This window comes from Eretmochelys imbricata, chromosome 3 (assembly GCF_965152235.1).
Source record: "Eretmochelys imbricata isolate rEreImb1 chromosome 3, rEreImb1.hap1, whole genome shotgun sequence".
NCBI classification, from domain to species: domain Eukaryota; kingdom Metazoa; phylum Chordata; order Testudines; family Cheloniidae; genus Eretmochelys; species Eretmochelys imbricata.
In genome coordinates, this window is record NC_135574.1 from 16409187 (window position 1) to 16697544 (window position 288358).

Genomic DNA, 288358 nt, shown 5'->3' on the forward strand with positions numbered 1-288358 from the left:
GAACCTGGAGCACGCCCAGTAGATCAAGGGGTTAACAATGTAGGGTTAACTCTTCCCCGTCCAGTGTGGGGCAAGTGAACCCCATCACAGTAACCTTAAATTGGATGATTGGTGGCCTCTAATGGGAATATGAATAATCTTTGGAACTGAAAGCCTGGCTGCTCATGCCTGATCTTACTGCCTATGTGTTTTGTCCTCTGTCTCCGCTCTTCCACCTGCCTTTTCAGATGTTCCATCCTCCATAACTGTCTTTTGATGTTACTGATGCTCATTCTTCATTAACACTTAGTACATATACAGAAGTTTTCATCTTTTAAGACTTTCCAACTATTAATTAATGACTTCTCACAACACCCCTGGGAGGTGAGGAATAAAATAGTATTGTCCCCATTTTACAAAGCAAAGAAGTTAAGTGATTTGTCCAAGACCACACAACAAGTCAGTCATAGAGTTGGGATTAGAACTCAGGAGCTCTTGGGTCCCACTCCCATGCTCAGACCAATGTCTAAAGCACTGAAAAGTGGCACTTCAGCTTTGACAAACCTTCACAATGGACAGACTGGAAGCAGCATTTTGCAAGTTCTCAAATTGCTACAAATCTCCATAAGGAAACTGAAGATCTACAGGTATGCTCTTTATTTATGCTCTGCCTGCTTCCCCATGGCATATCTTAAGTCCTTTGACTTTACCAAATAGAGTCACAGAGGACTGGAAAAGTTCTGGCTATATTTGTAACATACTTTTTACCTCAGAGGAATGTCATTTATGAAAGCATGTTTTCCACCAGAGAATTCAAAGATGAGGGGGAAATGTGGAATATCTTATAAGAGCTCTGCATGCATTGGCTGAAAACTGACTTGGGAAGCACAAAACATGAAAATATCAGACAGGCTGGTTATTGGATTAATAGATAAAAATCTTTCACAGCAGCTACAATTAAAAACAGACTTAACCCCACACAGCTATTCAAATAGCAAAGCAATCTGAGCTGGCAAGACAGCAAAACCAAGAGCAACCTGCCCAACTTGAAAAACAAGAAACTAATTAATTTAGAAGCTGTTTACAGATTTATAAGTACTACAAGTCATTACTAGAAGACCCCTGCATCAAGGAGAGAGAAATCCCAGGTTAAGAGGGACAAATTTCAGTCAAACACCAAAGCCTTTAAGTCTAAATGCACAAGATGTGGAAAAAACTCATAGCCCATCAGATGTAAGTTTCATCAAATGCGCAAGGTGTAATAAAGGCATAAAAGTATGGACGTTTTGCAGTTGCTTGCTACACCAAAATGGGGAGTTGACTTATTAGACAATCAAGAGCCATTGTTTCTGGGATCTATCATGTGTGATGACAGAGCCTGCCTGGAGAGTGAAACTGACTATTAATGGAAAGACTGTGGACTTTAAAATTGACTCAAGAGCAGAGATCAGCCCTCTCAGAAGGGACTTACAATTATCTTCAACCCCTCCCAGACCCAAAGACATCTGACATAGCTCTGACTAGCTCCAGAGGTGCTCTGAGCCAGTTCACCACAGTAACAACTTATACTCTGAATGCAAAGCTTTTGTCTTTGTATGTGATCAAAGGACACAAGCTTTGCATGGCAGCTGTGATGGGCCTAGTGAGAAAGGTGGACGAACCCTATGGCTCAAAATAGGTGGTCAGCTAGCACAGGGTCTGTTGGGCCTACCTGTTATCCAGCAGCACCAACAATGTTCACAGCCTTGTATAGAATGCAGACAAGAACTATTGTTTTTCTCTGTGGGAATTGCTGAGCACCCCAAGTTCCACTGATTGTCACTGGGTGCAAAGATACAGTGTGATAAATGCCAAGAAATGGGGGCTATCCTCCTCAGACCAGGCTCTGAGACTTTGTATCGCAGCTGCTCTCTTTGGTTTGTCTCAGCTGTATAGAGAAGGGAGGCATTCCATAGAGGTTTTTTGCAGGTGGTGAATTAGCAATACTAGACTTAATCTAGGGACATATTGAACCCAAGAATACATACCTCCTCCTGTTGGGCTAGCTCCCATCAATACCAATGGCATGTAACTTTACTACATTTCTAGACACTGAAGTATATTCACACCTAGCTAAGGTACTTCTATGGCCCCCACCCCTGTAGTATCTGAGCGCCTCTAAATGTTCTAGGTATTTATCGTCCACACCCCCTGGAGATAGGAAAGTGCTACTATCCCCATTTTACAGATGGGGAACTGAGGCACAAACTACTGATTTGTAAAGGTGTTCAGGCATTGATCCACTTGGCATTGCAAGGCCAATGATTTAGATGGCTAAATCCCACTTTTAAAAGTCTATGAGATTAGACTCCCAAATGCCTAAATTGCTTTTGAAAATGGGATTTAGCTATCTAAATCACTTAGGCCTTGCAACTCACCTAAACACCTTTTCAAATCGGGGTCTAACTGACTTGCTCAGGGTCACACAGGGGAGTGGTAAATAATGAATAGGACAGGTCACTGGCACAGTGTGATCTGGATCACTTGGTAAGATGGGCCCAAGCCAAGAATGTCCATTTAATGCAGCTAAATGTAAGGATCTACCTCTAGGAACAAAGAACGTAGGCCATACTTACACAATGGGGGATGCTATCCTGTGAAGTAGTGACTGAAAAAAAAATTGGAGATTATAGTGGATAACCAGCTGAAATGTGAGCTCCCAGTGCAGTACTCTGGCCAAAAGGGCTAAAGTGATCCTTCGATGCATAAATGGGAATCTTGGAGTAGAGAGGTGTTATTACCCCTATATTTGGCACTAGGGTGACTGCTGCTGAAATCCTGTGTCCAGTTCTGCTGTCCAACTCAAGAAGGATGTTGATAAATTGGAGAGAGTTCGGAGAAGAGTCAAGACACTAATTAGAAAACCTGCCTTACAGTCACTGAACTCTTTGAGTCCAACTCTTTAGCTTAACAAAGAGAAGGTTAACTGGTGACTTGATCCTATAAGTACCTACATGGGGACCAAATATTTGATGGGCTCTGCATTCTAATAGAGAAAGCATGACATGATCCAGTGGCTAGATGCTGAAACTAGAAAAATTCAGACTGGAACTAAAGTGTAAAGTTTTAACAATGACCAATTTTAATTGGAACAATTTACGAGTGGTCATGGTGGATTCTCCATCACTAACCATTTTTAAATCAAGATTGAATGTTTCTTCTAAAGGATATGCTCTATGAATTATTTTGGGGAAGTTCTCCGGCCTATGTTAGACAGGAGGTCAGACTAGCTGATTGTAATGGCTCCTTCTGGCTTTGGAATCTATGGATCTTGTAGTCGGGCTTGGTTAGCAGTGTGCAGCACTGTGCACCTGGCAATATCACTGACACATTGGTTCCTCTGTTGCTGAGTGATGGGATACTTGTCTTGTTCTCCTTATCCAACACATGCACAGAAGGGCTGTCATTGGCACGCCTCCAATGCCATCCCTAACTCTCCTAACCATAGAGATGCTCCTGCCTTGGTTTTTGTGCTCCACAGGAGCCTGTGCAAACCTTCACACACACACACACGCTGATTTGTTCTACCTGGATTTGAAGCACCTTAATTGTGGTTTGAGGTTGCCTGGGCTACCACTAGCAGTGTCACTGCATGAAGATGGACAGATGCTTTGCTGCTGTGACAGAAGCAGCTCCATGGACTACCGGGCTCCATGTACCAGAGCTTAGTCAATAGCCTTGCATAGCATACCGCACGTCAGCTCGGACAATGAATGAGCCAGGTCAAAGAACTAATTGTCATGGTATACTAGCAGTGAATGTAACCGTACATGACCATAGACCAGTATGATCATGGCTTTGAGTCTGTGATGGAGGTAAAGCCTTCACTGAACTTTTAACTATATGGATTTCAGCTTCCAGGGGACAGTGTATTCTGGTTACCAGGACAAAGAGGTATGTCAAGGTTTTGGGGCAAAGGCTGTGGTTTTCTAGGTCTCTTCTGAAGCACTTAGTACTCTTCAGGTGCTGATAAAGACCGGGTAATGAGAATTGTGGAGTGGTCCAGGCGACTTCATAAGCAAGGTTAAAGCTAGTCTAGCATTTGAAGTCCAAATTTCAACCCCACCTAGCTTCCCCAGAGGAGACCAATTCTCCTGAAATTTCACAATCTGCATGTCATCCCTGACTAGAACTCTTAGGAAGACACCTTTGCACCACCCCCTCCACACCCACTATCCTGGGGCTGGATCCAGTGTGGTCACTGGCATAACTGGAGCTCTGAGTCTGCTCTAACTTTCATCCAGCAATTTACTGGGTCAAGGGGCCATTCCAGTAATGTCCTGGATTACTGAGGCATAATAGCACTGTAGCTAAACTCCTTTCCCCTGGGAGCACACCTTAGGCTGGGGAGTGGAAGGAGGGGACAGCAGTGGCTACAGTGGCTCTAGGACACTTGAGGATCCCCTTAGGCAGAAGAAATCTTCCAGAGGCTTTACAGTGGCTTTGCCCCCCAAAGCTCTCTCAGGGTGTGGGTACGCATCTGCTACGTACAGAAAGCAGCAGGGTGTTCTTAAAACTGGGCACAGCAGGCCTGATTCTGATCATCCACAGCACCTGGACTCCATTGACTTCAGTGGAGCTCCTTCTGGCTTAACACAGTCAGATGAATCAGGCAAGTCTAAAAGTAACAAAGGTGGTTGTTTGGCATCAAAGAGAGTTCTTAATTGGGCTTTTTAAAGGCTGTGGTTCAGAACCAAGCTGAGTGAATCACTCCTAATGAGTCATGAGTTTCGAGAAATATCCAGGAGCAAATTGTAGTATCCTCAAATTTATTAATAACAAAAATCCCCTCCAAGAAAATCAAACCACTTCCATTATTGGTTTTTCACCTGGGCCTGCCAGGAGCACCTGTGGCCCGATTGAGATTTGGGCTCCATTGTGCTGGGCACTGTACAAATATAGTGTAGTAGACAGAGCCTGACCCAGATCTGATACTAAACAGACACTGAATATGGGAAGAGCAGCCCCACCAGCAGAATGTTATACCAATAAAATACAAACCAGCAGGATCTTAATAAAGGGAATAAGGCAAAATGACAGATCTGTTGTGAATACAGAGAATCATAGTAAGCAGTTAGTTATAGCTATAACATTGCATTCAATTTCATATTTATTCACACACTCATTCATACTCACACACACTGGTTCTCCAAGGTTGTTATCATAGTTACCAGCCTTAGAGTTGCTCGTGTCAAGCCACTGGCCAGGTGGCCTGGACATGAGGAGGGAGCAGGGCCTTGTCAGATGCTCATCTGATGCTCCTGGAAGTTGGTTTGCAGAATCAGACCCCAAAGTTCTCACTTTCTAGAGTCCATTTTTATAGGCATTTCTTCCTACGCCAGTCTATGGGAATTGCTTCATCATGCTGTTGCTAATCAATCAGCAGATAGCACATTCCTGACGGCTCCGTGCTGCCAGATGTTATCTTGTTCTTCGGTTCTCCCATTCTTGAGGCTATTGGGTGGATTCCAGTCTGCCCTCCGGGAGTCCTCTGGTTGTTTCCACTTGACGTCGTCTTCGGCTGATCAACACTGGATTCTTAGGCTGGCACCTCCCTGATCATTCATTTATTATTCACACCAAACATCTATCCATCCACATACATCCTCTATCTCTATTTTAATCACAATTGTTAACAAAGCGAGATGAATACAACAAAAGGGCGGGGAATCTCTGTGTGCTGTTTCTGTTGTTACAAAGTTATTTTACCCTTGGATTTCCACTGCCACCACCAAACTTTATGTGGGTTTACTGGGAAATGTAGTTTGGACACATCTCTTCCCCCCAGAATCCTCCCAACCCTTGCACCCCACTTCCTGGAGAAGGTTTGGTAAAAATCCTCACCAATTTGCATAGGTGACCGCAGACCCAAACCCTTGGATCTTAGGGCAATGAAAAAGCATTCAGTTTCCTTACAAGAAGACTTTTAATAGAAGTAAAAGGAATCACCTCTGTAAAATCAGGGTGGTAGATAATTAGGGTAATTATCTTACATGGTAATTAGATTCAAAACATAGAGAATCCCTCTAGGCAAAACCTTAAGTTACAAAAAAGACACACAGACAGGAATATTCATTCTATTCAGCACAGCTATTTTCTCAGCCATTTAAAGAAATCATAATCTAACACATACCTAGCTAGACTACCTAGGGAAGTTTTAACCTGAGCTGGTAAAAGTGAGCTTAGGAGGTTTTCATGCAGGTCCCCACATCTGTACCCTAGAGTTCAGAGTGAGGAAGGAACCTTGACATGCATCTGATGAAGTGAGCTGTAGCTCACAAAAGCTTATGCTCAAATAAATTGGTTTGTCGCTAAGGTGCCACAAGTACGCCTTTTCTTTTTGCGAATACAGACTAACACCGCTGCTACTCTGAAATCTCTCTGAGTAGTTGTTACAAAGTATTGCTTTGAGAACAGACTCTGTTTTAGGATGTACTAACACAATTAGCAGCTTGCAAGTTTCACACAGAGGGAGAGAAACAGTAAAAATAAAAGACCAAGAAACCTCTTAGTTTAAATTCCAGGGTATTACTAATTATGAGGACTCAAACTCATTTGTGATTTTAATACAGAACTTCTTTAATATGATCAACATAACACGTGATGGCAACAAACGGCAGGTTAGTGCCATGGGGGGATGGGGGTGCAGTGGATGGATTTTCGTTTTTATCAGGTGAGGTTTAGTGAGGAGGGGATTAGCTGAAGGGAGAGGGGGATAAAGAGGGGAAGGGGTGAGGGGCTGGGGCAACAAAGGTTGGTGGAGTGAAGATGAGGTGAAGAGAGTGTGAGGAAGCAGCTGAGAGTGAGTAGGAGCAAATAGCTAATCAGCACAGGGGGGAGTGGCTGGAGTGAAAGCGGCTTGACTTACTGGTGTCTGATAATCCCTGCTTAAACTGCTCCTGCTGGCTTAGTGCTCTAGTGGGCTTTTCCCTTCTTTCCCCAAGGCCACACCTCTGGGGGAGCACCAGCTGCTGCAGGTGGGAGGCTGCCAGAACCATGGCTGGGCCCAGGAGCCCCTCCTAAAGAGTCAAAACAAAGCGTGGGAGAATGTAAAATGGACATGATCCTGCTTCCTGACAGGGAAAGTGAGGTGCAGAGATTGGAAGCAATGTACCCAGGTCTCACACCGCCTACATCAGAGGCAAGAACCAAACACAGATCTCCTGAAGCACAGGCTATTTCCTTAACTTCTGTAACCTACTTTCCAGCCCCCAGCAGCAGTGAAGAAAATTCTAAAAGCCAGCTAGCACTCCAGGGTGTATTTTCACAGCAGTCCCCCCAACTCTCAGGGGTGCAGCTACACCGCCCAAGCTGGGCATAGGCTAACCAACCCACGCTAGCTTGAATCCAGGTAGAGGGGGCAACACTAGCAGTGAAGACAGAGCAGCATGGTCTGGCAAGCTGAGTATGTACCCTGGGTCGGTGCTGAGCTTGTACTACCGTGCTGAAGCCCACGCTGGGCTGCCTTCACTGCTATTGTTACCTGCACTAGTCCGGTCAGGAAGGTAAGCATTTACTATGTAGATATACCCTAGGTCCTGACCCTGCAAATGGAACTGTGTGGGCAGAACCACGCACCTCCCATTGAAGTCCCCGGAGCTCTATGTGGATGCGGGGTCTGCCAATCCCAGAGCTGATTACAGGATCAAGACCCTAGTCTGAAGGCTGTGCAAATAGCAAACCTCTTTAGAACAGCGGTTCTCAAACTTTGGCAAGCCGAGGACCCTTGTTTTGATTAAAAATATTTTGCTGACCCCCAAGCCCTTTGGCTCAGCCCCAGGCCCTTCCCCCAAGGCCCCACCTCTGCCCCACCTCTTTCTGCTCCTCTTCCTCGCTTCTTTCCACCCCATCCCTGCTCCTCCCCGTCCCTCCCAGCACTGGCTGTACGCCACTGAACAGCTGTTTTGCGGCATGGGGAGGGAGGGGGTGGAGTTGATCAGTGAGGCCAGCGGACCAACTGGAGTACCCTGGCAGACCCCAGTTTGAAAAACACTGCTTTAGAGTCAATTCTATGTGTAACAATTTTCTGTGCCTCTTCTGGTCATCGACTCAAACTAAAAGCCTCAAGAGATGTTAGCAAAAGCCACCGATTACCCTCAGCAGAGTGCAGCTCTTCTGAATTCTAAGAGGGAAAAAAATTATCCCGAGTGGTGAGAAATTTTAAGGCACTGTACAATAATCAAAAGAAAAACAATCTCACGGACTGAATCTGCATTTAGACATTGGAAAAAGTTGGATTCCCTTGTGCACTGACTGGATGTTATCATGTAGATCAATGGTTTTCAGCCTGTGTTCCGCTTGTGGCCCAATCAGCACACAGCTGCAGGCCATGTGACATCCCCAGGGCCATACAGATAGTGTGTGTGTGTGTGTGTATATATATATATTGTGTGGATGCGGCCAACATAACACATAGAGAGCTGGCTATGCAGACTGCAATGATACATAGGTTGATGAACCTTTGGTGAAGGTAATGAACAGCTTACTTTGTTTAAAAACCAAAATAGCCCTGTCCCAGATTTTCCTGGTGTTATATAAAGCCTGCTGCAAATGGCTCGGCATGGAAATACTGCACATTCTCCACAAGGCACCAAGTCTCCCATGCCTGCAGATTTACATACTCACATGCCTTTTAAAGTGATGTGTGTCCCCAACCTCGAGGCATTAGCTATAAAATGTCAAATAGCATTTTTCAAAAATGCAACATGATCACAAGAGAGAAAATATTAAATGTCAACAAAAGGCTTATGCCAAATATGGAGATGGGGAAGCACAGCAGATTGGCTTTTCTCGAAAGGCTCCTAATGGCAGTCTTGGAAAAGGGCTGATAAAACATTCTGTTCTGAGTCTTATTTTTCTGCTGCTGTATATTAGATGGCAGCTGGTAAGTTAACCTCTTCAGGGCCTGATGATACACAACAGACTTAGATGAGGTATTTAAACTGTCTGTTGCAGAATCTAGCCCTGGAGGCAAAGTGTGTGTAGGGGGGGGTGGGGGGAGTAGAGGATAAGGATTGCGTCAAGAAGGGTGTAGTTATCATGATATATGGCATCACAGATTAAGCAAATGTATTAAAGAAAACAGTTATAATTACAGACAAACAACCACTCTTCCATTCAGCTTGAGTTCCAGCCCTTTCTGCGGCTCAAGGGTTTAGCAGGGCTGCCCCCTGGCAAAGAACTCTGTAGGTCACACACAGACAGCTAGTAGCCGAATATCATATTACAAGTAACTTGTTACAGTAGGTAGGTTTCAGAGTAGCAGCCGTGTTAGTCTGTATCCGCAAAAAGAAAAGGAGTACTAGTGGCACCTTAGAGACTAACCAATTTATTGGAGCATAAGCTTTCGTGAGCTACAGCTCACTTCATTGGATGGTGTTTTTCCTAATGTGTGTTGGAAAAACCCGTTGTTTTTCAGCCTCATGGATGTAGCTGAGAGATTTTGTGACGTACAAGGGAGGCAATTTTTATTTTATTGGCTGTGCAGCCCTGAACAAGATGCTCAGCAAATTCAGCATGTGCCACTCAGAATATAAAATGTTAAACTCCCACCCTCTTTAAATTAAATGCATTGACTCGATGCAAGAGTGGGGGAGGGAGAGTGAAAGTCACTGTGCAGTACTGACAACCTTGAGTGTTCAGAAATCAAGGATCAGTCTCCTCATCCCCCCGAATCATGAGATTCTTAAAGGTTACTGAATTCTGGGTTCTCTTTATTTGCCGTCTGATGTTTGAGACCAGAGTGGAGTTGATTCACATTTTCAAACTTGTCTTTGTAATCATGAGGGCTGTAAACATCCTTTATAAAAAAAAGAAAAAGAAACCAAGATTCTCCCCTAACACATGACTCCATGAGCTGGGGCTCAAGAAAAAACATCAAATGGCACAAGACTCATGATAAAACTGGCCACACTGAACATTAAGGGCAAATATGCCTGTGGGCACAGAGTTCTTGCAAGAGCTTTGAGAGAAGGGAAGGGATAATAAAGGGGCTTGCTTGGAGATTTAAATGAGTCCTCTCTTTAATCAAAAACAAAAAACAAACCCCACAATTTAAATGAAACTGTCTGGATGAAGCAATCTGAGTTCCTGACAACAAGTAGTCAATGAGAAGCCAATGCTGCTTTTTGCAAGATGGGGGAAATGAGCCCCAGCCTAGTGAATGCATCTGATGAAGTGAGCTGTAGCTCACAAAAGCTTATGCTCAAATAAATTTGTTAGTCTCTAAGGTGTTACAAGTCCTCCTGTTCTTTTTGCCAGCCTAGTGGGTGGTTTTCTATTGTGTAATGAAATTGAGAACAATGCAGCTACGTACATGAGTCATTTCCATGTTTATTTTGCTCCTACGGCTATGACGATGTTCCACAGTACAAACACTTAGAAGTGAGCGCAATCCCACTGAAGCCCAAACCGAGTTCAGGGTCCCATTGTGCTTGACGTTGTATGTCAATAGAGTAATGGGCAGTCTTGCCCAAACAGACAAGACGAAGGAAGATCTATAGTTCCTGCTGTGCAGCCGGGGAGCACAGGCACAGGGGCCTAGGTTTTCAGAAGGGATTAGTGATTTGAGGTGCCTCGGCTTTTCAGGGCCATGCTTTAGACACTGTTAAGAGTCTGCTTTTCAGAGGGTGAGTGCTCAGCTTTTTTTTTTTTTTTTAAAACTGGGCCCTTTTTAAGGCAACTCAAATTGGGCAAAAAAATTTCAGTGCCTAGGATTTCTAGTTACTTCTGAAAATCTAGGGCAGAGAGATTAAGGGACAAATTTTCATAGGCATCTAAAGATGCAGCTTGAGATGTCTAGCGACACAAATAGAGACTTAATGGGATTTTCAAAAGCTCCTGAACAGGTTAGGCATGTGTGAGATTTTGAGGATCACCCAAACTAGCAAGGGGGTTCTGTCACCACCTGGCTTGTAACTTTGGGTGCTTAAATACTATGCTGCTTATGGTTCAGAGCTCTGACACCAGTAGCCAGCCTACAAACAATGTCTCACCCACCTACCTTCTCCTTTCAGGGTGACCAACAGCCCTTCTGGTCCCAAATCTTCCCAAACTCATCTGAGTTTTTAACTACCAGACACTCAGACTTTTCCTGTCTGATTAGTCACCCCTGAAAGAATGAAACGTGCCCCCAATTATCAGTGCACTTTGCCACACACAGTCCACACAGTTTGCAAACAGAGACATGACTGGGTTAAAAATAAACAAAAGATTTATTTGATAGAAAAATCACAGATTCATAGATGAAGTCATAAGGAAGAGCAAACACATACAAGCTACACAGAAAATCTCCTTCTCTAACACAAGTTACCTATTCCCTCTGAACAGTTTCCCAGCATGCCCTCTGTCCTAGAGAGGATCCAGCATCTCAGGGACAGCACCTCCCTTAGATGCTGACCCTCAGTTTCTGGATAGCCAGCACTTCTATCTCCTTCCCTTTTAACGGGGGTGAGGGGGGGGTTGCAGTTTTTTCCTCTTTCTTTCAGACTACAGAAATTCATGATTACACAGAGCAGGGGAAACTCCCTCCTGCCTTAGTTCTCCAAGTTTCCTTTTCAGTTTCAGTGTCTTTCCATTAACTTTAATGGTCCACCATCGTCTTTCCCTGGGTTGTTTGATGCTAGGGGCTTGGAGTTAGGTTTGTGAAAACCACGAGCCTGGGAGGTACCCTCTGTTATAGACTGGGATGTAGGTGGTCTGGCCTAGTAATCGGAGCAAGAGTCAGGCCTAGTGGACAGGACAGACATCCAGGTTGGGGAATGAAGCAGAGGATCAGCACAAGAGTCCTCTGCCAGTTACCAGAGCCAGGGGTCAAGTCAGAGTAAGAGTCAGGAATTGAAGCTAAGGGTCAGCACCGAATTCAGATACCACATGCCAGAGCCAAGGGTCAAGTCAGAGTCAGAAGTTGGAGGTCAGGGTCGGAGCCAGGATTGGTAATTGATGATGGAAATGAGGCCAGGGCAGGAACTGGAGGAGAAGCAAGGATCAAGCACAGAGGGAACAGGAGTGAAGGCGGGGGATGGGGGAGTGATGCAGGAGCCGGGGCAGAGCAGGAATTGGGAACAGGGTTGGTGCAGGAAGCAGCACAAGCAGGGCCCAGTGCAGCCACAACTGGAAATCACCTTAGTGCTCAGACAACTTCCTGTGCCTCCTTCTGGCTTAAATAGCGTGGTTAGACCAATTGGTGGAGCTGGACGATCCTCCAACCAGGGCTCCCGTGAGTGGTGCCTTGGCTGAGGCTGGAGTCCTACTAGCTTCTTGGCCCACTAGGTTTTAGCAGACAGTGGGTTGAGGCCAGGATGCAGTGGCTGTTTGAGAACTCCTAGGCCTGGGTCCAAGACCTCGGACATTACACCCTTCCTGCCGGCTTGCTTCCCCGCACTGCTGGGAGGTGATGGTATTCTTGCACTACAGTTAGAATTACAAGGTTCTACATCTACCTACATTCATAACCTGTATACATATCTCCTAATGACTATCGAGTTCAGAACATTACATGTCTTCATAGAAGATGTTACTGGCTGTATATTTCTACATAATAACAAATGTATACAACCAGTCAATTCAATTGCTTATGCTTTGGTGTTCCGACCCCATTTTCCCCATGGTATGTCTGGACGCTGACTGTCACCGCACTAGGGACCTGCCTGAAAAAAAAAAAATATCGCACAAGAGGCCTGAATCTTTAGGCACCTAAATGCCTTTGAAATTCTGTCCCTAAGTGACTTGCCAAATGCACATAAGAAGTCTATGGTGGAGTTGGGCACTGAACCCCCTGCTGCTGATTTCAGTGCTACTGACTTAACCACAAGAGCATCCTCAGAGCACATTTGCAGGACTGGTGCATTTGCCATTTCTTGTTGTTTTACCTGGAGATTTGGTATTTTTTTGAAAGCTCCAGCTTCTGCAGGCAGGTGATTACATGAGAATCTCAGTTTTCATTTTAAAACAAATGTTTTTATCCTCATGGATGCATAGAAAAGCTTGTAACCCCCAAAGACTCAAAAACCAGAAGGCAAATGAAAACATCTCCAAAGTTATTTGCCTTAAAAATTGTAAGATTTATTTTCAATCTCATAAATCTGAGAAACCTGACTCATGATTCTTGAATGTTTGGAATTAGCTACTAGAACTGGTCAGAAAAAAATTTGAAGGAACTATTTTTTGCTGGAAAAAAAAATGCAGTTCCCTCAATCTAAATGCTTCACAAAATCATTGTACGCAGTGTTGATGTAGCTGTGTCAGTCCCAGGATATTAGAGAGACCAGTTGGCTGAGGTAATCTCTTGGTGAGAGAGGACAAGCTTTCGAGCTTACATAGAGCTCTTCTAGACCTGAAGAAAAGCTCTGTGTAAGCCTAAAAGCTCGTCTCTCTCACCAACAGAAATTGGTTCAATAAAAGAAATTACCTCACCCACATGGTATCTCACGAAATGGTGTTAGTTTTGTCAGAATTTTGTTTCAGAGAAAAAACGGCAATTAAAAGTTCTGACAATGTTGAAAAACCCATTTTGACATTTTTGGAACTAAAGATTTCAGGTTTTCATTTAAAAATTTTGCATGATCTATTCTAATATAAAATTTTAAAAGGTCAACATCAAAATATTTTGATTGTTCCAAAACAAGATCAGAATTTTCTCTGAGCATTTTGAAACTTTTGAATGAAGCCCAATTTTGAAATCCTTTGTACAATTACGTTTCTGTCCTCCACACAGCTCTAGTGGCTACACTTTGGCAAAGGACGGTTTTTGTTGGACAAGATGGCCTAGTCAACCAGCTTACAGCCATTTTCTGCACTACCAATTCCACTACTCCTAGCTTTCTCTAGAGCGCACCTGTCTGAGTACTGGCTGGGCCTAACCCTTTTAGCTTGGAGTGTTACTGTGAATACAGCTTGTGGTGCCATGGCTGAGTTAACACTGATAGCAGAAATAAAGACAAAACATAGTAACCCTGTTCTTAAAAAAAAAAAAAAAAAAAAAAAAAAAAGGGGGGGGGTGGGGGTGAAGAAGATCGCAGTTCCCTGTGGGGAAGGGAGTGGCAGAGGAAAGCTTTTAAAATAAAGGTGTCTGATACAGATGGATTGTTGAACTATGCTAGACTCACCCAGAGGTGCACACAGTGCCACTCTCTTAATACAACATGCAGAAAGGTTGAAGTATGATCATAATGGCTCATGACACAAAGGATGTCCCATGGCAGAGAGCAGACATCTGATCTCCTTTCCAGCATTGGTTTTGGAGAAATCTAATGTAAAAAAAAAAAAAATAAAGAATTCTGCTAAGCTGGAACAGAATTGCTTCCTATTGTCTCGGCAATAGTTTATTAGAAATCTATGCAGTGGAGTTGGTGACATTTATACTATCTTCCCTTGTTTGTTCAATGTTATTCGAAAGGTGCTTTGTGACTCTGGCTTCAGTCTACACTTTTGGTCTGCAACTTCCACATGTGTTAAATTTATTTAAATACTTTGGTGCACCTATACTCTGATGAGGGATGTATGGGGTGCTGATACCTCGTGGTGGATAAGGTTTCTGAGTGTAGAGCTATGTGTTTCCTCTTTGCATATTAATGGATGAGGGAAATAGTTAATCGCTCAATGATTGTAATTTACAGAGATTCAGCTTCATTCTGGGGAGACCTCAGTTCTATGGCAAGTTACCATACAGCGCAACCTCTGGGTGCTAGAACAGAGCCCGAGAGAGGCTGGGAGCTCTTGCAGACACCGCTGGATCCAGGGACCAAAGGTAGAGTAAAAGCACTAGATACCTGAAGGGAAGAGGAATTACATGTTAAAGACAGTGCAAAGTCTCTGTCCTTTAGTTCAGGAGAGCAGCTGAGCTAAGCAGCTGTCTAAACCCTGGAGTGAGGGGGAATTACAGGTTAAAGACTGTGTGAAACCTCCAGGATAGAGCAGGGCCTTATTTTTTCAAGTTGGAAGTAATATGGGGGAGCCTGAAGAAAAGGCATTTCACAGGCCCTAAGGCTCCACATCCGCCCTTCTGGAGCTGGGATGGGGGGAGGAGAAGGAAGCAAGAAGGCCTAGTGGCAGCCATGCCATCTTTTGCCAGAAGGGGGTGCTCTGGGACAGGAAGATTTGTGAGAGTTTGCACCTCCCGTAGTTAAATAAATAACGTAAGTGCTCATTGTTTAGGACTAGATGTGGTGTTATTTAGGAGCCATGCTGAGCAACACCACCCCAGAGGGGCTCCACAAGGGACTGTGGTTCAGACAGGTACTATCCTTCCCAAGCTCCTCCGAATGTAAGGAGTTGGCGGGAGAGGACATTGTGGCAGGAGGGGCTAGAAATTGAAAGGCTAAGAAATCCCTGGGATGCAAAGAAGGAGTAGTCCCCACAGTCCCCTACGTGCCGACACTGCAACTAGCCCTGCTGTGGGGCATGCAAGAAGGGGAAGGCTCCTTGTGACCTCCTCTGTGCCATGCAGGTGAGCTGGGGAGAACCTGGACCCTAACAAGTTTGCTCCTTGGTGTTAAAGGGAAGTCAATGCAGACAGTGTCATTCCAACCAGTCTCTCTAATCTGAAATCCTTCTTAATGAATGCTAGGTCCAGGGAGCCAAGTGAATGTGTTTTTTGCCAACTATGCCCTCCTTCTGGGACCAACACCTTATGTTCTTAAATTCCATCCATTTTGGGAGCTCTTACAAAAGACTGTATAACCTGGGATGAGAACCTAACCTGCCTTTTTGCACGAGCCCCCATGCTGTACGTGATGAGCGTGCAGAGATCTCCAAGCATCATTCTAATCCCGGCTGCAATCACATGGAGATAAAATGGAGTCCTTTTTGGCACAAATCCTTCTGCAGAAGGAGACTGTACATCAAGTTTTACTGAAAGCGTTTTTCAAATATTTATACATATGAAAAGGTGTCCCAGATCTTTTTAATATCAGAAAGGTGAGTCTGGCAGCTATTCCACAACACAACCTCTTGTTGTAGGGATTTAAAAGACATGGTGACTATTTTGAATCACCCCGGGTAGAAATATTCCATACAAGTTGTCAATTCCCATCCAAATACTTTCGTTAATGAGGTGGCTGGGAATGTGCCTGTTGGTTTCGAGCACACGCCCTGTCATGTGCTCGGTAAAAAAGGGTTCATTTCAAACGTGTTCGTTCTGCATGCCCTTGGTGTGTAATTATTAGATCTGTCTGAATATGGAAAATATTTTACGAGGACTAGTGAGTAAAGCCCATGAATTTGCTTCGGCCTTCCTCATGAATCATGCTCCCCGGGTGTTCACTTTCTGCCAGTTTTTAAGTGATCAAGTTTTACTGGCAGAAACTTTCACAGAAAGGGGATTTCAAAGCAGCATGAGCATACGTTCCGAGAAACCTACTCTTACAATTAAACACACAAATGTTTGCACTAGAAGTGCTTGTGTTACAACCCCCACTACTAGTGGCAGCATAGTGCAAATCCTTTAGCACTGAAGAATGTGCCTGGCCTCTACCATTTGAGCCATCAGTGGACGCCAGAGGAATACTCACGAAGCAACAGACGCTACAAGTGTGTGACACTTGCATTCTCTTTGCTAGTGATGTTTTGGCCGAGAGCACCCTGTGACTCATTCAGTGGGGTTTAAAAAAGTGTCAAACATATTTTGAATAATTTCAAAAGACAAATTAATCTAAGGAAAGCTTGTGGGCATTCAAGAGGCTGAAAACAAGGCTAAATGTTTGGTAAGCTATTTTTGCAAATTATTTTCTCAGCTCAAGTAATTCTTGAACATCTGACTTCAGCTATGTTGGCAAACTAAATATGTATGCATACCTGCCAACCTCTGCTACAAAACACAGGAGATTTAAGTGTGCCTAATTCAGAATGGGTTTAATCTGAGCACCAATTAGTTCTACTCCTCTCCTCTCACTGCACACACAGAGCTCCCCCTAATTAATTCTGTCCCCCAACACAGCTCCTAATTAATTGTATTACTCTGCACAATTAATTCTGCCAAGGTACCTAATTACTGGGTGTATATGTGTACGTGGAGGGGGGAATCAATTCTGCTCCTTGGCAGCCAAAAATCAGTCTTGATCCCTACAATTAATTCTGCTCAAAACCACACCCCTCTTCAGGGTCTGTGGTAGGGGCAGAAGGAGAAAAAGGCCTGTTCCCCCTCTTCATAGCCATGTGGGAGCGGGAGGGCAACAACAATGGGGCCTTCTTCAGTTCCCTCCCCTTGGATATGGATACGGTTGCCAACTTTCTAATTGCAGAAAAATGAACATTTGCCCCGCCCCTTCTCTCATGCCCCACCCCTTTTCACTCCATCCCCCTCCCTCCGTTGCTCGCTCTCCCCCACCCTTGCTCACTTGCTCATTTCTACTGGGCAGGGCGTTGGGGTTCAGGAGGGGGTGAGAGCTCTGGCTGGGGGTGTGGGCTCCAGGGTGGGGCTGAGGGGTTTGGAGTATGGGAGGGGGCTCCTGGCTGGGGCAGGGGGGTTGGGTGCGGGAGTGGGTGAGGGCTCTGGCTGGGGGGGTACGGGCTCTGGGGTGGAGCTGGGGATGAGGGGTTTGGGGTGGCAGGAGGGGGCTCGGGGGTGGGGCCAAGGGGTTTGGGGTGTGGAAGGGGGCTCCAGGGTGGGGCTGGGGATGGAGGTGTGTGTGTGGTAGGGTTTTTTTAAACAACTAACAAAATCATCCAAAGCACAGGACTTGGTGGTGATGGACTTCAACTACCCAGACATATACTGGGAAAATAACATAGCAAGGCACAGATTATCCAACAAGTTCTTGGAATGTATTGGAGATCATTTTTTATTTCAGAAGGTGGAGAAAGCTACTAGGGGAGAGGCTGTTCTAGATTTGATTTTGACAAATAGAGAGGAACTGGAACACTGGTGCAAAGTGGAAGGCAGCTTGGGTGAAAGAAAGAAAAGGAGTTTCCACTGAATGCATCCGATGAAGTCAGCTGTAGCTCACGAAAGCTTATGCTCAAATAAATTTGTTAGTCTCTAAGGTGCCACAAGTACTCCTTTTCTTTTTGCCAATACAGACTAACACGGCTGCTACTCTGAAACCTGAAATGTCAGAGTTCATGATTCTAAGGAATGGTAGGAGGGAGAACAGCAAAATAAAACAATGGATTTCAAGAAGGCAGACCTTAGCAAACTCAGGGAGTTGTTAGGCAAGATCCCATGGGAAGCAAGTCTTAAGGGGAAAAACAATTGAAGACAGTTGACAGTTTTTCAAAGAGACCTTATTAATGGCACAAGAGCAAACTATCGCACTGCGTAGGAAAGAATGGAAGTATGGCACCCTGGCTTAACCAAGAGATCTTCAATGATCTAAAAATCAAGAGTCCTACAAAAAGTGGAAACTAGGTCAAATTACAAAGTGTGAATATAAACAAATAACACAGGTACTTAGGGACAAAATGAGAAAGGCCAAGGCACAAAATGAGATCAAACTAGCTAGAGACATGAAGGATACCAAGAAAACATTCTACAAATATATTAGAAGCAAGAGGAAGACCAAGGACAGGGTAGCCCCATGACTCACTGAGGGGTGTGTGTGTGTGGGATAACAGAAAATGTGGAAATGGCAGAAGGGTTTAATGACTTCTTGGTGAAAACCAAAACAAAAGCTTGGTGGTGATTGGACTTTAATGGTGAATGTCAGTGAAAATGAGGTAGGATCGGAGGCTAAAATAGGAAAAGAACAAGTTAAAAATTACTTAGACAAGTTAGATGTCTTCAAGTCACCAGGGCCTGGTGAAATGCATCCTAGAATACTCAAGGACTGCGGAGATATGTGATCCAAAATAAGCATGTCCACGCATGGACTTGTCCTGAAATAATGAAGGTTCTGAATTCAAACTGACTTCGTTATTTTGGTGAAAGATTTTGTGCAGGCCAGCTCTGAGATTTACTGGAAAGTCCTGAAAAGCCAGAAGTCTGCCCTGTGCTTCAGGAAAAGTGTGCCGCTGAGATGCAGGGAAGGGGAGTGTAAATAGGAGTTGTACATAATTTGTCATGACATCCAATTTACAAAAATGGCACTTGAGTAGGTAGACATGAGGATTATACAGAGTTCAAACTGTAGTTTCTCTTTCAAAGAATCAGTACTAGTCAGTCAAAGACCAAAACTATTAGATGCTCTAATTGTTGTATTTATCGTACTGGTGCTAGCCAGCAAGTCTTTCAAAAATTATGGATTGATTCCATACTGACCCATTCTTATCAGGGATGAGTCTCATACTGACCGTGCTCACTTGCTGAGCTCAAGGCAGAGAGCAGGTGGAAGACAATAATCACAGACCAATTAAAGAGAGGGACGATTACTGCGAGTTTGCTCCTACTTTTGTGATGGCTGCCATTTTAGTTGCTATTGGAGACTGAATCTAGCTACAAGCATGAACCACTACAGCTTGAGGTAAAGGCCCAGCTAGAACAGAATTGCATCCTCCATGTGACAGGGATGTAGCATTATGTAATCCCGATCCCTGCCGGGGGTGGGACTAGCAAATCAAGATCAGTCTCTTATCAGCAGTCCTGTGTGTGGCACACCGGTCATAGGCAGTCAGCAGGGGAAGGGTTGGTGACTGGAAGGAGTGAGGTGGCTATGGGTCTTTCTGCTGAATCATCCCTAGCTCAGCCCTGCTGAGTGTCTGTGTGTTCAGTATTCATGGATGCTGCTGATTCTGTCAGGATAAATAGCATTGGTTCTCCCAGCTGCAATCACATACGGGGGGAGAGGGGGGTAGCAGCAGGCACAAGAACCATAATCAGGGAACTAAAAACAATGGCTGTTTGGAAATTAGCATTGAAAGCTGCAGGTCACTTCTTGACTCTGAGGAAATGCACGGATTTATTCCCATTTAGTGAAGTACCAGTGGGAGTGGTTTGGGAAAGAACTAAAAATTAAATATCAGGCTGGATTTCTTTTAAACCTGAAAGGAGGAAGTGGCTAAGCCCCACTGTTTTACAGCTGGGAGAAATGATTTGTAGCTAAAAACAATTCAAAGGGAAAGGAATGTAAGAATCAGCCTTATTTACCTCTGGGCCACTAGGAGGTGATAGAGTGCCAGAAACAGACTCGCTAAGGGACAGAATCAGCAAAGTTCCCCATAGAAACTGTTTCAGGGTTTGTTAACAAACCAGATTTTTTTTTAACAGGAGACTCTGACGTTCATAAGCTTTCACTTTCTTTAACTCTTCCCACCTATTTTGGAATCCGTGTTGTGTGTCCCAAGAAAAATGAGACATTTACTATTCTTTAGACCAATCATCAATAGCACACTTACAAACAATTCCATTTGACTGTAGTTGAACGAAAACATATTTCTCCTTATCAAGACTGCCTCCCTATTCTTTTTGTATAAAGAAAAATATTTTATGAACAATGCAAGAAAAATCCTACTTTCCTGTGAGTAGTCAGATCTGTAATATCAAACTTTGATTTTTAATTGATGGACTCCTATTAACTAGTCTCTTCCTAGAATAAAGGGCTTCTGGAGCCAAACATTCCCAAGAAGAGATTTAAAAAAAAAGAAACACACAGCCAAACACTCAGCCTTCAGCCTTGTGCCAAAGTGCTCTAGTTTGCTTGGCTCCTGGATCTGTACCAAGAAATGAGACGATGACTCAAAAATAAGACATTGTAACCTTTCCAGAGGACTAGAGATTTCACAAGGAAAGAATAGGTCACACAGGAGCTGAGGAACCAACGTTTCTTTAAGAAAGCATTCTGAAATGAGAGAGAGAAGTGTGATAGCGTAGGCTGAAGAGAGTGATTTACTCATGTGTAAGGAGATCAGAGAGTAGGACATGGGCAGTCAGGTTTAATAGAGCCGGCGTCAGCATCGGAGTCAAAGTCCGGAATAGGAGCCAAGTTACCTGGAGCAAGGCAGGGCAGGGTCCAAGGCACAGACTAATGCTTTGAGCAGCCACTGAACTGCTGCTGGACTTCAGAGTGGGTCTGCTGACTCTTCCAATCAATCAGGCAGCCTACTAAGACCAGCTGCGCTCATTAGGTTGCCCAGAGACTAGCTCTGTTGCAAGCCCTGCTTCCAGACAAAATATTACCTGGTCAGGTGCAGACCTGGGAACCAGGAGTCTCTACATTCTAAACCGAGAACTAACGCTGACTTCCTGTGTGATCCTGGGCAAGCCCCTTTACCTCACTGACTCAGTTTTCCCCTTCTGTAAAATGGGAATAATGAAAATTTACCTGCCTCACTGGAGTGTTGTGAGAATTGGTCAGTGTTTGGAAAAGGCGTTGACTATAAAAAGAGGTAAGGATGAGAGTTAGTGGTGGGTAAGTATCAAATGGTGTAGACTTTGATTTTATAGTTCACATAGGCAACCAAACTTTGGGATGCTTAGTTGACCTCTTTAGTCTTTGTTCTTGATCTTAACATCTTCTGGGAACAGGTTCCCTCTCTGCTTCAGGTCAGGCTGCAGATGGTATGAGAACAGATTTTCTTACTGTATTTCAGGGCGCTCAATTTGGCCCCAGGAGGAAGCCAGAAGTACAGAGGGGAGTGAACAGAAGTGAAAGATAATGAACAAGAAAAACAGAATTCACAAAATATTTCAGAACTTTCAAAACCACTGTTTCCAGGCTAGTTCTAGCAGTGGGCGGAGGGGTGTGTGTGAGGGAAAGTTCTGGTTTGCCCAGCCTTAATTAAACTGATTGTTTCATCAGAACATTGGATTTGAAATCACCAGGCAAAATGCTGTGGGTGGCCAAAATGTTGTGCACTGAGTAATGTTCCTGGAACTGAAGTACACATTTTTATCATAAGCAATTAATCTGGACCCTTGATGTTTCTTTGAACTAAGTCATCACTGAATCACACTGTGCCAACTGCTCCTTTTTTACTGTGATTTCCCCGCTGCCTCCCTAGGAACAATGGACTTTGCTGGAGCCCTGATTAGGCCCAATTTCAGAAAGCCCTTAATTTGTGGCACTGCTGTGGGAGAGCAAGATGTTTCTGAGCCCCTGAGTGAAATCTTTGAAATCAGTGTGTGTCGGAGGGATGTTACAAAATTCTGTAATATACTGTTTGTGTGTGTGCACCACTGCCACATAGAATCAAAACTTCTCAACTATGTGACAGAGGCTCTACGTTGCTAAACACTAAAGGGGATTCTCCTTTGGCTTAAGTATGTGTTTTTGTAGGATGTTCTAAGTTTTGTCTCTGTACGGTAGCTGACCCTTTAAGAGGAAACTAGCTCCTAGCCCTGCCCCCCCCGGCATGATCAATCCAACTAATGCCAACTAGGGATTAGGTAATAGTAGAAAGATCACCTGGTCCTCATAAAACAGTAAATGGAGCTGCAGGCAGGTGTTCTTGGGTCCGGGGGAGGAACCCAGTTTTTATAAAAAGAAAAGGAGTACTTGTGGCACCTTAGAGACTAACCAATTTATTTGAGCATCAGCTTTCGTGAGCTACAGCTCACTTCATCGGATGCATAAAGCAGAAAATACAGTGAGGAGATTTATATACACACTGACCATGAAAAAATGGGTGTTTCAATAAAGCTTATGCTCAAATAAATAAATTGGTTAGTCTCTAAGGTGCCACAAGTATTCCTTTTCTTTTTGCGAATACAGACTAACATGGCTGCTACTCTGAAACCAGTTTTTATGTGACTCTCCACAGCTGCATGGCCTGCGGAGAGCAGGTTTTGAAAAAGAAAGGAGAAAAGAGACTTGCCTTGACTCAACTCCACTCCCAGGAATGTGGTCGGGGGGGGGCGTAATCCTCTAGGGAATAGATAAGTCTTTGCAGAAGACCCTGGGTTGTGGGGAAGGGAGATGACTGATGTACGGAACTGGTTTTATTTTGAAGAAATAAAACTGAAGCCCTGAAAAAGGGGGATTGGAATCCTAGGGGTGGAGAGTGTTCTATGGGGCAGGAGGCTGGTGAGTTAGCCCCCTGGTTTACAGTTCCACTCTTGCCCCAGGAAGAGACTGATATACAGAATAGTGATAGCCCTGGAGGTGTAGGTGCTGACTGGTTGGTTAAAATATTAGTGCTGTCCTTTTGCTCCTTGCACATGACTTGAAGACTTGTTCTACAAAATCTTTTGTCTACACCAACTACAGTAGCTTCCTTTGCTGGACGTAGACATGGTAGAAATCAACATGTTGTCCCTCTAACAGTGAGCTACTGTGTTTTCTCCCTGCAAGCAAAATGAGACCAGGGTCACCATAATCCACAACTAATGCTTGCAGGTCATGAGTTCTGATTGTTAAAATTCCTCTCAGACACCGTTCAACAGCTTCCTTCCTATGTACGGAAGTTCCTTGTTAACTATTAGAGGTGGTACAAAGCACGGATAACCATACCATGTTATTTCTACTGCATATCTTCTTGTGAGCCCTCCACTATTTTATAGTAGCCTGTGGAAAAATATTCATTTCTTTTTTAGATGCCTTCCACTAGGAAGGAAGCTGTCTGTGGTTAAGGGTCTGGACTGCGAGTTAGACAATCTGGGATCCTTGCCACAGACTTCCTGTGTGTTACTTGCCCTGGCTCAATCTTGTTGTGTCTCAGTTCCTTGTTTGTGAAGTGGGGATAATGCTTCCTTTCTGCATAGATGGTACTGCTCTGTAAGAGACAAGGACCCTGTCAAGGATAATGCAATGTAAAGGCTAAGTTGGGCCATGACAAACACCTCATAGAAGCCCAGGGGATTGTATGAGGTGGCACTTTGGGCTCTGTCTTTAAGCTTCTTATTAGCTGACAGGACACTTGTCCGGTGCTCTGGATGTGGGGTGTGTTTTTAATTGTGAACATAAAGGCAGTGCCAGCTCGTGTGTGTCCCTGAGGATCCAAGGCAATTGGAGTTGGCTGTGGCCCGTTGGTGTATCACAAGAATAGCATTCTAAAGAGGGGATGTACAGCGGATTTATGATTTGTTTGCGTTTCTTCTGCCTGTTTCTTCCTGCTCTGTTTTTAGTGCAAAGGTCATCAGAATTATGTTGACAACAGTTGAAGTAAAGGGAAGCTGTGGTCAGCCATGGCACTGCTAGATACTACTATCCAGGGTTATGCCTGAGTAGCCCTAATGTAGCACTGCCCTCCCCCCACATCCCGTCCTCTAGTGCAGGGACATTGTGCCATTTGGCTCATCAAGGGGCTTTGAATCCATTAGTGCTAAAAGCTTGAACTTCTAGGACTTGAGATAAAGTAATAACTGCTTGAAATCAATGGGAGTTAGGAGCCTAAATACCTTTGAGGATCTGGGCCAGTGCATCTTAGAGCTATAGGGAAGCAAAGCCACTCCACTGCCCCTTAAGACAATGGAGCATTCCCTTTGAAGAGAGCTTGGGGTGGAGGGTAGAACAATGTCCTTCCCTCCATCTTGCCCTTCTTGAGCCAGTTCCTGTGCCCAAGAGAATGAAGGCATTGGAGTTGGTCAGGAAACAATTGTTTTTTCCCCCCAAGAAGAGTTTTTTGTTTTTTGACAAAACCCTGTTCTGATGAAATTTTCCACTGAAAAAAAATTCAACCAGCTCTAGCAGGGATTACATACAAGACTGACCCCTGTGTGGGATGGCGCAAGGCGCAGGAACCAATCAGACTAACCCTAATCATGCTCATTGAGGACCCAGTCCTGGATCTGTTGAAGTCAATAGAAGTCTTCTACTTGACTTCAGTGGGACCAGGATTTGGCTGAGTGCCTGTCATATCTGTGTCCAGAGCCCATGGAGATGGGTGTAGTAGATTCCAAGGCCAGAAGGGACCATTGTGATCATCTAGTCTGACATCCTGTGTCACACAGACCATAGAACTTCCCCAGAATAATTTCCCTTGACCTAGAGCCTACATGTTAAATAAAGATTGAATCTTGATTTAAAACTAGCCAGTGCTGGAGAATCCACCATGACCCTCGGTAAACTGTCCAAGTGATTTGCTACAGTATAAGAACCTGAACAGAACAGCCTGACAGAACCATGTCTTTACTCCTATATGTACTGCAACAGACTTCATACATTTATGGTGGAGTGAGCTGGGTTTGAAGTCTGGCTTGTGCATTCAGTAACATTATACTCTAAAGTATGATTACAGAAGATCTGTTAGCAATGGGAGCGGGGGAGAACAACCTGATCCGAGGCTCAGTTTGCAGTGTTGGTAGGAGAAAACATAGATCAGCCTTTGGGGCCATATCTTGCTTGCTCTGTTCACATCAGTCTGATCTGCCTCTGGCAGGATATGGCTGTGGAGCTGTGCATTGAGCAGACTTGTTCAATTTTGGACTGACTTGCCTGTTTTGCAGCCTCCAGGCCTGCTTCTGCCCTGCCTTGAACCGTGTGCAGACACACCTGTACAAATCAGGTGTAATGTACCACCAAATTAGAATTCTGTACTCACATTGGCAGGGACACTTTACACTCTTCGCAGATGGGAATGGCCACTCAAAGGGCAAGGCAGGAGCAAATCAGACCATCTGTGTTGAAGGCCTGGCTGAAGACACAGGAGATGGTTATGAGTTGCAGATCCTAGCAGCACCGAGGGAGCAGACAGCTAGTGTCTTAATGTAACCCACACACTTCCTGGGTGTGGTGTTCTGTCCCATTTAGTGGCACTGAGGCTACTTAGAGAAAGAGATTAATGAGTCTGCTCTACAGCCTTCGATGAGAGCCAGTTGGCTTTTAGCTTACGTGGCAGAGGCTCATGCTTTAAGCTCCAGAGGCGCCAGGTTCAATCCTGCCCACCGACAACTGGGGTCTGTCAGTGTTATGTTAGCACATGAATGCTTTATTTGTGGCATGTCATGGGGCTCATCACTCACCGCTGGGCTGACACCTCTTCTTGATCACTCTGTGGATTAGCTCAAGGCTAACATCCCCCATCCAGTTTGCACACTCACTCTGTCTCTGCATCCGCCTACAGCCGCCCTCAGAGCCTCCTCTTCATGGCTCAACCCTCCAGCCATGTCACCATCAGTGTTCCCTCCTTCCTGGGGCATTCATATCATAGTCCAATAATCATCCCTTCCCCTGTGGCAAATAGGGGTGACCCAGCCCACCCACTACTCCAGGTCCCAACCCAGGGATCCTGTGGATGGTAGCCTCATACTGCTTGCCACTTTTCCCTGGGCCTCTTCCCTGCAGTTTCTGCACTTACTTTGCCCTTGCCTCAGGCCCTTCAAGCATGGCATGGCATGGCACCCCTTCCCGGGAACCCAGCCTTCACTCTATGAGCACTCTATGACCCTGTTCTGCCCTGCAGCTCCTTTTATCTGAGCCTGCCAGGCCCGGATTGGTTGCTCCCTGCAACTCCTCCCTGATTGGCTGTGCCTCCACTGCTCCCTCTGAGGTTAACCCTTTCTACACTTGTGTAGGGCAGACACCTCATTACATGTTACAAGAGCAAGAAATACCTTCCCCTCTCCTCTACCTTCCATAAAGGGCAACTTGGGAAAGCAGAGGTTGGAGGGGCAGGGAACCAGAAACAGCTGACCTGAACTGCCGTGTCTACAGAGCCCACGGAGTATCTTCCTCTGTTCTCGCAGTTTCTGTGGTGTTATGATCTCGAGCCGTGTTCCCCAAACGTTGGGTCCCAACCCACCAGTGGGTGGCAGGAAAGTTCTAGGTGGGCCACCATGTCCAGATTAACCCATCACGGGCCTAGGCCTCGGCAAACATACACTTCTCCCAGCCCTCTGTGGAGGGGAAGCCCTGGAGAAGGGGGGTTGTTGGAGACCAAGCCTGCCCTGCACTCACTCCACAGCAGTGGAGGGGTATCCAGCCAAACCCAAGTGTCACTGTGACTCCATGTGTGAGGTTGCAACACCCAGAGCAGGGAGGTAGGCCCAGACCCATCATGGGACAGGAGCCGCTGCTGCGGGGTGGGAGCAGGGCCAGCTCACTCTGCAGCCTTTCCCTGCCCCTGGGCCTCCCCTGCACACCAGGCTGGTGTTAGGGATGCTGGGCTGGGGCGGAGACCGTACACGTGTAAGGCTGGGTCACCTTAGTAGCACTTCCCAGAGATTGCAGCTCAGGGCTTGGAGCCAGGATCTCTAGCGAGGATCTGAACCTCCTTTTGCTACTGCATCACTCTGTGCCGTGGACACTTAGCTCACTATTGTTTCCTCATCTGCACAACAGGGGGTTGCCAATACCTGCCTCACCAGGTGGTTATGAGGGTTCCCGAAGGCATTTTGAATGTTTTTTTTCTAGCTGTGATCTATTGGCTGTATACGTATTTACATTTGCTATAAATAAGCAAAATGCTAATTTTTTTTTATTTTATTTTTATTTTTGAAATAAAGTGGGATTTGACCCAGGAGGGTCCTGTGATGGAATACAGCAGTCCTCCAGCACCAGGCAGGGTCAGTCAGCAGACCAAAGCAAGGAGACCAGCAACCACTAGCTCTAGCAGCCATAACTATCTTTCTCTTTTTATACTGGCCATGCTTGGCCCCTGGAGCATTAATAGACTGCAGCTGTTTTGTGTGTCTTTTAACCCATGCCTCCCCACACAGAGGCCGGGCTGGGAACCTTGTTCTCTCTCATGACCCACTCGTTCCATGGACAGGTCCTGTTCACCATCACCATCTCTTTCATCAAAAAATCAAACCCTCATGGCCCATCTCTAAAACACTGGCTTTCCCATGACATCTCAAAATCAGCAGAGAAACAGCAGAGCCTTTTGTTGGAAATTTAACTCACGATATGTTCCTGCTTTCAGATGGACGCGGCAAATTACAGTGTTGATGAATGCTGAGTATGTAGGTTTAATTATTAAGCTGTCTAAGAGGAAGCAGACACCCACCTGTTCTTGAAGTATGATTACGGAGCATGACTTTCTCAGCCCTTGTCTACCTGCTTTAAAGAGACAGCTGCATTTCTTTTCCTTTAATGAGAAGGTGCTGTAATAACAGCTTGGAAATATTTCCATCTCTTGAAATTAATTATTTACTTTTAAGGCTAAGCTGTTTATTCTCCAAGTACAAACACTTTCAGATCAAGGTACCAGGTTTCTGGTGTCACTATTTTAAATTATGATTTGTTGTGCATTTATGTTGGTGCATCTGATGCACAAGAACTGATGTGATCATGAATGAATAGAGGAGAGGATACTTCAGAATACCAGCATCTGGAGCTCACCTCAATGCCATTGGTCTAAATCCAGCCTGCATTGGTAGTGCCCAAAGTTATGCCCAAAGTTATGTCTGCCCAAAGTGCCCAAAGTTCCCAAAGTTATGTCTGTTTCACTATATGTAGTGACTTATGTCATCAAAGCACTGTGCAAACTAGGGCCATATCCTACTTGCTGTTCGTTTGTGAAGAGAAGCGCTGTCCCTAGGGTATGGCAAATCGGGGTGATCACCCTGGGCCCTGCGCTTTGGGGGCCCCCGCACTTTGTGAGGAGTCAGGCGGGGAGGTGTAGCAGGCGGGGGGAGGGGAGGGCAAAGATCCCCCCTACCAACCTCCCCCTCCTTGAGTGGGTCCTGCCTGCTGGCAGGCCCTGCCAATCAGTGCCTCCCCCGCCCTCCTAGCACCTACCACGGATCAACTGTTTCGCTGCATCTGGAGGGGTTGGGGGAGAGAGGAGCAAGGGCACAGCATACTTGGAGGAGGGGGAGGAACTGGGTGGAGAAGACGTGGGGGTGGGGTGGGAAAAGGTGGGGCCTTGGGAAAGGGGTGAAGTGGGGGCAGGGTCCAGGCTGAGCCGGGGTAAGCACCCCCCCAGCAGATCAATGTCCCAGGCCCCACATCCCGTTAGGGCTGGCCCTGGTGAGGAGCTAAATAACTTGCACTGCCTGGCTTCATAACTGCAGCTGTTCTTTCAGCGGAAGCTGCTATTGCCCATATACTCCCAGCAGGTGCGTCAGGCCAGTGCTGTAGAGTAGCGCTCAAGGAAAGCAACTCCTCTTTGAACATGAGAGAGCAGGGACTTTCCAAACTGAGCCAAAGTAAGCTCAAAATTTTTTCAAGCTGTAGCTAAACTCATTTTTGTTCCCTCCCCTTGGTATATTCAAGTTCTTCCTCTGGCGACCAAGGTGGGTGGGTGTGTCTGACTTCCTCGTTGGCTTCACTTGAAATGATACCGTCGGCTTTCAGGGCTTTGTCTGATTGTGCCTTATGCTAACAGAGACACAAGGTGGGTGAGGTAATATCTTTTATTGGTCCGACTTCTGTTGGTGAGAGAGGCAAGCTTTTGAGCTTATACCCAGGTCACCTATTGCTTTTTGCTTATGTAGCACCATTGGCATATGGGGCATTTTGCAGACAAATAAAGATAATCAGGTGACTGTCCTTAAACAATAAGCTCCTAGGAATGAAGAGTCGGTTCTGGCACCATCAAAGTCAGTGGGAGTTTTGTGATTGATTTCAACAGGAGCACGATCAAGCTCATAAAAAAGGGAGAGAGGACATCAGAAAAGAGGGTTGGGAAGGGAAGAGCATCACCTGAGGTTGGGAGTTTGTTAGTTGCATAACATGTTCCTGGAGCTAGTTCCCACTCTCTACACACTGTTTCATTTCCCTGGAGATCATTTTCCTTTGGTCTGTTCCTAAATCCAGACAAATTGTCACTAGGGCTGACAAATTATTAAAAAAAAAATTGCAATTAATCGTGAGATTAAAAAATAGTCACGATTAGTAGCAGTTTTAATCGCAGTGTTAAACAATAGTAGAATACCAATTTACATTTATTATAAATATTTTTGGATGTTTTTTCTACACTTTCAAATATTGATTTCAATAACAAAATGAACAGTACTCCCTTTATATTATAATTTTTATTACAAATACTTGCACTGTAAAAATGATAAAAGAAATAGTATTTTTTCAATAGTATAGAAATAGTATTTTCACCTCATGCAAGTACTGTAGTGCAATCTCTTTATCATGAAAGTGCAGCTTACAAATGTTGAGGGTTTTTTTTGTTTTTTTTACAAAACTGCACTAAAAAACAAAACTTGAAACTTTAGAGCCTATAAATCAAAGCATGAAGGGGAATATGAATATGTGCCAGATATGCTACACAAATACCTTGCAACACCGGCTACAACAGTGCCATGTGAACACCTATTCTCACTTTCCGGGAACATTGTAAATAAGAAGCAGGCAGCATTATCTCCTGCAAATGTAAACAAACTTGTTTTTCTTAGCGATTGGCTGAACAAAAAGTAGGACTGGGCGGGAGGGATAGCTCAGTGGTTTGAGCATTGGCCTGTTTAAACCCAGGGTTGTGAGTTTAATCCTTGAGGGGGCCATTTAGGGATCTGGGGCAAAAATTGGGGATTGGTCCTGCTTTGAGCAGGGGGTTGGACTAGATGACCTCCTGAGGTCCCTTCCAACCCTGATATTCTATGACTTGTATGAAGTGAATTGAAAAACACAATTTCTTTTGTTTATCTTTTTTACAGAGCAAATATTTGTAATAAAAAAATAAAGTGAGCACTGTCCACTTTGTATTCTGTGTTGTAATTGAAATCAATATGTTTGAAAATATAGAAAAACATCCAAAATATTTATTATAAATTTAAATAGGTATTTTATTATTGTTTAACAGTGTGATTAAAACTGTGATTAATCATGACTATTTATTAAATCTAGTTAATTTGTTTTGTGTTAATCACATGTATTAACTGCAATTAATTGACAGTCCTAATTTGCACACTTAAACCTAGTCGAGGTCATCACAACTATGTTACTCAGGGGTATGAAAAATCCATACCACTGAGCAGTGTGGTTAAGCTAAGTCCCTTTGTAGACAGCACTAGGTTGACAGAAGAATTCTTCCATTGACCTAACCTCTTAGGGAGGTGTATCCCGTACACTGGTGGGAGAATCCCTCACATTAGTGTCTACTCTGAAATACTACAGCAGTGCAGCTTTGTTGCTGTATTGTTTAAATGTAAACAACCCCTTAGGGCCTGATCCAATTCCCACTGAAATCAACGGAAGTCTTTCTACTCACTATTCTGGGAGTTGGATAGGGCTTCTCCTCTGTTAATCTGGTTTAGCTTCCTGCTGAGACCTCGAATCAGAATTTATAGTAAATTGGGTATAAAATCTGGGCATGCAAACTGGAGAATCTAAGAACTAAGCACGTTCTAATGCACACTTAGCTTCTTTAGAAGGCTGGTGGGCTAGAGTCACTGGTATGGTTCAGCCGTGTTGGCTCGTTTGGTGATGTACGGCTGCTTTGCACCATCAAGGTGGTGCGAAACAGCCAGAGTATGCCGGTGACTTCGGCTAGATATCACCAGAAGGGAAAATTGCCTCTTTTCCAGTTCCTAAACAAATTAGCGGTCTGGAGAGCTAGTAACAAACCTGACAACTCACAACTGCCCACATGTACTATCTCCTGGATCCAAACTATCCTGAATCATGAGATTAGCTCTTTGGTTTTCCTTGAGCACACAGGTAGCAGACAAAAGTCTTCTAACTTGTAAAACAAAGGTTTCTGAAGTGATGGGCGGTTTGTGAATGACTTCCTTGTGACACTGAAAGGGAGATATTGACATGGATATGTGTATTAGGTAATTTGCAGGAAGCGCTCTTGGCAGCGCTTCTATTTTGTCTTTTGGACAATTTCTATAAATGTCAGTTCTAGGGGGGAAAAAAACCCCTGGGTGCACAAAAGCAGCTTTGTCAGCATAGCAGATGTACTGTATGGAAGGCAAGTAATGTGTTAAAGTTCAGGAGCAAAATGCATCCCCCGGACAAGGTTTTATGTTTTGTAGCAGGATGCGGGGGTGTATCCTCTTCCTGCATCTTCCTTGTCCCCCAATCTTACAGGGCTAAACTCCAATCCCTTCCCAGAATTTGCCTTGTTGGGTTCCCTCTTGTTTGATCATTCTCCTTTTTAATATCCTGAGCTAATTAAAAGCCTTTATCTTGGACTCGCTGGGGTGAAGTTCACCCTTATGCCCCATGCACTCCTTAGATTTAAGATCTTTGAGGTAGGGCCTGTCATTTTGTTGTTGTTTTGTACAGCACCTAGTGCAATGGGGCGCTGATTGGGACCCCTACATACTACCACAATACAAATAAAGGCTTAAGTGGTGAATAGAACTTGTGCTGATCTGCATGGGATGAGTTAGAAAAGATATGAGTAAGGGGTGGGGGTATGACAGAGGTCTATAAAATCATGATTGGTGTGGAGAAAGTGAATAGAGACATAACATACGTCTCGTAACACAAGAACCAGGGGTCACCTGGTTAAATTAGTAGGCAGCAAGTTTAAAACAAACATAGGGAAGTACTTCTTCACACAACACACAGTCAGCCTGTGGAACTCATTGCCAGGGGATTTTGTGAAGGCCAAAACTATAACTGGGTTCAAAAAAGAACTAGATAAGTTTATGGGGGATAGGTCCATCAATGGCTATTACCCAAGATTGTCATGGACACAACTACATGCTCTGGGCGTTCCTAAGCCTCTGACTGCCAGAAAATGTGATAGGCGATGGATCACTCAAAACTGCTCTGTTTTTATTCCTCTGAAGCATCTAGCCCCAGCCAGTGTGTTGGAAGATGGACCATTGGTCTGATCCAGTATGGCCATTCTTATGTTCCTAGCACTTTCACCCTGAATGCTTGTAGTCATTTCCCAGGGTAGGCCTTTGGCTTGTCTGGTTTGTGCTTCCTGGCTGCTTCTGCACCTAATTTGTTGTCTACTCTTCCTGGCCTCAAACTCCTGGCTTCATTCCAGACTCTTCTTGGAACTCCATCCTGCTCCAAGCCCTCCAAGATTCCCTCCCTGCCCTCCTTCAAACTCCTCCTTAAACCCTACTTCAATCTCTGTGTAAAAGGGTGGCTTACTCCTTAAGGGCCTGAGGCTGGGGCCAGTGAGTATAGTATGGATGAGGTGATTCCATTATAGGAGCATCAGGAAGCTGCAGAGAGTAGAAAAGACTCCTGCAGGGAAGACCCTGGCACCAGGGGAGTTTGGAACTTAGAGCCAGAAGGCTGAGTTCCAGCCAGATAAAGTCAGAGAGTGGTGGTTGAATTGGGACCCAGCTCTGGGAAGGAGAGCTGGAGACTCCGTACCTAAGGGAAAGAGACACTGAACTGGGGTTGGTGCCTAGAGCACTAGACAATGTAAGGACTAAATACATTGGACTCCAGGTGGGGAGTGGTTTTTAAATCCCCTTTGGACTGGGGGTGTGGAAGCCCCTTGAGGGTAAACTGAGGAATGTTGCCCAGGCTACGAGGGGTCACATGAAATGGCTGGCCCCAGTGATGTCATCTTACCACCTTGTTCAGACTGTGATCTTGTGAATCAGCTGTCTGAAATCGAATATAAGGGCAAGATTTTAAAAAATGTGTAGTGATTTTTGAGCATCCTGTAGGTTTTCTTTAGCAAGGGCTAAAGAGGTTCGGAGGGTGTTTTGTAGGTTGGTTACAAAGTCCAGAATGTTAGTTCCTGGAGAAGGTGTTAGCCCCTCCCATTGCTTTTTCACCAACTGTAATGGCCCTTTACCTCATGGCCATATACAAGTTCAAATGGTGAAAACCCTAAACTGGGATGTGGTACAGCTCTGTAGGCAAAGAGCAACTGCTGCAACACTAGGTCCCAATCATTGGAGTGCTCATTTACAAATTTACGTATCATGGTCCCCAAAGTCCCATTACATTTCTCCACCAGGCCATTTGTTTGATGGTAAGGGGTGGCAACCAAGTGATTCACCCCATGAGCTTCCCAAAGGCTTTCCATAGTTCCTGCCAGGAAATTAGTTCCTGCATCTGTGAGGATGTCGGAGGGCCAACCTACCCTGGCAAAAATGTCTGCTAGTGCCTGGCACACACTTTTAGCTCTGGTGTTGCTTAGAGCAACTGCTTCCAGCCATCGGGTGGCAAAATCCATGAAAGTCAGTATGTACTTCTTTCCTCTGGGTGTCCTTTTTGGAAAAGGACCCAGAATATCCACAGCTACTTGCTGAAATGGAACCTCAAGGATGGGGAGTGGCTGGAGAGGGGCTTTGACCTGGTCTTGGGGTTTTCCCACTCTTTGGCACACCTCACAAGACCAGACATAGGTAGAAACATCCTTGCCCATTCCCTCCCAGTGGTATGACCTCCCCAAACGGTCTTTGGTCCTGTTCACCCCAGCATGGCCACTAGGATGATTGTGGACTAAGCTCAAGAGCTTGACCCGGTACTTAGTTGGAACTACCAACTGTCTCTGAGGATGCCAGTCTTCCTGGTGTCCACCAGAAAGAGTTTCTTTGTAGAAAAGTCCTCTTTCTACAACAAACCTGGATCGATTAGAAGAGCTGAGAGGTGGTGGGTTGCTCTGTGCTACAGTCCAAGCTCTCTGGAGGCTTTCATCTGCTTCCTGTTCAGTCTGGAACTGTTCCCTTGATGCTGGAGACATCAGTTCCTCATTGGATTGTGGACCTATGCTTGGTCCCTCTGGAAGCAATGTAGGGGATGGGGCTGTTTCCATTGACTGTGAACCGCTCTCCACTGGTGCACTATGTTGGATTTCAGGCTCCGGCTGAACCTCTTGTGTAGGGCTATCGGCCGGTTCAGGTTCGGTGGGGCCCTCTGGTGTTGGGATTGCAAGTACTGGATTCAGTGCTGGTAATGGGTCTGGTGCTGGTTGTTCCACCGGTTCCCGTTCTGGGCCTGGCTCTGTCTGGGTCTCTGTGACTGGATTCACTACTGCTGTTGCAGACATTGGCCTGGGGTCCGGGTCCATCACCTCTGACCGGGTCCTGATAGAAGTTTCCAGAACAGAGCTAGGCATGATGGTTTGCTTAGCCTGGCTGCAGGTGACCATTCCCACTCTCTTGGCTAGCTTCACATGACTGGCCAAGTCTTCCCCCAACAGTGAAACAGTGGAATGCGTTACCTAGGGAGGTGGTAGAATCTCCTTCCTTAGAAGTTTTTAAGGTCAGGCTTGACAAAGCCCTGGCTGGGATGATTTAATTGGGGATTGGTCCTGCTTTGAGCAGGGGGTTGGACTAGATGACCTCCTGAGGTCCCTTCCAACCTTCCTCCCTTCCTGATATTCTATGATTCTATGAACAGCATGGGGATGGGATAATCATCATATACTGCAAAAGTTCACGTTCCTGACCAGGCAACTTGGCTGTAGGCAAACTGAAAAAGTTGGACTTGAAGGGTTGAATCATCACTTGGATCTCTGGGTCGATTAAATTTGGGTCCACTAAGGAAGCATGGATAGCTGACACTTGTGCTCCAGAGTCCCTCCACACGGTGACAACCGTCCTGCCCACACTCACAGTTTCCCTCTGCTCTGAGCGTATCTGGGAGGTATCTGGGCCCTCTAGTGTGATTCTGGTGCAATGAACTGTAATCTGTTGGGGTTCTTGGGGCAGTTGGCCTTCACATGCCCCGGCTCATTACATTTAAAACATCGTCCAGCTGACGGGTCACTGGGGTGAGGTGGGTTGCTGGAGAAAGGTGTGGCAGGACGATAAGGTGTCTGGAGTATTCTTTGGTGTGTAGTTGGGGCCTTGGGCTGCCCCCAGTAGTAGGGGGTGGTCTGAGGGTGTCCCTTCTGGTATCTGCTCCAACTGCTCTCTCCTCCCTCCATCCATTTTGTTCCAGCTTGCCCCACCTCTCTAGCAGTCTGGGACTGCTCATATCGATCAGCATAAGAAGCAAGACTTTCTGCTGAGTCCATTTCCTTATCCCATAAACACTGTTATTTCCTCCTTGGACATATTCAGGAATTGCTCCTGAGCTATCAAATCACACATTCCGTCAAAGCTAGTGACACCCCTTCCTTGGACCCATTTATCTAACAGATCCTTCATTTGGTTTGGATAAGCCACATTACTTAGTCCAGGCCCTCTCTTAAGGGTTCGAAATTTTACTCTGTACGTTTCAGATGTAATTTGAAATTGCTTTAAAACCAAATCCTTGAACCTATTATAGTCAGAAGCCTCATCAATAGGCATCTTATTGAATATGTCCAGAGCTCTTCCAGTCAATTTTGCGACCAATGTGGTCATCTTGTGAGCTTCAGGAATTTTATGGAGAGTGCAGTCTCTCAAAGGTGAGAAAATATTCAGCAATATAACTGGATTCATCATACTGTGGACATAGTCACTCCCATTTGTGGATTGTTAGGGAAGGATGGTTAGGGTTATCCAGTAGATTCCGCTCAGCCCTTACCTTCTCCAACTCCAGTTCATGCTTCCTCTCTTTTTTCCTTTGCCTCCATAGCTCTCCTGTGGGTAGCCTCTTGGTTTTTTTCTGCCTCTTTCACTGCCTCCAGTTCTCTCCTGTAGGCAGGTAAAAAAACCCAAACAACCCACCTCTTCAGGTCTGTGAAGACTTGTGAATTTCCCTGCAGGAGGTTAACTACCCTGCCTTTAGGTAGAGAAAACTCCAGCTCACAAAAGACAATTCCCTTTTGTCTCTGCTCTGGCCCCAAAGCAGAGACAAAAAAACCTCTAACTGCTTTCAGCTTACAACCTGCTTTCCAGCAGCCCAAAAGAAAAAAAAATGTCCTTTTAAAATCTGTGCTTCTGGTTCAAAAAAATCTCGAAATGATTTCAAGTTAATCCCACTGCTCTGCCACCATATCAAGGTTCCTTCCCCACTCTGAACTCTAGGGTACAGATGTGGGGACCTGCATGAAAACCCCCCTAAGCTTATTTTTACCAACTTAGGTTAAAACTTCCCCAAGGTACAAACAATTTTACCTTTTGTCCCTGGACCTTATTGCTGCCACCACCAAGTGTCTAACAAAAATAACAGGGAAAGAGCCCACTGGGAAACGTCTTCCCCCCCCCCCAAAAAAAAATCCCCCCAAGCCCTACACCCCCTTTCCTGGGGAAGATTTGATTAAAATCCTCACCAATTTGCATAGGTGAACACAGACCCAAACCCTTGGATCTTAAGAACGATGAAAAAGCAATCAGGTTCTTAAAAGAAGAATTTTAATTGAAGAAAAAGTCAAAGAATCACCTCTGTAAAATCAGAATGGTAAATACCTTACAGGGTAATCTGATTCAAAACATAGAGAATCCCTCTAGGCAAAACCTTAAGTTACAAAAAGACACAAAAACAGGAATATATATTCCATTAGCCATTTAAACAAAACAGAATCTAACGCATATCTAACTAGATTAGTTATTAACTCTTTACAGGAGTTCTGACCTGCATTCGTGCTCTGGTTCTGGCAAAAGCAAGACACAGACAGAGAGAACCCTTTGTTCCCCCCAGCTTTGAAAGTGTCTTGTCTCCTCATTGGTCATTTTGGTCAGGTGCCAGCGAGGTTGTCTTAGCTTCTTAACCCTTTACAGGTGAGAGGGTTTTTCCTCTGGCCAGGAGGGATTTAAAGGTGTTTACCCTTCCCTTTATATTTATGACAACCTCCATTTCCAGAGGGCCCATCTGAGACACTTTAAGGAGGCCAGATTTTCAGGAAGTGCTGACTACGAACCCACTGAAAGTCAGGGCCTTTAAAGAGTCTCAAGTTGGACAGCTTAAAAATGGAGGCACCCACATTTATTTGTAATTTTGAAAATGTAGGTTCCTCAGGGCAGGGACTTCAGTGGGTATTTACTGCATTCATGGGTGGTGTGTGAACCCTCCTTCAGTGAGGCTAGTTCCCAGCCCTACCCCTTCCACTTGACGCCCCACCCCTACCCCACCACCCCCTCACCTACTGGAGCCCTGAACCCCCCACCGCAGCTGGAGGAGGCCCAGCTGAACCGTACTGAGCCCTGACCCACCCGCCCCAGCTGCTTGGAGGCCTGGGCCGCTGGCCAGCCCAAGCCCTGGCCCAGCCACCCAGAGCCACAGGCTGCCGGCCAGCCCAAGCCAGCCTGAGCCCCAGGCTGCCAAGCTCCAGCCCAGCTGCCCCAAGCCCCAGGCTGCCAGCCAGCCCGAGCCCCAGGCCACCGGCCAGCCCAAGCACTGGCCCGCCTGCCCCAGCCGCCCCGGGCCGCCAGCCAGCTCGAGCCCCAGCCACCCTGGGCTGCCAGCCACGCCAACCACCCAAGCCCCAGGCTGCCAGTAGGCCTTAGCCCCTTCTGGCTTCAGGAGCGAGAAAGACTGAAGGCGGGAAGAGGAGCAGCATGGGCAGGACCACCGAGGAACAGCAGGATGCAGGAACGGGGCCTCGGGGCGGAGCACAGGCGTGGCTGTTCGGGGAAGCTTAGCCTCCCCGGCCTATTATACCCACCATCCAGGACTGCATCAAGTATGTGTCCAGTGTTCCATAAATAAATTATAGAAACTAGCCAAAGGAGATCCCCCCCCAAGGCTCCAGTACAGATTTTGGGGATCCACAACACAAGACTCCTTTACAAAAGTGCCTTTCATATAAACTGGTGCTCCACAGGGCGTCACAGAATGGAATCCTATAGTTACAAAGTGGAAATAAAAATGACTTTAACAGCGGGAGAGAGAAACTAAACAGTACAGGCTAAAGGAGACAAAGAGACATGAAACTAGATGGAGCAGCTGAGGCGGAGAGATATATTAAATCAGGAGCTGCAGCATGGAAAAAGCTTGGACTAACAGTGGTGAGAAAGAGGAAGGGACAGAGGAGCATTCAGTTCTAGTCTGAAAAATGACTTCCTGGGTCTCAATGTTTATTGTCTCTTATTACCACATTGAATACATTCAGCTTGCTAGGGAGAAGCTGTTTGCTTTTCTTTTTTCTAACTGCTAGCCTGGACTCAGAGTCAAGCTGGGTTCTGTCCATCTCATGCATTACCATGTCTAATAGAAGTTGTATCTGTCCAATCCCAGAGTGCTCAACCAATGTTTTTAGTGATGGACGTGACTCCCATTCTCTTTGTAGGGTTGCACAGGTGTAACTGACTGAAACTTAGTAAACAGGTCTGTTGATGAGGCATAAGAAGGAACAGAATCCAGCTCTCTCTCTCTTAGCTGGTGACTGCAGGACTAAGGACAGTGAAGAGGAGTAAAATGTTATTTATTAAAATGAGCAGATATGACCTAATACACACAGAGAAGCTCTCCTGCGGAAGGCACTGCCATGTACACAAGCTCTTTAAATGGAAATGTAACTAGGTTTCTAGAAAACATAGGCACCGACTCTGTGAGTGCTCCAGGGCTGGAGCACCCACAGAAAGAAATTAATGGGTGCTTAGCACCCACCAGCAACCAGCTCCCCAGTGTCTGTGCCTCCTGAAATGTATGTACGGATAATATTTAAGGAGTTATGTATCTGTACTGAATAAAATGTTCTTAAGGATTTGGGATTAAAACAGGTCACCAGGGAGGTGACATATCTCAAGAATGTTCCTTTCAGGCAGATGAGAACAGATACTTCTCTCCCTGGCTGATTATACATGTATTGTCCACCTTGCACTGTATGCGTATTTGCCTACTGAACCTGGTGCTAATCAAGAGATTGTAAAATCGATGAGAGGAAAGCCACAGTCAGAAACAATTGGCAGGGGGTGTCTGGTTCTGAAGAAGGACAAAGGATTGATGTGATATATGTATCTAGAGGTTTCCAGAGACACCCTGGATCCTTCACTGAGGAGACAAGCTGACAGCATGGTTTGTCCTATGAAAGAGGGGTCACAGCCAGCCTGGCTGTACAGCACTGGTGAGCAATACTTTATTAGACTAGAGTGTAAGTCTAGGCTCTAGAATGTGTGTTATGTCTTTATTTTATATGTAACTCTTTGTTTCCCATACTTCTACTTGCTATTACTTTAAATCTCAGTGCTTTGTTAAAAATTCTTGATTTCACTATAAACATGTCTAAGTGCTGTGAGTTAAGTGGAGTGGTGATCTAAGGTGTAACAGGTAAGCTGGGCTGTACTGCTCCTTTGGGAGCAGCAAATGTGTGAACACTGCGAAAGCCCAGTGGAACAGGGGCTGGATACTCCAGGGAGATGCTGGGAGGTTGGAATGTGCCTATGGCTAACCTGCAGAATCACAGCATCACAGGGCCTGCGTAGACCTAGAGGGGAGTGCTTGTGTAGCTAGGAGCTGCTGAAGTTCGGGAGCTGACTCATGGCAAGCACAGGTTTCAGAGTAACAGCCGTGTTAGTCTGTATTCGCAAAAAGAAAAGGAGTACTTGTGGCACCTTAGAGACTAACCAATTTATTTTAGCATGAGCTTTCGTGGCAAGCACAGGCTTCCTTATGCTAAGGGCAGGGGGAGTGAGGTGCCTCCCACCCTGGGTACCTCTGGGAAGCATCACAGTGACAGTAGTCAATGGAGTTAGGGGATTGCCTTTGGTAACCCAGACCAATGTCACGTGATTGGGGCCAGAAAATAGAGATCAGCCTGTACCAGAATTCTTGTGTGCACTCACTGCTCTGTCTTCGGAGCCCATGTTGCCTTTTCTGTCGGAAAAAGGAAAGCGCACATTCTTCTGGCAGACTTGTGTGCCACAATAAACTTTCTGAAGAGACTCTCTTCTACTGACACTGCTACATCAGTCCAGCCGTCCATCTCTAAGGCACCATTTACATGAGACGGAGGCTTTGCACGGGCACGCATGCAAAACCCCTTAGTCGGCCTTAGAACCTGCAGCGCTTGCTTGGCATGGGAGCATGAGCTTTTGCTGTACCAGTCAGCTGCAACACCGGAGAGCAGGCCCCGCTGAACCAGGCCACTCCGCAATAGCTTATATAAAACGTGGATGGGAAGCGACAAGCAATGCAGCCGCACCAGTTCAGCGGGTTCTCCTAAGTCCATGCAAAGTGCAGTCCTGGGCCTAGAGCCGTCCCTTGGGTATGGTGCATCAGAGCCATTGCCCTGGGCCCCGGGCTTTGGGGGGCCCCAGGGGCGGGCAGGTGAGGCAGGTGGGCAAGTGGGGTGAGGAGGCAAACTGGGAGGTGAGCGGGGGAGGTGAGGACAAGCCCCCCTACCAGAACCTCTCCCTCCCCCCAGGGCCTCCTGCGCCGATCAGCGCCCGCCTACCACGGATTAGATGTTTTTGTGGCCTCAGGAGGCCCTGGGGGGAGGGCAGTTGCGCGAGGGGGCAGTGCGCTCGAGGGAGGGGCGGAACTGGGTGGGGAAGAGGCAGGGTGGGGGTGGGGCCTTGGGAGAAGGGGTGGAGTGGGGGCGGGCCCTGGGCGGAGCCAGGGGGAGCACCCTCCCAGCGGAGTAGAAACTCAGTGCCTATGTCCTGGGCCCTGCACCCTCCCAGGGACGGCCCTGCCTGGGCCCCAGAATGCACGCTGCCTTGGTCATGATTATAAGGCATATGGGGTGAGGACAGTTCTGTGGAAAAATAGTTTTGTAGTGTGGCTGCCCTGAACCCAGGGGTGAGACTGAGCAGGTGTAGGGCTAGACACCGGACTAGTGCATCTCTAGTAGAGCTATCAGTTTAAATGTTCATTCATTTAAAAAAAAGAAAAGAAGAGCCAGATTGGATACATCTACGCAGCCCGCAGAAGTGAGCCTCCCAGCCCAGGGCAACAGACTGGGGCTCATGCTAACACACTAAAACTAGCTCTCTTGACGTTGTGGCTCGGGCTCTGAAACCTAGAGAGGGGGATGGGTGGGCTTCAGACCCCGAGCTCCAGCCTAAGCCACAACTTCAAAGCACTGTCTGTTCAGTTCTTTTTAGAGCACTAGCACAAGCCCTAGCTGTTGACCTGGGCTGGGCAGCTCGCTGTCCTGGGCTGTGTGGACATACCCATTGTGGTCTGCTTTAGGTTTCCCTGTATTGCAGGTCCTAGCTGCCTCCCTGGGGCCCTCTCCCTCTCCAAGGAAGTGAGAAGAGGGTGGGCAGGCAGGTTTGGGGAGTAGATGGAACCTTGGCTCTGCTCCACCCACAGCAGCAAGGGAAGTAATAATGATACCTAATTCTCCACTGAGCTTTTCCTCAGTAGGTCCCAAAGTGCAGTACAGTGGAGGTCAGTATCATTATCCCTATTTTGCAGATGGGAAAACTGAGGCACAGAGGTGAAGTGAAATGCTCACCTGGCAGAACCTAGGTATCCTGAGTCCTAGGCCAGTGCTCTAGTCACTAGGCCATACTGCATTTGGACTGGTGCAGATTACTTCCTTCTTCTACCCCCCTAGAGGAATCCAGGACCAAACTGTGACTCTGAGACATAGTCTTGTCCTTGCCTTTGCTCAGGGTTTGTGGCAAATCCACAATCTAGCCCTAAGTTACTAGCTCTTATGGTTGTGATTTTTTTTTTTAATGTATTGCATTCATGATAAACAAAAAGCAGCAGTTACATGGGAATCAGAGAGTAGCAAATATTAGATCTGATAACTGGAACAAAGTGAAAACCATGTTACAGTAGAGGTACTTGGTATTCAGGAATACTTACTCTTTGCCTTTCCACATTAACAATTAACAGACTGAAATATCCCTCACATCCATTAAATCTTCATTATAAATCTAAATATCAAATATAATAATTTCTTAGAACAAAGTGTATGGAACATAATTCAGGTATTTCTAGAGTCTAGTATTGATTTGTTTTTTTAATAAAGTCCCAGGATATTTATATTCATTCCCCATAGTTTATAAATCTGTCCTTTACTATTGCTGATCTGATATGGAGATTTCACTGGGAAAAGGTAGGTTCGGAGTTCATGTGGCCATATCTGAAATGCAGACTTTGTAGGAACAAAAAGAAAAGGAGTACTTGTGGCACCTTAGAGACTAACCAATTTATCTGAGCATAAGCCTTTCGTGAGCTACAGCTCACTTCATCGGATGCATCGAATTTACAGTCAGTAAATTAAGGATAAATTCTTTGCCCCACATGGACATTTGTGTTCTGTACTTGAGATCTAGCCCCACAAATCAGTTCCTAGAAGGCTTAATAAAAGGTTAAATACTGAATCAGCTGCCAACTAGGAACAGAAGAAGTGGTAGGGTAGTACTTAAAGCAGGCATATGTAATGGCTGTTGCATAATGTATGAATGGGTGTGATTGATAATCATATTTACAGCATTTTAAATGAAGATCTGGAGTCACTTTGTTAAAAGCTGGTGGAAAGTATCTGTGTAGCAGAGAGGACTGTGTCTGTCTGTATGTTTTACAGATAGAAGTTTCAGATTAGTCATTCATCATCCTTAATTGAAATGTTAAGGGCTCAAGTCCTGTGTCTACAACTCCAGGTATGCACTTGTGTTTGTTTCTCGGTGAAGAAGCTGTACAATAGAGATAGACCCTGAGTATTTCTTTCCCCAGCTATTGAACTTCTCCTTAAGCCATTGTGTCTGGTAAGAGTCTCATCTGTGGGAACAGGGAAAAATCCTAAGAAACGTTAGATGCACAGGCACCGGCTTCCAATTTTCCCTGGGGGTGCTCAACTCCTGCTTAGCCCCAGGCCCTGTCCCCATTCCACCCCTTCCCCCAAGCCTCCACTTCTGCCCTGCCTCTTCCCGCCTCTGCTCTGCCCCTAGCCCCGCCCCCATTCCATCCCTTTCCCCAAAGCCCCACCCATCTCTTCCCAACCCCTCCCTGAGCGTGCCCCATCCCCACTCCTCCACCCTCCCTCCCAGTGCCTCCTGTATGCCGTGGAACAGCTGATCCACGACAGGCAGGAGCCGCTGAGCGGGGAGGGATAGGAGTTGATAGGTGGGGCTGCCAGCAGCCAGAAGGCCCTGAGAGCTGGGGAAGTGGGAGGGAGGGGAGCTTGGCTTCCAGTGGGTGCTAAGCACCCACTAATTTTTTTCCCATGGGTGCTCTAGCCCTGGAGCACCTAGTAAGTCAGCGCCTATGGTTAGATGAAATCTAATTCTGAACTGTCCTAAAATCAGTGTTAATGCTGGTTGCAAAGATGATTTCCCACCATCTGAAGCACTGCGTCTACAAACAGGATGGAAAAATAGCTCTAAAGAGCAAATGCTGGCCCCTTCTTCACTGAAATGGAAGGCCCCAACCATTGCAGAACTGCTGTAGTTCCATTGCACAGGGGTGGAAGGGGCAATATCACAAGAAGGCCTTGGGAGGTGCAGTGAGGGCCAGATACCTCCCCGTTCCCACACAGGAGTCCCAGCTACTGGGGACATCCTGGACTGCCGTATCTGTTTATCGTTTTTAGATTTAAGCTCACACGCTCTGACAAAGGGCACCTATCCATATGCTCCAGGTGCCCTAGACATAATTTTAGACCTACAGCAAAAAGAACCCAGCAGTAGAACTAAAGTGCAACAATGATAACCCAGGCCCAGCAAACAAAAAGCAGCAGTAATGGCAATGGAGGCAAGGGCGATGCAGCCCTTCCACACCAAAAGGAGGATTCTTTTTTTTTCCTTTAGCCTCTCTTAGATCTCCTTCCCACAGCACAGGTGAGCCCTGCTCCCATAAGCACTTGCACATACACTTAACTTCTCTGCTGTGAGTAGGCCCATTGAAATCTGTGACTGTAGTAATGTTAAGCACAGGTGGGGCCCATCTGAGCTTCTGTGGCTTGTAAAAAAGTGATCTGTCCCCTTTATGGGGTACTGGGGCCTGGGGGAAGCCAACCCCTGTTCCATCACGTGGCCCCTTTAAGGAAACAGGTGTTCAAGAGAGCAGCAGATAAACTGGGGAATGGGGGTGGGGTTGGGTGTCAAGGGTTAATCCCATACCGTATCTCCAGAACAAGACAAAACCCTGCTGTCAGGTGAGTTCCAGGAGGAGAAAGAGGGAAGAGGGTCTGGATTGGAGAACTGCAGGGGAACACTTGAGTCAGAAGGGAGCATCCCTGGGATAGGAACCAGAAGGGAAACTAGTGAGCTGGGGAAGCCTGCCTGAAACACAGCCCAGCCCCAGGAAGGAGGGCTGTGGGGCCTTTGAATCGAAGGGAAGTCGTTATGAGTCTAGGGATCAGGGCAAGAGCAGACCTGGGGGAGAGTCGCTGCAGTGGGACTGGCAGAGCTCCCTGGCTTGGAGGGAACTAAAGCTTTGGAACAAGGATGAATTGGAAGCTCAAGAGGGAAGAATTTGGGGCAGATGGGCCAAAAAAGATTGTATTTCACCAAGACATAATAAATAAGGCCTCAGGAAGGGGAATGTTAATTCATGTGCTCCGGGCGGTGAATAAGTTACTGGGAGAACCAGGTGAGAACTGAGGGCAGGGTGCTAGTATGTTGCACTGTACCATAATGGCTATTCTCTGGCACAGCACCCTGGCACGTGGCTCAACATCTGATAGTAAGAGAGCTTCCCTCATTTCATCTCAGTGAGTCGCTGACTCTGAAGCCTAATGATGACAGTTGCGTATATACTGTTTACTGTTTCTCTCCTGATTATTTTAATCAGAAACACCTGGCTGTTCCAGGATTGTGAGCAGATTGCTGGATCTGCACTCCCCAAATCTGAGGCAGAGATTGAGTAGGGTACCATAACTCCACTCCCTTCCTCCTCCCAAGTCTCCCCTGGCCAAACCACTGAAAGGACAGAAGGTGCAGCCATCCATTTAATACCATCAATGTCCCTGCAATGATGTTCTTGCTCAGACATATCCTAGGGTATTCCCCCGCCCCCCCTATAGTGATCAAGAAAACCCAGAGTAATCTCTCCTGTCCACAGGAATGACTGGAAATGTGAACTGAAAGGCATGTTGACTTGCTAAAATGTGAGTTCAGAATCCTGTGCTGCTTTTGTAGCAATGTGGACACCTTAAGCAGAGGAGAGCTATATTTTCTCCTTTAGGTTGTTAGAGATGCTGTTAGCTGTTGAAGGGGAAATAGGGCCACAAAACTCAATTCTTTATAATTAAATGACTTAGAAACTGATTTTCTGCCATTTTGGCTGTAAAATGTTGTTTTGGGGTAAATGGGCCTCACTCAGTTTTTGGCAGGGACAGGAATAGCCCTGCTCTGTATAACAGGGGAGGGTGGAGCAGCAGCTTTCTATAGGAAAGCTGATGAGCCTTGTTAGCAGCAGCAGGAAGCGGATGCCCTGAGGGGTCGGACACAAGCCTGCAGGATTGTAGGTAGGAAATCTGTGCTGGTGGAATGTGTGTTTGCTCTCCCACACTGCACGACAGCTAAAACAAGCCAGTGATGCATTACTAATGCTTTAACCAGGGGCTTCCACAAAATAAACCCCACTTTAGTTCTATACCCAGTATAACAGGTCCTCTGCAGAGAGGAGGACAATTCATTTGTATTAACATTTGAAGTGGTTTTATATTTACTAGGGCTGGTCACATTTTTCTGAATTTTTATTTTAATGAAAAATGACTTTTTTTCCCCAAAAAGTTCCCATTTTTTTTGCCCCACACAATAGTTCTATTGCAGTCGTGTCCAGTGGCTCCAACCCAGCCCAGGGAACCATTGGAGAAATGCTTTTTCCTAATCCTAACCAAGGAAGCAAGAAATTGCTGCACCTCCCTGGAAATGTTTGTACATCATTGCTGAATATATTGCAAGCACAGTACAGTGTGCACTTCGTGTGGTTTGAGGTGAGGAATGGGATGACCACCTCACAGCTGGGAAAAGAAGGAACGTATCCTCCCCCAGGATTTTTTAAAAATTCCTGACACTGGATCAAATCCCATCCATTCTAAAGGCCAAAAAAAAAGCGTGCTTCAAAAGTGCTATTATAAGGCCAAGGAATGAGTCACCTCTGATAGGGATGGCTGAGTGGTATCGAGAGAGGATTACTGCATCAAGGAAAAAGAATAGGGGGACTTGTGGCACCTTAGAGACAAACACATTTATTTGAGCATAAGCTTTCGTGAGCTACAGCTCACTTCATCAGGTGCATGCAGTGGAAAATACAGTGGGGAGATTTTATATACACAGAGAACATGAAACAATGGGTGTTGCCATACACACTGTAACGAGAGTGATCAGGTAAGGTGAGCTATTACCAGCAGGAGAGAAAAAAAACCTTTTGTAGTGATAATCAAGGTGGGCCATTTCCAGCAGTTGACAAGAACGTGTGAGGAACAATGGGGATGGTGGGGGGGAATAAACATGGAGAAATAGTTTTACATTATGTAATGACCCATCCACTCCCAGTCTTTATTCAAGCCTAAGTTAATGGTGTCCAGTTTGCAAATTAATTCCAATTCAGCAGTTTCTCCTTCGAGTCTGTTTTTGAAGTTCTTTTGTTGTAATATTGTGACTTTTAGGTCTGTAATCAAGTGACCAGGGAGATTGAAGTGTTCGCCAACTGGTTTTTGAATGTTATAGTTTTTGACGTCTGATTTTTATTCTTTTACGTAGAGACCGTCCGGTTTGGCCAATGTACCTGGCAGAGGGGCATTGCTGGCACATGATGGCATATATCACATTGGTAGATGTTCAGGTGAACGAGCCTCTACCGGACAGTCTCTATGTAAAAGAATATATAAATATATATATTCTTCTCTCCTGCTGGTAGTAGCTCACCTTACCTGATCATTCTCATTACAGTCTGTATGGTAACACCTATTGTTTTTTGTTCTCTGTGTATATAAAATCTCCCCACTGTATTTTCCATTGCATGCATCCGATGAAGTGAACTGTAACTCATGAAAGCTTATGCTCAAATAAATTTGTTAGTCTCTAAGGTGCCACAAGTACCCCTTTTCTTTTTGCGGATACAAACTAACACGGCTGTTACTCTGAAATCCATCAAGGAAATTACTTCACCTTTCAGGTATGGAATGAAAAGTAGAAAGCATGAAGCAATAGCCTGGCATGTTTGCATTCCTTTGTTCTGACATCAGAAATAAAGATCATTGTATTAATGGAAATGTACAGCTCAGGTATGGTTGATTTGGTTTTTTTAACTCAATAAAGCAAAACTTAAAACACACAAACACATTCCTAGGGCTCCCAGGAGATGCTTCCAGTACATCGTTGAGGCAAGTGTTCTGTCAGTATATTCTGGAGCTTAAGACATAGGGCTGCCTTTTTTGTTTGTTTGTGTGTTGGCACTTCTCGTTAAAAATGAACTGTACATTCTTCATGGAGCACAGCCAAAATATTCAGAGTCTCGTTTGTGAGCTGCCCCTGCTCTGTCCAGCCTTTAAAAAATTATAAATTAACAATTTGTTATAAGTAATCTACCCATACATTCTCTTACTGGCCTGGAACTGTAGTGTCTTTTCTGCTCTGGAAAGTGACTGTGAAAATAAGAGAAGGGGTTTCTAAATCTGTTGTGTCTCTCGGGGCAGGTCTACACGACAGCCTAAGTTGATATAACTCATGTCGCTCAGGGGTGTGAAAAAGCCCTGCCCCAAGCAATGCATGTTTCGTGCTGTCCACGCCAGTGCTATGTCAGCAGAAGACACTCTCTCACTGACAGCTTCCACTTCTCGCCCAGCTGGAGTAATTACGCTGATGGGAGAGCGCACTCCCACCAATGCAGCATTGTCATGTACACTTGCCCTCAGCGATCCTCAGCTCTTGTATGTTCAGTTTGTAAGTAAAACCAGGGCTTTTCTTAGGCCATGTTACACTAGCACTTATGTTGGCAATCTTTTTTGTCACTTAGGGGTATGCAAAAAACACCCCCTGAGCGACATACGTTTTGCCAGCTTATGGGCTGTGCACAATGCTATGTTGGTGGGAGATGCTCGCCTGCTGATTATAGCTACTAGGGCTCGTTGAGCTGGTTTGATTATGTGGACAGGAGATCTCTCTCCAGTTGGCATAATGCGCTCTTACAATGGCACAACTGTACTGGTACAGCTGTGCCGCTGTAAACTTGTAAGTGTAGACACAGGCACCAGCTTCTAATTTTCCCCAGGGCTGCTCAACCCCCGTCCCCGCCCACACTCCACCCCGTCCTCCAAGCCCCCACCCCTCCCCTGCCTCTTCCTTCCTGTACTCCATCCCCTGCCACTGCTCGTGCTTCACGCCTGCCTCTACTCCACCCCCTCCCCCTGCTTCTTCCCGCCTTGCCTCTTTCCACACCCCCCCCCCGAGCATGCCCTGTCCCCACTCCTTCCCCTCCTCCCAGCTCCTCCTGCACACCGCAGAACACCTGTTCCACGGCATGCAGGAAGTGCTGGGAGGGAGGAGTTCATTGACAGGACCACTGATGGGCGGAAGGCGCTGAGGGGAGGGAGGGGAGCTTAGCTGCCAGTGGGTGCTAAGCACCTGCTAATATTTTTCCATGGGTGTTCCAGCCTATGAATGCAGGGATGACCATTAGGGCTATGTCTTCAAACTCAGCTTGGGAGCTGTAAATCAGGCTGGGTTCTATATGACTTGGGCATGACCACCTGCTGGCCAAATGCGACTCTCCACTCTCAGCTGTGTAACCCCATTAACCTCACTGTGCCCTCATTCACACCTATGTCACCCCATATTATTCCCAAATGATGCCTCCAGTTTCATCTCGGTAGCTGTAGTGCATTTAGTGGGGTTGCACAGGTTAGCAGATGGAGCATAGTTTGAAGACAGGTACCCCATTCACTTGGAACTTAGACCATGTTTCTGTTAGACAAATTTGCATCGGTGTAGCAATACTGATGCTGTTTTGCTGATGCAAACCCCTAATATAGATGAGCTGTATGGATATACAGCAGGGTTTGCCCTGGTGATGCTTTCTTCAGTAAGCTGCTTCTCCCCAAAGCTGATTCCCTCTTGGAGCATGCTGTGCTACCGTAAAACAATAACAGCTTCTCAGTTACTTCTACAGCTGCAAACCGAAAAGAAAGAGGACCACAGCTATTGATCACTTCAGGTGCCTGATGAAATCACGAGCACCTCTGAAGATGGGATTTCTTTGTGCTAAATATTTATATCAGGAAATCCCCGACTATCCCTGCCAAAGGGGTTAATGCAGCCAAAAGAAGGGAGTGGATGCTGCTTACTAGATATGGAATGTTTCAGAGTAACAGCCGTGTTAGTCTGTATTTGCAAAAAGAAAAGGAGGACTTGTGGCACCTTAGAGACTAACCAATTTATTTGAGCATAAGCTTTCGTGAGTTACAGCTCACTTCATCGGATGCATACTGTGGATCTTCTGTACTTTCCACAGTATGCATCCGATGAAGTGAGCTGTAGCTCACGAAAGCTTATGCTCAAATAAATTGGTTAGTCTCTAAGGTGCCACAAGTACCCCTTTTCTTTTTAGATATGGAATGTGTATCTAAATGAAAACCATAGCTTGTTTTTTCCTTTTCTCTTTCTTTTAGGTTTAAGTTAATCCATTGCAGTGATTTTGCACAGCAAACAAACTGAGCTTTGTTTTTAGATTTAATAAAATATTTTTGAATTTGCATATTTGGTCATACAGTTTATGCATACCTGTGCATATGCAATATTTGTATCCGCATCAATAGAGCCAATTAGAGGAGATACTATTTCTCTACAATTTATAGCTTTGTATTAATTAGTAACAATAGGTCATGGTCCAGGTACCCAACATATTACAACCAAAGAGCTGTCATGAGGACTAATAGTTAGTCCTGCCATGAGTGCAGGGGACTGGACGAGATGACCTCTCAAAGTCCCTTCCAGTTCTGTGAGTCTATGGTTGAGGTGGATTTGAGGATGAACTCTCACTCCCCAGAAAATGTCTTATGAGTAGGGCCTTACCAAATTCAGTCTATTTTGGTCAATTTCAGGATCATAGGATTTTAAAAATAGTAAATTTCATGCTTTCAGGTGTTCAAATTTCACAATATTGTAACTGTGGGGGTCCTGACATAAAAGGGACCTGTGTGTGTGTGTGTGGGGGGGGGGGTCGCAAGGTTATTGTAGGGGGATTGCAGTATTGCCACCCTTACTTCTGTGCTGCTGCCTTCAGAGCTGGGACTTCAGCCAGCAGCCACCACTCTCTGGCTGCCCAGCTCTGAAGTGGTAAGTATTGCCACCCTTACTTCTGCGCTGCTGTTGGCAGGGCACTGCTTGCAGAGCTGGGCGCCCGGCCAACAGCTGCTTCTCCCTGGCCACCCAGCTCTGAAGGCAGCGCAGAAGTAAGGGCAGCAATACTGCAATCCGCCTATAATAACCTTGCATCACCCCACCACAACCCTTTTTTGGGTTGGGACCCCCAGTTTGAGAAACACTGGTCTCCCCCATGAAATCTGTATGGTAGGGTAAAAGTACACAAAAGACCAGATTTTACGGGAGAGACCAGATTTCCGTGATGCATTTTTCACAGCCATGAATTTGGTAGGGCCCTCCTTATGAGGCCAGTGTAATATATATAAACTCCTATCACGTGCTGGCCGCCTCTCCCCACAGCTCCCATTGGCCAGGAACAGCAAACCATGGCTACTGGGAGCTGCAGGTGGCCATGCCTGTGAACAGTCGATGTAAACAAAATGTCTTGTGGCCCGCCAGCGGATTACGTGCCGAAGGTTGCTGACCCGCTGAGCTTTAAGGATGAGGTTCTACAGAGGCTGGACAATGACCACACCAAGCACAATGATACCAACAAAATTTTGGGGAAAATATCCAGACATACTACAGAAAGTCATCAGCTGTCTGTGGCCAAAGGAAAGGAGGGAAATATCATGGCAAGGGAACATCGTGGTTGTCCAACCATGTGCAGGAGGCAGTAAAGAAGAACGAAAGGTTGAAGCAATAGCAGAAAGTAAGAGTGGAGGAAAGTTTTGAGGAATACAAGTGGCTAAAGAAAACAGCAAGAAGAGTAGTTGTGGAAGGTACGGGGCTGGAATTAAAGCCTTATACACAAGACTAATAATAAAGGAAGGAGGGGAAAGGAATATATAGATTAGTCAAGATTAAGCAAAGAAGCACAGAGGACTTGGATGCTGTGACATGTGTCAAAGATGAAAAAGGAAGAGTACTGGGGAACGACGATGTAATCGTTAGGAGGTGGCAGTGTTTTTATGAGAACTACTCATTGAAGAGGGTGGGAAGAAACCACTGAGGGAAGTATGCCCAAGTAACAACCTTACAAGGCCCGTCACCATGGTGGAGACTCTGCCAGGGCCAAAGATGATGAAATGTGAGAAGGCAGTGGGACTGGATGGTGCACCAGCTGAAGCATTTAAAGAATGAGGCCGTAAGGGAGTGGTGGTGATTAACTTTTCAGCTTAATTCTTTGTGCTAGAAAAATGCCTCACAAGTGAAGGAAGAGCACATTGGTCCCTATCTCCAAGTGTAAAGGAGATATGTAAGAATGTAGTAATTACTGACTGGGATGGAATACATCCCTGTATTCACACCCTAAACACTATTCTAATAATCTTTGTACAAGGCATGCCTCGTACGGTATCATCTGAAAACCTCATAATTTGCTGGTCAGTATTGTCCTGACAAAATGTGCGGCAACACTACACGTGAAGTTATAAGATTCCCCTGTATGATGTTAAGCCTGCATGTTCAAAATGCCCCTAGCACCAAACTGGTAAAACAGGTCTGTCTAGAACAAAGAAGTGTTTGTTTGCCTTAATTTTGATTTAAGTAGTAAACAGAGTCATCAAGCAGGAAGGGAAAATAAAGGAGGCTCAAATAGGTGGAAAAAACCCCACCAGGAACATCCTTCCACACAGACTCTGTCTCCCAGTTTCCAGCTGGGAATGTTTTTCAAGAGGGGGATTTGAAATTATAAAAAGGGCAAACACCCCAAGGCAGCCCCCCCCCCCCATTGCATTCTCCTCACCTGAGAAGACAAAAGAAAACAGCTATTAGATGTTGGGGGAGGGGTCTGGACCTGAAGAGTCAATCAGTAACTTGCTGGAAGCGTATGATGAGAAATTTTGCTTGAACCTAATATAGTTTGTTAGGCACTAGTAAGCCTTTTCTTTTTCTTGTAACCATTTCTGACTTTATGCCTCATTATTTGTGCTCACTTAAAATCTCTCTCTTTGTAGTTAATAAACTTGTTTCACTGTTGTGTCTAATCCAGTGTGTTTAAATTGAAGTGTCTGGGTAACTCTATTTAAAATAATAAGCTGGTATATTATTCCCTTAAAGGAATAACCAATTTACTGTATTTGTACCATCCAGAAGAGGACTGGACCAGTACAGGATATACATTTCTGGAGGAAAATCCAGGACTGGGGGTGTGTTGGTGTCACCCTGCAGTATAACCCAAGCGTGGTGAGAGCCAGGGTGTAACTGGCAGGCTGCAACTACACACAGACACTCAGGGTGTGGCTGGCATGCTGGAAGGCCTTTTGTGAGCTGCCCATGTGGGAGCTACTTCAGCAAGGCATTGTAAGGCACCCAAGGCTGCAGGGCAGGAGTGACACAGCCTCCACCGGTCTGAATTGTACCCTGGTGCATCGCACTGACCTATCACACTAATGAGTCACACATTGAAATGGCTGGAAAGAACCACAGAGGAAAGACTTCAGAAGCAAGCTGGAGTATGAAGTAAGTGAGGACCAATTTGGGTTTATGCCAGAAAGTTCAACAAAGTTTGCAGCCTGAATGTTAGAGGAGAAGTACAAAGAGAAACACAAGGGATTGACCTTAATGTTTGTGTATTTAGAGAAGGCTTACGACAGAGTTCCTAGAGAATTGTTTTGGTGGTGTCTGTGCTCACACAAACTGCCGGAGACATATGTTGAGACTACTATGGACATGTACCACGGTAGCACAACAGTAGCGAGAAGCAGCTGCGGCTACAGTGACTCATTCACTGGGAGGGAGGTCTACAGCAAGGATCAGCCTTAAACCCGTTCCTATTTGTGATTCTAAGGGACACCTTGATGCAAGAGAACGGGGGAGAGGCTCCACAGAGCCTGCTTTTCACCAGTGGCATTATGTTGTGCCATGAGGATAAATATGAACTGGAAAGGGACCTACAACTATGGAGGGCTGTATCAGAAGGAAATGGCTTACAAATCAGCCAACAAAAGACAGAGTACATGTGATGCTTTGCTAAGAGGGACAACAGGAAGCCAATATAACGACATGGTATAAACAGTTGCAAAGGCTTTTACTTTAAATACCTTGGGTCAGTGTTGAGTCATGATGAGAATGTGGATGATCGAAGCCGCATGAACAGCACTGTTGGGAATGAGGGCCTTCAGCTACACCTGCCGAGTCGCCAGGTACCGAGTGAGCACAGCTGGGCCACAGCAGAGCACTTGATTGACTATGGCAGTCAGGTGGCTTGCTTTTAAGCCCAGTGGCTGCAAAAGATCAATAGCTGCTCAATGTACATGCTTGTGAATTCTTTGCCTACCTGTGCTTAACTTGCTCCAAGCCCTTCTCCAGCCTAGACTGCACTGCTCTAGCCTGGACTCTGCTCTGCATCAAGCCTTGTTCCAGTCCTGTCCCAGCCTTAGCCCTGGTTTGGGACCAGCACTGCTCCTGCCTTTTTTGACTCCAAGGAATCCCGTTCTGATTCCTGCCTCTGACTCTGCCTTGGCCCTGGGCTCTGGCATTTGGATTCCAACTCCAGTTCTGCTTCCTGCACTGACCACTAGAAATGACTGTCTATTACCTGGTCTCCTGACAGTTTGAGTAGCCCAGCTAAAAGTAAGGGATCATTCAGGGGAATAGGGGTCCTGCTCCATTGAAATGTGTCCCAACAAAACCAATGTCTCCCTGTTGGAGATAGTGGGTGCTGTACAGCAGTGGCTCTTAACATTTACAGACTACTGTGCCCCTTTCAGGAACCTGCTGTCCCAACCCCAACTCCCTGTGAAACAAAGATTGCACTGCTGGATATATTTGGTGGTAAATGCAGCAAATTTCACAGGATCTTAAACCAGTGTTGGCTTCTGTTTCTACTATGATCCCAAGCCTTCCTCACCAGTCAAGTCCAAGCAGGATTTATCATCAGCCTGCTGACCAAGCAGACCTTGGCCTGGGCTTCCCTGCTCCTGGAGAAATCTAGCCTGCTCCTAGAGAAATCTAGCCCGCTCCTGGGCCAACTGGAGAACTTTGAGCAAGACATGGAAGTAATATTCAATGATCCAAACCACACACACACACACCAGAGGCTGCCCTCCAAGCATCATGGCAGGATCGGCGATTGGTTGGCAAGTACTCTGGATAATTTCAGTGCCTAGTGGAATGAGTCCATTTATGGTTCAGATTCTGTAAGGAGGTAAAGACAAGCTGGCATGGGTGAAGTCCTCACCTGGCCTAAATGATTTCATCAAATTATACATCAAGATTGTTGTCAATCTGATGAAGCACTGCTCGGTCTCCCACACCCCACCAGTCACCCTGACTCCAGCTCTTCTATTTTCAGTTTTCCCACTACCAAAATGAGTCCATGCAGATCGACCAAGCTTGGCCCTGCCTCTCAGTCACAGAGAAACAGCAGCATCAAATGGCAGGTTTATGGCTGCAATGAGGGCAACCTGGACACTTTGCCTCAGGCTATCCTGGGAAGGCCCAACCTGCACCCTACAGGAAATGCCAAATTCTAGCCCTGATGGAGGAGTCTGGGACTGGATTGATGGCCTTCCCCTTTCTCCATCCAGAAGTAAAGAAATCAGCTGGGGACATGAATTTTGCATGCACGTAGTGGCACTGAATTCCCCCAGGAGTTACTGATGGACAAAAAGAGTGGATTAACCAGTCCTTGAGCAACATCTTCACTGTTTCACGAACTACCATTAAGATGATTGACTGACTTTCCCTCCTTCACCATGGGGAATTTATATATAATAATGCCACCCATGCCATAACCTCTCAAAGCACCTTTTTCTTCAACTCTGGATTTCACCCAGACATTCTTCAGGGATCTCTGGTACGCATTGTCCTATGTTTGACTGCCAAGTACATCTATAAGTCAAGGAACACCTAGCATCTGCCAAAGAGGCATACAAACATCATGCCTGTTAGGCCCACCAAAACACCCTGATTTTGCCATGCGGGGAAAAGGTTTGTCTCTCCACCTAGAAACTTAGGGCAACTTACCCATCACCTAAGTTAGACCAACAGTATCTAGGCTCATTTAGGGTTCTGGAATGATCAACCCAGTGGCAGTCAAGTTGCAATTACCTAAATCCCTTGGGATTTACCCCATGTTCCACGCCTCCCTCACTGAAAATCCATTCCCATCCTGCTCCACTCTGCTGCCCCTGCCTATCACTGTCCACGGACAGGTAAAATACTTGGGTCAGGAGATCCTGGACTCACAACAGGTTAGAGGAGTGGTTCCCAAACTTTAACAGCCCGCAAACCCCTTTTACTAAATTGTGAAATCTCGTGAACCCCCTCCTAAAAATGAATATTTCCAGGGATATAAGTTTAAATTTCCTCCGCATTCCACACTCCGTGAGGCTCTTGCTGCTGGACCCCATTGACCGCCCCGGTCAACTGAGCTCCACTGAGCTCGGGCTGCAGGTCCCGCTGACCGCCGGGGCTCAGGCTGCCAGCCCCAACTGCCCTGCTCTGCTCTCCCTGGGGCTTGGGCTGCCAGCCCTGCGAGGAGCACTGTGGTTCGGGCTGCCAGCTCCCCCGCTGATGGGCCAGGGCTCAGGATGCCAGCCCCAACTGCCCTGCCCTGCTCTCACTGGGGCTTGGGCTGTCTGCCCTGCAACCGGGTCCCACCTGCTGCCTGCAATGCCTTCGGTCCTCTGGCCACCATTAGTGAATTTTTTCTGGCGAACCCCCTGTAATGTTCTGTGAACCCCCAGGGGTTCACGAACCCCAGTTTGGGAACCACTGGGTTTGAGGGACTCTCCAGTACTTTGTAGACTGGGAAGCTTAAGGGCCCTGATAAATGATCCTGGGAACCAGTGGAAAATATCCGTGCCCCAGATCTGCTGTGAGATTTTCTCCACCTCTACCCTGAGAAACCAGGCCCCAGGGCATCTTGGAGGCACCCTCAAAGCGGATGGGGACTGTCAGGAAGGAGGGCCCGCAGCTGCACGTGCCCAGCAACCAGGCACCCAAGGAGTGCAGCTGGGCTGCAGCAGAACCACCTGATCGGCTATGCCAGGCAGGTATCTTGATCTTAAGCCAAGTTGCTGCAGAGGATCAGCAGCTGTTCAATGCACAAGGCTGTGGATTCTCTGCCATAGGCGCCGCCTCTGTGAGTGCTCCGGGGCTGGAGCACCCATCGGGGAAAAAATGGTGGGTGCTCAGCATATCAGCACCATATCAGCACCTCCCCTTCCCCAGAGCCGCCCGCCAGCTGGCGGGCCCTGCCAATCAGCGCCTCCCCTTCCCTCCTACCACCTACCAGTAGCCTGCTGCGCATCAGCTGTTTCGTGGCATCAGGAGGTGCTGGGGGGGAGGAGCAAGGGCATAGCACACTCGGGGGAGGGGGCAGAACTGGGCAGGGGCGGGAAGAGGTGGGGCGGAGCAGGGATGGGAAGAAGCAGGGTGGGGGTGGGGCACTGGGGGAAGGGGTGGAGTGGGGTTGGGACCTGGGTGGAGCTGAGGGCGAGCACCCCCTGGCAGGTGCCGAGTTTCTAATCAATGCCCTCTGCCTCCCTGTGCTCCTCTCACTCCAAGCTCTGTTCCTGCCTTGCTTCTGCACTGCTCCAGCCTAAACCCGGCCCTGCATCCGGCCTTGTTCCAGTCCTGTCCCAGCCTTGCTCCTGCCTTGGAACCAGCCCTGCTTCTGCCTTCCCTGACTCCCGTAATCCCATTGTGACCTTCAGCCTTGGTTCCTGGCTCTGACTCTGTCCTTATCCTTGGGTCTGGCATTCAGACTCTGACTTCAGTTTTGACCTTCAGCTCCGATCCCTGGCTCTGACTCTGCCTTGGCTCTGGCATTCAGGTTCTGACTTCTGCTCTGACCACTGGGCCTGACTGCCTACAATGGAGGGACTTGATGGGAACTCTCTGAGATAAGAATATGCCAAATAAACTAAAGAGCAAAGTGTACAAGATTCTGATTAGGTCAGCCATGACGTACAGGTTGGAATGCTGGCCAATGAGGAAGAGAGAACTACTTTACGTTGTTGAAAGGTAGACCCCATCATAGAAAAACAAAGGGATTATCGACTGAGATGATTTAGTTGGGGAGTGGTCCTGCTTTGAGCAGGGGGTTGGACTAGATGACCTCCTGAGGTTCCCTTCCAACCCTGATATTCTATGATTCTATGACTGGGTCATGTGAGATGACGAGCTATAGGGAAGTAGTAAATCGTGAAGAGGACAGCTCACTGATACAGAGCAATCAGGATTGCTTGGTAAACTGGTCTCAAGCAAACAATATGTGTTTTAATATCACTAAATGTAAATGTATACATGTAGGAACAAAGAATGCAGGCCATACTTACACGAGAGGGGACTCCATGCTGGGAAGAAGTGACTTGTAAAAAGATTTGGGGGTCACAGTGGATAATCAGCTGAACGTGAGCTTCCAGTGCAATGCTGTGGCCAAAAGGGCTAATGCAATCCTTGGATGCATAAACAGAGGAATCACAAGTAGGAGAGAGAGATTATTTTACCTCTGAATTTGGCACTGGTGCGACTGCGGCTGGACTACTGTATCCATTTCTGGTGTCCATAATTCAAGAAGGATGTTAATTGATGCAAGAGGGTTCAGAGAAGAGTCATTAGAATGATTAAAAGATTAGAAAACATGCCTTACAGTGACAGACTCAAGGAGCTCAATCTATTTAGCTTAACAAAGAGGTTAAGGGGTAACTTGAGTACAGTCTGTAAGCACCTACATGGGGAACAAATATTTAATAATGGGCTCTTCCATTTAGTAGAGAAAAGTATAACACAAGCCGATGGCTGGAAGTTGAAGCTAGACAAATTCAGCCTGAAAATAAGGTGTAAATTTTGAACAAGAGGAGTAATTAACCATTGGAACAATTTCCCAAGGGTCATGATGGATTCTCTATCACTGACAATTTTTATATCAAGATCGGCTGTTGTTCTAAAAGATCTGCTCTAGTGATTATTCTAGGGAAGTTCTCTAGCCTGTGTTGTACAGTATATGATCACAATGGTCCCTTCTGACCTTGGAATCTATGGGGGATATGTTGGCCAGAAAATACAAGTAGTCGCTGGACAAAGACCATGAGGAAGACCTAGAAAAAGGTGGTTTGAAACATTGAAGGAGGATATGAAGATGTCAGCTTGGTATCAGCTTGGAAGATCCACTTGACAAAAAACACTCACAAACAAAGAACAACAGCTGCTGATTCTGATTAATGGGATAAGGTAAAGAAGCAGCAACAGCAGTCTGGGTAAATGAACCAAACTCTGCAAAGGGACCTTAAGGGTTTAAAAAAAAAAAAAAAAAAGGAATAGCTAACAGTGGGGTGACTAGCTTTACAACTTATCATTAATGAAGGCCTCATGACTGATATGTAATTAATTCATTGCCTGTTTTTAGCTTGAATTTCAGGTAACCCTTTTGTACCTTTCTTTTAAGATCCCATAATGTCAGTTACAGATACTCCTATTTCAATTAACAGGTGGGCAAAGAAACTGACATTTCTGAGTCTTCATTTAGAATTTTAATAGTACTTTTTAAATCTTAAAAACACTTCACCAACACTAATTATAAACTCTTATTGAGGGAAAGTATCATCCCCCTAATATAGTTGGGGAAACTTTACCAGAGCAAATAAGTGACATTAGAACTCAAGAGTTCCTGTGCTCAGCTATTTGGCCATATTTCAGTTTTCATTCAGACAATCACATCCAGGAAGATTCAAGACAATATTTTGTAATGTGCATTTGTGTAATTTGGTCGATATGAGCTACTACTAGATCAGAAAATTAAAGCATTTGCCTGGCTTTAACTATATCCCATCATATCAGTATCCTTCCAGAAAAAGAAAGTGTTATTACAGGTAGGGTTGCTAACACCACCTATAATTAAGTTTGCCTAATACTCACCCTCATAAGACCCTGTTTTCAGTCATTTGGCAAAGGTATAAACTTCAACCATTTGGGCTGAAATTTTCCAGGCCAGGTGCCTGCCTCAGGTTGAAGGTTTCTGGAAAATTTCAGCCAAAATGGGTCAGCTCCAAGAACCTGGCTGGGGAAAAATATGTTGTTTTTGCCAATGTTAAAAAAAAAAAAATTCTGGTGACTCTTTCTTTGAAAAGCTCTAGCTCCCCAATATGTTGGAGCAGTTATTTGAAATTTGGGGGTGGTTTTTGTGACAGACAGGTGCTTTTTGCCATCTGTCCAAATTTGGCCAAGTTATAAGCCTTTGAAAAATTACATTTTGCATATACTCAGTGGAGATTTTTCAGATTTTAGTAACTAAATTCCCCAGAAATTCTGTCTGCACTGGCTGGGACTGAGAACAATTTTCCTGTAAGCTCTGCTTTGGGATGTTGCAGGCTTGTGCTAGGTCTGGTTGCTTGAAGTGACAGCAGGGAGTTTCTCTCTCCTGTGTTCTCACTGACCCCCTTGGGGGCCCAGCTATGAAGGACGAAGCTGCCTGATTTGAATGCAGAAGGGACAAGAGCCAAACCTACAGGGGGTACGCAGGGGCCATAGATTGGGAGTGGGAGCCTGAGGAGGGGAGCAGAAACTGGGCCTGGAGGCTGGCAGGGAGAGAAAAAGTGGGATTGGCTGGGCAAGAAGGCTGGGAGCTGGGAAGGGAAGTGGGATAGAAGGATTAGAAGCCAGTAGGTGGGCAGGGCGACTGAGATCAGACGAGGAGCCAGGAAGGGCTGTGATGGGTAGGTTCTAGGAAGCTGGGACTGAGAAAGAGTGGGATTGGGAGAAGAAGGGGAGACAGATTTGATAGAGCTGGGTGTGTGGGGAGAACTAGAAGGGCTGGGAAAATAGATTGAGACAAAGAGTTTGGTGGAGAAGGATACTGAGATTAGAAGAGGAGCCAGAGGGAGGAAAATGGACTAGGACCCGTGGGGATGGAAAACATGAGCGGGTGGTGGGGTGACATTGGCCAGGGATGGAGGTGAGAGACAGACTGGATGAAGAGCTGGGAAGGAAAGAACTGGAAATGGGACTGGCTGGACAAGTCGATGCGGAGTCAAGGGCGGAGACTGGGACAGGGATTCTGTAGGGTAACATTAGAACTTGTGGGGCAAGGAGACTGAAACTAGGTGAGTAGCCTGAGGAGTGGAGACTGGGACTGGCTAGATGAGGAAAACGGGACTGGGAGGAGGAACTAGAGGTGAGGAAGTGACAGGACTGGGACAGGGACACGTTAGAGGGGACAACGCAGAAGGGGACATGCCAGGGAGAAAGTTTGTTCCCAGTAGACACACTCCCCTCCAAAGCCATGAATTAAACCCAATATCTAAGTTTCTTCATTCCTTGGCTGTCAGAAAATGTTTGTGAAACCCACTGGCAAAGTGTCCCACCTTATAACTTTTTGCCCAGTGGTCAGAGCGCCTCTCTGCCAGTGGTGCAGTCTCCCACCTCTCAGGAGAGTTTGCTAACCACTAAGTTATGGGGTAGTCTGATGTGGGCCTTCCTCAGTCTCTCCTGTTGAAGCTGTTGAGCACTGGATTAATAATAGAAGAGTGGTTGGAACAGAGGGACTGGACCCAGGACCTCCCACCTTGATGCCCTAATCATTGGGCCACACAGTCACTCTATCTCTATCCCAATGACTGTTCCACTGTTGATAAATATTTAAACAGTCATGTGCATGGCATAGTGTTTTCTGGAAATCAAATGTATTCTCTTCTTCGAACTGAGCTGCTTCTAAACAGACCAGCAGAGGGAGTCAATCCTTTTCTCAGTCTAAATAGAGATGTTTTTTGAGTGATGTGTCCTGAAACACAGACCTGTCTTTTTCAATAATGCAACATTGCCTAGTAGAAACTGTTACTGAAAATTAAAGGTCAGCATTACGGTCAAGGCTACTTAACTCCTTGGTGGTGGGGGCTGGAGAACAGTCTGTTTCTGGCAGTAGCTATGCTAAAGATTAAGCAGAAACTCATTTTTTTTCTGATTGCTAAAAGAATAAAAGATTGATCTGGGCTGGTGACCCTTGGCGGAACCCAGTTGGTTAAAGAGCTATGTACAGTTATTACAACCTATGAATCATTCTTGATAGTGCCTGAAAACATGATGGCTTTAATCCCAGTGATGTGGTTTTATTTGGAAAAACTTCAATTCTTGTATTTCTGTGTATTTTAACAAGTTTGAAATGCTCCAGATTCAAGATTCATAAATTATGAAGCAATGGAGTCATTTCAAGATGACTATAGTGGGAAAAGCGATCAAGTTCCATATTTAGACTGAGATTAGTGTGAAAAGATTCTGTCAATGTTCCTGCTTTTCTGTGGGATGGGAAAAGGGTTGTCTTTAGTGATGACAGTTTGTATCATTCTCAGATTGGTCAATTTATAACATAATATAATCTGTTCTTGAGTCATGGTCTTCCATTGTAACATCTTATAATAAAATAATAGCAATACTTACTCATATATGTAACATTTGATATTTTCATACCTGCCAACATCTGCTGCCAACATCTTCCGGGCCAATGGGAGCTGCGGGAAGTGGTGTGGGCTGCAGGCATGGGCTCGCCGCCGCTTCCCGCAGCTCCTATTGGCCGGGAATGACGAACTGGGGCCACTGGGAGCTGCGGGTGGCTGTGAAAATGTAAACAAACTGTCTGGCAGCCCGCCAGTGGATTACCCTGATGGGCAGCATGCGGTCTGCTGGCTGCAAGTTGCCCACCACTGTTCTAGGGTGTGCCTCCATAGATGGTGCAGGCCAGGGGAAGGGAGGGAAGAGGTGCCTTTATGCCATTTTAGGGATTTTGGGCTACTCTGGAGGTGGAAAGGATCCCCAGCAGAGGTGATGCATGGAGAGGGCATGTGCGGTCACGTGCCCCCCCCACATTTGCTGCTTGGCTTGTATTGAGCATGCTCACATGGATATGCTCACACCCACTATCAGCAGGTATGGGTCATCTCTGGTCCCCAGTGTAAATCAGAGCAGAGCTAGGGGTTCTCTAGTTTACAGTAACTTCTTAATGCCTGTCTGGGGGTTTGTAGTGGGGTGGCTGCCCCACTCCTGCAGAAAAGGGGTTAAAAGCAGCCCTGGAGAGGGCTGCATCAAGGAAAGGGATTAAGAACAGCTGGGGGAAGCTGACTGCTGTTACTGACCACAGCTGTGGCCAGCTCAATCAGGGCCCAGCTGGCCTTTATAAGAGGGCTGTGAGCCAGGAGCAGAAGAGGAGTCTCACTCTGGCCTTTGAGTGGGATGGGCCAGCTGCCTGAGAGTGAGATACCTGAAGCAGAGCAGTGCTGGGGAAAAGGGTAAGAGGAGTTGGGGAGCTCTGGCCTGGTAACCCCCAAGGCTGCAGGCCTTGGTGAAGGCCTACAAAGGTACTGGGGCTGCAGAGGGGCAGCCTAGGAATAGGCAGAGGTAGCTTGTCCTAACCCCTTGCTAATGATGAGGGGCCATTACGCTGCAGTCTGCCCCAGTGAGCAGGGGTTAGATGATGACTGGCAGTAGCCCCTGAGGCAAGGTGGGTTTAGAGGGTTGGGGGTTCCCCTGGGAGAGGAGACCCAGAGTGTGGGTTACTGCTGGGGGCAGAACCCTGAGCTAAAGAGGCACTGGGGTCCGGGAGGGACCCGGGGGCTAGTGGCAGGTGAGACACCAGCCTGCAGAGGACGCTCTGGGCTAGAAAGAGCTAATTTCTGAGATGACCAGCAGAAGGTGCCACACCAGTGAGTCATCGCCTTGCTACAGGGTTGCTATGCAGCCCAGAGTAGCTCAGAATCTCTGTAGCAGTATGTGTCATGGAGACACCACCTCCCATCCTCGACACAACTCCTCTCATCCCTACCCCCTGTGTTGGGGCTAAGGAACATTTGAATTGCCATACTGAAACTGGATCATTGAGTATGTGTCATCCAGTTCAGTGTCTTGTCCCTGACCATGGCCAACACCAGAGGCTTCAGAGTGACGTGTACGAAACCCCACATTATGCAATTCTTGGACAATTTGGTCTCCATGAAGGTCTTGTCCCAGTCCCTAATAATTAGAGATTGCCGCATATTCCTTCCAAAACTCTTCATAGCGTTAACTATTATAATTCTGGACACTGTTGTCTTCCATATAAACATCCAATCCCTTTTTGAATTTTTGCTGGCTTGCAAGGGGCCTACAGAGGGCTATTTATAATGCCAAACGCTGTACCTGAATCATGGGAATTCTCCTCCAGCCTCTTGTGGCACAGTTCTAGACCCACTACACCAGCATATAGGGGACAAAATCTACCCCAAAATGTTGCCCCAGGAGATAAAAAATGTTATGCTGAATGGCTAGGCAGCAGTTCCGCAGAAAAGGACCTAGGGGTGACAGTGGACGAGAAGCTGGATATGAGTCAACAGTGTGCCCTTATTGCCAAGAAGGCCAATGGCATTTTGGGATGTATAAGTAGGGGAATAGCCAGCAGATCGAGGGACGTGATCATTCCCCTCTATTTGACATTGGTGAGGCCTCATCTGGAGTACTGTGTCCAGTTTTGGGCCCCACACTACAAGAAGGATGTGGAAAAATTGGAGAGAGTCCAGCGAAGGGCAACAAAAATTATTAGGGGTCTGGAACACATGACTTATAAGGAGAGGCTGAGGGAACTGGGATTGTTTAGTCTGCAGAAGAGAAGAATGAGGGGGGATTTGATAGCTGCTTTCAACTACCTGAGAGGTGGTTCCAAAGAGAATGGTTCTAGACTGTCCTCAGTGGTAGAAGAGGACAGGACAAGGAGTAATGGTCTCAAGTTGCAGTGGGGGAGGTTTATGTTGGATATTAGGAAAAACTTTTTCACTAGGAGGGTGGTGAAACACTGGAATGCGTTACCTAGGGAGTTGGTGGAATCTCCTTCCTTAGAAGTTTTTAAGGTCAGGCTTGACAAAGCCCTGGCTGGGATGATTTAATTGGGGATTGGTCCTGCTTTGAGCAGGGGGTTGGACTAGATGACCTCCTGAGGTCCCTTCCAACCCTGATATTCTATGATAGGGCAGATGTCTACTTACACCCATGCTTCAGACTTCACCTTTTATACTTATGACTCAATATCTGCTTATAACCAAAGCAGAAAAAAATGACTTCTGGAAATTGTCGACATTTTCACCAGGCTAATTTTGTCCTGAGCCTGGCTAAAATGGCTCATTTTGAATCATGTGTGAAAGGACGTCTGCAGTAGGGAAGTCCGTGTGCTGTTTAATTTCAAAGGATCCTGCTGCCTCATATTCCCTAAAATGCATCAAAACTACATTGGATTTACTTGTCCTCCTCGCCTCTAAGTCACTATCTTTTTTTAAACCTGTTTAAATTAACAAGAAATTTGAAAACTCTTTCACTGTCTTTTGATTTCCCACAAAAACTAAAGGGTGGCAGCCCCACCCTGTTTTTATTTTCCTTAAAAATGCATCTTATTTAAAATATTAACAATAAAATCACCAAAAAAAGGGGTTACAGCTGAGATTAGTGGAGGTGCTTGAGCCAGACTGCTTTCATCATACAAGATAGGTGACTGCTGACGGGGTTATTGGAATGCATTCCCCTTCTTAGTCAGCAAACTCTTCTCTCTAGAAATGGGCTTAAGGGTTCAGATATGGATCCCAACCCTCAAGCCAATCAGATCACAATCCAGTAGTTCTTTCCCTAGAAGAGCATGAATTTCTAGGCAACCAGCTTCAGCAGTGACTTGCTTTAAGATCTGTGCAGGCTAGATCCCCAATGCAAGGGATAATTCCCCTCAATTAGTTCAAAGTAACTCAAACCTATTGCAAGGTCCATCTTTTCAGGAGTGTCGCTGAAGCAACAAATATTGATGGGTGATATATAGAGGAAGTGGGGAATGTGATGGTTTTTTTTATATGCTTTCTGGCCTGGTTTATTTAGTACTGAAACAGAGTGTTCAGATGTATGCCTCTTGTCATTTTATAAATCTAAATATATAAACCAAATTAATTCCTGGTGAAATTTACTTTATTGGAGTTACATCAGAGATATACCCCAATGATTTGCTTTGCTGCTCATTGTGAGGTAAGCTAGTGCCTACATGCTACTTTTCCATTGGCAGTTATAGGATTATGGTTGCTCCATTGTTTTGCTTTGGGATTCTTGGGCCTGGTCTACACTACAGAGTTACAGGACTCAGAGTAGCAGCCGTGTTAGGCCACATCTACACTACCCACCGGATCGTGATCGTTCTACCAGGGATCGACTTATCGCATCTAGTGTAGATGCGATAAATTGATCCCCGATCGCTCTGCTGTCGACTCTGGAACTCCACCAGGGCGAGAGGCGGAAGCGGAGTCAACAGGGGAGCGGCAGCCATTGATCCCGCGCTGCGAGGACGTGAAGTAAGTGATTCTAAGGTGATCTAAGATGCGTCGATTTCAGCTACGCTATTTTCATAGCTGAAGTTGCGTATCTTAGATCAATCCCCCCCTAGTGTAGACCAGGCCTTAGTCTGTATCTGCAAAAAGAAAAGGAGGACTTGTGGCACCTTAGAGACTAACAAATTTATTTGAGCATAAGCCTTCGTGAGCTGCAGCATCCGATGAAGTGAGCTGTAGCTCAAGAAAGCTTATGCTCAAATAAATTTGTTAGTCTCTAAGGTGCCACAAGTCCTCCTCTTCTTACTACAGAGTTAGGTCGATGTCGCCTTAACTCTGTAAGCTTCTACACTAAAATATAGCTCTCACTGATGTAATTCACCCACTACACCAACTTAATAACTCCACCTTCCTGCGAGGCGTAGCACTTAGGTCGATGTAGTTAGGTCAATGCAGTGTCAGTGTAGACACTGCATTGTTTACATCGACTCTTGCTGCCTTTCAGAAGCCAACCCACAATGCCCCACACTGACAGTTAAATCAGTGCAAGTGCTCCTGGTGAGGAGACGCACACCACCCACACAAAGAGCACAGTGTGAACGTACAATAGTGATTTTAACTACTGCATGACTGTATGTCAACGTAACATTGGTCAACTTAATTTTGTAGTGTAGACTTGCCTTTGGATTTGGTCACACACAAAAGGGCAGAAAATCCACTGAAAGAGAGAATAGGTGTGGAAACTCATGCATCAGTTCTTAAGGAAGGGAACAACCTTGCATTGCTGAAAGTGAATGTGGAGAATGCAGATAGGCATGGAGTTACTAGAGCCAAATGTTTGTTATTGCAGAAGCTGAGAGTATTTGTTCAACTTCAGTCCATTTCCAGACTTCGTATCTGGACTCCCAGAAGATCCCCTTCTAATCAAGTTTTTAGGTCCAGATCATGTTACCTCAGAATAATTGGAGTAGATGCAGGAAATTGCTTGGTGAAAATTCTATGTCTACTGTTACGCAGGAGGTCAGAAGAGATTATCATAAAATTCTCTTCTAGCCTTAAAATCTATGAAAGGGATGATTTTTTCCAAAGAAATATCACGGGGTTAGATGTAACAGCAATCTAGTAGTAAGCCTCCCACCACCTCATACTGCCACATGGGGGGTCAGGGTTTGAAAATCACCGGTGTGTATCTCCCATGTTGTACGTATGCAGGGGATCTCCAGTGTGTGTGTATATGTGGGGGGAAGAAGAAAAGGAGGACTTGTGGCACCTTAGAGACTAACCAATTTATTTGAGCATAAGCTTTCTTGAGCTACAGCTCACTTAAAGTCTGCTGCAGTTTCCACGGTATGCATCCGATGAAGTGAGCTGTAGCTCACGAAAGCTCATGCTCAAATAAATTGGTTAGTCTCTAAGGTGCCACAAGTCCTCCTTTTCTTTTTGCGAATACAGACTAACACGGCTGTTACTCTGAAACGTTCATCGGATGCTGTAGCTCACGAAAGTTTATGCTCAGATAAATTGGTTAGTCTCTAAGGTGCCACAAGTACTCCTTTTTCTTTTTGTGAATACAGACTAACACGGCTGCTACTCTGAAATATGTGGGGGGAGAATTTCTTGTGTGAGTGTGTGTGGTGGAGGGGAGAGAGGAGAAGAATTTCTTTTGTATGTGTATGGCTCTACCTGTGTGTAGGGAGAATTTATCTATCTCTGTGTGTGTATCTTTCCTGAGTGTATGTGTGTGATTTCTCCCTGTGTGAGTGTGTGTATGTATCTCCCCTGAGTGTGAAGATTGTGTGTGTGGGAATTTCTCCCTGTGTGTGAATGTATCTCCCGGGTGTGGGGGGAGGAAATTTCTTCCTGTGTGAGTGTGGATCTCGCGGGGGGGGTGGGTGAAGGGGGAGGTGGGGTTTCTCCCGTGTGGGTGTATGTGCCCTGTGTGGGTACGTGGGGGGAACGTCTCTCCCCTGTGTGTGTGTGTGGGGGGGGGTTGGGTATTCTTCCCTCCCCAGGGCGGGAGTGAGAAGATCCTGGGGGGAGGCAGTGCCATGTGGGGGAAGGGCAGACACTCCGGCGAGAGGCGGCTCCCGACCCCGCTCTCGGCCCGGGCCGGGGCGGGACTCACGTCACGGCACCTGGCAACAGCGGGCAGAACCCAGCGCGGAGCAGGGCGGCGGGCGGGCGGGCGCCGAGCTCTCGCGGGATGTGGCGCCCCCTCCACCCCACCCCACCCCAGCCCAGCCGGGAGCTCGAGCTGCCGCGGCCGCTGCCGGAGCGGGTCTCGCCCAGGGGAGTCTGCGGCGGCGGCTGCCTCGGGGCCTCGCCGGCTTGTAGCAGCTGCTCCGCCCCCGCGGCCGGCCGGATGGAGCCGCCGTGCCCGGCCTGAGCGCGGCAGCGGGAGGAGGAGCGGCTGGCGGCGGCAGGAGAGGGAGCGGTTCCCCCGGCCCGGGCGGGCACGCACAGCATGGGTAAGGCGGGACGGGGGGGGCGCCGCCGCGCAGGGGCTGCCCGGGACCCGGAGCCGGGCACGGGCTAAGGCAGGAGAGCCCCCTGGGGGAAGCCGGCCGCCTCCCTACGCCCCCAACCCAAACTCCCACCTGCTGGGGCACCCTAGGCAGGGGGCTAGCCGGTCACCCCATACCTCCCCCCCCATGCCCTCGGCAGGGGGCCGGTGGCCTCCTACTCCCCCAACCGTACTACCCCCCCTCGGGGGGGGGGCTGCCCTAGGGGGGGGCTGGCCAACTGCCCCCTTCCCCCACTCTCTCTCTCCTGGCCTACCCAGGGAGCTTTGGGGGACCATTCCCTGCCCCCCCCCCATCCATGGCTACTCCTAGCTGGGACTGGGTACTTGTTCTTTCTCCTTACAGCGGGGGTAGAGGCAGTGGACCTATGGCATGTCTACACTTAATGTTGCATCGGCAGATCCCTAGTGCTTTAAATGAAGGCGCTCTAAGCCAGGTGCAGTCAATAGGTGGACTGCGGGCCAAATCTGGATGCTTTTGGACTGTGAAATATTTTTATTTGCTTACTACTATCATCATCATTACTATTTTTTATTTCCTCTGGAGTCTGGACCTTGACTATACCTTGACCAAGTAATTTGGTAGCGGAAGAGTGTAAATATAGAAGAGATAGTAACACAAGAGATGTTTTGGTGCTTCTGAGATCTTTTCCCACTGATGATTACTTTCCTTTAGAAGATACCTTAGGAAAAGAGCACCTGACCGATGATTAGACTTGTAGCCCTGCAGTTGTACTTTACTGCTGGGTTGCTGTCTTGAAGAACAAGCTGGGGATGATGATTGTTTTATCTCTTCTGCAGTCTGCTCATATTTGACAATAAATGTTAAATATTAATTGGCTTGGAAGGAAGTTACAGGGAATTGGTATGCCTTCAATCTTAGCCATTCACTTGCTTAATGTTATACTTGATTTGATATATTCAGTTATTGTTTTCAACCTCCTCCCAGTCATGTTTTTGCATATTCTGACTTAAAAAGAATCTCTTTTTGCATAAAAGAGCTTGAAGGGAAAGTTTGCTTTGTAGACCTGCTGAATTTTGCTGCTTCTAGGGAGAGCACCAGAAGTTACCTCATTTTTTAAGAGCTAAAGATCCAATAATGGTAAAGAAGCAAGAATAGCTCCAGACTGGTGCTATGAAGAAGTTGAGGACTCTGATGTACTAGAGAAATCCCATACTCTGAGATAAATGGTACAATAATTCAGGAAGAACAACTAAAGCTGCAAATGTGTAATTTTCATGAGGAGGGGTGCTAGTTGGTGTTGGGTAGAAAAAGTTGGTGGCTGTACTTGGAAGAGAACTTGGCCATTCATGTGACAGAAAGAGATGGCTGATTTATTACTACATAACAAATATGACAGATAAAGCAGTAACTGGAGGAAGTAGGCTAAGCTTTGTAAAGGCTAAATGCAGTTCAGATTAATTTTAAGAATCATTTGTTCACTTTGGTTTTAACCCTATGTTCACTGATTTTTCTTGTGTGATGGTAACTTATTGTGCAAATGTGAACAGCTGAAAGTGTTTACTGTGTATGGTTGTTTCATAATACCCTGGTTCAGATTTGTATTTGTAAGAATGGGTGGTGGCCAGTTTTCTAAACTTGATAGCATTGGGAAGTATATATTTGTGGTTGGTTTAAGTAGAGCAAATGGTAAAGATAACAGCTCTGTGAAGGGAACACTATAAAAGTGTCAAGTATCGGGGGTAGCCGTGTTAGTCTGTATCCACAAAAACAACAAGAAGTCCGGTGAAACCAGACTCCTTGTTGTTATTATAAAAGTGGTTATTCTGAGTGTGGTGACAGAATGTGTAGGCAAATCCTTCTCTTAAACGCCTCTTTCTATGAATCCTTTTTTTGTCTTTCTGCTCACCAGTTAGTTATCTTTCCACATGTTCCATTACTTGCTCTGTCTTAAGTTGCTAAACGGTACATCCTTTGGGGAAGAGACTCTTGCTTTGTGTTTTATAAAGCAGGTTGTGCATTTATGGTGCTATATGTAAATGCTTAAATTTTTGACCAGAAGTGTTTGTGTTCTTAAGTGGAAGCATATACTGGATTTTGGACAGGTTGTTTTCCACAAAAGACAGTGGGCCTTAAAGGAAGGAAACACCCATACATTTAAGCTACACATTTTGCATTGAAATTAGACAGTTTTGATATGTTCACACTCACATTTGTTTTGTATTCCTTATGCCTATGGAAACAAATTATATTCCACTAATTTATTTTGTAATTTCATACTGCAACTGTTTTTTATATCTCTAAAGTTATTCACTATTCAGCCTGTTTTAAAAGCTGCTTCCTAAATTAAGTCCTGTTTTTCTAGTTTCAAGGCTGATGTAGTCACTCTTGTGCATACTTCTCTGCTTTGTCATTTGTGTCACTTATTACTTATTCTTACCTGCTTCTGAGGTGATGCTGAAATCATGAGCATTGTTGGAGACTGAGTCAGTAGTATAAATGGGCCATTGCTATGATTTATTATTTTATTTTAAAATGCTACCAAAACTTTCTGAATTTATAAATAGTATAATTTCCATTTCATATATGAAGGTTTATATACAGTAAGTGTAAATCATAGAAATATCACTACTGGATAGGAAAAACAACATAAAGCCTTTAGAAGTTTTAGTTCTGGTTTTCTGGCTAAATTCACTGATTAATTTATAGCATTGTCTACTTACATTTTCTTCACGTATTTGGGTACAGTTTTCTTTTTCGGAATCACTGCAGTCAACTGTCATATTTCACCCCAAAAATAGCTTGTGTCTTAATTTGTATATTTAAGTACAGTAGCTACCTTTGGGGTGGAACACAGCAGCTGTTACAACACAACAGTCTTTCACATGCATTTGTTTATATGTAAATATAGTTAGATTGCCAGGAACAGCTATGTAAATAAATGATTGTATGGTAGTAGTAGTTAGAAGTCCAAGTCATGATTAAGGCCCTACTGTGTGAGGGGCTATACAAAGGTATATGAAGACATGGTCTTACTTTAAAGAACTTTCAGCCAAAGAATACAAGTGACATATAAAAGGAGAAGGAGAAGATAAAGTGTGTGTGTGTGTGTGAGAGATTTTATGTACACCCCTTCCCCCACCCAGATTTTCAAAAATACTTGACATGTTGGCTTAACTGTCCACCATTGAAGTCAATTAAAGTTTTACTATTGACTTCAATGGGAGCACAGTTAGGACGACGCCAGGGAGCACTCTGAAAATTTCCCATTAAATATTTTCATATAGCATATATGTAATTTTTACTCACCATAAAGCACTATGGTTGAAAGGTACTATGATATATAAGTGTAAAAATATCTAACGAGCAATGTTTTTGGTACTTGTTATATACTCCTGGCCTTCTTGTTACTTCATTGTTTGATTTTTATATAAACTGGTTCTAATTTGATTAAATGACTCAGAAGACTTAGTATTTCCTAATTTCTGTAATATTTCTTTAGAACATCCGTTCTTTATTTTGGAACCTTCTTTAATGCTTTTGTTTGAAACAGTACTGATTATTACTCTGGATACATTATTGTTACATATAATGCATTAATGGTAATATAGTTGTTTTCCTGTAACCTCGGACAATACATGCAAAATTACTATTTGGATATTAATTGTTATACTTCAACTTGAAAAAAGGGCATGTTTCTATACCGACAGATTGCAATTAAGAATGATTTATTACAGATGTACTTTGTGTGCAGGTTCATCAGATCAAACAACCATAGAGAATAAGGTAACTCCCCTTGGCCTTTGTCACTTTTATAGCACACACAAAAATATTAGGCATGCTATTAGGCATGCTCTGTGAATTCCTAAATTTTGTTACTAACAATCTTTTTTCACCAAGGTCAAGCTTCATACATCAGATTCTGAGTAAAATCTTATCAGATGTTCTCTGTGAAATGGACCAAGCTAGATCATTTTACTTTACTTATACTCAGCTTTGATTTTTCTAAAATTATTAGTGAGAATTCAATCAAAGCATTACTGAAAAGTTACTACTTCTTGCTTATCTATTAATCAACTGAATGCAGCCAGTTCTTTGAGGAAATTTTTTTTTATTGAGTATTCTTTGCTAACTATACACTGAGTTTTAGTTTCGTTTTGCTTGCACTAAACCCCCGGAACAAATGAAAAAGTAGTGGCCCATCTACGCTATGGCTCCCAGTTATACTAATGTTGGAGTGCTATACAGTGAAACCTGCCAAGAAAGACCACTTACAGGAGTTAGCAAAAGTGGTCACTTGTGAGAGGTCGTCTCTCTTCAGAGCTTGGCTGCCTTCAGAGCTGGGTGCCCTTCCAGCAGCTGCCTCTCTCCAGCTGTCCAGTTCTGAAGGCAGAGCAGAGAGCTGCAGCTGCTGGCTGGGTGCCCAGCTTTGAAGGCAACGCTGCTGCCAGCAGCAAGGCAGAAGTAAGAAAGATTGGTTTCTCCTACAGGTTTGTTTTTTGGATGGGAGTAAGAAAATATGGTCACAAATGACAGGTGGTCACTTTTCAGAGTTTCTTCTTAGTTAAATTATTGGAGAAAAACATTCTGTGGCCTCTGCAAGTAGTTGCTTATGGCAGATGGTGTCTTTTCAGAGGTGGTCACTAAGGCAGGTTTTACTGTACCTGGTTGGAAATGGTGAGCAACATTTTTCTGTTGTAGACAAGACTCTAGAATGGATAGATATATTGCAAAGGGTCTCTTTGGAGAATGGGATATGGGGTCTCAATGGAAACTCTAATATGATACTGTTGGGGAGCTAAGTCATTGTGAGGGAGGGATGGATGAATGAAAGACTATTTAGGTTTGGGCCAAAGGAGGGTAGATGAAGGTTAGAAGGTAGGTGGTTGGGGATCTGACTTGGCAGTACCGTGAGGCGGAGGAACTGAACCCATTAAGCTCAGAGGAGAGAGTGGCTATATTGTCATTTGTGCTTTTTTTTAAAAAAAAATCTTCCTCCACAGTAAGGCCCTGTAAGTTGGGGTTAGACCAGAGGGGGCAAACTATGAGTTAGAGGCTGCATCTGGCCAGCAGGACCCTTCCCTCTGGCCCCTGGGCTCCTGCCAGAGAGCGGGGTCAGGACAGGCTTGCGGAGGAGCCAGCCCAACTCCCCGGCAGTGTGGTGAGCGGGGCGGAGGCTAGCCCCTGGCCTATCCTCTTCAGCTTGGCTGCAGCTCCAGCTGGGCAGCACAGTTATAGCGCTGCCAGACCTGGCGCTCCAGGGTGGCGTGGTCAGGGTGAGTTCGGGGCGGGGGAGGGGACGAGAAGCAGGGGTGGTTGCGGGGTGGGGGGGCGGTCAAAGGGCCTGGGCCCTGCTGTCGGGGACAGGGGCAGAGCAAGCCAGGGCCCCCCTCCACCTCCAGCATGCCTGTCCCCTGTCCCCAGCAGCCAAGCCCAGACAGGGAGCGAGCCCTGCATGACTGCTAGGGAGAGCAGCCAAACGAGCAGGGGAAACACACAGGGAAAGCACTGAGCCCCCTTTCTGCCACCCCACAGGTAATGTGGGGTGGGGAGAGCAGGGATGGTTGGATACGGGGTGGGGGGAGGCTCGTGGGGGATGGCCAGGGGGTGGGGAGCAGGGGAGATTGGATAGGGGTGGGAGTCCTGGGGGTGGTGAGCAGGGGGGATTGGATAGGGAATGGGTGTCCTGGGGGGATAGTCGGGGGCAGAGAGCAGGAGTGTTTGGATAGGATTCAGGAGTCCCAGGGGGCAGTTGGGGTGGAGAGCAGGGGGGGTTGAATGGGGGTAGGGGCCAGGCCATGCCTTGCTGTTTTGCGAGGCATAGCTTCCCTCAGCCTTCCCTTCCTGGCCCTACGTACAATTTCTGTACCCGATGTGGCCCTAGGGCCAAAAAGTTTGCCCATCCCTGGGTTAGACTCATGTCTGCCTGTCCTGCAGGGAACAGAAAAATGGAATAGAGCAGGAGTATGGGATTGTGTACCTAAGGTATGTTCTTTAAATCTCTCTGTATTTAAGCCCTGGTCTACACTAGGACTTTAGGTCGAATTTAGCAGCATTAAATCGATGTAAACCTGCACACGTCCACACGATGAAGCCCTTTATTTTGACTTAAAGGGCTCTTAAAATCGATTTCCTTACTCCACCCCTGACAAGTGGATTAGCGCTTAAATCGGCCTTGCAGGCTCGAATTTGGGGTACTGTGGACACAATTCGACGGTATTGGCCTCCGGGAGCTATCCCAGAGTGCTCCATTGTGACCGCTCTGGACAGCACTCTCAACTCAGATGCACTGGCCAGGTAGACAGGAAAAGAACCGCGAACTTTTGAATCTCATTTCCTGTTTGGCCAGCGTGGCAAGCTGCAGGTGACCATGCAGAGCTCATCAGCAGAGGTGACCATGATGGAGTCCCAGAATCACAAAAGAGCTCCAGCATGGACCGAACGGGAGGGATCTGATCGCTGTTTGGGGAAAGGAATCCGTGCTATCAGAACTCCATTCCAGTTTTCGAAATGCCAAAACCTTTGTCAAAATCTCCCAGGGCATGAAGGACAGAGGCCATAACAGGGACGCGAAGCAGTGCCGTGTGAAACTGAAGGCGCTGAGGCAAGCCTACCAGAAAACCAGAGAGGCGAACAGCCGCTCCGGGTCAGAGCCCCAAACATGCCGCTTCTATGATGAGCTGCATGCCATTTTAGGGGGTTCAGCCACCACTACCCCAGCCATGTTTGACTCCTTCAATGGAGATGGAGGCAACACGGAAGCAGGTTTTGGGGACGAAGAAGATGATGATGAGGTTGTAGATAGCTCACAGCAAGCAAGCAGAGAAACCGGTTTTCCCGACAGCCAGGAACTGTTTCTCACCCTGGACCTGGAGCCAGTCCCCCCCGAACCCACCCAAGGCTGCCTCCTGGACCCAGCAGGCAGAGAAGGGACCTCCGGTGAGTGTACCTTTTAAAATATTATACATGGTTTAAAAGCAAGCATGTGAAAGGATTACTTTGCCCTGGCATTTGCGGTTCTCCTGGATGTACTCCCGAAGCCTTTGCAAAAGGTTTCTGGGGAGGGCAGCCTTATTGCGTCCTTCATGGTAGGACACTTTACCACTCCAGGCCAGTAACACGTACTCGGGAATCATTGTACAACAAAGCATTGCAGCGTATGTTTGCCGGCGTTCAAACAACATCCGTTCTTTATCTCTCTGTGTTATCCTCAGGAGAGTGAGATATAATTCATGGTCACCTGGTTGAAATAGAGTGCTTTTCTTCAGGGGACACTCAGAGGAGCCCATTCCTGCTGGGCTGTTTGCCTGTGGCTAAACAGAAATGTTCCCCGCTGTTAGCCACAGGGAGGGGGGAAGGTTGAGGGGGTAGCCACGCGGTGGGGGGAGGCAAAATGCGACCTTGTAATGAAAGCACATGTGCTATGTATGTAATGTTAACAGCAAGGTTTACCCTGAAAGAGCGTAGCCACTGTTTTATAAAATGTCTTTTTAAATACCGCTGTCTCTTTTTTTTTCTCCACCAGCTGCATGTGTTTCAATGATCACAGGATCTTCTCCTTCCCAGAGGCTAGTGAAGCTTAGAAAGAAAAAAAAAAAATGCACTCGCGATGAAATGTTCTCCGAGCTCATGCTGTCCTCCCACACTGACAGAGCACAGACGAATGCGTGGAGGCAAATAATGTCAGAGCGCAGGAAAGCACAAAATGACCGAGAGGAGAGGTGGCAGGCTGAAGAGAGTAAGTGACGGGCTGAAGCTCAAATGTGGCGGCAGCGTGATGAGAGGAGGCAGGATTCAATGCTGAGGCTGCTGGAGGACCAAACCAGTATGCTCCAGTGTATGGTTGAGCTGCAGCAAGGGCAGCTGGAGCACAGACTGCCACTACAGCCCCTGTGTAACCAACCGCCCTCCTCCCCAAGTTCCATAGTCTCCACACCCAGACGCCCAAGAAAGCGGTGGGGGGGCCTCCGGCCAACCAGCCACTCCACCACAGAGGATTGCCCGAAAAAAAGAAGGCTGTCATTCAATAAATTTTAAAGTTGTAAACTTTTAAAGTGCTGTGTGGCATTTTCCTTCCCTCCTCCACCACCCCTCCTGGGCTACCTTGGTAGTCATCCCCCTATTTGTGTGATGAATGAATAAAGAATGCATGAATATGAAGCAGCAATGACTTTATTGCCTCTGCAAGCGGTGATTGAAGGGAGGAGGGGAGGGTGGTTAGCATACAGGGAAGTAGAGTGAACCAAGGGGCGGGGGGTTTCATCAAGGAGAAACCAACAGAACTTTCACACCGTAGCCCGGCCAGTCATGAAACTGGTTTTCAAAGCTTCTCTGATGTGTACCGCGCCCTCCTGTGCTCTTCTAACCTCCCTGGTGTCTGGCTGCGCGTAACCAGCAGGCAGGCGATTTGCCTCAACCTCCCACCCCGCCATAAACGTCTCCCCCTTACTCTCACAGATATTATGGAGCACACAGCAAGCAGTAATAACAGTGGGAATATTGGTTTCGCTGAGGTCTAAGCGAGTCAGTGAACTGCGCCAGCGCGCCTTTAAACGTCCAAATGCACATTCTACCACCATTCTGCACTTGCTCAGCCTGTAGTTGAACAGCTCCTGACTACTGTCCAGGCTGCCTGTGTGCGGCTTCATGAGCCATGGCATTAAGGGGTAGGCTGGGTCCCCAAGGATACATATAGGCATTTCAACATCCCCAACAGTTATTTTCTGGTCTGGGAATAAAGTCCCTTCCTGCAGCTTTTGAAACAGACCAGAGTTCCTGAAGATGCGAGCGTCATGTACCTTTCCTGGCCATCCCACGTTGATGTTGGTGAAACGTCCCTTGTGATCCACCAGAGCTTGCAGCACTATTGAAAAGTACCCCTTGTGGTTTATGTACTCGGCAGCTTGGTGCTCCGGTGCCAAGATAGGGATATGGGTTCTGTCTATGGCCCCACCACAGTTAGGGAATCCCATTGCAGCAAAGCCATCCACTATGACCTGCACATTTCCCAGGGTCACTACCCTTGATGTCAGCAGATCTTTGATTGCATGGGCTACTTGCATCACAGCAGCCCCAACAGTAGATTTGCCCACTCCAAATTGATTCCCAACTGACCGGTAGCTGTCTGGCGTTGCAAGTTTCCACAGGGCTATCGCTACTCGCTTCTCAACTGTGAGGGCTGCTCTCATCTTGGTTTCATGTGCTTCAGGGCAGGGGAAAGCAAGTCACAAAGTTCCATGAAAGTGCCCTTACGCATCGAAAGTTTCGCAGCCACTGGGAATCGTCCCAGACCCGCAACACTATGCGGTCCCACCAGTCTGTGCTTGTTTCCCGAGCCCAGAATCGGCGTTCCACAGCATGAACCTGCCCCATTAGCACCATGATGCATGCATTGGCAGGGCCCATGCTTTCAGAGAAATCTGTGTCCATGTCCTGATCACTCACGTGACCGCGCTGACGTCGCCTCCTCGCCCGGTATCGCTTTGCCAGGTTCTGGTGCTGCATATACTGCTGGATAATGCGTGTGGTGCTTAATGTGCTCCTAATTGCCAAAGTGAGCTGAGCGGCCTCCATGCTTGCCTTGGTATGGCGTCCGCACAGAAAAAAGGCGCGGAACAATTGTCTGCCGTTGCTCTGACGCAGGGAGGGGCGACTGACGATACGGCTTACAGGGTTGGCTTCAGGGAGTTAAAATCAACAAAGGGGGTGTCTTTACATCAAGGAGTATTTCGGGCAGGAGTTCACGGAGGGTTTCAATAAGAAATGGTGCACCTAAGTTGTTATTCTTATTGGAACAAGGAGGTTAGCTTGTCCTCTGATTGATACATGGCTAGATTTACCTCGCTGCACCTTCTCTGTGAGTGACTGCAGTGTGACCTAGAGGAATGAGTCCCCTAGACGGGGGAGGGGGGGAAGCAAATGAATACAAAACAAATATGATCTATTTCTTGTTTTGATCCACTCCATCTATCTTTTACATCTTTGGCTGGCAGCAGACGGTGCAGAAGGACTGCATGCCATCCACATCTCATGGCTGCTCGGCAGAAGATGGTACAGTACGACTGCTAGCAATCCGTATCGCCTGCCTGCTCACCATAAGACAGTTCAATAGGACTGACTGCAGGACTAAAGAGAATGACCTGGTCAAGTCACTCCAAATTTAGTCCCTGCGCCCATGTCTGCCCAGGCGCTCCCAGCCGATGTGGCCAGGAGCACCTTGGACATGACGATGACGGCTACCAGTCATATTGTACCGTCTGCTGCCACAAGGCAAGGGGTTGCTGCTGCTGCTGTGTAGCAATGCAGTACCGCATCTGCCAGCACCCAGGAGACATAGGGTGACGGTTACCTGAGCGGGCTCCATGCTTGCCGTGGTATGGCGTCTGCAGAGGTAACTCAGGAAAAAAGGCGCGAAACGATTGTCTGCCCTTGCTTTCACGGAGGGAGGGAGGGAAGGGGGGCCTGACGATATGTACCCAGAACCACCCGAGACAATGTTTTAACCACATCAGGCATTGGGATCTCAACCCAGAATTCCAATGGGCAGCGGAGACTGCGGGAACTGTGGGATACCTATCCACAGTGCAATGCTCCGGAAGTCGACTCTAGCCTCGGTACTGTGGAAGCACTCCGCTGAGTCAATGCACTTAGAACATTTTCTGTGGGGGGACACACACTCGAATATATAAAACCGACTTCTATAAATTCGACCTTTTCTGTAGTGTAGACATACCCTAAGATAGGAAGTATCTGATGGGACATAACTGTCAGATATTTTGCATGCTTAAGTAATGCTTAATGTTGCTCTAAAGGAGTAAAAGACATCGAGACAGATCTGTAAGCGCTTTTGTGATCTGTGTAAGATATGAGATTACACAAAGGCAAATCCGTGAAGCAATTATGCACACTTTAATTATTTGGTAGTATAGTTCAATGTGAAAGCACTATCTAAAGATTTATACCCTATGTGGTGGTAACAGTTGAAATAATTCCAGGAATGAATACTTAGAAAAACACTTCAACAAACAACTCCACTTTGTCAAGCTGTTAAAGCGACACCTATCAATTTGATAATCACACATTTATCTGGAAACTTTATCTGCTGTAGATACAAGTAACACGTAAGGTTATTTTTCTCAATTTTTTCAGTCTCTGAATTTGATAGTGCTTTGTGTGTAATCAGTTTCTCCCTTTTAAACAGAGCTGTTCGTCAAATGGGAACTTTTATGAGTTTTCTTTTAAAAATAGTTTTTTTGACATTTTGACAAAAAAAAACAAACAAACCTAAAACACAAACAAATGTGGTGTTTCAGTTTTTCCCTCTTTCCATTTTTGCTAGTGAAAACCAAAACACTGGTTTTGAAAAAAGGTTCCTTTTTTTGTCAAAAAATTTGAATGAAAACTTGGACCAGCCCTACTTGTAAACATCAACAGCGAAACAGACAAACCCTTAAATAGTTAAAAGGGATTTCAAAAATAGTAGTTACAAAGAATTAAAATTGTCTCCTCACATAAGTTAGTACCTCACTATAAAGGTTACTCATGTAGATGTTCTGGCAGATGAAATTTAGGGGGGAGGTTTTGGTGAGGAGTTGAATATTCTGGGAGGGTCCACAGTAGGAAAATGGCATGTGGTGTGTTCATGTGTGTTAACAGGTGGAGGTAAACACTAACAAACTGCCTTATCCACACTAGCATTTTACCATGTGTTAGCATGTTAGCTAACCCATGGTAAATATGTACTTTTTCCTTCTGAAAATGAGACCTAAACGTATGCTTTTCCTTCTACTCTATTCTTCCCCACTTCTAAAAACAAAACAAAACTCAAGCTTCTGACAGGTTTTTGTTTGTGATGTAATTGTTCTGATGCTATTATATAAATTTCCCCCTAAACCATTCTGCTTTCCAGAAAACTATCACTTGCTATGTTAAATAAAAGTCTTGACATTGGTTCTAATTTTCCTCCCATAATATTTCTTGAGTAGCTAGAATGTCTATTTTCCCTACCTCAGTATGAACAAATATTTTTGGTTTAGATTGCAGATGGTCACTCTAGTTGCACAGAATTGACTTTCTCTAAATAAATGCACTGTTTATGAGGTGCTATGTTTTCAGGAAGTTTGAAGACAGAAAAATAAACAGACGTCAAAAGGGTTTTGAAGCTTTTTGGTCAGTATGGTTTTTGAATTGTCTGAATGACTTCACTTTCCAGTACTTCGAGTCTCTGACCTTTCTTGATGTGAAAATACTTCCAGATTTGTTCAGAGGAGACCAAAAGACTTCATTTTGTGGTTAACTGAAGTATGCTAGAGATAAAGCACTATAATACATATGGGGTCATGTAGGGTATTAAACATTTATTGAATAAAATGAACTCATTACGTGAACCACAAAGACTTTAGGCTAAGGTTACTTTAATGAAAAAAAGAAAAGGAGTACTTGTGGCACCTTAGGCGAATACAGACTAACACGGCTGTTACTCTGAAACCTGTTACTTTAATGAACGCTCATTTGAAATTTTGACTAAACTTCAGGTTTTGAAGCAAGCTTTTATAGAGCCATAAAATGGGTAGACATGTGAGGCTTTCTGCTGGAATTCAAGGTGGAGAAAGTCTCTAAAATTTAAAATCAGTCTCTCTGCAACCCAGGTGTGATAGTTTGTTCAAGCACAGGTGACCTGAGTGTGAAACTGACTAGCTTAGTGCCATTGTCTGTGCTATTTAAAAGATGAAGTGAACAAATAGCATAAATAATGAAAAACTGATGATATGATTAATGAACATTTTGAATATCTGTGGTGGTGTTTGTAACCTGGGGAAGAAGTTTGGATCTTGAGTCTGAATCCTGATCTTTCAACCAGATCTCCTCTACTGGGCACCAGGAGGGGAACATGGGGGACTGCCCACATGGATTCAGTTGCAGGATCGGGACCTTACTTTGTAAAAATGGGTCAATATAATTTGTAAATAAGTGTCTACTGTGTTTCTTGAGGTTATTTTATTTGATAAACCTAAGTATTTTGTTTCTAAATAATTATTTTTAACTTGGTGTCCCATTAACAGTGACAAAGCATTGTGACCATGGCACTATTTCTTGCTGGAAATAAAGCGTGTTTTCTTTCCATAGGCATGTTAAGTGCTGTTAGTAAATGATGTTTAATATTTAAGAAACACTGAACAGTCTCCTTCTCTCCCTCTCCTGATGACAATCTCTCATCTGCCACGGACAGACTTTTGTCACTTGATCTTAATGGTACTTTGTGTGACAAATATTGCAACCCCATTGTCTTTGGGCAAATATTGTATTAGGTTTAGGTATCACTGTGGGCCAGGGGTTATATGCAACAAATGAGGGGAGGGAGTTTACCACCAGTCTCCTAGGAATCAAAAGCAGTGGGGGATGATTAAGGTGAGACACTTAAGTTGTAAACGCCTCCAGAGGCAACACCCCCTGGGGAAATATGGATATACTGGTTCAAGCTGGATTTTTCCAGAGACCAACAGAAAAAGAAAAGGTTTTTGATATAACAGTCTGGGTCCATATTGACTCAGGATGGGGCGTTTTTCTGATCCAGCAAACAAACATGACCTTCTGTCCAAGAGCAGGGCCCCATAAAGCTGATGGTAACCTCTGGTATGTTTTTAATATGCATATAGGAACTCCTATTGTTTGTATATGCTTTCTCTGTAATGCTTTTGCCCTAAGAATAAATATGCTTCCTTAATAGCTGGGTGGTAATTTGTAAGTACTGGCAACACACTGTTTATAGCCCTTGGAGAGAAAGCAGTGCACAGGCAGTGTGTTTTGGTCGGGATTTTGAAGTGTAAGGGTCCCTGCCCAGAGAAAGATGACTGCTGGAAATCTGAGATCTGACTGGGCTCCCCTGGAGAGGACCATGTGGGGGGGGATACAGGTGCAATTACTCCATACTTGTGGTGATACTTTTATTTTTAGCAAGGCAATCATTTAACTAATTTTCCTGGAAATTTGGTTGATGCAAGCTTTAAGAAAGAGTCCAAGTCTCCAGTACTTCTCTTCTAGGAAAGGAAACTATGAAATGAGCCAATTGCCTGTTTTTTAATTTACAGGTTTTTTTTGTAACTGTATATGGGAGTCTGAGTGAACATAAAGGAACTAAAATCAGGTCTGGATGGTTATGGCTTCATCAGGAACGCATCCGTTTACCACAAAGCATGTATAGTTTTTTTCCCTCTATATACTATTTGCAATGCTGGTAGCACACTTTGCCTGAATTTGTCAGGAAATCTTTTGAGAACTGTGCAAGTCAAACCATGCAATGTAAGGTGTTTTTGTGGGAGTTGAGGTGAGAAATCCTCATCTACACTGGTCAGGGAAAGTGGTAAACTACATGAGTTTGTCTATAAAGAAAAGATGCATTGGTTTAACAAAAGGTGTGATTTTAAAAACAATAAACCTAATTTAGTTAAACACGTGTAAAAGGCTGTGTGGACATGCTAACATCAGCGTAAATGTGGCTTATTTTGGTTTAGCTTAAGCTATGCTTTAACTTCTCATCAATGTCTTTATCTTCCTTAATTTTAACCTTGGTGATCCCATGGATTGATTATTTTGGAGACTTCTTGCTTCTGACATACTCAATCTCTTTTTTTATACCGTTAGGTATTTGTTCTCTGAAATTTATTTTAGCAATTCTAATTTCTTTTACATTTTGCCTACTGTGATTTATGTTCCTGTTTATTGGCTTCACTAGGGTTAATTTTCAGATTCTGAAGGATCTCTGTTTGACTCAGATTACATTGCCATTTAGTTACATTGATGTCTTCCTGGTTCTTTTTTTGTTGAGTAGTATGAGATTCTGTTGTTTTTCTTTTCAGAGTAGCAGCCGTGTTAGTCTGTATTCGCAAAAAGAAAAGGAGGACTTGTGGCACCTTAGAGACTAACCAATTTATTTGAGCATAAGCTTTCGTGAGCTACAAGCCACATCTAAAGCTGCCACTTCCTGTTCTTTAGCCTTTATGGCCTTCCTGACTAGCTGCCTCATCTTACTGAAATCTCCCTTTCTAAAGTTTGTCACTGTCACTTTTTGGTACCTTACCTCTTTTGGTTTGTTGTCTTATTTTGTTGTAGTTCAAATAGATTCCTTACCAATTTAAGCTAAATAGAAATAAACCTGTTTTAAACTGACTATTCAGGCTACCATTTGCTCCAGTCAAATTAAATGATCTAATGGCCCCTTCTGTCCTTAAACTCTGTGATTGCTACACTCAGTTTTTGCACTGATTGATTTTAAAATAGAAAAACTGATTTAGTGGAATCAGCACAATCCCCAGGATATACGCAGTTATACTGATAGAAAGGTTGTATTGATTTAACTAAATCAGTTTTTTACTGATTTTAGTTAAATTGGCACAACTTTCTTATGTACACAAAGTTGTAAAGTGGAAAGGGCCTTATGAAGCTTTGTTGCACTTATCCTCAATTCCCTTCTCTCTACTAGTAGTAATAGGAATGCTTGTTAGTTTTAACTTCAAATTTGATGCAACAAAATTTAATTCAGGATTTACTTAAACCATTCTGGATTAATGCCTTTACCAAAATAAAAATAATAAATATATACTTAATGTCCAGAGGCCTTGTTTAAGGTCAACTTAACTGCAGGTAAGAAATGAGAGAATACCAGATGTTTTGTTTATAGTTGGGCCACAGTCTTGGAAAGGGATCTGTGTAGGTGGAATCTTGTGCCTGTGTGGAATCCCAGTGAATTTGGTGGGCTCTACCAGGACACAAACACCAGTCCTTCATCAGCGAACAATAGCCACCTTACGCTTTTTTTTTTCTTTAAATGTTGCACTCCAAATTTTAAATTTGGCTGAAGTTATTATCTCTGTTCACAACTGAGAAGCATTTAAAAAAAAAAATCTGAATGCCTATTAGTGTTTTGTCGATTTATGTAGAACACATCTACTTGTATGTCTGTCATCTCTCACAGGTTTATTGATCCACTGCCTGCCTCTTGGTTTCTCTGTCCAGAAATGTTGGTATTTCCCATATTAGTGAAATACTATGAGTTAGTAAATGTTCTTTTCAAATGGATGAGCTTGTATATAGTAGGTTTCAGAGTAGCAGCTGTATTAGTCTGTATTCGCAAAAAGAAAAGGAGTACTATTGGCACCTTAGAGACTAACCCACTAGTACTCCTTTTCTTCTTGTATATAGTAGATATGGGTAAGACTGCCGTCCTTTCTTAGGATATGGGAATGGAATGAGTGAGAGTAGGTGAAGACCCTGATCCTGAAAAGACTTATGCACTGTGAGTAGTATAACTGAAGTCAGTGGAACTTCTTGCTGTGCATGAAGTTAAGGGTGTGTCTAACAGTATGTCTACACTGCAGTTAGATACCCGCGGATGGCCTGTGTCAGCTGACTTAGGTTCACAGCGCTCGAGCTAGGGGCTGTTTAATTGCGGTGTAGACGTTCTGGCTGGTGCTGGAGCTCTGGCACCCTCCCACCTCATAGGGTTCTAGAGCCCATGATTCAACCCTATCCTGAATGTCTACACCGCAGTTAAACGGCTTTGTAGAACGAGCCCGAGTCAGCTTGTGTGGGTCAGCTGCTGGTTTTTAATTGCAGTATAGACATACCTTAAGTCTTCATGAGACTCCCTGTATTTCCTTGTAGACTTGGCTCTATGTCCTGCAGTACATATAATTAGTGCTGTTAGCTGTGCAGGAAAACAGAGCTTCTTGGAAGCTTCCTGTTTGAATGAAAACTCACATGGATTAAAATTAGCCATTTTTTCCTCCTTCAGAAATAAACTTCTGTTAGTAAAATCAGTTTTTGCTTTATTCAGAAATTGATTTAAAGAGATTTAAACTTTTTTCTTGAATTGATCATTCTTGTGATTTCTTATCCAAATAAGTAAAATGATGCTTTGGGCAGGTGCCAGCACACAAGTAAAATTTAACTATTAATGAAAATTGCCTGTGAGGCAAAAAACAAGCATTGAAAAATTTACCATACTGAATTCAAATATTAATGTATTGGTCCAGGACTTGTTTTATAAAATACTGGAATAAAGCCCATCTAGACAGGAAAACAGGTGATAATTTTAAGGTTCTTCAGCTTGTGAAATATCAGGGCTAAAATTATATGCCTATACCACTGAAAAAAGTGGGATTTGTAGCTTTTCTTTTATATAACAAATGCATTTGTGGCAGACTACAGTGTTAGAAAACCATGTTTATTGAAAATTAAGGTTGTGTCAAGGCACATCTCAGGCACTCAAACACCTTAAGTATGGAAATAAGAATTTAAGGGGAAGACTTGTGAATCTCTTCCACCTTCATATTGCCTGCAGCACAGTTGATAACATACTTCAACATGCCATAAGACTTTAATTTAATGCATTCCAATAGATAGACAAAAGCAGTACATACCTCACTTCATCAACCCTGTACTTAATACAAAACCTTAACAGGGGCCTCATATGCTTTCGTACCAATAGATCAGTGCATCTGACTGTCACACATTCCGTGCATTTGGGAAGTTATTTTTCCTTAACGCTGCTGAGATCACTGGTGTTTTGAAACATTACTGCTGCACCATAATATTGGATGTTTGAAAAACAAACCAGTATTCTGTTTACTGTCTTTTTTCATTAAGTACACTAGAATTGATAGTCTAATGTACCTAGTACTGTTCTGTTCAATCTGTATTGAACAGATAATACAGGTCAGACTAGAATCAATAACTCAGATATAATTTTTTTTTAATATCTACTGTCTGAAGTTGGTGAACTGGAAAACTATGCTTTCTGTTCTCTAAAAGCTGCTTCCAATTTCAGTTTACACACTTCATAAAGTAATTTTTTCATATAACTTCAGTGATTTGCAAAATATTGGCAGGCCATCTTCATGTCAGAACTGGTTGGTGTGTGAGAGAGTAATAAGAATGTTGTGAATAAAGTCCAATATCTCATGACCAAATAGCTTGTATGCATCTCATGAAACAATTATAACATATAATGTTGAAAATATTGTGGTGGTTTTAAAATCTTGAGTTAGACTGCTGAGAATCACAGTTCTTCTGCATTGTAGGTATTGTAACACTGTACAGTCAGTTAACAGCTGATCGATTATTAGTAATGTTTATTAAGGTAGTTCCTACGACCAGCTGAGAAGGGGCCCATTGTGCTAGGCATTGTACAAATACAGAGAATAGATAATTCCTGCCCCGAGAGACTGCAATCTAAATAAACTAAACAGATATAGCATAGGAGAAAGGGATGTAACACACAAGCAGAGTGAGCAGTGTGGTGGTGGCAAACATTGTTAGTTCCGTTATTTTTCTTATATATTTTTGGATTGTTTTTGTTAGGCAGGGATAAGCTAAACAAAGACAGGACGGGAAGTGAGAGAGCAGGGGAGGAAGAAGGGCTAAGAAAGTGTGAGGTTGAGGTGAAGAGGTTGAGATTGGAGCAAACAGCCAATCAGCATTGTTTAGAGAATGTCTATTCAAGACTTTAAAAATATCAGTGTTATAGATGTAGGTATAGATTGCATTTCTCTAAAGAGTAGTAGTTCTTCAAATAGATCAGTGCTGTTCTGCATAACTTCAAAAAACAGAGATTAGAGACAGTCACATTTGTTTAACCAGCACATTTTAATAAACATATTTTTGAAAAAAACTCACTCATATAGAACTGTTGGTTCTTTACAGTACTTGTTGGTTCTTCTGATCAGTAATTTCACTAACGTTTTGTTGTGTTCTTAATGTCAGTAACGTTAATTCTACAACACAGACAAGGTGTAAGATATGAGCAAGAAGGAAAGAAACCATTGAGAGGACATGGATCTGAGCAAGAAGGAAAGAAACCATGGAGAGTGACATGGTTTGATCTGTTTCTTATCTTTCAGTGGTTTAGCCCATCTGATGGTAATGCTGGTTTTGGCAGGGTCTTTTCTGTAAGGGTATATCTACACTACGAAATTAGGTCGAATTTATAGAAGTCAGTTTTGTAGAAAGCAGTTTTATACAGTTGATTGTGTGTGTCCCCACACAAGTGCTCTAAGTGCATGTAGTCGGCGGAGTGTGTCCACAGTACCGAGGCAATCGTCGACTTCCGGAGCGTTGCACTGTGGGTGGCTATCCCACAGTTCCTGCAGTCTCCGCCACCCATTTGAATTCTGGGTAGAAATCCCAGTGCCTGATGGGGCTAAAACATTGTCGCAGGTGGTTCTGGGTACATATCGTCAGGCCCCCGTTCCCTCCCTCCCTCCGTGAAAGCAAGGGCAGACAATCGTTTTGTGCCTTTTTTCTTGAGTTACCTGTGCAGATGCTATACCACGGCAAGCATGGAGCTCGTTCAGCTAACCGTCACCGTATGTCTCCTGGGTGCTGTCAGACGTGGTACTGCATTGCTAAACAGCAGCAGTTAATTGCCTTTTGGCAGCAGACAGTGCAGTATGACTGGTAGCCGTCATCGACGTAGTCCTGGGTGCTCTTTTAATCGGGCGCCTGGGCAAACATGGGAGTGACTCAGCCAGGTCATTTCCCTTTTAAGTTTAGTCTCTTGACGATTCAGTCCTATCGGCGGTGCACTGTCTTTTAACCTGTAGCCAACAGAAGATGATGGCTAGTCGTCATACTGCACTGTCTTCTGCCTAGCACCCGGGTGTTGACGATGGCTAGTGGTCGTACTGCACAGTCTGCTGCCAGCAAGATGTATAAAGATAGATGAAGTGGCTCAAAACAAGAAATAGACCAGTTTCGTTTTGTATTCATTTTCTCCTCCCTCCCACCTTCCCTCTGTGAAATCAACGGCCTGCTAAACCCAGTTTTGAGTTCTATCCTTGAGGTTTTGAGTTCTATCCTTGAGGGGGCCATTCCATTTCTCTCAAAGCCACCCCCTTTGTTAATTTTAATTCGCTGTAAGCCAACCCTGTAAGCCATGTCGTCAGTCGCCCCTCCCTCTGTCAGGGCAATGGCGGACAATCGTTCCGCGCCTTTTTTCTGTGCAGACGCCATACCACGGCAAGCATGGAGCCCGCTCAGATCACTTTGGCAATTAGGAGCACATTAAACACCATGCGCATTATCCAGCAGTATATGCAGCACCGGAACCTGGCAAAGCGATACCGGGTGAGTAGGCGACGTCAACGCAGTAACATGAGTGATGAGGACACGGACACAGACTTCTCTCAAAGCACGGGCCCTGGCAATGTGGGCATCATGGTGCTAATGGGGCAGCTTCATGTGGTGCAATGCCAATTATGGGCTTGGGAAACAAGCACAGACTGGTGGGACCGCATAGTGTTGCAGGTCTAGGACAATTCCCAGTGGTTGCGAAACATTCGCATGCGTAAGGGCACTTTCATGGAACTTTAACTTGCTTTCCCCTGCCCTGAGGCGCAATAATACCAAGATGAGAGCAGCCCTCACAGTTGAGAAGTGAGTGGCAATAGCCTTGTGGAAGCTTGCAACGCCAGACAGCTACCGGTCAGTCGGGAATCAATTTGGAGTGGGCAAATCTACTGTGGGAGCTGCTGTGATGGAAGTAGCCCACACAATCAAAGATCTGCTGATATCAAGGGTAGTGACCCTGGGAAATGTGCAGGTCATAGTGGATGGCTTTGCTGCAATGGGATTCCCTAACTGTGGTGGGGCCATAGACAGAACCCATATCCCTATCTTGGCACCGGAGCACCAAGCCGCCGAGTACATAAACCGCAAGGGGTACTTTTCAATAGTGCTGCAAGCTCTGGTGGATCACAAGGGACGTTTCACCGACATCAAAGTGGAATGGCCGAGAAAGGTACATGACGCTCGCATCTTCAGGAACTCTGGTCTGTTTCAAAAGCTGCAAGAAGGGACTTTATTCCCAGACCAGAAAATAACTGTTGGGGACGTTGAAATGCCTATATGTATCCTTGGGGACCCAGCCTACCTCTTAATGCCATGGCTTGTGAAGCCGTACACAGGCAGCCTGGACAGTAGTCAGGAGCTGTTTAACTACAGGCTGAGCAAGTGCAGAATGGTGGTAGAATGTGCATTTGGACATTTAAAAGCGCGCTGGCGCAGTTTACTGACTCGGTTAGACCTCAGCGAAACCAATATTCCCACGGTTATTACTGCTTGCTGTGTGCTCCATAATATCTGTGAGAGTAAGGGGGAGATGTTTATGGCAGGGTGGGAGGTTGAGGCAAATCGCCTGGCTGCTGGTTTCGCACAGCCAGACACCAGGGCGGTTAGAAGAGCACAGGAGGGCGCGGTGCGCATCAGAGAAGCTTTGAAAACCAGTCTCATGACTGGACAGGCTATGGTGTGAAAGTTCTGTTTGTTTCTCCATGATGAAACCCCCCGCCCCTTGGTTCACTCTACTTCCCTGTAAGCTAACCACCCTCCCCTCCTCCCTTCGATCACCGCTTGCAGAGGAAATAAAGTCATTGTTGCTTCACATTCATGCATTCTTTATTCATTCATCACACAAATAGGGGGATAACTACCAAGGTAGCCCAGGAGGGGTGGTGGAGGAGAGAAGCACCAGGAGGGGTGGTGGAGGAGGGAAGGACAAGGCCACACAGCACTTTAAAAGTTTAAAACTTTAAAACTTATTGAATGCCAGCCTTCTGTTGCTTGGGCAATCCTCTGGGGTGGGGTGGCCGGAGGCCCCCCCACCTCATTCTTGGGCATCTGAGTGAGGAGGCTGTGGAACTTGGGAAGAGGGCGGTTGGTTACACAGGGGCTGTAGCGGCAGTCTGTGCTCCTGCTGCCTTTCCTGCAGCTCAACCATACGCTGGAGCATATTGGTTTGATCCTCCAGCAGCCTCAGCATTGAATCCTGCCTCCTCTCACCATGCTGCTGCCACATTTGAGCTTCAGCCCTCTCTTCAGCCCGCCACCTCTCCTCCCGGTCATATTGTGCTTTCCTTCACTCTGACATTGTCTGCCTCCACGCATTCATCTGTGCTATGTCAGTGTGGGAGGACACCATGAGCTCAGAGAACATTTAGTCACGAGTGCATTTTTTTCGCCTTCTAATTTTCACTAGCCTCTGGGAAGGAGAAGATCCTGTGATCATTGAAACACATGCGGCTGGTGGAGAAAAAAAAAGAGGCAGTGGCATTTAAAAACACACATTTTCTAGAACAATGGCTACACTCTTTCACGGTAAACCATGCTGTTAACATTACATACGCAGCACATGTGCTTTCGTTCCAAGGTCGCATTTTGCCTCCCCCCACCACGTGGCTAGCTAACACGGGGCTGTTTCATTTCTGTTCAGCCACAGGCAAACAGCCCAGCAAGAACGGGCACCTCTGAATGTCCCCTTAAGAAAAGCACCCTATTTCAACCAGGTGACCATGAATGATATTACTCTCCTGAGGATAACACAGAGAGCTAAAGAATGGATGTTGTTTGAATGCCAGCAAACATACACTGCAATGCTTTGTTCTACAATGATTCCCGAGTACGTGCTACTGGCCTGGTGTGGTATAGTGTCCTACCATGGTGGGTGGAATAAGGCTGCCCTCCCCAGAAACCTTTTTCAAAGGCTTTGGGAGTACATCCAGGAGAACCGCGAATGCCAGGGCAAAGTAATCCTTTCACATGCTTGCTTTTAAACCATGTATAGTATTTTAAAAGGTACACTCACCGGAGGTCCCTTCTCCGCCTGGCGGGTCCGGGAGGCAGCCTTGCGTGGGTCCGGGGGGGACTGCCTCTGGGTCCGGGGGGTACTGCCTCCAGGTCCAGGGTGAGAAACAGTTCCTGGCTGTCGAGAAAACCGGTTTCTCCGCTTGCTTGCTGTGAGCTATCTACAACTTCTTCATCATCATCTTCCTCGTCCCCAAAACCTGCTTCTGTGTTGCCTCCATTTCCATTGAAGGAGTCAAACAACATGGCTGGGGTAGTGGTGGCTGAACCCCTAAATTGGCATGCAGCTCATCATAGAAGCGGCATGTTTGGAGCTCTGACCCAGAGCGGCCGTTTGCTTCTCTGGTTTTCTGGTAGGCTTGCCTCATCTCCTTCAATTTCACGTAGCATTGCTTCGCGTCCCTGTTATGGCCTCTGTCCTTCATGCCCTGGGAGATTTTGACAAATGTTTTGGCATTTTGAAAACTGGAACGGAGTTCTGATAGCACGGATTCCTCTCCCCATACAGCGATCAGATCCCGTACCTCCCGTTCGGTCCATGCTGGAGCTCTTCTGTGATTCTGGGACTCCATCATGGTCAACTCTGCTGATGAGCTCTGCATGGTCACCTCTGCTGATGAACTCTGGCCAGCGTGGCAAGCTGCAGGTGACCATGCGAACAGGAAATTGAAATTCAAAAGTTTGCGGGCCTTTTGCTGTCTACCTGGTCAGTGCATCTGAGTTGAGAGTGCTGTCCAGAGTGGTCACAATAGAGCACTCTGCGATAGCTCCCGGAGGCCAATACTGTCTAATTGCATCCACAGTACCCCAAATTCGACCCAGCAAGGCCGATTTAAGCGCTAATCCACTTGTCAGAGGTAGATTAAGGAAATCGATTTTTAAGAGCCCTTTAAGTTGAGAAAAAGGGCTTCATCGTGTGAACGGGTGCAGGTTTACATCGATTTAACGCTGCTAAATTCGACCTAAACTCCTAGTGTAGACCAGGGCTAAGTCTATGCACAGTTTGCCTTATAACTATTGCTGTACCAATACATTATGGGTCTCCCATAGCATCTCACTCACAGTGTCTAGCACTGATCTTTAGGGTAGAGACTTTGAGTAACTTCCAAATATGAGGCATTACATTGTGTGACAGTGCACTGAGCCTTGGTGGCTGCAGTGGTTTTGATTTCCCATTCACTAAGAGAAGACTTCTATAAAGTTCATAGACTTATGCAGACTTAACTCAGCAGATACTTCCAGGTGGTTTGTGAGATGACTACTATGAAGGGGGAGAAGATGTTTTGTATTGTAAGCTCAAAGTGGCCTAAGCAGTGTCGTCTTGCATTGGTTTTAGCTTAATGGTCTTACATTTCATTTCATTTACATTTCACCTGTGCTTGCTTTCAGGTGAGTTAATGACATTCAGATACCACCAAGGTAGGTGCCTTAGCAATACCTGAGAGAGACTAATCCCTTGTTGGCCTCACGCCAAATGTGCACATGTTAATCATGTTTCAATGCAAGATAAAGTGAGGGATAAATGAACATTTCTTCCTTTTGAAGAGTGCATCCAAACATTTAAATATTTAAAAAAATCCTTAGCTATACAACATCTCTAATTGACTGAAGAATAATTAGAAATTCCGAAGAAAATGCAAGGCTACATGTGCATAAGCTAGCTGCTCTATTGCATTTTGTGCAGAAAACTCCTGCATAACTTCATCACAAGAATCAAATGGGTATCTATAAATGAGGGTGAGGGCAGAATCTCTTATGAAAATATAGGATTTTTGTATGAGAGGTCTGAAAAACATGAGCAGTACTATCCCAGTTTACAGCATTATCAGTGTAGCATTATAGGGAAAGAGAGTAAGGACTGGCGTACATTATAAAGTTAGTTTGGCTTATGTATGTTGTTCAGGGCTGTGAAAAGTTTCATGTCTTGTGCAGTGTAATTAAGCCGACCTAAGCCACAGTGTAGACACTGTTAGGTTGATGGAAGAATTCTTCCATCAAATTAGCTACAGCCTCTTGGAGATGTGGATTTACAACAATGATGGAAGAACATCACTTTAAATAAGACTGTTACAAAAGATGGTGAGTGAGGTGCTCTCAGTAGAGGCCAAGAATAGCACTATAACTGGTCTGCAATTTCCAAGGAGCAAAGAGAACATGCTAAACTTCCCACCAAGGTGATGTCCTTGGACCCCAGTGGGTGTGGCCCACTAATCTTTGGTATTTTCTGTAGTTAGTAGATTTGTTAAACTTTGAGTCCTGAACTTTTTTTTAAATGTAGTTCTTAGTAATTGTATAATTGTATATTGCATAGTCTCATGTCTGAACTCATGACATGAAATCTTATTCTAATACGAAAGGGGGCAGAGTCAAAAGGACTCGTATCAACTTCACAATCTTGGCCACAACTACAAGAAGCGCCTATCTTGTGGCATCCAAGTCTGTATTTATGTGCCTAAATAACTGGCCTGATTTTTGGAAGTTCTGGCATCTAGCATAAAGCTGAAATAATAGAAGCAGGAATGAAACCCAGGTCTCTTGTAGAGCATAATCTACCACTTGATCATTAGGCAGAACGTTTTAGAAACTATGAGATATAGTCCCACCACTATTACCAGAGAATCAATAAGCCTAGGACATTTCTCGGAACAGGCTGATTGACTGTGGCCTTGCGAGCGCTTATTCCTAGTGCTATGATTAACTTTAGCATAAATAGATAACTTCACAATTGAATAGTGCCAATAAATTCAGATGTGTAAGTGTTTGTAGGAGTGGGGCCCATACCATTTTGAGACTACCAGGAAGCACTTTCATATCTGATTTGTTTTGGTTTTGTGCCATTGACTTAATTTTTATAAGCCATCACACAGGTAACAAACTGAAAAGTGAAACAGGGTGAGCGTGGAATGGAAAGTGTGAGGAACAGTCTACCCTGCCTAAAAAACATATGCACTACTGTAGGTATATAAACTTGGTATATACAATAGTTAGTGGTGCCCTCAGTTGAATATGAAGTCTTTTAGAAACACTTCCCCTATTAATGATTGCACAATCAAATAAATATACTTTGGGATCTTTCAAAGGTCAACAGCTTAGGAACGTTCAGAGCATTGCATGATTTTTGTTTCTGGAAATGGAAGGAACACTTTTCCCTCGCTCAAAATGAAATGAATTTATGAAAATTTAAAAACATCAACACCAGATTTTTGTAAACAAGGCAAAAATACTAGTTGTCATTCTGAATTAGGTATGTGCCAAATTTTGGATCTTCTATCAAAGAAGTTGTTTTCAGAGGGTGGAAGAAGCTTTCCAGATGCTTTTTAACAGGAAAGAACTTTTAATTCACATTTGTATAACTCCTGGGTTCCTACTCTGGGGATCATGATCACCCTCTTGGTCACTATGGCTAGATGGGGGGGACCCTGAAACATTTTTTGGTTCTAATATTGGGTCATGATATGGAAAAGGTGAGAACCAATGGGGTGTAACTCAAACAGCCACATAGATTTTATAAGACTTTCTAAAAATATTCACTTCTGATTAAGACTAAGCAAGAGAAATTTCAGCTTCAAAGGTATTTTTGGGGAGTTTATAAGTAACTTAAAATGCGGTGAAAGCTCTTTTTATCTGGCATGTTGAGGGAATGGGGGGCGCTGGTAAGTGAAGAATTCTGGTTAACTAAGAGGGAGGGAGTTTAGGTGTGGGAGAGGGCTCAGGGCAGGAGGTTGGGACATGAGAGCGGTTTTGGGGTGCCAGATCTAGGGGGCTCTCACCTCGGGTGGATCCTCACAAGCATTGACCTGTCCCTGCTGTTACCAGGCAGAGGTGTGGCTAGGCGGCTCTGCGCGCTGCGCCTGCCCCACCCTGAGCATGGGTTCTGCAGTTTCCATTGGCCGGTAACCATAAATGTTGACTTTTTTTATTATTCTCCAAAGTTTTTTGGCATTGTTCCATTTAAGCAATTTTGAGAGTCATCTAGAAGGCTTTCAGACAGACAAATAAAATGTAGAGGAGGTATGAGGCTCTCTACACTACAGTATCTGAGCCGGTGTTTGAGCAGATATGGCCACCTTTTGTTAACGCAACTTGCAATCCTATGGAACCCTTGGTATTCTTGGCTTTCTTTTGATATAAAACCAGTAAGTTTTCCACCTTCATTTGATAGAATTTGTGATATTTTCTCACACATTTGACCCTCCCCATAGTTACCAGTTCCTCTCTCAACTCCAAGTGTGTCTTGCATTGAGCTCTACTTCGGACTCCAACTGAAGAAACTGCACAGTACCGCTTTCAACTTAGCAGAATTTCTCACATGCAGTATCTGATCTCTGTTCTCCTGAGTGTGCACTGGCTGCTGGATAGCTTTGAGTGCAATTCAAGTTTTGGTTGAGATCTACAAAACATTTTCTGGGTTATATTTTGGCTGCTGTTGGAGAGCAGCTGAGGCTCACAATTTAGAAGACTCTCCAGTGAGGAATGCTCAGCTAGAATTCTCTTCCCCCTGCTGGTTTGGTAGTGAGAGTTCGACCTTCAGAGTATGCTGTAAGGCACATCTGTATAGTTAGGGTTTCTCTGAGGGTCTGGTTTAAGGAATGGTTAGCTTTTGGGAGATGGTCCTGTAGTTCTTATTGCTAACTTTTTTGTTTTTAGTGTGTTTACAAGTGTATATGCTCCAACAGAACACACAAGGTGCATTTGACAAAATTGAGAGCAAGTCATAGGATGGAAAGAACCATCTATCTCTTGTTTTATCTCTGGAAGGCTGCTCAGAAACATTTCACAAACTTCTGTGATGCCTTTAATTTCTCTCCCAATCTGCTTGCTCGTCGTCCTGAAGCCAACTTGAAAATTTGCTATTTGAGTTAGCTACTGCAATAAAAATTTTCAGGGAGTTCTTTGCTTCATGTTGTTTAGCCAGTTTTAAATCATGGGGAAAGGCATATGTTTTGGTTTTGTTTTAATGTAGGCAGTTTGATGTATATGATATATTATGACAGGTTTCAGAGTAACAGCCGTGTTAGTCTGTATTCGCAAAAAGAAATGGAGTACTTGTGGCACCTTAGAGACTAACCAATTTATTAGAGCATGAGCTTTCGTGAGCTACAGCTCACTTCATCAGATGCATACTGATGAAGTGAGCTGTAGCTCACGAAAGCTCATGCTCTAATAAATTGGTTAGTCTCTAAGGTGCCACAAGTACTCCATTTCTTTTTATGATATATTATTGTTCAGTCTCCTCCGTTTACTTGCTCATCTCCAAATTCCCCAGCACCTTTACTTAGACATGTTGTCTTCCTAAAATTTCATTGTAACTCAAGTCATTTATTGGGTAGGTCATTGATACATTCCTGGTGACCTAAAAAGTGCCAGGCAAAATCCAGGGTGGATTTCAGATGGACCAGCTTTATAGCAACTGAATTCAAGATTCCTTGGTTTGAATTGTCTAGCTAGTAATCCCCTATACTTGTTTTTATTTTCCCTTTTTAGGCAGGCTGTCACTGAAAGAGGAAATGCTGGCACAAACAGAAAATGCCTGCGGTAGGGTGGGTGTTGGTCTATCAGGCAGAGCAGAGGAAGAATGGCAGACATCCAAAAAAGCAGAACTTCGTTCTTGTCTTATCACTAAGTCAGCGAATAGAGTTGGCCAGGGATCATGTCATCTTAGAACTGACTCTTAGGATCCTTGTGGCTGAGCAATGGAAAGTTGTTCTTGAGAAAAATGTCCAGTGTTTAACATTAAATTGCCACAAACTTGGCCAGCTACTGTACAACTGCATGTCACATGTGAATGTAAAATAAGATGCTTGAGAAATTTCAGTGAATGCTTTAATGGAATCACTTACGTCCCGTATCAGAACCACAATGTGTCCAAACACTGAAAGAGAACATGTTGGTGCTAGTGAGTTAGAAAACATACTCCAGCTCCCTTATAAAAATGTATAAAACGTTTAAAATTAGACTACATAAAATAATGAAAAAAGGGCATTGTTCTTAAAATAACTGTAGCCGAGTTACATAATTTACATACCTCATGTAATATAAAATGTTACGCTTTAGAGAACCCCACAATAACAATTACCTTAGATTCTAACACCCCCACCCCCACTTTTTGGAGGTAACATCAATGTAAGCATATTGCATATCAAAGTATTTAATCAAAAGGGGAAGTTGGCAGTAGTCAGGCTTCTACTTCATAACCTTGCATAGTAAAAGACATAAAATAGTAGCCATTGTCATGGGTAAGAGTTGAGGTTGAAAAGTAAAGTAGTAGTTAGTTTGTGCCTTTATTTTAAAATGTTTTGGATCAGGGTGGTTTTCAGGAAGGTAGTAAATAGAATCTACGGAGTTATTCATGTAATAGTTATCAAAGACAAAGTAGAACTCCCTGTGTGTGTGTGTGTGTGTGTATATATATAGGGTGCTACTTTGTCTTTGATAACTATTACAACAAGCCATAACGTACATTCAGTGACCTAATGAGGTGAATGATTGACTGTGCTACAGGTGAATGTGCTGTTCCTTCTGTCTCAATATACTGTTTGCTTTGATTTAAAGGGACATTAGTTTGAAAATCTGTTTTGTTTTAAAATTTTCTATTTGACATACAAGAAAGGAATGGGCTTGGAAGACCCACCTAGGCTACGTCTACCTTAGAGAATTTACAGGGGCACAGCTGTACTGATGCAGCTGCGGTGCTGTAAGATCCCTTGTGTAACCACTCTAATTATGTTGACGGGAGAGCTCTATCCCATTGCCATAAACCGCTGCCAATGAGTAACGGTAGCTACGCTGGCGGGAGAAGCTCTCCTGCCAACATAGCACTGTGCAGGCTATCACTTATGTTGGCAAAACTTATGTTTCTCAGGGGTGTGAACCCCCCCCTCCCCCGAGCGACATAAGTTTTGCCGACATGAGTGGTAGTGTAGATGTGGCCCTAGTGTTGACTGGAGCCACCTATCAGGCACTGTGCACTTGTGTTAAGGTTAGGGGGAGTAGAAAGGCAATCATAAACTCTGCCTCTTGTTCCTCAGCCTTGTTGTAGATACTTATTCCCTCTCTCCAGAAGAGCTTAGTCGCCACGTGCATAATAAATCTGATTGATTTGCATTTACACCAATGTAAAATTGGAATTAGGCTTAACCTGACCCTTCAACAAGGGTAAGGACTATCTTGTGGTATATGTGGTTAGGATGTGGACTTCCCTGTCAGCTGCAGAATGATAACGTCTATTTTGTAGCCCATGTAACAATTGTTGGATGGTAACCACTTTAGATAACTGCCAGGTTTGAACAGCTGATCAAGGGTATTGCTCCCTTAAGTTGTCTAGTGATGAGTGCTGATCATTCCTTTTTTGTCTTATTGGGATGGCAGCAAAATGCCATCCAGTAGGAGACCCTTCTCTCAACTGTCTGATATCCATAGCCGAAATTGTAATTATTCATTTGTGCTATTCTCATTATGTGTTCTGTCAAAAACATTCCCATTGGAGTTTAGCTATTTTTTTGTTTCTTTGCATTATCTTTTTATCTTAAGGAACAATCCTAGTAGCTATACTTTTCTTCACAGTAGGCAAGTGATATAGGCTATATTTTAAAAGCCAAAGGTGGGATAAATTATTATTAAATAATACAATCTCCGAAATGTTAAGGAGTTTATATTGACAGCTCAGTTATTCAGTAAATAGAGTATCTTACTGACAACATTTAATGCCAGAATATCCCTCCAAGAAGAATTACTTATCAGTCTGACAAGCCCTGCTACATAGGCATTTGTAAGGTTTTCTCTTTTCATTTTGGTTACAAACACTGCTTGGTAACATGCAGCTCAGAGTAGTTGAAATGTTCTTAATGTTACATGTAATCAGTTAATCTGGATTGTGCTACAGGTCAGCAACAGTGAATAGGGTAGTAAAATATATCAAACCAATATGGTCCTCCACTGGTTGCCAAATTTAAATACCTCTTTGCTGCTTAATTTCTCAATAGCCTTGAACCACATTCCTTATTTAAAAGAACATTTCTGACACCCACCCATTCAGCAAACTGATCTAGACTATATGTGCGCTTGGAACATAAGTGTTGATCATAATATGGCAAACCTATTTCTAAAGCATCTGGTTCACAGAATAATGGAACAGAGAAGGGCCCAGCAGGCCACATTATCGCAGAATGGGGGTTGTGGGTGTCAGAACAGGAGCTCTGGGTGTCAGGACCAGCCCCTGAATGCTGAAGCAGCAGGGCAGTGGTGAGATCTAGCTAGCTCCTTAATCAGCTGAATAGTTTCAGAGAGGGCCTAGTTTCTGAAAACCTTCAGGTAAGGTTCACTCATATTCAAGAGCTAAAACATCTTATTTTTGATGGGCGACACTTATTTTCACTTTCCTATAATAACTAAATGTTTCAGCAGAATTTATTAAATAGCTTAGTAGGAGCTTTGTGAAAGTACTAAAATAAATAATATAAAATCATCACTGCAGGGATACTCAAAAGTCCTTTAAAGCAGTCATGCAAAGGGCTTTTTTAAAATCTGGGTTTGTGCTCTTTTTGTTGGCTGCTATATGAAAGGCTAGAAGGGTTAAAAATCAATATTAAAACAATGCTCAGAAATATCAGGAACATCAAGTCATGTCGTCTTGAACTTTTTTTTGGAGGTGGTGTCAGATGTATGTTGGTTGTGAGCATTTTAATTGACAAGATAGGACTGTTGAAAATTCAGCACAGATCTTCTTCTGACCTACAGCTTGATCATCCTGAGAAGCTGTCCAGGAGCCAGATCAGGTTTTCTGCACGAGTTTGGCCCTTGCAGGAGTCAGAGCAGGCTGGAGGCTACTCTAACTTATTCCAGTGAAGGATTGGCATGGTGTAGCAGAGCTCCTCTGTGGCATGCCCACTACATCAGGAGTGGTGGGGTAGCTGGTTGAGGAGCTATCTGTCAGCTTTATGACAGAGGGGAGTTCACCTCTGTTAGCACTTTACAGCCATAATCCATCTCCTTTGCACTAGCCCCTTTGATGAATTGGCTGCTAAAGACTTGATGTTTTAAAGGGATTAATAATGATGATAAATGGAGGACTTTTCGTCAGGCCATCAGGTAGAATTTAGCTAGCCCAGTTTTGGCTGAAAATCTTATTGGTTTGGCTTTGGCAAAATACGTTGCTCTGTCCATTTTAGAGGGTTTGTGTTTACTTTGCCCAACTAACCAGTATATCTGTTTTCCTTGTGTGAAGTCTTGGCAGAAGGGTCAAAGAGTACATTGCCATGGAATTTTTTTCTTAAACTTTCTCAGCAGTGCTGACAAAGGTGGGAGAGTCTCTCATTCTACTGGTTTCAGAGTAGTAGCCATGTTAGTCTGTATTTGCAAAAGGAAAAGGAGTACTTGTGGCACCTTAGAGACTAACCAATTTATTTGAGCATAAGCTTTCGTTAGCTACAGCTCACTTCATCAAATGCATCCAATGAACTGAGCTGTAGCTCACGAAAGCTTATGCTCAAATAAATTGGTTAGTCTCTAAGGTGCCACAAGTACTCCTTCTCATTCTACTGAATGCTATGGCTAAAATTTTCAAACTTGAATGTTTAAATCTAGGCACCTAAATAAAAGTGGACTGATTTTTTTTTTGTTTCAAAAATGGTGAGTACCTCCTGCTCACACCCAATACCTCAGTTCTGTTTATGTACACATAATTAGGTATTTAGATGCACAGTTTTGAGCTGTAAATCCAAAAACTTTGGTATTTATTTGTGGCCTTTTGTCTGCGCAGACTGAGGTGGGTGAGTGGGAAGTCTAGACACTTTCCCTCAAGGTCAAAGTTGTCTCACAGCTTGTTTTTGGTTTTGGCAAACTCACCTAAATGGTGTAAAAGAAATGACGCATTTCTGGCACAAATCCATAGGAAACTTCTCCGAAGGATAGCAGTGTGGCTTTCAAAATTGTTAGATATTGGTTGTGTATTGAAATGATTACCTGCTTCGAATTCTTAAACGATGGCTTTGTCTACACTACACAGCTTTTAGCGACACAGCTGTGTTGTCACAGCCCTGCCGGTAAAAGTTACGCAGTGTAGCTGCTGTTTGTTGGGTCTCCTGCTGACAAAAAACTTCCACCTACAACGAGCGGCGTTTGCGTTGACAAAGCGCTGTTCACACTGGCACCTGTCAAGGCAAAACTTGTGTCTTTCGGGTGGGGCAGGGTGGAAACACCTGTGAAAGACAAAAGTTTTGTCGTTCAGTTGCCAGTGTAGACAAAGCCTAAGGAAAGTCTGAGGGGTCGGGAATTTGGATAACGGAACCAAAGTGATATGGGGATCTTGTTGTATGCTTGCTAGCTTTCCATGTTTGTTCAACTGGGAGATTCATCCTTATTGTAGTATGTGATGGTGTGATTGCTACCAAAAAGATTTTTAAAAAATGTATGGGGACAGGGAGGGCCAAAGCTTGAGTCAGGGGCATGTTACTATGATGATAATCATAGTTCATTTTGGTGAAATGAACCGATTTTGTTTTTTTTAACGAGAATTCAAGGTATTAAAAAGTGCTTAAATTTTTATGTTTAAAGAGTCCACCTGCATCTGGTTCTTGAATTGTTAGATGTAGTTGTGAAGGAAGATCATTCTGTGCTCTGTGGTGTATTCCTGACACCAGTGTGTAATTCTGTTTTTAACTAGGTTTTCTGTGATTTAACCTACAGGCAGGAAAGGGTAAACTCTACAATCACTAATGGGTGTAGAAGCACTTCTGCTAGCAGTATTTTTAGGTAGGAATTATGAACTCATCGTAGAAGAAATTCCAGGTACTGGTATCTAGGTGGCGCACACATACATTTTCCTATCATTGTTAATCAGTTAAAGATACACTGATGGAAGAAGATCCCAGTGTGAAGCCACAGATTAGGCGTGGAGAGGATGAAATGGAAAGTTTATGGTTCTTTACAGTTCCACCATCTCAATTTATTAATCTGTCTCTCTCTCCCTCACCCCCACTCCCTTTCTGCATGTGTATCTTGAACTGTGGAGGACACTGAGGCTGGAGTGGGTGATGTTACACCCCATATTCTTCATAGAAATATGGTTATGATACAAATATGGCATAACTAAGATATACTTTATGCAAGGTGACTCATGTAAGATATTGTTGGAAAGGTTATGATTTATTGAATGTGATTATCCAGTTTGTATGCATGTATCATTTCTGTATCTGAAGTTAGGAATATTGACTATGTAACAATTACACCTGTGTGTACACTTGGGAAAACGCCCATCAGACAGTAAGCAATCATCCTGAATGAAGCATTTAAGGAGGACAGCAGAACTCTGAAGATACTAATCTCATACTTTTCTGAGGAGTTTCCTGGGATGCTACTCTGATACCACAAGGTCAGGTGATGATGTCACCTGATGCAAAATACTGCCTTGGACCCTGCCAGTACTTTTCCTCTGTAGAGGGATGGGGATCTATCAAAGGCTTCCTGCCTTAGGTAAATCCCTTTTAAGGCTGGGGAGGGGGTTAATCTGGACTCTCCTCCATTGCCTATCCAAGAAGAAAGACTGCTGAAAGTACCTGAGGGGAAAGGCAGGAGTGAGTCCAGACTGAGACAGGGGTCCAGACTGTAAGAAGAGATAACTGGAACTGTAAGCTACAGAAATTCTGCATCCTGCCTAATTCAAGATCTTGGGTGAGAAATTACATTTTTCAGAGTAACAGCCGTGTTAGTCTGTATTCGCAAAAAGAAAAGGAGTACTTGTGGCACCTTAGAGACTAACCAATTTATTTGAGCATGAGCTTTCGTGAGCTACAGCTCACTTCATCAGATGCATACCGTGGAAACTGCAGCAGACTTTATATATACACAGAGAATAAATAATAATGTGTATATATAAAGTCTGCTGCAGTTTCCACGGTATGCATCTGATGAAGTGAGCTGTAGCTCACGAAAGCTCATGCTCAAATAAATTGGTTAGTCTCTAAGGTGCCACAAGTACTCCTTTTCTTTTTGAAATTACATTTTGTAACCTGTTTCTTTAGTGAATCAAGCTTAGTTTGCGTGTTTTGTTTTATTTGCTTAGTAATCTGCTTTGTTCTCTTTGCTATCCCCTATATTCACTTAAAATCTGTCTTTTGTAATTAATAAACATTTCTTTTTTATAACATAACCCTGTTTGTGCAATCCATATCTTTGGGGTGGGGGAGGAAGGGGAGAGGTAAGAAGCTGTGCATATCTCTCTTCACATTGAGGGACAGGGTGAATTTTTATGAGCTTGCGCTGTGCAGATTTTTCTATACAGCGCAAGACAATATACCTTTTGGGTCTGCGTTCCAAGGGAGGTGGGCACCCAAGTACTGGAGCAAATCCCTTAAGCTGAATCTTCCCAGAGCTGATCTCAGTGTCCGTGTCTTTCTGCAGCTGGGTGTGGCCCTGCCTTTGTGTGTGCTAGAGGAGGTTTAAGAGACTGGCTCAGCAAGACAGGGTAAAGGGGGCCCAGGCAGGCTCAGTGGTATCCCAGTACATCAGGTGTCCCCTTACAGTTGGACAACCTGTCACAGTGGTATAAACACTCTGCTTGGCAATGGAAAGGCTGTCTTAATGGACATGAGTGAATGAGGTGGTGATTTGTGTAGTTTAACGGAATCATCAGATATAAAACAGAATTTCTAGGCAAAAAATAATAGCCTGTTTATTACCAAACAAGATACAAGTTGGCTCTATGCAATTCTCATTGTTTTTGTGCAACAGATGTATGCAGATATATTGCCAGGGTTCCCATGACTAAACTTTGCTGTGTCCAAGTTAAATCTGTTTTCTCCATGCACATTATGCAAACTTTAAACTTAATAGTGTGTGTTTTGTTTTTGGTGCAAATCTGTGATTAACATTTCTTGAACCAAACTTTCAAAGAAGTGTCAATTTTGCAAATAGAACTGTACATGCACTGTTATTTTCAGACACATAATAAAATCTATGTGCATAGGAGGCAATTGAACATTCATATGAGTGTGTACAAAATCAGATGTACAACGTTTGAAGTGAGGTTCTGAAAAACTGGCTCCTTGTTTACTTAAAAAAAAATAGGTCAAAAGAACTCTTTATTGTGAGGTCCCTCTTATGTATAAAACACTTAATGCAGTACATACAATTAGACATTTAATATTTCCACATGTCTGAGTTAAGCATTGACTCTTTCTTTTCTTCCTTCTCTCAGTTGACTATATCGTGGAGTATGACTATGATGCCATACATGATGATGAGTTAACAATTCGAGTTGGAGAAATCATCAGAAATGTGAAAAAACTAGAAGAGGAAGGATGGTTAGAAGGGGAGCTAAATGGAAAAAGGGGCATGTTCCCTGACAATTTTGTTAAGGTAAGTGACTTGTGTTAATTTCAGTCTATTGCTACCATCACATTGCTGCTCATTTATTATTTAAATAATATATTAATTGAAATTGCATAGCATTTACATTGGTATCAAGATAAATTTTTGTGGACATTTTACGTGGATTTTTTTACTGATCTAATTCTTCAGTGTTTTTTAAAAATGCTTTTCATGTTTCAGAATAAAGTTAAAAGTAATAATGGTGCTGTCTATTCACTTTCACTTCAGCAATTTTACATCTGTATATTTCTTTTTCCAATTGTGCCCATTTTCTGTTGTTTGTACTTGGAGCATTGCTGTGACAATGTAATTAAATAAAACATAAATATATTACTGTGAAATTTTTTAAAAAGAAGCTTTACTTTTATTTTTAGCCTTGAGGGGAAAAGAGGAATGCCTAATTTTAGCCTGAGTCACAAATGGTTTTTGCTTGCTTCTTACAAAGTACTTTGTACCTCCAGTGTCAAACACTCAACTGTTCCAATATGGTACATTACATCACTTATATTCCATGTAGTGGTCTTGATCTTTAATGTATGTTGGTTCCTAATGCACTTTTGAAATTTGAAGATTGCCTAATCTGCTAGCTGTTTACTTGCCTGGTTCAGATCAGAGCATTCCTTGCTGAGAAGTGACACTTCATGTTGTGCTTTCTGATTTTTGACTGTCTCTGTAGGATTCTTTGGTTTAATCTTTCCAGTTTTAGAAATTATGATAAGAGAGTTTAGACAAGATTCTTTTCTTACTGTCTTGTGAAGTATAATTTATATTTAGTTTCTTTAAAAAACAGAACTCGGTGCAGACTTGTAATATGCCGATCACTATGTTTTGGTGTCTTAAAATTTAACAGGAAACTAGTCTAGTGTTTAAGTTCATTAAATATCTTAAACTTTGGTAAATTTTTCTATTTTGATTTGTTGTTGAAATAGCAAAATGATTGGCAATTCCACACTTTATGCTGAGAGGAATTTTCAAAATATTCCTCTTGAGATAATCTAGTTATTTAGTAGTGGTCTTTTATTTTTTTTCCTCCTGTTTTTTTTTTTATTGAGAGATAAAGGAAAATGCAAAAAACTACAACAAACACAATGAGCTGCTATAATTCCAGTTTGCAATATCACTTTGGCCCAACATATTTTCTGTAAGTACAGATGGATACCTTACAGAGATTTGTTTTTATTATATAATACAATTCTTTGAATTTACAGCACTTAGTAAACATTAGTGAGTTTTTTTATTCCTTCCTATAGAGGTGGTGTGAAACTATTACAATCGTTATATATATGAGGTATCTGAGTGACTTCTCTAATGACATACAGGAAGACAGTGGCAGAGATAGGAATAGAAACCAGGTGTCTGACTGGTCTTGTGGCTAAACCACAATACCATCTTTCTTACTAACTGCAAAGCAGAGGTGACTAGGGTTGGTTTGGGTCTATGGTTACATCAACAGATTCATTTTTTTTACTACTTTGTGTGTGTGTATGTGTGGTTTGGCTTTAAATAGGTGTTTTCATTTGGTTTGTGGATGGAGTTTTTGTTCCGAATATGTTCACTGTACCTCTGTGATGAAACATTTGATATGGCTGCTTTAGGACACTGAATAATCTCTCAGCTGGATTTTGTTGGACTAGAAACAGATTTTTGAAATCAAATTAGTATTTGTCTGCTTAGTTCTATATATTTATGTATATAACTTCATGCTGGTGCCTGTGTAGATAGAATTAGTGTTCTGAATTAGGAATGGGCTTCAGTGATACGGTTTCACTGTTTGGAGACCTTGGGTATTTGACAAAGTGGGAGGGAAGTTGATGGAGGAATTCCTTCCAACCCAGTTTACTGTTTTTAGGTGGTGTATGGAGATATTTTGCCTGAGTGTTATAGATAGATAAATGCTCAGTTTCTCGGGCAATCAGTAAGGCTGCTTTCATGAATTCTTCCATTTATTCACAGAGTGTATTGGCACAGGCTACACAAACTTCACTATTCTGTGTCTCCCCTGGAGGGGACTATTTCTCCATAATGATTAGAAGGGGAATTTTAGTCTTCGTGGCCCATACACCCCTTCGTCTCCTTGTGGAGGTTACCAACAAAGGTACTGCCTCACAAAGTGGGATGGCCCTTTAAGGGAGCTGGCCTTAGTCCAAATTGTGACTAATTTGCTACATCCCATGTGATGGATAATGGGTTTGAGGCTAAAGAAGAGGTGATAGACTATAGGTCATCTGGTCATCAGATAAGAAAGCCAGCCAACAGTTCAGTTTGTTAGTGAGACCTGCAGGGAGCAGGAAGGCACCTGCAAGAGACCCAGACTCAAACCTATGGTCAGAGAAAAGGACTGTCCGTATACCAAGTAGGTAGAAGACCTAAAGGTGCCTGTTGTGTGGGCAGGGGTGGCGACCTTATGAGGAAGAGACTTAGGCCAGGTCTACACTACAGGGTTAAGTCAACCTAAGTTATACAACTCCAGCTAGGTGAATAATGTAGTTGGAGTTGACGTAGCTTAGGTCGACTTATTGCGGTATCTACACCACGCTGGGTCAACGGGAGAAACTCTCCTCTGGACTTACCTTATGCCTCTCGTTCTGGTGAAGTACCGGAGTTGACTGGCGAGCAATCTGTGATCGATTTAGCGGGTCTTCACTAGATCTACTAAATCGACCCCTGGTGGATCAATCACTGCAGAGTCGATTCATGGTAAATGTAGACATGCCCTTTGTAGGGGCTAGGTAAGAGGACCTGGCTTAGCTGTGTAGATTTGTATTGGATTGTTTAGATTTTGAACAATAAACCTATCCTTGAAGAAAGAGTAAATTCTGCTGTTTTGGGAGCTTTATTTGATGCTTTATATGGACCACTTATGATTTTTTCAGTGCATATACGTTGGATGGAGCCAGTCATATAACTCACTGTACAGGTATTGTATAGTAACTCTGCCATTACTGACCTAGGATGGATTAGGATTTGAAGACAAGAGCTGTATATAACCCCCTCACCCAATCGCTTGCCCTTGTTGTATAAGATGTTCTAATATACAGTAACGAGAGGCTGTCGAGCTTTGTAAAGAAGCTCTGATAAAACCAGACAGCTTTTCAGTACATTTTCAAATGCTTACTGCTTTTAGACAAATTATACATAATTTACCAAAAACCCTCATCTGCATCAAAACATCTGGAAAAAGATGGGGGGAAAAATTGGTCCAGACTTGCTGGCTGTTACCAATTTTGTCAGTGTACTTGTCTGTCCCTTATTAATCATGTCAAATAGGGAAATAATCCTCTTGCCTGGAAGCCAAGGACAATTCACAGCTGCTGCCAGGCTTCTTGCCTGCCTGAAGGACAATCAAAATGTCAATCAGAGGATTATGGTGTATAGCTCCTTGATGTGTTGGATGCCCCAGATCCTGGTTGTATCAGCATCACAGCTGAAACAGATCATGTGTTTTCCTTCTGTGGTCTGTTATGAGATAGGAGGGGCACAAATGTGTCGCTAAATCTACCATAGCCCAAATTCTTTCTAACTAATTACAGCTTTTCGTCAAAGCTTAAACAAGTGGCCTGAAAAAGTGATATTGGGACTTGTTCAGTATCTATGAAAATCATTTAACTGATTTCGGTGCCCAACTTTGTGCACCTGTGTTTGGAAAATATTGCTTGGTGCAAATAAACGTAATTACTATTTTTGGTCTTTGTCAAAGAGCGGTATTTTTATAGTTTTTAAGTGGGTTTAATCTTATTTAGGGTCATTTAGAACCCCAAAGGAATTCTGGTAAACTAATCTGGTTAGTCTAGTGGGGAGTAGCATTTGGATTGTTAATATTTTTGTGGGGTATTTAAACTCATTAATCTCACAGAATACTAGGTTTGTGTGAGATCTAGACTAATAGATGGCTCTCTGCTATTAAAGCTGTAGTAAAGAGAGCACAGGTTAGCTGACACATCCTATTTGCAGAGTTATAAGATCAGTGACAGTATTGCACAAACAAGGAAGTGAAAAATTATGTTAATTTCAAATGTCAATGCATACAGAGAAAAAAAATGTTGAAAGTGTATTTCATGGATGGTACAGTGATGATGACACGGAGAGTGCCCTTGCATATGCTGTCGGCAATTATGAAAGGATCTCTGTTGCTCCTAGCACAGTCACAGTTTTCCTCTTGCACCTGCACAATACTTATATATGCAGGTAAACATCCTGAAGAAGGGCAGAAGTCCAGGTGAGCTCAGTGATGCCTGGCCACTAGAGTGCCAGCTGGTAATAGTCACTCCCTGCAGGTTTGACTCCTGTTTTGGCCACACTTCCCTGACACTGCGTGCTTGTGTTGCTGGGTTGTTTCCATGTAATAACATTATTTTGTGTATGAGGAAGAGAGCACAGGATCATCAGCTGACCCTGTTGGGGGAAGCTGGGCTGCCTACGGAGCCTGCATAGTGTAATAAGATAGTAAATCTGTGTGCCAGTGTTGCATGCAGTACCACCATAAAAAACAGATACAGGCAAAAATGTTTGTCTGACGAAAAAGGGCAATTTGATCCAGGAAACACATTTTGGAGCTTGTGAGGTATTGCAAATGCTGGGTGTTAAAAAGAGAACTGAAATAATGTGGGAATCTTAGTGATCTTAGAACTAAAGAAGAGTATGGGTGGCTGAATAATGTGTTGCTATCCAGTACACAAGTTTACTTAAACACGATAGGTAGGAGTTACTAAACGTTTTAGCTGTAGATTTTAAAAGAAATCTTTTGTTTCTCATTCATTATGGAGTAGTGATGTATTCCACAAAGTGCAGTGAAAGTGATCTTCAGGTACACTTCACCTCCTTTTGTCTTTAATCACATGTAATAAGGTGCAGCTCCATAATTCTTTAAATATCCTACAAAGGGTTTATATACGGCTTGTTGACACAGGCTGCACTTTTGTTTGTGTATGATATTGCGTAATTCCTTTAGAGGCACATGGCTTTCCAACTTCAAAAAATGTTAGGAACCTCTTATTTGGACATTCTTAAGCAGTATATTGTTACTTGGTTTTGTTTTTCCTGACCATTGGGTCTACTGTTTACTCCAGACATGCCTTTTTTTCATGATAGTTATTTAAAATTGAGAACTCTCTAAATTCCTTTGAGACACTCAACTTGAACTCTGATAGGTTTTGTATGTTCTGTTTTTAAATCAAATAATAAATGTACCCCTGTCCATTTTTTTGGTTTTAGAATCATATTTTCCTATTTAAAAACACCTAGTTGTGTTGTGGAAGACCTACCTACGCACCCATGGAAACGTATTGTACAGGGACAGAAGTGACACCATGCATTTAACAATATGGTACATGCAGAAAATGGGGGGGGGGGAGGATTTGGGGGGATCTTTATTCTCCAGTTTCTTTCAGGTGTTACTTATAACAATAGTAGGTTAAAAATTTGACAAATTATTTATATATAATATTTTATTTTATTTGGGGTTCCTTCCAGAATCTGGAAATTCCTGAGATTTGATTAGTTTATTGTGCACTTGTCTGGTCAAGCAGCAAGAATATTATTTTTCAAAAAATCTTTTGACTATAGAAAGAGTTGCCCAATACTTAAAATATAGCAAAGCAAAAGAGCCTCAGATTTTACTTATATTAATCTCTGAATTAAATGATTGCTAATTTTCATATGTTAGTAGTAGAACTAGTTTGATCATTTGCTCAAGGCAGTCGTCTGAGGGAGGAGCAACAGATGGATTTATTAGCAGTTTCTGTGAGTTAAGGTAGACAAGTTTATTGAACAGATGGAGGCGATACTTTGGCTATATAAACATACTACCTTTTTGAGTGTATCTCTGGTATGTGCCATTTCGCTCTAGTAGCTCACTCTGGAGGACAAATCTGCAGCAGAACTATGTTGGAGAAGAGAAATTTTTTTTTCCTGCACAGGTGCATGCAGCTGCCTTTACAAACTTAGAACTGAGCCAGGAACCTTTTCAGGTTAATACATGAACTTTGCTCGGTACAGCATTTTTCTTCCTGCCTCAAAACAAAAAAACAAACATTGGGTGTGTTCAAGCAAATATGCCTTTGGAAACGGTAAACTCATTTATTTCTTTATCTCAGTGCTCTTGGAATGAAATATTTAAAAACTTTCACATTAGGGAGTGTCAGGAGTGATTAACTATGTAGTTGTGTTTCAGAGTAGCAGCCGTGTTAGTCTGTATCCGCAAAAAGAAAAGGAGTACTTGTGGCACCTTGGAGACTAACCAATTTATTTGAGCATAAGTCTCTAAGGTGCCACAAGTACTCCTTTTCTTTTTATGTAGTTGTGGAGTCATTCCAGCTTAAACATTTGGTTTAATTCACTTAGCAGTCAAAACACTGTTCTCAGTGTAGTCCTAGGAAGTGTTTTTGTGTTAGATATCTGGGGCTCTGGGATGTTTGTTCTAAAAAATATTTGTTAGGTTTCTTTGTATTTTATTTTGCATTGGGTTAATTCACTTTCTTTGCAATATATTTGCACACTTAAGAATTATACTGAACTGCGATATCTGTCTGAAGGATATTTATTGATATTTCTAGAGACATGGTAACATTTCTTCCCTCATTTTGTGATCTGGAAGTTTACTAGCATTTTCCTTTGTTTAAAATAAGTGTCTTGGTGAGACAAAGCTGTATTTTGTGGCATTTTAACTAAACCTTCATTGATGGTATCTTATTAAATATGACGAAGAACATGCTGTTAGTGAGTACAAAGAAGAAGTCTTAGCTGAGAAGTGTTTTCAAATGTAATGTCTCCTCCGTAAATCTCTTCTTTAAAAATAGAAAATTGAATTTACCCAGGGCTTGAAACAGGAAGTCTGGGATCAAGAGGACTTTTTATGAACATGCTGGACCAGAGATACTGTATTCTGTTAATGTTAAATACTAGAGCAAACACTTTTTAAAAAATAAGGTGCCTTCTCGGCCTGGTATAAAAATTTCTTATTTTTATATTCCTATTTGCTACAAAGATTTTTAATATATCCAGTAGCAAAAAGAATCCCCAGAGGAATTCCCTAATTATTTTATTAAAAATCTATCTTGGGACACAGAGGAATTTACAGTAAAGGAGCTTTCTTCAGTGACCAGAGGAACACAGGAATCTTATAATTCCAATTGGAATTTTTCATGATGACATCTGTATGACTGCACACATGGAGAGTATGTGTCTAACTGATTTTTTTTCATGGTTTAAGGTGTGAAGGGACATTAGATCGTCTATTCTGACCTCCTGTATGTCATAGGTAGGGCCCTTTGTTTTCGGTTTTTATTTATTTTTTCCCGGGAATTTATCGGTGTTTATTACCACAACAAAACAGGTGAAAATCAGTGCAATTGATTAAACTTAATTATTTTTCTGGGTAAATATTAGGGTTTATTTTGGTGGAAGGAAAGAGGGGGAAAAGTATTCAGTAGATCAGTGTTTTGAATTCCGTTCATCAGTGTGGTTTGCTGCAGAACTAAAACAGAACTCAAAACACAATTCCACTTCTGAGTTTAAGAAAACCATACATCTCAAATCCCCAAATAAAACTTTTCATTTGAATAAACAATTTACTGTTGTAGACTTAAAACTTTTAGTTTATAAATATTTACATTTAATAATCGAGCCACACTATTTGCATCATGTAAACTCAACTTCATCCTTTTCTCCTTTTTTTATTTTTTTAAAACTTTCGAATACTTCCTTGTGTTCTGAAATATATTCTGAGACAAATATTTGTTTTCTTCCCATTTTAATGTGTCACATATTTGAACAAATTGAAATGTGTATGTGGTGGGTGTGAGATTCATCAGTACGTTCAGATTCGCACGCACTTCAGAGCTTGCATGCGTGCCTGTTTGTTGTGTGTATCTTCTAGACTTATACATAGCCTTAATGCAAGAGGCATCTTTGCATATACACACAGACTAACGTATTATCGTACTACATATATCCTGCAATGTACTGTATTTTCCTAATAAAACAAGTTTTTTTAATATGTTTGATACAAAAGGGGGGTGAAAATCAGAAAAAAACTGAATTAATACTTTTTGTAAAACATGGGAATTTTCCTGTAAAAATTGGTTTGAACTGACAACAAAGGGGCTTAATCATAGACCATTGATTTTCTGCGAGATATATTGAGCCTAAAGACTTTAGTTAGTCCAAAACTGCTTGCTTTTCTTTTTTTCCACCTAGTTCACAACTTACGGCATTTTGCTCTTACCTAGGGAATTTATATGGCCCCCATCATCATAGTATCTGAGTGCCTCATAATCTTTAATTTATTTAGCCTCACAACCCCCCTTTTTTGAAATAGGGATATACTGTTATCCCTGTTTGTACAAATGAAGAACTGGGGCACAGAGAGGTAAAGTGACTTGCTCAGTGTCACATAGGAAGTCTGAGGCTGAGCATTGTTTATTAAGTGACAGAGTTTAAGGTCAAACTTCTAGTTTAAGGTCGTCAGGAAATTCTCATAAGTGGAACAAAGGCAATTAATTGAATTCTAGAAATGATAATTTTGCTACATGGCTATGTGTGTGTTTTGTAGGCTGCTCTTTGCAGATGTACTTAAGATTTGCATCAGACCAGCCTTAACCTATCAAACACGATTGGTGGGCTTGGACTGAGTTCTCTTCTCTTCTTGTCTTAAAGCACTGGAGGCTCGTGCTGGCTCTTTCACTGAGGGGAAAATCGGATGTAAATGCTGGAAAAACTTGTCTGTACCAATCTGTATAGATTGGTGGATAGATGGTGGGCTGTGTTCTGAATTTAGAAGTTTCCATGGGGAAGAGAAAGGAATCTACCGTATATACTCGTTCATTAGCCCATTTGTTTATCAGCTGACCCTGCCCCCCAATATGGATTGGTAAAAATGGCAAAAACTGTGTGACCCTTTCATAAGCCGACCCTATGTTTCAGGGGTTGGCAAACTTTGACTTCCAGCCCATCAGGGTAAGCTGCTGGCGGGCCGGGACGTTTTGTTTACCTGGAGCGTCTGCAGGCATGGAGCCCCTCAGCTCCTTGTGGCCGTGGTTTGCTGTTCCAAGCCAATGGGAACTGCGGGAAGTGGTGCAGGTCGAGGGATGTCAAAACAGAGGTTGCCTGCTTGTGTGGTATTGGTGGCTGAAGATCAGTCGCAAGTCCAGATGCCCACGTTTCCCCTTCCTCTGAAGCCACCAGAGTTTTTCTGCCTGGAGACGCTGCCTCAGGAGCAGATCCTATCTATGGCTCAGCTAGCAGCCTTGTCATCGTCACTGAACGAGGTGGTGCTTCCATCCAAAGGACTTCAAGGCATACCAGGACCTTTTACTCCCTATTGCCATGTGTCTTGGTATTCAAGTGGAGTTTCTCCAGGAGAATACCCATAAACTCATTGACATTCTCCAGCCCTCTGTCCCTGGGAGGGTGCCCTTCCACTTAACAATGTGCTTCTCAAGCCTGTGAGAGCTGTTTGGGGTATGCTGGCCTTGGTACCGCCGGTAGTCTGACACTTCGAGAAGCACTATTTTGTGCCTGTTGAGGGATATGAGGCCACCTGGCCCCGAACTCCCTGGTGGTCATGGCGGTGAATGACAGAGTCTGGAAGGGCTGGTTCAAATCCACCCTCAAGGAGAGAGTGACTAAGCACCCGGACCTTTTAGGCAGAAAGATAAATACCACCTCTTCACTACTGCTGAGGATCGCGAACCAGCAAGCTTTGCTGGCCAAGTATGACTTTCTTAATTAGTCGGTTATAACCAGATTTGAAGAACAATTGCTTGGGGCTTCTTATGAGGCATTTCGAGCATTTTTATGAGGGCTGCTTGGTGGCCAAAATGTCTCTGCAGCCTGCCCTTGATATTGCTGACACTTGGGTCAGGGCAATGGCCTTGGCAATTACTATGCGGAAGGCTTCCTGGCTCCAAAACTTGCGACTCTCTCTGGATGTCCAGCAAGCTATTGGGGAGTTGCCTTTTGAGTCCATTTTCAGACAAGATTGATGAAACCCTGCATTCCTTTTAAGGATTTGAGAGCTACTTTAAGGTCTTTGGGGGTGGTATATACTATGACATTATGGGACACAGCATCCTTTTCTGCAGCCCTTCCATCGAGACAGTGAGACTACCCCAGAAAGAGGGACAAGTCTTTTAAGAGGAAGCATTCTGGTTCAGGGCCTGGCTGGTCTGTGTGCCCTCCCTCAGTGCCAGCTAAACACCCATTTTCACTGTTTGGTCTAGAGCACTGTTCCCGTTATTCTTCCTCCCTCATTGTCCCCCCGTTAGTTTGGGGACAGGCTGGCCCGCTTTTACAGTGCCTGGGTCTCGATGACCTCTGATAGCTGAGTCCTAGGCAGTGTCAGATGACACGACGCCATCCAGTTACTCTCTATGCCCCCTCACCACCCTTTTCCTATTTTTCTTCAGGGACCCCTCTCACAAGACACTGCCCTTTGAGTAGGTCAGCTCTCTACTAGTGTTGCGAGTGGTGGAGGAAGTTCCATGAGAACACCAGGGTCATGAGTTCTACTCCCAGTATTTCCTGGTACCAAAATCCAAGGGTGGGATGAGGCCCATCCTGCTGATTCAACAAATTAATCAAATATGTGAGGTTCCACATGGTCACTCTGTCCTCCCTGCGTTGTCTCAGAATGACTGGTTCACTGCTTTGGACCTTCAAAACTCATACTTTTGTGTGGTCATTTGACCAAGTCACAGGAAGATTCTTTGCTTCATGGTAGGAGACTGCCACTTTCAATAAATTGTTCTCCTGTTTGGCTTCTCTTCTGCTCCCCAAGTCTTCACCAAATGCATGGTGGTGGTCATGGCATACCTCAGGTGGAAGGGAATCCATATCTTCCCCTACCTCAATGACTAACTGCTGAAGGGCAGGTCCAGAGAGGAGGTGCTCAGCTATGTTGACACCACACTGTTTACGCAACTGTTTGGGATTAATTCTAAACACTGTGAAATCAATCTTAGCTCCCAGTCAACATATAGAGTTTACTGGGGCCCTCTTAGATTCCACGAGGTCAATGGCATTTCTGCTGAGTGATCACTTCCAGGTAATTTGACAGCTGTCTCAGTCTGCAGTCAGAACTGTCCATGACAGTCCACGTATGTCTGAGCCTGTTGGGCCACATGGCTGCTTGCAGGTTACGTCTTTGTCGTCTTCAAATGTGGCTCAGGACAGTTTACCACTCTGCATTGCATTCTCTGGAGGGGTTTGTTTTCCTTCCTCCATCAGTTCTGGAGTCCTTGCACTAGTGAGAGTCCCCATGCAATGTGTGCCAAGGGGTCCACTGTGCTTGGTCCTCTCCAGACAAGTCATTGGTTACCAACATATTCCTTATGGGTTCGGGGGTGCATCTGGACTCGTTGAGGGGGTAGGGCTTCTGGTCGGAACAGGAGGCCTTGCTCTACGTCATTGTGCTGGTTCTTTGGGCCATCCACAACGTATGTTGTGCCTTCTGGGACCATATCAGGCATTCAGTAGTTCACATCGTCACCAACAATACCACTGTGATGTACTATGCGAAAAAAGAGTAGGGAGCCCACTCCAAATCACTTTGCCTGGAGGCAGTCAACCTGTGGCAGTTCTGCATCTAAAAAGACATCACCCTGATAGCTACCACTTAGCGAGGGTGAAGAACCGCCTTGCATATCATCTCAGCAGGTTTTTCTCCCTGAGCCACAAATGGTCCTTGAGGGTGGAGGTCTTTCGGATGGTTTTTGCAGTGTGGGTTATCCCCATGATTGACTTCTTCATGGTGAGTGAAAACAGGAAGTTTTATCTATTCTGCTCTTGGAAGGGGCTAGTCTGGGCTCCTTCTCTGATGCTTTCCACTGCAGATGGCAGTCGATTCTTCTGTACACATTTCCTCATGTCCCAGTCATTGCCAAGCTCAGGGCGGATTGAGCCAACATGGCTGAGACAGTGCTGGTTCTTGGACCTCCTCACTCTGTCAGTTTACCCTCCTATGCTGCTTCGTCTCCTTCCTTACCTCCTCACACAGGACTGGGGCTGGATCCTGCATCCAGTGATACATCCCTGCACCTTACGGTGTGGCTGCTGCATGGGTGAACAAGGGGAAAGTGCTGCTCGGAGGCTGTCCAACAGGTCCTACTTAACGGTAGGAAGCCTTCCACTAAAATATCGTACTTGGTTAAATGGAAGAGGTTTTCCGTGTGGTCTTTGTTCTGTGGGGCCCATCTGGTGGAGACTTCCATCCAGGACATATTGGAGTATCTGCTGTACCTTCAGGGAGCAGGTTTAGCAGTCAGTTCTCTGAGAGTGCACTTGGCAGCAATATTAGCGCTTCATCCACTTATCCAAGGAAAATCAGTTTTCTCCAATACTACAGTGATGAGATTTTTTGAAAGGACTTTTCTGCCCACATCCTCCAGTCCAAGAGCTGGTTTTCTTGTGGGACCTGAACATGGTTGTAGCAGCTCTAATGGGGCCTCTGTTTGAGCCCCTGGCTTACTGTCCGCTGCCGCTACTGTCTCGGAAAACAGCATTCTTGATAGCCATTATCTCTGGCAGGAGGGTGGGTGAGTTGCAGACCCTGACGGTGGAGCCTCCTCACATGTAGTCGTTCGGAGACAAGGTGATGCTCTGGCCACACCAGAAGTGTGTATCCAAGGTAATCTCTCAACTTCATTTAAACCAGGAGGTGTTTTTTCCTGTATTTTTCCCCAAGCTGCATTCCTCCCCAGAGGAGCAATGTCTCCACGTGTTAGACGTTAGATGCTGTCTAGCTTTGTATCTGGACAGGACTGAACAGTTCCATGCTTCGCCTCATCTGTTTGTATTATATGTGAACTGCATGAAGGGACAAGTGGTCTCTGCGCAGACCATCTCCAGATCAATAACGTCTTGTATCAAGACTACATATGAGATAGTGTCGGCTATGCCTCCTTAGCAGATACAGGCACGTTCAACGAGAAGACAGGCAATGTCACTAGCATTCCTCAATGACGTTTCCATATTGGACGTTTTGTAGGATGGTCACATGGTTGTCCATATATACACTTACGGACCATTATGCTATCACTGCTTCTTCCAGAGTGGATGGTAATGTCAGAAGAGAAGTACTGTGTTCCTTACTCAGATAGAGTACAAGCCCTGCCTCTGGATGTGGGTACAGCTCACTAGTCACCTACTTCGAATAGATGCAGACATGTATTCCAAGAAGAAGAAACAGTTACTTGCTGTAACTGGTTTTTCAAGATGTGATGCAGATATATATTCCACGAGCCACCTTTGTCCCCTTTGCATCAGAGTCCTCCCCTGAACTTTTGGTGGGAGGGAACTGAAGGGTGTTGGAGCAGTGACACCTCATATATCCAGGGGAGGGTCTTCAAATACAATGAGCAAGTGCTGCCCATCTACAGCACACACCTACTTTGGAATACAGTAAGTAACCATTTCTTTCATCTTGTCCCAATTTCATCTTTTAAGGTATGCAGGCTCTATATGTATTGATTGTCCTTTCTGTTTTTTCTTAGCATGAGGCTAGTGCCACCACATCTAATTAGCTATTTATGCATTTTATACTGTGTTCATCATTATAGTATGTGAACTCCTTACATTCAGGTGACTTTTTTATAAAGCCTAAACCTAGTCTAGTTTTCTCTCTCTACCTTGAGGCAGACGTGATTTTTTAATGTCTCCTCCTCATTCCTACTCCCCATCCCACTTAATTTTTTATTTTATTTGTTGTGGTGGTGGGAAAGCTGAAATAGAAGTGAGTTTTACTCTGTGATCTGAAAGTGATCACTATTGCTTGAGCCAACTGCTAAGAAAGAAAACTCCTGTTTCTCTGTGTCATTTCACTCTAGAGGTTGACCGTTTCATGTTTCCTTGCATTTCGGAGGGCCAAAAGAAGCGTGCTGTCTTGCTGGCACACCACTCTATTGAAGGTTCGTTATCCCTAGCCTGATTCTTGCTTGCATATTTATACCTGCCTCTGGAAATTTCCACTACATGCATCCGACGAAGTGGGTATTCACCCATGAAAGCTTATGCTCCAATGCGTCTGTTAGTCTATAAGGTGCCACAGGACTCTTTGCCGCTTTTACAGATCCAGACTAATACGGCTACCCCTCTGATGCTTGACACCATGCAAGGCACTGCATTTAGCCGTATGGAGTGGAAATCCATCAACCTCATGAAGCAACTTGCACAGATACAGACCGATATCATCTTCCTTTCCAAATGCAAACGGATGGACATCATACCAAACGGACTGAAGGTGAAAAATCCATTCCTATCTACATACTACACAGACCACAGTGAGAGATTATGGCATACACTATCAAAGAAACTGAGGAACTACCTGATCAGCATCCTATACAGCAAACAGAAAAACATCAAAAAAGAGCTCTCCAACCTGGAGACTCTCATAAATAACCAATCTTCCATACAAACGGACTTTACTAAAATAATACAGGAGATCTACATTACACACTTCACCTCTCTACAAAGGAAAAACGACTGTAAGCTGTCTAAAATCCTACCTGCCACATGGGGCCACAACAGTGGTACCCCAACTCACCCAGCAATATCCTCAATCTATCCAGCTACACACTCAGCCCAGCAGAAGAGTCTGTTCTATCTCGGGGACTCTTTCTGCCCCGCCACCCCCCAAACATGATACAGTTCTTCAGTGATCTGGAAGCCTACTTTTGCTGTCTCCGACTCAAAGAATACCTGCAAGATAACACTGAAGAGCACACTGATACCCTCCCACCAATAGCACAAGAAGAACAACTCCACATGGGCTCCTTCTGAGGGTCAAAACGACAGTCTGGACCTATATATAGAATGCTTCCGCCGATGTGCACAGGCAGAAATTGTGGAAAAACAGCATCGCTTGCCTCATAACCTAAGTTGTGCAGCACACAATGCCATCCATAGCCTCAGAAACAACCCTGACATTATGATCAAAGAGGCTGATAAACGAGGTGGTGGTGTCATCATGAACGGGTCTGACTACCAAAAGGAGGCTGCCGGACAATTCTCCAATACCAAATTCTACAGGCCACTTTCCTCAGATCTCACTGAGGAATACTCGAAGAAACTGCACCATCTACTCAGGATACTCCCTACACTAACACAGGAACAAATCAACATACCCTTAGAGTCCCGACCGGGGTTATTCTGTCTACTACCGAAGATCCACAAAGCCGGAAACCCTGGACGCCCCATCATCTCGGGCATTGGCACTCTCACTGGAGGATTGTCCAGATATGTGGACTCCCTACTCAGGCCCTATGCCAATAGCACTCCCAGCTATCTCTGTGACACCACTGATTTCCTGAGAACACTACAATGCATTGGTGATCTTCCAGAAAACGCAATCCTAGCCATGATGGATGTAGAGGCTCTCTACACAAACATCCCACACACAGATGGAATACAAGCTGTTAGGAACAGTATCCCTGATGATGTCACAGCACAACTGGTTGCTGAGCTCTGTAACTTTATCCTCACGCACAGTTATTTCAAAATTGGTGACAATATATACCTCCAGACCAGTGGCACCGCTATGGGCACCCGCATGGCCCCACAATATGCCAACATTTTTATGGCTGACATGGAACAACCTTCCTCAGCTCTCGTCCACTCATGCCCCTTCTCTACCTATGTTACATTGATGACCTCTTCATCATCTGGACCCATGGGAAGGAAACCCTGGAAGAATTCCACCATGATTGCAACAGCTTTCACGCCACCATCAACCTCAGCATGGACTAAAATACACAGGAGGTCCACTTCCTAGACACCAAGGTGCAAATAAGTGACGGTCACGTTAACACCACCCTGTATGGAAAACCCACCAACCGCTATGACTACCTTCATGCCTCCCAGCTTCCACCCTGGACACACCACACGATCCATTGTCTACAGCCGAGCGCTGAGGTACAACTGCATTTGCTCCAACCCCTCAGACAGAGACCAACACCTACAAGATCTTCACCAAGCATTCTCAAAACTACCCATGAGGGGAAATAAGGAAACAGATCAACAGAGCCAGATGTGTACCCAGAAGCCACCTGCTGCAAGACCAGCCCAAGAAGGAAACCAACAGAACTCCACTGGCCATCACATACAGTCCTCAGCTAAAACCTCTCCAACGCATCATCAGTCATCTACAACCCATCCTGGACAACAGTCCCTCACTTTTTCACAGGCCTTGGGAGGCAGGCCAGTCCTTGCCCACAGACAACCTGCCAACCTGAAGCATATTCTCACCAGCAACTACACACTGCACCATAGTAACTCTAACTCAGGAACCAATCCATACAACAAACCTCGAAGCCAACTCTGCCCACATACCTATATCAGCGACACCATCACAGGACCTAACCGAATCAGTCACACCATCACTGGTTCATTCACCTGCATGTCCTCCAATGCAATATACGCCATCATGTGCCAGCAATGCCCCCCTGCTGTGTACGTCGGCCAAACTGGACAGTCCCTACGTAAAAGGATAAATGGACACAAATCAGATATTAGGAATGATAATATACAAAAACCTGTAGGAGAACACTTCAACCTCGCTGGACACACAATAGCAGATTTAAAAGTAGCTATCCTGCAGCAAAAAAACTTCAGGACCAGACTTCAAAGAGAAACTGCTGAGCTTCAGTTCATTTGCAAATTTGACATATCAGCTCAGGATTAAACAAAGACCGTGAATGACTAGCCAATTACAAAAGCAGTTTCTCCTTCCTTGGATTTCACACCTCAGTTGCTAGAAGAGGGCCTCATCCTCGCTGATTGAACTCACCTTCTTATCCCTAGCCTGATTCTTGCTTGCATATTTATACCTGCGTCTGGAAATTTCCACTACATGCATCCGACGAAGTGGGTATTCACCCACAAAAGCTTATGCTCCAATACGTCTGTTAGTCTATAAGGTGCCACAGGACTCTTTGCCGCTTTTACAGATCCAAACTAACACAGCTACCCCTCTGAATCTTCAGTTGTAATCAGTCATTGACACTAAATGCACGCTGCACTGTCACAAGCCACCGTGATATTTCATGACTTGCAGCGGATGAAGGAGAAGGGAAGTTAGCTAGATGTATTAGTGGTACAAGTCTGCAACATGTAGAGTTGTATAGGAGGCAAAGTTTGTTTGCTTCCACCATAGTACTTGCAAAATTCTGGCCAGTGGAACTGTTACAGGGAATGAACAACATTGTTGAGTAAGGTTGTTGACGTCTGATGATGGTTAATGTTTCTCGCTGTCAAGAACTGTGACGGTGCACTCACCTCTCATGAGCACCTCCTTTCAGGCAGGTGCAGTCCTGCACACGCTTTCGGTTCTGGTGCCCCATGTAGGTTCAGCTCTCTGGCTAAGTCTCAGTTTTTAAAATGGATAACCAAACCCCTTTTGGGGTACTCAAGTCCAAAACAAACACAAACAAAAGTCTTCCAATTCCCTGGCTCAGACTGGACACAGACTCTCCTTTCTGAGGGTGCCTTCTCTCTTCAGCCCCTCGTGGGCTCCTTTAAATCCAGCCTTCTGCTTAGGTTTCTAAAAGAAACTTATCCTCTTCCCAGGGCTTAGTAAAGAGTGCCTCTGGAACTGTCGGTTTATCCTCATCAGGGCCTTCAGCTCTGTCTCTAGGACCTTTTAAATCTAGCCCCTCTTCTTGGTCTTTTAAACTAGCCATGTTACCTTTCCGGGGCTTAGGGCACTCCAGCACTGGCTGCTGGGAGGACCCAGGCCTTCCCACGGCTCCAGGTCCCAACCCAGGGACCCTACATACAGCAACCTTTCTAGAGGACCCCTTCACTTCTCCTTTCCTGGGGCAGAATGTGGTAGGGGCCTTAAAGGTCCTGGTGCATCCTATCACAGGAATTGTGACCATAGAAGAGGCCCCTTTGAGTGGGATTTTGAAGGACTGCTCCTGCCAGAGTCTTAAGAGTTGGAGTGATCTCTGGTAAACTTATGAGCATGGTAGGTTCTTTTTATCATTTTTAGTATGTCTTCTCTGTAGTGCTTTTATCTTGAGAATAAAATAGGCTTGCATAAAAAGAGCTTCATGGTATCTATAACTTGGCACAGTCACACCGTTAACTGTCTCTGAAGAGAAAGCAAGCAGGTTGTGGCAGAGCTCTGACCTTGTCCCTGTGGGTCCCGCGCTTCCATGCGGTTTATGGTAGCTACAGAAGCTCACTGCAACCCTCCATGTAGCCCTTCTCTCTCTAGGGCCAGGGATACAGTCTGCTGAGCCCTTTTCATCATAAGCCAGCAATGGAGGTTGATGAGAGAGTTCCCACAGTCTCTGTTGCTCCTACGGCCTCATACCAAAACAGTTTAGCCTCCTGTCCTGACAGGGGCCTGTTTTCCCCTTCCAGGAGGTGTTTCTGTAGTGGTGGGTTGGGGGGAACTCGGGACTGCCCTTTACTCCGGGTTCCGGCCCAGGGACCCTAATGGTAGTAGCTGTTGGCAGCCAACCTTTTACTGCCAGAGTTGCTACATTTCCCTGGGCCACTACCCCACAGCTCTCCTGTTTCTCCCTTCTTCATCCTTGCCTTAGGGCTCCCTTACCAATGACTTGAGGGTGTCTTCATTAACCAGCCCTTCAGCCGCACTTCCTCTCCTCTGGCTCCTCTCTGCCTGACTGGTGTGAGCCCTTTTATATTATCAGAGGGGGCCTTAGAGTCAAGTGGTCACATTAGCTTAATGGCCTCACCTGACTCTTTGCGGGTTAATTGAAGTCAGGTGTTCTCGTTAGCCTGAAGTAGCCCCTGCTCTGGTCAGTCAGGGAACAGAAAACTGTTAATCCAGTGGCCAGTATATCTGCCTTCTACTACTCTGTTGTACCCAACTGGCCTGGGTCTATTACAAGGTATATTGTGAAGCTTGTGTCTGTTGGGAGTGACGCAGGGTAGTCAGGGAACTGTGCAGCCTGGAAATAGCCCAGTCAGAAGGGAGAGAGATGTGGGTCTCCACCCAAGTAAGGCAATGATCCAGGAGTTGGCAACTTGTGAGAAGGTGCCTTTGCTGGACGACTGAGGGAGATACAGGTGCAGTTCCCCTGAAGTGTGGCAATATCTGATTTGGGTGACTCTATCCTGGTAAGCAGTGACTATGAAAAAGATTTGGGAGTCGTGGTGGATAATTAACTGAACATGAGCTCCCAGTGTGACACTGTGGCTAAAAAGCTGATGTGATCCAGGGATGCATAAACAGGGGAACTCAAGTAGGAGTAGAGAGGTTAGTTTACCTCTGAATTTGGCACTGGTGCGACCGCTGCTAGAAAGCTGTGTCGAGTTCTGGTGCGAATTCAGGTGCCTTGTATTCAAGAAATGTGTTTGATAAATTGGAAGAGGTTCAGAGAAGAGCCATGAGAGCGATTAAAGGATTGGCCATACAGTGATACTCAAAAAGCACAATCTAGTTAGAAGATTTAAGGAGTGACTTTTTACAGTCTATAAGTATCTACATGGGGAACAAATATTTAATAATGAGCTCTTCTGTCTAGCAGAGAAAGGTATAAGAGTAGCTGGAAGTTGAAGCTGGATAAATTCAGACTGGAAATAAGGCATACATTTTTAACAGAGTAATTAACTATTGGAGCAGTTTACCAAGGATCATGGTGTATTCTCCACAGACAATTTTTAAATCAAGATTGGATGTTTTTCTAAAGGAGATGCTCTAGGGATTATTTTGGCTAAACTCTGTGGTCTCTGTTATACGAGAAGTTGGACTAGATGTTCACAATGGTCCCTTGCGTTGGAATCTATGATGTTGCTTAACTCTGACATGACTTTCTGTTGCACAAACTAGGTAGCATGAAACTGGAACATGATCAGCTAAATGGGAATTGATACTCCTTTAACTAGTCACTTAAAAACCTCTTGTTCTTTTGTCCTGCCTTATCTCACTTTTTAATTCTGATTGTGCATGATTGTACAACTTCTACAAGCACTATTAAAAAAAAGTAGTAACTCTTGCTATTATGTTATAAAATGAGTACACTGCACCAGTTGTCTCTTCTTGTTAGTCAATTAATGTAAGCTAAGAAATAGGACAGCATCTTGGTCGTAGGTGGCGGAATGGTTGGCTGGGTGTGTGCAGAAAAATATTCCTTAATTTTGGCGTATTCTCTGTGGCCCTTCATAAACTTACACTATATAATTGACACACTTGATACACCAAACAGATCAATCTTTCCAGTTATATTTATAAAATGTTACTCTGCTCCCTCAACATGTCACCTAGTTGGAATTTATAGAATCCTGTGGGAGTGTACCCTGAAACTCCATCCTTTCAAAACTTCACATAGGCTCAACATATACGTCCAACATCATAGCTGGGGAGAAGATCAAAAGTAAGACTGGGTGGGAGGTATAATTCAGGTTGGGGTGATAATGACTGATGGATTACATGGCATAGGGGGACTGGCTAGTTCCGTTAACTACTGCTCTCCAGACTTCGCAAGATATTTTTTGAATATGTAAATTTTTTGAGGGGGAGGAAGTAAACTGAACTCTGCTGAAACATTTTCCATCTTACCTTTTGTTTTTAAAAAAAATTGCTTGCTTGAATGTTAGTCTGATAACGTGAACTGCCATAGGTAGAAATTAAAGACTTTTTCTTTGCAATTGCAAAGCTGGGGTAAATCAGTTCTAGCCCTGACAGATTTTTAGATATAATCTACCTTTAAAATCAGTCTGATAAGCATCTTATTTTTTCCTTTAGTTTCAACCTAATCTTAACTACTTTATTGAATGGTAAATAGCCAGTAATTTTAAGGCACCTTTTGGTTAATCTCTCTGGCTGTTTTTAAAGCAGGGGCAGGATTCCTAAAAATGTGGGTTTTTTTGCGGGGGGGAGGAGGAGAGAAGTGGTTTGTTTACATTTTCCATTTAGCTCTTAAGACCTGATTCAGTAAATCACTTTAGCCACATACCTAAATGCTTGTCTAAGGGTATGTCTACACTTAAAATGTAGTGACACAGCTATGCTGATGTGAGGGGTTCTCCTGTTGGTGTAGGTAATTCTCCTCCCCAAGAGTCGGTAGCTAGGTCAGTGGAAGAATTCTTCCATCCACCTAGCACTGTTTACACTTCGGGTTAGATTGGCATAGCTACGGTTCTTGGGAGTGTGGATTTTTCATACCCCTGAGGGATGTAGACCTAAGGATCTTAATCTCAAAAACTAGCAAAGCATGAGTGATGGGCTCCTAAAATCTGTGGGAAAGATTTATTAAGGTGCTTAATCATTACAAGCTTACAGGCCTTTAAGCTTTTTCAGGCACTGATGTGGGATCTAGTGATTAGAGACCCTTGCTTAACTTTCTTGCACCTGGTGCACAGGAATCCAGTTTTTTAAAATTAAAATGTGCAGGCATTTTGTAGCTGAATGTTTGATTCTCCACACACACTCATGCCTTCTTATGAATATATTCTTTCAACCCAGAGATGAACCTTCATAATTTGGGAAAGGAAGATGTTCTCTTCACTCTCTTCTCTCTGCTCTCTTGGGTTGGGAAACCAGAGTACAAGTAGGCCAGAGTCGTCATCTTCACCTTGACTGGAGTATTGTTGTGTAATTTATATGCAGATCAATGCAAGCTGGTGTCAGCTAGAAGTCTTGGACCTCTTGATTTTTTTTTTCCTTTTGTTTTCTGACTGTTTAATGAACTGAGTAAATTTTACCACAAGGCACACTGAAGTTAGAAAATATACAGCTGTTAGAGTAGATTTGACAAAATCTAATGATCCTTGTGTTTGTGGCGCTCTGTAGTGGGTCATTTAAGCACTGCTCAGTATAATTAGCAAACTACTGGTTTTTTTTTTTTTTTTTAAACTTGGCCATAAATTAGGTCAAAACTTGACTCATAAGGTATATATTTAATTTTTGAAACTGCTCAGAAGTTGAATATCTTGCTCCAACAAGGGTAAGCTGTAAGGGTCTCTTCACTCCATGGCGTTCAGGGGTCTGCAGTCAAGCTCCCCCTTCAGATGCCCTCACCTTCCTTTTCAGTGCTTCCATCCATATCTTAATGAATAACTTAGGACCTAGCTTGAGGGTGTGCTGGCCCCTTATGTAACATCTCCCAGCATGAACTGTTTCAAGTTTTGAGTGAAAGAATTTTGCAGAATGAAAGGCGGAGATGGAAACTTACTTAGAGAAAAAGAGTATCTATTTTCTGGATTTATCATGAACTGTACAAATACAGAGAAACTTGCTTTGAGAAGCAGGTGTGAAAGTAGAATGAATCATATTGAAATTATAATTCATTAAAGAAATGCTGCTTGAAAGGTTTGTTGAAATATAGTTGTCAGGAAGAGAAACATTAAGGAGTGTGAGACAATGGGTCCTCAAACTAATTAATTTAGAGCTCCTACTGAGCTAAGAGATTGGTAAACGTTAGTATGCAAATAAGATATGTATGTATATTTGTCAGTTTCTGCTTCCTTTTATCTCTTATGTTAAATTGGCTTTGGCTTATCTGTATAAATAAGTTAGCTTGAGCTTTTGCAGGGGGCTCACATATATCTGGGTGCATTGGCAAAGCGCTTTGCTAATAAACAGAGTGGTCTGACAAATTCAGTGAGTCTTGAATCTGACTTTGACAATTTGGAGGTCCCACCGAGATGGCAACAGTCTTCACTGGGGTCGTGTGACTCCTGACGGTTCTTAGGATGGCCGTGGCAAGCCGGCACCTGGGCATTTGGCCCGAGCGGTCCTCCGCCAGAACAGAAGGGTGCATGACCACAGTGAAGTCTACGCAATCGAACCTGTTGGTTCCCACTCTGTTCTGGTAGGGATCCCGGGATCTGACATCAGGAATCTGGTCAGGTAATTATTTCTGTGTTTTGTCCAGTCTGAGGACTGTCTTGTCTCTGTGTCTATCCATCCTCCCTGTGGTGTGTTTGAGTCTGGGCGCCGTCTCCGTCCGGGGATCGGCAGACCAAAGGGTTCCTGTCCCCACGGTCTGAGTGAGTGAAATCTGCACAATCGCAGCCGCACCGCGCATTGGGTAAAACCCTTGGTGTGAAAGCAAGGGTGATTGAGGCAGTAGCCTGTGGGCTCCTTTTGTGTGTTGCACCGGGCATCGCTCTGACGAACCCGACTTTCCTTCTTGTGTGATTGGTGTGTAAAGTCCTCCTGTATGGGTAACCAGACGTCTAAGTCGGGACAGTTCCCTAAAGGAACACCGGCTCATTTTATGTATTTTAGGAAGGGTCCGGACTCCTGTAAATTTCTGGAAAAATGGTCTAGGATAACTCAGGAGAATCTCAAAATTCAGTGGCCACTGTTAGGATCTTGGGACAAAGACTGAGTAGACGTCTTAAAAGACAAACTCAGCCAACCTAAAACTAAATTGGCAAAAGGAGAGGTTGATTGTTTCATGCAGTGGTGGGAAGAGGCAAATCACAGGTGGACAGAATCAAAACTTGCCTCTCTCAAAGATTCAAATGATAAGTTAAAAGCTTTATTAGAAGCCTCCTCTCCCGCTGCCAGACCGAGCGCTCCCCTTTATCCCGTTCTCTGAGAAAACCAGGATCGATCCCATCCCCCTTCATACTCCCATCTCATTGTGGGAAAGGACAAAGAAAACCCTTTGTTAAATTCTGGGGATGATGATGAGGAAGATGCATTAATTGGCCTGGCGTCCTTGCATTGGATCAATAGGCGGTCACAACAACTCCCCAGGGGTCTCCAGTTCAGACCAGTCCGGATCATCCAATACCGCCCAGGCCCACTCCTCCAGTACCACTCAGACCCGTAAAGAAAACCCCCCCATTCCCCCGAAACCCTCCAGTCTGCCTGACTCCTCTGTTTTTCCCCATACATACGAAGATAGCCTGGACACTGATTGGGCCCAACACTTACGCTCTGGCTCTAAACCTATCCAGGCTCCCCTCTGAATCCTACATACTGGGGGCCAACAAGAGGGTCCCACTTGGAGCTATAAACCCTGGACTCATACAGAGCTCCTTTCAATTGTAAAAGGCTTTCCAAAGCACCTGGAAAATCCTACCACATTTGCAGAGGAATTTTTGTTAGTGTGCAACACCTATGAACCCTCTGAGGCAGACCTCCTGCAGCTGTGCAAGCTACTTGTAACCCCCAGCGAGCATGGAAAATGGCTCACAGCAGCCAATTGGCCCATCAGTGAGCGCCATTCAACTTTACCAGACACCGGTCCTGACGCTGAATACCGGAAAAAGTGTAAAGACCGAGCTAAAAACCTACATGAGGCCATCCCTCGAGTATGGACTCCAAAAACAAACTGGACAGCCATACGTTGCTGTAAACAGCGACAGGGAGAAAGTCCGGGTGACTATCACACCCGACTGACTGGTGTTTTTCTGCAACATTCTGGTATACGGCAACCGGGTGAAAATGGGAAGGGCGCCCTGGCTCATGCGTTTGTTAATGGCTTCCTACCTGCTGTTGGCAGTGTGCTAAAGCAAATAGGTGTTGGGTGGGAAACTGAAACCATGGATAAATTGCAATCAGTGGCAGAACACTGCCATCTCACTCTAAAGGGCAAGGAGGAACAATCTTCCCAAAAGTTAATGGCCCTGCAAATACAGCATTATTCAGGGCAAGGTAAACAGTACCCGGGAGGGGGACGTGGTCACGGGAGGGGCCGTGGAACTGGATTTTCGGGTTTTGGGGGTGTTTGTAATTACTGTAAACAACCCGGATATTGGAAAAACGAGTGTCCGTGCCGGCCTAATACCTCTGTAAACAACCAGCTAGACCCCCTGTCGGCACAGCCCGACAGTCCCCAGACTTACTTTGTCCCACAGCAATGACAGAACACCAGGGAACCTCAGGAAATTTTAGCTCCTTGACTACCTCTCACTCCCACGGGTGAATGTGTTTTGACTATTAATGATCTTTCTGTCCCTTTCCTTGTTGATACGGGAGCTTCGCTCTCTGCAGTTCATACTGCTGACCTGCCTGAGGTTCCCCACTCCGAAAAAAACCATATCCGCTGTGGGCATTAGGGGAGTCCCAACCCCTTATCCCCTTTCAAAACCTCTACCAGTTCAGGTTGGTCCCCTTTCCGCGGACCATGCATTCCTCCTCTCTGATTCCACTCTGGTGAACCTTTTGGGTTGGGACCTGTTATGTAAACTTGGCTGTACCATCTACCGTTCCCCGAATGGTGTCTACTTACAAATCCCCCAGTCCTCTCTGAGTGATTCTGTAGCCTCCCTGCTGTCTGAAAGTCCCCTTTCCACTCTGGTCCCCTGCTGCCCATTGGACCCGTCCCTTGAACATCTAATTTCACAGGTCCCATCCTCTCTGTGGCCAACTCACCCGTCTGAAGTGGGCCATTTACATACTGACCCCGTCTGCATTATTATTGATTCCTCCAAACCTCTGCCTCGCCTGTCTCAATACCCTTTAAACCCCGAAGCAGAGGCTGGAATTGCTCCAGTCATGACCGCCCTGCGGGAACAAGGCATTATTATCCCCTGCTCCAGCCACTGTAACACCCCTATCCTCCCAGTTCGAAAAGCTGATGGTAAATCGTGGCGGTTTGTTCAGGATCTTCGGGCCATTAACCTCATTGTCATACCTGCCTTTCCCGTTGTCCCTAACCCAGCAACGATTCTGGCTTCTATCCCACCAGATGCAACTCATTTTACTGTTGTTGATTTGTGCTCTGCTTTCTTTTCTGTCCCGGTTCACCCTGACTCCCAGTTCCTGTTTGTCTTTTCTTACAAGGGGCAACAGTACACATGGACCACACTGCCCCAGGGTTATACTGAAAGCCCGTCATATTTTTCCCAAGCATTAGCCCGAGACCTTGCTGACCTTGTTTTCCTGTCCAGGTCCACACTAGTCCAATATGTAGATGATCTACTCCTCTGTTCCCCTTCATTGTCTGACTCTTTTTAGTGCTCCTTACTGCCCTAGCAAATAAGGGTCACAAAGCTTCTTGCTCTAAACTACAACTCTGTCAAGCTTCTGTCACATACCTTGGCTTTCTCTTCTCCCAGGGTTCCTGTGCACTTTCTCCCTCCTGCGTCCAAGCTATCCTTAGCTTTCCCTGACCCCGCTCCCCACGCCTGGTCCGGAAGTTTTTAGTCATGGCTGGATTTTGCAGACAGTGGATTCCCCGATATGCCTCCCTTACAAAACCTCTCCAGGAACTCACTCAATTCTCTGTGCCTGACCCCATGCCGTGGCCCTCTGAGGCCAATTCTGCCTTTGTTTCCCTCAAACAGGGTTTGGCTTCTGCCCCTGCCTTAGGGCTGCCTGACTATTCTAAGCCTTTTACCCTTTCCTGCCACGAACAATCTGGGTGTGCACTTGGAGTTCTTACTCAGATGCACGGAGAAAAGAACCGCCCAGTGGCTTATTTCTCTGCCACTTTAGACCCTGTTGCCCAAGGCTTACCCCCCTGCCTGCGTGCTGTGGCTGCTGCAGCACGCCTAGTCGAAATGTCTGATTCCCTTGTTCTCCGCTCTCCTCTTACCCTCCTGGTCCCTCACTCTGTAGAAACACTCCTGCTACAACGTAACACAGGCCACCTCTCTTCTGCCCGCCTTACCAGGTATGAACTTTTACTACTATCAGCTTCATATATTACCATAAAGCGTTGTTCTCAGTTAAACCCTGCCACTCTCCTTCCTTTGTCTAATGACGGTGATCCCCACGACTGCCTTGCAACTGTCTCTGCTGTCACCGTCCTGTGCTCTGACCTTTCTGATGTCCCTCTCCCTAACTCTGACCTTGTTTTATTTACTGATAGTTCCTGTTTTTGAGACAACCAAGGTATTCTCCTTGCAGGATACGCTGTAGTTTCACTCTCTGAAACCCTGGAAGCTGCGTCTTTACCTTCTGTAACCTCAGCACAAGTCGCTGAATTAGTTGCCCTCACCCGTGCCTGCTTTTTGGCGGAGGGACGCTCCGCCACCATTTACACTGACTCCCGCTACGCTTTTGTGGTTGTACATGACTTTGTTACCCTCTGGCAAACTCGGGGTTTCCTTACCTCTGCCGGTACCCCTATTAAAAATGGGCCCTACATCGCTGCCCTAGCTATTGTTAAGTGCCCTGGCCACTCAATGGCGGATACTGATGTTGCTAAGGGTAATGCATTTGCTGACGCCTCTGCTAAACATGCTGCTGCCATAGAACCTTCCCCAGATGCGTTTCTAAGTTCCCTTTCTGTTTCTGTACCGCTGCTGTCCCTCACTGACCTCACCCTGCTCCAAGACTCTGCCCCAGAAACCGAGAGAGAATCCTGGGTTGCCCAAGGTTGCTCTCTACATCCTGATTCTCTTTGGCGCTCGCCTACTGGCGCCTTTGTAGCCCCCTTTTCACTCTACCCGTCTCTGGCCACCTTGCTACATGGTGTTTCGCATGTCGGAAAGGAGGAGATGGTCTCTGCTGTAACTAAGACAGGATGGTGGGCCCCCCATTTTAGCTCTTTTGCAGCCCGCCACTGTGCAGCCTGTACCATTTGCCAAAGCCATAATATTGGTAAACCTGTAAAAGTGGCCCAGGGGTTCTGGGGCCTGCCTCAAGCACCATTCTTGCATTGGGAACTTGATTTTGTACAAATGCCTAAGTGTCAACAATATGAATTTATATTGGTTATGGTATGTTTATTCTCTGGTTGGATTGAAGCCTTTCCTTGTCGCAAGGCTGACTCACTGTTGCCAAATGTTTGTTAAATCATATTATGTCTGCCAAGGGAATTCCTGCTACTCTGTCCAGTGATCGGGGTACACATTTTACTGGACAACTTTTTCAACACCTGGACCGTATATTGCATATCAAACACCTGTTGCACTGTCCCTACCACCCACAGAGTGCAGGTGCAGTTGAAAGACGAAATGGTGTACTTAAGAATAAGCTTGCTAAAATTTGTGACTCTATAGGATTAAGCTGGCCAGTAGTCCTACCATTAGCCCTTCTGGACATGAGATCCACTCTATCCCAAAGGCATAAATTAAGTTCCTTTTGAAAGTGTTATGGGACGCCCTATGTGAGCTATGACTACCATTACTCCCGTTCCAGATTTGAACTTGACTCACAGTGCTCTCCTTCAGTATTTCAAGGGACTAATGCAAGCTGTAAGTCATTTCCATTCACAAGTTCGAGCCGCCTGGCCCACGGAACCCACCTCCGATGCTTGCCACAACCTCGAGCCAGGTGATTGCGTCTACGTACTGCGCCATCATCGAAAGCACGCCTTGGAGCCCCGGTGGAAGGGTCCTCATCAGGTACTGCTTACTACACAGACGGCTGTTAAACTATCTGGCGTTGCAGCGTGGATACATGCTTCACAGTGTAAGAAGGCACCATCCCCAGAGAACCAATCATCACCTCAGGACAATGCAGAGTCAATTTTGACTCCAGAAGAAGACATAGAGGAACAGTCTGCAATACCTTACAATCTACGCTCTTGTAAGGGTTGCCAGAAGCAGACGACGAACAAAAAAAAGCAGTAGCGAGCCTAGCGCCTACTGCCTGGTGGGCGTAAAACCGTGACTGCGGTTCCCTCAGTTGAGGTTGTCAGAACCAGAAGAGCCTTGCCTCCAACATGCGCCTCTGCCTGTTCCTCGGCTGCTGGTATCTTACGGTCTGGGGAGACCACGATGACAATTCTTTTATCCAGCAGCAGGTGTGGGTATTAATATTTCTAATTGCTGGGTCTGCAGCCACATACCAGCCCATCCTCAAACTGGTGTTCCTGTCCTGGCTATCCCACTCAAGTCCCCAGACCTCACTGGAGGGCCTTGTCTGTTTAACAAAATATGGAACAGCAATGACACTTGGGAAGTGCTGGGAATAAATGCATCTAAATGGATAAGTGTGGTGGAGGGAAAGGGTCATTGGTGTTGGGTGTGTAATGGGACAGGGCTGGATCTGGGGAAAAGCCGTTGTCTTCAGCATATTGTGGCCAATGGTGTATGGGATTATTCAAACAAAACTAAAAAGTAGCGGGCCGGGTATGGAGATATGAATTTTTTCTCAACCTGAGAAAACAGAGAAATCAATCTCATGTTCCCCCTACAGTGAAAACAATACAATCTTTCAATGTCATGCAAATAACACCACTCCTCGTAAGGAGAATTACCCTGTACCCTTTTGGGGATACTACTTCTCCTTTGCAAACGCCTATATGACAAATGGGTGCAACCGACTCTTCCTGGCCTAAATAGGCCGTCACTGGCTGTGTGGGACCAGAGCTTATACCGCACTACCAGCTAATGGGTCAGGAATCTGTTATCCCACCCGACTCTTCCCACAATTCCGAGTGCCAGGAACCTTCCCTCAAGAACGCCTCCGCAATTTCAGGCGAAAAAGAAGGAACTTAACAGATGCCCAATGGTATATAAATAACATAAGCCTCTTAACCTGGGAAGAGGCCATTGGCGGTTCCTTCATACCATTACAGGGAGTAATACACCATGCAAAAAGGCTCCTAAGGTTACAAGCAGTAGTTGAAATAATGGCAAATGAAACCGGAGAAAGTTGAAGAGCCCTGGCCAAAGAAACAGGGGCAATCCGACAGATGGCCCTCCAAAACCGTCAGGCATTGGACATAGTGCTGGCAGCAAAAAGAGGGACTTGTGCTCTCATTGGAAAACACTGCTGTGTGTATATACCAGACAACACCAATGAGGTAATAGATCGTGCTATCCCCTTAGAACAAATCGCATATCTTCCCCACCAAGAACCAAGTTCTTTATGGAAGTGGCGAAAGGTATGTCTACACTACGAAATTAGGTCGAATTTATAGAAGTCGGTTTTTTAGAAATCGGTTTAGAAATAAACAAATAAATAAATTTGCAAACTCCCCTCCTCCCCGCCCCCCATCTAGGGGACTCATTCCTCTAGGTCACACTGCAGTCACTCACAGAGAAGGTGCAGCGGGGTAAATCTAGCCATGTATCAGTCAGAGGCCAGACTAACCTCCTTGTTCCAATAAGAACAATAACTTAGGTGCACCATTTCTTATTGGAACCCTCCTTGAAGTCCTGCCTGAAATACTCCTTGATGTAAAGCCACCCCCTTTGTTGATTTTAGCTCCCTGTAAGCCAACCCTGTAAGCCGTGTCATCAGTCGCCCCTCCCTGCGTCAGAGCAACGGCAAACAATCGTGCATCTGAGTTGAGAGTGCTGTCCAGAGCAGTCACAATGGAGCACTCTGGGATAGCTCCCAGAGGCCAATACCGTCAAATTGTGTCCACAGTACCCCAAATTCGACCCAGCAAGGCCGATTTAAGCGCTAATCCACTTGTCAGGGGTGGAGTAAGGAAATTGATTTTAAGAGCCCTTTAAGTCGAAATAAAAGGCTTCATCGTGTGGACAGGTGCAGGTTTACATCCATTTAACGCTGCTAAATTCGACCTAAAGTCCTAGTGTAGACCAGGGCTTAGTAACCTTTTCAATTTCTCTGGCATAGGAAACTGGTTGGTTCAGGGAGCCCTAACTCTCCTGTTTGGAATCCTAATAATTTGTGTATGTTTTCAGTTACTTTCCTGTTGTATCCAAAATTGTGTCAGGCATGCTACACAGATAGCTGCCCCAAACCAGAGTGCTAATTTGATGATTTTAAATATCACTGATGAACAAAGAGATAAAGAACGATTGATATGTGGAACCCAGTAATTGTTGGTCATTGCGTAGCTTGACCAAAAGGAGGGATTGTGAAAGTAGAATGAATCATATTGAAATTATAATTCATTAAAGAAATGCTGCTTGAAAGGTTTGTTGAAATATAGTTGTCAAGAAGAGAAACATTAAGGCGTGTGAGACAATGGGTCCTCAAACTAATTAACTTAGAGCTCCTACTGAGCTAGGAGATTGGTAAACGTTAGTATGCAAATAAGATATGTATGTATATTTGTCAGTTTCTGCTTCCTTTTATCTCCTATGTTAAATTGGCTTTGGCTTATCTGTATAAATAAGTTAGCTTGAGCTTTTGCAGGGGGCTCACATTTATCTGGGTGCATTGGCAAAGCGCTTTGCTAATAAACAGAGTGGTCTGACAAATTCAGTGAGTCTTGAATCTGACTTTGACACAGGTTTAATACTGGTTTCAGAGTAACAGCCGTGTTAGTCTGTATTCGCAAAAAGAAAAGGAGTACTTGTGGCACCTTAGAGACTAACCAATTTATTTGAGCATAAGCTTTCGTGAGCTACAGCTCACTTCATCGGATGCATACTGTGGAAAGTGTAGAAGATCTTATTATATACACACAAAGCATGAAAAAATACCTACTCCCACCCCACTCTCCTGCTGGTAATAGCTTATCCAAAGTGACCACTCTCCTTACGATGTGTATGATAATCAAGGTGGGCCATTTCCAGCACAAATCCAGGTTTTCTCACCACCCCCCCCCACACACAAACTCACTCTCCTGCTGGTAATAGCTTATCCAAAGTGACCACTCTCCTTACATTGTGTATGATAATCAAGGTGGGCCATTTTCAGCACAAATCCAGGGTTTAACAAGAATGTCTGGGGGGGGAGGGGGGGGGAGGCGAGGAAAAAACAAGGGGAAATAGGCTACCTTGCATAATAACTAAGCCACTCCCAGTCTCTATTCAAGCCTAAGTTAATTGTATCCAATTTGCAAATGAATTCCAATTCAACAGTTTCTCGCTGGAGTCTGGATTTGAAGTTTTTTTGTTGTAAAATAGCGACTTTCATGATAGAGATCTTGTAGGTGTCTGTCTCTGTCTGAGGGGTTGGAGCAAATGCAGTTGTATCGCAGAGCTTGGCTGTAGACAATGGATCGTGTGGTGTGGTCAGGGTGAAAGCTGGAGGCATGTAAGTAGGAATAGCGGTCAGTAGGTTTCCGGTATAGGGTGGTGTTTATGTGACCATCGTTTATTAGCACTGTAGTGTCCAGGAAGTGGATCTCGTGTGTGGACTGGACCAGGCTGAGGTTGATGGTGGGATGGAAATTGTTGAAATCATGGTGGAATTCCTCAAGGGCTTCTTTTCCATGGGTCCAGATGATGAAGATGTCATCAATATAGTGCAAGTAGAGTAGGGGCGTTAGGGGACGAGAGCTGAGGAAGCATTGTTCTAAATCAGCCATAAAAATGTTGGCGTACTGTGGGGCCATGCGGGTACCCATAGCAGTGCCGCTGATCTGATACTGAGGTTTAATACTGAGGCCCCCATTTTCTGCCCAGGAGACATTAAGATTGTCCACCCATAGATTGTTTGCTTATCAGTGCTATACTATTGCTGGTTTTTTTTTGGTGGGGAAGGAGGCACTAAAACATGTGACAAACAGGATTTAGTTATTGAATTGGTAGAATCATTCAGCTGGACTTCCTGGATATGACTGTATTTTATGCTGCTTGAGAACTGTAATCAATCTTTAATCTTGATCTGCTCTCTGTTGGACATCAGGGGTGAGGGATGTTCCTTTACACTGTTTTCAGTGGACTTCTTAGACATGCAGTTAGAACTTTCTTTGTGTAAAATACCAAGAAACAATTCTTCTTTGAAATTTGGGTTTGCCTGGTTCTGTTTTTGTGATTGTGCTTTTTGCTTTTATTGTATAGAGTTGTAGTTACGTTGTTGACAGTTGGAATAGAAATTGACAAATGTTGCTACTAATTCTCTCTATAATACTGTGTGTATATTTGTGTGTCTGTAAATAAATAAGGTGTGTGTACAAATCATTGAGTATATTATAGAGCTATTGTTACTAATAAATTTGTTTTAAAGAAGATTTATATATTGTTTATAAAAATTTGGAGCCAGAACCGTAGCTTGCAGAGGAAAGGAGTGGAAGGTCACTCCTAAGCTGAGAACTTTTATGCCAAGATGCAGTCTATAGTGACCTTGTGCAGCCATGTTATAAAGGCATAAAATCTGTGTTACTAATGGAAATGCTGACACAGTCCTTAATGTCAGCCATAATATAGATTTGTAAATTTCTAGCTATGAAAAATGTTGTACTCTGTATTCCTGTTTACTGGCAGATGTTGATGCTTCAATTCACAACAAGCCAAGTAGCTCTGAGGCCTAGAAATGTGTCATAATGCAATCAAGGTGGTTATAGGACTTGATTTTTTTTTTTTTAGACATGTGCATTGAATTCCATGAAACTTCAGTTCCTGCAGGGAGGTAATGTGGTGTGACGTTGGTCATAGTCAGGTCCAGACATGTTCAAAAGTGGGGCTTCAGTCTCCTTTGCAGCTTGGAAGCTGAAATCCGGCTTGCATGCAGTTGAAGGGCAAGTGTCCTCTGCACCTTTGAAATACAAATCGTGTCTAAAATTGCACAGTATGAAGGGTAACCATTCCAATTATACACAATTAATAAAATCAGTGACAACTAAAATTATATAAGTTGCTTTAAAAGGTCCTCTTTGGCTTTTTTTTTAAATGTGTATTAAATTAATATAAGTAAACTTAAGGCTTCAAAGGGTTCTAAATGCTGGAACTTATGAGTCACTTGTGGCCATGCCAAGCCACCTGTTTTGTCAGTCACTTTGGTGTTACAGCTTTGATAGAGGAACTTTATTAAAATGAGTAAAATACTACCCCAAATTCAGAGATTTCTGATACGGCATGGTTTGGAAATTACAGTTCTTCTGTTAAGACTACTTTTCATTCCTACAGTATCAGATTCTGCACAGATGTTCAGAAATGGCATGTATGCTGGAAACAGAGAGGTTCTAGTGATAAAGGTGGGATGGGCAAACTTTTTGGCCCTCGGGCCATATCTGGCTAGGGAAATTGCATGTGGGGCCATGAATGTAGGGCTGGGGCGGGGGTGTGGAAGGGGGTGCGGTGTGCAGGAAGGGGCTGGGTGCAGGACACTTGGAGCACCTCCAAGCTGTCTTCCAGCACATAAGGGAGGCAGGATTAACCATTAAGGCCAAAAAGTGTCAAATAGGCCTAAACAGGGTAACGTACCTTGGACACCAGGTGGGTCAAGGTACCTACAGGCTAAGGTAAATGCTATCCAAATTTGGCCTGTCCCTCAATCAAAGAAGCAGGTCCAATCCTTCTTGGGCTTGGCTGGGTATTAACAACGATTTGTACCACACTACAGCCAAATTGCCACCCTACTGACAGACCTGACCAGGAAAAAAACGCCAAATGCCATTCAGTGGACTGAGAAGTGTCAAAAAGCCTTTAACCAGCTTAAGGCAGCCCTTATGTCTGACCCTGTACTGAGCGCCCCAGATGTCAACCAGCCATTCATCATAACCACAGATGCATCCGAGCGTGGTGTGGGAGCAGTGTTAATGCAGGAAGGACCAGATCAACAATTCCATTCTGTCGAGTTTCTCAGCGCAGAACTTTCTGAGACGGAAAGCCACTGGTCAGTCTCAGAAAAAGAATGTTACGCCATTGTGTATGCTCTGGAGAAGCTGTGCCCATATATTTGGGGACGGCGGTTCCATCTGCAGACTGACCACGCTGCACTGAAGTGGTTTCACGCAGTCAGAGACTAACAAACAACTTCTTCTGTGGAGTTTAGCTCTTCAAGACTTCAATTTTGAAATACAACGCATTTCAGGAGCCTCTAACAAAGTGGCTGATGCACTCTCCTGGGAAGGTTTCCCAGAATCAGCTGGGTAAAAATGTTCCTGCATTCTAAGTTGTTGTAGTCCTTGAAATGTAAAAAGTACTGTATAGTTCTTCATGTAATTATTATTAAAATTAGAGGTGCATGTATCTTATTAACTCTGTTTCCTAAACCTCCAGGAAGAAATCCCAGCCGGTGTGGATTCGACCTGAACCAGGCTGGCCAGCACCATCTGTGATTTGGGGGGCATGTGATAAATGAACGGGGGGGGGGGGGGGGAGGGTAGCTCCCTTTTATGGACCCAGCCAACCAGTTAGCTGTAAAATCCTTCTTTCTAGCTGTTCTCTACTTGCTTTAGCTGTAAAGGGTTAAAAAGTCCACTAGGTAAAGAAAAGAAAGTGGGCACCTGACCAAAAGAGCCAATAGGAAGGCTAAAACTTTTTAAAATTGGGAAATAAACTTTCCCTTTGTCGGTTGTTCTCTCTGGGCTGCGGGGACACAGAGCAGCCATGCTATAAGCAGGAATGCTGTGTAAGGTTTGAACCAGGTATGAAAAATTATTTTCCATACCTAGGAGGAGTCATTGGGCTAGGGAATGTTTAGTTAGACACAATCAGGTTTATTTTTTATTTTGGTTTGTGGATCTCCTCTGTGCTAATCCCAGATGCTTTTGTTTGCTTGTAACCTTTAAGCTGAACCCCCAAGAAAGCTATTTTGGGTGCTTGATTTTTTGGAATTGCTCTTTTAAAATCTAGAGGAACTTTATTTAAAAGAATAAAATACTACCCCAAATTCAGAGATTTCTGATTCTGATATGGCCTGGTTTGGAAATTACAGTTCTTCTGTTAAGACTACTTTTCATTCCTAGAGTATCAGATTCTGCACAGAAGTTCAGAAATTGCATGTATGCTGGAAACAGAGAGGTTCTAGTGATAAAGGTGGGGATATTTGAGATATTTTCTTTCTTTTTGTTTTTTAATAAAATTTACCTTTTTTAAGAACAGGATTGGATTTTTGTTGTCCTAAGATGTTTGTGCATATGCTGTTTGATTAGCTGGGAGCAACAGCTAATTTCCTTTTTCTTCTTTCTCAGCTCTTTCCCCGGGGAGGGGAGGAGGTTTAAAGGACTTGAGGGTACCCCACAGGGAGGAATTCCCAAGTGCTTCTTCCTGGGTCCAAGGGTGGTGGTGTGTGTGTGTGTTTTTTTTTCTCTTTTTGTTTTTTTGCATTTGGGTGGTGGCAGCGTTTACCAAGCCAAGGTCAGAGAAAAGTTGTAACCTTGGGAGTTTAGTACAAGCCTGGAGTGGCAAGTATTATTTTTTAGAATCCTTGCGGGCCCCCACTTTCTGCACTTGGAGTCACAGAGTGAGGATTCAGCCTTGACAGTAGCTACTGCTGAATAGGCAGGCAGGCAGGCAAACAGGAGGGTTCACAGAATAGGGCAGGGAGCTTTTACCCACAAAAACAATGATGAGCATTGATTTCAGTTTGATTTTTGTGAATAACGCTTCCAACAGGAAGTGAAGAGAGTCTCCTTGATGTGAAAGCCGTGTCCTTTTCATATTATCCCTGGAGAGCCTCAGTGTCTCTCCATCTGAGTAGCTCTGCTGGATTTTCATGACATGGAAGTCTGCATATATTTCCAGCTGGATCTGTGTGTAATGTGTTTAGTGAAATAATATTTCAATATATAAACAAGACTCATGCCCCCATTTAAGGATTCAACTGATATCACTTAGTAAATAAGTGTGCATTGCTTCAACTATTTTTCTGTTATTTTAAGTACTACATCTAATTCTACAGCACTGGTTGCTGAATTCAGTAGTGGAGGTGATAACCATTCAGTGACCATTCAGTGCTGATGTTACATGCAAGAGTTTCTCTTTATATTTTCTAGTAGCTTGTCAGGAACTACTGAGCATGTAATAAACTTTCAGGGTGCATATTTACTTTATTCAAAGTAGTAATTCTTTTTACAGATGAAAGCACTATAGTGTTTAAGTGATCTGATTCACTGGATTAATTGCTGAAAAAATTGAGTCTCTTCTGTCAAAAAATGTTAGTTCTTATTTATAGAGCTCTCTTGTGCCATCAGATTAGGCCTATGGCTTCACTGCAGGGCTGTTTCCAAATTAGATCTTAAACATTTTATATCGGGTAGGAACTAGTCAATCTAAATGTTCAGAGAATCTATGCAGAAACATGCTTATATTAGCTCATCTTCTCTTTCCTCCTGTTTATTTTATACGTTGCATCTTGTCATTAACCAAGACTTTAAGTTCTTTGGGGCAGAGACTTTCTCTCTTATTGAATGGTTTATAAAATACCCTGCATCATGGGTCCATGATTGAGGACTATAGGAACTGCTATAATATAAATGGTAAAAAGAATAGGTGATACTGAAAATATTTTAAAAATCTTCTTCTTCACAATTTACATTGAAATACTGACAAAGCACAAATATGTTGTAATGCAGCTTTTATATTGATTTTCCCAGATTTCAGTGCATGCAGTTGTTTTTGTATAGAGATTGGAGTAGTTGACCAGAATTCAGGACACCTGATTTCTTTTCCTGCTTCTGGACTCTCTGGGTACCTCAGTTTACCTATCTGTTAATTCCATACAACATCTAACTTACAAGGGTGTAGGGAGGATTCATGTTAAAAGTATCTTGAGATGCTTGGATGACAGATGATGTATAACTGGAAAGTGTTTTCTCCGTTACACCATGGAAAACGAGTACTTGAGTCTACAATAGACTAGGGAATGTCTCAGAAGGAATCCTATGATCTTTCAGCTAACTTAAATTACCCCTCAGTTTTGTAAATCTGTTCTGCCTTCTCTTTTTTTTTTTTACCAGGAAGTTAAGAAGGACCCTGAACCTAAGGATGATGGTTTGCCAATCAAGAGTGAGAGGCATGGAACTGTAGCAAGCCTTGTGCAGCGCATGAGCACCTACGGTCTTCCAGCAGGAGGATTTCAACCCCATCCTCAATCCAAAAGCTTCAAAAAGAGTATGTAGCTCCCCCTTTCCTTGCATTATATAAGGTACCTAAGATCAATGGCTTATAATACTTGTTTTCTCACCACTTTTACTCAGTGTTGCTTGAATTTTTTTTTTTTTAGGGCCTATGGAGACCTGGGCGATGGGTGGGGCACTCCACTGCAGTCACTGTAGGTTTATATCTGAGCAGAACTTGGCCCTCTGACTTCATTGTGGTTCCATGGATGTAGCTGTGCTATATTGAGGACTGTATCAGAACTGCAAACTATCACTTTAAGAGTCGGGTGGTGGGAGGAGGAGGAGGGGAGTGACAGGTTTCATGGTCCTGCTCACCAGCTAGAGGGCTCTGTAGGGAAGGCGTACCCTAGTCAAATTCTGCCTGCAGATATGTGCAAAACGTTTATATTGCATTCTGTAGAAGCCCTGTGCACTCGCATCTGAGAGCAGAGTTTGGCCCACTGTAAAATGCAGAAGATACAGAATGTGTTGTTCACCATAAAATTCCACCGAAGAAAGGACTTTGCTGTTCTGCCATTTTGCAGTTCTCTGGGTGAAGCTCTGAGTGCAGCAACATAATACCTGGAGTGCAGGGTGGTTCACTGGCATTGTCGGGTGGTGGTCATCCTGCATCTTTTAGGCCATTTTGAACACTGAACACTATGATCTCTTATCTGCAGAAGGAGGCAGGAGAAATCAGCCAAATTTGTGATGTCATCTCCTTTGTTAGAGGGTCAGTTCTGTCTGAGCAATCAAAAATTCATTTTCCTATCTCGAGTAAAGGAAACATGTCTGTTCAGTGGAGCTCTTAGCTCAATTTTCTTTTAATATTTTATGTACCTTGTCCTGCGTTGAGTGGTACTAAAAATCATGTTTATGGCATTGTGAGTTTGCATAGTGCTGTACAAACAGTTATGTTCCCAGTTATGTTCCCTTCCCTAAAGAATTTATAATCTAAGATAGAAGAGACAAATGCAAGACACTCGTTAGCAGTTAAGTTAGGGGAGGGTGCAAGTATTAGACGTCAGATATGATTAATATCTGCTTTCCTGGTCCATTGAGCATCTGTTCCAAGAACACTTTGGAAAGCAAGGTTAAAACTGCTTTCAGTAGAACCCTAATGCATTTCTAGATCTGTACAACCTTGAGATGGTTCCAGAGGCTTGACTCTCACCATAATGAAGGGAGAGTGCCTTACAAAGGGTGAGACATTTATGAGAGATAATTTAGATCAGAAGGAAATGTTTATAGCCGTTTCCATAGTAGCCAGCATAGAGCCTGTTGCTCTTGACCAGACTCCAAAATCCTTGCTGGAAGTGCTGTTGTATCCTGGAAATCTTTTTAGAGAAGCTCTGTCTCACATCCTGAAGTCTCTGAGAATTCCAGGCTCCTGCTGATACTTAAGAAATGTTTCTAGGGTCATTTCTTTTGAGAATCCAAGGTTTTCTGACAGGATAGCAGATTGTCACTCTCTGGTTCATTCAGATTTCTTCTGTTTGGTAAAATTGCTAAATCCTGCATCTTCTCAACTGACATCTCTTTGAAGACTCATTGAAGAGTGTTCTCTCTCTCAAGAAGTCTAAGGAGGCCTTTTTCTGATAGTAAAGGAGACCACAGGGTTCTCTGTGGTACAGATGTGACTTCATCTTGTGACTTCATATCCCTTGGGTTGTAGACACTGTCTCCTGTGTTAATTAACTCAAGCCTAGTAGTATTATATGGCAAAACTCCTTTCTCCTTTCACTCTAGCATGCATTCTATCAAATTGCAAGTAATCCCAAAAACTAATTTGTGGGCAGAACACTTAATCTCAGTCTGTTTCCCCCCTGATTTTGGAGAATTTTTCAGATGGTTTAATATGAGGTGTCATTCGAAGTAGTTTTGGAACAAATTGAAAAACTCAACAGTAATAAGTCACCAGGGCCAGTTGGTATTCACCCAAGGGTTCTGAAGGAACTCAAATATGAAATTGCAGAACTACTAACTGTAGTCTGTACCCTATCATTTAAATCAACTTCTGTACCAAATGACTGGAGGATAACTAATGTGACGCCAACTTTTATAAGGGGCTCCAGAGATGATCCCGGCAATTACAGGCCAGTAAGCCCGACTTCAGTACCAGGCAAATTGGTTGAAACTATAGTAAAGAGCAAAGTTGTCAGACACATAGATGAACATCATTTGTTGGGACATTACATTGTTTTTGTAAAGAGAAATCATGCCTCACCAATCTACTGGAATTCTTTGAGGGGGTCAACAAGCATGTGGACAAGAGGGAATCTAGTGGGTATAGTGTACTTAGATTTTCAGAGAGCCTTTGACAAGGTCCCTCTCCAAAGGCTCTTACTCAAAGTAAACTGTCATGGGATAAGAGGGAAGGTCCTTTCATGGATTGGTCACTGGTTAAAAGATAGGAAACAAAGGGTAGGAATAAATGGTCAGTTCTCAGAATGGAGAGAGGTAAATAGTTCTGTCCTTCAGGGGTCTGTACTGGGACAAGTCCTGTTCAACATATTCATAAATGATCTGGAAAAAGGGGTAAGCAGTGAGGTAGCAACATTTTCAGATGATTCAAAACTATGCAGTCTGCTTGGGACTTAACTATCTTGAGAAGAGCTACAAAAGCATCTCATAAAACTGGGTGACGGGCCAACAAAATGGCAGATAAAATTCAGTGTTGATAAATGCCAAGTAATGCACATTGAAAAACATAATCCCAACTGTACATATAAAATGATGGGGTCTAAATTAGCAGTTACCACTCAAGAAAGAGATCTTGGAGTCATTGTGGATAGTTCTCTGAAAACATCCACTCAGTGTGCAGCGGCAGTCAAAAAAGTGAACAGAATGTTGGGAATCATTAAGAAAGTGGTAGGCCCACATCTTGACTACTGTATGCAGATGTGGTCGCCCCATCTCAAAAAAGGTATATTGGAAAAGGTTCAGAAAAGGGCAACAAAAATGAGCAGGGGTATGGAACGGCTGCCATATGAGGAAAGATTAATAAGACTGGAACTTTTCAGCTTGGAAAAGAGACGACTAAGGGGCGATATGATAGAGGTCTATAAAATCATGACTGGGGTGGAGAAAGTAAATAAGGAAGTGTTGTTTACTCCTTCTCATAACACAAGAACTGGTGGTCACCAAATGAAATTAATAGGCAGCAGGTTTAAAACAGGCAAAAGGAAGTATTTTTTTCACACAATGCGCAGTCAACCTGTGGAACTCCTTACTAGAGAATGTTGTGAAGGCCAAGACTACAACAGAGTTCAAAAAAGAACTAGGTAAGTTCATGGAGGATAGGTTCATCAATGTCTTTTGGCCAGGATGGGTAGGAATGGTGTCCCTAACCTCTATTTGCCAGAAGCTGGGAATGGGTGACAGAGTGGATCACTTGATTACCTTTTCTTTCATTCTCTCTGGGGCACCTGGCATTGGCCACTGTCAGAAGGCAGAATACTGGGCTAGGTGGATCATTGGTCTGACCCAGTATGGCCATTTTTATGTTCTTATATTTTGTAGTTTTCAAGGCCTCTAGTAGCTTCCACAGATGCTGGGCCTGAAAGAGACAAAAATGTTAGGTTTATTTTCCACGTTGACTCTTTGACCTCTGTAAGAATTTATCTTCACTTTCTCATCAACCTATCCCATTGCAGGTTTTTGTTTGTGTCTTCTGGGCACAGATGCTGGAGGTTCAGGGCCCTCCTTTTTTGCCTTAACACAACTCTCAAAGGTATTGGCAGCTGAACTTGAAAAGGAAGGTGTCAAGGCTCATTCCCCACTCTGGCAGTATGAGTCCAGAAGGTGGGGGCCCACAAGGATTCTAAAAATAAATTCTTGCCACTCCAGGCTTGTATTAAATTCCCAAGGTTACAGCTTTTCTCTGACCTTGGCTTGGTAAACGCTGCCACCGCCCAAGTGAAAAACTGCCTCTTGCAAATCCTGGAAAAACTCACTTGGGGAGATTTCCCTGGGGCCCCTCAGCTTTTCCACCCCTCCCTTGTGGAAGCAGAGAAAGAAAACAAACAAACCAGCTGTTGCCACCAGCTAATTGAAAAACACAGGCACAGACCTTTTAAAATACAAAACTAATCAGGTTCTTAAAGGTAAATTTTATTTAAAAAAAAAAAAGAAGAAAGGAAACACATCTGGAAAATCAGGCTATTGCTAGATTTTTATAGAGTAACTGAAAAGGGGTTAAACACCAGGAATGGCTCCCAGGGGTCCAGCTTTACATTACAAAAGAAAACAAACAAAAATACCTAAGCTTAGCACAGAGGAAATCCACAAGCCGAAATAAAGAAACAAACCTGATCGCATCTATCTAAACATTCCCTGTCCCAATGAATCCTTCTAGGTATGGGAGATGATTTTTCATACCTGGTCCAAACTTTATACTACATTCCTGCTGCCCCTGTCTCTTCAGCCAAGAGAGAACAACAGAGGGACAAAGGGAAAGCTTTTTTCCCATTTTAAAAAGTTCTAGCCTTCCATTGGCTCTTTTGGTCAGGTGCCCACTCCCTTTACTTTACCTGGGGGACTTTTTTAACCCTTTACAGGTAAAGCAAGCAGAGAACAGACACCAAGAGGGACTTTATAGCTAACTGGACAGCTGGGTGTCCATAAAAGGGAGCTTTCCCACTCCCCTTCATTTATCACGGAAGGGCATTCTCATTACCCATAGAGGAAGCAGTGGTTCATTCGGGCAAGGCTGTTTTGCTATAATCTGGGCCTTGAGCAGAGGTGAAGATTTATTGGATGCTCATGGCTGCATTGCAAGATTAAGAGCTTATTAATTGCTGTCTCAGAACATGTCTGGTAGGACTACTGATCCAGTGGTTGGGGGAAGGCAGTAGATGTGATATGCCTTGATGTTAGTAAGGCTTTTTGGCACAGTTCCGCATGACATTCTCAGAAGTAAACTAGGGAAATGTTGTCTAGATGAAATTACTGTAGGGTGGATACACAAATGTAAAGACCATACTGAGAGTAGTTGTCAATGGGTTGCTGTCAAATTGGGAGGGCATATCTAGTGGGCTCCCACAGGGGTCATTCCTGGGTCCAGTACTCTTCAATATATATTCATTAATGAGTTGGATAGTGGAGTGGAGAGTGTGCTTATAAAATTTTCAGATGACACCAAACTTGGAGGGGTTGCAAGCACCTGGGAGAACAGATTTAAAATTCAGAATGACCTGGACAAATTGGAGAATTGGTCTGTGTTCAACATGATGAAATTCAATAAAGACAAGTGCAGAATACTTCACTTAAGATGGAAAATCAATGCACAGCTACAAATGGGAAATAACTAACTAGGTAGCAGTACTGCTGTAAAGGATCTGGGGGTTATAGTGGACCATAAACTGAATATGAGTTGTCAGTGTCATGCAGCTGCAAAAAAAGCTAATATGATTCTGGGATGTGCGATGGGGTGCTCCACTCCACTAGGATGGCACCTCCTCCTGATCACTCTCAGGAATAGCTCGTCAGGTCAACACCCCTTCCCGTGGTTGCATGCAGTCTCTCCGCTTCTCTCTCTGGGTCTGCAGCCCTTCTCTCGCTTCACAAACTTCTGCTGCTTCTTCGTGAATCATCCCTCTATGCGTTTTCCCCTTCTGGGGTATTGAAGAATTCAGTCAGTCATCCTAAGCAGTCTTCCCATTCACTGACACATAGTGCCAACCCCTCAGTGGCTGGCAGGGGAACCCGGGCCTTCCTTCTACTCTGGGATCCTCTAGCAAGTAGTCAAAGGCCTGTTCCCTCTTAGGTAAAGGCAGTAAGACCTGAGTCCTATGCTACCTTCCTGGCTTCCCCCCTCTCTGGGTTTCTGGCCCAAACACGCCTCCCTTCTCCTAGGAAGTGACTGCAGAGTTTCCCAGCAGCCCCCTTTCAGCTTCCAGTTTTCTGTTGTTGTAAAGCCCAGCTCAGATCAGTCCTCCCCAGCTGGGCTCCCTCACTCAGTCTGGGGATTCGGCTGACCAAGTTTTTTATATTACACTGACTGACCAAGAGAATATGAATTCAGAATTCATAAAATGTTAATATACTGTTGGCCTGTCAACTGGCAATGCCTCCTAAGAAGTGGGTCAGCACATATGTGTAGAAATTGCACTGAAAAGCTGGTTTACTTGTCTTCTCCATGACATGTTTGGTGCAACTTCTATTCAATAAAACAGAGGACCAGCCTGTGATGTAATCATTCTAGGTTTCCACAGATTATCTGGGAAGTCTCTTACTAAGACTGTGAAATAACAAAATTGGCAATCCATGTATTTCCATTTCTTGCTCCTTCCACTGTTAAAGAAATCCAGAGAACACCCAATTTGTTGTCTGCTAAGTTTAAACAGCTGTAGAGATGCTATAGCATTCTTCTTGGATCCCATGATCTCTGCGAACTGATGAATCTAAAATTTATGGTTTCTGCAGGGTTTGTCCTTGAAGCAACAATCATCTGTATTGTGAGATTGTGCCTCTAGCAAAAGCACAGGTTTATTTTAGTGTTGTCTATATTGTGCTTTCTGCCTAGCCCTCGGTTTATTTATTGCATAGGTTACATGATACTCTCTCCGCTCCCTGACATCTTTAGTAGCTGTCTCAAATGATACTACAATTTCTTGTACATATTTTAGGGTCAAATTAGCTTCAGTCAGTAGATGGTTTTTGTATTGCTTCATTTTGTGTACCACATGCTAACCAGTCCCTTAATGCATCACTTAAACTATCAATGCTCTGTTAATTTCCTTAATCCAGCCAGATATTCAGAAATTTTCATTTTCTTTTTGGTTCCATATACAAAAATGAACATAATCTCAAGTCATTAGTGGCTTTAGGGGTGGGTGATTTTGTAGAATTTCCACACTCGGTAAGTGTTTTCTCTGGATTCAATAGGAGCTTTTACCTATGCAGCAGGTTATAAATTGAAGTCTTTGATACACTCTGTGAAATGGACACTCTCTTCTCATCCGTTTTTACTGTTAACTGTAATATACAATTCCAATCTCTATGTAGGTGGGCCAGTCCTTTACTGAGCTATCAAACAAGTCCATTTTCCCCAAATAGCTAGGAAGTTTTAACCTTTTTTTCCCTCAAAATCAGCAGTCTACTCAGTTGAAGTGGCACCAGGCTGAAGTTTCCTTTCTGTTTCCCTAGCCCTCTGCAGTCACTCTGTTTCATTTGTATTGCTGCATCAGGATTCCATCTTCAATGCTAATTGTTGTTTGGGAAAGTAACTTGATGTCACAAAACTTTGCGAATGTCAGGCAGGTTCTTCAGCATGAGAGGCCAGAACAGCACTAAATAACTGCTAAGAGTTAAAAACTCAAAAGTTTCTTTTATCACAGCGATTTCCAGCACAGACAATTTTGCTTGTTCCATTAAAGAACTGTACGTTACTGCAACAGGGAGGCCTGGGACTAGCTAGCCTTGTTCAGTCAGCCCTGCCTGTGCCATAATTAGCTGTCCTGTCCCCCCTGGAGGAGCTGGACTAATTGGGGTCAGATGATAGCCTGATAAACACCTGGGCCTAATAAGGGTCTGAGAAAACCCAGTTTGGGAGGAAGAACTACAGAGAGCTAACTGGGCTTCTGTGGACAGCCCTAAAGCAGGGTTTAGGGGACTCCAGGGAAGCAGCTTGGGAGTCTTTGCTATACTCCAAAGTGTGGAGACTCACAGAAGGCAGGCTGAAGAGGAGCCCAAGTGGGGCAAAAGTAACTTTTGGGTTTTTTGGTCTTTTGTTACTCCAAAAGGAGATTGAACTCTGAGAGTGACCCAGCCAGAGGGTTGAGTCACCTGAATCCCTGGGAGAAACAGAAAACCTGGGGGACAGGAAATTGAGGCAGGGAGCACCTGCAGAAGTATGCTTGGCCAGCAAGTGAGAGGCAGGGCAGGCATGACCTGTGACAGTTACTCTCTATATAATTTGACTTTTCCTTATTTTGTCAGCCACCTATGTTGCTATATCCTCTCCTAAAAACTGCTAATACAGAGCTGCTTCTTTGGCAATTAACTTCCTCCAAGGTGACTGAAGAATACTGTTGTGCACATTCTTCTCCAATGTTACTGAGTGTGGCCATTCTTTAGGACTGTTTCTAATAGCATTGGGACAATATCTCTTATCTATATTTGTAGTCACTAGCGCCTTTATTTAACATTTAAAAAGTCTTTACTTTTTTTGCTTTTAATATCTATTTTAATGTGAAACTGAAGTTATTTTACTATGTATTCTTTGGGGGAGGACTTCTGTGGCTTTTGCAAGAAAGTGCATTCGCTACATATGCGGTGTCTTACCTGGCAAAGTTTCTGAGGTGGGAACATTAGTTGAATAACTTTCTGAATGAGCAGAAAAAGAAACAAGAAAGCTAAAACAAAAGTTAAGCTATATGCAGATTTATGTTGAATGCTCCCATTTCCAGGCTCAGTGTGGCATTTAGCACAGAAATATTTTTCAGCAGCCAGAAACATGGATCCAGCTGTGGCACCTAATGTCTTATGGCTTTACTGTTTTTATTGCCAGGCTCTTGCCACTAAGAAAGTGCGTGAAGGACTGTGCTGGTTCTTTGTGAAGTTGTTAAAGGAGTGAACGTCATTTAAAAGAGCTCCAGTGTATTTTGACTTTGTATTGCTCTATGATGACGTGGGTTCTCTTCATCAGTACTTCCCTTTCCCCACGGAAGTGAGGTGGCTCTCACAAGGTAATACGTGAAAGACTTCAGATTAAGAGTGGAAATGTATGTTTCCCTGAATGATCAGCAATCTCCTTTTGTTCATGCTTTCTATATTAATCTTAAGTGCCATGTTTACCTTTGACTGCCTTGAGCATCTGAATGAGCTTCTCTCCAGGAGCAGAATATGAATGTTCTGTGTAAGCTTGACAAAGAAGCATTCTTAAGGAAGCTTGGAAACTGGTCTCTTTGAGCACAAGGCAGAAACGTGGTATAATTTCCTCTTGATTTAGACGTCCTCAAGAAAATTGGTCACGAACTTGAGTCAGCATCTGAGGGAACTTCAGACCCACTTTTGGGACTGCTTCCCTCATGACCTTTTAGAGAAGAAAGATCACTAACTTAGTCCAAAATGACAGGTTTCAGAGTAACAGCCGTGTTAGTCTGTATTCGCAAAAAGAAAAGGAGTCCTTGTGGCACCTTAGAGACTAGTAAGCCGTTGCAGGGCAGATAAAGAGCTCTTTCCTGTGACGAGATCCTGCTTGGGGCCATATTATTAAAAGATGCTCTACTGTATTGAGTTAAAATATTTTTGAAATTGAGCGAAGTATCATCAAAATTAGTATCTTCCATCCCTGGAAGACTTAATACATGTGAATATTGGGTGTGGCTATAAATTGCTAGAATAAAATCTGTCCATGCCCCTGCAGGGGCCGGATCAGAGGCTGGAGCCAGGTCGGGCCTGTGGCCAGGGTTGCAGGCCTTGCTGCGGTTGGGCTGGAGCAGAGCACAGCTGGGTGGTGATCCCTCCCAACCTCTCATGGGGGCTAACCTGGGCCCCACTCCGCCACCTTCAACGTTCCTTCATGCCCCCTTGAGGGGGCATTCTCCACAGTTTTGGGACCACTGTTCTAGGTGAACCATAATTATGAAATTACATGAAGTACTAGTACATCACCAGAACACCACAAGCTGCTTATGTTCCAATTAGCCTCTCCAGCCTGTCCCTTTAAGTGGAGTGGTGGAACCATGTTGCATTTGACCACATATTCAGCCAGTTTTTGAATTCTTGCTGGCCTCTGTTCTTGACCCAAGGAGCCCACAAAGCATGCATAGGCACATCCCTTCCTCCCACAATGTGAGGAAGGGCAACTGGAGCTGCCTGGAAGATAGCAGAGGGGCAGAAGAGGCCAGTGAGGCCCTTTACACTTTCAATATTCAGTAACACAAGAACACTTCTTGATTGGAATGTATGTGGTGGCTTTTTTTGTTTTTTTTTGTAAAACACCCCCTTGCAGTGAACCAAAACCTATTTCTGGCCAGGTGGGTATATTGTCTTGGCAGCAATGGTACAGGATCAGTATGGAAATGGGGCAGATTAGGGAAAATATTTTTAGAAAGTAACCCACAGTATACGGATCTTGAACATATTGCTTGCTGTTTTTCTTATCTATCTTCTGGCTCTTTCAGATTATAAACATGTTTTCCTCTGTATTTGTATGTCCCCTAAGGTGATACATTCTTAATTCTAATTGTGAGTTTGGGGCAGTTCTGTAATCTCAGTGGCAGCTTTTAGATCTTTTCAACTGGTAAAGTGAACTTTAAGGCTTTATTGAAGGCACATAGCTTTTCTCCTCCTGAGATGTAGAACTTGGGGGTAGCCAGTGTAGCAGCTGTGTACTTAAGTAACCAAAAAGCAATGTATATCATGTAAGTAAAGATTGTTGCCCCATGCTTTTTTTATATGTTGTCTTAAATTTTGGCGTCTGTGTTGGGAACTGTCTCTATGTGTTGACAGCACCCAGCAGTAGTTGGGCAGTACTGGAATACAAATAATAATAAAATCATAGAAATGTAGGGCTGGAAGGGACCTCGAGAGGCCTCGAAGGGACCTCATAGTCCATTCCACTCTACTGAGGCAGGACCAAGTATACATAGACAATCCTCGACAGGTGTTTGTCTAACCTGTCCTTTAAAACCTTCTATGATAGGGTTTCCACAATCTTCCTTGGTAACCTATATCAGAATTTAACCACCCTTGTAGTGGGAAAGTTTTCCCCAATATCTAACCTAAATCTCCTTTGCTGCGGATTAATCTTATTATTTGTCCTATCTCAGTGGATATGGAGAAGCACTGATCACCATATAATAGCACTTAAGATCTATGAAGATGCTTATCAGGTCCCTCTTTCAGTCGTCTTTTTCTCAAGACTAATCATGCCCAGTTTTTTAACCTTTCCTCAAAGGTCAGATTTTCTAAACCTGTTGTTTTTGTTGCTCTTCCCTGGACACACACAGCAATTTGTCCACATCTTTTTTTTTTTTTTTTTTTAAAGTGTGGTGCCCAAGCCTGGACATGGCACTCCAGCTGAAGCACCAGCAGTACTGAATAAAGCAGGACAGTTACCTCCTGTATCCTACATGCAACACTCCTGTTAATACACCCAGAATAAAAATGTTCATTCAAGATGGAAGTTGCCTTGGAAAGTTTACTATCTGCTTATTAGCTGGAAAACTTCTAGAAGTTCTACTTCTAGTGGGATAAGAAGAAACCATCAAGGCTGCTACAGTAGTGTCATTTCAATATTAATCTGGAAAACTCTAACCTTGTGACGTGTACAGATTCGGCTTGTGGTGCTACTGCAAGCTGCTTGAGCTCTCTCTTACCAGGATGCCATCAGTCCTTTAATATTTGCATAGCCGTGTATCTTTCGTCTGTGAAATATCCTGTAGTGGGTTGCCTTTTCTTCCTAGATTCTTTTTGTGCCACTTAATACTGATTGATTAAATGATAGGCTTCATATCCTGATTTACATGCTGGAACTGGAAAAAGTTTTGTACTCCTCGGAGTCCAATGAAACCCATGCCCCTTTTTTTTTATTATGTTCAGGTTCTGAATGCTCAGGCAAAACAAATATTATTACCCCCAAATTAATACCTAACAAGGTATTTTTATTTCATGCAAAGGATGTCAGCATTTCCTTGCTGTGCAGATCATCTGACATTTTTGTAGGGATGGGTGTTTGCGAGAAAGTGTAGTCATAAAACTTGAGATTCATAAATGTACACCAGAATTACTCCCTATGCCTAGATCAGTGCAGTAGGTAGCTGACAGCTGTTTTGATTGTTGCAGTCTTCTCACAGGAAGTAGCTTGAAAATAATTGAACTGCTTAATCTATGACTCAGTTATGTATTAATATGCTGGTAATAGGTAGTACACTGTTTACTCCTTTGTAATTGGCAGAGTGTAAAGCTCAAAAATGGAAGCAGTCAGTATTTGTAAAGGTCTACCTAGCTCAGGGCAAGCTGGATTTATACTGATGTAAATGGACAATTGGAAAACTAGAAACTAAGGAAGTATAGTTAGCTCCTTGGGATGATTTACAGGTGTTGTGTTCAGATATGATCCTTGAAAGATTTGAATATGGAAAAGTACACAATTTATTTTTAGGCAGTTTCATTTTAATTATGTTTTTATAATGTCCCTTCCACCAGAGTTAAAGAAGCGGCAGTGTAAAGTGCTGTTTGAGTATATTCCACAGAACGAGGATGAACTGGAGCTCAAGGTGGGGGATGTTATTGACATTAATGAAGAGGTAAGTTATGTTTATAGAACTAATCCACTCGCATTTGGCCCAAATGAAACCTTTATTTGGCTGAAACATTGCAAAAATGGTGAGGGAGGCATGATTTTCTGTCTCTAAAATTTTTAGTTTAGAGGTTTTCTGTTTTAGGAATAGCAAAATGTTAAATTAACAAAGACCTAGTGTTTAGCAAATACTAGTCTATAAGTTATTCAAGGAATAACATGTACATTAGTAAATCATGTTCCATTACACATTAATTTCCTAAAAATACTTTCTAGTTCTTTATGGTTTGTACGTGTCATCTTTGCCTAGAGGTTGTGTTGCTATACGGACTCAAGTTATTTCTGGCAGATCATCTGTAAGTTCACACACAGGAGCCAGGCTTAGATGAGAGTTGCGTTATTAGGCTAGACTTTTAGGGGTTGTCTTTTCTTGCAAAGTATTGTCTTTTATTCTTGAACCTTTGAACAAATCAAAGTAGCAACAAATGTGTAGTAGATCAAACTTGGCAGCCATTTGCTGAGGAGTGCAGATCATCATGAACACACCACTCCATTGCATTCTCTTTGCATTAGCATACTGAATACAGAGTGCAGTTAAAGAGCTCTGTCTTGATATTGAAAACCTTTCATGACATTGTCCCTACCTACCTGGAAGCTCAACCATATCCTCCCATGATAGCTGCTTTACTCGAACAGTCAAACTTTCAACCTGTAGTGGGGTGGCTTGTGAGTGTGGGAAGAAGGAACTTTCACAGGAACTATAGTATGGAACCTAGGGAAAAAGGTAAGCATGACCCCAGAAGCAGCCATTTTCGGACCTAGGTGCAAAATTTATTCTTCAGCTCAACTTTCTCAAATCTGCACGTTTTTCTAGCTATTTCTCCTAAAGTCTATGAAGGAAGGAAGGGAGATTTACTGTTCCTTCTATTTTTAAGCATTTGGGAGGCTCTCGGATACTGTATTATATGGGGGGACAATATAATTAGCTACATGGAAACCAGCAGTGTTTTATTGTTTGTTCGTTTTTTGTTTTTTTTTTAAATATGCAGTTTGACCTGGCTCCAGCTCTTCAGATAAGTTTGACCTATTAAGGGGCGCTGATATCCTCCCCAGAATAATACATGTTGCAAAAAGGGCCTTGTATATCCAGAGAACAGAGCAATCCTCATGATTTCAGATGTTTAGGGTTAAGCCTCATTTGACCTGTAGAATTTTTTGCTAATTTTTAATAAACAGAGCAAATGCTTTTGCAGATTATGGCTTAAAGATGACTTCTAAAATCACAATACATAAGTAGTTTTTTTACTCCTCCAGGCAAATCTCATATTTTTAATGTGTAGTTAATGCTTAGGTATAACAGTGATAAGTTCTTTATCAACACAGATAGAGAATATTGCTCATTCAACAGGCAGTTTTCATTGACAATAATAATAAAATGTTTACGAAATTGCTGTTCCCAAACCTTTGATCCCAAGATCTGAATTCTTTGTATCACATGATGCAATGAATTGTACCAAGCAGCCTTACAGAAGGTAAAAGATCCAAGGCAATATTTAAACAAGTTACCTGATGCTATTTTTCATTCCTGGCATCCTTCAGCTGTGTTTGTTCAAAGGTAGTAGTGTATATGTTTGATATAGATCCAGGCATTGTCACTGGCCTTCTCCATCAGGTTTCCAAGTGACTTAATGACCCTGGTTTACTGGGAGGAGTGATCCTGTAAATGTGGTGGCTGTTGCAAGGACTAATGTTAATAACATTTTTGATTTTTTTTCTGGATCTTCTCAAGAGTTCAATACAGGGAGTCCTCAGACTTATGACACAATTCATTCCTCAGAATTGCGTTGTAAGTCAAAACTGCTTTTCCCATAGGAATCAGTGGTATGAAGGGGGGATTGGTTCCTGAACCAAGGCTTCATACGTGATTTTTCACCACAGTAACCCAGATTTTTGTACTAAATGAATTATAGATGACTAATGTTGCAACATCAATGTATTTACTGAACACTGTATTTTGTAAACATCATTCAAATAATCACACAAACTCACATATGCTGCCCAGAGTGCAGGCAAAACACAGGCTCAGAAAGCCAGGAAGAATGGCATACATGCTGAGTCTAAGCAATCACTGTTCATGCTTTTTGATTGGCTGAGCCTGGGGCTGGGAGCCAATCAAAAATAAGTGGAAACCGGACCTGGCAACAAGCTATCTTGCTGCCTCAAAGCCAATCAGAAGCGACCCCTTCCAGCTCCATATCACTGTAATGCAATCAGGAAGTGATTTCAAGCAACTTTATGGAAATCAAGCATCATAAGGGTGAAACAAGTGTTGTAGGGGCGAAATGGGCAGTCAATTGAAAAGCGTCCGACGTAAGTTGGGCGTCGTAAGTCCAAGGACTCCCTGTATCTAGAAAAATGGCATAGTAGCTGGTGGAATGCAGATTATCAATCATACAGCAGGACACTTCCATACAGCTGCTGTCATGGTGATAATTCTAGCGTGATTTAGGATAAAGCTGACAAAGGGGGCAATTTTTGCTGTTTAGACGCAAAACCAGGAATGTGAACAGTTCCAGGAAACCATTACAAAACATAAAACATACCCAATGTGGCTTACCTTACAGGTTGCTGATTTCAATGAGGGACCAAAGTGCTCCTTGATAAATCTTGAGACAGAAGATATATAAATGACAATAATGTAATTCCCTTCTCTCTCAGGCTAGAGGGAATTCTGTTAACGTGCTTGTCTGTATTAGAAAAATAATCAGCTATGCCAGATTGAATCCCTCGAGATCTCTCTTCCGAGTGACTGTCGGAAGAGGTTCAGTAATTAGTTCAGTTTAAAAAGCATTTGTTTAAATATTTAAAATGCTTAGCCTAACCTGAGTAACTGTATAATCTTTCTGTTGTAAGCCCTTTGTTTCCTCAGTCTTTTCTTTCTTTCTGTTTGTTACCCCTGCTTATCATCATTATTATTATTTGATTTGTGTCAACATAGTGCTTTGAAGCCCCAGTCTTGTACCGTGACCCCGCTGTACTAGGTGCTATACAAACACAGAAACAAAAGACAGTCCGTGCCCCAAGCTGCTTAGAATCTGTGCAAAACTAGATGGTAAATTAATTGATTGGGACCTTCTTTGTAGTAATATTTATGACTTCTGCTACTACATTTACTGCTGCTACATAGTATATACTCTACAGCTGCAGCAGCTACAGATCTCAAGAAGGGTTGAGGCCATATTGGGCTAGGAAGCGTACATACACGGATTAAAACAGTCCCTGCCTTGAAGAGCTTAGTCTAAGAGAAGACCGATATAGACCAACAAAAAAAGCAACTTGCCAAAAACACAGTACAATTTTTCCTCAATTTTGCCATATAATAAACCCACTTTCCCTACCAATTTCCCTTTTTCCAGCTGTCAGTCAAGGTTTTAATGTGTCCTTTTAAGCCCCTAGCACAGATTTGAGAACTGTAAAACAATAAATACTAATGTCCTGTCATTCAGACTCATTCATCTATCGATCTTTCATTTACAGCCGATATTTTTAAATGTGTGGCCAGTGGTTTATTTGATTTAAATTATGTAACATCAGTGTTTTGAACAATATTCAAGCTTACAATTGGTAAGTGTTAGCAGCAGAACTGGATTTCTTTTTGACTGAAGGTTGGGAGTGAGCGAGCTTGCTTGGATCAGTTTCTCCTCTGTTTAGGCATCTGAAAATCACAATTTTTATCCCATTTTTTGTTGCAGTGGTTATGTTTGTGAATGTTTCTATGCAACTTCTTTAGTGACCACTATGTACAGATGGCGTTTAGTGAACGTAGTAGTAGTGCAGCTCCCTCTTGTGGTCAATACTGAACCTGTTACATGCAAGTGTAATGCAGTAGAATTCCAAATATCCAAATCGCTTGTGTGATTAAAAAAAAAAGGCTTGGATAGTTGGGAGTCAGTTAACATGAATTCTGTAGATTCGGGAGATATGCTGACAAGTTAGATGTTTGGACACTGAAGGTTTGGCTTCTGAGGGCTATAGTTCTTGTAAGATCTACCTGATTTAACCACACGTCTGGTTGTTGGGTTGTAATTCTGTACCTGGCAGAGGCAGGAATTTAACCAGGAAAGAAAAGTATTCTGTTCATGTTGTTATACCACCCCATTGCTAAACTAGCTGATCATTTAAGAAAGGAAGAAGTGAGCTTAGCAGGAAATGAAGAGTGGAGTTCACATTTCTGAACCCCCAGAAGTTTTGGGGAGTTTTGGACAGCACTCCTGTAGGTGATCTCAAGGTTGTTTTTTTTGTTTTTTGTTTTTTTAAAAGAATCTGAATAAATGGAAGGGATTGTCTCATGATCTAATGAAACAATTTTTGCCTTTGAGGATGCTTTTCTAATGTTCCATACATCCAGAAATAATACCTATTTTAAATCAGTTTTGTTGATGTGTCACAAATGTATGTGCTATATTTAGCACAGAAATGTCTTCTAAACAGTTTCATGCTGTATTGCTTACAAAATGCAGTGATTGAGTTGAAACTGTAAATAAATCTTTTTGTAATCTGGGTATTAATTTCATGTCAGAACAGAAACAGATTATATGAAATGGAAGGCAGAGCTCTGAATAGCTAAATTTTTAAGATTAGATAATACCGAAGTTCATAGCTATTTAGTATCTTATCAAAGCAAGTACAGCTATTTTTTTTTCACATGGTGAAATCCAAATTGCTAATTGAATTTCTTTCCAGAATCATGCATGTCATTTCAAAAGTCAGTTTTTTCATTGTTGAAGACAGCATGACAGCGCTTCAGTGTAGACACTACCTATGCTGGATTCTCTTGGCCTAGGTAATCCACCTTCCTAAGAGGCAGTAGCTAGGTTGACAGAAGAATTATTCCATTGACCTAGCGCTGTCTACACAAGGACTTAGGTCTGCTTAACTATGCCACTCACAGGTATGGATTTTTCACACCCTTGAGCAATGTGTTATGCTGACTTAATTTTTAAGTGTAGACCAGGTCTTAGCCAAGTGGAAATGTTTCTCTGTCTGGGTGCAATAGAAATGTATATTCCCAGAAGCTGCAGGTATTCCTCTTATTCTCGACTATCTTCTTTCCCCCAAAACAGTGGGTTTGCTCTTCAACTCTTTGTGGGTCCACTTGGCAGCAATCAGTATGTACCACCCAACTTCACATAGTTACTCAGTTTTTGCTCACCCACTGACTACTAGAGTCTGGAAGAGTCTAATCAGACTCTGTCCTCCAGTAAGGAAACCTACTCCTCAGTGGGACTTAAACCTTGTTTTTTCAGTGCTTGTTTGCTTGCCATTCTAATCCGTGGCTACATGTTCCATGTCTTGCCTGACTGTGAAGGTTGCATTCTTAGTGGCCATCACCTTAGGCAGGAGGGTGGGAGAGCACTGATGACAGATCTGTCTTATGTCATATTCCATGTCTCATTGTATTTACATCCTAAGTCGTTTAAGAGTTTCACCTGAACCAGTCAATTCACTGACCTGTCGTTTTTTGGGTTTTTTTTCCCCCCTCCCCATTCCACATGCATCTGAAAAAGTGAAACTTCATTCCATTGAGCATGACAAGCCATAGTCTTTTATCTACAAAGGATAAATCCAGTGAGAAAGAGTTTGAGGTCAAGCTCTATCCTCTGAGGATCCCTAAATGGATTTCAAGTGGTATCTCATTCTATGAGCTCTCTAATCTTCCTCTGCTTCGTTGGGTGCAGGCTCATCCTACAAGAGCACAAGCAACATCAATGACATTGCTTCAGGAAATACCTCTCCTTGACATTTGCAAAGCGGCTATGTAGAGTTCCATCCACACATTTGCAAGACATTATGCTTTAGTACAGGACTCCCGATGCATCCTTTGGAATGGTGGGCCTTCAAACTGCTCTGCCTCCTGTGTCCTCGCACCCTCCTCCTACTTGAGTACTGCTGGTCAGTCACCCACAGTGGAATATACACAGGGCCCAGCAGTCCATGAAGAAGAGCAAGTTAGTTACTTTTAATAATTGGAGATTCTTCAAGTTGTGTGATCCCTATCTGTATTGTTCTACTTGTCCTCCTTCCCCTCTGCTTTGAATCATTCCTGGATCCATGTAGAGGAGGAGGATCTGGAGAGGTGGTCTGTCTGCTCTGCCCTTTATCTCCTCAGTTGGAGACATAAAGAGGGCAAGGGGGCATGCCGCGAACGAAGATTTTTCCTACTGGGGGCGCATAGAGCGTGTGCGTACCCACAGTGGAATATGGATAGGGATCACGTATCTTGAAGAACCTCCAGTTACTATAAGGTAAATAACTTTCCCAGTGATATGTACTCTAGGAATAGCACACATGTCTAGTTTTATTACCTTCTTCTTGAAGTACAGTTTGGGGTGTAAAAAGCTGAATGGTGCCTGAGGAGGAAACTGGCAAACTGTGATAACTGGGCGAACAGTTCCTTTCTTTTGCTATTTGGGAGCATTTATAAGCAGGTTTTGGACACCAGTTTTTATTTCCGTCCCATATAGAATGTGCCAATCAGTGGATCCGGGATTTTTAAAACCAGATCAACAGCTACAGAATTTTAAGTGCAGATCAAAGACAGGGAAAAGGCCTAACATTGACTACCCAACAATAGTCGTCATCTCATTAGGCAATCATATTCGAGAACCAGGATGTCTTTGGTCAGAAAGACAATCCTGACCATAAAAACGTGTCCTCCAATGGGCAGTCATGATCTTTGCATTCAAACAGTAAATCTTTCCACTCAAATGAAGAAAATGAGCTTTCATTTAAAAAGCATGCCCTGGGTCAGGCACAGAAACTTAAAACACGAGACTAAAACAGACCATGTAAAGTCTCAATATTTTTTCCTGTTACTTTTTGTCCTCTGTATGTAAAACACATCTTCAAACCACAAAGTAAAACAATAATAAACTGCAACTTTTGGAGTATATTTAACTGGTGTTCATTTAAAGAGTGGATTGTGTATATTATGGTTCTGAAAATTATTTTAAAATGATTTTGATAGCATGTCTTTTATACAGTGCCAGCAGTTGTTTCCCCCCCGTTTCTTTATGATCTAGGCGTGTCAGACTGTTTTTAGTTCTGCTTTAAATTATACAGTTTCCTTAATGGTTTAAAAATACTTCAGCTGAAGGAGGGTCATGGAATAACTAACACCAAGAATCTGGAATCCCGTGAGTCCCAAGAATTGGGGCATTAGAGTTCACCATGGGGTCCCAAGGGCTTTAACTCCTAAGCAGGACTTCTTATCTCCAGTGGGGAAAAAATAAAAATTGGCATCCATTATTTTACAACCAATTTAATACTTTTCCTTCCCATTAAGTTTGGATCACTTGATTATTGGGAGACGGCAGACTTGTAGAATTCTACTTGGGAAAGAGAGAGGGGAAAAAAGATCTGTCCGCTGATGATTAGTTTTAATTTCACATCTTTTTTGCCACTCAAAATAGGAGTAAGTGATGAGGGTCCCTCTTATGCTGTAGAATAATTGCTGTGCTGAGAAAAGTAGTGATAAAACACATTTCTTGAGATGTGGCTGCCACTGTATCCTTCATGATTTTCTTCATTTTGTTGAAGTTTTGAACTTTTTCAAAGTATTTGCTAGCTTCATATTGTGTAGTTATAGTGTCTAGTGATAGAATTATTTGAATTCCTACTCTTAGCTATACTGCCATAGTTATTTATTGCCGTATCAGTGAGTTTGTTTCCCTTTGCTTTATTACTAATATGGGAAATATCTCTTTTTACAGGTAGAAGAAGGCTGGTGGAGTGGAACACTAAATGGCAAGTCAGGATTATTTCCTTCAAACTTTGTAAAAGAATTAGAATTGACAGATGATGGGGAAACACAAGAAGTTCTGGAGGACACAGGTAATAATCCATCATATTATCTAGAATACAGTACCCTTATCACAGTAACTTATACCAAGAATTTAGTTTTGGAAAGCTACAGCAATAATGAAAGGAAAGTTATGTAGATTGTGAGGGCAGGGACTATCCCTTTGTAAAGCAAGTAGAACCCTGGTTTGAGAGAACCTCAATAATTTGAGAGAACCTCACAAAAATGTAATTACATTTTTTCTTATGTCTCCAATCACAAAATTAAGGTTAAGGCCCTGATCTTGCAAACACTTAAGTGCATAACTTCAGTGATAATAGGAGTATTCATATGCTTAGAGTTAAGTTTTAGGATTGGGACCTAAAATTATAATTCCTTCATATCAAGAAGTAAGTATTTGGGTTTTTTTATTTTTCTCACCCTATTCTGACAACCATGACACTGCTGGCTAGCACTAAGGGTTTAACCTGAATGGATTTGGTAATAGGCCTAAAGCAATATAAAGGTATCACTAAATTTGAAATACTTCACATGGAGTGTTGAATTTTAGGAGGAGGGGATGCCGGATTCTCTGGTTGCCATTAGCAGTAATGTATGATACATCCCCATTATGCCGTGTCTTGTGTCCTTGATGAATTTCCCTTTTTAATATTACCAACTTCAACTATTAACTCATCACTTTAGGATTACATCAAATTTCAATCCTTTGTGGTTATGGTTTCATGACCAGGAGAATGGCAGAAGTAGACTGTAATAGCTGAAAAGCATCATAATGTTGATAGGGACTCCAAGCAAATGAATGGTTTATAGGAAATGCAATGACTTAATCTAGTTTCTGTAAACTGTAATTTAGAGAAGACTTTACAGTTTGAAGAAGAAAAACTTGCTCATATAGAACACTGTTTGTCCACAGTGATATGCAAAGTGAACAAATCAGTACTAAAAACTGATCTTAAGACCTGTTTTTTTTGACAACTACATAGTGATCAAAGAAAAGAGAGCATTGCAAAAATTTCAGTAGACTGTACTTTAGCTGTAAGGGGCTCTGAGCTTTTAGTTTCTGGCAAGGTGGTGCCTAGAGCTGGAAGAGAGAATACGCTAATGTGGGGAATATTTCTGCGGGTTTTGCATCAGTGCTGGAAAAGTTATCAGAAGCAGGACAAAAGTGTGAACTGTTCTGAACAATTCAGGAATTAGTTTAGCAGCTGTTCTGTGAATCAGGACTAAAGACTAGTTGGTTTAAAAATAGCTGTTAAATTCACAAATCCAGTGTCTGTGCTGTGAAATTATGTTTTTCATTTCCAAACATAGTGTTCTGCATAACTTGCAATGAAAGCCTATTTTCTGGTGGTAGCTATTAAGGATCTGTTCTTTTCAGAAATGCTGAATGTGTAACTACATTTGGAGTTGCAGGTGCTCAGCACTTCTGAAAATCATGTTCCCAATAGCTACCATGCATTATATTTTGAGCAACATTATTTTTTTTTCTTCCCTGTTTGCCAGAGACAGCAACAATTGAGTAAGCCCCCCATAAGGGTGTGATCCTTTAAGACTAACATGCATCTTGTAGCCTAGAGGCTTCCTATCAGTGAGAAGAAGAGCTGGAGGGGAGTGCTTTTGTAGATGGGTATTTCCCTCATAGATGCACAAAGAGTAACATGCTTAAAGGAAGGTAGGGAGAAGATTAAGGCCCATATGACCAGTTCTCAAATCACAGTTGCAGGAGGGGGAGTGTTCCATCAGAAATGGAACACAGCAGTTCTGAGGAGTTCATACATACATACGAGCCCCTAGAAAGAGCTCGAGTTGAAGGGCTAAAGTTAAATGATATGAAAGGGTATTTTGAGTTTGATAAATAATTGGAGTTTTAAGTTTCAAATGACTTTTATTTTTCCCATGCATTCTTCAGGTGGAAAGCCAGTTTGCTTGTAAATACTAGTGTGGGGGTCTTTTAAGCTAAAACATTTAAAAGCAGCTCCTTGGTCAGGGGTGGGCAAACTACGGCTGCGGGCTGCATCTGGCCCTCAAGCTCCCGCCGGGGAACAGGGCCTGGGACTTTTCCCACTCCAGCCGGGAAGTGGGGTCAGGGGCTTGCCCCACATACGCGGCTCCCGAAAGTAGTGGCATGTCCCCTCTCCGGCTCCTATGCGTAAGGGCAGCCAGGGGCTCTGCATGCTGCCCCTGCCCCAAGGGCTGCCCCCACAGCTCCCATTGGCTGGGAATCATGGCCAATGAGAGCTGCAGGGGTGGCACCTGCCGACAGGGCAATGCGCAGAGCCGCCTGGCCACGCCTCCGCGTTCAAGCCAGAGTGGGGACATGTCGCCGCTTCTGAGAGCTCCTTGAGGTAAAGGCCACCTGGAGCCTGCACCACTGACACCCTCCCGCCCTCCGAACCTCTCGGTCCCAGCCAAGAGTACCCTCCCAACCCTGAACTCCTCATTACTGGTCCCACCCCAGAGCCCACACCCCCAGCCGGAGCCCTCACCCCCTTCCACACCCCAACCCCCAATTTTGTGAGCATTCATGGCCCGCCGTACAATTTCCATATCCAGATATGGCCCTCGGGCCAAAAAGTTTGCCCAACCCTGTCCTAGGTCTTGAATTCCTGACCATCAGCTGCATGCAACTGTAGTGACATTCATTGTTCGCAAACAAACCACGCGGTTCCCTTAACACCATTTTTCAAAGTTTTTTTTAATCAGTTGTAAATAGTGCACCATGTAACAACGATTAAAGTTGGACAGCTGCATCTGGTAAACTGAATGATGATGAAAAGTAACATGAAAATAGAATTTAGATACTTTTTTAACCTGTTCATAATTAACTCTTTAAAAATAACAGTAATAATTAAAGTGAAATTGATTTGAGTTATTTTCATCAGTTGTTTGAGGTCTGGGGAAAGCTTAAATTGGTAGCTATGATGGGAAACATCCTTTCTTTAATGTTTAATTAGGCCGCAATTGCCCTTTTGCTCCGGCTGTCCAAACATGGAAGAATTAACTGTGAGGTGTTCTGCAGTACTTCTGAGTTGAGTAGCTACTGCTGCTGACAGCAATAACACATGCATAGTTCGTTACACCATGTAGAAATAAAAATACTCAGTCAAAAAGATGCAGGAGCATATTTCATCAGAGCTGGTGAAAAATTTACAGCTGATGAAAATAACAGATTGCCTTCCTGCCTGATGTTTGAGAAATCAGGCCACAAATCAATGATCTGATTTCTTGATGGCGGCTAAGGGTTACCAGTACACGTGTCAGGTTTCAGAGTAACAGCCGTGTTAGTCTGTATTCGCAAAAAGAAAAGGAGTACTTGTGGCACCTTAGAGACTAACCAATTTATTTGAGCATAAGCTTTCGTGAGCTACAGCTCACTTCATCGGATGCAAGTGAGCTGTAGCTCACGAAAGCTTATGCTCGAATAAATTGGTTAGTCTCTAAGGTGCCACAAGTACTCCTTTTCTTTTTTCAGTACACATGTGGTGCAGAAATAGTGTCATTGTAAACTGCCTTGAAATGCTTCTTAAAATCATAGAATATCAGGGTTAGAAGGGACCTCAGGAGGTCATGTAGTCCAACTCCCCGCTTAAAGCGGGGCCAATCCCCATTTTTTTGGCACAGATCCCTAAATGGCCCCTTCAGAACCTTACGTTTAGCAGGCCAATGCTCAAACCACTGAGCTATCCCTCCATCCTAGACGTAGTCTCTTTCTAAATATCTAGCTAGCAGGAAATGTGTGAACTTAAGGATGGAACTGCAATTCTAAGGTCTATTGGGCAAGACCAATGTACATAAAGACATTTATACAAAGGAACAATTTTCTGATTTGATTTCCAGACTGTCTGATTAACAGTAATAGTGGCATTTATTAATTTATACATTAAAACCATTTTCTCTCAATTTTTCAGAGTCTCTTTTCACTGGTTCTCCCTCGCCTGTGGCCTCTCCAGGGAACGGAAATGAACCTGGAGCTGGACCAATAGCACAGCCAAAGAAAATCCGAGGAGTTGGGTTTGGAGATATCTTTAAAGAAGGTTCAGTGAAACTTAAAACGAGATTATCCAGTAATGATTCAGAGGAGAAAAAGCAAGATAAGGTTTGTGGTGGCCCATATTTGAGCATGTTGTCTTGAGAATCCAAATTAAAACCATATTGTTAATATCTTTAATTTAAAAAAAAAATTACCTGGTAATTAGAGCACCTTCTGTCCTAGGATCTTACAGATATAAATGCATTAGATCTCTCAACACTTCCATGAAGTGGTTTAACAACCCTATTTCACGAAGCGGGAAACTGAGATACAGAAAAGCAGATGGAATATCAGTGTATAGCAGAACTAAAAAAGGGAATGCACGCCAGTCCTGTGCTTTTTGAAAACTAATATATATTTCAAGTAAGTGTCAAAAGACAAAGTACAAAAGTGATGGATACCATCCATTCAAAATGATCACTAGATTGTCACAAGGCAATAGAAGAGAGGAAAAAGAAAACAGTACCTTCTAAACCAGATGATTATCTGATTAGTATTCTATATGTACACCTCCTCCTCCTTACCCCACTAATGATACGGCTCTGCCCAAAGTAGTCATCAGTGAATGTAAAGGGTTTCAGTGCTTATCTGTACTTTATTTGAACCTGTTTGATCTTGTATTTTCACAAGAACAGGCTTTTTTGTGAGACTTCCTGATTTCAGTAGTAGAAATAATGAAAATGTCCTTTCTCATGAGATTTTTGTACTTCTGCTTCTGATGCAACCAAGAAGTGCAGAGGTGCATGAATCCTGTAATTTATATTTTTAAAAATCTAAATTGATTCTGAAACAACTAGCGCTCAGGATTGAGTCTTCTGTCTTATTTGGTTTGATTGTTGTAGTAATAGGCAGTAGTGTACTGAAAGGGAAAAACTCTGCAGTTAATGTTGGACTAAACATCTGGTTACAGTGCACAATAGAAAATATTTTTTGCTCTCCAACCATATTTTTGTACCGTTCAAACTTTTTTTTATATCTCATTACATTTCAGGTATTGCAGCCTTAACATTGTTCATAAAAAAACATTGCCTTACCTGATCAGGCTAGTGAGCCCTCTAGTCCAGTATCCTGTCTTATGCCCTGAATCGTGCGTGTTTATATCCCTGCCAAAATTTTAAATCATTAATAATTTTTTATATCTTCATTGTAGAGGAAGGAGCGTCCAGTGCTTTGGGTGCTAGCATGGAACTCTGCAGACCTGGTTTTAAATTCTCTGCTCTGCCACAGGCTTCCTGTGACTTCGGGCAAGTCCTTTAGTCTTTCTGTACCACAGTTTCCCACTTGTAAAATGGTGATACTTCACCATCTTACATGGGTGTAACACAAGACATGGGTGAGGATAAATACATGAAATATTTTGTGGTACTTAGCAATTGTGGGTAGTAATTTTATTTATGAATATAAATGTCCAGTCCTTTTTATGGATCCTGTTGAGTTCTTGGCTTCGATGTGACCTGGTGACTGAGAGTTCCAGAGTTTCTAATGTGCCACAAGTACTACTTTTCTTTTTTACCTGTGTATTGTGTAAATAATAAACAAGGTTTTCTGTAATCAGTTTGCCATTCCTGCCTTTATATTTTCATCTTATGCCCCCTTTCCCCCATGTATTATGAGAGAAGATGCATGGAAGTGCCTGATCTTGCTACATCTTACTCAATTCAGTTTGGTAAGGGGCTGGCAGGGGGTAAGGGAATATGTATAGTTACTTTGGTGTGGAATTTATTTTGATATGATTGAGACTTTCACCACTGTTCATCAGTGCTGAGAGGCTGAAGAAAACCTCTCTGCTTAGCATTTGGACAGTGTCCTAGGCAAACAGATTCTGACAGAGTTTTTAACTCAGATTTGGAAAAGCTCAGTTAAAATGTTGTCTGGTTGAATCCACCCGAGAGTCAACAATAAAATGAGAGCTCTCCATCCTAAACTGTTGTGCACAGTAATGCACAATTTATATAAGAATTCATGTATGGTTCTTAAACCCTTGAAATATCTAAGCACAATGGAGTGTCAAGTGGAGTGCCCCAGGGGTCGGTCCTGGGGCCGTTTTTGTTCAATATCTTCATAAATGATCTGGAGGATGGTGTGGATTGCACTCTCAGCAAATTTGTGGATGATACTAAACTAGGAGGAGTGGTAGATACGCTGGAGGGCAGGGATAGGATACAGAGGGACCTAGACAACTTGGAGGATTGGGCCAAAAGAAATCTGATGAGGTTCAGTAAGGATAAGTGCAGGGTCCTGCACTTAGGACGGAAGAACCCAATGCACCGCTACGGCCTAGGGACCGAATGGCTAGGCAGCAGTTCTGCGGAAAAGGACCTAGGGGTGACAGTGGACGAGAAGCTGGATATGAGTCAGCAGTGTGCCCTTGTTGCCAAGAAGGCCAATGGCATTTTGGGCTGTATAAGTAGGGGCATAGCGAGCAGATCGAGGGACGTGATCGTCCCCCTCTATTCGACATTGGTGAGGCCTCATCTGGAGTACTGTGTCTAGTTTTGGGCCCCACGCTACAAGAAGGATGTGGATAAATTGGAGAGAGTCCAGCGAAGGGCAACAAAAATGATTTAGGGGTCTGGAACACATGAGTTATGAGGAGAGGCTGAGGGAACTGTTTAGTCTGCAGAAGAGAAGAATGAGGGGGGATTTGATAGCTGCTTTCAACTACCTGAGAGGTGGTTCCAAAGAGGATGGTTCTAGACTATTCTCAGTGGTAGAAGAGGATAGGACAAGGAGTAATGGTCTCAAGTTGCAGTGGGGGAGGTGTAGTTTGGATATTAGGAAAAATTTTTTCACTATGGGGGTGGCGAAACACTGGAATGCGTTACCTAGGGAGGTGGTAGAATCTCCTTCCTTAGAAGTTTTTAAGGTCAGGCTTGACAAAGCCCTGGCTGGGATGATTTAATTGGGGATTGGTCCTGCTTTGAGCGGGGGTTGGGCCAGATGACCTCCTGAGTCCCTTCCAACCCTGATATTCTATGATTCTGTGATTCTATGAAATAAAGACAAAAGTAGCAACCACAAAATTAGACGTTTTAAATAGAAAGATCTGATTTGCTAAACAAAAGCTTACTGTTGTAATGGTGGTTTTGTCTCTGATATTTACATGGAAGGATTTGTAAACCTGTTTAAAACATGCTACATAAATTAACTTTAAAAAAGTATTTAAGGAGACTTTTTAAAGCTGGCTAAATGCATTTTTGTCCGATCTCTTTTCTCTTAGTAAGAAATATTGTAAGCCATTACAATGTTAATGTAAATATCATAGTTGGAATTTCAGAGGTTGATTTAAGTGGAACTGATCGCTTTCTTATAGTGAAAAATTGGTTCTTTAGAAGTGTCTGGGATTCACCTGTTTTCTTTCTGACTGATGTGATGGAGTACAGTTATCCTATCAAAGACATGTTTGTATGATTTAGATTCTAATGGATGATCAGACTTTATACTGTGTGGGTTTACCGTATAGCAGTACCCAAATATGTGATGGGAGGAAGCTTGTCTTTTTGTTCACTTAATAGGCTTATCCTGTAAACTGTTACAGTCAGTCTCTCTCTCAGTAAGAAAAAGCAAGGAAGTGAATTGAGAAAAGAGTCTGAACAATTTAAAGGCTGTGAAATAAACCATTTGAAGCTGCAGTTGAATTTAACATACCCACTTATGCCTGGTGTTTTGCCAAAAAATAATAATAAAATGCTAGCCAGAATTTGACACTTTTTTATAAGAGATGAATTTATGGAGATTGTCTCTGCTCCAAAGAACTTTTGCAATGTATGACACAGAAAAGATGAGTACTGGCTGACCCAGAGCAGGGAGTTAACTTTAATGAAGACTTCAGTATTTTTTTTTTAATTGCTAATGCGGCTCACTATCTCTAATGGTATTTGCAAAAAGAAAAGGAGGACTTGTGACACCTTAGAGACTAACAAATTTATTTGAGCATAAGCTTTCACTATATTTTCCACTGAATGCATCCGATGAAGTGAACTGTAGCTCACGAAAGCTTATGCTCAAATAAATTTGTTAATTAATCTCTAAGGTGCCACAAGTCCTCCTTTTCTTTTTGCGGATACAGACTAACACGGCTGCTACTCTGAAACCTGTCTAATGGTATTGGTGGAGTGATGGGAAGGTATTCGGTAGTGGTTGGTAGTTCGGGGGGAAAATTGCATTTTTAGGATATGTTAGAATGAGTTGAGGGCTTTGCAAACTGGGATTGGAAGGTAGAGTCCAAACTTACACCACTGTGATATGTTTCAGATTCACTAAGTACCTTTGGACAGTGCACTGCGTTGCAAGATACAGGATGAGCTTTAGTTAACTCCCGTGCCTTGGCTAAATTCCAACTTGGGGGTATTTATATTTTGCTTACTTCCACGTGCATTTTTAATTGGATATAATTTCCTACACTTCCCCTCTAAAACTATTTCTGTGTGCTGCTAAACTAGTTTCATCTTGGAGGTGGTTTATTTCAGTGCTAGGTGGAGTGATTCCTTTATATAGCACTGTTACATTTTTGTGAAGGATGCTCATGTGGTTATATGATCTGTTTTGGCTTGTATGTATTAATCTGGATCTTGTTTAAGCTCTACAAAATTTGGTTTTTAATAAATGAAAGGGGAAGATCAGTGACCCTTGCTCACATGAGTGGTGCTTACTGATGTGAGAAGTTTCAGTAGGATTACTCAGGTGAGTATTGGTTATAGGATCAGGGCCTAAGTTTCTGTTTGATATATGATTGTGAAGAAGAGTTGGTCAGAAAAGTTTTCCCATTCTGCAAAAAATTTTGAGATTTAATTTTTTTTCCTGTTCCTCATTGAATTGTAACTGAGACCTTTTGTTGGTTTGTTTTGTGGGGGAGGGAGAAGAAGCCATCCCAGTATACCCAAGAGCCTGGAGGTTAGGGCACTTGCCTGGGATGTGGGAGACTCAGGTTCAAGTCCCTGCTGTGCCTGGATTTTCCCACATTACAGATGAGCGCCCACTAGGGTGAGGATCTCTCTATGTGGTTTCAAAATTCCATCCTGCACCTAAGAAACTTTTCCTGAACAGTTTTGCCAAAACTGATAAGTTTCTGTGAAAAGTTTCAGGTTCAGTGATCAGCATTTTCTGACAAACTGTTTCATCAAAATTCCTGGTTAGTTCTATTGCGAAGAAAACGTCTGAAAGTGACTTAAGCAGTCTGAATCTGTCTGCAGGCTCAGTAAGCCTGAAACAATGTCTTGGATTGGAGAAATCTGGTAAATTATTGTAATGGGATATTAACTCACAAGGTCGATGGCAAATTAAATGTCTGCAGAGTTCATTTTAACAGAAACATCCAGCTAATGTTTTTATCCCCTTTGATGTATGCTGTGGCAGATACACCGGACCCTCGCTAGGACGCGCATCTATATAGCGCGAATTTGCATATGATGCAGTCGCGGCCATGGATCCCAAATTTAATTACTTTAATTGGAATTCATTTTAATGCGGTCCCCGCGTTAATGCGATACCGCACATGGATCACAAATCCCACGTTCTAGCAAGGGTCCGGTGTATTAGGAGTGAGTGGAAGGCAGGACGAGCAGCTGTCATCTTAAACTGCTGCTATAAACAGTGAAGTCCTGTAGTCTGCTCTTTCTGCAACTGCTAAGCACTTCAGCCCTCCTGGGGACTGAATCCCACCACGATGGTGTTGGTGGAAAAAGATGAAGTTGCTGCTTGGCTGTCTCACTCCTATTGCATCAGTGGCCTTAATATTGTAATTATAGAACCTAACTAAATTAAATACGTAATGTGACCCTCTCAAAGAATGAGTGACACCCTTGACATATGGAATTAATTACCTAATTGTAAAAGAGAGCTGTCACCATTTCAGATGGTCAAATCATGAGAAGGTGTCTTATAGCCAAATCAAAACAAAATGCTTTTAATTTTGCACTCTCCCTTTCTAATACGTAATTGTGCGTATCTTTTTTTCTCTTGCATTTGTTTAGCCACTACCTAACCTTCCGCCGGGACCAAAACTAACCCAGTTTCCTAGTGTAACAAAAGCAGAACCTGCAGTAGATGTTACAAAAGTAGAAACAGAAAGCAAACCAAAAGGTAAGGTTAAAGTATATTTGCCTCGTTTTATTTTCTAGTCAAAGAGTCGTGGAAGTGTAGGACTGAAAGGGGCCTCGATAGGTCATCTAGTTCAACCCCTGCACTGAGGCAGGACATTAAGTATCCTAGTATTATCTATTCTCTATGAAGATGTATGTAGTTATGGAAGTATACAGTAAAATAACTTGTTCTTATTTAAGACCTTAAATTTTTATTTAGTAAAAATGTACTTAGAACTCTCAAAATAGTTTTTCAGCTTCAAAGTGTCTTACAAATACTAAGTACGGTAGGTTTACCCACTCTTTACAGATGTGTGGAAACTGAAGTCGGAGGTTGACTTCCCACATTTCTGCTTGTATTAAAATTCAGAGTTTTCAGATCATATAATTACAGGTGGAATCCAATTAACGTAGGAGCTATCCCTAAAAATATAAGGCCTCGTCTACACACACAGTTGCCCTGATTTAACTAAAGATGCAAAATCCTGTGTAGACACTTATATTGGTGTAACTCTGGCTTCTGTAGGTTTAGCTTGCATCAATAAATATTGAGGTTGTGCCTGTACCAATGTAGCCTGTTTTATCTGATCTAGGAGTACCCACAGAGGGTTTTGTATTGTTTTAACTGAATATGTTTTTTGACTTTTATTGTGAGTCTTGTCCACACACAAACTTGGCATTGGTTTGCTTAAAGATGTATTTTTAAATACGTTTAGTTAAACTGGTGCAAGTTTGTGCATAGACACACATCAAAATAAGAGGCAAGCTATTTACTTTAGCTGAATCATTTTCAGAATTAAGTACATTGAAATAAACCACTGTGTCTGGCCTATGCTTACAGTTTTACCAGCAGAGCTACGTTGGTATAGGGTGTGGGGTTTCTCCCCCCCATCCCTCCTCAACATAGGTCTCATGGTAAAAGCCCAAGTGCAAGCCATACAGTACTTGCATGATGGGGGATTCTATCCTGGGAAACAGTGACTCTGAAAAAGATTTAGGTATTGTGGAGGATAATCAAGTGAACATGAACTCCTAGTGCAATACTGAGACAAAAAAGAGCTAGTGCTGTTCTGGGATGCGTAAACAGAATCTTGAGGAGGAGTAGAGGATTTATTTTACCTTTTATATTTGGTACTGGTGTGACCATTGCTGGAGTCCTGTGTCCACAATTCAAGTAGGCTGTTGATAAATTGGAGAGGGTTGAGAGAAGAGCCATGAGAATGATTAAAGGATTAGAAAGCTGAATTATAGTGACAAATTCAAGGAGCTCAATATATTTATCTTAACAAAAGAAGGTTAAGGGGTGACTTGATTACGGTCTGCAAATACATACATGAGGAACAAATATTTGATGATGGGCTCTTCAATCTAACGGAGAAAGGTATAACACACTATCCAATGGCTAGCAGTTGAAGCTAGACAAATTCAGATTGGAAATAAGGTGGAATTTTGAGCAGTGAGAGTAATTAACTGTTGGAGCAACTTATCAAGGGTCATGGTGGATTTTCCTTCACTAATAACTTTTAAATCAGGATTGGATATTTTTCTAAAAGATCTGCTCTAGGAACTGTTTTGGGGAAGTTCTCTGTCCTGTGTTATGCAGGAGGTTATACGAGACAATCACAATGGTATTTTCTGGCCTTGGAATCTAAGAATCTATGAAAAGTTAACTAACCTTCTAATAGAGTGTTAAGGGGGAGATACAGACAGCTCACTGCCTTGTAGACTCAACAGGCCAGCAGTGTAGCCGTTTACATCATGAAGTCTATTTTCACAATCAAAATGGCTAGAAAATTTGTTTTGTTTTTTTAATGCTTAAATTTTGGGTGATGCATTGAAAGATAGAATTAATCCAACAACATGGAGGATCCATATCTGAGAATGTTAATTTTCATTTTATTTAACCTTTTCTGTAGCCTGAAAAAGACCTCTGGCTAACAGCATGCAAATTTCAATCAGATCCTCAGCAGCTATGTTGATTTATATGATTTATTTGTATTAAGTAGTTAAATGATGGTCTCTCTAAAGCAGAGGTGGGCAAACTATGGCCCGGGGGCTGCATCTGGCCCTCCAGACGTTTTAATTCGGCCCTCAAGCTCCAGTTGGGGAGTGGGGTCCGGGGCTTGCCCCACTCTGTGCAGCTCCCAGAGACAGTGACATGTCCTGCCTCCAGCTCCTACGCATAGGGCAGCCATGGGATTCTGCATGCTGCCTCTGCCCTATGTGTCGCCCCTGAAGCTCACATTGGATGAGAACTGCAACCAGTGGGAGCTGAAGGGGTGGTGCCTGTGGACAGGGCAGCACACAGAGCTACCTGGCTGCGCCTCCATGTAGGAGCCGGAGTGGGGGGCATGCAGCTGGGAGCCGCTTGAGGTAGGTGCTGTCCGGAGCCTGCAACCCTGACCCCCTCCTGCAACCTTAACCCCCTGCCACAACCCTGATTCCCCCTTCCAGCCTCCAAACCCCTTGGAGGTGTTCCAGCCCGGAACACTGTCCTGCATCCTCAGCGCCTCACCCCCAGCCCTACCCCAGAGCCCTCACCCCCAGCCGTAGCCCTCACTCCCCACCCCCACCCCAGAGCCCTCACCTCCAGCCGGAGCCCCTTCCTGAAATCCTCATTTCTGGCTCCACCCCAGAGCCCGCTCCCCGCCAGAGCCCTCACCCCCACTCCCAATTTCGTGAGCATTCATGGCCTGCCATACAATTTCAATACCCAGGTGTGGCCCTTGGGCCAAAAAGTTTGCCCACCCCTGCTCTAAGGTGTGGAGACTAACATGTGGAGATGCTCAGTTACCCAGGTGATTAAATGCTGTCTGAAAACCAGATGGTTAACTTTTACATGACAAAATAAGACTGTCTGATGTCCTGTGAGGAGAGCTTATTTATTTGTTTTAAAAACTATATCTCAATTTACATAGGTTTATTGTTACGAAAATATATTAAGAATAATATCCTTACTTTTGAGGAGGTGGGCATGGAAGTAAACCACCAATGGTTAGTTAATTGGTTAATAAAATAAATACACATCTTCTTAAAACATTTTGATTATCAGGACATCATTTTAGTGTCTCTCTTCTGCTTCTGGAAGTTTGTTTTGGTCATTAGTACAAGTAAATAAACATCTTTTTGCTAAAGAAACTACAACTTCAGTTTGTTTTCAGTGTAATCAGATTTAAGACCTTTCAAAGGACAACAGCTACGACCACTGCTGCTTCACTGTAGTACACTCATAAACTTCCTTGAAGTACTGAATCTGTGGATGATCTTCCATATTAAACTGCAGTTCAATTAGAAATAACCTTTTATTTACTGCCAGGCACAAGACTAGTTAAAATAGCAAGATCCTTGAGTAATTATTTGTGCATTAAATATACTGTTGTTAACTTGTTGAATAGGTTAAGTGGTTGAGATATTTTTCTATTAGTCACCTTCTTGGATTTTTGCGCTCTGGTAATTCTATAGTAAAAAGACAAGATGAAGATGTTCTTGGGTTACATAGAAGGTGATGTTTCAGCCCTGACTGTGTTCCCACCCTAGTAAATGGTTACTGGTCTGCTGTATTGGACCCAACTTTTTGGATCCAGTGTGCTTTCAAGCCGGCTGAGTGCAGTCACAATCTGTACCTCTGGGATTCTAGCGTATGCTCCGTGGGTGCGGAATCTGTCTGGCACCCTTCTTTGGGATGTGGAACTCTGTAGTCCAGATACCATAGGTCCTGGGACCAGTACAGGACATCCCAAGCCTCTCCAGTCACCTATGCGTTCCTCCCCAGACTCCACCTTCATGGGCACTCTGGTTTATAGTTTCTCATTAGGGACCACATGAGAGTTAAAGAAAATAACACAGACTTTGCAAAGGAACTTCTTAAACACACACATTTTGGGCAGCACAGGAGAGTGACAGATCTAGGCAAAGCAAGAAACACCTGAACCCAGTTCCCTCCCTCAAAATTCCTCACTAGTCCTGAGAGTCCTGGAATAAATCAAAATTCCTCCTGCCTTCTCCTCCTCCCCACTGTCCCCACTCCTCCTGGTGTGTGAGTGGGGTGGGACAGGGGTAAGAGGCAGGAGGGGTTCTGTCTTCTCTTTCTGATGAAAAATGGCTCCCTTTGCTTAGTGAGAGTCTCTCTTTTAAGAGCAGGTTATATCCATCTCTCTCTTCTCTTTCTTCACTGGGGAAGTTCCATGTACCAACACTCAGGTGCTCTGCTGGGCAGAGTCTCTAAGTCAATGGCTGTACTGGTAGCAACCCCATTGTTCTACCAGAGTAGAACAATACAGGGTTAATACCACTGTTTATTTCCGATATGTATCTATTCCAGTGACAGAATGGAAATTCTAATCCACACTGAAGGTTACAATTATAAGTGCTTGACATAAAACAAAAAGGAATTCATAAAATGACATATTCCCAAACTGTCACAAGTGTTTTTACATAGTTATACAATTTGTAACTAAAGTATAAGGCCCTAATCCTGCAAATTTTATGCATGTGTTCTGTCCTTCATGCCATTGGAGATTTTTTTTCAAATATTTTGGCATTTCGTCTTTTCGAATGGAGTTCTGCCAGGACAGATTCATCTCCCCATACAGTGATCAGATCCCGTACCTTCCGTTCGGTCCATGCTGGAGCTCTTTTGCGATTCTGGGACTGCATGGTCTCCTGTGATGATGAGCTCTGCATGGTGACCTGTGCGGGTGAGCTCGCCTCGCTGGCCAAACATGAAATGAGATTCAAAAGTTCACGGGCCTTTTCCTGTGTACCTGGCCAGTGCATCTGAATTTAGAGCGCTGTCCAGAGCGATCACAATTGACCGATCACACTCTGGGATAGCTCCCGGAGACCAATACTGTCGAATTGCGTCCACAGTACCCCAAATTCGAGCCGGCATGGCCGATTTCAGCGCTAATCCCCTCGTCGGGGTGAAGTAAAGAAATCGATTTTAAGAGCCCTGGAAGTCGAAAAAAAGGGCTTCATCATGTGGACGGGTGCAGGGTTAAATCGAGATAACGCTGCTAAATTCGATGTAGTGTAGACCAGGCCTGTGTAACTGGCTGAATAAGTAGGGCTGAATGGACTTGCAGGCTCTAACATTTTACACTTTTTTATTTTGAGTGCATTTTTTTTAGATTTGTTAATTCAACTTTCATGATAAAGAGATTACAATACAATACTTGTATTAGGTGAATTGCAAAATACTATTTTTTTGGTTTTTTACAAGTGTAAATACTTTTAATAAAAATAAGATGAGCACTATACACTTTGTATTCTGTGTTGTAATTGAAATTAATTATATTTGAAAATGTGGAAAACATCCAAAAATATAGTGTTCTATTATTGTTTAACAGTGCGATTATTTGTGCAGTTAATTGCGATTAATTTTTTAATCACTTGACAGCCCTAATGAAAATCTCTGCCAGACGTACATGTTAAACAAAACTAGGGAGATGTTCAACTCTAGTTGCAGAGCTTCAATTCTGATGTCTAAAGTGGGAGAATTGAATAAAGAGTATACTACTGTCTTATTTTTGTCGTGTTCTGCTGGACATTGTAAAACATACTGAAGTTGGTTGATATATATTGGATCAAAAGATGATTGTATTAGTAGTTATCCTTCTAAAAAAGACAATAATTTTGAGCTTTTATTTATGTACCTTCATTCATACAACAGATTAGAACACTCTGCAAATGCAGCCATTTTGCTTCTTTGTTTCAGCCAAGGAATATTGCAGGACTTCTTTGGCCTTTGAAGGTTCAAATGAAAATGAACTTGGTTTTAAAGAAGGCGAGATTATCCAGATAATAAGTAAGGTAAGGGTTTACTAATCACTCAGAGTTTTTGTGAATGTAGTTGAAGTACAGAATAAAAGGGCAGGTCTACACTTAAAATGCTGCATTGTCACAGCTGCAGTGTTTCAGGGAAGACGCTACTATGCCAACGAGAGAGCTTTTCTCATTGGTGCAGTTAATCCATCTCCACGAGAGGCGGTAGCTCTCCCGCCAACATAGCACTGTCTACGCCTGGGGTTAGGTTGATATAACTACATTGCTCAGGGATGTACACTTTTTTACACCCCTGAGCAACATAGTTATACCAGTGTAAATTTATAGAGTAGACCTGGCCTTATCAGCAGTAGATCTCATTCTTTCCAGATCGGTTTTGTTCAGCATAAATATAAATTTATTTATATAAATTATTTTATTTTGGTAATAGATCCTAGTTTGCCCTAGAAGTTAACCATATGCTGTGCCATAATCTCATAAAAGCATGAAAATAAGTCCTTTCTTTATTGGTTTTGACCACTTTTCATTTGGCAATCACTTCCCCCATGGATTTCCAGGTGTGGTGGACTGGGTTGTAGGAGTGAGTTGAGTTCTCTTTTTAAAGAAACAGTTGAATTTTGCACTGAAATTTTGACATGCAATATTTAATGTAAATATATTTTAAGCAAGGATTATTGTCAGTATGAAAATCCAAATGTTTTGTAACATTTGGGATCTCAGAATCATAGTACTTAACAAAACAGCTTTATGGTGGACAATCTGTCTTGCTACTTGAAGGAATAAACTTTGTCTGAATATTCACTTATTTGTGCTAATATGAAAGAGAGAGTCAGTGTTGAAAGGCAGCAGTTGCATCCCTAACCCATTTTATAAATGTTCTGCTGTAAAGACAAGAAAAAAAAGGGCTGAAAATCATTGGTTACTGCTTAATTTTCCTCACCTATAGTCCATAATCTTTTTCTATTAATCATATTTTACTAAGTGGGATATTAGAGGATTGATTTAGGTGGGGAATTGGAAGCATATTAACTACAATCCAGTTTTCATGTTCATAGTAGTCTACAGTGAGGAGCATAAATACACATAAGCTAAGCTTCTTTAAAAGGATTTTGAGTTTTTCCAAGAGATTCCAACATGTCTTTAATGATAGCTACAATGATTTTCTTGTTTCATTATTTGCTTGCATTACAGTAGGACCTGGAAGTTAGGTAGTGTGATAAAGTTCCTGCTCTACCTTGGTGGGTCTTGCGCTCACTGGCGGATTTGCTCGCCTTGGAGCTTCACGGCAGCCCTCAGCTTGGCCGTTTTTCTGAATTCACAGTCCAGGTTGACTCCTCCTGTGTCTGACCAGGAGTTGGGAGGATTTGGAGGGAACCCGGGCCTGCCCTCCACTCCGGGTTCCAGCCCAGGGCACTGTGGAATGCAGCTGTCTAGAGTGCCTCTTGGAACAGCTGTGCGACAACTACAACTCCCTGGGCTACTTCCCCATGGCCTCCTCCCAACACCTTATCATAGAATCACAGAATATCAGGGTTGGAAGGGACCTCAGGAGGTCATCTAGTCCAACCCCCCGCTCAAAGCAGGACCAATCCCCAATTAAATCATCCCAGCCAGGGCTTTGTCGAGCCTGACCTTAAAAACTTCTAAGGAAGGAGATTCTACCACCTCCCTAGGTAACGCATTCCAGTGTTTCACCACCCTCCTAGTGAAAAAGTTTTTCCTAATATCCAACCTAAACCTCTCCCACTGCAACTTGAGACCATTACTCCTTGTCCTGTCCTCTTCTACCACTGGGAATTGTCTAGAACCATCCTCTCTGGAACCACCTCTCAGGTAGTTGAAAGCAGCTACCAAATCCCTCCTCATTCTTCTCTTCTGCAGACTAAACAATCCCAGTTCCCTCAGCCTCTCCTCATAAGTCATGTGTTCCAGACCCCTAAATCATTTTTGTTGCCCTTTGCTGGACTCTCCAATTTATCCACATCCTTCTTGTAGTGTGGGGCCCAAAACTGGACACAGTACTCCAGATGAGGCCTCACCAATGTCGAATAGAGGGGGACGATCACGTCCCTCGATCTGCTCGCTATGCCTCTACTTTTACATCTCAAAATGCCATTGGCCTTCTTGTCAACAAGGGCACACTGCTGACTCATATCCAACTTCTCGTCCACTGTCACCCCTAGCTCCTTTTCCGCAGAACTGCTGCCTAGCCATTCGGTCCCTAGTTTGTAGCTGTGCATTGGGTTCTTCCGTCCTAAGTGCAGGACCCTGCACTTATCCTTATTGAACCTCATCAGATTTCTTTTGGCCCAATCCTCCAATTTGTCTAGGTCCCTCTGTATCCTATCCCTGCCCTCCAGCGTATCTACCACTCCTCCCAGTTTAGTATCATCCGCAAATTTGCTGAGAGTGCAATCCACACCATCCTCCAGATCATTTATGAAGATATTGAACAAAACCGGCCCCAGGACCGACCCCTGGGGCACTCCACTTGACACCGGCTGCCAACTAGACATGGAGCCATTGATCACTACCCGTTGAGCCCGACAATCTAGCCCACTTTCTACCCACCTTATAGTGCATTCATCCAGCCCATACTTCTTTAACTTGCTGACAAGAATACTGTGGGAGACCGTGTCAAAAGCTTTGCTAAAGTCAAGAAACAATACATCCACTGCTTTCCCTTCATCCACAGAACCAGTAATCTCATCATAGAAGGCGATTAGATTAGTCAGGCATGACCTTCCCTTGGTGAATCCATGCTGACTGTTCCTGATCACTTTCCTCTCATGTAAGTGCTTCAGGATTGATTCTTTGAGGACCTGCTCCATGATTTTTCCGGGGACTGAGGTGAGGCTGACTGGCCTGTAGTTCCCAGGATCCTCCTCCTTCCCTTTTTTAAAGATTGGCACTACATTAGCCTTTTTCCAGTCATCCGGGACTTCCCCCGTTTGCCACGAGTTTTCAAAGATAATGGCCAATGGCTCTGCAATCACAGCCGCCAATTCCTTTAGCACTCTCAGATGCAACTCGTCCGGCCCCATGGACTTGTGCACGTCCAGCTTTTCTAAATAGTCCCTAACCACCTCTTTCTCCACAGAGGGCTGGCCATCTATTCCCCATGTTGTGATGCCCAGCGTAGCAGTCTGGGAGCTGACCTTGTTCGTGAAGACAGAGGCAAAAAATGCATTGAGTACATTAGCTTTTTCCACATCCTCTGTCACTAGGTTGCCTCCCTCATTCATTAAGGGGCCCACACTTTCCTTGACTTTCTTCTTGTTGCCGACATACCTGAAGAAACCCTTCTTGTTACTCTTGACATCTCTCGCTAGCTGCAGCTCCAGGTGCGATTTGGCCCTCCTGATTTCATTCCTACGTGCCCGAGCAATATTTTTATACTCTTCTCTGGTCATATGTCCAACCTTCCACTTCTTGTAAGCTTCTTTTTTATGTTTAATATCCGCTAGGATTTCACCGTTAAGCCAAGCTGGTCGCCTGCCATATTTACTATTCTTTCGACACATCGGGATGGTTTGTCCCTGTAACCTCAACAGGGATTCCTTGAAATACAGCCAGCTCTCCTGGACTCCTTTCCTCTTTATGTTAGTCCCCCAGGGGATCCTACCCATCCGTTCCCTGAGGGAGTCGAAGTCTGCTTTTCTGAAGTCCAGGGTCCGTATCCTGCTGCTTACCTTTCTTCCCTGTGTCAGGATCCTGAACTCAACCAACTCATGGTCACTGCCTCCCAGATTCCCATCCACTTTTGCTTCCCCCACTAATTCTTCCCGGTTTGTGAGCAGCAGGTCAAGAAAAGCTCCCCCCCAGTTGGCTCCTCTAGCACTTGCACCAGGAAATTGTCCCCTACGCTTTCCAAAAACTTCCTGGATTGTCTATGCACCGCTGTATTGCTCTCCTAGCAGATATCAGGAAAATTAAAGTCACCCATGAGAACCAGGGCGTGCGATCTAGTAGCTTCTGCGGGCTGCCGGAAGAAAGCCTCATCCACTTCATCCCCCTGGTCCAGTGGTCTATAGCAGACTCCCACCACTACATCACTCTTGTTGCTCACACTTCTAAATTTAATCCAGAGACACTCAGGTTTTTCTGCAGTTTTGTACCGGAGCTCTGAGCAGTCATACTGCTCCCTTACATACAGTGCTACTCCCCCACCTTTTCTGCCCTGCCTGTCCTTCCTGAACAGTTTATAACCATCCATGACAGTACTCCAGTCATGTGAGTTATCCCACCAAGTCTCTGTTATTCCAATCACATCATAATTCCTTGACATCACCAGGACCTCCAGTTCTCCCTGCTTGTTTCCAAGGCTTTGTGCATTCATATATAAGCACTTGAGATAACCTGCTGATAGCCCCTCATTCTCAGTATGAGGCAGGAGCCCTCCCCTCCAGACATTCCTACCTGTGCTTCCTCCCGGTATCCCGCTTTCCCACTTACCTCAGGGCTTTGGTCTCCTTCCCCCGGTGAACCTAGTTTAAAGCCCTCCTCACTAGGTTAGCCAGCCTGCTCGCAAAGATGCTCTTCCCTCTCTTCGTAAGGTGGAGCCCGTCTCTGCCCAGCACTCCTCCTTCATGGAACACCATCCCATGGTCAAAGAATCCAAAGCCTTCTCTCCGACACCACCTGCGTAGCCATTCGTTGACTTCCACGATTCGATGGTCCCTACCCAGGCCTTTTCCTTCCACGGGGAGGATGGACGAGAACACCACTTGCGCCTCAAACGCCTTTATCCTTCTTCCCAGAGCCACCTTCTTTATCCTCACCATAGGACATTCCTCCTGGTGTCTGATAATGCTTGTACACCTCAATCCTCCAACAGTCCACGTTCTCACTCTCCACTCCTAGTGCCTCTTGCTCCCAGCTCCTCACATGCACCCAGCTCCAGACTGCTCCTTTTTAAAACCCAGGTGCCCTGATTAGCCTGCCTTAATTGATTTTAGCAGCTTCTTGATTGGCTACAGGTGTTCTAATCAACCTGTCTTAATTGTCTCCAGAAGGTTCCTGATTGTTCTGGAACCTTCCCTGTTATCTTACCCAGGGAAAAGGGACCTACTTAACCTGTGGCTAATATATCTGCCTTCTATTACTCTCCTATAGCCATCGGGCCTGACCCTGTCACAGTAGGTTTTCATAAGCGCCAAATGATTAAGACAATTCGTGCCCCAAAGAGCTTACTATCCAAGTAGGCAAGACTACAGAAGGAGACCGAAGGACATGTAGACAGAGTGATTTATCCAAGGTCATACAGCAGGTCAGCAGTGGAGTCAGGAATAGAACCTAGTCCAGTGTCCTTAATCCCAGTCCAATCTCTATCCACTGGACCACACTGCTTGCAAAGTCTAGATTTCTTAAAAATACTTATCACAGTAACTAACTCAATCCCAGTTTTTGATCTTATCTAAATTTCTGCACTTAATGTCATAGCGGTTAACATAGCTAGGGGCTGGAGTAATTAACTTTTTTCTATTTTTCAGTCTTCCTGTGTTCACTTTTCAAACAAAGGGAAGCATAATTATAGATTAGCGAATGAAACGGGGACAAACATAGTTTCTGAGCCTGTGGCTGTCTTCTAAAGTAGTTTTTGCATGTTTTCAAAATAGAAGAACTGAGTTTATGCCAGTTTGTCTGTGCGGATAAATACTTCATTGGTTTTCTCCATAAGTGGAATGCTACTGAAAACCTGTAGGATGATGCATATTACTTACAAAGCACAATACACAGCAGTGGCACTATATTTTGTTTTGTAAAGACGGCGTTCTTTCATATCAGGTTAGATCTCGGTTTGCATAAGGATACAGTCCAGTCCTCACAAGGTTTTAAAATTTGTACTCATTTTAGCCTCCCATTGTTGCTTGGAACTGATGTCTCCACCTCCCCCTCTTCACCCCCCCTTCCCCCCTCAGTTTCCCTGTATCCAGTATTAAATATAAACTGTCTCCCTTCGACTCTGACCATGGAATGAGATATATAAGGGCACTTGTATCCACTCAGATCCAATTGGAAGATTGGGGCCTTTCTGTGCTAAAGCTCATAATTGCTGGGTTCCTGGCATTAACAAAATTTAGTAAACTCCAGAGGATAATGTCAAGTTTGCAAAGAGACTTAATGGGAGAAATGATAAACTAATTTGAGTCTATAAACTGGCAGGGTGTCAATTTGGTTTTAGTTTCTTGCATTGGTGCTTCCTTCATTTAGCTCAGTGTGTTTATGAATTTTTTTGTTCTGAGATTCACCAGCTGTTCTGATTTGGATATGCATGCTAGGACCTAATCTTCTGTGGATAGAATGAGCCAGTTGTTTCTGTCAAAAGTAGCATATTTCAATCATGGTTTATTCAACCTGTATAAAGTGGTGATAGCTATTAATGTTGGAAGAAAAACCTTAAATAGAATTACTAAAATTATTTTAAGCAACCTGATTCTGTGCGTTAAGGGGTTGCAATACCCTGTAAAAAGGGTTGAACATATTAAACCCTCAATCCTCCAAAAATATGTGCTGTTACACTGAACTCTGAAACAGAAATACCTTTCTCTGGCTCTTTCTACTGTATTCTTAACTTGTCCCCTCCCATACAGATCATATTAATTTTCTCTCTTGCCTTTCTCAGTCCAGTAGTTCTCATAAAATTAAATCATTCAAACAAGATATAGCCATATATAAAGAGAGAGAGATATTTGGAAGAGATCTGTGAATGTAAGAGAAATAATTTGTCTTCCAGGGCAGTGGCTAAGGTTGTGCAATGCATTAGGAGGTTTCTTTTATATCTACATTTCTTTATTCCACTTCCATTCACATATCCCTTTCAAATAGATATTCTTAACCGTTTTAATTCTTGTTTTAAAACAAATAATAAAAAAACAAGTTGAATAGTAAGGACATCTGATTCTATCAAACCCTGAGCTACTCGCAGCTCCTTCCCAAATATAATTGAACTTTTTAATAAGGCTTCCTCTTGAAAAACACTGCATTTTTTTCAGTTGAGGTGAGATTTTACAACATTGGTAAAAGGAGATGGGTTTTTGTACTATATAATGAATACTTGTGCATGTTTTTTTTCTGGAGCTGTACTTGCTCCATAAAATGAGTAAATATTAAATAATGTTGTTCAAATAAATAGTACCATTTGTTGTTTTAGGATCCTGGAGAACAAGGATGGTGGAAAGGAGAGCTTAACGGTAAAGAAGGGGTCTTCCCAGACAACTTTGCTGTTCAAATACAAGAGTCTGATAAGGACTTTCCAGTAAGTTTTAGTGCTTTTTCTTTTCTTACAATCTAAAGAAAAGCCACAGATCCTTTGCCAGAAATGCAGATATATATAAAAAAAATACTTAGAATCATCGAATATCAGGGTTGGAAGGGACCTCAAGAGGTCACCTAGTCCAACCCCCTGCTCAAAGCAGGACCAGTCCCCAACTAAATCTTAATGCATTATACCACATAACAATGTTATGATGCCAATTTTTTGATTCATTTTCAATTTGTTAGTACTATCAAAGCAGAAATTGAATTTTATATATTTTAAAAAATAGAGCTGGTTTTTAAAAAATGGAATTTTTGTCCTGTGGGAAATTCTGACACATTGACATTTGTCCTGAGTTAGGCCAAAAAAACTGAGACTTGGAAATTTTCATGGAACAGAAATTCCAAATTTTTTAAATTCAAAACAACCTTATTGAAACTTTTTTTTAGATAATTTTGAAATGTAAGTCAAAATGGGAAAGTCAAAAATAAATGAGAATATCTAATTGAAATACTTCATTTCAATTTGTTTCAAAATGTTTCAAGATGAAATTTCATCTTTTCTTGCCTCTGTCACTGTTGTGTTTATAATTAATTTTCCCCAACCCATTTAACTATTTTAAAGTTGTCAGGGTTAGCTAGGTGTCTGTGCAGTTATGGTTTAAGGTCTAGACCATTACATTATAAATGAAGGACTAGCTTTTCTAAGTTAGGTGCAGAGTGAGTGTAGAGATATCAGATCTGCATATACACATTATGCATCTCTGAGCATAAATTAGACTTGTGCAAATATACACAGATCACTGACTTCAAAAATCCCAGTTGGAAGTTCACTTTCTGTTGCTTTAAAAGGTGATTATATTACACCTTTCTTCTGCTGTATACCCTAAGGGATAACAAACCTATCAGCAACAATAATTTTCCCTCAGCTGATACTCACCTTCTTGTCAACTGTTGTAAATGGGCCACCTTGATTGCATTGGCCTAGCTAGCACTACAAAAGTAATTTTCCCTCCCTTGGTATTGACCCCTTGTCAACTATTGAGAATAGGCTACTTCCACCTTAATTGAATTGGCTCGTTAGCACTGACCCCTCACTTAGTAAGGCAACTCCCATCTTTTCATGTGCTATAATATATATTCTTCTTACTGTATTTTCACTCCATGCATCTGATGAAGTGGGTTTTAGCCCACGAAAGCTTATGCCCAAATAAATTTTAGTCTCTAAGGTGCCACAAGGAGTCCTTGTTGTTTTAACTGTAGTCTGTAACCTATCATTTAAATCAGGTTCTGTACCAAATGACTGGAGGATAGCTAATGTGGTGCCAATTTTTAAAAAGGGCTCCAGAGGTGATCCTGGCAATTAGAGGCTGGTAAGCCTGACTTCAGTACCGGGCAAACTGGTTGAAACCATAGTAAAGAACAGAATTGTCAGACACATAGATGAACATAATTTGTTGGGGAAGAGTCAACATGGTTTTTTGTAAAGGGAAATCATGCGTCACCAATCTACTTAAATTCTTTGTGAGGGTTAACAAGCACGTGGACAAGGGGGGGGTCCAGTGGATATAGTGTACTTAGATTTTGAGAGAGCCTTTGACAAGGTCCCTCACCAAAGACTCTTAAGCAAAGTAAGCTGTCATGGGATAAGAGGGAAGGTCCTCTCATGGATTGATAACTGGTTAAAAGATAGGGTAGGAATAAATGGTCAGTTTTCAGAATGGAGAGAGGTAAATAGCGGTCCCCTGGGGTCTGTACTGGGACGAGTCCTAGTCAGTGTATTCATAAATGATCTGGAAAAAGGGGTAAACAGTGAGGTAGCAAAATTTGCAGATGATACAAAGCTACTCAAGATAGTTAAGTTCCAGGCAGATTGCAAAGAGCTGCAAAAGGATCTCTCTAAACTGGGTGACTGGGCAACAAAATGGCAGATGAAATTCAGTGTTGATAAATGCAAAGTAATGCACATTGGAAAACATAATCCCAACTATATGTACAAAATGATGGGGTCTAAATTGGCTGTTACTACTCAAGAAAGAGATCTTGGAGTCATTGTGGATAGTTCTCTGAAAACATCCACTCAATGTGCACTGGCAGTCAAAAAGTGAACGGAATGTTAGGAATCATTAAGAAAGGAATAGATAATAAGACAGAAAATATCATATTGCCTCTATATAAATCCATGGTATGCCCACATCTTGAATACTGTGTCCAGATCTGGTCACTCCTTTTAAAAAAATATTTTGGAATTGGAAAGGGTTCAGAAAAGGGCAACAAAAATGAGTAGGGGTATGGAACGACTGCCATATGAGGAGAGATTAATAAGACTGAGACTTTTCAGTTTGGATAAGAGATGACTAAGGGTGGATATGATAAACATCTACAAAATCATGACAGTTGTGGGGCAAGTAAATAAGGAAGTGTTATTTACTCCTTCTCATAACACTAAAACTAGGGGTCATCAGATGAAATGAATAGGCAGCAGGTTTAAAACAAGCAAAAGGAAGTATTTTTTCACACAATGCACTGTCAACCTGTGGAACTCCTTGCCAGAGGATGTTGCGAAGGCCAAGTCTATAAGAGGGTGCAGAAAAGAACCTAGAGAGTTTAGAAATATTGATTCACTTTGGAATGAAATTCACCTGGAAAAACTCAAACTAAAAGATCTGTCAGAAAATAACCTGAAGTACAGATATCTGGGAGGCGGAGATATGCTGGAAAAAAAGTATAACCAAAAAGCACCCCTTTTATTGCTAACTGGACAGCAAATTAGAGAAGAACTTCCAATGCAATATGGCATCGAAAAGCCATTGTGACTTTTGTGGGGATGAATACACAGAAGCCTTCGACTGGAGGGAATTAAATATAACAATAATTGAGGGGCTGGAGAAACTTATTTATAAGATCTAAATGGATTTAATATGTATATTGTAACCAAGCTTCTGCCAAGGATTGAGGCACAATATATTTCACAAGTATTTAAGGTCATGAACACCATGGAAGGCCATCAGTTGTTTGGTATGCCTTACTGCTAAATGATGAACTAGCAATCGGCTGAGCCCTCAAGGGTTAACACATTGTTGTTAATGTAGCCTCACACTCTACACGGCAGCACAAATGGAGGGAGGGGAGACAGCATGCAGAGAGAGACAGAAACACATACCGTGTATGTGAGAGAGACGCGCATTGCTCCTGTAAGTACTCTGACCCCACTCTGAGTATATTGCCTTTTTAAGTAGATCAGCAAGTTGAGACAGCAGCTGCTGCCAGCAAGCTCCCTCTGTCCTGAGCCCTATCGTGTCGGCCCCTGCTCTATGGAAATGAGATGCAGGAGAGGGAGGAGGGGGACACCCTGACATTAGCACCCCTCTTCTCTTTCTCTCCCCCCGTCCCCCTACCCGCACAACAAGCAGGAGGCTCCCGGGAGCAGCTCCAAAGCAGAGGGCAGGAGCAGCACACGGCAGTGGGGGGAGGGACAACTGAACTGCCCAGCAACTGATAGCCTGCTGGGCAGCTGCTGCACAGGGAACTTAGGGGAGTGAGGGGCTGCCGGTCCACCCTGGTTCCAAGCCCCCACCAGCTAGCCCCAAACGGCTGCTCTTCCTGCAGGCAGTGGACAAAGCAGGCAGCTGCCAAACACAGTTATAAGGGAGCATTGCGCAACTTTAAACGAGCATGTTCTCTGATTGATCAGCAATGTAACAACGTTAATCGGGACTACTTTAAGTGAGGAGTTACTGTACATCAGTATAGCCAGGAAAATATTATATGTCTTATAGTGACTTCAAAAAATATTAAGGAAGTTGGCTGTGTTAATTCATAGGAATGTGCATTATTCTAGAAAGTCACCACTCAGGTTTCTAAAGAAAAGACAAACAAAAATTAGCAATAAAAATAACAGGGAATGACTACACTGTGGTGATTGTGGTTAGCAACATTTTACAATTGCATTTCTAATAACATTATCCTCAATGCTAAGTTTAACTATAACTCTGTACTTTTGCTACATTTCATTGCTTGGATGATGAATCTGTTGTTGGTCAGGCAGTTTCAGTACTACTATCTGATGAACACTAAAATGCATGGAATCAAATCCACCCTCCTCCTTTTCTAATAGGCTCTCCACTTGGCAAGTGGTATAAATAGTGTAAGTCTTCACTATTGCACAAAATTTTTAACATAAAAAACTTTCAATATTGACTCATTGCAGCGAAACTACTCAATATTTAAAATTATATTTTTAAATTATTGATATCAATGTGGAAAATGGAAATATTTATATTGATCCAAGTATACTGTGTTGTGTGCATATGGAGGTTGCCAGGTTGAGCTGTGATGTACAGGAAGAAAGGAATGCTGCATTCAGGGTTGGAGAAGTGAATCATTCTGGGTCTTTAAGCAGGTTATTGTAGAGAGAGTCCCCAAATCCTTCAAGCTACTGAATGCAAACCCCATCGTCTTCAATATGACTTAGTACAGGAATTCACCTGCATGGAGCAGCTTTCAGGTAAAGGCAGTGGATGGCAACTGTAATCTACTGTTCATTGTGGGCTGACCTAAAAAACCCCAAACTGATTCACTTTAATTGCAAGTCGGTGTTGACATTTGAATCTGATATGTCTGCTGCCACCCAGCCTCACAGGTAAATAATGTTGATTTTCTGTTTATTCCAAATAGAACTCTGATAGGATTGAGCATTTCTTTCTGGGCTGAAAACGGAGTCTGGTTTCATTCATTAATTTTACTGCACTGTTTTCTGTGACCGAAGAAAGAGATTAATATGAATTTTCATGCATGGTTAATTTTTTAAAACAAGCCTTCATGCACATCATTTGTTCAATAAACAACTGTTTCTGCTAATAGGAGCCGCCGTACTCAGAAGTTTTACTTGGCATATAAGGTCTCACTCTGGGAATTTCCTAAAAGCTTTTATAATATTTTAATGACACTCTCTGACAATTAAAGTCCAGGGGAAATCCTCGTACAAAGTGGAGGGAAATCTGTCTACAGCCAGAGCCCTGGGGCCAACAGCCGGGGCAGTCAATATGGTGTCTACACTGACACTGTGCCAACCTAATTACATCGACCTAAGTACTACGCCTCTTGCAGAGGTGGAGTTATTAGATCAATGTAGTGTGCAACTTACATTGGTGGGAGCAACACTGTAGTGTAGACACTTACATCCAACTCTGTAGTATAGACCAAGCCTTAGTGGGCAGAGGGCTTTTGCTGAGTAGTGTGTGAGCAGGCAGCGGCAGGAGGGAATAGAGGGGGAAGAAGCAAACATGCAGAACAGAGAAGCAGAGACAAAAAGCAAGCTAGCCAATCGGTAGCCTCTGAGCCTAGTGTGGCCGTGGGGAAAGCTAGTGAGAACGTTTGAGATACGTTGTCTAACAAGGCTTGGCGCTGTAAGCTAAGAAACTGAAACCATTACTTTGGTTCCTCCTGCCTTTGGAGAAGCAGGACTTCGTAAACAGATATTTCTTTGTTACGGTTTTGTTGATCACTAATTTCTATCCCAACTGGAACATCCACAGCACCCCAAATTTTGACTGGCTGCTCAGGTCCAAAAGGGGCAACATTATATTTTAAAAGAGTTCTAGAACACGAACAAACCTAGGACTTCAGTATTTCATAGTGTAAAATTTGTTGGGAAATATCCAGGTTAAAAATCACTCATTTTAAAAACAAGAATCTTCAGCTGTGGTATGTGATACTGCAGTATATTTAAACAGGAAACTTTTTAAACATTCTTTCTCAGTATTTAATCTGCACCTTTCTCTCTGCTTGTGCATAAGCAGATGTGTCATTTTAGGTTTAGTTTTTCGAGTTCCCAGGCTGCGATGTTTAGGGTGCAAACACTTCAGGAAATATTTATTCGCTTTCCCCACCTAAAAAAAGCCCTTTCATTGGAACTCAAAAAACAATTAAAATATTTCTTTGATCTTATTTTTTTAAAAAATATCATTTTTGTAAATCTTTGGCCAGATTTCATCTGATTCTTTTAATATTGCCTGATACAATGTAGATTTATTAGTATTGCCCTACAGTTATAGTTGTTAAAATGAGTAAGTAAATTGCTTTGGCACTATAAAATGCATAATTTCATTTGTTTTGAATTTTTGGCTGTCTGTGCAAGAAGGATTTTCTGTAATTTCTTGAGCAATGGAATGGGACTCAGGATACCTGCTCGGTGACCTTGGATAAGGTAGTTCATCGCTCTGTGCCTCAGTTTCCCGATCTGTAAAATGGGGATGATCCTGAACTCGTTTGTAAAGTACTTTGAGATCTACTGATAAGTGGATGCCTATCTTTTTTCTATAAAATATATTGACTCTTTATCCTCTTTGCAGAAGCCAAAGAAGCCACCACCTCCTGTTAAAAGTCCAGGTATGTAAAAGATTCATGCTGATAAATGTACTGACAAACTTTGAGCATAAAAACCAACAAAAGTCACTGCTCTAGAAGCTTCATAAATACAATGAGAGTTTAGAAACAACTCATTTTATTCAGTCATGAAGGCAAGGTTTTCTAATTTTAGTGTACTGCGTACAGACGTGTTATGCTCCACATTCACTGTGGTGTGGTATGGCAAGTGTTTAAGATGACTTTCTAGACTCAAAAGTAGCTTTGCATTTCTGAGCAGTACCGTACAGCAACCCCAAATTCATGCCAGTGACATTATGTATCCTACTATGTATTTTGTTTGACACATCTAACAGAACCTAGTTCTGAATCTTAGTTTAGAAATATTTTAATACTTCCTCACATCTTTGAGTTTAAATGAATGGTTATACAGTACATTACGATCCTTGGCTAGAAGGAACAGTATAAATACAAATAATCGCAGGTTATATTTTTAGTGAATGACTAGGATAATTACAGTTGCTTGAGACGTGTCCTGTTTTGTTTTTATATTCAGCTCCTAAGCCTGAACTTCCAATAGGAGAGAAGAAGTTTCTTTCTTCTAGACCTGAAGAAAAAGGTGAGACCAGTTTTCTTCACATTGAAATTAAATTGAGATCATATAAAAGAACTACACAATATTTAGTTATTTTGTTTTAAGTAAATAAAATACCCATATGGGAAAAGTTATTACTTATTGTTGTATGCTATCATAATTGTTTGTAAAACTATTCAAGTATGTTAAGGTTTTTAGTTTAGTGTATGTCTACATTTAAATCTACATATTGTACGTTATGATAACACTTAATTGCTTTTGCAGAGTCATTTTCTTAATCTGGAAATTGCAGTCAATTTGACAGTTTATAATGACCTAGTTGCGGTTTTAATAATTTGCTTAAATGCAATTTTGTAATAAATGTGGTGCTGTAATTCTGGATGACAATGGACATTTATTAAATAAATATTTTGTAAATGTCAGTTCCTGCTCTTACAGAGAATGTTTCACCAAACGTGAATGGCTTCAACTGAAAGTTTTTGTTTGGAAAAAACACCAAAAGTGTATCTACAACGTTGTACTAATGTTATTAATCTGTAGAGGAGATACTGTGATTCTAGACTTTTTAGAAGTGAAACTCTCCTGTCCTGTAAACACCTAAACCATTCAGTCTTTGTCCAGATTTTATCTTTCAGTATTTCCATTTTCACTAACTGTAAAGAAGTTTGCTAATTTACTCACACTACATTTCAAGATTTGAAAGCCTCAGAACTATCGCTTAAAAAAAATGGTTAATGGTCTGAATCGAATGTAATGTTTCTAAAATGCTCCCTTTTGTATTTGGAAAAATTGAACAAGGAACTAATGGTCTGTACAGAATTTGCTTTTATTATGATAAAGAGAAAACTTCTGACACATTGCCATTTCTTTCTCTGAGTTTATCCACTTCATAGGACTTGAAAGAAAAAATGCTATTGTTATAACAGTTTGGCCATATTCTATAAAGATACTTTGTAATGCAGCCAATGAACATTGGCCATAGAATGTGTTCAGGACAGCATTTTCAGATGCATGATTAAGAGTAAACCAGCTCCATTTGAGTTTTGGCCTTTCTGCACAAATTTTTAATAACCTGCTATGTAAACTACATATATTCTTGGGAGTAATCCATATGCATGTGTGTGTTTAGGGAGCCATCTTGTGTCTGAATATTATTAGAGAACACATTGTTTCTTTTCATTCGACCACCTTCTTCCTTCTCCAACTAATTGAAGTCAGTAGACTGACACCAGGGCTGAATTTGGTCCATTTGGCTGCTAATATAAACTTAAACAGTATCAAGACAAAGTATTCATTTTTTCAAGTCAAGGGTCTCAAACTCAAATGACCATGAGGGCCACATGAGGACTAATACATTGGCCTGAGGACCGGGCCACTGACCACCCGTCCCCCCACCCTCCGCGCTGCCCCCGCCCTGCCCCCACTCCACCCCTTCTGTGAGGCCCCGCCCCTCCCCCGCCTCTTCCCACCCCTTCCCTGCCCCCTTTCCAACCCCTTCCCTGAAATCCCCACCCCAACTCTGCCCCCTCCCTGCCCCCAGAGGGCGCATGAGGGGTGCGGGGTGCAGCAGGGGGCTCAGAGCAGGGGGTCAGGATGCAGAGTGCAGCAGGCTGCTCAGGGCAGGGGGTTGGGGTACAGGAGGGGTGCGGGGTGCAGCAGGGGGCTCAGGGCAGAGGGAAGGGGTACAGGAGGAGTGCGGCAGGGGTCTCAGGACACGGGGTTCGGCTGTAGGAGGGGTTCGGGGGCAGAGTCCAGCCCGGTGCGCACCAGGGGCAGGGCAGGTGGCCTGCCCTGCCCTGCCCCCGCACCATTCCGGGAAGTGGCCGGGACCTGGGGGAGGAGGGGCACAGGGGTCTGTGTGTTGCCCTGGCTGCTCCTCCAGGTACCTTCCCCGAGGCTCCCATTGGCCGGGAACGGGAAACCTGTGGGGGGCAGGGGTGCCGCGGGGAGCTGGTGGGCCACAGAAAATAACCCTAAGGCCGCATGTTTGAGACCCCTGGTTTAAGTTAATACTGTTAACACTATTAAATTAAACAGACTACTAGCAGCAGAATAACAGGCCAAGAAGTAAATTATATATAACTTCAAATTCTGGGAAATTCTGCATTTTTAAAAATGGAAAATTAAGTGCAGAGCTTTCTGCTGAACTGTATAAAATGGGTGAAATTCTAAGGTCTGTGTTATGCAGGAGTTCAGACTAGATTATCATAATGGTCCCTTCTGGCATTAAAATCTGTGAAGATAAATAGTAGTGGTGTTTTGCTTGAAATAAACTTCCATTTATATATGCATTTTCTACCTCTCCTGAAAACATGTACAAATACTGCTAATCATTTTAATAAAATATTAAATTGTGGTGGAATTAGTCCTGTCAAAATTATTAGCTAATCGTAATATGAAATTATAAACCTTATTATGAGAAACTAATTAGGCTTGTTATAGCCCAAGTTTGTCCATAATTGGACAAGAATTGGTTAGCTGCTCTTTTATATAAGCAGTATTTTTATATGACTGTTGAAAGGATGTTTAATGACATTAGTTAGCCGTGGTAACTTTTTGCTCTTAGTAAATGTAATCAGTATGGTATTTTCCTTTCCATTATGTAGCATTATCTTTTAGCCAACTTTTAGTATCTTTTTCATTGTTTATTAACTCCAGAATAGTTGTTAGAGTACAGAGTGCTATATCTTTGTATAGCAAAAGTGACTGATCCCTATGATGTGGTGATCTGTGGTAAACAGTTTAAAGTATTTAGTAATGATTTTTTTTTCTTGGTTTGTGACAGCCTTCATATTTAGGTTTTGTTTTGTGGAAAAAAGTTCAGATAGCATTCTAGACATTGAGGAATATCACATAATAAAAGCAAAAATGTCAGAATAGTTGACTGTAATTCATATGTAAATATTTAATTGTTTATCGTTTTTTCTTTTTTAAATACAAAATTATTGATCCAGTTTGGTGACTGATATTGGCTGAATGCAGCATTGTAGAACTTATGTTTCCTTTCTCCACTCGTATCACATATATTTGTAATTTTTAAAGTTTAAAATTGGTCAGCCAGCCAGTATGCATAGACCAGAAAATGACAAATCAATTAAAAAGACTTTTTACACAACAGTAAATCTCATAATTCTGTATTTATCATTTAGCAGCACCAAGTGGCAAAATTGTGTATTGTCTCATTATATCAGTTACTCCAGCTCAATACCAAAAAAGCGCTGCTGGAGACATGATTCCAATAAACTGAGCCTTTTCACTGATTTACTGGTATGCTTCATATCTTTGAATTCTAGTATCTCAGGCCTTCAGAAATTGCAATAAGGCAGTACTTGTAGTAGATTCTGTCATAGGTGGTATCTCACCTAAACACTTCACAATCTTCAATGTGTTTATCCTCACGCATCCCTGTTGAGGTATGACTGTTACTGAATGCTACTGTCCCCATTTTTCAGCTGGGGGAACTGAGACAGAGAGAAGCTAAGTGACTTGCCAAAGATCACACAGTCTGTGACACAGCGGGGAATTGAACCTGAGTCTCCCAAATTTTAGACTAGCACCTTAACCACTGGAGCCTGTTTCCTCAGATACGTTTTTATATAGGGTTTGAACTTCTGACCACTTGCATATAAAGCAAGAGACGTTCCTCTGCTCTACCAAGCCACTGTGATTCAGCCTTGTGCAAGGAATCAAGAACTCCTAACTTTAGTCCTCTATATAGGCTTCAACAAGTCACTTAAGGTATGTGGAAACTGCATTCATGGGGTTTGAACGCAGCTCTTGTAGACATACCTGAGCTAGCTTTAATCTAGCTTGATCAGGTACTGATAGCAGTGAAGCTGCTGCAGCACAGGCTCCAGCGTATGCTGTGCAAGCCTGTCTAGAACCCTGGGTAATAACTCGGCTTGCAGTCCTGTGCTGAAGCCTGCCATGCCGTGGCTTCACTGCTACTGGTGCCCGAGCTAGTGAGGTTAAAACTAGCTCTAGTATGTCTGCACAAGCTGCAGTTACGCTTCCAATTGCAGTGTAAACACACCCTGTATCTCTGCCTTTTGCCAGCTACAGAGAGGGAATAATGCTTACCTAATTTCACAGGAACGTTGAGGATTGTTGGTTTAATGATTGTACAGTGGTTTGAAAATAGAAGTACCCCATGAAGTACTAAGTATTACAAATGTGTGTTTTCCGTCGTTAATTGACCAAAACTGAGCAAATGGATCATATGGCGATGAAACAGTGGAAGTTTTAGTTGTCCTGTTTAACTTTCATACATTTGTTTTGTATTCAGTTAGTACTACCAGTGTGCACATAGGAAGACAAGGTCCTTAATCTACAGAATTTGAATCTAAATGCACAAGGAAGTCATCATCTAGAGATCACTCCTGCTCTGTGATGCATGTGTAAAAGAAACAGGGATAAACATCTATATCTTTAGTAGTAGATGTAATGAATTGATATGAGGGGAAGGCATTAGAGGTACAGCAGGAATTCTTGTGTGTGTGACTGACTAAGCTGTTGTCTGCAGTGCACTAATGAATCACTGACCTATTACCAGAAATGTCACTGAAGAAGTTGCATTAAGTGTTTATGCTAACCACATTTCTTGTGTCCAAGTGTACAGTTTGTATGCACATTTCCTCTTTTTACTTTTATCTAAATATATCTCAAAGTGATGCAGCATGAAATCTTCAGGGAAATCATTCTGATAGCAGCCACTATGATGAAATGCCAGTCATAATTAGAGGAGCAAAGTGTCCTAGATAAATTAATGTATCTAAAAATGTTTTTGTGCCTTATTTTGTAAGATGAAAAAGCAGCTCTGGATCAGAAGCCTTCTAAGCCAGTAGCTCCCCAGGTACCACCCAAAAAGCCTGTTCCTCCAAGCAAGACTAATAATGTATTTAGAGCTGGGCTTCTGCATCCAAAACGACCAGATAAACCAGTTTTACCATCACCTGTGTCTAAGTGAGTATATTTGTATTTAATTTTAATCCAACGTAGTAAATAGATTTCATTAGTTTATGTTTGCATGTGCTTCATTGCTAAACTATGAACCTTAATTAATCTGAAGGTGAATATGTCATAAGGATACACGGTGCCCTATACTTATCCGTGCTTCAGAAATTCTGTGGGTGGTGATCAGCTTTACCTTCTGTTAATTTTCTAATTGTCAAGTGACATTTTACTTGAATCAGATAAGAGGGAACCTTGCACCTGCATTCTGTGTGAAATTATGCACTTCTGAATCATCAAACGCAGTGCAAGTTTTAAGCTGCTGCATTCTGTGTAAGTTATGGCCACAGGAAATGAGTCACTAGTGGTGGTCTGTGATATGCTGGGTAGAGGAGCCTGTGGGCGTTACACTTAAGAAATTAATTACCACATTGGAGAGAGCCACACATCACTGTGTAAATGACCAGATTTCTCACTTAAGTATTGTCAGTATAAATCCCCACTCCTGGAGCACGCATGCCCTCGCTGTTGAAATCATTGTCCTTTAGAAAAGTAGTGACCATTGGGAACATGTGAGTGAGATCATATAAGGATCTGAATCTCCAAGATTCCTCAGTTCTTTTCAGCTGCTTGAGTGGATTTAAATTCTCTGTCTTCCCTTCATAGTTCATATTATAACAGAGTAACAGCAGCCACTATTGTTGAAGTTGCGTATCTGCCTCTGTTCTAACCCTGGTTTCCAACCACTAGTATTAAAGTTGCATTTAGCTTCTATTCTGTCCCCTGATTTTAGTCACTGACAACTTTCTGAAGTTTTATTTTTTCAGACTGAAGTTTTTCCATGCCTGGTCTCTGCCTGATGAGGTGACATTTTTTTGTCAGTTTGAATAAAAACCAATCAGCTCTTTTTTCAGTGTAAGGAGAGTGTGTCCCATTATAACCAAACCAAAAAGTAATGTGATCTTTTTTGAACAATTTTAAGTCTTGCAGGAGATGGGCTGTCTCCAGCATCCTTTCTGAAGATACATCTACACTTATGGTGGCATGCAGAGAACAGACACTGCACACCCAGCTAGCACTGGTATAAATAGCAGTGTAGATAGTGAGGCACAGCTTAGGCAAGTAAAGTGCCCTAAGGTATATACCCTACATAGCTGTCTGCACACCCAAGCAGTGCCTCCCATGTCTACACTGCTACTTTTAGCAATGTAGTGTTCCATGGCTAGTGCCTTTCCCTGTGTCAGGAAAAGGTTCTGGCAGGGAGAGGCAGCGGGAAAGTCTGACAGTGTGGAAAGGCTCCCGTTGCTTCCTCCCTGCTAGAGCCTTTTCTGCTGCAGTGAAAGGCTGTGGCAGCGGGGAGCTGCTGGAGTCTTTTCCACTGGTCTCCATCCCCGCTCGTTGGAGCATTTCACTGCTGCATGTGGTTACACAGCACAGTGACAGGCGTGAGCTCGGCCTGCTTTCACTATGGCAAGTAGTTCCTGTGTTGTGTCTGTACTCGACACACTACTGTAAATGTAGATAAGGCATAAGATGCCTGGGACAGGTCACTCTTCTCTTGGTATCTAGCCATACTGTGCATTATTCATGCACTATTGCCATTTTCTTTGCACATCACGGGAGCTGATGCTCCGTTCAGGACAGCAGTGCTATAATCATTGTTCAACTAGTTCTCTTCAAACCTGACTCCTCGCAGTAGCAATTAATCTCTCAAGAATGGAGATCTTGAAGAGAGATTACTAGCCAGTTTTAATAATTGATTCTTTGAGTGGATTGTCAGTGTAGATCCCCATTCACCACGCTTCTGTGCTGTAGATTCTAAATGGTGGAAGAAACTAACAGACGTGTAGGCCACAGCTCCGTACATAACCTCACACTGAAGGTTTGATTCTGTGAGACTGCATGTACAGGTTCCCAATGGTTACCCCTTTGAGCGCTGTGGCTTTCATGCAGCAGGTGCATGTGCAATCCAAGAGTGCTGCTCTATACTGTTAATCTACAGAGGGCCACCCATTCTTGGCTAGGTATTGACTTCATATTTCAGCACACTTCAAGATTTATTGTTTTATAGGTAGAGAAGTATACAACAGAAATGTTTTTCAATTTGGGTAACAGTTAACATATTGGAATATGTTATGGAACAGAATTCCAAAGGGGAGATATAGGTATAGACAAATAATAAATTGTGGCCAGAGAATTTTAATGTTCTTATGACTGAAAATGTCCACAGCTGTTCAGTATTTGACACTATGCTGAGTGGATGGGAGAAGAGAAGGCAACCCTGCTGCAATAATAATCCCCATGTAGAAAAGTGGGGAAATGAGTATAGAGCCACATTTTAGAGGAAAGGGAACTTAATAACCAACATTTAACCTGTCAAACTATTCAATTCACACAGCTTCCTAAGCAAAGTAACTTTTACCTTCAGCTGCAAGATGCAGCTAAAAGAGTGGCAAAGGAATGGCTCATCTGTTCACTTTTGGATCTAGGATGCAGGAAAATCTAGGAGTCTTTCACTGCCAGAACAGTAATAAAGGGTGTAGAGAGACTATCCAATGCTAGAATAAGGGCCATCTATACAGGATATTTAACTAAATGTAACCACTCATTACGATCCATTAAGAATGTTTTTAATAAAAAAAAAAAATTTGAGGGCAATGGACCCTTCATACTTCACCTGTGAATGTTTCTGAAGTGGAGATATTGTTGAAGGTGGTGTTCAACCTTCTTGTCTTTTGTTTTGTTGCATTGCATTATAGCATTTTTTTTTGCAAAGGGTTAGATTTGTTCATACAGTGTGCCTAAACGGTGATAAAATATTACCAGATAATGTTTTGAAATATGCATGTGGAACTCCTACTGAAAGCCCTACACATATCTGGAGGGCAGATTTTTGTCCATAAGAGTCCTAACAGAAGTAAATATGTTTATGAATAGCACAACATTGATTTTATTTGTCTGTCTTGGTGTGAGAGTCAGTCTGTGAAATTTTTAAATCTAAATGCTTAAAGAACAGGAAATAGACATTTTCCCCTCTGCTTTTAACTCTTAATACGTTTGAATTATGACTTGTTTCAAATTCAGACTGCCTGTTTATTTCTTTACAGATCTAATGGGGAAGTAGTTTCCCTTCGACCGAAGTCTGAAATTGAGCCACTAATAAAACCAAAGTTAGACTCTGAACATTTACCACTTAGACCAAAATCAGTAGAGGTAGATTCAGTTGCAGTAAAGAGCTATAAAGAACCAGGTAAGATGAAAAACAAATGAAAATACTGTACTGGAGAGCTTTTCTGAGCCTTTCCTATTTGGACTGGGATACTCTCATGGTATTAGAATAAACTCTTTTATTGGAGTATACACATGTTAATATTTAGTGCAAGAACAGTTACATGTGTTAGGTAGGGTATACAATTTTTTAAATACTGCTGATAGCTCTTTTGTGTAACTGGGAAAAATAATGTACAGTGTTTATCAGGCTAATATGCAGAGAACTGATAACGCCTTCCTTTGTATTGGGTTAGCTAGAAAAACGAACACCTATATAATGGTTTTCTTTTTTCAATTAAAAGGATATTTTTGTCATTGCCTGACCTCCCTTACCTTTATAAAAAGATTCCTTTTTTTTCTCACTGTCATTTTCTGTGCACCTTCCTGCTGTTTTTGCACATAGAATAACTTAATGAACCTATTTAAATATTTTTACTAATATTCATAACATTCATTTATAGTTTTGTGGAGTCTAGTTGACAACTTTTGTGGCTAACTCCTTCATTAGTGCTTTACAATTTTGAAAGAGAGAGATTGTATTTTGTGAATTTCAGTATTTGGTGCTGATGAAAGTGAACTAACTCTTGCTAGATGCACCTTGATCTTAATCTGACATCTGACTTACAATTCTATCCCTGTCTAATGAGAACTTTAAGTATTGCCCAGAACCAGCAACATTCTGGACAGATGCTATGCAAGCTCTCCCCATATAACTGCTACTAATATATTCCTTCCTTGTCAATAACATCACTGTGATCTCAATCCTGCGTGTGCCTCCTATTCAAAGGTTGCCTGTTCTGTTAAACTGGATGGTGACTTTTGTGATCTTGTGCAAATCTTCATGGGGGGGACTAGTTTTGAGAACACACAATTCTTCCATACATCTGACTTATACCAATTTTTAGCACTGGCCTCTAAATGTGAAATTTTCTAGTGCATTAAACCCAGTGGTGAGCTGGAGCCGGTTCGTGGGAATTTAACAACCGCTGGTTGTTAAATTTTCAAGCAGTTTTAGAACCGGTTGTTAACCCGCTTTCCTGCAGGGGGCACTGAGGCTTTGATGGTCTCTGGCCAGGAAGTGATGCAATTCCTCCTCCGGCCGCCGGGGGCGCTGCACTGCAGGAGCCATATGGGCTGCCACCTGGCCCTGGACACGAGCCCTGTTGCTGCTGCTGCTCGCCTGGCCCTGGGGCTCCTGCTGCTGCCTGGTGGGTCCCTGGCTGCTCTGCTTGGCCTGGGCAGCGTCCTGCTGTTTGGGCTGCTCTGAGCCACTCTCCCCGTGAGAACCCACCACCCTGCTTCCAGCCAGCCCCGCACCACCTGCCCTGCCCTGCCTTCAGCCAGCCCCGCAACCCCTGCCCTCAGCCAGTCTCTGCTGCATCCCCTGCTCTGTCTCCAGCCAACCCCTGCCGCACGCACCCCCCTGCCCGAAGCTAGCCAGCCCCACACCCCCCTGACCTGCCTGCAGCCAGCCCCTACCTCCAGTCAGCCCTTGCCCTGCCTGCAGCCAGCCCCTGCAGCATGCACCCCCCTGCCAGAAGCTAGCCAGCCCCACACCCCCTGTCTCCAGCCAACCCCTGCCGCACCCCCCTGCAGCCCTGCCTGAAGCCAGCCAGCCCCACACCCCGTGCCCTGCCTGCAGCCAGCCCCTGCCTCCAGCCAGGCCCGCAACCCCCTGCCCTGCCTCCAGCTAGCCCTGCCCCACGCCCCTGTCTGCAGCTGGCCCCACTTCCACTGGTGCCCTGCAGTTCCCAGGGCAGTAACCCTGCATACTTGCTTCAGTGAGGGGGGCAGGGAGCAGCTGGGGACCCACATATGTGCACACCCTAGGGTGACCAGACAGCAAGTGTGAAAAATCAGGATGGGGGTGGGGGGTAATAGGAGCCTATATAAGAAAAAGACCTCAAAATTGGGACTGTCCCTATAAAATCAGGACATCTGGTCACCCTAGTTCACCCCCAGGGAGTGGTGGGGGACGCACACATGTGAAACGGAGCTCATTTCTAGTTCAGGCTCATCTTTTTAAAAAAGAACCTTAGGCAGGGTTAACACACATCTGTATTTTCCCGGACATGTCAGGCTTTTTGGTTCTTAAATCGCCGTCCGGATGGCGATTTAAGAACCAAAATACGGGAAAATACGAACGTATGGTAACCCTATTGGTACAAAAAATACATTCTGTGGCACATCCCTTAAATCAGAACTTTTTATAGGGAACCGGTTAAGATTTTGGCAGCTCATCACTGATTAAACCCATATGGTCTCAACCCAGGGTGACCTCTTGGACATGACCCTTTACTCAGAATGCCTTTTAAAGATGCGGAACAGAAATAATTACTCCATTTCCAGAATGTGTAACTTCCCATCCAAATTGCACTGAACTGAGGTGTGGAGTGGCGAATGTTCAGTTTTGGACTACAAGTGTAAGGGTCATTTTCTCATGGCTCTACAGGCTAACCATGGGAGTTTTTTCCATTGGAAAGGGGAGGTTTCCAGTTTCCCGTTAGGATGTGCGGCACTTGCTTCTGTGCTGATGGAGTCTGAGATGTAACTTTGAAATCATGACTTTTGTATAGTAAAGATTGTTCCAATATTTAGTGGATTAGTGATATTAGTTAGTCATTCTCTTAGTGTATAACTTAGTGTATAATAAGGCACCCTAAGAATATTGCAAGTAGTACCCACAAAAATGCTTAATATGTTCCAAGTTATTTCTAAAATAGTTTTTTCTTTGTTAAATGTTGTGCATATAGAGAATAGATGATGTGCCAGTTTTATTTGGATTGGGACAGTGAAGGGACTTAACCAGTGTCTGGTGAAGATTGGGGCTTTCATAAGCATAAACTGAACAAAGTTTTTTTTCAGGCAAGAAGGAATTAATGTTAGTAGTTTGGGAGATGAAATGGCTGAGATACTAGCCCCTTTGCTTTAAAAGTGTGTCAGAAATCTGTTACTCAGGTTTCCTGTTTGGGGGTTGTATTAGATCTTGTGCTATTCCTACATGGTCAGGTAGCCTGTGTGGCCAAGAGCATGTCTTTCTGTCATCTTTCGGCGAGGAGAATGTGATGTTTTTGTTCAGATGTAGACCTTCCCTACAGTTATCCTTGCCTTTGTCACCCTGAGACTAGAATAATTCACTGCACTCAGTCAGGTCCTGTACACTGATGACATTGGCTGAGTATTAGATATACTGTGGCTATAAGGTTTTGACATAGGACCTTGTAGGTCATCAGAGGCACTCAAGCTTACAGTACGCTGATTTCAGAGAGAGGGAGTTGGTGGCAGGATCCCCTTGATGACAGATCTTCTATATACTCCCCATCTTACTGGTACATCAGGGCAGGCATTTGATGACTTTCAGGGAGCACTGCAAGGCTCCTGTATTTTCTGGGGCTTTAAAGAAGAGAGTGGAGTGATAATAAATTGGAGAAAGTGGCTGTTGAATGTTAGTGATTTGAGGATAGGGTTGATGATGATGGGACATGCCTTTTTATTTTATGGATGTTTATTCTTTAGTGTGGATGCATGTTTCCTTTGAGAGAGAACTAAGAGTGTAGTTAAGGGTGGCTGGCTTTGTGCCCTCATGTTTCTGTCATGTAGGGTTTCATTTATCATTTTTTGTGAATATTTGAGCTTGCAGGGAAGACTGGGTACAGATTGACATGCATTCAATATGCTGATGACATTGAATCTATTCTTCCCTTTCATCCAACCTATAGGGAGCAATTATCTTTCTCTGTGTATGGTAGTGAATGGGCTCTGATAAGAGTGAGCAGGCTGAGGCCAGGGGAAACAGAGGTCATATTGTTATGTTTGGGGAAGCAATTGGACAATGTGGCAAAGATTGTCACCCATTGATTGAAGGTGTGTCCCCCCTCTTGTGTCAGCTGAGCATTCACTTTGGGAGTTCTGTTAGACTCCTTGCTGTTAGGCAGCTATATAACAGAATTGAGCAGAATGGCTTTATTCCCTCCCATGTGGGAAGGAAGTTGTAACCCTTTCTCTTAGGCCTGGACTATGTTACAGGCCTTCATGCTTCTGTTGCTTGAAGTTTAGGCAATTCCAATGCACCCTGTGGGGATCTGCATGTGGATACCGAAGCTGGGGCAGAAAGTGGTGAGCACATGACACCAATGCTCCGGGATTTGTGTTGGATGCCTGTTGGTTTCTGGATGGAGTTTAAGAAGTTGATTCTGATCTATAAAACCCAAATGGGATGGGTGATGGGATTGGGCAAGGATTTGTGGATTTTTATTTGGCACAACTAGTTTTGTGGGAGCTGAAGAAATTCTAGTTTTGTGGACTGCAAAGAGATTGTTGGTTTGCTGTTGCTAATTTAATCTTGATATTCTTAATTATCTAGCAAGGCTACCCACAGGCTGGAGTGTAGGCATTTTGTGCTTACATATTGAAATCAAAGCACAAGATTTTTTAAATTTAATTGCCTATTTTGAATAAGAATAGAGTAAAAACATAATTTAAAAGACTTTTCCTAGGTAGTACTAAATCACCAATGTCTCATATGAAACAAGCATTCAAAAGTGATATTGTATCAGCCTGAAATGAAGGTAGGCCCCAATCCTTCAACTGCCTCCCTATGAACTGGGGGCAACCGCTTGCATGGAGTCTGTTGCAAGATCAGGATCGTGTATTGTAAATGCGCATACACTGATCCTTAAGGCGTGTCAGTTTTACCCAAGATAAATAGAAATGGTTAACTCAAAGTTTGGTATGTTCCCTTAAAGATCTTATATGTAGATGTGTTAGCCATATGCTAAATCGCAAAGCAATGTGATAAATTTAATAGGTATAGGTTTGATCCGCACCATCTGCTTTCTGCCGACTGAACCTTGTGAGAATATCTCTAACACTGTAAATTTACCAGCACCTTCAAAAAGCTGCCATAAAAAAAAAAAAGTGCCACAAACTTTGCACATTTCAGAGGAGAAGAGAGAATTTTCTCACCCGAGGGGGGATACCCCTTTCTGAAACCCCACATCAGGCAAGAGTCACCTCTGCACTTTTTTATAGCCCAGTATGTTTGAACTCCTATTTAACTAAGACACTTGATTTTATATAGACAGGAGTAGGAAAATTAGTCCCAATAAATATTTTCTAGACTCTCTCAAACCTTCATAAAATAGGTTTTATGGAACATGCGTAACAGGCAGAGTGCATGGTAGCCAAGTGTGGCAGAAAGCTTTTATCCACGGTTGCTTGGAATGACCTGCCTAACTCATTCATGGCTTTACCGCCAGCGTGTAGTACAGTCGTCCCAACTCATGCCAGTGAAACCTATAAAACCACACTACTGAAATTTCAGTGTGTACGTCACGGCTACGGAAGGGCTTGTTAATGCTACAAAACCTGGGGCTGTGTAAGGTCAAACACTTCAGTTGCCTGTGGCAATTTTAAAATTATTTTTTGAATCTTATAAGAGTCAAGGTAAATAGAAAATGCAATACATGCCTTCACAGAGCCCTAAGAGATGTCCTCTCTTGAGGTCAGACGACCCAAGCTTTGCTTTTCTAGTTAGTGTGTTATCCCAGCTTGTTGGTGTGATTTCACTGAAGTGAATGCACAGAGGATGAAGTTTTATCAGAATCACTAATGTTCCTTGTATCTGTCTAAATGGTTTGTAGCCATTTTAACTATCAGTCTTGTTTCTGGTAGTTTAGGGTCTCAGATTAATTACTTAAATGAACAATATTTGTTGAGCCTGATTTTTCAGAGGTACTGGCCTCAATGGTACGCTACTGTTCAACACGTCTGAAAATCATGCCTGTTGCTGTTAGATCACCAATAAATACTTCAGTGATCATATTTGTGAAGACTTCTGAATACCACTTGTTGATGATTCATTTGAAAAGGACTGTAAAAGTTTCCCCTCTCGATTAGAGAGTTAAACCAAAAATGTAACAGACTGAAAACAAAGTGATTCTGTGTGTTTGAGACCTGAAGATATTATAATATAGGCAATGCTAATATGCTGAACATGTGAAACAATTCTGTTCCTTCTACAAATGTTTCTTTTTCCTGCTTTGTAAAATATTTTTTTTTTTTTTTGGTTCAGAATCTTTTTTCTAGACATTCCTCTCCTTGACTTTTCTTTCCAGATTTTGTTTCCTATCCTGTTTGCCATGTTTCCCTTCTTACGTGTCAGGAAATTACCCTACCCTTCTCCATTTTGGTAAGATAACATTATATAAGGAAATCCAAACACTGTGTGTTATACCAGTACATGCACGTAGCCTTTTCTTTTTAGCAGCTCAGAGTTAATTTTCATTTGCAGTTGTATATACTAAAATTTGGTTTTTATTTTAAAATGCTTTTCTGGTTGTTTTGGATGCAGATTTTCCTTAGCTAGCAGAGAAGTATTTACCTTTAAATGCATTCTAAAAAAAATTATGGGACTTCATAAAGTGTACACATATTTACACACTATTATTTAACCTGTCGGTGAGACCCCAAATGTAGTTTTTTGTAATGGGATTACATTAAATATTGATCACATTTCTGATGCGGCTGGGGTGGATGGCTTTACTGCATCTTTGCACACACAAAATATCATCTGACTGCTATGCACACTGATGTTTTTTTGTTTTGTATTTTTTAATTCTTGTATGTTAAGTCTTGGAAACAAGTCTTTATAATTTACCCTGTTGGCTTCTTGTCCTATAAAACTGTAATATATTGTGTTTTTAAAAAGGAGTGTAATTACCTCCCATAAGATGTAAATCTTCTTCTGATTTCATTTACAATGATTTGCCGTGTACCATTTGTTTCTCCATTCTTAATTATAGTTAATAACTTTAAACTCATGGTTTTTTGCGTGGCTGAAGTCTTAGTATTCTGAGGTTTATTATGATTGCCTTCTAATCTTTTGTGGGGATGAAGTTTAGTCTTAACAGGGTGAAAGACAGCGCAGACAGCTGTCTATCTTGTCTTGCTATGGTATGAATGTTGGGTTTCCTTGTTTCATATAGCATAATTGCAGTGTAGCTAGTACTTTGAGCTGCTAAACCCTGGCAACTTCAGGGGATTAATTCACTTCTTCATTCACGTCTCATTTTTTTGTTGTGCTCTGTAGTTCTTCAGACAAACAGAAATAGTATATGCCAGACCACTGGACACTTTCACTACCAAAATTCACCATTTCTGCCACATACATTGTTGACTACCTTTTTTTGACTGGCTGAATCTTTTTCTGTTGTATTATATGCTTTTCCCAATTTGCTCATGACCCTGCTATAATGTACAGCTCCAGATTTAGGTGGTGGTAGGTGATCTCAATAGGCTGCTTTCTCTATCACAACCGCCTGAGGTTAATTGAACCTTCTGGTCTCTTTGGCAATATGTCTCAGCCTTCAACTTTTCTTTGATCCAGGAGATGTATGAAAATTAGAGCTCTTTTTTAGCACGATAGTACTCATTTTGGTAGATGAAGTCTTAAAAGCCCACATAGTAACTGGAAAAAGGTCCTTGATAAATAAGTGAACAATTCATTTACAATTAAAACTGATACAGAATAGGTGAAATTTTGGCTGTCTTGCAGCCCATCAAACTCCTATTCGCTTCCATGGGGCTCAGGATTCACCCATTATAGGGAATATTATACAAAGGTAAATCAAACCTCTTTCATCAAGTCGTCATCATCATCACTCCCATAACCACATTGGTCATTGGGGCATCATCACTGATGAGCAATCATCCAATTGTCTCCACCTCTGACGATTGTGTGTCAGTGCTTGAGTGTCCGCAAAGTTCATTCCTGTCAACTCTTCTGTGTTGTCAGTCCATCTCTTCTTCTGTCTACCTCTTCTTCTCTTCCCCGTACTGTCCCTTGGAGGAGGATCTTGGGTATTCCAGAACATCTTGTTACATGGCCGTACCACTTCAGCTTGCACTTCTTCACGGTCATCAGGAAGTGTTCATATGACCCAGCGCATTGGGTGGTGATGATGCAGACCTCTTCATTAGTGATGTGGTCAAAGTAGGAGATGCCCCGGATTTTACAGAAGTATCTCATCTCTATTACCTGTATTTTCTGTTCAAGTTCTGCCGTAAGGGTCTGTGTCTCACATGCATACAGAAAAATGGAGATGACCAATGCATGAGGCAGTTTCAGTTTGGATTCCGGGAACATGTTCTTATTCCTCCAGATTGGCTTCAGCTTTGCCACTGCTGCTGTTTGCACAGTTCTTGCCAGAATTTCTGCTTTGGATCCTTCATCAGTGATTGCCCACAAATACTTGAACTGTTTCACTGTCTCCAGCTCTTGTCCACTGACAGTGATATGTGAGCTGATCCCATCACGTTTGTTTGTCATCAGGTTGGTTTTCTCTGCGCTAATTTCCATGCCGTATTTTGCGGAGGTTTCAGCCAATTGTTTCACAAGTTTGGCAAGTTCATCTTCACTGCCTGCTAGGCTGACAGTGTCATCAGCGAACCGAAGATTTGAGATGGTTCACCCCCTAATGCTGACTGTGCGTATGTGATCTTCTAGGACATCAGTCATTATGCTGCCAAGTAGATGTTGAACAGTGTGGGCGAAAGAAGGCAGCCTTTCTGGACTCCAGCAGTGGTGCAAACCCACCCTCCTCTTGTGCCATTGATGAGAACTGCACTGCTGGCCTTGGCATACAGTTGTTTAATGGTAAGAATAAGCTTACGACCAACATTGTACTACTTCATGGTTGCCCAAGAGTTTCATGCCATACTCTTTCAAATGCCTTTTTGAAGTCAATAAAGATGTGGTAGATGTCCTGCTAATGGTGTAAGAACTTCTCACATAGAACAAGAAGGTTGAAAATCTGTTCTGTGATGGTACTTCCAGCATGAAAGTCAACCTGTTCTTCAGCGATGATATTCTCCGCTGGTGGCTTCAATATGACTTTTTACATCACTTTGCTAGGATGGCTAATTAAGCTTATAGTCCGGTAATTTTGACACAATTGCAGGTTGCCTTTCTTTGGCAGAGTGATGACCAGTGACTGTGTCCACGTTGAGGGCCACTCACCAGTCTGCCAGATCTTGTTGCAGATCTTGGTGAGTACATCTATTACTATTTCTTCTCCGAATTTCATCAGTTCAGCTGGGATGCTGTCAATACCTGTAGTCTTTCCTACAGACTTGCATCAAGTAATCACACTCTATTCCCAATATTAAGCCAACAAGAAAGAAAAGATGTAAGAAAGAAATGAATAGAGAGCTCCCTTTATTATTTGTATTCTGTTAGCACTATGTTACACTTTGCACTTTACTGAGGTGTAACAGTCTGTCCCAAAGAGTTTGCAGTCTTAAAGCAAAGAAACAGTTCTACGAATCATCCCAGTACTTCCATAATGTACCACAGGCAACAGGTGCAGCCTTGGACTCTGCATTTCCCAAGTCTTAATGAAACATTGCTCTCTCTGGGTATATGGGTCTCTTAAAACTTGAGCGCCTGGCATGTGACTCAACCATGAGAGATAGGCTGGCATCCTTTACAATGTATGAAGTAATTCAGTTTGTGCACCTCTTTAAGCTTACTGCTACATGGTTCCTCCTTCTTGCTGCTACCACAGACTAAAGGAACCTTCCTGAGACAGGAAGAATATATAAATACCATATTTTAGTCTTTTTTTCATTTTATCATCCTCATTATTACTCTTAATACATAACTAATGGAGGCCCAGGTTTACTTTTTAACACAGGTTTCTGTTCTGAGATTAGGTGGACCATTAAGAATATGAGGGTATCTCCTTGATAGCTACTGCAGGACATTTAACAAATTGTATACTGTGTTGTACCTGATTACAATGACCTTTTTTATCTTGTGGCCGTCCTTTTCTTCTCAAACTGCCCTCAGCATCCGTCTTCTTATACCCATTACTCTGTCCTTTCCTCACCTCTCCAATTTCTCCTTCCATTTCTCTCTACTCATCTCCGTTCCCTTTACATCTACTTTTCCCTTCTGTTGCCAGCATTAATACACGTTTACAAAGGGTGATAGGTGCCCTTAAAAATCCCTTAGTAGAGTTTGTCCAGTTTAGCTAAACGACAACTAAAAGGAAGATAGGCATGTTGAGATAGCTGAAAGGTGTAATCGCCAAGGAGGAAGCAAAATGTCAAGATAGCTGAAAGGTGTAATCGCCAAGGAGGAAGCAAAATTTCTTAAGGATATACAAAGATGTGTAGCTAAACGTAATGGAACTTCTAATAGTGAGATCTCAAGTCTATGAAAGCCCCATCACTTGAGCCATATGAAACTCTCCTGGATAAAACACTAAAGTAGTATGGAAGGACTGACCAGATGACCCCAATACGTGTTTTCCATCTGTGATTTCTATGCTACTTAGAGCTTGAAGATTGATGAGGAAACCTGGAAGGATAATGTAATAAATAGGGAATGAAGTTAAATATTAGCTGCTGATCGATATAACTTCTGCCAAATGCATTATGATTTATGATGCGGAACCAATAACACTGAGTGTGTATTGACTTGCATTCAAGTCCATATCAAGATTTGACTGTAGAGATAAACGTTAACAGATGGTAAATTTTAACTAAAATGGAAGTCAGTGTGTATTATGCGGATATCTTACAAATTAAAATACTTTCATAATACATGACATATAATATTGTGATAATGATGTTTAAGTGCTTTATGAACACTTAAGCCTGACTACACTCTTTTCAGATTGGTGGGTATTGTTAACTATTTTACAAATGGGTAAACTGAGGCACTGAGGTTAATTAAGCTGTAGCCACAAAGTGGGTAAACTAGCTTTAATTACTTAAATTTTTTATCACTCTAAAATCATTTACTCATACCGTAAATGGTGGTTTTGTCCTAATGGGTATTTGTGTCCCTGGGGTGTAAATAATTGACCTTATCTCAAGGAGCAAGGAGGAGTCAAAGAATGCAGGGAAACAATACTTAAATTACCAGGTTCTTTATGTAGTGTCACAAGCACAGGCAGATTCTCACCTAACATGAAAAGATGTCTAAACTAACAGAAAGTGAAAATAAATGAAACATTCAGAAAGCTCTCAGACTACAAAGCTCTCGGACACTTGCAGCTTGTCTGTAGACAAGTTATTTATTGTACATATAAAGCCTGCTGGAATTGTAGGTGAGAGCTAACAGGAGCCATTTTTACAACTTGATGTACACATTTAAGCAGATTTAACATGAGTGAATGTATGCCACCTATTTTATCATGCCCCTTGAGACCCTTAGTAGTAACTTAAAACATTCTACATTGGTTCTTCTGTTAGGGTTCCATTAAATTTTGATTAACATGCTTAATTTCAAGAGTATCAAGATCGGAAAATACACTATCCGTAAAACTCTTAAATGGATCTAAACTGACATAGCTCAAAACAATTGTGCTATTCTGAGTCTCGCAATATATTTTTGAAGGAAAAAGTACGAATTTTCCTCAACACTTGAGTTTGAAATCTGCTTCATGCCACCTTCTCTCTTGAGCCTCTCTTGTTCTGGTGGGAATATGAATTTGAATTCCTTGTTTTTTAACTGTTTTATTAACTTAAAGATGCCAATTCTCTCTAGTTTCTTTAATGAAAATGTCGTTTTCCAGACTTACTAAAAGTGTATGACAGTTATTTCTTGCATATCCTGAGAGCACAGTGTGCTGAAAGTCTTTTGAATGTACTGTTGTCTTGTCTCCGTAATGATTTAAAAAAAAAATTGTTTCTACTTCCTGAGAACCTTCTGAACTTAAAGGGGGTCTGTGTTCTCACCTTCTTCTAGATCTTTTAAGTTTTGATGTAATAGCTACCTCAGATAAACTGTCACATCCTACTGCAAGCAGACCGAAGATGCCTGGCAGGAGGCTGCCTACTCGTTTCAACGGCAGTCATTCTGTGAGTACACTGACTGTATTATTCTGAAGATAAATTTAGGATATCTGCTTCCCACAAGAGAGAATTTTATTGAGCAACATCACTCCAGGGAAGTCATTTCATTAGCAAATGCCTAAGAGAGTACTGATAGGAACATGTATCCATAAATGGAAAAGTAAAGATGAAAATGAGTGTAACTGAATGTAGCAGCATCACGACTGCAGTTAAAAAAAAAAAAAAAAAAAGATTTTCTTATCTATTCTATTGGGTTTTGACGTTGTTTCCTATTTCCCTGGCTACTCAAATAGTGGTACAGTAGCATCAATAAAAGAAATTTCTCTTTGTGGAGTTTTTATATTTCAACTCCAGCAGTGTTCTCTGTTTTACAAGAGTAAGAACCCATAATCCCTGCCCAGGGAATTCAGAGTTTAGTGTAGATTACTGTTCAGACATACAAGATATCAAATGCCAGGATGAGTAAATCTTGGAGATAAATTAAATATTCTATTTGTTTATCTTTATGCAGCTATGTCAATTGAACTGTAATGGAGTCATGTGATATTGTGGGCTCCACACAGACCAGAAATGGGTTCTGTTACCACATGCCATGTAACTTTGGGGTCTTTTATGCTGTGCAGCTGCGGTTCAATTGCCTGACACCAGTATCCTGCCCACAAGTACAAGGTCTCACCCTGGCTCTCGCTAGTTTAGTTATTTTGCAGGGTAACATCAACAGCACTTCCAATCCCAGGTCTCCCTGAGTTCTTAATTACCAGACACTCAGATTGTCCCCCTCTGGCTCCTCACCCCCGAAGGTGTGAAATCAGCACCCTCCCCAGCCCCATAAATGCACTTTGGCACACACACTCTCCATACAGTTTGCACTAAAACAGTTTGGATAAAAATAAAAAGTTTGTTTAATAGAAAAAGCACAGACTCAAAGATGAAATAAGGGAAAGCACACAGAAAATAAACCTAAAGATGCAGCTTCAGGCTTTACACTTTCGTATTAGAGAAAAAATCTCTCTTCTAATAAGAGTTACCCTTTGCCTTAAAACAGCTTCTTACTATATCCCCTAGCTATAGGAGGGTTCCAGCGTCCATGGACAGCCCCCACCTTGAGACGTCCCCAAGTTCTGGATGTTCTTCATTTTTCAAAGACTCTGGTTTTCTTTTCAGTTTCACGCTGTTCCCATTTTGCGTTGATGGTTCCTCATTGTTTTTTTTTCCTGGACTTGGACAATGGCTATGTGCTTGAAGACAGTCTCACATGGGTGGAGAGGTAGTCTCAGCCTGCCTGATTGCTTCACTGTCCTGTTGTGAGGTGATACTGAGGTGGCACCACAGTTAAAATTACAGTTTTTATATGTACAATCACATACTTCCGTAACTCTAACCTGTATGCGTATCTTGTAATGACTATTAAGTTCATTGCATTACAGGCTTTCATAAAAGATCATTACCCATTATATTCTTATAGCAAAATAAGATAGCACACTATCAGTTGGTTTAACTGTTTATTTGGGTGGGGTCTAGACCTTTTTTTCCTCTTGAGGTGTCCAATTGTCCAAGTCCTCAGTCTGTTTTAACTCTTTCTAATGTGTTTGTATTGTGGTTGTGTCCAAAGGTCTCATTTTGCTAAGCATTGCAGAAACGTACATAGTTCCTACCCCAAAGAGTTGACAGCTAATTTAATAAACATTCGGGGCAGGGAGGGGAAAGAGTGTGAAAGACAGAAGAGGTTAATAATATTTTAGAAACCAAGTTAAGATAGTCAGTGATATTTCTGACAATACGCTTCAGTTATTGTCCTTACTTTACTCCGGGGTGGTCAATTATTTTTTACCAAGTTAAAGTCAAGGTCCAGTGTCCAGAGAAAATAATAATAAAAAATAACAATGGTGGTAATAAGTAAATACAAAGATTTTGAGGTCCATTCAAAAGCGTCTGGCAGTCCGGATTTAGCCTGGGGTCCACCTATTGACTGCCCTGTTTTACTCTATCCCACTTAGTAATTTTGTAAGTTACTGTTTTATCTATTCTGCACACATTCTATATAATATGCATGTTTTTATTTACCAGCCAACTCAAAATGAGAGTACAGAAAAAATTTTGAAGGTGCATAAAGAGGAGGAAGAAAGTGCCAAACCAAAGTCATCTGAAGTTAAAAAGGTACAAAGCTGAAATGATCAGATACACATATCAGACTACTAGCAGCTATACAGATTGCAGACAGCTGCAAACACAAGTGCTCTATGTGAGCTAAATACAAAACTGCATTGATGCAGGAATGACAAGTTTTATACTGGGTAACACAGAACTACGCTTCTAGTTCCAAGAGTAGGTTGGATGTGTGCTCTGCCACCTAGCTCCTGGATAAAGAAATGCAGGTTTGAGCAGAAAAGGCATGCAGAATGGTATAGCTTCTCCTCAGTTACAACCATGGAAGTTTGCTTAATAACTGACTTTAGGGATCCCCATTACATTGCAGCTCTTAAAAGATGAGAGAGCTGGTGTCATCCTGGATTTTCCAAATAGTTGGTAAAAATTTCTGTGAATTTTACTTCCAAAGTAAATCTGATGGCAGGAGGCAGGGATGGCCAACGAGCAGTTACAGAAAGGTGGGGAGCGTGTTTAGAGTGGGCAACCCAATGTGAAGAGGGAGGTGAACTCCTCCCTTCACTCCAGGGACAACTTCTGTGATTCCTAGCAGAGCCCCACTTCTCCTCTGGGACAACATTACGAAAACTGCTTTCTGCAAAGGAGGGCTCCTAATCTTAAATGGGCTGCTCCTCTTGGGTAAAACTGCCTCAGTTACTAAGGTTCTGGTGCATTGTTCTCCTACTGTGCCTGCCTCAGCTCCCCAGTCTTTCTCATCATTACTGTATTTGCATTGTGATAGTAGTGCCTGTGAGCCCCAGTCGTGGACCCCAGGTGTTGTACAAACAGAGAACAACAAGATGATTGCTTCCCCAGAGAACATAGTCTAAGTAATCCTTGCGTGGTGAGAGGGAGCTCTGATAATTGAATTAGTTCCTCAAGGCAGCAGGAGCATTTAGAAAATGGTACCCTACATGAAGCGGTGGCAGTCCAGACTTGGCATAGCACCTTAAATAATGGGTCTCTCTTGCCCATGTGACAGGGTCGGGCCAGATGGCTACAGGAGAGTAATAGAAGGCAGATATATTAGCCCCAGGTTAAGTAGGTCCCTTTTCCCTGGGGAAGGTAACAGGGAAGGTTCCAGAACAATCAGGAACCTTCTGGAGACAATTAAGACAGACAGGCTGATTAGAAGACTTGCAGCCAATCAAGAAGCTGCTCGAATCAATTAAGGCAGGCTAATCAGGGCACCTGGATTTAAAAAGGCGCTCACTTTAGTTTGTGGTGTGCGTGTAAGGAGCTGGGAGCAAGAGGCGCAAGGAGCTGAGAGTGAGGACATGAACGCAGACTGTTGGAGGACTGAGGAGTACAAGCATTATCAGACACCAGGAGGAAGGTCCTATGGTGAGGATAAAGAAGGTGTTGGGAGGAGGCCATGGGGAAGTAGCCCAGGGAGCTGTAGCTGTCGCACAGCTGTTCCAGGAGGCACTCTAGACAGCTGCATTCCACAGGACCCTGGGCTAGAACCCGGAGTAGAGGGCGGGCCCAGGTTCCCCCCAAATCCTCCCAACTCCTGGTCAGACACAGGAGGAGTCAGCCTGGACTGTGAATTCAGAAAAACAGCCAACCTGAGAGCTGCCGTGAAGCTCCAAGGCGAGCAAATCCGCCAATAAGCGCAAGACCCACCAAGGTAGAGGAGGAACTTTGTCACATCCAGCATGTGCTCTGGACCATCCCCTCTATCAAAAAAGGGTCTCTGGTTGGCTTTGCCCTGCCTGGTTAGGGACCATACTTATTGGTTGGCTAACTCAGGGTGTGTCCAGCACAAGACAATTATCCAGAGCATGGTGCACTGAGGTATGAGGGCCTGAGAGCTTGCTGGTTCCCTGTGGTGCTTTCCCACTTTGGTATTCTGCTATGCCTTTCAAGAGTTCTCTTGTGGGGAACTGGGCGCAGCTACTGTCAGTGTTTAGGAGCCAGACAATTGTGTGAGATCAGAGCTAAAAATATTCCCCCCCACACACAAGATCTTTCCTAAGGAGGATTTTGGAGTCACTTCAGTTCTTCGAGTGCTTAATCATAGAATCATAGAATATCAGGGTTGGAAGGGACCCCTGAAGGTCATCTAGTCCAACTCCCTGCTCGAAGCAGGACCAATTCCCAGTTAAATCATCCCAGCCAGGGGTTTGTCAAGCCTGACCTTAAAAACTTCCAAGGAAGGAGATTCCACCACCTCCCTAGGCAACGCATTCCAGTGTTTCACCACCCTCTTAGTGAAAAAGTTTTTCCTAATATCCAATCTAAACCTCCCCCACTGCAACTTGAGACCATTACTCCTCGTTCTGTCATCTGCTACCATTGAGAACAGTCTAGAGCCATCCTCTTTGGAACCCCCTTTCAGGTAGTTGAAAGCAGCTATCAAATCCCCCCTCATTCTTCTCTTCTGCAGGCTAAACAATCCCAGCTCCCTCAGCCTCTCCTCATAAGTCATGTGTTCTAGACCCCTAATCATTTTTGTTGCCCTTCGCTGGACTCTCTCCAATTTATCCACATCCTTCTTGTAGTGTGGGGCCCAAAACTGGACACAGTACTCCAGATGAGGCCTCACCAATGTTGAATAGAGGGGGACGATCACGTCCCTCGATCTGCTCGCTATGCCCCTACTTATACATCCCAAAATGCCATTGGCCTTCTTGGCAACAAGGGCACACTGCTGACTCATATCCAGCTTCTCGTCCACTGTCACCCCTAGGTCCTTTTCCGCAGAACTGCTGCCTAGCCATTCGGTCCCTAGTCTGTAGCTTGCTCATGTCCATTCCGTATTAGATGTGTGTGCTCACCACATGCACTGGTGCCAGAATTTTTTCCCTCAGCAGTATCTGTAGGGGACCGGCTCTGGTGCCGTCTGGAGTGGCGCTCGCATGGTGTGGTTTAATGGGTGCTGCTGGCTCTCCCCACCCTCAGTTCCTTCTTGCCGCCAGTGACGGTGCTGGAACATCTGCTGCCTTGGCTAGCATTGATTCTGTCTCTGTTCTTGCGAACTCTGAAATCTGTAAAATAGTTATACACAGTTAGTAGTTTTCTTAGTTACCCATAGTAATAGTCTCAAACTCTTCGTTAGTTCCGATTGTCACCAAGCCCGGGGTCGGGATATGCCCCGGTCCCCAGGCTTTAAGCCATGCGATTGCTGCAAATGGCCTATGCCCATCAGCAATCCACATACCAGCTGCCTAAGGTGCGTAGGCAAGGGGCACATAAGTGACAAGTGCCATATCTGCAAGTCCTTTAAACCTAGGATGAAGAAGGAACGCGATATCCTAATGGAGTCGACATTCACTCTGGCACCGGAGCAGCGGCCCAACTCCTCAGTGCTCCCCGGCGCCATCCACGAGCCGGCACCAGTCTCCCTCCATGGCTCCGGTCAAGAAGTGAAAAAAGATTGCGAGGAGATCTCCTACCTCCCGCAAGGCAAAGGAGAGGGCAGGGAGCGAGCCAAGACCCATGTCAGGCAGTTGAACAGCCCCATTGGGAAGTCAGGCCCCAGCTCAAGTCAAGCAGTGAAGCTCATCCCATGCCTTGCCTGCCACTCCAGATACCGGAGCAGGCCCTGGCCAGCTGCAGGTGCCGTCAACACCCGAAACCCTTCAAGCAGCTCAGGAGATCCTGGTGCTGCCCTCACCAGCTCCTGCGGTACCCTGGTCACAGAGAAGACCCATGTAGGGACCTATACGTGTGTCCCCGCCTCAGCGGTACCATTCCACATCGAGAGGAACGTCCCGCCAGCATTAGCCCATCTGCAGCCATCGCGCCTCAGGACTGGAGAAGCATGCTCAGCGGAACCCTCTTTGGTCCCCACACCGGCGGCACTGATTGAGGGACTTGAGGTGTACCTTGCCAGTAGATTGGCGCAGACCCTCTGAGGCATGCACCACCCAGCAGAATTCCGGGACTGGCCCAACCATCTTCAAGGGTCCGGTACCAATCAGGCACCAGAGTCTGCCGATTAGTGTGCTGTCATCGCCCATCTCCAAAATGAAGTTTGCCCTACTCAAGACAATCCTCCCTTGCATCGGGCTCATCGGAGCTCCTGGTCCCATTCAACATCCCGGTACTGGTCTAGTAGTGTGGGGCATGGATCGCCGGGTATTCAGTGCAGATCCACCGAACGCCATCAGTCCCTGAGAGCCTGATCAAGACCGTCCTGCTCGGACAGCTCGGCTTCGGGACGCAACGACTGATTCTGGTCGCCCGGGACTGACTGCTCCACTGATAGCTCCAGCTTGGAGCAGGGTTCCCTGACTGCGAGACAAGTCCCAGTACCAACGGTGCCAACTACGTTATCAGAGCCAAAATCTGTTCCATGGCCCCAAGCACAGTGGCTGGCGCAATGGTACCCGTTGAACCCTTGGGGGTTCACCCAGGCTGCCCAATCAGTGTCAGGAGCCTCGGAGAGGCCAGCAGCCTTGATATCCCGTCCCCTTCTGGTGCTGGGGACTTTGAGGGGGGCAAGACCCTGCAGGTCCAGGAGGACCCAGGGGAGCAAGCTGCTGGACCACCAATGGACGTGGAGGTTCCCGTGGCACCTGCATCGGCCTCATCTGACAACGATGAGGACATCACAGGTCCCCCTCACCCAGTTCCTGAGGATGATGCCAAGGTGCACCAGAAACTTTTGAAGAGGGTTGCTTCTAACGTGGGGCTTTAGGCAGAGAAATTGGAAGAGCCCTTGGACTCTCTGTTTGACATCCTTAGCTCCTGCCAGGGTGGCTCTATCCCTTCATGAAGAGGTTTCTAAGATCACTAATGTCCTGTGGCAGACTCCCTCTTCCCTGACCCCTTTCTCTAAAAGGGTCAAACGCAAGTACTTCGTACCAACCAAAGGCCAAGAGTACTTATACTCCCACCCAGCCCCCAAGTCCCTTGTGGTCGAGGTGGTTAACCACATGGAGAGGCAGGGACAACTTGAGGCCACCCCCAAAAATATGTATATATACTGAAAATCATAGAATATCAGGGTTGGAAGGGACCTCAGGAGGTCATCTAGTCCAACCCCTTGTTCAAAGCAGGACCAATCCCCAATTTTACCCCAGATCCCTAAATGGCCCCTGCAAGGATTGAACTCACAACCCTGGGTTTAGCAGGCCAATGCTCAAACCACTGAGCTATCCCTCCCTCTCAAGGAGGCTGGATCTTTTCAGGTAAAAGGTTTATTCATCTTCCAGCCTTCAGCTAAGAGTGGCCAACCACCAAGCCCTCCTTGGCCAATATGATTTCAATATGTGGCAAGCCATGGCCAAGTTCGAAGGACCTGTTACGACCTGGCGGGGGTTCCACCACCACCAATTGTCAGAGCCTACTCAGTGAGAGCACAGGCGTCTTTGGCGGCCTTCCTGGTGCACATCCCTAGCCAGGACGTCTGTAGAGCCGCAACATTTTCCTCTGTTCACACGTTTACCGCTCATTATGGCATCACTCAGCAGGCCAGAGACAACGCTGTGTTAGGCAGAGCTGTGTTGCAATCTGCTGGAGTTTCCAGCAAAAAGGAACAGAGAGTGGGGGGAGCCAGCGGCGCTACTTATACTGCACTATGCTGGCTCCACTCCAGAGGGCACCAGAGCCAATCCCCTACGGATACTGCTGAGGGAAAAACTTCCTACGCCGGTGCATGTGGCGAGAACGCACACCTAATAGGGACTGGACATGAGCAGCATATCTCAAAAAATACCAGTTACGGAAAAGGTAACTGTCTTTTTCTCAAGGCGGTAGTTCCAGCTTATGGGAGACACGCCAGACAGGCTCATTGGCCTTATACATCCATTACTGTCAGAACACTATCTGGCACAAATATGTACTGCCTTGTCAGGTGGAGTGTGCTTCCTGTCATGTCTTCTGTAAAAGACTGAAAAGCCCAAAGTACATAAATTACTGTACACACTACAAAAACCAGTGTTACAAGTTGGATAGTTGTGTACCATTTTTATAACGTAATACATTGGGTTGAAACAATACTGAGAAAAAAAAATACACAATTTGTGTGGTGTGTGTTCCCCAATTTATAGTGAATTCATTGTTACCTTTTATTGATTTCTTTCAGCCACCGGTGTTCACATCAACACCTCTATCTTCATCTCCAAGACCAAATTCTGTTATACTCAGTTCTGCTCCTGGAGAAATCAAAGTTAAAGACCAAACAGATGACGGGGAAAAAAATTCTGTGAACGATCTCAGGATTCAGATTAATGAGTTGTTGAGTATTGTAGAAGCACTGAGAAAAGATCATAGGTAAATATTTAATTTCTCTTACCCCTCAATTGAATATTTTTAACAACTTCTGTTCTAAATATTATATACTTGAATTTTTCTTTTCAAAAGTAAGCTTTCCATATTGACCATTCTTGGTCTGCATTAGGCACCTTGCTTTAGAAGATCACCCAACAGGTTTATATAATGAATAAATATTAATTTTTGTTGAGAAATATTGCTGAGGTTGCATTCTACCTCCTCCTTTTCCTTTTGTGTTTTTCTACTTTTTTATCAGTTACAAACATTCCGTAAAATGGTACTCTTCAAGCAAAAATAAAAATTCTTGTAACAAAGAGGTAACAATCAGAAATGCACTTACAAAATTCAGCTCAAGATGTATGTAAATAAGCCCATCCTTCTAAAGGGTCTGTCCTGTCCCAGTATTTTAAATAAATTATTTTATAAGAATAATCTTGCATGGAAAATATTCCTAAGGAATACTTAAATATGTGTATCATATATGTGATACAGTGTTACCAAAAATCTGTTATGTGAATTAATTCCCCTATCTGTGACAATTTCAGTTCTCAACACCATAAGATACAAGACCATGTTTTTTTTTATTTTCAGTTGCAATTGTATTTTAATTTTGTTTATAATTTTATAGCAAAGAACTGGAAAAACTAAAAAAAGATTTGGAGGAAGAGAAGATGATGCGCGGTCTCCTAGAGGTAATTTTAACTATGAGGACAGTGTACAGTCATGTGTATACAATACTCTGACACCAGAGGGCTAATGAAAACCTTTAACAGTCCTGTTTGATCTCTGTATTGTTAGTATGAATCTGAATGATTGCCTAGTAAAGCAGAAGTTGGGTATGGAGAATTATATTTTATACATGAAAGACTCAAAGCTGGAAAAACCCCATTTTCCAAATGCAAAGTAGAGGTTAGCCACGTGTTTAGGTCTGGAGTAGAGTTCAGTAATATCCACAGTGTATTGTGAACCTGCTTTGTCCTAGGTTTCAGAGTGGTAGCCGTGTTAGTCTGTATCAACAAAAACAATGAGGAGTCCTTGTGGCAAGTTAGAGACTAACGAGTTTAGTTGGGCATAAGCTTACGTGGGCTAAAACCCACTTCATCAGATGCATGGAGTGGAACATACAATAAGGAGTAGAAATACACAGCATATGAAAAGATGATCCCCCCCCACTTGGTAAGGCAGCTCCCATATTTTCATATGCCATGTATTTATACCTCCTTATTGTATGTTCCACTCCATGCATCTGATGAAGTGGGTTTTAGCCCTCGAAAGCTTATGCCCAAATAAATTCATTAATCTCTAAGGTGCCACAAGGACTCCTTCTTGTTGTTGTCCTAGAGCTTCTCAAGTAGACTATTTTAAGAGGCTTCAGTTATCCTGCCATGAAACATCTTTTAAGCAGTGTGTTAAATCATGGATATGAGAACTGAACGTAGGGAGAAGTCAGGTTTTTATAGATCTGGTTTAAAAAAAAAAGAAAGGGAGAGGGTGGAGACAAGACTCATGAAAATTTTGTCAAAATTTTCTGATTTTTTTTAACTCAAAATTTCAAGTCATAAATCAACTGAAATTTTTAAATATTCTGGAGACCAGTAAGTCAGAATAACTCAAACAGAATAATAAGGTTTTAGTGGCATGTAGATACATATACAGTACAGTGAGCTTTGAAGACTGTTTTTTTTTTCTCTCCAAGCTGTGTGGAAAAGCAAAGTCTCTTTTACAGGGAGAAATTCTGAGTACATATTACTTATACAGCATGTATCGAATAGTTGATATGGGTTCATCCTAGGTGAACATTTGTACATAATCTTATATTTAGGCAGGTACAAAAGGGATCCTATTTGAAAGTATCCTTCAACTCAGCAAAAGGTGCAATTTCACAAATTTGAAAAGACCTTGGACCATATTCTGTTCTGTTATGATAGATTTTTACTAGTGTACCTCCATTGTAATCAGTGGAGTTCTTTCAGATTTGCAGTGGTGTAACTAAGACAAATATATTTCACATTATCCTTTAGTATGGTAGGCTTGGTATGAAATTTTGTACATGATCCACTTTAGGAAGAAAGTCTGAGATGATGCACCAACCCAAACAAACTTCTTCTGTGGGACACTTTAATCAGAACCAACTTACTCAATAAAATTTACCATACAAATAGACAATATGTATTTTAAAATGAATCTTGTAAGCCATGGTACTTAGTTCTATGTTAGTGTTAAATTGTTAAATGTGTGCATTTTTAATAATGAAAGTTGCTTAGCATGAATTTGCAAAGAAAAATTGATGTAAAGATTAAGATTTTGGTAAAAATGTAAATTAAAGATACTGATTACTGAGATATTGGGTAGTTCATTATTCTCACAATGTCTTTCTTTTCCAGGCTGAAATAGAAAAGCTGAAGAAAGCAGTCATGTCTACATGAGTTGGTCATAAACTCAGTGTCCTTAACTTGCCAGGAATTCAGACATATCATACAAATAGAACTGACTTTTTTTTTTTTTTTTTTTTACTTCAGTAGAATGAAAGCTGGTGTTCCATGGGTTTAGACGGGGGCGGAACGGGGTAGAAAGAGTAAAGAGGAATATAGTCTTGTATTCAGAGAGATGAGAGAAAAAAAATGATGTAATTTTTTTTGCCAATATAAAAGAGGCCTTATTTCTTACTGTGCTGGAATTGCAGACCTTTATTTTCCGGTTTGCTTGAAAATACTACTGAATCTGTATAAAAAGAAGAGGGAGTTCTTAATAGATTTTTATTGAATACTTGTAGTGTAATTTTTAAAGAGATCTATACTATAAATAGGGTGATATATCTTTACAAGTAATCTGTAAAATAGTCAATTCGGAGGGATGAAGTAACCTAATAATAATTGTAGTCTACTTTTCCCAGACACACACAAGGGAATATTTGATATTTGTATATTATTTTTTAATTTTAGCATTCTTTCCCAGGATTACACTGTTGTGCCTGTCTGCAGTGAGAGTATTTGCAATATGCTGTTTTATAATTTGGGTGATGAGACAAGAATTTGGTGATGCTATGTGGCAGATTAATCACCTATGCATAGTAGTAATTAGTGATCTAACCAAAATAGTTTCTTAAACAGAAAACATTTTGTCACTTGCACTATAGGATTCATAAAAGGGATTTATGATTGAACCATAAAACTATAGGAGGAGAAAGTTAATTCTTAAAACCACAAAAAAAGGAAAAATAAATCCAGAGTTAAGGCTAAATCCATCATAAACTCAACCAGTTGTGCCTAGGTATCGTAGCACATACGACATGCAAAATCAGCCTTAACTCTGGATTTTTTTGCTTTTCTGAATTTAAATTTAGCTCATCAGTCTTCAATGGTTTAAATTTCTTTTTTGCAGTAATAGTAGTATTAAAAAAGAACATTTTAAAAGCTTCCTTCATATGAATTGCAACTTTCAGTGTCTTCAGTCAGCCATGTGCATAAACACATACACATTCATAAAGCCTTTAAAATTGGGTAGTGTTACCCAACGGACACGGATGGCTCCAAACAAATCACTTTGGGCTCTTATGTAAATATTGAGACTATTTTTTAAAGCCTCTTACTTATGCCATAAACCATAAGCTCTCAGTATGTTATATAAATCCAGATGTAATCACTTTTTAAAGAAATATATATTTTCGCACGATAGACTGGAACAGCTTCTGATGAATCATTGTGCTGAGCTTTGACACAATGTCTTTCATGTATTCCCCATGGAAAAAAGTTGAAAACTTGCAGGTCACATTGTACCTAACCCCCCTGGGAGCAGTGCAAACATCCAAGTAATAAATATTGGAAAAACTATTCCCCGCTCTCTTCCTCCCCCTTAATTCATATTTTATTAATGCTAGCCCCAGTTGATAGAAATCTACAGTATTTCCAGCTTTTTAAATAGAAACCCTAATTAAAACGCATTGCTTCAATTAAGCAACAACCTCCTCATCTCTGATTGACCTAGCGGAATATAGCATGCCCCCTAGTTTGACAAGCTCACCAATAAATAATCTTGGCTTGTAAAACACCATTTAGATTTCTGTTCATGAGAGTACCGTAGGTTTTAGTAATGTAGATTCATGAAGTAAAGCGAAAGTTTTTAATAAATCATGAGAACGCTCTTCCGTACTTGGTGCACAATAAGTGGGAAACATCTAAAGAGTGAATTGCATGATGTTTGTCTGCAGTTGCTGATTACATTTTTCATGAAATCTGAATAGTAAATATATTATACAAGTTTTAGGTTATATTTCTGAGAAATATTGCTAACAAGCTGGTTCAATATTAACTTTTAATTGCCTTGACGCATCACAAATGAAGACTTGAGCCAGAACTTTATATCCAGGAATAATGGGTAGCAGTTGTGCTTCTGTCAGACACTAAACCTTGCATTTAGAACTCTTGTACCTCTTTACCTAAGTTTGATGATGCAAAGCAAGAAATGAGCCTAATGAAATAGAAGATGCTCTATTTTACAAGCTCTTCACTGTGACCAGAGCGTAAAACAAGTCCTGTGATAGGTTGCTCTGATGATTATCATGTCTGCACTTAAGCTTGTAGCAGACAAGCAGAACAAGACAATCAGTTAAATCAAAAATTGAAAGGTGTTATAATAAGTTAATGGCCTTTTTCGCTGTAGCAATAAATGAGCAAGTGCAATGACTTGATTTAATAAAAATCATCTTTTTAAAAGTCGCTGCTATGAGTATTTTTAGCCATAAAGAAGTCGACCTGATACATGTCTGTCTTATCTATGATTAGTATTGTGTAATACCATGGAGGTGGGAAGGGTAATGTTTATACAGACATTCCACAAAATACAAGTTCCTTAAAGCATAATGCTTCACTGACTTGTTTACAGGTGCTGTAAAAAATCATGCATGCTATCAAAACTCCAGCAAATAAAAAAAACCCAAACCATGGTTGGTATGTTTGCTTTTTTGTTGTTGTTATTCAAGGAAGTTTTGAATTTTGTCTTAAATTTATTACAACACAAGCTTGGAAAAGAGACCTCAAATAAGGAAATTACCTTCTGAATCCTTCTGTTTGCAACAGTGTTGATTCATGAATATGTTGATTCACATTTAGCTTGTGATACACTATGACTCCAGATCCCTTTCTGCAGTACTCCTTTCTAGGCAGTCATTTCCCATTTTGTAAGCGTGCAACAGATTGTTCCTTCCTAAGTGGAGTTCTTTGCATTTATCCTTAGTGAATTTCTTCCTGTTTTCTTCAGAAAGTTTCTCCAATTGGTCCAGATCATTTGAATTTGAATTTTATCTTCCAAAGCACTTGCAACCCCTCCCAGCTTGGTATCGTTTGCAAACTTTGTAAGTATACTCTCTATGCCATTATCTAAATCATTGATGAAACTATTGAACATAACTGGATCCAGAACTTATCCCTGCGGGACCCCACTCGAGATGCCCTTCCAGCATGACTGTGAACCACTGATAACTACTCTCTGGGAATGGTTTTCCAGCCAATTATGCACCAACCTTTATCCGCTCCATCTAGGTCATATTTCCCTAGATATGGCTATCTTTTGCATCTTTCTTGCATTTAGGAACTGGAATTTTCAGCTTTTTATTTTCTGCCAAAAAAGTTGATTTTTTTTCTGTGGGGGTAAAATAAACACTTTCCGACCAGTTCTAGCACCCATGTAGATGCCGTTTGCCATCTGCAAATCCCACCGGAGAGGCATTTGTTAAGGGGTAGAATTCTCAGCTTCTTCTATGCAAGGCAAAGGTGTCATCTTTCTCAGGGAGGAGTTATTAGGAAACACCATGTTCAGTTTCCACTCCTGAATCTGGGTGATTACTACATAGGAAAGACTGATTCCCATTACTTCCAAGTGTTGTTGGATTGGACTGTTTCCATCGTGAATCAGATAACTGAATTTGATTAGTACATTTCAGATGTAGGCAGAGCATTATCTGTATAAATTTAAGATAAGATGGCCCCACCCCAAATTTCACCACACTGGGAGAAAATAACTGCAGGATGGAGTTAATTCAGTGACTAAATATGAAGCAAATAAAAACCAACTAATGGTGCAACAAAGTAAGTTTGATGAATGTTATTCTCCTTCTCTGTAAGTTTTAAATAGAATTCCCAGACAAGAATAGCCTTAAAATGTTAAGGTTGAAATTGCATAGGAATAACTTACCATTAAAAAAAAAAATACGTAGCAGCCTAAAGAGCTCTTTAGGGAAATCATTACCACATATTGTCCAAACCAGTTGATTTTGTGGGAGGTAGAAACTGCCAGATTAGCTAATATCTTCAGTGATATCTATTCTGCCTTATCACACAAAGCCTGCATACACTCCATTCTGCCTTGTCTGTTTTTTTATCCATCATCCTGATTTTAAGGCTAATGAACACCTGTTTTCAAAGGAAGAAAATCCTATTTAAATCAGTTGACTTCTGAAGCCCTTTTCTTGCTTAGAATGCATATTCTAGATGGGTGGAAGAAAGTGAGAACTCAGATAAGATAGTCCAAGTCTGTCAAGTGTTTTCCCCACAAGATCATCCTTCCGCATTTAAATAGTGCGTTTTTAGTGTAGATCGCAAAGCTTTTTACAAAGGGGTGAATAAGCTTAATTACCTCTTATTTACAGATGAAGGAAGAGACAAGTATGTGACTTGTCCTAGGTCATCGTTAGAATTAGAACCTAGGCCTCCTGAATGTAAAATCCATGCCTAGTCCATTAAACGCAGCGCCTCTCATAAAATCTCTCATTCTTTTCAGCTTTTTATGTTCAGCAGCAGTCAAAAAACTAACAATGTTAGGAACCATTAGGAAAGGGATAGATAAGAAGACAGAAAATATCATAATGACACTATAAATCCATGGTATGCCCACACCTTGAATACCGTGTGCAGTTCTGGTTGCCCCATCTCAAAAAAGAAATATTAGAATTGGGAAAGATACAGAGAAGGGCAACAAAAATGATTAGGGGTATGGAACAGCTTCCATGTGAGGAGAGATTAAAAAGACTAACATTTCATCTTGGAAAAGAGATTACTAAAGGGGAGGGAGATATGATAGGGGTCTATAAAATGATGAATGTTGTGAAGAAAGTGAATAAGGAAGTTTTATTTACTCCTTCACATAACACAAGAACCAGGGGTCACCCAATGAAATTAATAGGCATCAGGTTTACAAAGAAAGGAAGTAGTTCAACACACGAAGTCTTAGGGGAGACGTAGTCCTGGGGAAATTCTGCTCCAAAAAATTCAAAATTCTGCATATTTTATTTGTCAAAATAATGCAATATAATCGCACCAGTTTCAGTTGTTTTGGTAATTTATTTAAACCTCAATATAGAAAAAAATCACGAACTATTCAGCATTTCTTAAATACATGAAAATTAAATTACAAACACTTGGTAACACCCTGCATTCCAGTTATAATCCTAGATTTTCATTCAACTTTACAGAACACCAAACGGGGAGGGGAGTAGAATGTCATTTTAAATTGCTCAGACTTTCACACATGACAGTCATACAGTTTTGCTAATCATTGTCCTGGTTCTGGCTGGGTAATTTGGGAAGTGCTTGGTTCTAATTGTCCTGACATTTTATTGACTGCTTGGTAAATGTCTCATTTGCCTTCAAAGTCTTTTTTTTAACGAGTAAGCAAACTAAATCCTGAGCTGTAATCTAACCCCATTGTGCCACTTTGGCAGTGCTGTAAAAAAACCCACCCCAACGAGAGGCGTAGAGCTTTCTGCGCCAGGGCTACAGAACCGCGGTGCCAGTGTAGACACCCTGGGCGATTACAGGGCTGCGATTGGCCTCCGGGAGGTGTCCCACAATGACCGTTCTTGCCTCTCTGGTCCTGGGTTTGAACTCTACTGCCCTGCCCTCAGATGACCAACCGTCATCCCCACCCTGTAAATTCCTGTAGAATTTTGAAAGTCCCCTTCCTGTTCGCTTGGTGATGCAAGCAGTGGTCTCAGTGCATCTTTCCAGGTGGCCAGGCCTGCTCCATGCACCAGGCGATCCCCTACTTGGAGCAATGCCAAGCTGCTGGACCTCATCGGCATTTGGGGAGAGGAGGCTGTCCAGTCCCAGCTGTGCTCCAGCCATAGGAATTATGATACCTGCAGACAGATATCACGATGCATGACAGAAAGGGGCCATGACCAGGACACACTGCAGTGCAGGGTCAAAGTGAAGGAGCTGCGGAACGCCTGCCACGAGGTGTGGGAGGCAAACCACTGCTTTCGTGCTGCCGGCTCTACAAAGAGCTGGACGCGATACTCAGTAGCGACCCCCTTCCACTGCGAAGGCCCCTGGGGATACTTCGGGGGGTTGCATGCAAGTCAAGAGTGGACTGAGCCAGGAGGAGGAAATCTTGGACGAGGATGTGGAGGGGGAGGGGGACCCAGAGGCAGAGGACGACTGGGATGTCCGAGATGAATGCAGCCAGGAGCTCTTCTCTACCCCGGAGGAGGCTAGCCAGTCACAGCTGTCGGATCTGGGCGAAGCGCAAACAGGAGAGGAGGCCCCTGGTAAGTGGATTTGATTCTGGGAATCGCTGAAGGGAGTTGTTAGGGGCAGGAGGGTTGCAGAAAGCAGGCTTGTGTCTGTATGATGCATGTACCACCACATGCCAAGCAGCATGCACAAGCTGTTGATGGACTCTCTCACTTCACGGGAATCTGCCTCAGAGATCTCCAGCAAACTCTCATGGAAATACTGGGCAATCCGCTGCTGCAGGTTCTTTGGCAGAGCTGCTTTGTTTCTTGCCCCATTAAAGGTAACTTTCCCGCGCCACTCTGCCGTCACTGGGGCAGCAGGGACGGGGGAGACACCATTGCTGCACACAGGTGAACCGCATAAGGGCCAGGGCGGAAGCTGCAGTCTTGGAGAAGACCATCCTTTGAGTCCCTGCTCATGCTCAGCGGCGAGATATCTTCCATAATGAACACAGCCTGTGGAAAATGTGGGGACAGGAATGATTATCAGGCCCCCCTACCCTGCTGGCTCTTCCCAAGAGCCACGTGCCCAGTGTATAGTAGGGTCCGGGAACACTGATTTATCCTGCCCCTGCGGCTACTCACAATTTTGGGCGTCTTGTGGCTCCTGTGCTTGCCTGGGGTCAGCCAGTTAGTGAGAGGTGTGTGAGTACTTGCCTTTGTAGTTGAAGAAATACCTCCACTGCCACTCGTGACGTGTTAGTGAGAGCGAGCAGCATACTGATCAACAGTGCGGGATGCATTCCTGCAGACCGAAGAGGCAGGGCGCGCAGTACACGAACCGTTGAAAGTAGGGCTGTCGATTAATGGCAGTTAACTCACGCGATTAACTCAAAAAAACGTAATCATGATTGAGCGCACGGTTAAACAACAGAATACCAATTGAAATGTATTAAATATTTTTGAATAGTTAAAAATTCTACATTTTCAAATATATTGATTTCTATTACAACACAGACTACCAAGTGTACAGTGCTCCCTTCATATTGTTTTTATTACAAATATTTGCGCTGTAAAAATGAGAAAAGAAATAGTATTCAATTCACCTCATACAAGTACTGTAGTGCAATCTCTATCATGAAAGTGTAATTTACAAATGTAGATTTTTTTGTTACATAACTGCACTTAAAAACAAAACAATGTAAAACTTTAGAGCCTACAAATCCTCAGTCCTACTTCTGCTTCAGCCAATCGCTAAGACAAACAAGTTTGTTTACATTTATGGGACATAATGCTGCCCTCCTCTTATTTACAATGTCACCTGAAAGCGAGAACAGGTGTTCGCATGGCACTTCTGTAGCCAGCGTTGCAAGGTATTTACATGCCAGATATGCTAAACATTTGTATACCCCTTCATGCTTCGGCCACTATTCCAGAGGATATGCTGATGATACGCATTAATTAAACCTGTGCCTGAACTCCTTGGGGGAGATCTGTATGTCTCCTGCTCTGTTTTACCTGCATTCTGCCGTATATTTCCTGTTATAGCAGGCTCAGATGATGACCCAGCACTTGTTCGTTTTAAGAACTTTCGCAGCAGATTTGACAAAACTCAAAGAAGGTACCAATGTGAGATTCCTAAAAATAGCCCCAGCACTCGTCCCAAGGTTTAAGAATCTGAAGTGCCTTCCAAAATCTGAGAGGGACAAGGTGTGGTGCATGCTCTCAGAAGTCTCAAAAGAGCAACACTCAGATGTGGAAACTACAAAACTCGAACCACCAAAAAAGAAAATCAACCTTCTGCTGGTGGTATCTGCCTCATGATGATGAAAATGAACACGCGTTGGTCCGCACTGCTTTGGATCATTATTGAGCAGAACCCATCATCAGCATGGATGCATGTCCTCTGGAATGGTGGTTGAAGCATGAAGGGACATATGAATCTTTAGCGCATCCGACACACAAAATATCTTGTGTCGCCAGCTACAACAGTGTCATGCGAATGCTTGTTCTCACTTTCAGGTGATGTAAATAAGAAGCAGGCAGCAGTATCTCCCGTAACTGTAAACAAACTTATTTGAGTGATTGGCTGAAGTAGGACTGAGTGAACTTGTAGGCTCTAAAGTTTTACGTAGGTTTTATTTGAACGCAGTTATTTTTTTTGTACATAATTCTACATTTGTAAGTTCAACTTTCATGATAGATTGCACTGCAGTACTTGTATTCGGTGAATTGAAATATACTATTTCTTTGGTTTTTTACAGTGCAAATATTTGTAATCAAAAATCAATATAAAGTGAGCACTGTACACTTTGTATTCTGTGTTGTAATTGAAATCAATATATTTGAAAATGTAGATAACATCCAAAAATATTTAAATAAATGGTATTCTATTGTTTAATGGTGTAATTAATTGCGATAAATTTTTTTAATCGCTTGACAGCCCTAGTTGAAAGATTGCTTCAAATGCAGATGGAAGCACAGGGCTTGCCTGAATGCGAAGCAATGAATCATAGAATCATAGAATATCAGGGTTGGAAGGGACCTCAGGAGGTCATCTAGTCCAACCCCCTGCTCAAAAGCAGGACCAATCCCCAATTAAATCATCCCAGCCAGGGGTTTGTCAAGCCTGACCTTAAAAACTTCTAAGGAAGGAGATTCCACCACCTCCCTAGGCAACGCATTCCAGTGTTTCACCACCCTCCTAGTGAAAAAGTTTTTCCTAATATCCAACCTAAACCTCCCCCACTGCAACTTGAGACCATTACTTCTTGTCCTGTCCTCTTCTACCACTGAGAATAGTCTAGAACCATCCTCTCTGGAACCACCTCTCAGGTAGTTGAAAACAGCTATCAAATCCCCCCTCATTCTTCTCTTCTGCAGACTAAACAATCCCAGTTCCCTCAGCCTCTCCTCGTAAGTCATGTGTTCCGGACCCCTAATCATTTTTGTTGCCCTTCGCTGGACTCTCTCCAATTTATCCACATCCTTCTTGTAGTGTGGGGCCCAAAACTAGACACAGTACTCCAGATGAGGCCTCACCAATGTCGAATAGAGGGGGACAATCACGTCCCTCGATCTGCTCGCTATGCCCCTACTTATACAGCCCAAAATGCCATTGGCCTTCTTGGCAACAAGGACACACTGCTGACTCATATCCAGCTTCTCGTCCACTGTCACCCCTAGGTCCTTTTCCGCAGAACTGCTGCCTAGGCATTCGGTCCCTAGTCTGTAGCGGTGCATTGGGTTCTTCTGTCCTAAGTGCAGGACCCTGCACTTATCCTTATTGAACCTCATCAGATTTCTTTCGGCCCAATCCTCCAATTTGTCTAGGTCCCTCTGTATCCTATCCCTGCCCTCCAGCGTATCTACCACTCCTCCCAGTTTAGTATCATCTGCAAATTTGCTGAGAGTGCAAACCACACCATCCTCCAGATCATTTATGAAGATATTGAACAAAACCGGCCCCAGGACCGACCCCTGGGGCACTCCACTTGACACCGGCTGCCAACTAGACATGGAGCCATTGATCACTACCCGTTGAGCCCGACAATCTAGCCAATCTAGCCTTGAGACAGGACCCAGGATGCCCCATGACCCCCTCTGCCTTCCTACAACTCTTAGTGGCAGACAAGGAAGAGATGCTCTGTGGGATGGCTGCCCAGAGTGCACCGCTCCGAATAGCACCGCAAGTGCCACGAGTATGAACACGCTATTGCGCAGGCAGCTGACAGTGTGAACACACAACAGCGGTTTCCCTTCAGCGCTCTCTGAGCAGCACTTCACCGCTGGCACTGTAATTGCAAGTGTAGACCTACTCAAAGACTCCTTTACATCGCTCTGGCAACGTATGGGCCTTAAAACTTTAACAGGTTTTAATGCTCCTGGAGGAATTGGCTGAGAACAGGAATAGTTAACAAACAATAGGCAGGCTGCTACATTTCTGCCTCAGAGAATGAGATCAATTAACAACTTTACTACACAGGGTGCTACATTTGTGCCTCAGAGAATGAAATCAGTTAACTCAGACAGGCTGCTTCATTTGTGCCTCTAGCCTGTCTCGTGCATGATAAAAAGTCCTACCCTTCCACGCCAGGGTCCAGGAGCTGCAGTTGCAAGAGAGAGGGACAGAATCTCTCGCTTCTTGGCACACACGTACACCCAGCTCTTTCCCCTCGCCCGCCCCCCCCAATTGTGATCACACACTCACGCCCAGCCCTTCTCCCCCGTCTCTGAGGCTGCTCCAGGCACACTGGAAGAGGTGCATGTCCCCCAGCAGATTGTTTTTTGCTTTTTTCTGTGCAGGTGGGCACAGAAAAATGCAGGCCATGTGAATTCCGCACCCCACACATGGGTGCAGAATCCCCGTGGGAGGAGACATTGGCAGTGAAGCAGAATGCCTAGGCCCCTGCCAGTACTGGAATATCGATTATTATGCCTATTGCGTAAAGTACCTGTAAGGCCTTCGTAACAGCCTTAGCATAAGTAGGTAGGCCTGGAGAGTTACTACAAGAATGCAGCATGATCCTGTGCCACCCTGTCACGCTTCTTTCAAACTGCTGAAGTATGCGGTTTTGGAAAGACAGGAAGTCTATATTTGACTTTGTGTGTGTGTCGGGGCCCATGAGACAGCAGACTCTGCCAAAACACATCTATATAACTAACCGTTTGAAATTGCTTACTCAGCAGTTATTGACGATTGACATTTTCAGCATAAAAAGGGAAAGAGGTCTGACTGATTTGGATATTCTTGCCAGGAAGTTAAAGAAGTATGGGCTGGATGAATGGACTGTAAGGTGGATAGGAAGCTGGCTAGATTGTCAGGCTCAACGGGTAGTGATCCATGGCTCCATGTCTAGTTGGCAGCCTGTATCTAGCGGAGTGTCCCAAGGGTTGGTCCTGGGGCCGGTTTTGTTCAATATCTTCATTAATGACCTGGAGGATGGCCTGGACTGCACCCTCAGCAAGTTTGCAGATGACACTAAACTGGGTGGAGAGGTAGGTTCGCTGGAGGGTAGGGATAGGATACAGATGGACCTAGACAAATTAGAGGATTGGGCCAAAAGAAATCTGATGAGGTTCAACAAGGACAAGTGCAGAATCCTGCACTTAAGAAGGAAGAATCCCATGCACCGCTACAGACTAGGTACCGAGTGGCTAGGCAGCAGTTCTGTTGAAAAGAATCTAGGGGTTACAGCGGACGAGAAGCTGGATATGAGTTAACAGATTGCCCTTATTGCCAAGTAGGCTAACGGCATTTTGGGCTGTATAAGCAGATTGAGGGACATGATCATTCCCCTCTATTTGACATTGGTGAGGCCTCATCTGGAGTACGGTGTCCAGTTGTGGGCCCCGCACTACAAGAAGGATGTGGAAAAATTGGAAAGAGTCCAGCGGAGGGCAAAAAAAAATGATTAGGGGACTGGAACACATGACTTATGAGGAGAGGCTGAGGGAACTGGGCTTATTTAGTCTGCAGAAGAGAAGAGTGAGGGGAGATTTGATAGCTGCTTTCAACTACCTGAAAGAGGGTTCCAAAGAGGATGGATGTAGACTGTTCTCAGTGGTAGCGGATGACAGAACGAGGAGTAATGGTCTCAAGTTGCAGTGGGGGAGGTTTATGTTGGATATTAGGAAAAACGTTTTCACTAGGAGGGTGGTGAAGCACTGGAATGCGTTACCTAGGCAGGTGATGGAATCTCTTTCCTTTGAAGTTTTTAAGGTCAGGCTTGACAAAGCCCTGGCTGGGACGATTTAGTTGGGGATTGGTCCTGCTTTGAGGCCTAGATGACCTCCTGAGGTCCCTTCCAACCCTAATATTCTGAGTCTATGACCTTCTGTACATCTCTTGTAATCCCCAATGACAGGCGACCACTTGACCCTTGTCGTCTGACCACTCAAGACCCCTCCAGACTGTGGGTAACTATTCTTTGGGAGCATGCTAACTCTTTTGCATACCTGTGTGTGCTTGAGATCTAATAAAATAGTAAGTTTGGATTAAAGCACTTTGAGTTTGTGCCAATCTTTAATCAGACAGATGCGCTGTGTCCACCTTTGATTTGTTCCTGACAGCACCTTACAGTTGCCAACACCTTACAGTTGCCAGCACCTACAGTTACCCCTAGGTTTGGGTTGAGAAAACCCGGGTAACAAAAGCACAGTCAACCTGTGGAACTCATTGTCATGGAATGTTGTGAAGGCCAAAATGATAAGTGGGTTCCAAAAAGAATTAGACAAGTTCATGGAGGATAGCTCCATCGATGGCTATTAGCCAAGATGGTCACAGTCCCATGTTATGTGTGTCCCTATATGGACCATTAGTCTGACCCAGCAGGACAGAATGTACCCATCACTATGGTATCTGAGCAGCATCTAGTAATGCAGGGGTGGCCAAACTTACTGGCCCTCTGACCCACACGCAATAACCTACAGAAGTTTGAGAGCTGGGGCACGCCTGCCAGGGCTTGGAGCTTCAGCCCTGTGGGGAGGCACCCGCCTGGGCTTGGGGTTTCAGCTCTGCTCCTGCTGAAACCCTGAGACCTGCTGTGCACATGCCGCAGGGATGAAGCCCCGACAGGTGTCTCCTGTGGGGCTGAAGTCCTGAGACCCCCCTTCCTGCTGGGCAGAAGTGGTGTGTGAGGAGTCACATGGAGGTCATGAGCCCACCCGGATTTTTGCCAGGGTTTGCTGGCCCTGCTCGGTCACATGGTGTCGTCGGGCCCCCTCCCTGCATGGCAGCTGCTGGAGCTACACCTTTGGTAGAAGCAGCAGCAAACAGCTCATAGCTGCGGTGGGGAGACGAATGGTACTTGCTGAGAGGTGAGGGGCACAATTTAAAGGTTCCCCCCCGTCAACAGCTTGAGTCACCCAGCCCCAGTGCACACACCCCTACCCTCCCTGCAGCTCCCAGCTATTAGCCGCGTCCTCTCCCTGTTGGGGGGGGGGAGGACCTTTAAATTGTGCCCCTCCACTCTCAGCAAGTACCAGTCGTCTCTCACCGAAACCCCTAGCACACGCGCACGCACACACCCCTGCTGTGGGGCAGAAGCCCTAAGCTCCCCGTCGCCAAGTCTGGCAGGTGGAGAATGGGGGGGGGAGGTTCTTGGACCCACACTTTACCTGGAGCTCACGAGCTGCGGTTTGGCCACCCCAGTGGTAGTGCATTGTGATGTGACTAGGCCCTGTCATGTGGTTCTTTCCTGAAGCCTAAATGTCACGGCGGTTTGTTACTCTGGATTTGTTTCCCACTCTAGGTTGCTAGTTCTTGTTCTGGATTTAATTTGCCAGTACGTGGCGCAGTTTGCTCAATACAGTTCAGGATGAAAGGTCTCTACCTCAGTTGGCAAGAAATCTGCAACAGCTAGTGCTTCTGCCCTTGTAGCTGACCCTGACTCAGATTATGGCATCTGCTACTAATCAGATGATGTTACTTGCTATTTTCCCTTCTTGTAGGACTCTTGTGGATTTTTTTGACATACCTGCTTTCAAAATATCTGTATCCCAGATTGTTATGGTTTTCACAAGGGCCTGGGGGATTTGGTGATAGGTGGCCGAGGCTTGAATCCCAGTAGGAGGCAAAAGCTTTGGCTGTAATAAGTAGTAGTATCTTGCTTCAGTCTATGCTACTTGTTTCTCAATATAATGAAGCCATGTCAATACAGGCCCGTCTTGTTCTGTATAATAACCCACCTTCCCTGCATCCCCAAATGGCAAAGTTATTAGTCAGGGGATCAATTTGGGCCATACTGAATGAACGAGAGTTTGTTACCCAAATTCCAGGGCCCTACACTTTTGCTCGACCACAGTGACACTGCTCCTCATCAAGACCTATAAGGAGACCATAGTGGGGAGTGAAATATAAGTGCAGAAACCAGCTGTGCTAAATCAATGCCAAGAGAGCCGTAGGCTGAAATGTTTTAATAAACCACTCCCTCTGCCATTCACAGGGAATTATTAATCCAATAATTTCCAGTGTCAAACACATTAATAAAAACAATTGGTCTGTGGGCAATTCATTATCAGAGGCTAACAAATTGTTTGCTGCGAATAGTCTGCACAACACCATGAAGACCACTAAGAAAAAACGTGAGATTGGCTCACGTGCCCTTTTTTCAGTAGTTGAACAAACTGGTCAAAATATCAGCAACAAAAAGTTGACATTTGATTTTCAATATTTCCCTTTAGGGAAAAGACAGCAAGTGAGCATGACGGCGTAGCTGATAGTATTCGACTGCCTGATCTTTCTCTGGGTTGTTCAGGTCCTCCCAGCTGAATTGCAGATCAGTCCGGGGTGAGTTTATTCAGCCAAAAGAACCCCGTAAATGTCAAAACCTTGTGCTTCAAGGTCCCAATCCTGTGCCGGGGACCTTACAGGCAGCTCCCTGCACCTCTGTGAAGACACTGACTTCACTGGGGTGCAGGCAGAAACAGACGTTTGCAGGATTGGGGCCCAAGTGTGCTTGGGGGGAAATAATCATGGCTAGAATTACCGGGAGAGATTCGGAGTTGAACTTCACTCTCAGAATTGTTCAGAACAAAACAGTGGTGGGGATGAAAAGCTGTTCACTCTCCTAAGTTATAGCACGTCATGTTCATCAGGTTTGTGAGCAGATGGAGGGGGAGCATGTGAGTTTGCAAAATATATCTTAAATGTAAAGAACCGTTGCTTTTTCACCCTGAAAAACCATCACCACGGTCGCTGTCCTCTAGCCTCGGTAACCCATATGTAAAATGGAGATAATGATACAGAGCTCCTTTGCACAGCACTTAGAGCTCAACTGACGAAAAGCATCTGAGAGCTAGGGGTGATTATTACTATCCTGACGGCGCTGTCCCTGAATTTTGTCAGGATTCCCAGCATAGCTATAGAGGCACCAAGGCTGGGAAAGTGGATGTAACCCGTTCCGTCAGGTGGAGTCGGCAGCAACAAGGGTCAGGTTCAACACGTAGGGTTCCTCTTCACAACACAAAACAGAACCAGCTTGAGCCTCCACCGGGTAATCTGGGAAAACTAAAGACCACCTCGAAGAGGCAATACTTCCCCTCTCACAAGCACTGAGAGGGTCTATAACAAAAGAAAACTTACGTAAAGAAGAAAACACTACAGAAATTACTTGAAAGTATGCAACCAGTAAGTAAACACCCTGCCCAGGATTCTGTGGGGCGGATGCCTTTTTCTTTCCCAGGGGGATGTGAAAGTCCTAGGGATGAATGTCTCTTTAACATGCCACCCCCTCTTCACTCTGTTGCACCCCACTCGCAGTTTGTCTGAGGGCAGCACTGTCCCCAGAGACTGGGGATGTCTTTGGATGGGTTCGCCGCCTGCCCCTGAAGGGAGAGGCTGGTTGAGTGGTGTGTCTGCCAATGTTTGTCACTTACTCTGCTGCTTGCCTCCGGGTCTGTTGCTGCTGTCATCACGGCCACCTCTCGCCACCGTGCTGTGTCCTGACGTTCCGCCACGTAGCCCAGTTCTCAGCGATTTCAGCTCGGTAGCCATGTCACCGGGGAGTGGGGAACCTTGCTGCTGCTGCCTCTTCTGCGTTGTCTTTTCACAGCACTTTCTCCATACCCGGCCGAAGTTTCAGCCCCCTTAGGTCAAATTATCAGTGAGGTCAGCTCGAGGGATCACGGAGAGAGAACTCTTCAGGGCATCTAGTCAGCTCTGTCTTTAAACACAGGAGGGAGAGAGGTCAAATGGCTGTTAGGACCCTTTAAAGGTATACAGCCCCAGGTAGGAACACCGGTCAGCTCCCACTGACTCTTACATGGATTTGGAATCACTACCCCCTGCTTTGCGAGTGAGGTTACAGTTAGGGTGGCTGTCTGAATCGGGGCATGCCAAGTACGGTCCCCCTCCCTTTACTCAAAATGATGTTCTCCTTATTGTACATGACCCTTGCATTCAAAGTGAATTTTAAACCAACACTGCCAAACCTGGTCACTTCGGCAGTGCCGGTCTGTCTGCTGATCCCCTAGACAGAGTTGGTGTGCTATGCAAATAAACTCTGCTCCTGGGGTCTTTTCCCTCCAGTTCATGACAAGATGTCATGGGAGAGCTTGAGGGGTGCTGCATCAAATGCAGCTGGCATGTATCAACCAAAATGCTGCTGTTGGGAGTTTTCTGTTGCGTCTGCCTGTATTTTGTGCATCGGGATGATCTGACTTTGTCAGGCATAAGAAACTTTTGGTGGGGGTCTGCTGTAGCATTGGAGGGAGCATGACGTATATTCCTTTTATGTTTTCTGTACCATTGGGCTGTTCTTTCCAGATTGTTTTTGGCCACAGCCATTTACAGCAAGGGAGGTTTGAGAGAGCTCTCGCTATTCTAGCTGTGCAAGGTAATAGTGTCCCCGTCTGCCCTCCGCTCGTGTCCAGCCTGATCAGAGTGGCTCTGGCTGTGGAGAAGGGGTAGTAAGGACTGCTTGTGATCGTTCCTCACTGCAAGTGGACAGGGTGAGGATGAAAAGGGGGCAAAGAAAGGGAAGAGCCTTGGGTCTGTCCCCTACTTACCAGCCACAATAGTTGACTAGGCACATGGGAGGGATAAACTACTCCTAATAAATGGTGAAGTAACATCCTCCTTCCCCAGAACAAGGCAGGGAGGAAGTGTGGCTTCCTGAGGTTCCAAGACTGGTGAGGCCAATACCCACCCCAAACTCTGGGCTGATGGTACAGTCTAGCCCTACACTTCGTGCCTTTCTGAATCCCAGCCCCCTTGTTCTGCTGCATTCAGTGTCTCATTCCTTATTGCGTTGAGGTTAAGCAGCTTGTGGTCTCAGAGCTCAGTCTTCTGTGCTGTTGGCTTGCCCTCAGTCAGTCCCTCCCCACTGGTATGATCCAGGTGGCGTCTCTTCTGGTTGGAAACTCTGCTTTCTGGATTCTGATGCTGTTGCCTTACATAGTTGAAGAACGTCTCTGGTGGGGCTTGTGTGGACCTTCCCCTGTGGGCTACCCCCCTCCTGTAGCTTCCAAGGCCTGCAGCACGGGCCAAGAATAGAGCTCGTTGAGCAACATGATCCACAGCCCAGTGAAGTCAATAGGACTCTTTCAACTGACTTCAGCTCAGGCCCTTAGCAAACACATTATGAATCAAACTTAGCCCCCTTTTCGTGTTCACTGAATGTCTATGAACTGACCAGGGCTTTCATGATGATGTTACAATATTTTTTCCCTTCTATTTATCCAGCTCAACCCAGAAATAAGTCTGTTGTAAATCTACTGCTTTGTGGTTGTTCTTTCTCTCTAGTTTTACACGCTCATATTTGCCACCAAAAGCCACTCACCAGCCAAGCGATTACAGGTGAAGAAAATCAGTGCCAAAGTGGGAGACAGATCTGGGACCTGTCACTGCAAAATGGATCTGGCCGAACCACCTTCTTCCTCAACAACTGGGACTGCACATGAAAGGGGGCGGGGGGCGGAGCATGGAACCTTCTCCCCACCCCACTCTACCACCACAGTGGGAGAGCTATTTTCTGACTGTAGGGGAGGAGAAGCTGCTGGTGGTATTCTATGCATTTGTATTTTTAACTCCTGGCAAAAGTGCCTGAGGTGCCATCAAAAATAAAGACATTCTAAGTTGTAACCCTAATTAAGGATTTTGATTGAAAAAATACCACAGGCAGTAGCCTGTCATTCTGGTGTTGTATAAAGTCCTGTCCACTGGTTCTGTGTTGTCTGTTCAGCCAAAATAGATTACAGTTTTGAGCTTCAGCACCTGCAGTCATGAAAAAAAATAGCAATGGACAAGACCTGTTGGACTGCACTGCATCCAAGGGTGCTAAAGGAGTTGGCGGATGTGATTGCAGAGCCATTGGCCATTATCTTTGAAAACTCATGGTGATCTGGCGAGGTCCGGGATGACTGGAAAAAGGCTAATGTAGTGCCCATCTTTAAAAAAGGGAAGGAGGAGGATCCGGGGAACTACAGGCAGACAGCCTGACCTCAGTCCCTGGAAAAATCATGGAGCAGGTCCTCGAGGAATCAATTTTGAAGCACTTATAGGAAAGTGATCAGGAACAGTCAGCATGGATTCACCAAGAACAAGTCATGCCTGACTAACCTAATTGACTTCCATGACAAGATAACTGGCTCTGTGGATGAGGTTGAAAGCAGTGGACGTGTTATTCCTTGACTTTAGCAAAGCTTTTGACGTGGTCTCCCACAGTATTCTTGCCAGAAAATTAAAGTAGTATGGGCTGGATGAATGAACTATAGGGTGGATAGAAAGCTGGGTGGATTGTCGGGCTCAACGGGTAGTGATCAATGGCTCCATGTCTAGTTGGCAGCCGGTATCAAGTGGAGTGCCCCAAGGGTCGGTCCTGTGACCAGTTTTGTTCAATATCTTCATTAATGATCTGGAGGATGGCGTGGATTGCACCTTCAGCAAGTTTGCGGATGACACTAAACTGGGAGGAGTGGTAGATATGCTGGAGGGTAGGGATAGGATACAGAGGGACCTAGACAAATCAGAGGATTGGGCCAAAAGAAATCTGATGAGGTTCAACAAGAACAAGTGCAGAGTCCTACACTTAAGAAGGAAGAATCCCATGCAGTGCTACAGACTAGAGATCGAGTGGCTAGGCAGCAGTTCTGCCGAAAAGGGCCTGGGGGTTATGGTGGATGAGAAGCTGGATATGAGTCAACAGTGTGCCCTTGTTGCCAAGAAAGCTAATGGAATTTTGGGCTATATAAATAGGGGCATTGCCAGCAGATCGAGGGACGTGATCATTCCCCTTATTTGGCATTGGTGAGGCCTCATCTGGAGAATTGTGTCCAGTTTTGGGCCCCACACTACAAGGATGTGGAAAAATTGGAAAGAGTCCAGCAGAGGGCAACAAAAAATGATTAGGGGACTGGAACACATGATTTATGGGGAGAGGCTGAGGGGACTGGGATTATTTAGTCTGCAGAAGAGAAGAATGAGGGGGGATTTGATAGTTGCTTTCAACTACCTGAAAGGGGGTTCCAAAGAGGATGGATGTAGACTGTTCTCAGTGGTAACAGTGATAGAACAAGGAGTAATGGTCTCAAGTTGCAGTGGGGGTGGTTTAGGTTGGATATTAGGAAAAACTTTTTCACTAGGAGGGTGGTGAAGCACTGGAATGGGTTTCCTATGTGGAATCTCCTTCTGTCATAAATATACACAGGGCAGGGGTACTGAATTGCCTTACCTGTAAGAGGTTAATCAGTTCATTTAACCTAGCTGGCACTTGACTAGAAGGACCAATGGGTAAAGAAGATACTTTCAAATCTGCGGGTGGTTGTGCTCTTTGTTTGTTCTCTCTCTGCATGGAGAGAGGGACCAGGCAGGAAAATCATCTCCTGAAATGAGCATCTAAGATTATTAAAATTGTAAGTAAAGCAAGGAAATGTGTTTTGTTTTAGCTTGTGAATTTTCCCTATGCTAAGAGGTAATTTCATTCCTGTTTTGTAACTAGAAAGCAGAGTCAGAGGGGAATCATAGAATCATAGAATCTCAGGGTTGGAAGGGACCTCAGGAGGTCATCTAGTCCAACCCCCTGCTCAAAGCAGGACCAATCCCCAATTTTTGCCCCAGATCCCAAATGGCCCCCTCAAGGATTGAACTCACAACCCTTGGTTTAACAGGCCAATGCTCAAACCACTGAGCTACCTCTGTGTTTTAAATCTTTTTATTTACCCTGTAAAGTTACTTTCCATCCTGATTTTGCAGGTGTGATTCTTTTACATTTTTTTTAATAAAATTCTTCTTTTAAGAACCTGATTGACTTTCAGTGTCCTAAAAACCAAGGGGGTTGGTCTGTGCTCCCTTTGTAACCAATTAGTTAGTATATTATTCTCAAGCCTCCCCAGGAAAGGGGGTGAAGGGGCTTGGGGAAATATTTTGGGGAAAAAGGGATTCCAAGTGGGCCCTTTTTCTGAATTTTTGTTTAAATCACTTGGTGGTGGCAGCAATACCATCCAAGGACAAGGAAAGAATTTGTGCCTTGGGGAAGTTTTAACATAAGCTGGTAGAAATAAGCTTAGGGGGTCTTTCATGCGGGTCCCCACATCTGTACCCCAGAGTTCAGAGTGGGGAGGGAACCCTGACGCCTTCCTTAGAAGTTTTTAAGGTCAGGCTTGACAAAGCCCTGGCTGGGATGATTTAGTTGGGGACTAGGTCCTGCTTTGAGCAGGGGAATGGACTAGATGACCTCCTGAGGTCCCTTCCAATCCTGATATTCTATGATTCTATGACCATCAGTTCCATGTCCTGGCCAATGCAGGATTGGTCCCTCTGACTTTTTTTGAGTGTATTGTCCGGTTTGGCTTTTTAATGTCAGAAGTGATGGGCTTTCCACCACTTCCCTTGGGAATCTGTTGCACAGCCTAATGCAGCTCAGCATCAGGAAGCTTGTCTTGACATTCAACCTACTTTCCCTTTTTCTAATTGTTTTTCAGGTTACCAGCAAGGAGGCAAAGACTAGAAATCAGCAAGGTACAGTACAACCGCTACACTTCTTTTCACACTTTCAGAAATATCATCCATTCCCGAGATGTAATCCTGATTTTATGGAAGCTATAATGAGTTTGTAAATATGACAGATGTAAGCCAGCCAGGAGACCAGTGGATCACCAAAGGTTGTTAGGATCCTCCAGAATTGTCCTTTGAACTTGGCAAATACGTCTGTTGATATTTATCTCTCAGATCAAGATATCTTTACCTACACCTTGGTGGGAAATCATTCTCTGCTCATTATTTTCCAGGAAACATGCAGGTGACTGCACCGGTAGCACTGTCGTTTTGTGTTCAACCTCGTGCTCATCCCTTCCATGGAGAGAGGAGTTTGCATTTAAAAATGGGACGTGGGAAAAATTCAGACACCTGTTCAAATCTGGATGTGCGATCGCTCTTTCAGGTAACGGAATGGTTCTACTTCCACTTCGGAACTGGCTTATGGCTCCTCAAAGGTCCCCTCACTCGCTTACCTCTTCAGCTCCATATAAGAGGATGAGATCCATTAATTTTAAAGCCAGTGGGGGCACACTTACTTGTCTTTTCACCTCCATAATAAACCTCCCTGGAACAGCCTTTCCTGTGTACGTAGATCAGTTTCTTCATCCAACTGGACAAGATTTTCCTTCCACAAATGTGACGTACGGTTTATTCCTAACACTCAGCTCCTACATTTCCCTCCCACCCACACATCTTCAAAGGCACGAATCACTTCTAAGAACAGGGGGGTTCCATTCCTAGCTCTAAGCAAGTCATCCCTGTTACATGAGATGGAGATGCCCCCTTGCCCCAGGATCCTAATACAGACCTCATGTGACCTCCTTTCCCCAAGGCTCTCCTCACTGAGTGGCTTTCCTTCCTCACTTGTTCATTTATCTCCCCTCCTGCCTGGGATCCCTTCTGCATCTGAAGATCCTACTGTCTTTGCTGGACCTCAAGCGGGGGAAAGGTGGTGGGCTAGGACACATATCACTGTGGCGTCTGAGCAATGGTTCTACACACTTTATCCTTTCAGGCTCTTTACTCTCCTCCCCTTTTGTAGCAGTATCGCAGTAGTGCCTAGCAGCCTTAGTCATGGACCCAGGCCCCATTGAGCTAGGTGCTGTACAAACACAGAACAAGAAGATTGTCCCAGTCCCAAACAGCTTACGGTCTAAGCATAAGATGAGAGACAGCAGCTGGATCCAGACTGACTGAGGAGCCCAATGAAACAAGACAGTGTTTCTCAGTAAGATTGGGAGTGGTCTCCTGTAATAATTGCTATTCACATTTTAACTTAATAAAATTTCCCCATTTCTAAAAACACATCTAAAACTTTTTTTTTCTTGTGAGCACAATTCAAAACTAAGGTGCCATATTCATCTGCCCACGTGCCTTGTGGTGCGTAGTAGGGTAGGCAGTTCTTGATCACTGGCTTTGTGCCTCTCTTCACATTCAAGACAAACCACGGTAGTCTGCCAGTGTGCAGTCATGTGTGGTCATGGCTCTAATACCAAAACCTCTTTACTGATGTGTGTTTATATTTTTCCCTAGAGGATCTCTGGGGCAGGCCTTTTGTTGACCCTGGAGGAGGAGGAGCAATGGCTGTTGCAGGAGGAGCCTTTGTTCCTGAAGGAAGAGAGAATACGATGCGTATCCAGAAGGAACATGAGATGTACGTTCTCAGTGCTACAGAAGACAGGCACAGGAACTGCCTGGCTGATCTTTCTTGCATAATCCCAGACATCCTCGCCTCCCCAGCCACTGCAGGACACATCGCTGAGATAGCGGAACTGCTACCCGGCACAGCGAAAGGCCTACTGTACCCACACTCACGGCACTGTGTAGCTACGTGCGGCACTGAAAGGCTCTGGCTCGGGGGAGGCAGGAGGGAGCCTTTCCCTGTTTCCAGAGCCTTTCACTGCAGCAGGGAAAGGCTCCAGTAATGGGACACCACCCTTCTAAAAACAGCAGTGTAGACATGGGAGTCACTGCTTGGGGGTGTAAAGAGCCGTGCAGGGTATATACCCTAGGGGTCTCTCTCCTCTCCTCTCCTCTCCTCTCCTCTCCTCACTTAAGCAGTGCCTCACTGTCTACACCAGAGGTCCCCAAACTGCGGGGACCCCAAGCTGCTGGGGCCTGGGCCAGCCCCCACAGGGGGGTGGGGAGGTAGCATCACCCAGCCTCGCTTCTGGCTCCCGGCCCTGCACCCGTGGCTCAACTCTCAGCTGAGGCTCTGCTCCCAGCCCTGCCCCCAGCTGTGGCCCCAGCCTCGGCCCCCTTATCCCGTCCGCATCCCTCCCTCCTGGAGCTGCGGCCCTGCTCCTGGACCCGGCTCCGGGGCTTGGGCAGGGGCAGGGGCGGGGGGGGCGTGAGTTAAAAAGTTTGGGGACGCCTAGTCTCCACTGCTATTTATACCCATGCTAGCCGGGCGTGCAGTGTACTGTATATGCTGCTGCACCTGTAGATCTACCCTACGCTGAGACTCACTTTCTGAGAGGCTTGGAGCTGGCTGTGGCAGTCTAGGCTCCCTTTATAGCTGTTGTAAATAAGCCCCCTCCCTTCTCTACTGCTGTCAGATTTGGTAGTTGCAAAAATAAAAATGAGAGTGGAGCAAACTACCTGTGCCAGAGAGTTACGCTTTTTATCATCTGTACAGAACCCGAGTATACTGGGTGCTCAGTGTTTTATTAGATCAGTACAGCGGTGGTAATGCCATATTCTCCAATAACTGCTCTGAGAACACTAGAGTGTGTTTTTTTCCATATATACAAGCCTCCCAAATGAATGTGCATAGCGTGTTGCCTGCAAAATTGTTAAAGCACATGAAAAATGAAGGTACTGCTCTTCCATTCAAGTAAGTGGGCCATTACAGAGATTTGGAAGTCTGTCCAGTGTGTATCGGGCTTTCAGCAGGAGGAATAAAGGAAAGGTATTTTTCTGTTGCAAAATGGCAAACCACATACGCAACAGCTCCCCCATCCAAATTGGGCTTTGGTAAGGGACAAAAAAACCCAACCTCGTTCCATATTACTGGAATCAGTGAATTTATATGCTGGGCAACTGCTTATAACCTATAGTTCTGAACACGTACCAGAATGCTTCATTTATACCGAAGGCTCCAACATTGATAAAAATCCTGCAGGGAAGAGCTTTGCTTTTCCCATGGGGTTTAACAACTCAAACAGCAGTGTCGCTGGGAGCACATTCATTCCAAAGTAAGAACTTTTAAAGCTGTCCACCGCCTGCCTGGCCATCAGTGTTGCTTTTCCAGTGCTCGGAGCCATTATAGAAACGACCATGTTGGAGGCTGTTTGTGAATGGGTTGATTTTACACATAGCCTTGTCCGAGGAGCTCAGGCATATTTCACTCACTTTTGAAAAGATCAATAAATTGGAGAACATTGCCCCACCTTCCGTTAAGCTAGCTCTTTTCAGACTCGCTCTGCTCTGAGCCCTAAGCCTGCAAGCAGATCCAGGAAATTCCCGCACTTTTCAAGTGCTGTGTTGCAATTCCAACAGTCTGCAGTACCCCACAGGACATACACTTAGGGCATTTGTGATGCATCTTATACTTAGAATGGGGAGTTCCTTTAAAATTGTAAATATCTAACTTATGGGTGAAAAGGAACATTTTTTTTAAGGCTGTCCCATATATAATAAATTGAGACTAGAAGTTCTGCTTTCTTGGCCCAGATATCAAATCACATCTGCTTTCAAATATTTTATAAAAAGAAAAGGAGGACTTGTGGCACCTTAGAGACTAACAAATGTATTTGAGCATAAGCTTTCGTGAGCTACAGCTCACTTCATCAGATGCATTCAGTGGAAAATACAGTGGGGAGATTTATATACATAGAGAACATGAAACAATGGGTGTTACCACACACACAGTAACAAGAGAGTAATAGCTCATCTTAAGTGATCGCTCTCTTGTTACAGTCTGTATGATAACACCCGTTGTTTCATGTTCTCTGTGTATATAAATCTCCCCACTGTATTTTCCACTTAATGCATCTGATGAAGTGAGCTGTAGCTCACGAAAGCTTATGCTCAAATAAATTGGTTAGTCTCTAAGGTGCCACAAGTACTCCTTTTCTTTTTGCGGATACAGACTAACACGGCTGCTACTCTGAAACCTGTAAATATTTTATACTAGATGATAGAGTGGGTTTTGTCTATTCTTAGCCTTCTGGAAGCTCAGTTGTGTGTTAAGTTCAAATGCTCATTTTGGACCTTGCTGTAAAAACTAGATATTGCTCTCCCCAATTTTCTTCACCAACTTGCCCATCGTCTGATTCTACACGTGGTCCACATGCATAATCCATTCGTGACATGTGCAGCATTCAAGTGAGCATGAGGAAAATGTATGCAGTGAAGCACGAGCCTTTTTTGATGGCTTGAAAGGCTCCTTTTTCAACAGTTGTGTGACAAATCGTGTGCCAAGCCGAACTTACAAATGGTAAATACCGCACAACACAGCAGGCAAAGGATGGGGCAATTTGTTTTAAAGCAAAAGACAAGTCTCTTGCTGGATGAAAAGTTTAAGAGCAAATAAGGCTGGGCATGGCTGCAATGTTGATGCTCTAGTGTTAGTGGGGGGGGGGGGGAGAAAACTGTGGGCAATTAACCAATGACCATGTTCACTGAGGCCTTGAATCCATCTTGCTAACGTCCAATGCAAAGTGTTCTCTACAGTGTGTGCTAAGTGCCCTTTGTCTCATTTAGTTTTAAATAACTCATGTGAGGGGACTTTCACAACCTGCCTTGGGATATTATTCTAGTCTAATTTTACACATGGTTAGAAACTGTTGTTCACTCTACATTTTACTTCATTTACCCCAAGTTACATTCACTCTGTACAGCCCTACCTAGTCCCTCTATCTTGTGGATCGTTATGGCAGCACATGTAAATGATTATCTTAGCCGTTGTTTAATCAAGATGCACTTCTGGAGTGTTTTAAATTCCCCCTCCACTGAAGAATGCGGAGCTCTTGGTTTTCTTTCTCAATTAGACACTCCATCCCTGCAGGTCAGTGGAAGTGTGGAATGTGAAGGTTGCAGAAGTGGAGACAGAGACTAAAATTATCTTTTATAAATCCGTTTGTGCAGCCCTTTTTCATCTAGACAATCACTGGGCCCATTTCTAGTCTTAATACATTCAGGATGTTTTATGTAAAATAAAAAAACCCAAACTCATAAAGTTCAACTTTATTTTATAACAAGACATTTGTTGGGTACACGTTGTGTAATAATGTGTTCTTCTTTTTCCAGAGGGTCTTTGTGTAATACTTTGTTCTTCCTTTTCCAGAGGGACTTTCTGGTAAATCAAGGCCTTAAAGGGATTTTTGCCACATGTCCCAGGAATATGAGGGAAACTTCAAGCCGCATGAAGTGTAGAAGAGAGCTGAATGTAAAGAGCGAAGTATGGCTTTGCATTGATGCATAGACTGACACGTGATCTGCACCAAGCACAGAGGGTATTTTAAAGTAAACACCAGATGCATGACTAGAACATAAACCCAGCACGTTACAAAAACTAAGTCTCACTTCACCCCAGACAGACAAGTTATTAGCCTTGGTTTACAGGTGTGCAAAATTAGGCATAAGAAGGTTAAATGACTGGCCCAGGTTCACAGAAGTGAGTTTTTATTATTGCAGGGAATAGAACTTGTTGCACTAACTCCTGTCCCACATGCTGTCCAATGGAAGATACTCATCCATAATCAAGTCTAATATGTAGTTATTAACAATTTAAAGTTGCCTTTGTTTCCCCCCAGCCCTAAGTATGTGGTCTCAGGAGCATTAGGAGAAAAGGGTGTTATCCAATTTGAAAGCAAAATCAGCTGATAAGATCCCAGGTTGAATGCTTCATGGGAGAGGCAAAGATCATCAGGAAGGCTGGATTTGCACATCCATTTTACCATAACAGCTCTTATACAAACAAGAGGTGGATGTCGGACACTAATGCCACTAAGAAAGAACTGCTAAAGGCATTCGATAAGTGGTAGGATGCAGAACAAAATGAGAGGCTCTGTGTGTGTGTGTGTGTGTGTTTGTGGCATTGCTCACCAGCAAAGTGAAACAGTCCATTTGTAACTTTTTTTTGTTGTTGCCCAACTAAGAAACAAAATTTTGTCATCCACTTGAAATCTTTGGTATAAATACAGAGCCTGCTGTCAGAGGTTCGGGTCTAGTCAAAGGTTCGGGTAGTTCACCATACCTGATTTGTCCATAAAGTGATTACCAAGAAGGGTACCATGTATCCAAGAATTTAGTATAGGATTCAAAGAGGGATGGGTCACTTAGATTGACAAATATCAAGCATTATAATGGTAAATACTTTTTAAAATAACTGGCTGGGATATCAACTCTCATGTTTCTGGATTTAAGTCAATCTCTAACTACTGAGGGTTCAGAGATTTCCCTGGGGGCAGGATATCCTATGACTGCCTATTGCATGGTTTCTTGCCCTTTCCACTGAAGCATCTGATGCTGGTCACTGTTGGAGATGCAGTATTGGATTAGATGAACTATGCATCTGAGCTGGTATGACAGTTCTTGTGTCCTAACCTTGAACAAATGCCTCCAGTGGAGGAGGAAAAGGTAGGAAAAGAACACCTGAAGGCACAAGCATTGAGCAAACAAGTTTGAACAGAGAGAACCCCACTGGTAGCCCAGCTTGCAGCACAGTCAGAATTGTCCCAGACGAAGTGTCATAAGAGGCAGGAGGGAACATGCCCTGCATCTGGTGTCAGGGGTGGGAAATGGAGCCATTTTGAGTCAATGCTGCAGTAACTCCAGGGTGAAAGGGACGATGCTACATGGAGGTGGTTTCACACCTTTGAAGTTGCTGCCTGGAAGTTGTGTCCTTGCTGTCATCCAGCTGCTTAGAGGCATTATTCTTTGCTTTTATGTCTAATGTAATGGGAAGCATCCAATAGCGGGTTTGGGGTTATTGTAATAAAATTTTCCGTTACAGAAAGTGCAATGTGGAGATACTGGAATTTGAAAATGAGCCTGCACCTGCCTGGTCAGCTATAAATGTCCAGGCTCTTATTTCACCACTGTATACATTTATTTCTAACCGGGGTGAAATAAACTCCTCTCTGGATGCAAGAAGCGGATTTAGTTCACCCTGTTAGGATATAGATATTCAGGCCTGCCTGTAAAGGCCTATACTTTAAGAGTTTAGGTATATGTTTATCATTTAGCTAGTAATAGAGGTATACAAGAAAGAATCTGTGTAAGGGCCTTCTCTCACTGTGACAGTCTGAGGCCCTGTTCTTAGGCTAATGCCTTTGGCTAAGCAGCAGGGGCAGCCATAAGCTGGGAAGTGAACGGTCACATCCTCACATTCTAAACTAGTCATATGGGGCTGTTAGCAAGGTGATCCGATCTATCACCTCCAGAAAAAGGGAAGAGCCTGGAAAATGTAAAAGGAAATTTAGTCTGATAGTTTTCTGTCTGGTAAGAACTCACTTATCAATAGACACAGCTGGGAAACCCTTATGTCTTTATAGATGTAGTTGTGAAATCCTCACTTCTGTCTTGTTTTGTCATTATAGTTCCCACTTTGCTATTGTTTATTTGCACGGTCTCTGGTTCTGTGATTGTTTCTGTCTGCTGTATAATTAATTTTGCTGGGTGTAAACTAATTAAGGTGGTGGGATAGAATTGGTTAGCTAATCATGTCACAATATGTTAGGATTGATTAAGTAAATGTCAGTAGAATGATTGGTTAAGGTATAGCTAAGAATATTACTATATAAATTAGGGGCAAACAGGAAGTAAGTTGGGATTTGAAAATAAGGAAAAAGGAACTTGGATTTAAGCTTGCTGGAAGTTCACCCCAATGAACATCGAATTGTTTGCACTTTCAGACTTCAGGTATTGTTGCTCTCTGTTCATGCGAGAAGGACCAGGGAAGTGGGAGAGGGAAGGAATAAGCTCTCTAACACACACTTTCATAGATTCACAGGTTCATAGATTCTTAAGCCCAGAAGGGACAGTTGTGATCATATAGTCACATCATATATGACATGTGTTAGGCAGGAGGTCAGAATTTCATCCAGTCGTTCCTACATAACTTGTTATGTTATAATTTGTTAGTCTCTAAGGTGCCACAAATACTCCTCGTTCTTTTTGCTGATACAGACTAACATGGCTACAGCTCTGAAACCTACATAACTTGTGGTTGAACTACAACGTAACATTTTTATTTTTATATATATATATATATGTATATATATATATATATATATATATATATACACACATATATAAAAAGGGGAGGAAATTATTTATTAAAGTTGCTAGTTTATCAGCCAACATTTGGATTTGTTTTTCTATCTATGGATATAGTGAAGTGATGGGTTTTTGCACCTTTTTCTTTCCAAGAACAAAAGATATGAACCTCCCTTTCAGATTAGCCGGGCATGTTTCTTTAGTCACTAGAAATTTCTCATTATCCTGATAATGAAGGTAGTACATGCTTTAGCAATGAAGTATTCAGGTGCCACCTAGTGGTTAATACTTGAAGCTGAAAGTCTAATTGCCCATATTAATAGATGTTTGTCGTACTGTTGTTGCAGTGATGGTCCCAGAAGACCAGGGATAAAGTAGGTGAGGTAATATCTTTTATTGGACCAACTTCTGTTGGTGGAAGAAACAAGCTTTTGAGCATCCCAGAGCTCTTCTTCAGTTCAGGGGAAGTAACCAGTGTGTCTAAACTAGGTACAAGCTGGGACAGGTCATTAAGCATAAGGGGTCCACACATGTTGTAGGACGTTCACACATGTTAGGTCATTACTATATTTTTGAACGAACTCACACAGAAAAATAAGACAAAAACACCATATTACCCGTGGCAAACACTTTTTACAAAGTGAACACTCCATATCTGATGTCTCACTCCTCGTACTTAAAGGAAACCTGCACAACACCTTCAAAAGATGATTCAAGGAACTTAAATTCATAACTGTGAGGCACCAAATAATGGATTCAATGGAGACACTGGTTTTATGGCTCATTGCAACAGTTTTGTAATACACATTACATGGTCTTGTATGGCATGTGTAACACCCTTATACTTAACAGTCTGTCCTTGCTTGTATTTAGCTGTGACACTCTGGTTACCTTCCCCCGACCTGAAGAAGAGCTTTGTGAAGCTTGAAAGCTTATCCCTTCCACCAACAGAAGTTAGTCCAGTAAAAAAATTACCTCACCTACCTTGTTTCTCTCATATTAATAGAGGCATTATCAGGACCAGCTCTAGGCACCAGCAAAGCAAGCACGTGCTTGGGGTGGCACATTTCCAGGGGCAGCATTCCGGACATCCTTTTTTTGGGGGGGGAAGTTGTGATCTCGGAGCTGCGCCACTTAGACGGGGCGAAGGCACCGCGCCCCTGGCCGCAGCGGGAAGGGGAAGCCCCAGCCCTGGGATGCTGAGCTGCCAGGGCCCAGCCGCTCCCTGGGGAGGAGAGGGAGAGTCCTGCCTGGGAGCCGGGGCTGCACTGCCTTGTGCCACCCCTTATCTCGGGGCTTCTCTGTGCGGCCGGGCAGGGGAGAGGGGAACGCCCCTGCAGGTGCTGGGAGAAAGTGACATCACTCCCTCCGCTTCCCGCTCCGCCTGCGAGCCCCAGCCCCACCTGAGCTTGGGGTGGCAAAAAACCGAGAGCCGGCCCTGGGCATTATATTTCCAAGATCATACCCCATATGTATCAGTGGGGCGTCCTCCTTTCCCCTCTTTCCATTTTCTGTATTCCAGTAGGAGGGTGACCAATGGATCCAATGCACTTGAGGAATATCTTCAGGAAAACAGAAGACCAGCCTGCTGCTACACCATGTTGTAATAGTAAGCAGAAACACTGGTCCTGTTCCGATATTGGTCCTTTAGAGACCAAAATCATCTGACACATTATTCTGATCCTCCTTATTTCATATCTAGGTGGGATACTACTGCTGCAGCACACTATCTCAATTGAGAGCAGATTTCTGGACTCTGAATTAAATAGAATAAAATGCATTTTTAAACCTTGCAAAAGAGGAACTACAATTGAATGGTCATCTATTTAAAGAACTTTAAAAATCATTTAAATTCTTTGCGTGTGTGTGTGTGTGCATACCTAGACATTTGCACACATACATACCAATATATATAATATATATGCACACATATCACACACATATACATAGAGAGAGGGAGGCACATATCAAGAATTAAAATTTTTGCGAAACAGAAAATATATATGTAAATTAGGGCTGGCTGGAAAACAAGAATTTTCTTTTGGAACAATTTGAGGTTTTGACATTTGTTTTCATTCTGATGCCAACCAACTGGCGATTCTGGGGTTGAGGGGGATGGGTCTTCTCTCTCTCCTTTTGAATAGAAATTTCATCCTGGATTTGAGAAGTCTTCCCCATGAGACCTTCATCGAAACAGAGAAGTTTCTACAAAAAGTTTTCATTTTGACAATAGGCATTTTCTGATGAAAAGGTGTTTTATTGAAAAATTCCTGACCAGCTATCTCTATATTAGTGTGTATATGTGTATATATATCTAGATTCTTATAAAATTACCCTCCTGTCAATCCAGCTGGAAATCCCGGCAAAAGCATCACACAGGCAGAGAGAACCTTTGTTTCTCCCCCCAGCCAGCTTTGAAAGTATCTTGTCTCCTCATTGGCCATTGTAGTCACGTGCCAGTGAGGTTATCCTAGCTTCTTAACCCTTTACAGGTGAAAGGGTTTTTCTTCTGGCCAGGAGGGATTTAAAGGTGTTTACCCTTCCCTTTATATTTATGACACCACCCATCACCATAGTGTCTAGGCGCTTGATTCAGCAAAGCACTTGTGCATGAACTTAAACACATGCTTGAGTCCTGTTGACTTTAATGGCATTTGTGTGTGGTTGAATGTGGATGAGATTAGTTACATGCTTTGCTTTGCTGAATTGGGACCAATGGCTTCATTTATGCTTCCTTGATATATAAATTCCTCCACTCCTAGGCCCTGATCCTGCAATTCAGTTGGCAGGTGGGATACTGCAGCCCCACTGACCCAGCAGTTTGCACATATACTCTCAGTTGCAGAATCAAAACCTTAATCGATATTTATTGCATGTCTCTGAACTCTCTGCTTTTCCTGCATTATTCAGAAATGTTGGTGTCTGGAACCAGATCACCATTCGCCGTTTGCTTGTATTTTACCTCAGCTACAAAAGGCACCAAGGAAGAACTGGTGGGTCCCCAAGGGCTTGTCTACATTTAAAATGCCACAGCAGCACAACTGCACCGCAGCAGCTGAGCCTCTGTAGTGTTTTAGCATAGACAATGCCTACGCCAGTGGGAGGGGTTCTCCAGGTGGCGCAGGTAATCCACCTCCCTGAGAGGCGGTAGCTAGGTCAACAGAAGACTTCTTCCATTGACCTACTGCTGTTTATAGGGGGACTTAAGTCAGCTTAACTATGCTGCTTAACCTTTCAAATGCAAAACACCCAGCCTGGCCCTTCCTCCCCCCCCCCAAAGAAAACAAGCCTGCTGCAATCCCAACCTCCAACCACAAGGCAACTCTGCAACTTTCCCTTCCCCCCATCAGCCACTTATAGTATCTAGAGAGAGAACACATATAGATAAGATTGATAACATCACACGTCTCCTCACCCCCTCTCTCACACACGCGCGGTGTGCTTGCTTGTTGGTGGGCAGATGGCCGCTGTAGTTTCAACAGTTTTGACCTGTTATCGCTGAAACTGCAGAAGTGGGAACACTGCAGCATCTTTAGCTGGACACAGAAATTTTTAACAGTAGATATCCCAGTGTATTGTGAGAATAGTGCAAATCTTTAGACTCACATAAAAAAACCCTGGTAGATTAAATTATTTTTCTGGCAACTGATAAATCCATTAAAAAACCTGGCCAGGCCAGTCAAATACCCTTCAGGTGGTAATCCTAGCTCAAGGATGTGGATTTTTCACACCCCTGAGAGAGGTCACTATGTCAACCTAATTTTCTAGTGTAGACCAATCCTAAGTCAATTTTCTTTGGGACTTCTTGTAAGCAACAATTATTATCTTTTCAAGGACACAGCAGGGGCAGCAGAAAACAATGAAGTATAGCTGGCAGTGCCCGATATCTTTTCTCCAGGGAAAATTTTCCAAATGAACTAGGCTCCTGGGAGCAGCTAAAGGGTTATGTGCACACTCTGTTCCAAAAAAAGAAAAATTGTAATGATCAGATCCTTGAAACTGCTATGGTTTTCAGGCTGCTCTTAAAGTTTTGGTTCACCTTTATGCTCCCACTGAAGTGAATGTCAAAACTCCTTTTGACTTCATCTGAGACAGGATTTGGCCATGGTTTGCCTACCAGACAGAAATTCTAATGCTCTAGAATGGCTCCCCCATACCTAGGTCTCTGTGGCATGTCTACACAATGAGATGAGTTGGCAAAACCATAAGCGCAGAAAATGCCTGTCAGTGGAGGAAAAAAATACATCTAAAATCAGCACTGGGAGGACCCCACAGGTTCATGTGGTGGTTAGCCAAACACATGAAGAAAGTCCAGCCAGGCACTATACCCTTTTCCCACACAAACATTGCTGCTCCTGAAGAAGTAAGGCCTTTGCTTCTCCATGAGATAAGTCACCTGCTTCCCTTATGCAGCCTAAGTGGGGTGGACAGTGGAGCTGCTTCCACTTCTGACATCTTTTAGAGGCATATCCCCTTTTCTCTCCCCACTCCCTGAAGTTGGCTTTGTCCCCACCCCCCCGTCCCAAGTGCTATCTTCCCTTTCACTCTACCTCTGCCATTGCTAGTGTTTCCTTTGTCCTCTTCCCCATTGCATGGAGTTTCCTTCTTCCCCCACCCCACTTCTCATAGCTCTCCTCTTCTCTCTCCTTCCATCGGGCTCTTTGCATCAGTGCCCAGTGAGATTCCTCTTTCCTTGCCCTTCTCCTTCTGCTTGTCTCCCATCTTCTGAGGTGTGTGGATGCCAAGCTGGTGGCTGTTGAATACAATGGGGGAGCAATGAAGAACAGCAGGAAAAGAGGCAGCCCTTTGCTGTCCGGTAGCTGTGAAAAGAACCAACTCTAAATGCCTGAAGTGAGAATGAGGCATGAGGGGAGGGGCAGGACTCCTGACTTGTATAGAAGATTGCTGCATGACTCCTGTTCTCCTCAACCTTCACACACTTATCATAATCAGTTAAGGGATGGCAGGGTTCTAACCCATAATGACCGGCACCCTTTTTGCTGTGGTGTTATGGATCCTTCTGGGAAAAATAGAAACACCCAGGCCTGAGTCACCAAAGAAAGGTAAGGCCAAGGAAATCTAGAACCCTCGCACAGGCCTTTGCAGTTATGAAGGACTTTATAATGACCAAATTTGTTTTTATCTCAAAATATACGTGAGCTCTCTACAGATGTGGGGTTTAAGAAAAACTGGCAGACAACTGAAGGAGGTTAAAATGGAGAATGCTTCCTTCAGGCAAAGACTAACAAGTCTAGAGGAGAAATAAGATCATCTTGAAAATGGATTATGCAGGAATAGTTTGTGGTTACTGGGGGTCCCTGAAGGGCTGGAAGGAAAAAAGAATGATTAGTTGTCTCCAGAACACGTGGGTGTTCTGGGATTGGATCCCCGTTTGCTTCCCCTACAGATTGAAAGGGTTTATTGACTGGGAGGGGCTGGAAGGAGAGTGAATAATACAACCCTAGATCCATCGTCTTTAAATTGCTAAGGATTAATACCAAAGTTAAGCTGTTGTCTGCTGCTAGGCAAAAAGGAACGCAGGTATATAGATTTTAATTTTTCTTTTCATCCAGACTTTTCTGTAAATTTAAACAAGAGAGCAGCATTTAATGGTATCAAATGAGCTCTCAGGGTGTCAGATATTAAATACAGCCTCAGATATCCTGCAGTCGTTCATAAGGAAGTGGACAGATTTTGTGAAATACCTCAATACACCATCTGAAGCTTGGCAAGCACTAGAGGAATTGAGACCAGCTCTCACTAAGGTAACAGCATGGTCCTCTCATAAACGAAAAGAAAATAGAGAGTGTAAGCCCTGTAGAAAAGGAACTCATATACATATATTTGACATGTTTGATATATTCAGTAGTGTCATAGGGTATTATAAGTTCTGTTAGATATTTAATATTGCTTGATAATCAATACTTTCTACATATTGAAAAGTCAACATAAGTATATCCATATATTCATAAGTACTATATTCTTCTTATTGTCTTATTTCTACTTATATCTATGTATCTGTTTGTAATATATTCATAACTATTTACTTGTGTGCTATTTTGTGACATCCTTATCACTTTATGTGGGCTTTTGACTTGTATATTTATTTTTACGTTTCTACTAATACTTAAACTTTATATACATAGATTATGCCTATGATAATATATTAATATTTATTTTCACACATTATCATTTGTCACTTGATGTTTACCTTTTTTGTTAGTCAATTGTTATAAATATTCATATACCATGCGCATATTAGTATTTATATACTATATACTGTTACTTATGCATTCTTAGCTATGAAGCCATGGATTTCATTCATTTATATATCTTGGCACATGTAGGTACTTTGATAAATATAGGTCTACTTCTGGCAGACTCCTAATTGATTTATATTTTGTGAGTGTGGGGGAGGGGGAAAGAGGGTGGATGCAGACACATGCCATCTAGGATCTAAACGTGCCTGCATTGGAAGTTTGGGATATTAAGGGTAAGTTGGGTGCTGTATAATTTCTCCCCCCCCACCCCCCTCACACAGACACCATGGAGAAGCACTTGGAGGCTGTCAATCTTGGGAAACAAGCAGGGAGAACTGGAAGTCCTGGCACAGTCAAGGAATTATGATGTGATTGGAATAACTGAGACTTGGTGGGATAACTCACAGGACTGGAGTACTGTCATGGATGGATATAAACTGTTCAGGAAGGCCAGGCAGGGCAGAAAAGGTGGGGGAGTTGCATTGTATGTAAGGGAGCAGTATGACTGCTCAGAGTTCTGGTATGAAACTGCAGTAAAACCTGAGAGTCTCTGGATTAAGTTTAGAAGTGTGAGCAGCAAGGATGATGTAATGGTGGGAGTCTGCTATAGACCACCGGACCAGGGGGATGAGGTTGACGAGGCTTTCTTCCGGCAACTAACGGAAGTTACTAGGTCACAGGCCTTGGTTGTCATGGGAGACTTCAATCACCCTGATTTCTGCTGAGAGAGCAATACAGCGGTGCACAGACAATCCAAGAAGCTTTTGGAAAGTGTAGGGGACAATTTCCTGGTGCAAGTGCTGGAGGAACCAACTAGGGGCAGAGCTCTTCTTGATCTGCTGCTCACAAACTGGGAAGAATTAGTGGGGGAAGCAAAAGTGGATGGGAACCTGGGAGGCAATGGTCAAGTTCAGGATCCTGATGCAAGGAAGAAAGGAGAGCAGCAGAATACGGACTCTGGACTTCAGAAAAGCAGACTTTGATTCCCTCAGGGAACTGATGGACAGGATCCCCTGGGAGAATAACATGAGGGGGAAAGGAGTCCAGGAGAGCTGGCTGTATTTTAAAGAATCCTTATTGACGTTACAGGAACACACCATCCCGATGTGTAGAAAGAATAGTAAATATGGCAGGCGACCAGCTTGGCTTAACAGTGAAATCCTTGCTGATCTTAAACACAAAAAAGACGCTTACAAGAAGTGGAAGATTGGACAAATGACCAGGGAGGACTACAAAAATACTGCTCAGGCATGCAGGATTGAAATCAGGAAGGCCAAATCACACTTGGAGTTGCAGCTAGCAAGAGATCTAAAGAGTAAAAAGAAGGGTTTCTTCAGGTATGTTAGCAATAAGAAGAAAGTCAAGGAAAGTGTGGGCCCCTTACTGAATGAGAGAGGCAACCTAGTGACAGAAGATGTGGAAAAAGCTAATGTACTCAGTGCTTTTTTTGCCTCTGTCTTCACGAACAAGGTCTGCTCCAAGACTACTGCACTGGGCAGCACAGCATGGGGAGGAGGTGACCAGCCCTATGTGGAGAAACAGGTGGTTCGGGACTATTTAGAAAAGCTGGACTATTTAAAAAAGTCTATGGGACCAGATGCGCTGCATCCAAGAGTGCTAAAGGAGTTGGCGGATGTGATTGCAGAGCCATTGGCCATTATCTTTGAAAACTCATGACGATCGGGGGAGGTCCTGGACGACTGGAAAAAGGATAATGTAGTGCCCATCTTTAAAAAAGGGAAGGAGGAGGATCCGGGGAACTACAGGCCAGTCAGCCTCACCTCAGTCCCTGGAAAAATCATGGAGCAGGTCCACAAGGAATCAATTTTGAAGCACTTTGAGGAAAGCTATCAGGAACAGTTAGCATGAATTCACCAAGGGCAATTCATGCCTGACTAATCTAATTGCCTTCTATGATGAGATAACTGGCTCAGTGGATGAGGGGAAAGCAGTGGACGTGTTATTCCTTGACTTTAGCAAAGCTTTTGACACGGTCTCCCACAGTATTCTTGCCAGCAAGTTAAAGAAGTATGGGCTGGATGAATGGACTATAAGGTGTATAGAAAGTTGGCTAGATTGTCGTTCTCAATAGGTAGTGATCAATGGCTCCATGTCTAGTTGGCATCCAGTATCAAGCAGAGTACCCCAAGGGTCGGTCCTGGGGCCGGTTTTGTTCAATATTTTCATTAATGATCTGGAGGATGGCGTGGATTGTACCCTTAGCAAGTTTGCAGATGACACTAAACTGGGAGGAGAGGTAGATACGCTGGAGGGTAGGGATAGGATACAGAGGGACCTAGACAAATTGGAGGATTGGGCCAAAAGAAATCTGATGAGGTTCAACAAGGACAAGTGCAGAGTCCTGCACTTAGGATGGAAGAATCGCATGCACTGCTACAGACTAGAGACCGAATGGCTAGGCAGCAGTTCTGCAGAAAAGGACCTAGGCGTTACAGTGGACGAGAAGCTGGATATGAGTCAACAGTGTGCCCTTGTTGCCAAGAAGGCTAACGGCATTTTGGGCTGTATAAGTAGGGGCATTGCCAGCATATTGAGGGATGTGATCATTCCCCTCTATCCCACATTGGTGAGGCCTCATCTGGAGTACTGTGTCCAGTTTTGGGCCCCACACTACAAGAAGGATGTGGAAAAATTGGAAAGAGTCCAGCAGAGGGCAACAAAAATGATTAGGGGACTGGAACGCATGACTTATGGGGAGAGGCTGAGGGGACTGGGATTATTTAGTCTACAGAAGAGAAGAATGAGGGAGGATTTGATAGTTGCTTTCAACTACCTGAAAGGGGGTTCCAAAGAGGATGGATCTAGACTGTTCTCAGTGGTAGCAAATGACGGAACAAGGAGTAATGGTCTTAAGTTGCAGTGGGGGAGGTTTATGTTGGATATTAGGAAAAGCTTTTTCACTAGGAGGGTGGTGAAACACTTTAATGCATTACCTAGGGAAGTGGTGGAATCTCCTTCCTTTGAGGTTTTTAAGGTCAGGCTTGACAAAGCCCTGGCTGGGATGATTTAGTTGGGGATTGGTCCTGCTTTGAGCAGGGGGGTTGGACTAGATGACCTCCTGAGGTCCCTTCCAACCCTGATATTCTATGATTCTATTGGGCATCAATTAACAGATGAACAAATCACTGATTTCTCCTAAAAGCTGGAGGCATGTAGGTAAGTATAATGGTCAGTGGGTTTCTGGTATAGGGTGGCGGTTGTGTGACCATCGCTTATTAGCACTGTAGTGTCTAGGAAGTGGACCTCTTGTGTCAACTGGTCCAGGTTGAGGCTGATGGTAGGGTGGAAATGGTTGAAATCTTGGTGGAATTCTTCAAGGGCTTCTTTTCCATGGGTCCAGATGATGAAGATGTCATCAATGTAGCGCAAGTAGAGTAGGAGCGTAAGGGGACCAGAGCTGAGGAAGCATTGTTCTAAGTCAGCCATAAAAATGTTGGCATACTGTGGGGCCATGCGGGTACCCATAGCAGTGCTGCTGACTTGAAGGTATAAATTATCCCCAAATCTGAAATAGTTGTGGGTTAGGACAAAGTTCAGCCACCAGGTTTGCCGTGATGGTATCGGGGATACTATTCCTGATGGCTTGTAGTCCATCTGTGTGTGGAATATTGATGTAGAGGGCTCCTACATCCATAGTGGCTAGAATGGTGTGTTCAGGAAGATCACCGATGGATTGTAGTTTCCTCAGGAAGTCAGTGGTGTCTCGAAGATAGCTGGGAGTGCTGGTAGCGTAGGGCCTAAGGAGAGAGTCCACATAGCCAGATAATCCTGCTGTCAGGGTGTCAGTGCCTGAGATGATGGGGCATCCAGGATTCCCAGGTTTATGGATTTTGGGTAGCAGGTAGAATACCCCTGGTCAGGACTCTAGGCGTGTGTCAGTGTAGATTTGTTTCTGTGGTTCTTTAGGGAGTTTCTTGAGCAGATGATGTAGTTTCTTTTGGTCATCCTCAGTGGGGTCAGAGGATAATGGCCTGTAGAATGTGGTGTCAGAGTTGTTTAGCAGCCTCTTGTTCATATTCCAACCTATTCACGATTACTACAGCACCTTCTTTGTCAGCCTTTTGTATTATAATGTCAGAGCTGTTTCTGAGGCTGTGGATGGCATTGTGTTCTGCACGGCTCAGGGTATGGGGCAAGTGATGCTGTTTTTCCACAATTTCAGCTCGTGCATGTCGAAGGAAGAACTCTATGTAGAAGTCCAGTCTGTTGTTTTGACCTTCAGGAGGAGTCCATGCAGAATCCTTCTTTTTGTAGTGTTGGTAGGAAGTGTTAGTGTGCTGTTCAGTGGTGTGTTGGAAATGTTCCTTGAGTTGGAGACATCGAAAGTAGGATTCTAGGTCACCGCAGAACTGTATTGTGTTTGTGGGGGCGGTGGGGCAGAAGAAGAGACCCCAAGATAGGACAGACTCTTCTGTTGGGCTAAGAGTATAGCTGGATAGATTAACAATATTGTTAGGTGAGTTAACGGAACCACTGTTGTGGCCCTTGTGGCATGTAGGAGTTTAGATAGTTTAGTGTCCTTTTTCCTCTGTAGAGATGCAAAGTGTGTGTTGTGAATGGCTTGTCTAGCTTTTGTAAGAAGACCTGGAGAAATGGTGTTCACTACCAATACTTTTACTGGGAAAAGTAGAAGGTATTAAAATGAATGTAGGACCAAAGTTAATGTATGTGTTTACCTTCATTCCACTTAAATTTCCTGCATCACCCTTCATAAGAATAAAGAGAGTTGTACAACAATTCTGATGGAATATGAAGACATCAGATATCCTGCAAGATACTTAATAATCAGAGCCAAATAAGGGTTGGGTAGGATTACCTGATTTGTATTTATATCACCTGGCTTTTCAATTAAGATTTTTAATGAGATGGTTCTGTCCCACCAACTCTTCCCAGCCCCAGTGTGGCTTGAGATTGAAGAAAAATTAATTCCCCTTTGGCTCGTGCTCTCTCTCTCTCTCTCTCTCTCTCTCTGTACTTCCATTTTTAAAATGGTTGCCTGCACCATTAAGGAAAAACACAGTATTTACCTGCTCTTGGAGTGTTCTTTAGAAAATAAAGTCCTTTTACCACTTAATAGACTTGATATTGGCATAGAGAGTATACTTATGAAGTTTGAGGAGGATATCAAGCTGGGAGTTGCAGGTGTTTTGGAGGGCAGGATTGGAATTCAAATGATCAGGACAAACTGGAGAAATGATCTGAAGTAAATAGGATGAAATTCAATAAGGACAAATGCAAAGTACTCCACTGAGGAAGAAACAATCAATTGCACAAATACAAAATGGGAAATGACTGCCTAGGAAGAAGTACTGCAGAAAGGATCTGAATATGAGTCCACAATGCAATGTTGTTGCAGAATAAGCAAGCATCATTTCTGGGATGTATTAGCAGGAGTGTTGTAAGCAAGACATGAGAAGAAATTTTTCCACTAGCCTCAGCACTAGTGTGACCTCAGCTGGAGTATTGTGCCCAGTTCTGGGCACCACACTTTGGGAAAGATGTGGACAAATTGGAGAAAGTCCAAAGGAGAGTGTAACAATAATGATTCAACATCTAGAACAGCCGTTCTCAAACTTTAGCAACCTGAGGATCCCCATTTTGATTTAAAAATTTTGGGGACCCTTGCCCTGGCCCCTTCCCTGAGGCCACGCCCCTGCTCACTCCATCCCCCCTCCCTCCATCGCTTGCTCTCCCCCACCCTCACTCACTTTCACCAGTCTGGGGCAGGGGGTTGGGGTGCAGGAGGGGATGCAGGCTCTGGGGGGGAGTTTGGGTGTGGGAGGGAGTTTGGGTGCTGGAGGGGGTTCGGCTGGCATTGGGAGGAGAGGGGAAGGGGTACGAGCTCTGGGAGGGAGTTTGGCTGTGGGAGGGAGTGGGGTGCGGGCTCTGGGAGGGAGTTTGGGTGCAGGCTCTGAGCTGGGGCAGGGAGTTGGGGTGCAGAAGGGGGTGAGAGGGGTGGTGCTTATCTCGGGCAGCTCCCCAAAGCGACTGGCAGATTCCTCTGGCAGCAACTCCTAGGCAGGGGGAAAGGGGGTCTCCGCACGCTGTCCCTGCCCACAGGCATCGCCCCCGCAGCTCCCATTAGCTGCAGTTCCTGACCAATGGGAGCTGCGGAGTTGGCGCTTGGGCTGGGGGCAGTGCGCGGAGACCCCCTGCCTGCCTCCAGGCCGCAGGGATGTGCTGGCCCTAGGGTCCCCACTCCTCCCCGTCCCTCCCAGCGCCTCCTGAAGGAGGTGCTTGGAGGGGTTGAGAGAGGAGTTGATCAGCAGGGCCTGCGGATTCCCTGGAGTACCCTCAGGGACCCCCAAGAGTCCGCGTACCCCAGTTTGAGAAATGCTGGTTTAGAAAACATGACTGTAATGGGTGACCTACTCACCACTTGGCCATGGCTCATCTGGGGAATTAGCTCACCACTGTCTGTGCCCTGTCCAGCAGTCACTCAGCCTGTTGTCCCAGTTACTTGCTCTCCAGCTCCTCTCTTAGTGGTTGGGAGCTGCAAGGCCTTGTCTTTGTGGCTTAGCCCTTTGGCCAAGTCACAATCATCCTCATCGGAGTCTCATCAGAGTCTTTCTCCACACAGTCTCTGGCAGTCTCCAGATCCCCTGCACTGACTGTGCCACTCCCGTAGTGGCTTGTAGGGGAACACAGGCCCTCCCTCTACACCAGGTTCCAATCCAGGAACTCGGGTTTTTATTCTCCCAACCCTTACTTCTCTTTCCCTGGACTGCTTCCTATCCTGTTTATTATAGGCGTCTATTCTCCCACCTTGTATCAGGGAGTATGACTGCAGGCCTGGAGGATTTTAAAAACAGGTTAGATAAACACCTGTCAGGGATTCACTAAATAATACTTAGTCCTGCCTCAATGCAGGGGACTGGACTAGATGACTATCGAGGTCCTTTCCAGTCCTACATTTCTATGATTGTAATCTCACAACCTCTCCTTCCATGCTGATCTAGAATAATCCCAGATTTAAATTTGCTAATATCCTGAAATTCAATCCTCCTGACTCATCAGGGGCATATTAACCATAAAAGATATTATTGAACAGACAACTTTATCCCCCTTCACATAGGGATAAATACCAGATACCAACATAGCAAGGACCTTTCTTTAATAAGCGTCAACTCAAAATTATAAAGGAGCGGGGAATTACGAACCAGCCACACAAAGTATGTTAGCTGAAGCCAGTTTTGTGGGTAACACATACAAATGGCTGAACTCTTTGATTTATCCTACAGACTCCACTGGAAACGAAAAATGGAAGCAGCTAAACATCCCCACTTCCTCTGACAGGTGGGGCCGTATCCAACACAATATCATGCAGAACATCCAGTTCTCTGTTTTCAGAACAAAATTCTAAATCTCTATTATTGGAATCCTGAGCGTCTGCGTAAAGCTGGATTCACCCCACATGGTAAATATTGGAGATGCGACAGCTCTAATGCAAACCTGTCTCATCTGGTCTTTGAACGTCAAAGAATATCCACATTTTGGAAGGAAGTGTGAAGTGCTCTGTCTAAGATGACTGGGGTAGGAGTTTCCCTAAGTCAAGCCTCTGTGCTTTTGTCATTATAGAAGATCTACCCAGTGCAAGCAATGCCAGGCAATGGATTGCTGCAGCACTTTTAGTGGCCAAAAGTCACTTTACACAAACAAAATTTACTATCTCCCACATTGTCTGTTTGGGTAACTGAGCTAGCCAGCACTGCCCTTATGGAAAAACTTACATTAATCTATAGAGGCACAAGATCCAGCTCTGAAGACACTTGGTTTTTCATGAGAGCAGTACACCTTGACTGTGTAGATTGGTCTTCAGATGCTCCTCTTATTTTTGTGTGTGTAGGGTGGTGAGGTAGGGAATTATTTACCTTGTGTACATATACTTGCACTAGATATAAATATTGGGTTAGGCATGTTGGCACAGGCAGCGGTGGCATGGCTTAGTTGTGCTGAGTCTAAACACTCCTGAAAAGGGGGCGTATGTACATGGCTAAGTCATGCCAGAGCTGTTCATGCTACCGCAAATATACTGCTACGTACATTCACTCTAGTTTGATGAGAATTAGCTTGAGCGTGTGTATGCCAGCTGGGAATCACACCCCTACCTTATAGTGCTGGTGTAGCTGTGATTGCAGCTGAGATAGACAGGTTCTAACTCAAATTAAACTACTCTCTATAGAGAGAAACTGGAATTTAAATATCTACAACCTACCAATCCCAAAGAAATACCAAAAGTGAGTCACCAATTGCCTAATGGTCTTAAAAAAAATCTTAATATTTATGGGAAGTACTTAGGTGAAAATTATCTGAACAGGTATGGGCTTGCTCTTTGGGCCAAAATTTTGGCCAGTATCTATTTTTCTTGAGCCCCAGCCTGATTTTCCAATAAATATAGAGGTCTTCCCGGAAAATGCTCATCATGAAAATATCTTCCATCAACAAAGACACAAGAAATGAGTAAATCTCTGTCCTCAGCTCTTGACGCTGATATTCTGTTCTCCCTCCTTGCTCAGATTTTTCACTTCAAAATTACTTTTCATTTCAAATTTTGTTTTAAAAAATTAAAATAAAAAAAGTCCAAAAATTGAAAGGAAACATTTCAGTTGACCCAAAATGAAGTTTGTTTCAGAATTTTGGTCCACAAAAAAAAATTCAAGATTTTGGCTTTTTCATCTTAATTTGGAATGGGGAAAAAAATTTCAAAATTCATTGCAGGACAGGAAATCTGTTTCCTGACCAGCAATATTTATTGCTTACTGCTCAGTTGGGTAGCTGGGCTTAGCTGAAGTATATTTATTATTTTCACATTCCCAAACCAACACAACTAAGAACATAGGACTGGAAGGGCCCTTCTTGATCATCAAGTCCTATCCCCTGCTATGCAGACAACTCTGTCATGCAATCCCCCACACAACTCCAATTGGGAAGCTGTTCCAGGACTTCTGCCTTCAAATGGCTTCTAATTTCCAACCAAAATTTATTCCTGGCCATTTGTTCTTGTGCCAACATTGCCCTTTAGCTTAAATAGCTCTTTGTCTCCCCTATGGGTTTAGAGAGTACAATCATATCTCCTCTCAGTCTTTGTTTTGCTAGGCTAAACAAGCGAAGCTCTTTCAATATCCTCTCTTACAATAGGTTCTCCTTTCCCCGATCATCCTCGTAGCCTGTCTTAGCACCTGTTCCAGTTTGTGCTTCTAGAATAATCCATGTTTTGATTGTTACCTTTAGACATTGCTTTTCTTCTTAGCCTGAGCTTTGTAAAGCAGGGAGCATGTCTTTTCATGTCTTGGTACAAGGCACAGCACAATGGGAACCCCATTCAGATGTGAGCCTCTGGGCACTGCTACAATATAAATAAATAGCCTACTAGTACAGCATTACTGTCAGTCCTCCTCTGGGAAGTGGCACTTCTGGAGTTGATGTCAGTTGGACCAAACAACCAGTATTTCTGACGCTATGGTAGTATAATGTGCCATGATAAATTTGAGCCTCATCACTCAATACTAGAAGACCTAAGAACAAGAAGAGGCAGAGGCAAGGTGTATATTTGCCTGTCACTTGAATCCACCCTGCCCTTATTGTGTTCTGCTCTCCACTGCACTGTCACCTTAAATTTTTGTTTCATTATTGTTTTAATGAAAGGTTTATTTCTGATGGCTATATAATAGTGTTTAATAATGCAAACTATTACAAATTAATTTATACAGAATCAATGCATTTTAAAAACACAATCTGTAAATGCTATATATTCATAGGGTTACAACAGTATCTAGGCACAGACACAAATAAAATAAGGATGGCCACAACACTTCACATCCCCCACCCAGGAATAAACCTGCGCTGCTCACAAGCCATACCTCCCTTCCCACCTGCACTGGATTTACAACTGCACGAGTTCAGGCCTGAAACTCAAAGTAAGAGGTATAGGCATCCCTGATAATATTTCTCTGTCTGATTCCATTTTGGATAGGGCGCCTTGCTGGCTACTCAAGCAGCTGAGCAAGTCTCTGCACTTGAACCTCCCACTCACCCATAAGGCTTTTTACCCTTGCTCTCGCAGATATTGTGCAAAATGCAACATGCAGCTATGCTCTTAAGCAGATTTTTTTTGCAGCTCTCAGCCTACTCCACAAACAGCTCCACCTTCCTTTCAGACAGCCAACTGCACCCTTCACTGCCATTCTGCAGCTCCTGAGGTGCTAGTGAAATAGTTCCATCCTTCTGTCCAAATGGCCTGTGAATGGCTTCATTAACCAGAAAAACAATGAGGAGTCCGGTGGCACCTTAAAGACTAACAGATTTATTTGGGCATAAGCTTTAGTGGATAAAAAACCCACTTCTTCAGATGCATGATGTGGGTTTTTTACCCATGAAAGCTTATGCCCAAATAAATGTTTGTCTTTAAGGTGCCATTGGACTCCTTGTTGTTTTTGTGGATATAGACTAACATGACTACCCCTCTGATACTTCATTAACCAGGGAAACGGAGGATAAGTAACGTCTCCCAGGATGACCAGAGCAATCTCCACATCACTGATATCCATTGTGATGCTGGGGAAAAACTTTATCCATTAATGTAAATAGAGCTGAGTTCCAAAAGATCCAAGCATGATGGACCCTTCCAGACCACCCTGCATTTATGTTGGTAAATTTGCCCTGGTGGCCAACCAGCCCTTGGAACACCGTGGAGATGGTGTCTTTATCATAGGAACATAAGAATGGCTATACTGGGTCAGACCAAAGGTCCATCTTACCCAGTATCCTGTCTTCCGATAGTGGCCAATGTCAGGTGCCCCAGAGGGAAGGAACAGAACAGGTAATCATCAAGTGAGCCATCCCGTTGCCCATTCCCAGCTTCTAGCAAACAGAGGCTAGGGACACCATCCCTGTACATCCTGGCTAATAGCCATTGATGGACCTATCCTCCATGAATTTATCTAGTTCTTTTTTGAACCCTGTTATAGTCTTGGCCTTCACAACATCCTCTGACAAAGAGTTCCACAGGTTGACACTGCGTTGTGTGAAGAAATACTTCCTTTTGTTTGTTTTAAACCTGCTGCCTATTAATTTCATTTGGTGACCTCTAGTTCTTGTGTTATGAGAAGGAGTAAACACTTCCTTATTTACGTTCTCCACTCCAGTCATGATTTTATAGACCTCTATCATATCCCCCCCTTAGACGTCTCTTTTCCAAGCTGAAAAGTCCCAGTCTTATTAATCTTGCCTCATACAGAAGCCATTTCTTACCCCTAATAATTTTTGTTGCCCTTTTCTGAACCTTTTCTAATGTATTTTTTTTGAGATGGGGTGATCACCTCTGCACACAGTATTCAAGATGTGGGCATACCATGGATTTATATAGAGGCAATATGATATTTTCTGACTTATTATCTATCCCTTTCTTAATAATTCACAATGTTCTGTTCACGTTTTTGACTGCCATAGCACATCAAGTGGATGTTTTCAGAGAACTATCACATGACCACCATCCACATTACCTGGGAGATACCCTCGATCAGACTCTGAGCTAGGGCCAACATCTTGACAACACCAAAAAGAAGATTAAAAACAAATGTTAACATCATTCAGAAGCTTGATGGCACATCCTCGGGATGTGAGGTCGCACACTTGGAATGTTAGTACGAGCCCTGAACTTGTCAACAGTGGAATACTGGGCACCAGTTTGGTGGAACAGCTCCCCCACCAATCTCATTGATACTTAAATCAATACCTTGCTCAGGAATGTTAGCGGCCCTCTAAAATCAACATCAACCCAGTGGCTCCCAGTTTTGGTGGACATTGTGCCAGCCAACATCAGGTGAGATGCTGCTGTGGTCCAAGAGTACAATAAGATCCTGGCTGCTCCGGAACGGTTGATACAGGAAGATTTCAATTCACTGCCACTCTCCCGACTCAAATCCAGGAAGCTTTTTTTGGATCCACACATCAACTTTACAGGCCAACAGAAAGGATGCCAGCAATTGCTGCTCAAATTGTGGGCCACTTGTGATGTCCCAAACAAAGACCTCATTGAAGATCCAACAAAAGAAGTCCTGAGATTCTGCCTTCCCCATAGGCAGTGGGCTGCACTCAACCATGTTTGGACAATGCATGGAAGATGTGGATATTTCCTCTGCAAATGGAAAATCAAAGAATAATCAAATTATGACTCTGGTGAGGTACAAACCCTGAGACACAGCACAGACAACCCCATTCATGCTTATAGTGGTGGTAACAGGAGGATCTATCTAGTTACCCCAGAAGTATTAGACTGGCTTTCGAAACCTAAAATTCAATTATAATCCCAGACTGTTTGCTTTTCAAATGCCATATGAAAGAAGTGAAGTTTTTAAATACCTCAAAATGGATTTTGATTAAAAAAATTCCAGTTATGATAGATTATTTTTGGGTTTAAAAATTATTTGAGAGGGTCCATTTAATAACATTGGGTCCTTAGATCTATTTTTGGAGATATTTGACTAAGAGCTTGTGATGGAATGCACCCCTGTATTCCCACCCTACACACTATTGTAATAATCTTTGTACCTCACAAGGCAAGTCTTGTGAGGTATCATTTGAAAATTCAGAACTTGCCGATCAGTAATATCATGGTAAAACGCATGTAGCAACATTATGTGAAAAGTTATGAACGCAAACTGAGATCATGACTGCATTGTGTTTCCCAGATGAGTCTGAGGAGTGGCTAAACCAGTTTCCCAAAGACAAAGGGAGGGGTCCTGCCCTGAAGCTTTTGGTCAGTAATGCTGTTGGAAGCATGTGGTGATAAAATTTGCTCCAATCTAATATAATTTAAGTTTAGCATTAGAAAGCCTTTTATCTTTATTTTTGTAACCATTTCTGATTGTTTTGCCTATGCTTATTCTCACTTAAAATCAATCTATTTGTAGTTAATACACTTGTTTTATTGTTTTATCTAATCTAGTGTGTTTAAGATAAGGTGTCTAGCTAACTCCATTTAAGGAGGTAAGCTGGTGTATATCGTTCCCTTAAAGGAATAATGGATTTAATATATTTTGAACTGTTCAGGAGAGGGTTGGGCAATAGAAGACTTAAATTTTTGGGAAAAAATCCAGGATGGGGTGTGTTGGGGTCTGCAATAGAGCCAAGGCTGGTGAGAGCCAGAGTGTAACCCAAGTGTGGCTGGCAGGTTGCAATTACACACACCATACACTCAGGTTGTGATTTGCATGCTGGAAAGCTGTTTGTGAGTGGCCTAGTTGGGATTTAGTAACAGCAAAGTATTGTAAGAACCAAGGTTGCAGGGCAGGGATGACTCAGCCACACATTGATCTGGATTGCACCCTGGTGTGTCACAGAGATAAAGATCTAATGCATTTCCAAGGCTTCTGTAAAATTTCTATTTTGCTATACTATAAGGGAACGGTTGTCTTGTCCAATGAAGGATTTATCTGTTGTGGTTTTCCATGGCTCTACATCATTTTCAGGATCTTGTTAAACATAATTAGGTTTATTTAATTGATCACTTCCAAGTGCCAGTAATATTAATGCTTGCTAAATTCATGCTAAAGTTCAAGATGATCACTACATGTGGGCAATTATTCTGACAAAGGTTCACAGGCAAAGATATTGCCTTGGGAATGTTAATTTAATTGAATCACAGTGACATAGTTGCCTAAAGAGAAATAAGATACTACTAATAAAGGAACAGTCCCATCATCTTGTGTTGTAAAGACAACAGATGACAATTCCAAACACATTTTAGTTTGAATTGCATGGCTGTGTAACACCAAAAGCCTAATATGTTTAGCTGTCCCATCAGCTATTATAGACATGTATAAACATGACACTGTGCTTTAACTTACTAAAAAGACAGACATTTTGGTTATCCTCTGTCTTGTTTCTACATAGGATATAATCAGGCATCAGCCTTAGTAACTTATTTAAGATCATATTAAAACTTCTTTCACTACAGTGTTTTGAAAAATCCCTCTTCTATAACTTTAGGGACCTGGAAAGATAATTTAAGTCTAGATGATCTTCCCGGAGGTGGTTCTGTTTCAAAGGGCAAAGCAGAAGAATGATACTAGAGAAGTACTGATAGATGAATCAGTGTTGTAGACAGAAAGATTTTGCATCAACTACATTAGAATGCCTATTGTGGTAAGAGCTTATTTAGATTAGATGGGCTCCATTTAAACATAAGTGGTCCTAGGTTTAAAACCTCCAGATGTGAATTGGCGTGGATTTCCAACACGCAAAGTAAGCCAGAAAATGACACAGACGAGCCATTTAACATGCTAAAATGGCCATTCACAAATCCCAGGAACATGGAAAACAAACAAGAACTAGAAGTAACATTGGTCAGGTAGCAATCTGTTCACAGGTGGACATACACCGTCAGCAACCCTACTTAAATCAATGGATCAAAGTTTGGACAGCATTTGGCCCTACCATCTGATGTTGGTCTCACAGTAGTGAAAGCCAAATACCTCACTCTCGTTCATGGGCATATTATTTTTTATTGGCGAGTATTTAGATGACAAACATGTTTTTATAAAAAATTTCACAATTCATGAAAATTTAATACATTTTAGCCAAAAGCCTGTTCACCTGCCAATTCACAATAGAAGTTCTTTAGTTGTTATTATTTGTGCTCCTCGTTGAAAAGTTTGTTATCCAATCAGGGTGCAGGAACAAAATTTGTGCCTCACTCACTATCTATCCAAACAGTTTTTGAACAACCCCTCAGCTGAAAATTAGTCATTGTAAACGATCTGGTGAATACGTATAATATCAAATAACATTAACAGAAATCAGGATAATTTTGCAAACATTCCTGGCCAAAATGGGTCTACATTCATTATAGATACTTTAAAACAGTAGCCAAACTTTGAGAAGAAGTCGATGGTGTTGGGAAGAATTAGATACACTGGTCAGGTGGCTATTGAAAACTCAAACTTCATGCGTCTTCCGATAAGTAGCTTCTAATAACTTTGATTAGGTTGATACTTTTATAAAATTGCATGGCACTTTGACAGGCAACTGATTTTTCCTCCTGGAGAGTTCTGTTTTACAACACAAGGATGCTCCTTGTACGTCTTTCCATTCTGTGCGCTTTGTGGTTCTATTTGAAAGGTGTGAATCCTGTTTGACAGCTCTGTACCTGTAAATGAAACTGCTTTTATCAGATGGAGACATGGCTTGAGATCTACACTGGGTACCTTCCAACATGCCAGAGGAGAGACATACCAAAGGAAAATATTTTCTGTTCACTGATCAGGGAACGAGAGCTGTATGTGTGAATAGTACTTATTGTTAACTTGTATGAAGTAGGAAATAGTATTTACAAGTGCAACTCATGATGTGTCTGGGGATCTGGCTGAGTCATAGTGGTGTGTGTGGATTATTAGTTAGAATTATTAGTTAGGGTCTGTTCTGGGTCCAGTCCTATTCAACATATTCATAAATGATCTGGAAAAGGGGTAAACAGTGAGGTGGCAAAATTTGCAGATGATACAAAATTACTAAAGATAGTTAAAACCCAGGCAGACTGTGAAGAGCTACAAAAGGATCTCTCAAAACTGGGTGACTGGACAACAAAATGGTAGATGAAATTTAATGTTGATAAATGCAAAGTAATGCACATTGGAAAGCATAATCCCAACTATACGTATAAAATGATGGGGTCTAAATTAGCTGTTACCACTCAAGAAAGAGATCTTGGAGTCATTGTGGATAGTTCTCTGAAATCATCCACTCAATGTGCAGCGGCAGTCAAAAAAGCAAACAGAATTTTGGGAATAATTAAGAAGGAGATAGAAAATAGGACAGAAAATATCATGTTGCCTCTATATAAATCCATGGTACACCCACATCTTGAATACTGTGTGCAGATGTGGTCGCCCCATCTCAAAAAAGATATATTGGAATTGGAAAAGGTTCAGAAAAGGGCAACAAAAATGATTAGGGGTATGGAATGGCTTCCATATGAGGAGAGATTAATAAGACTGGGACTTTTCAGCTTGGAAAAGAGATGGCTAAGGGGTGATATGATTGAGGTCTATAAAATCATGACTGGTGTAGAGAAAGTAGATAAGGAAGTGTTGTTTACGCCTCCTCATAACACAAGAACTAGGAATCACCAAATTAAATTAACAGGCAGCAGGTTTAAAACAAAAGGAAGTATTTCTTCACACAACACACAGTCAACCTGTGGAATGCCTTGCCAAAGGATGTTGTGAAGGCCAAGACCATAACAGGGTTAAAAAAAGAACTAGATAAATTCTTATGTTAATGGAGACAGAACACAAAGATAAGGACTACAATAATGTAGATCTTTTTGAACTATGCTTTGAATAGTTTCCCATGGACATGCGGCTTTATTCCACATATGAATTGCTCCAAAGCAAATGTTCTCACCTATCCATGTGCAATTGACTTTCTGAGAAAAATGCATATTCCCCTTTATCTTACTCTGGTGATAGATTTATTTGTTTTGGATTTTGTGTAGATTCTTAAATCTTCTCCAGAGAAATTAGTATGATGTACAGAAAGGATAATATTCCTGAATAGGACCTAAAGAATAATTGAAAGCTTCACATATTTAATAGCTATGATCAATTATTAGGCGATAAAGGAAATTGGATTTTCTTTAAATTTCTATTTCCTTTAGTATGCAACCTTTGTAAAAAAAAAAAAAATTTTTGGACTTTGTATGTGGAGATGGTTTTGGCTGCTGAAGTGAAGTGAGAACTATTTCATGAAAAAAGGTCTCTGATGTCACGCCTCAAATTCCCTCTGGGTCAGTCCAAACACTGAGACGAGAGAAAAACCCATTACAGTAAAATGACAGCTTCCATTATATTTGCACCTTCAGTGGCTGTCTGGTCAAGAACTAGAATGTGTGAATATGCTGAGCAAATTGACTTTGATTTATAACAACTGCTTTATCAAGGTCATACAAATAGCCCAAACTTTTAATTGGGCACTTAAGCAACCTACATTACAGTTATAGAGATTCTGCAGGCCAAATAATGCACTTGGTGAAAACTGTGTATCCTAGGTATTACCTTCAAAGTGGTTGAAGAGGCACGTCATGATAAATGGAGCCACAGTCCTTAAACAGGATGTGTTTATACAACTAATCAATCATAACTACAGGTGCAACAAAGAGGCTTCCACAAAACCAGACTCCTCACTGAGGTATTGGGACAGATATGGCAATTTCCTGCAAATGTCCTTGAAAAAAATTCATTGAATTAAGTTTCTTTGGACTACTTTGAACTAATTGCAGAGGTTGTGTATTATTGTGGGCCTGGGTGATCAAAGGACTCTATTGAACAATGTGGCAGACTAAAATGGTTCATTGGGACAGTGTGTGAGAAGTGGATTTCCTGGGAAATATCTAGGGGGGGCTGAATGGAAATTCCCCAGTTGGTTCCTGAAAAATCCAGCCTATTGAAGCTACACTGTGAGGAAGGGACCATTGGATACTGACGACCTGTTCCTGGCATCTGAAGATCAAAGGGACAGGCTATATAAAGGAAAGACTAACCTATGCATGTATGTGCTTGTTCTGTTTCCAGTCAGCTCTATTTTAAAGTCTCTAGAGTCTATCCAGTCTGAGTAAGTGACTTTCCACCCTGATCCTTGTCCCTCTGACTCACCAGGTTTGGTCTCTCCCCTGCAGGTTTGAGCTTGGCACCTGCTAGTTCCCTGGCTGAGACTCCCCTCTACAGGCTCCTACGACTTCCTGAGCCCTAGCCCCCCACCCTCTCCATCCCACCCTGGCTATCTCTGGTTCCCTAGAAGTTTCCTTCACAGGCTTTTCCTGGCTCCCTCCTTTCAAGACAAAAGGCTCCCAGAACTAGCTCAGGCACCACCTTCCCCAGGCTGGATCCCTGGAGCCTCCCTCTCGCTTCTCAGGCACAGCGAGATGTGCTTTCCGGCCAAATTCCAGAACCTTCCCTTTGTCTCTCAGGGCCAGAGAGACCGTGCTTCACTTTTCTGCCTTCAAAAGTAACTCCTGACACTAGTTCCACCCATGAGGTGATTTGATTGGCTGACATGTAGGTACTCAGCTGTCTGTTGAAGTGTTAGTCTCTGGTCAGTCCTAAAACTGTTCCTATAGCTCAATCCCCTGCTGGAGAGGAGAAATAACGATGCTATCAGGGTCCAGTACAGTACTATTTTCATAGGGCCAGATTCACATGGGCCCATGAGGGAAACTTTAAAATGCTTGGAACACTTCACAGAAACTCTGATTACGGAAAGCTGCATAGGATATGAACAGAGCAGAACCACTGTGTGTCCAGGACTGCACAGCCTCACCTATTTAGGGGACTGTGTTGGCCAGATCCAGGATCTATAATGAGGCAAGTTTCCAGGGAGCTTGCTCCTGAAACAAAGGGAAGGTTAAGGGGTAACCCTATCAGAGTCTACATGAGGAACACAAATTTGATAAAAGAGGGCTTGTCAATTTAGCAGACAAAAGTATAAGAAGATCCTGTGGCTGAAAGGTAAAGATAATAGACAATTTCAAACTAGAAATAAAGCACAAATTTTAAACAGAGATGATAATTAACAATTGGAACAATTTACCAGGGACTGTGGTAGATTCTCCAGCACAGGGAAATTTTAAATCAAGATTTGAATTTTTTCTAAAAGATTTATGCCCGTTCAACCACAGCTATTGGGCTTGAAGCAGGAATTAATTCAGGGAAGTCTTATGGCCTGTGTTATGCATGAGGTCAGACTAGACAATCAGTTATCCTGTGAATCTATGAATACCCTGGAGCTATTTCATTATAGATGACAATTTCCTAACTTAAAAAGTGTTGCATCCAACATGGGGGAATTCTTTATTAGACAATGTCTTAACAGATAAGGAGGAACTGATCACAGAACTAAAAATTAATGGTATCTTAGGTACCAGTGATCATGACTTGATAACATTTATAATGAGCAAACAGAATAATGCCAGCCTGGCAGTATATGTACTTGGTACTTTAAAAGGGCCAATTTCACAAAGTTGATTAAGAGTAAAATTATCTGGGAGGAAGAATTTAATCAGAAGAGTATGAATGATAATTGGGAATCATTTAAGAACACTTTTCTAGATGCTTCTAAAGCCCCAATTGAGGAAGAAGGCCATACTGGCTAAAAAACCAACCTGGTTTAGAGGGGAGGCGAAGGCAGCTTTAAAAAATAAAATAAATAATAAATGGAAGAAAGGGGAAGTTGATAGTGAATATAAATCAGAAGTTAGGAATGATAGAAAATTGATAAAGGAAGTCAAGGGACACAAGGAGAAATCTATGGCCAGCAGAGTTAAGGACAATAAGAAGGATATTAAAAGTATGTTAGGGACAAAAAGAATCCTGGCAATGGTATTGATCCATTCCTAGATGGAAATGATAGAATTATCAATATGTAACCCCTTAAGAGGGGATGCTCCTGAAATACCACATTGATACTCTAGGGAACTCATCCCAGGACTACAACAGCAATAGCTGCAGAGGTTCAGAACTCCGTTTCCCACATTGTCTAGTCTCCAAGGTGGAGCTAGAACTTGCTAGTAACACTACCAGAACCAATCATAAGCCAAATTCAGAGATAAAGGGTTTGTTTTTTTGGTTTTGGCTGTATATGAAGTGGAGAAGAGAGTGAAGCATCACAGCAAGGGAGGACCCTTCTACCCTCCATACCCAGGGGAAGACTGAGACCTTTGTGGATTGCTGGGTGATTGAACAGTGTCATCTCAGCAGGGACCAGAAACTCAGGATGTTGCGAAGAGTCATGGTCAGGCTACCAAGAGCCAGCCTAAGAGAACATTGGAATCTAGACCAGAAAGCCACAAGGGCGATCTTGCCATCCTTGAAGTGGAGACTTTGTAAGAACACCCCTCTTTGCTTATTCTGAAATTTTGTTTTAAGCTAGCCACTGATTTCAGTGCTGCACCACCCATCAGAGAGTGAGCCTCAGTTCACCATTACCTTAGGCAGGTGCTGGGAGAGAGCACAGGGTCGTTAGTATTGGCTGTAAATGTTGAGAGGGGTGGAGCTTTTGTATTGTTGTTTTGCCTTTTATTATTCGGATCCCTTTTTCCATTGTCCCCAATCCTGATAAAGCCCCAGTTACTGTTTTATTACTCTGGAAATTGTGATCACTATTTTAGTTTTGTGTGCTCTATCTGTATGAGATTGGGTGTTGAATATTTTCCCAAGGGACAGGCCCTCTGTGTTCTCTGCACTAGGAGGTATTTCCTTGGTTGGAGGCACCAGGCGCCTTTCTAGGGGAACACAGGACCATACCCCAAAAGGGAAACAGGAGAAGGCTGCAGCCACGTCTCAGGGATGGGTTACAAATAATATGCAGAAAAGGTGGAAGTGTTCCTAAATATTTCTAAACATAGATGATGTGGTGATAACATGCTTTCCATTCCACTAGTAACTCTGGACAATGTTAAATAGAAGCTACTAAAGTCAGACATTTTTATATCAGCAGGTCCACGTAACTTGCAACCAAGAGCTTTAAAAAGGCTGGCAGAGGTGCTCCCTGGATTGTTAATGTTGATTTTCAGTAAGTCTTGTAGCACTGGGGAAGTTCCTGAGGAGAGGAAGAAAGTAATGTTGGGCCAATTTTTAAAAAGGGTGAACAGGATGACCTGGGTAATTATAGGCCTGTCAGCCTGACGTTGATCCTGGGCAAGTTAATGGAGAAATTGATATGGGACTTGATTAATTAAGAATTAAAGTAGGGTAATGTAATTCATGCAAATCAACATGTATTTATGGAAAATATATGCTGTCAAACTAACCTTTTTCTTTTTTCTTTTTATGATTTTCTTTTTATGAGATGACAAGTTCGGTTGATAAAGGTGTTTGACATCATATATACTTAGACATCTGTGAGGTGTTTCACCTGGTAGCTCACAACATTTTGATAGTTTGATATCGTTCTGGTTTGTTTTTAACAGGGCACACATGAAATGGATTCAAAGCTGGCTAACTGTGAGGTCTCAAAGTGTAATTGCCAACTGGGAATCGTCATTGAGCAGCTGTGTTTCCAGTGGGGTTCTGCAGGGACTGGTTGTTGTCCCTTCTCTATTTAACATTTTTATCAATGACCTGGAAGAAAACATAAAATCATCACCGATAAGGTTTTTATCAAAAATTGGGGGAGTAGTAAAATAATGAAGAGGACAGATCTCTGATACAGAGTGATCTGGCTTGCTTTGTAAACTATGTGGAAGCAAACAATATACATTTCAATGTGGCTAAATGTAAACGTACACATCTAGGAACAAAGAATGTAGCCCATACTTACAGGATGGGGGAATTCTGTCCTGGGATGTAGTAACTGAAAAAGATTTTGGGGGGCAGATATCAGCTGAACATGAACTCCCAGTGTGACGCTGTTGCCATAAAAGTTTATGTGCATAAATGGGAATATTGAGTAGGAGTAGAGAGATTGTTTTACCTCTGTATTTGGCCCTGGTCTGATCATTGCTGGAATGCTGTGTCCAATTCTGATGTCCACAATTCAAGAAGGATACTGATAAATTGAAGAGGGTTCAGAGAAGAGCCATGAGAATGATTAAAGGATTAGAAAATATGCCTTACAGTGACAGTCAAAGAACTCAATCTATTCCGCTTAACAAAGAGACAGTTAAGAGGTAACTTAAGTACAGTCTATAAGTATCTACATGGGGAACAAATTTTTAATAATGGGCTCTGCAGTCTAGCAGAGAAAGGTATAACACCATCCAATGGCTGGAAGCTGAAGCTAGACCAATTCAGATTGGAAATAAGGTGTAAATGCTTAATAGTGGGAGAAATTAACCACTGGAACAATTTACTAAGGGTCGTGGTGGATTTCGCTGACAGTTTTTAAGGTATTTATGCTGTAGGAATTATTTTAGAAAAGTTCTATGGCCTGTGTTATACAACAGGTCAGACTAGATAATCACAATGGTGCCTTCTTGTCCTTGAAATCTATGAATCTATGCCTAGAACTCCTGCTAAATCTCAGTGAGGGGATTGTGTGCATTACAGCTAAAGAAGTAAGCCCCAAATGTGTAGTCACAAACCAACCTATATTCAAAGAAAAAAATTAGTATTTCCAACTGATTAGCTCTGAGAACATATAATTCCTAGACAATACACACAGAAACTGGTAAAGCAATGTGAACAGAGAAATAATTATTTTGGTACTGCCCTACTAGCATAAAGATGCATTTTTTGAACACATAATTACCTATAACATGCAATTTTAGCATATTATGAAATTATTGTACAATGAAGTTCGTTCCTCTACCTGATACCATTCTGTCTCGTCGCATAAAAAGTGACACAAGCTATAAAATAAACCCTAGCCACAACATTTCAAACAAGATCACACAGCAGATGTATTTAAGTATAACTATCAGTGTGTGGAACATGAAGTGCCTTCTGAACTACCAATGGAAGGGAAACCAATGGTTTCAAATATCTGCAGAAGGGAGAATCTGAAAAATTGTATTTCAAAATAATAAAAACCCAAACTCTGAGGCTCCTTATTCAGACACAGCTAACAGGGCTTCTAGGCTTCCCATTCCCTATCCGGACTAGGGCTGTCAGGGAGCAAGCAGTATAGAGCCCTGTAAGCCACAGTTGAGCTGGAAGGCATGGACCTTGGAAGCCAGGGTTCCCTGGGCTTCCCGGGTCTGCACCACTGACCCTGGAAACCCCAGCCTTGTGGGGCTGATGTGGAGCAGTGGACCCTGGATCCCAGCCCCAGAGCAGTTCAATGGCAGAGATGTTTGTCCTTCTCAAACCACTTAGAAAAAGGCTTTCATTGAAAAACAACATAATCTGTACAATAGGTTTGAAAGGAACAAAGAAAGCAAGAGTGGCACATGGCATCACTACGGAAGGCAGAGTTGAGGTTGTTTGGGTGCTTTAGCTGTGCTTTAATGCATTGGGTTTCTTTTAAGTATAACCCAGAATTTGGAATTTTCTGCATTTCTAATTGTTGGGGAGCTTGGTTTGGTTTTGTTTGTTTACTGGTTTTAATACAACTACAACATTCTTGTAAGGTTTATTGTTTAACTATTTTACTCTTGAGTAATTTTTCCCTGAGCCATAGCTTAACAATCTTTTTCTGAAAATATCTATGAGTGCACTTTAGCAAACTTTGGCCAAGATTATCAGAAGTGACTAGAGATTTTGCGTGCCTCAGTTTTTGGATGTTCATCTGGGCACACTTTAAAGAAGTGCTATTTTCAGAAAGTACCTAGCCACTTGTCCCGAAAATCAGAGAGTCCCAAACTGTGCAACCAAAAATGAAGGGACTCAAAACCACCAGTCCCTTTAATAAACTTTATGCATCGTGTTCTATTGTTTATTTGGAATGATTATAATGTGGTGACTGTCAGCCTTCTCTCTTTGTTTTTAATCTCCTGGCATTCAAAATAATGGATAACCTTGGAAAATAGAGTGCAAATGCTTCTCAGGAAGAATGTGATGTGGTGAATAAGAATAAACAAAAGTGTATTGAATGTTGTTGTTTAGAATGCATGAATTGACACTGAGGTCCCTCTGGGGGATTATGTGCATATTGAAGAAATCATGGGACTACCCAAAATAACCTAAGAAGCTAGTTCCAAATATTTGCTTTTACTTGTCCTATCATAAGACCCATCAGTGAGCCATGTTAGTTATTTTCATTTCCTGGGAACAATGATTTAATTATTTCAATCATATTAATCATCTTCTGTTCACGCACTGGATTCACCAGACAGGAATAATCTGACTTTTGTAGATATATCTTTGTAAAGCACATGACTCTAAAACTATCAAACTGCCTGCAGTACACATTCTTTTTCAATGCCTCAGTAAAATTGACAGTGAAACTACCAGCTCTCTTTTCCCGCAGCAAGACTTCAGTCATTGCTTTCCTGCTTGTGCTAGGTTACTGCATAGTATGCTACTAAATTGAACTTTGTAAATCACATCACTCACTTTAGGAACATCATAGGAGATTACACCTTTATTTTTATAATAAAAGACATATTGGGAAGGCTGTTGGAATTAATACTCATTAGGTCTGTCAATTAATCGCAGTTAACTCATGTGATTAACTCAAAAAAATTAATCATAATCGCATTTAATCGCACTTATAACAATAGAATACCAATAATCAAAATTTATTATATATTTTTGGATGTTTTTCTACAGTTTCAATATTGATTTCAATTACAACACAGAATACAAAGTGCACAGTGCTCACTTTATATTATTATTTTTGATTACAAATACATGCACTGTAAAAATGATAAAAGAAATAGTATTTTTCAATTCACCTCATACAATTACTGAAGTGCAATCTCTTTATCATGAAAGTGTAACTTACAAATGCAGGTTTTTTTTGGTTACATAACTGCACTCATAAACAAAACAATGTAAAACTTTAGAGCCTACAAGTCCACTCCATCCTACTTCTTATTCTTCCAATCTCTAAGACAAACAAGTTTGTTTACATTGACGGGGAGATACTGCTGCCTGCTTCTTATTTACAATGTCACCTGAAAGTGAAAACAGGCATTAAAAATGATGTGCGTTTAAAAAAAAAACTTGTCAATTAAATTTGTGACTGTACTCCTTGGGGGAGAATTGTATGTATCCTGCTCTGTTTTACCCCCATTCTGCATATATTTCATGTTATAGCAGGCTCGGATGATGACCCAGCACGTTTGTTTTAAGAATACTTTCACTGCAGATTTGACAAAATTCAAAGAAGATTTCTAAACACAAAGATGTGAGATTTCTAAAGATAGCTACAGCCCTTGACGCAAGGTTTAAGAATCTGAAGTGCTTTCCACAGTCTGAGGGGGACGAGGTGTGGAGCACGCTTTTAGAAGCCTTAAAAGAGCAACACTCTGATGCGGAAACTAAAGAACCCAAACCACCAAAGAAGAAAATCAACCTTCTTCTGGTGGCATCTGACTCAGATGATGAAAATGAACATGCGTCAGTCCGCACTGCTTTGGATCATTATCAAGCAGAACCCATCATCAGCATGGACGCATGTCCTCTGGAATGGTGGTTGAAGCATGAAGGGACATATGAATCTTTAGCACATCTGGCACATAAATATCTTGCAATGCCAGCTACAACAGTGCCATGTGAACACCTGTTCTCACTTTCAGGTGACATTGTAATTAAGAAGCGGGCAGTATTATCTCCTGCAAACTGTAACCAGCCTTGTTTTTCTGAGCAATTGGCTGACCAAGAAGTAGAATTGAGCGGACCTGTAGGCTTTAAAGTTTTACACTGTTTTATTTTTGAATGCATTTTTTGAACATAATTCTACATTTGTAAGTTCAACTTTCATGGTAAAGAGATTGCACTACAGTACTTGTATGAAGTGAATTGAAAAATACAATTCTTTTGTTTTTTACAGTGCAAGTATTTGTAATAAAAAATCAATATAAATTGAGCACTGTACACTTTGTATTCTGTGTTGTAATTGAAATTAATATATTTGAAAATGTAGTAAACATCCAAAAATATTTAAAATAAATGGTAATCTGTTGTTTAACAGCATGATTAATTGCAATTTGTTTTTTAATCGCGTGATTAATCACGGTACTTTTTTTTTAAATCGCTTGACGGCCATAATATTCATCCTACCTAATGGTCATACTTGATCAAATTACATAATTTAATTAAATAGAAATAGAAAATACAAAAGGAAAGTATTCATTGTCTCTAGTGTTGTTTATATTGTGACAGCCCCTGAGAGCCCGAGCCCTGGACCAGGACCCGACTGTGCTATACACTGTACAACAGAACAAAAAGACAGCCTCTGCCCAAAGCGGTCACATTATCAACGTTCAATCCAAACTCAATACCTAGTTGAGGCATGTGTTACAGTTGGGAAAAGTGAAGAAGAATGTGAAAGTGGCTTGACCAAGATCATAGAAGATAGTTACCAGGTCCAAGACTTTCAAAATTAGGCTCCTAAATCCAAATTTAGTCATCTAAATAAGTTGCCTGATTTCCAGAGGTGTTGCACTCTCACCAGCTCTCCTTGGTTCCTCATGGGATTTTTGGGGTCTCATAATCTCTATGGATTTAGGAGCCTAAATATATGAATTTGGGTTTGAAAATTTTGACCCACACTACTACAGGACTGACAAGGTGAATGGCTCTGTTAAGCCTCTGAACATGTCCAGTGTGATTTTTTTTTCTTTCAGAATCCTGAATAGACTCAGCATTTTAATAACTGCATAAACAGTGAGATTAGGCTTTGTTTCCCCTCCGACCTAGTGCTTACTGGACATTACAGACAGAGTGTGTATTAACTCTAGGATCACAGCACCCAGACTACCTGGTTCCCAATGACCTGTGCTCAGATAACTACACCCCACTTCCATCAATAGACCTTTTAATAAACAAAAGTCTCTGATTGGGATGTACCATGGCAGTGTTGTTGTTCAGAGAATTTCAGTATAAGTAATTGTGGCACCTTAGAGACGAACAAATTTATTTGAGCATAAGCTTTCATGAGCTAAAACTCACTTCATCGGATGCATCTGATGAAGTGAGCTGTAGCTCACGAAAGCTTATGCTCAAATAAATTTGTTAGTCTCTAAGGTGTGGCAAAATACCTTGTTCGCCTCAGTAGGCTCAGTCCTTTTTAGCCTTGGAGACTCAGGTTTAGGACAAGGCGAATCCTTATAGGTGCCACAGGGTCCTGCTACTCCTCTCCTCAGTCAGTCCCTTGTGCTTGTTTTCCTTTCCTTTTGGGGAGCAAGTGCATTCTCCCTACTGGGAAGGTCTGGTGTCTTGCTGCAAACAGCCTACTGGCAACTTCCCTGCTCCTCTCACTCCCTCACTCTTCCCCTCCTTCCACCCAGGGGAGGGTTTGAAAAGGTCCCAAGTAGTTGGAGTCAGCTGAACCTAATTGGTTCCCTAGCAACCCCTTTTCCAGCTGAACCTTATTGCCCCTGGTTCTCTCTCTTCAGTGGATAGGGAGGGGCTTTTAATCCCCTGGGACTAATTACTACCCCCCCTTTTGTAGCTGTTTGTCCTGGGTTTACCATAGGTGCCACAAGTACTCATTTTCTTTTTGTGGATACAGACTAACACGGCTGCTACTCTGAAACCTGTCAGTATAAGTAATGTAATAAACTGCAAAGTAAGCACCAAATAGGGCTGTTATGGTCACTAGATGGTGCTGTTATACCATTTTACAAGTTCCTCCTCTTAGCGTGCAAGCACATTTTTAGTTTTAGAAGGAAAAGCTGTGTTGGCTGTGATGTAATTTATTTGGGGAGTTGTGGCAAGCTGAAAGGGCATTTACTCTCAGCATTAATCTCTCTGACTACAGTCAATTCTTGTTGCACAGTTACTCCCTTGAAACTGACATTGGTGTTGGTCTTAGATCCCTAGAAGAGGGGATTGCCCTGCACGCTGTTTGAAACCACTGCTGTTCCAGGACTGATGTACATAGTATCAACTAAACAAGTGGCATTAAGACCACAAACACCACACATTGTGGATATTTCCTCCAACAGGAAGCTGACCTCCAAGGTCCCTTCTTCTACCATCACTTGGCATTGGGGCAACAAATCTAATCATAGTCTGGACTGACCAAACATAAGGACTATTAGACCCATGCAGTCTTTAGAAGGGCAGAGCTGAAGAATTTGGAGTTCTCTAGAAAACTACAGGCACCTTTTAGAAAAAAAATAGGGGCAGGGATGGACTGATTTATTCAGTCTTACCTTAACCTCTGGAGAGAAGCAATTATTTTATTATTTGTTAATTGCTGTTTTAGAATCATAGAATCTCAGGGTTGGAAGGGACCTCAGGAGGTCATCTAGTCCAACCCCCTGCTCAAAGCAGGACCAATCCCCAAAATTCCCCCCTCCCGATCCCAAAATGGCCCCCTCAAGGATTGAACTCACAACCCTGGGTTTAGCAGGCCAATGCTCAAACCACCAAGCTAACCCTCCCCCTGAGAGATTTTAGGTTTGTTTTGAACCATACCAGAATATCATGCTTCAGTATAGCATTTGGATACAGTTTCCCAATACTCCGTTTCCTTTAATGACTAACATCACCATTAACAAATATTCATGCAAAGACACAAAGCAGTGACTGACTTGTCTGGGGGAGGAGGAAGGTCTGAACAAAGCTCTAAACTTTCATTTCCACAAAGCCCATTATCAACTTTCTCTAGCACCTTGTAAGAGCCGAAAGTACTCAGATTAAACACCTGTTTGCTGGTACCTGACCTTTTTGTCTGAGCACCATGTACTTTGGGATCATTGCCAGACCACATTGTGTTCTAGGTAAAACAAGAAGTCTTATATTCAACAGTTAAATTCATTCATATTGACTTACTTTGCACACCTCTTACACTGCAGACACCAGAGCCCACTCCTATCTGCCTACTGCAGCTGTTTGCTCTGCTGAGCAGTCACAGAGCCATGCATCCACTAGGGCAAGTGATTGTTTGACCCTCCAAAATCTTATACAATAGCTACTTCACACATGCTTTGCTTTTGATGAAAAATAAAAAGCATCTCTCTTTTATCACTCAAAGCAACATATATAATTCCCCACAAACTCCAACTCTGAGAGATTAACGACAACCTCTAGGTGAGATTTCAAATGTTCATTGTTGGACGGAAAAACTTCTTGGCTTGCATCACTGGAATCTAATTATGCTTATCTGCAACCTATTCTCTATCACTCAGTTAACTTGTCTCTTCTCTTCCATTTCCTTTATTACCTGCTGGTCTTAAAAAATCTCTGTGCTGCATAGTTATTTGTGACTTGAGTTTTTCTCTGTGATGTTACACGGTGTTTGCAGTTCAAATCTCTAGACTAACTCTAGCCTTCTTTTGCTCTGTTTTCACATAGATTTTTCAAACAAAAAAAGACTCAGTTTTGTGCACCTGTACCCCAAAGAATGCAGCAGTATACTAATTCCCTCTCTAGTCTGTTAGCAGAAAATAGAAAGCAACCCAAATTAAGTATTACAAACCATATCTCTCAGAGATTAAAGAAACCTAGTCTATTTAGTTTAGTCAAGAGAAGGTTAAGAGGTGGTTTGATCACTGTCTACGTGGGGAAGGGATTTCTTATAGTAGATGGCTCTTTAATCTAGCAGAGAAAGATATAACGAGATCTAGTGGTTGGAAGCTAAAGTTCGACAAATCCAGACATGAAATAAGGTGCAATATTTTAGCAGTGAAGGTAATTAACCATTGGAACACTCCACATGTGGTAGAGTCTCCATCACTTGCACCTTTTAAGTGAAGACCGGATATCTTTCTAAAGACATGTTATAGCTCAGACAGAAGTTATGGGCTTGATGCGTAAGTTATTGGTTGAGATTCTGTGGCTTGTGTAAAGCTGGAGGCCAGACTAGATGATCATAATGATTCCTTCTCCCCTTAGAATCTATGATTCCATTAATTTTTTTTTTTTTTTTTTTACCAGCAAGGCTGAGAATTTCCAAAGCACTTCGCTCTTGCCTAACCGCTGCCATTGAAGTCCATGGGAGTTTCACCTTTGACCAACTGATTTTTGAAAATCTATGAACCTGTGAATCTATGAAAGTGTGTGTTAGAGAGCTTATTCCTTCACTCCCACTTCCCTGGTCCTTCTCGCATGAACAGAGAGCAACAATACCTGAAGTCCAAAGGTGCAAACAATTTGATGTTCTTTGGGGTGAACTTCCAGCAAGCTTAAATCCAAGTTCCTTTTTCCTTATTTTCAAATCCCAACTTACTTCCTGTTTGCCCCTAATTTATGTAGTAATATTCTTAGCTATACTTTAACCAATCATTCTACTGACATTTACCTAACCAATCCTAACATATTGTAACATGATTAGCTAACCAATTCTATCCCACCACCTTAATTAGTTTACACCCAGCAAAATTAATTATACAGCAGACAGAAACAATCACAGAACCAGACAGAGACTGTGCAAATAAACAATAGCAAAGTGGGAACTATAATGACAAAACAAGACAGAAGTGAGGATTTCACAACTACATCTATAAAGATATAAGGGTTTCCCAGCTGTGTCTATTGATAAGTGAGTTTTTACCAGACAGAAAACTATCAGAATAAATTTCCTTTTACATCTTCCAGGCTCTTCCCTTTCTCTGGGGGTGATAGATCGGATCACCTTGCTAACAGTCCCAGATTGACTAGTTTGGAATGTGAGGATGTGACCATTCGCTTTCCAGCTCATGGCTGCCTCTGCTGCTTAGCCAAAGGCATTGGCCTAAGAACAGGGCCTCAGACTGTCACAGTGAGAGAAGGCCCTTACACAGATTC

General features: G+C 43.3%; 1 protein-coding gene across 1 annotated transcript; it reads left to right on the forward strand.

Moving 5' to 3' along the window:
* The first annotated feature begins 68322 nt into the window (after window positions 1-68322).
* CD2AP (CD2 associated protein) lies at window positions 68323-225504 on the forward strand. The gene is made up of 18 exons (XM_077811530.1): window positions 68323-68399; window positions 104242-104402; window positions 141779-141932; window positions 154076-154176; window positions 161942-162062; window positions 165939-166126; window positions 172033-172141; window positions 177857-177951; window positions 185078-185182; window positions 191535-191571; window positions 192104-192166; window positions 196945-197104; window positions 200200-200342; window positions 212121-212233; window positions 214295-214384; window positions 220407-220594; window positions 221223-221286; window positions 222979-225504. Exons 1-18 carry the CDS (start codon window positions 68396-68398, stop codon window positions 223018-223020), a joined length of 1938 nt encoding a protein of 645 aa, XP_077667656.1. The 5' UTR covers window positions 68323-68395; the 3' UTR covers window positions 223021-225504.
* Window positions 225505-288358: the final 62854 nt, after the last annotated feature.

Coding starts and splice junctions, on each gene's coding strand:
- CD2AP (XM_077811530.1), top strand. Junction 197,105..200,199: donor TTACCATCACCTGTGTCTAA/GTGAGTATATTT, acceptor ATTTCTTTACAG/ATCTAATGGGGAAGTAGTTT. Junction 220,595..221,222: donor GCACTGAGAAAAGATCATAG/GTAAATATTTAA, acceptor ATAATTTTATAG/CAAAGAACTGGAAAAACTAA.